This window comes from Anopheles ziemanni, chromosome 3 (assembly GCF_943734765.1).
Source record: "Anopheles ziemanni chromosome 3, idAnoZiCoDA_A2_x.2, whole genome shotgun sequence".
Taxonomy (NCBI): Eukaryota; Metazoa; Arthropoda; class Insecta; order Diptera; family Culicidae; genus Anopheles; species Anopheles ziemanni.
The window spans coordinates 34,202,021-34,487,135 of NC_080706.1; the positions used below are offsets into that span (position 1 = coordinate 34,202,021).

General features: G+C 46.1%; 18 protein-coding genes across 24 annotated transcripts; 6 read left to right on the plus strand and 12 right to left on the minus strand.

Moving 5' to 3' along the window:
- Positions 1–21,311: 21,311 nt before the first annotated feature.
- LOC131284616 (O-acyltransferase like protein-like) lies at positions 21,312–23,584 on the minus strand. Its single transcript, XM_058313479.1, has 6 exons — positions 23,563–23,584; positions 23,483–23,521; positions 23,255–23,403; positions 22,936–23,179; positions 22,191–22,867; positions 21,312–22,118 (listed from the first exon to the last, which is right to left on the minus strand). The coding sequence occupies exons 1-6, from the start codon at positions 23,582–23,584 to the stop codon at positions 21,312–21,314; spliced, it is 1,938 nt and encodes a 645-aa protein (XP_058169462.1).
- Positions 23,585–24,866: 1,282 nt separating this feature from the next.
- Positions 24,867–27,269, minus strand: LOC131284617 (uncharacterized). The gene is made up of 5 exons (XM_058313480.1): positions 27,170–27,269; positions 26,902–27,047; positions 26,602–26,839; positions 25,870–26,543; positions 24,867–25,793 (listed from the first exon to the last, which is right to left on the minus strand). The coding sequence occupies exons 1-5, from the start codon at positions 27,267–27,269 to the stop codon at positions 24,867–24,869; spliced, it is 2,085 nt and encodes a 694-aa protein (XP_058169463.1).
- A 34,538-nt stretch (positions 27,270–61,807) lies between these two features.
- On the plus strand, positions 61,808–153,861 carry LOC131286169 (complexin). 5 transcript variants are annotated; one of them, XM_058315068.1, is made up of 5 exons: positions 61,808–61,956; positions 72,102–72,104; positions 128,284–128,450; positions 148,359–148,491; positions 153,580–153,861. In XM_058315068.1, the coding sequence occupies exons 1-5, from the start codon at positions 61,902–61,904 to the stop codon at positions 153,651–153,653; spliced, it is 432 nt and encodes a 143-aa protein (XP_058171051.1). In that variant the 5' UTR covers positions 61,808–61,901; the 3' UTR covers positions 153,654–153,861. The 5 variants fall into 5 exon arrangements, with proteins under 5 accessions (XP_058171051.1, XP_058171050.1, XP_058171048.1 ...); XM_058315067.1 differs by lacking the exon at positions 72,102–72,104 and adding an exon at positions 119,721–119,732; XM_058315065.1 differs by lacking the exon at positions 72,102–72,104.
- Positions 153,862–166,195: 12,334 nt separating this feature from the next.
- On the minus strand, positions 166,196–168,783 carry LOC131286628 (ATP-dependent RNA helicase SUV3 homolog, mitochondrial). Its single transcript, XM_058315610.1, has 3 exons — positions 168,394–168,783; positions 167,814–168,317; positions 166,196–167,745 (listed from the first exon to the last, which is right to left on the minus strand). The coding sequence occupies exons 1-3, from the start codon at positions 168,701–168,703 to the stop codon at positions 166,220–166,222; spliced, it is 2,340 nt and encodes a 779-aa protein (XP_058171593.1). The 5' UTR covers positions 168,704–168,783; the 3' UTR covers positions 166,196–166,219.
- Positions 168,784–169,288: 505 nt separating this feature from the next.
- Positions 169,289–170,526, plus strand: LOC131287270 (charged multivesicular body protein 3). Its single transcript, XM_058316304.1, has 2 exons — positions 169,289–169,358; positions 169,606–170,526. Exons 1-2 carry the CDS (start codon positions 169,314–169,316, stop codon positions 170,221–170,223), a joined length of 663 nt encoding a protein of 220 aa, XP_058172287.1. The 5' UTR covers positions 169,289–169,313; the 3' UTR covers positions 170,224–170,526.
- A 2,977-nt stretch (positions 170,527–173,503) lies between these two features.
- LOC131289920 (attractin) lies at positions 173,504–179,944 on the minus strand. Its single transcript, XM_058319268.1, has 6 exons — positions 179,085–179,944; positions 174,690–177,860; positions 174,474–174,600; positions 174,252–174,338; positions 174,098–174,179; positions 173,504–174,016 (listed from the first exon to the last, which is right to left on the minus strand). The coding sequence occupies exons 1-6, from the start codon at positions 179,393–179,395 to the stop codon at positions 173,862–173,864; spliced, it is 3,933 nt and encodes a 1,310-aa protein (XP_058175251.1). The 5' UTR covers positions 179,396–179,944; the 3' UTR covers positions 173,504–173,861.
- A 488-nt stretch (positions 179,945–180,432) lies between these two features.
- Positions 180,433–183,387, plus strand: LOC131286698 (uncharacterized). Its single transcript, XM_058315687.1, has 4 exons — positions 180,433–182,601; positions 182,687–182,757; positions 182,826–182,954; positions 183,078–183,387. Exons 1-4 carry the CDS (start codon positions 180,630–180,632, stop codon positions 183,276–183,278), a joined length of 2,373 nt encoding a protein of 790 aa, XP_058171670.1. The 5' UTR covers positions 180,433–180,629; the 3' UTR covers positions 183,279–183,387.
- Positions 183,388–185,801: 2,414 nt separating this feature from the next.
- LOC131286413 (nuclear pore complex protein Nup133) lies at positions 185,802–189,746 on the minus strand. Its single transcript, XM_058315360.1, has 5 exons — positions 189,581–189,746; positions 188,800–189,511; positions 186,903–188,727; positions 186,302–186,843; positions 185,802–186,222 (listed from the first exon to the last, which is right to left on the minus strand). Exons 1-5 carry the CDS (start codon positions 189,727–189,729, stop codon positions 185,860–185,862), a joined length of 3,591 nt encoding a protein of 1,196 aa, XP_058171343.1. The 5' UTR covers positions 189,730–189,746; the 3' UTR covers positions 185,802–185,859.
- A 1,042-nt stretch (positions 189,747–190,788) lies between these two features.
- Positions 190,789–193,551, plus strand: LOC131284618 (chorion peroxidase). Its single transcript, XM_058313483.1, has 4 exons — positions 190,789–190,943; positions 191,018–191,157; positions 191,240–193,123; positions 193,184–193,551. Exons 1-4 carry the CDS (start codon positions 190,789–190,791, stop codon positions 193,549–193,551), a joined length of 2,547 nt encoding a protein of 848 aa, XP_058169466.1.
- A 3,562-nt stretch (positions 193,552–197,113) lies between these two features.
- Positions 197,114–198,447, minus strand: LOC131286607 (lipase 3-like). Its single transcript, XM_058315586.1, has 2 exons — positions 197,737–198,447; positions 197,114–197,653 (listed from the first exon to the last, which is right to left on the minus strand). The coding sequence occupies exons 1-2, from the start codon at positions 198,445–198,447 to the stop codon at positions 197,114–197,116; spliced, it is 1,251 nt and encodes a 416-aa protein (XP_058171569.1).
- A 3,307-nt stretch (positions 198,448–201,754) lies between these two features.
- On the plus strand, positions 201,755–203,875 carry LOC131284621 (O-acyltransferase like protein-like). The gene is made up of 3 exons (XM_058313484.1): positions 201,755–201,995; positions 202,063–202,408; positions 202,477–203,875. Exons 1-3 carry the CDS (start codon positions 201,755–201,757, stop codon positions 203,873–203,875), a joined length of 1,986 nt encoding a protein of 661 aa, XP_058169467.1.
- An 880-nt stretch (positions 203,876–204,755) lies between these two features.
- Positions 204,756–212,242, minus strand: LOC131284622 (uncharacterized). The gene is made up of 8 exons (XM_058313485.1): positions 212,107–212,242; positions 211,322–211,428; positions 211,043–211,231; positions 210,700–210,881; positions 210,485–210,602; positions 208,853–210,398; positions 208,587–208,722; positions 204,756–207,432 (listed from the first exon to the last, which is right to left on the minus strand). Exons 1-8 carry the CDS (start codon positions 212,240–212,242, stop codon positions 204,921–204,923), a joined length of 4,926 nt encoding a protein of 1,641 aa, XP_058169468.1. The 3' UTR covers positions 204,756–204,920.
- Positions 212,243–234,551: 22,309 nt separating this feature from the next.
- On the minus strand, positions 234,552–242,417 carry LOC131284623 (disintegrin and metalloproteinase domain-containing protein 28-like). Its single transcript, XM_058313486.1, has 6 exons — positions 242,411–242,417; positions 240,107–240,404; positions 239,835–240,042; positions 237,941–239,729; positions 235,387–235,788; positions 234,552–234,583 (listed from the first exon to the last, which is right to left on the minus strand). Exons 1-6 carry the CDS (start codon positions 242,415–242,417, stop codon positions 234,552–234,554), a joined length of 2,736 nt encoding a protein of 911 aa, XP_058169469.1.
- Positions 242,418–250,915: 8,498 nt separating this feature from the next.
- LOC131284624 (disintegrin and metalloproteinase domain-containing protein 12-like) lies at positions 250,916–256,116 on the minus strand. Its single transcript, XM_058313488.1, has 2 exons — positions 255,936–256,116; positions 250,916–253,986 (listed from the first exon to the last, which is right to left on the minus strand). Exons 1-2 carry the CDS (start codon positions 256,114–256,116, stop codon positions 250,916–250,918), a joined length of 3,252 nt encoding a protein of 1,083 aa, XP_058169471.1.
- Positions 256,117–259,682: 3,566 nt separating this feature from the next.
- Positions 259,683–261,182, minus strand: LOC131287987 (facilitated trehalose transporter Tret1-like). The gene is made up of 2 exons (XM_058317082.1): positions 261,143–261,182; positions 259,683–261,055 (listed from the first exon to the last, which is right to left on the minus strand). Exons 1-2 carry the CDS (start codon positions 261,180–261,182, stop codon positions 259,683–259,685), a joined length of 1,413 nt encoding a protein of 470 aa, XP_058173065.1.
- A 1,074-nt stretch (positions 261,183–262,256) lies between these two features.
- On the minus strand, positions 262,257–263,875 carry LOC131288032 (facilitated trehalose transporter Tret1-like). Its single transcript, XM_058317128.1, has 3 exons — positions 263,815–263,875; positions 263,524–263,679; positions 262,257–263,458 (listed from the first exon to the last, which is right to left on the minus strand). The coding sequence occupies exons 1-3, from the start codon at positions 263,873–263,875 to the stop codon at positions 262,257–262,259; spliced, it is 1,419 nt and encodes a 472-aa protein (XP_058173111.1).
- A 1,727-nt stretch (positions 263,876–265,602) lies between these two features.
- On the minus strand, positions 265,603–267,409 carry LOC131287210 (facilitated trehalose transporter Tret1-like). Its single transcript, XM_058316242.1, has 4 exons — positions 267,289–267,409; positions 266,949–267,104; positions 266,641–266,892; positions 265,603–266,561 (listed from the first exon to the last, which is right to left on the minus strand). The coding sequence occupies exons 1-4, from the start codon at positions 267,407–267,409 to the stop codon at positions 265,642–265,644; spliced, it is 1,449 nt and encodes a 482-aa protein (XP_058172225.1). The 3' UTR covers positions 265,603–265,641.
- A 6,775-nt stretch (positions 267,410–274,184) lies between these two features.
- On the plus strand, positions 274,185–280,075 carry LOC131289120 (putative lysozyme-like protein). 3 transcript variants are annotated; one of them, XM_058318323.1, is made up of 3 exons: positions 274,185–274,386; positions 275,250–275,334; positions 276,843–280,075. In XM_058318323.1, the coding sequence occupies exon 3, from the start codon at positions 277,303–277,305 to the stop codon at positions 278,236–278,238; it is 936 nt and encodes a 311-aa protein (XP_058174306.1). In that variant the 5' UTR covers positions 274,185–274,386; positions 275,250–275,334; positions 276,843–277,302; the 3' UTR covers positions 278,239–280,075. The 3 variants fall into 3 exon arrangements, with proteins under 3 accessions (XP_058174306.1, XP_058174307.1, XP_058174308.1); XM_058318324.1 differs by lacking the exon at positions 275,250–275,334; XM_058318325.1 differs by lacking the exon at positions 275,250–275,334 and having other exon boundaries at positions 274,188–274,278.
- Positions 280,076–285,115: the final 5,040 nt, after the last annotated feature.

The following is a 285,115-nucleotide window of genomic DNA, read 5'->3' on the forward strand; positions in this document are numbered from 1 at the left end:
CGGGCTTTTCCCGGGCACACGTGGGTGAGCTGAGGCCACCCTATTTCCTCGCCGCGGCCAAATTCGGCTGGTGCCCTTCTGGAGGTTGTTCCTTTGTGTGCCACGCTTTCGGTGGATTAGTGGTGGATGCGCGGCAAAATGCTAATTAATGGCCGCGTTTATTCATTCGAACGATCCAATCGTTCGCCACCGGACAAAGCGAGCATTTTCCGAGCATCATCGAGCCGGAACAAAGCGTCGCCAAGCAGTTAATCGTTCGTTTTTTAAGATACTTGAGTTGATCGGGTAATGAAAGGGGGCAGGGGAGAAGGGCGTCAAGTGGGTGGCTGGAACTTTAAACGGTACGGCGAATGTTATCGATACAGCCGAGACTGGATCTTGGAACCACTAGAACCGTGGGCCGTAGATAGTAGGAAGCTTTTACGCTTACACAGCGGAATGAACCAGAATGAAAGTTGGTGTGTTGGTGTGCAATTTAGTGGTAAATGTTGAATTCTAAGATTTTCCAAGTCAAAAGGATCCATATTGAACAAAATTTATATTCACTAGCTTATTTGCCCGGTTACTCGGGTACTATGATTTTTTCAAGTGAAAGCTATCTTCTAGGAGGTGGAATATGAAATTTTAGTCAAATATAACATTCAACGTTTTATTCCTAGTCCAGTTATCACTTGTTCACTTGTCGTCCAAGTCACTTGTCGAACCATTTAAATCGGTGTTGTACGACTTCATATTAATCTTAGAAAGCTTTGAAATATTTATTGCTAAGAAATGTGGATCAATTACATCCTTCAGTTTCCTCGCGTTTGTCCATCGGAGTGAGCTCTGGATTTCGTTCTGGCTGAATTGTACATCATGGCGATATTTTTGTTTTGTGTGTGACTGTATTTTATATGAATTTGTGTTTTGTATGTGTTTCGAAGCACTTGAAGAATCGTGTATTGGAGAAAACTGTCTAAGGAAAGTCGCCATCACTTCTGTTGGTGGTGCATTTTGTTTTTATTTTTTTATTTTTGTTAAATTTTACGAAGACCATTGTTAGTTACTCGGTGTCGAGTTTTTTTTTCCACTTGACTCTATTGAACGTATTTTATAAAGCCCGGGCCCGGTTGAAATAATTCAAAATTGGTAAGTAAATAAAGTTTTATGGAATGTTCAATTGTCATATAAAACATAAACCTCACGCTATTTGGAACCAACTCAATATACGAAAAAAATGTGACTTATTCACCACACTTTTACAATAAGTGTTCTTTTATTTCAATTATTTCAAATATAATGGTTCTCGCATGTTGTACATACACCTTTGTGTAAAAATTTTATTGTTTTTCAGCAACATATCTGAAATGTTCCAATAATTTCAATAATTTACCAGAGCTAAACATTATAATAAACCAATTAGTATCTGCAATAACGCATTGAATATTTATCCTGCTATTATAAATAAGCATCATACAATGATCAAAATAATTCCATTACTTTCTAATTATATAAAAAACGGTAGAGACATGGTTTACAAACGTTTGTTTGCATTGTGTTGTGTGGGCTTTGAAAAAATAATTGCTGGTGGATGTAAATTGGTTTTTGTCATTTCTGCCCATTAATTTATTTTATTCAAATTGGATTAAACAGCGAACGGTAAAAAAATAGCCCAGGATTTTTTCATTACTAAACAATTTGTTACACAATGGGGCACATGCAATATGATGGAAGCATTAAAACAGGCCGATCCTTTTATCATAATGAACACGAAGGGAAACAAAACAAAACTCTTTTCATATCAACCGATGCAGGGAAAAAAGGATCGCTTTTCCCGTACGAATGTGAAAATCACTGATAACCACGTATAATTGCGATTGCGATGCTACCGCTACGCCAATCTGCACCCGGGAAAATGAAAACTCGTACTCCCGGTTCGCATTTCTGGTCGGGCGCGGTACAAAGCGAGCGAAAGGAAAAACCCACAGACAAACACGTATCTTCTCGTCCCAACGGGCCCTACCGCTCTTCCTACTCAATCCTTCAGTGACGTTTCTTTTGTGAAGTTTTCTAGTCTGCTCTAGCTGAAAATTTCACCCATCCGATAAGGGGGTCCAACTCCTCCTTCCAGTGCCATGCCGAGGCCGTACTCTTATCTTGATAGTGATGATGTCGGTGGTTTTTTCTTTTCCCTCCCGACGCTTTCCACGCGCCTTGGGAATCCCTTGTCTGCGTTTCCCGGGCGGGTTTTTTGAGGCAAAGTTTCCATCAACGCTTCTCGATTAACAACGCTGTTCGGTAGTTCGGTGGCGTGTAGTATTTGCCTCCTCTGGGAACCACCGTTATCCTTTCGTATCTCTACCCTCGCACCCCCTCCCTTCTGGACAGTTTCCTTGCGCAACAAAATGACTTTTTCTCTGGATCGAACTAGGACGACGAATGAAAAATGGAAATCAAAAGCAAAAAGGAAAGAACGGACAGAAAATACCCAACAAACTTGGAAACACGGCGATGGTCCAAAACTTTACTTCATTGGAGTTTTTCCACCCTCCCAGTGGGGAGAGGAAGGGGCGGCTTGAATGACATCGCTGGTTGACACGGCACAATAGTGGACCATTGTGGAGCGGTCGGCCGGTCCATGCCGGTTCGGCGAGAGCCGATGGTGATGGGCCTTATCGCGATCGGACCCATTTCCCATCCCGTAGCGCAAAACTCGAGTGCACGAGTGCGATTGCTGTGGAAAATGGTTACGCTGTGGTTGATAACGTAACCTGCGCCACAGGGAAGGGCTTACCGGAGGTGTCGATAAGGACGGAAGGAAGGACGGACGGCCGGTTTTAGGGTTTGGTAAGCCGACGACGACGAGTCCGACGTCCGACGACACTGGGGAAAATTTCCATCTGATTGCGCAACCGTTTGGACGGAGGAAAGCTCGCGGAGTATCCGAAGCTGGCCACTATCGCGTTCGGGTTGCTAGACTCCCCTTCTGCGCCTCTGCACATGACATGCATTGCCTTTCTTTTCCAGGGTACGTATGGGCTTCCTTCGGGAAATTCGTTTCACGAGGAATAAGCCACCCGAAGGCCGAAAGCGCTTCGAGTTGCATCGTCGACAAAACGAACGCTTTTCCTTCGGTGGGGTCTTCGAGGCCTTTTTTCCTCACGATACACGTGAGCACTCCTGCAAGAGGAGAACTCTTGAGTTGAAAACTGGGCACAGGATTCGCCCCCTCCCCCTCTCCCCCCTGGCCATCACCATCTCTGTCCATCTCGGGGCTGAGTTTCTTGTGGGGTCGTTTCGCTGGGTGATGACGAACGCAAAATGCGTGATTTTCCTGTGAGTTCGGTTCGGCGTGGGTGACACCAGAGGGCGCGTGTTGTTGTTATTGATCTGGCGCGCACACGTTTGCCTGGCGGCGTAGATTTCTCACGTCACGAGTTTTTTTTTCCTTAGTAGCTGAGTGCTGGTACTACACAATTTTCCAGCGGAGAGAAAATCCGAGGCCGAGACCCGTACAAAACGTACGCAATAGAGAGTGGTAGTTGAGTAGTACACTCTAGTAGCAACCACGTTTGCGCAGGCGTCTCCATTACGTCATCGTTTCACCGTTTCATCGGACTGAAAGAAGCTGCATGGGCCGCGAGAGCGCCGTTCGGTGAAGAGACGTTTGCGTGTGTGCCTGTTTTTTCGGTTGTCAGTTTGTACGGCTGTTCGTTTTTACCGTGTCTGTCGGTGTAATACAACCATTTAGTTTACGAATTGTGGCACTATTAGGTGCGTATAAGGTGCGTTCACGTAATTTTCCAGTCGGAAAGGGATAAATTCCGCCAAATCTGTGCAAAAGGACACTACACTTTCCTTCCCTGACACGCAGGAGTTAAAGAAGTGACGTGGGGGATGGTGGTGGTAGCTGGAAAGCCTGAGAAAAACAATCGATCGATAGCTTCCGCTCGGCAGTGACGAGACGGAGTGTAGCCTACAAATTTCCCTCCGTGTCACGTGGGCCTAAGGGAGCTTTGCTGGAGAGCGTTAGAAGAAAAGAGAGATTGAGCGCGAGCTTTCAGCGCGTGCTTTGATTCGGTGGAGCATTTGTTTGGATTTGATGTTTAAATATCCCCATGGGGGAAAGAGAGCCACGTTCGGGGAAGTGAAATGGATAGATGACGGCGAACGTGGAGCATCCGAAAGAGAACGAACGAACGTCCCATCTGGGGAGCTAAAAGCCGCGGGTTCGCGTGTTCGTGGAAGGCGATAAGCGCGAGAGAGAAACAAAAAGAAACAGCTATCGCGTTTCGCGGGAGAAAGATGTTAGATGAGAATGAGTTCCAATGAATGTTAGATTGCATTAGAGGGACACACTAACACAGGGGGAACGTAACTGTTCATGCTATCTGCCGGGCGATGCCGAGCTGCTCCGTTGGGGGGAAAACGACAACACAAATCGCGTCGGAGGTTTTCGAGAGCATTTCTCCACCGCGAACGATGAGTGGCGCCTTCCGCGGGGCCCGATGAGAGCGCGAGTGCGCGTGTATGATCAACATCGCCAAACGGTGCGTTCCACGGTGTACCGGGTGTACCGGAGATGACAAACCTCGTCCACTTTTCTGACAGAAGCGTGTGTTTTCCTTTGGCGTGCACGACCCTGGTGTGTTCGGCGGCGGACTGTCGGAGATAAAGGCGGTGGTGAAAGGTTGGTGCGTGTGTGTATGTGTGTGTGTGTTTGTGTGTGCGTGTGTACGCGAGGTGCGGCAAGCTGTCCGGTAGTGGAAGCAGGAAGGAAGCAGGCGTGAATCAATAGAAGAAAAAGCAAAACAATAAACGATTTCACTGGCCACCACCACACACGGGATCGAACACTGCGGCCAAACCCCGATACGAGAATGTCCCCAATGTCGGTTGGTCTTGCACACACACCGTGCGTGTCGATATTTCAGTGACAACTGCGGTGTACCATTCTGCTGATGCTGCCGAATAGGTGCCAGTTCCGGGTGTGGTGGAGTCTCCAAACCCCCGGTGCATGAGTGTGTAAAGGTGTGTGCGTGTATGTAGGTGCAGTGTCAGTGGCAGCATTAAAAAACAAACCGGAGTGCATCTTGAACACTGCAAAAGTGACAGCTCCCAACAGCAAAACAGCCACCCTCGCACCTCCATTGTACGCTTTGTAACAGTGCACTGTACAACGAGTGTATGCGTGTGTATGTGAACCGGGACCTAAAGTTACACGATACATCATGTGGTGACGGCATACTCCTCCCTTTGTTTGATTCCCCCCTTGAACCACCAACCTTCCGCTGGTAGTAACTCAGCTTCAGCCCTAGTGGACAGTGTTTACGTTTTTTTTGCTTCCTCCTATCTATATTTACTTCAAATCCGAGTCTCCTATTCGACTGAGTGAACGTTAATCGTAGTAACCAAAGCCAAACGAAATGCATCCAGCGGTGACTAGATGAGAATGACAGCTGCTGCTCGCTTCAGATAACGCTCCGGGTATGTGAACCGATCGAATGCACCAAAATCACCTTATCAGTTTGTGAACATTTCAATTGTTATACACCATAATCCGCATTGTTTTCCCCCGGTTTGAGTGCGCATTAGATAGGCACTTTAGCTTCTGCAAGCTGTGCCGAGCGTGCGGCACACTTTTTCCCAAATATCGATCCACTGTTTGACAGCTCATGAAGGGCTCGCACAACACAACACGAGGAAGGGCTGCTGGAAGGATTGTGAATGCGTGCTTCGATTTTGTTGTTGCTTATTTTATAACCTGACTCTTCTAGTCGTATGTTGTTTTTACCGAACTAGGTGCTGTAATTGGTATGTCCACTCCGGATGGAACTCTTGTAAACGGTAAACAAAACGTGCAGCCAGATGCATTTACATACATCACTCCATCTCGCACATTCCGCACGTTGTTCATCATCCGTGAGTCATCTCAGTAACACCTCGCTGTCGTGGGTCTTAATTCAATTAAAATCCAATTGAGGGTTTTCGTTCACCTATGGCGTTGAACCCCCGTGACGCGCGTGTGTCACACACGTCTGCCACTGAACCGTGACACAAATTAGTCCTCCCATCGTGTAGCTGATCGATTTGTAGCTGTGCGGGGGCAGCAACGGCTCTGTCCGGAAATCAATAATCCTGCCGTTGTTCGCGTGCTGGCCCAGTTTGTTTTTTTCTCTCCCCTTTACTCTGTACGGTCCACACCATCGAAGGGATTTTCCCTCCCCAGTGTCACGTGAGTCGACGCGTGCCTTGGGGGTGGAGTGGGTGTGTGGCTAATCCTACCTGCTGGAAAAAAAGTCTCCGGAACCTTCATGGGTCGCAACGTGCCCTACACATTAAATCCTACCATGTGCTGTCGTGCCGAAATAATAGGGTATCAGCTTGCTGGATGGAAATAGACTATCGTGGAAATAGACTGGTCGTTCTGCCGTTTTTCCTAGTGACCGTTGTCCAAATAGCGTTGTTTGAATAAAAAAAGAAATGGCCAGACATAATGGAGTCCTCCGACACGAACACGCGAACCACGGATAACCGTTAGGGGCAAATCCTACCATCGCCAGAAAGATACCAGATTTCTTGTGGTCAGTGCATTACCAGCATAATATTAAGCTTCACACGCGATGATGTAGCATTTTTGTGACAATGCATTCGGATGGACTGTTTGTTTGTCGTATCCCAATGACTAGAATTATGAGCAAAATCATTTTAATTTATTTGACATGTTAATTTGGTTGAGACATGTACACTCGTTTTAGCAAGACCGTGATCTTTAATTTCTTGATTATTTAACTAACCACAAGCACAATCAAAACATTAAAATGACATGACATCATCATCACAATTCTGTTTCGATTTATAAACCACAGCAATTATTCAGATGTGTCATTCGGATTTTGCTTTGGTAGCAAACTGTCCCCCTAAAATATTAAATAAGAATAAAAAGTAATAAACGATGAGTTTTAAGCAGCGCAGAAAAACAGTCAAAAAGCTTAATTTAGTTCTCTTATGCCAACAAAAAAAAAATATGAATAAATGCCGCCACCAAACTGACACAAACCACGTCGGAAAAAGCGTTTCCCGTGCTCAATCATGTGAATTGACTATCATTTATTTATTTGTTTAGCTCAGGTCATGTCAGGCGTTTCATCAATTATTTTTGCACCTTAGTTAATTGATACGTACCGATGGTATCGACACCGGAGAGTACCAATTCTAAAAGGGTCCCCAATTACCCATCCCTGGCCGGGTGCCACTAGTTTACAAGTGGCACTTTCGAGTAGTTGGTGCTTTGTTGTGAATAAATATAGGGAAGGACACAACTTCCCGGATACATCCCGACTAACAGATCCTGCCCTACCCCCTTTCATCGTCCGATGTTGATTGTAGAATATTATACATTTTTTTTTCTTCTCCACCTTTATCTTTCTCTCTGTGTGGTTATGTATGTGTTTGTTTCCCTGCAGTATCTACTCTATACCTGCATCGTACGGGGAGTCGATGTGAGTAGCCATAAAGTTGAAGGCAGCCATAAAAATATAAATAACAAATGTCCAGCCCGCCGCCCTATTCCGGAAACCGCCCGGGCGCCATTCCCGGGTAGCGGGGGGAAAAAAGGAAGTGGGAGCGCACATAAAAAACAAAGGGGGTTCCTATCAATGGCTGCGATGTTGTTAGAATGTGCGAGCAGTTCCGGAAGCTTCAGGACCGAGTTTTTCCTCTTCGGTTTTCATGCTATGTCCTTCGAGTAAGTGGTGCGTGGTGTTGGGAGGGTCGTACAACGGGCACAAATACCGCCAAAGACAGCAATAACAGTGCAGTGGACAAAAACCCTCTCACAATCCGGTCGATGTTGTTGATCCCGGCGCGAAATTGTCTACGCGGTCCTTCGGGCGACCGAAGGCCAAGGACTAGTGGCCCTTGGGCTCCTATTGTCTTGTCGGTGGTACAACGGGAAGGGGATCGGGGATATATTGGGACTAGCGGGAAAAATAAGTCTCCTTTATTGGATAAACAACCGATAATTGGGCTCCCGGTGATGATCGTATTGTTGCCGCAGGACAAAAGCGGAACGACAGTGGGAGTCAACAGAGTGGTAGTAATAATTGTATCCAAATAGGGGGGTGTACGCCAGGGCACTGGATAGATCCCACAATTAGTGTAGCTTGTAATGACCGCACGATACTTTCGGACATTCATCACAGTATCTATCGTTTTGGATTATGCAATCGCTAATAACATAATTTATGGAGTAGAGCGTTTATTTATTTTATTTTATTTTAAGTTATAGAGTTTAGGATCATATTTTTCTATGTAAAGATTGCCTATTTAGTAAATTTCAGTTAAAAATTATCCTTTTAACTGAATACCAACTCACATAATGTTTAATATTGTTGTTCTCACAACGTACAAGCGTGAATATATTTGTTGAACACTCATAACAAGTTTCCATCGTGCCAAGGACGAGGACGTCCCACTCGAACGAAGTTGATATTTCCCATACAAAAGCGAAAGAAAAACAATGCTCAACTTGTGCTTCCCCATTTGTGAGCTAAGCCATTATGTAACTTGCTCTTGGTTGCAGCTCGGCATCCGGCAGGAAGATGTCCTGGAGCGAGGACGGAATGTGACATTGCCCGATGCCCGTTACGCCGTCGGTGGTCTACGCCCTGCCAGATCATTTATAAAACGACCCAGCAAGTGCAAAGAGTAAGCGAAGCGTCGTCCCGATGGTGTTCCTCGTTTGGATTGTGTTTGCCCTCGTACCTGGTCGGCTAATTATACGAGAGGGTCCTCGCAATTGATTCCCGGCTGGCGATCGATACCGCTCCAATGTCCCTGCGAGCGGTGTTGGTACTTCCTTTCCATTCCCAGCAGCGGAAGTCGTCAGGCAAGCGTCCTCCGGCGAGCAGCTAGGCTACGGAACAAATACCTTAACGAACTAACTTTATAGCGTGCGCTATTATTTTAATGTCGTCTTGAGTTCCACGACCAGGGGCTGTCTTTAAGGGGACGCAACTGTTCAATGGAACATTGATAAGTAGACAGGGTGGACAGGAAGTTGATGACGCTGGTGAAATAAACAAATAGATGGAAAACTTCCACATCCATTTCTAATGAGCCCTCAGAAATTGAATTAGCTATGCTGGTTTGGTAGCTTATCAATGATTTGACTTTTGTTTGCCATTTTCAGTAAAAGTAAACCATGCGAAGCTCAATGCTTGATTATGGAAGGGAAATTTTCACCGAATAAGATGCTGATTAAGACGATTTGTAACTTCTTTTGATTTGCAAACTCTATACTAAGCACTGAATTATTGATCGAGCAGGTAGAATCGAACCACCTGACGGGCCCATTCGCCGTTTCATGTCTCCATATGGATAAACAGAACCGAACTTTTATGCAAACATTAGGAATCCAATCACATTTGATGTCAAGTTTGTCGGTTTGTTGGGAAGAATGTTCAAGGGGCGAACGTCTCAGAAACCCCTGCCCGAGCGGCACGTTCGTCAACGTTTACCCGAATCAAATTCGACAAAGTTTTCTCCAGTTTTCCATTTCGCTTTGTGGTGTTTTAATAGAAATCGATTGAAACAACACCGGCGCGTGTGTGATGGGAAGCGTCGGCATCGGCATCGGCATTGGTCTGCACTCCAAAAATAAACCCCATCACCGGACAACAGAGAACCTGGGGTTTTGGGGGTGCTTTTCTCGCCGAACATTTCCATATTCCACAGTGGGTGTGTGTGTGTGTGTCGGTGGGCTCCGTTTTGGGCCGACAGGTCGGATCAGAGCTTTGATGGAAGTGGGCTTTGATGGACTTTTTCCCGGGGTGCGGGGTGGTCTGCGGTCCTCCGAATCGACATGGAAAAGTGGGTCGATGGTGGACGAGTTAGTATAAATAAAGAATTAATGGCCGCCTGCCGGGGACCCGGATGGGGAGTGGCCCGAGGCGCAAAGTAGGCGAGGCGAGTGTTTGTGCCCCGGCGAAGGACGATGGCGTGCGTGCCTGCGAACCCTTAGACTTTCCCTCGCACAGCTTCGAGCCTATGGCGTGCCTTTGTGTGTTGGTGTTTATCCCTCGTTTTGTACCCTTTAAACATGGCCGTTTTGTGACATTTTCCACCGCCCTCCCCCCAGGGTGCGGAAGGATTTCAGCCGGCCAGTGTCGAAGAAAAGGTTGTCCACGTCGCTTGCCTTCGTGCGCTTCGGAAAGCTTCTCCACCGACGTGCTTTCGAAAGCGAGCACCTCCGGTTGCATAACTCGCAGGCGCAAGCGTTTCCGTCGCCCACAACGAAGGCGAATTTCCAGGCCGCATTTATAATTTTCGTGTTGTTGGGCCGGCCCTATCATATTTCATGTGCGGCCAGCAAACAATGTCCGATGGCGTTCGTCCCAAGCTGCGAAGGAGGGGTGGGGGAAGGCGTTTGTCCCAACAAATAACGATATCGTTGCGAAGGCATTTGATTTGATGGAGCACCCTGATTAGTGCGGTGAAAAAGTTCAAACCCCAAACGAACAGGCCGGAGGAGGCGGCGGCATGAATAATGTTTCATTTTCATAACGTGAATCTTTCCTCTGCACTTTGGTTAGGCCAACAGCATTTTCCTTGCGTGTGCAAATGAAAATCCCGCCCAAGGGGAAAGACAAGAAAATGAAATCAAACCAAGTTTCATTACTTGCTTTTCGGAACTGTCAGCCGCAATGTCACTGCACTGGCCCCTCCCGGTTCCCATCCATCAAGCTGCTCGTGAAAACCTCGATTTGTCGAACTCCATGGGGCAATCTTGATGACCTCCGCGGGAGGAGGACTGGTGATTCGGGCTGGTGGGGCGTAGTCAAGGTTTGATAAAGCATAGTGGACGGTTCCCAGCGTTCACCCGGGAACATCTTTCGGCCGTATTCGGTTGATTGATAGGCAGTGAGAAAAGCAAAGTAGAAAAAAACAAGGCAAACTAGGCCTCAAAGTGAAATTACATTCCGAGCCCGACATGAGCTGCATAGATAGGAATGTTTTTCCACATCGTTGACGGGGGAAGAATTCGTAATTCAAAATGTTTCTGAAACTGACCCACTCATCTGCAGGCGAGCAGTCTTTCTGCCCCAGCACTAGTCGTCGAGAGCCTGGCATCGGAAGGATGCGTTTCCGTGCGCTCTTGCCAGGAAGCAGGATAGTTCGAATGCAAATACCGATGAATTGAATCCGACAGGACTACGCTCGTTTCACATATGCCCTTTTAATGCTTGCCCGATGTAGCGTGATCGATTTCTCCTCTGGTTCGATATGGGCCGTTGTAGATGACTGACTCCGGCGGGGTTATCTCGGGAAAGAAGGAGAAGGAATTATGAACGCAACTAAATCACTGCAGAAGCCCTTCTGATGGAGCAACGATTCGAAACGGAGAATGGAACCATTTTCAAATGGCGCACACGTTTACATTACGACCGATGCGGCCGGAACGAATTTTCAAGCCCTTTTCCATCGCTCAGACAAGCATGTAAATACCACTTTTCGGGGTCCCAGTTACCAATCCCCGATCGTCTGATCGTTTCCATTGACTCATCGTGGAAAATCTATTTTCGGTGCAATTTTGTCATCCACCGGGCATTACGGGTTGAAGGCGGGGCCGGAGGAGAGGCTGTGTGTCACAAATCTAAAATTCCGATCCCGATTCGATATTACGTGCCAACATCATGCCGACATCGGGCGGACGCGAACGCTTGGAGAAGGTTCATTTCGCGTCAGTTTGCCTTTCGAACGCACGATAAAGCCACACGTCTATCGTTGAGTTCGAAATCCTGAAGCGTACATTTCATTCACGACGGCTCAAAGTTCCGGCACTAAAGTCATCCAGTATGCGGAATGGGGGTCCCGAGATGTGACACCGGCGTCAACGAACGAACGCTCTCCAGGAGGGGATTAGGAAAACGACAAGGCACATAAAATATGGGTACAATGTTCCCAGCGTAAATGTTTGATTTATTTCTGCACCTGCACCTGCGCTGCCGCCCAAAAACATCGCACACCCTAAAAACGCTTCACCTTCTCTAGTTTTTGGCTGCACTGGAAGGGTGCAAAAGTTCCCGTGGTAGGAAAAACTCGAAACCAAAGAAGAAAAAAAAAACACGGGAGGAAAGCTGATAAGCAAAGCCTGAACACGAGCTAGCGGTGGTTTGACTTTTTGGTGGGAGTGTGACATCGGGATAACAGCGGGTAAAACCGTTCGTCGACGTCGTTCGAACGTACATACTTCACGACTTTTCTCCACCGCAGCGTTGCAGGTCCGCTTGTCCTCGTCCTCGTCGACGAGTGTGTTTTGCCGTGTCGTTCCAGCTGGCGCTCTCGATGGCTGAAGTCGCGGAATTTGAATAGAACAATTGCTTTTCTTTGCAACCGACCTGCACGGGGGAAAGGGTCCTTAGGAAGAGTGGCAGCGGGTAGCAACTCTTGAACTTGACTACGTAACGTTCTTTGGCAGCGCGCGGTTGAAGGCTCGTGAAGAGGAGCTGTCAGTCCGCGCGCAGGTCGTATGTCATTGTCGAGAACGCTTCCACCAACGCGTGCAGTGCTTCAGCTGGTGAAAGGCGAAATGTCATCGAGAAGTACCTTGCGCGTGTGTGTGTGTGTGTATGGGTGCTTCCATCACCGAACATCGATCGATCGCTTGGCTCAAGATGTTCGTGCCTTTCCGTTGGCTCGCACAGCACCACGAAGGATGCAGATGCACCTTCCGTTGCACTTATGTTCGCCCCAAAATCGCACCAAACGGGATAGAACCGTTAGATGTCGACTATTATCTGGCTTAACGTTCGCTTTTCGCACCCACTCGACTCGGGGGTTGTGGGCGAGGCGTCGATAAAATCGATTTATCATACAACCGCACGGAGCTGCTTTATCGCTTCTTTACGTAATCATGTTATGTGGCACTGGTGGGGGTGGGGCTCTGGGGGAAACGGTACGGAAAACTCGACCCACCAAGCACCAGCAAGCAATTGATCAAAAACCCATCAAATATTGCTTGTCCTCGTCATGCACACGACACCCCCGAGTGGCCACTTCGTACCACAATCAAAGTGTGGGGGGGGGGGGGGGGGGGGGGGGGGGTGCAACGGAGTAAAGTGACTGCTATTGATTAGGAAAGTTCGTAAACTACTCGCATCAGGATTACATAATTCAGGCGGGCAAAAGTTTTTCCCCGGGCACGAAAGTCGGGGCCCCACTTCTTCTTACGCTCGGGAAGAACGGGAAGGTTCTTTCCGGAGCACAGGGCCACCACCGGGTACGTGTCCCTGGGAATGGCCGGAATGAAATATTCAACCCCAGCGAACGGGCCGCAGGCCAGGAATAGAACGACGGGAATTAGTTAAGCACTTGCGCCAGGCACACGGAGTAGATGCGAGGCTCACGCTCGGTTGCAGGTCACGGGACGTGCACGGCATAAAGGGCTGCCTAGCGGGTGCCCTCAGGAGTGGATGACGTGTGTTGGGAAATGAGTTCCGTGTGCGACTTGGTTGCACGGTTTAAAAAAAAAAACACTCACACAAAAATCGATTCACGGCCGCTTCTTTCCCGATTTGCTGGTTGGTATTCTTTTCAATTATTTATTCCTTCTCGAGTGGTCCCTTTACAAGCCTGGCCATTTGTGTAGTGCACCTCCACTCGCAATGGGTGCCATCACTTTCGATCGATGTACGGCCACGTTTGAAGTGCACTGGCTGTTTGCACTGGGATTCATTAGCCCGGACTCACTGCGTATGTGCTGGATGCGCTTTTAACCACGGGAATTCAATTGCCGCTATACGCAGGGTTTCCCTCCTCCTGACAGGTCTCTCGGGTTTCCAACTCGCTCCCGTTCGCATTTGTGCGAGAAACAGGACCTCATTGTTCTTCGCTGCAGCCAAATGAATTGTATGCACAGCGAGCACTTCATACGTGCCAGGAACTACTGGTGGAACTCGGCACCCTCGGTCGTGTGTCCTGCACACATCAGAGGCTGCCTTCGGGGGAAAAGCTCTTAAAAACAGCATAAGCCCGTTCCCGTTCGACAAACAATTGCGCATCCAATATCCACAAAACAAACACACACAGACACATAGTCCCATACTGGACAGGGACGGGTCCCTAGTCCTACCTCGAGAGGACTCCGCTTGGTGTCGGTGGGCAAACAAACACTTTCGCGTCATTTGCCAAGCGCACGGCACGGCATAATTCCTAATGTTGGAGGCACGACAAAGCGCTGATGTAATGTGCGAAAGTAATGAGCTCCAGGTGGAGGATGTGCCGTGTCACGGTATGGTACCGTGTGCCTTTGGGGGTGACATGGGGTTTTGTGGACGTTGGAGTCCTGAAAATACACCCTTCAGATACTCACCGGAGGTAGGTAAATCCGGATGGATCACGAGCGACCCTTTCCCGTTTCGCAGGATTCACGTGTCGAGCGGAATGGCCGCTAAAATCGTCACCTTTAATTTTATTAATCTGTTGGAGAAATTTCGGAAATTTTGCTCCCAAAATTTCGGGGTGCGAAATCACGAAGCAAAGCCCTCCGCAACCGCACCCGCAGCGTTGCTTTCCGTTGCTGCGAACGAATTAAGTTAGTTTTTCCGGGTAACTTTTGCCTCCAGGCGGGGGTTTTATCGGAACGCCACTCTTAATTAATCGATGGCGCACCGGCCCACCGGGTTCCATCTGTCCATTCGACCGATGAGCCCGAATCGATTTCGTAGCTGGGAAACCCCGTACCTACCCCTTCGGCAAACCCTGTCGGGTGCGGAGGCTGGGGCGTATCGTTTCCATTAACGACCGGCGATTGATTACGGCGAAAGTTAATCCTACGGCCGCGGGGCCCTTCGAGGCAACGAAGTGGTAGTTTTTTTTTTTCTGGGGGCCGAATAACACCCTTTTCCATTGGGCGGGGAACTTTTGCCAACACCCACACCAGCAGCAAACGAACGAATGAAGGATAATTATGATTGTGCTGGAAAAAGTTATTTGACGTGCGGTGAGGCGTCGTTTACATTTGATTATTTTGGTTTAAAAAGTAAACGAAAACGCGGCGTTCAAACCGGCGCTCGGGAAGGGCGGGACATCGCTGAAATTCTAACTTCATTACCTGCCTCTTCGGTCCAGCGCTGTAAGTCAACCGAACCGAATCGTCGCTACCATTTTCCGCCGCCTCGGACGGCAGACATCGCTTCGATCGCTCATTTCAGCTCAACTAATGAAGTGAACTCGTTCAATGGGCCCTAATGATTATGAGCGTAAGAGCCGATGGGCCGAATGGCGGGGCGTGCGGCGGAAGGCGGCGAAAAATGTGCCCCCTTCCCCGCTGTTTGCCGGTGGGTGGGTGGAAAATCCCCGTGAAATGATTAGACCGAAGGGAGTGCAAAGTGAGTCATTATCGTTAGTGCAATCGTTTATTGATTTTCGGTACGATAATTGATTGCCTCCAGGCACGGTAGGGATGATTTTCGTCCCCGGCATTCCAGGGACGGCTCGCTGGGCGTGGGCATTTCCCACAGCCGTCGGGAACTTTAGCCTGGTCCATGATCACTATAATACTGATTTTTTGCTGAGTTTGAACAAGTATTAACCAAGGAAATGTATAGTTTCATATTTAGGAAAGATTATTCTTTGGTATAAATCTATTACATCATGGTTTTGCTTTAAGTTTACAGCAACTAATTTTATCGTATGGAAATCTTTTCAAATTTCTATCATAAAACGTTAGAGAGATATTTTGCATATTTTTTACAGACTTTGGAAAGAACTGTCCGTCTTTTGCTTTTTTCTTCAATCGAAGACAAATAAAGCAATACAGGCAGATATCTGATGAAAATATGAATGAAACAACAATGAAGGAAAAAACCGTAAAAAATATGCAAATTACGCAATCTTGATTATTTATATGATAAAAATACGAAAAATCGAATAAGAATAAATAAATCCAACCATTTTTAATTCATTCGATTATTATATTTTGAACTTTATAATGAATAATAGATTCTTCAGGTTATGGAGGTAAACATAAATAAATAAATAAATGAATTGCGTTTTAGCATAGTGAGGTAATTTTCAATTGATTATTTAGAACGACATGCCTTATTTTGGACCAACATCTTCTCTTACCAAGGAACATCTTGGGCGGGCTGAAATCTTCGCGTTTACCAACATTCATTAAAGGTAAAGGTAAGCGCACCGTCATAGCTGTCTGCTGTGTCATGACGATCCGCAAGGTTTGCGAGCAGCTCAAACGGCAGGAATTGATCCGACCGAAAATCGCACCGTTTCGTAGAATATTCGCACGAATCGTGCAGGAAAACAAAAGCAAACAACAAACAAAGCAGCTAACAAAAACAAAAAAAAAAACACAAACTACCTGCCCAAAATCCAATCAACTTACCGATTACCGAATGATTTTACTATCTTCCTCCCGCCCCACCCTTGCGCATTCCCCTGGAGAGTAAATCGAAACGCAACTCTCGAATGCGCTGAGTCATTTGTCGGAGTTGCCACCGGATGCAACGCAGACACACACAGACACACAAACACACACCACGCTTTCATCATCCTTGGCACAAAAGGGCAACCCCCTGGTTTCGTCCTGGTGAGCGCAACGGTTCGCTAAAGAAATGCTGATTGAGCACAAATTCGAACCGGACGCAAGCCGCTCTCTTGGCCATCTTGTGACTTCTGGCAGGATGCCCGAGGATGCTTAAAACCCGAAGATCCTAAGTATAATATCATTAGGGAAGTTTTGGCTCGTTCCATCAAAGTCACATCGCTTAACAAATGCTTTCTCTGCTGGCATTCCGGGGGGGGGCGGGAAGCTAGCCATTTGGGGCATTCGGATGGATGGCTTCTGCTCGGTGGAGAAAGAAGCGCTTGACTAATGGATAATATTATGTGCAAGCAGAATGATGTCGAAGAAAATCTACCACCCGCTCATTGGAGCGACGGAGTTCCATTGCCTTCGTCTATCATCGTTTGTTCTGATGGAAAGATGAAAACAAAAATCGAACATGCAAGCGGCAAATAGAATTCACTAAGCTGCGGGAAGATCGAGGGAGTAGAAAATTGCAAGATCATCACACCAAATCTTATTACCAACTTTGCTTTATGATAATATACCGTAAGTTAAGACGATATGCTTTAAAGCTAGCACCAACTAGGGATACTGTTTAAGTGTTGTTTAGATGTCAGTAAAACCGAAAATAAATGAATCTATGTTTGCAATGGAATACATCGATATTTATCCTTCCCCTTAACATGTTTTACCCCACATTCTATCACGTTTACTAGCTAATGTATATAGGAGATGCATTAACATCCAACCATTTATCTTTTTTTTTCCTTTCTCTCTTTCGCAGGTAAGCTCTACATGACGCCGATAAGGATAAGCAGCGTGAGGAGGCACATTAAATCGACTTTCGTTACATCGTATTACGCCGCAGCGCTCGTTTGGAGGCTGGCGCCGTAAGGCCCAACCGTTGTGCCCCCGAAATCACCCTATAAATTTTGCGATTGTCATTTTTATGGCGTACACCCTTTGGGCGCCGTTGCTTCTGCGCTTGATTGCAGGTGCAGAGGCTCGGCTGATGATGCGTCCTTCCGAGATGGATGTGTTTCCGATCGCTCTAATCAACTTCCCGCACCGAACCGGAACGCCAGGTGCGTTCGTTCGTTCGTTCCCTATTTCCCCAGGGCGCTGAGATTGAGTTTTGCGAATGCATAAGGCCTGCGTGCGCTGATGAGGGCGTTAAGGACACAAAACCTGGCCATCGATTTTCGGTGGCTTTCGGGAGAGTCGACCTTCAGCAACGCCGTCAATCATGCTGCGGAAGAAAACATACATATCTCGCTCATTTGGGCGTCCTTCGAAGGCGTCGATGGTAAAGGTTCGCAGGCTAACTCCGTCCCCCGAAATGATCGCATTTCTGGTGCACACCTGCATACCCCTAACCCTCCGCTCGTTGGTGCCCTGCGGCGCTAGGAAATGTTAACGTTAATAACAAAGCGGGTGAAAAATATCACACCACATTCCCGATCTATTTGTGCCAACGGGAAAGAACTTGAGTTCCATCGCCGTCGAAGGCGTGCGCTCAAATCTGTTTGTGAACGCATGCGCCCGGACGCCTCCGGAAGCCTCGGGCGATCCAAGCGCGGCCCAAGCCGCGTGCCCTAATGAGTAGCCTTGCCAGCTAATCAAACGTGTCAATCGAGATTCGTGCCCTCAGGGCGGGCTTTTTTCAAATCGCTCGCACAATTTGAATTTTCTTCCTCATCCACACACACACACGCGCGTGTGGCTTTCATCGATCGACTTCGGCATTCGTTTTGATTCACGCGGATCACGCTAACAACTCCGATTATAGTCGTATTAGGGATGGATGGATCGCATAAAAAGCAATTATTTGTGCTTCGTTAAGATCACGAATAGTCCGGTGCTTGATTGGTGAGTGTGTCGGGGATTGTTTATGGTCATTTCTTGCCAATTTGTTTACCTAAACCTTTTCATTGGCGCATCCTAGGCGTGGTATTGATTGATTCATCAAGAAGACGGTTGTGAAAAACGGCATTTAATGGCTTTTGATTAGCTGCAAATTAGAGAAAATTCAAATGTTTGCTTCGTTTGTCAAACACAGGTTATTTATATGGATAGTGGTTGAAACGTCGTAAATTTTAAAATAATTTTGCTAACATGTCACACACGTCACCATCCAGAGGCCGTCTTCCGTATATGTTGGACGTATTTATGAGCTTTTTTGTTACTGTTGCGTTTCGGAACCTTTGAAAATCCATTCAAAATGAAGCTATAAATCAATTTGCAGTTCAAATTCGGTCGTTTTTGCTCCGGTGTTAATCATACGTTTTGTTTTTTCTTAACTTCATCCATCACTTTCAACGATTTTCGCACTGTTTATGACTACTGTTTCGGGCGCAATCGGACCACGTAAACGCCATTTACAAGCAATAAATCGCAATCGATTAAATCCTGCGCAATCTTCAAAACATGAACATGAACAAAATATACCCCTCCGCTAAAATGGGTGTTAATTAAATCTCTCTTCAAAACGCCACCGCGCGGCCACCAGCACCGTTACATTCCGCTCCGGGGGTGCTTCCGATTTGGCCGAATAAGCACAAGCCAAGTCGGCACATTTGGCTTCCTATACCCGCGGGAGATTAATCGGGAGAAATTTGTTGCCAAATGTGTCGTTTTCTTTTGCACGCTTTCGATATGTTTCGGTGCGGTTTTATTTTCTCTCTTTTCGTTATCGCACCCGAAGTGCGAAAACATTGGATGATTAATGCCTTCCCGCCCATCAATACATATTCAGCGGCAAATGGTTATGTTTGTTTGCTTTGTCTTCTGCTGCGTGCCAGCTGAAGGATCGATATGATTGAAGATGATTTGACTGCATTTATCATGTTTAATCGCGGATGGATCATGTTTCTGCCTGCCCCCCGGCAGATGGCCAAACTGGTTGTGGAAATGTGAATTCATAAAAGTAATCGTTTAACCTACTGTTTAAAGTTGGACCATTTAGATTGTTTACGAACGGTTCAGTAAGTTTTTGTTCTCTTTTATCACTACCCCGTTTGTATCCCATTCCTTTCCTCGTCTGAAATCTACAGGATTTACTTTTTTTCTTCTTCCCATATAGCTTTAACGACCTGATAAGCGATTTATTTGAGGCAACTTTTCAATATTCACTCTTTCCTACGGCAGTTGTAGTAACTGAACTACTCGCTTTCGATTTCGCAGAAGCAAAAAAGCGAATCCTAAAATCGCACGGCTTAAAGTTTGACGAGAAGAAAAAAAAGGAGGTTTCTCGTCAAGAACTCGCCATCCCATGGAAGATTTATGGGAGATGATGGGATGATTAATGGATGTCCTATCTGGCCTACGTTAATTTACGGTAGCGGCAGCATTTGATGGATTTGTGCATACAAATGTATGCAGAAAGCAGACTCTGGGAGTCTTGTTTTCAATCGCAGCTGATATGTTGAAGTTGCATTTGTTGGAGGAGTTTTGGAGGAAGCTTGAGGAATATTTTGGCATGAAACTCTGTGACTAAGTTTTTTTATTACAATACCGACACGGCCTTGAAGATTTTGTATGATTTATTTTGTGGTAAAAAATTAGCATATATCAAAACATAGCGTAAAGTTCAATGTACGGGAAGTAATTTTCTATTCGTCCGCTCAAGACACTCCTTTATCTATATGGCAATATTCAGTCTTTGTGTGATGCATTGCTGGAGGGGAAGAAAACACTGCTATTCTCATATGTTTACCTTACAGAGCTTGCCATTTGCGTCATCTGGCCCCCAGAAGCACGAATTATATCTGTCCACCGATCGAAATTAATCACACCTCAAGCACCATATTAAATACCATTTGCGTTTATACCGAACACTAACATCTGGTAATTGATACCTTGCCCCAGTAGGACACACTTTTACCATCTAACCGGGGTAAGCCGCGTTGGCTTTTTCTCTTTGACGCGCTCTGCAAGTTTTCCTCGGTGCTACGGTCCAGGTCAAAATGGTACTACTTGCGTGACTCCGCGGTCGAACATTTTCCATCCGCTTCTAATGACGTGCAATGGCTTAATCAGAGCATAATCGCATGGCCTCTTATTAGCGTCAAATCGTTATCTCCGCTCTGATCAAGTGGTCATGTGAGCTCTTTTTCTTATGTCCCTTGCCAAACGTGGTGTTCAATTTTGTGATTATAAAGAAACCGCGAAGTGAGCTAGATTAATCTCGCGCTGTGGGAGCTAACGATTCCGTTGGGGAGGAGTTACTTGTCACCAGGCGAGAAACAGGAGAGGAAGCAAGGGCAGAAGCCACGTCAGAAATAGAATCAGACAACCGAAAATGAATTATCTCTGGCGGTCGAAAGTGAGTGATTATTTTCACATTAGCTGCGCTTTGCCCTCGAACGCTAGGGATCCATGGTTCCAAGGGTATGGGGTTTTGAACTCGTTTAGACTTACCCCTACAGTTGGAGTTCTTGTATCCCCTTTTATCTTCTCTCAACACCTTTTCACCTCTATTGGGGGAGGAGTTAAGGCTGAGCTGATGGTAGCAAGAAAGATTAATTATATTTATCTAGCCTTATTTTACGGTTTGACTGATGTCCCCGCGGCGTGAACCCAACTTGATGCCTCAGTGAATACCCTATTCGACATTCAGGTGGTGCGAAGGCGTTTTGACACTTAATGAAGACGTCTGGAAGGGCCTGTAAAAAGCGGGTAGATTGAAGAAGATCATTTGAGAAATTGAAGACTATTTTGCGAGATCGCTCTTTTGACTTTATTATCATTCTCTGCATTTCGTACGGCGTGCGAGTAGCAGTTTTGTGATGTTCTGCGCCGGTAGTTCGACGAGCACGCAAAGTCCCAGCGAAAACGTGTACGTCCAGAGTACGATCTGCGAGGCGTACGTGGAGACGATGAACTCGCTGCTCACAACTGGGCGCCGTATCTGCCCGAACACCAGCGCAATCATGCTGAAGTGCAGCAGATAGACACTGTAGGACAGCCGCCCCGCGAAGGATACGACCGGATGGTGTAGGAGCTGCTTGAGCCAGTGGTGTGCCGGCAGGGAAAAGAGCACTAGCAACAGCAGCGCATTAAACGTGGCCCAGCTGTGCTTGAAGATGGTCGCGTACGTGGCCACCAACGCCCGGTCCAGCGACGAATAGTTCTCCACGAACCACGAGCTGGTCGCGAAGGTGAACAGATACACGGTGCACGCTAGCACAGCGACCAGCTTGAAGACGCACGTTCGATAGAGCCGCTCCCAGTCGGTGCGGTAGCGATGGTAGGCCGAACCGACCAGCACACCGCCGAAGTAGACGGCCAGATTGAGATGAAATGGGAAGTAAAGCCGGCTCTGGTACGGCTGGAGGCGCATGTAGTTGTCCACCTGCTTCATATCCACCTCCATCAGGGGTGTCGTGTTTTGGAAGTAGGCAACGGTCGCTGGGGCAACCAATCCGTACACGATGGTCGCCGTGAAGAGGTAGTACTTGAGCTGACGATACTTCCAGACGAGTGAAAGCGTGAGCAGGCAGAAGATGTACAGCTGTGTGTCCGCTGCAATGTACCAGGATTGCAGTAGACACTTTATCGAGGGAGAAAGAGATTGTTAGAGTCATCAATGCAGTACAGTATAGTACAACCCGTAAGATATTACCGGCTGATCTGCTCCAACGTAGTTGTTGATGAAAAGTATATTAGTCCACCAATTCCGGAGGCAATTGTCAGTCGCTTCCCCGAGGAATTGCTTTCCAAATGGCCCTTCCATAAAGTAAGGCAAAGCGGCAACCTGCAGCAAAATCACGAACACATAGGCCGGCAGAAGTCGCAACAGACGGTTTGTGATGCACCGGAGCAGGTAGGCAGCGTTAAGGGTGATCCCATTCTGACGATCGCGCAGGAACGATACCGTAAACAGGATGGCGCTGATGAGGAAGAAAGTCTGAACACTATCCTGAAAGCGTGCCACGTAGCCGATCAGTGACTCAGCGTGATTGTAACCCTCGAGAAAGTCGGTATTGTGCTGGGGCAGCTTCATGTAGGCCGTACTGGTATGCAGAAACACGATGAGGAACATGCGAATCGCTCGGAATCCTTCCATCGTCTGCAGATCGACTCGGAAGCGGCCATCGGAAGTCGGATGGTACAGTTTCACGAAGTTCCGCATAACCGAGAAGCTTACTAGAAGCTCCCCCCATCGTGCGTCGGGAGGAGTAGTGTAGTGGTTTTCGGGATACGATGCCACCACCTGCCTGCGACGATCGAACAGGGAGGACACGACTGTGAGCACTACAATACCACAGACGATCGCACCAAACACAATCTGGATTCCCCCTGAGGAGAAGTGAAACAGAATCTTGAATTCCAAAGAATGCTTCGAATATCTTGCGGTAGCAACCTACCGATTGTGAAGAGTTCTTCTTCATTGTTGTGATAACAGTATTGGATAGTGACCGAGTCGACATGCAGGTCGTATTTCTTTCGGAGTTCTTCGTTAACACACTGCCGAAGTTGTCGTGTATACTGCAGTTCCACAGAGGGGTTGGTGGTGATTCCCCTAGTGAGATTGGTTGCTACACACTCCGGTACGCATATGCCACGTTCCACCTTCGTATGATCGTAGTGGCGTGGTGAGGATGAAAATTTCTTCAAGAAAGGAAAGTAGGAAATTTTCGCTGTATCATCGCTGCTGGCACAACACCCCGGTAAAATCTCACCAACCGTTAAGTTCTGCCACAACTCGGACCGTGGATCGTACGGGATGAGTGCGGACCGCACGACACAGTACCGGAACTGGTCACCCCAGTCCGCCCGACAATCGTCCAGCTCATCGTACTCGAAGAGCTTTGGGAATTTTCGGTAGGCTTTAGCTGAGGCAAGAAATGGAAATCACTATGAAAATCGTTCACAAAGGAGTACTCCTGCTAGCAAAACAATCAGCAATCTTACAGTTGATAAACTCCACCCAGTCTTCACCACGAACTACGACTACAATCAAGAGCCACAAAGAAATTCTACACACAACGAACATTGGCCAAACTTTTCCGTCATCGGTACCCGCGAAAAACACACGTCTCGTCACGATCGTCCACTTCGAGCGACTAACTCTGTCGACGTGGGATGAAAATTTGGACAGCTTCAAAACCTCGCGTGTGCGATTCGGATTGTCCAAGAGTGGCCACCGCCCGCCCGTACCACTCGAATGTGGTGGCGTGCGTCGTCGGGATGTCGAATAGGTGAATGCATTCTCAGGCCCTAACGCCCCCCTTCGCCTATGCATCAGTCTTCCGCGGGCGAAGCGTTGCGTAGCAAGTAACGGAAAATTTGGACATTAATTACACGTGTTCAGTTACCGTGCGGCGCTGGAGCTGGTCAGCAAACCCGTCGAGCGTATCCAACGAATCTTCCGATTTTCGTCCAACGAAAGGGTCGACACGTGTGCACTTGCATTCGTGAAGCGAAAAACAAACCAGTTCGTTTCGCGCACGAAACTGGTGTGTTATGGGTCCACCTTATGACTAATTCAGTTTATGGCTGAAACGTTTTGATTATAAATTTATCAATTCCTGCTCCCTTATGTAGTTTTGTTTTGCCCAATAAAACCATTGGGGAAACGAGCAGTGTTCAAAACACCTATAAAATAATATTTTTTATAGATATCATCCAGAAAACCATTTCATATAGGGATTAACATTTGTTTGGTATCAAATATTGCTTCCAGTACCAGTCCAGCAGTCAGAACTTTAGGATCTCCTCCATTTTTTCTCGGAAACAACGCAAAACTCTTTCGGTATTCAACCAGTATATTGACCGTGACGACGAGCGTGTTTTCTTAAAACCAGATGTGATAGTTCACAAGACACTGCAGAATAGACGTTTTAATGCGATATTTATTTTCCATAATTTATTTACACCAACTTAGGTCTAGCGGTAAAGAAGAGACATTTAACTAGTACGAGAAGGAAACAACAGAGTTTGTGGCCGTTTTTATCTCGTTAACATTAAAACAGAGTCCATACCCTTATATCTTATACACGATCTCCAATGCAGAGACACACGTTCGTTCACATACACAAAGATATCCAGCTGGTGACTGAACCTAAGGCTAACGAATACTTGTGTAACGAACCGACCCTCTTCGGCCGGTTAATGGTTAAAAAGAAAGGGAAACACTTTCATAGGACTTGTGCCCGCCCGTGCACTAGTTGTCGTTTTGTACAGAGAGGTGTTTGAGGTGATCCTGCACCTCGTGCGGAAATGTCGGTCAGTCTCAAATTGTGGAGGAGGGAGAGATGTCCTTTTTTATATCACAGTTCGATCGCTGGCGCGAAGGTTAGTGGGCCGTCTCGCCGGAGGCGGTTGACGATGGTTCCGTTCCGGTCGCCGGAGTTCCCGCCTTAACAGAAGGAGTTCCGATGGGTTCCGGTGCCGAGTGTACCTGGTTGATGGAGGGTTGCCGGGTATCGGCCCTTGGTTCGAGCAGTTCCTTCAGCAGGGCACCGGTGGGAAGCTCGACCAGGACGCACAGCAGCGCCCCGAATATGTAGCTGAAGAACAGCACCTCGATGGTGTAGCCGGTGACGATCTTTTCGTTGCTGAAGATGGGTGCCCGCTCGCGCCCGTACACCTGCATGATCACGGTGAAGTGAATCAGGTAGACGCTGTAGCCAAGCTTTCCCAGTACGCGGAAGATCGGATGGCTGAGTGACGCCTTGAGCCAATGGTTCTGATGGAGGAGCGCCAGAGCAAGCAGGATGACGGTGTTGAACAAGCCCCAGCTAATTTTGAAGGCGCTGGCGTACAAAGCAAGTACTATGGCGGGCAACCAGGTCAGGTTGGACACCACCCAAGAGACGCTGGCCATACTGCACACGTACAGCAGTCCGGACACTTGGGCTAGCTGTCGGAAGGCGGTCTGCTGGAACAGCTGTTTGCGCTGGTCCCGGAAGTGGTGATAGACGATGCCAGCCAGAACGCCACAGAAGTAGATACCGGTGTTCTGGTGGAACGGGAAGTACAGCAGGTCCTGGAAGTGTTGGCCACGCATATACTTTTCCACGTCCTTCATGTCGACCGTCATGACAGGGGTGGCGTTCGTTGCAAGGAGATGCTCAATGGCCGGTATTACCGCACTGTAGAGGAAGAGGGCGCCAAAGATGTACTTGCGCGTCGTGGGCCACTTCCAGAAGACCATCATGATCGCGAGTGCGAACGCGAACAATTGCAGATCCGTCGCTAGATACCACGACGGAATGAAGCACTGTGGGAGAAAATAGCAAACATAACGTGAACCTGACGTAATCATTGAGGACTCCTTTCGGAAATCGATGAGTTACCGGTTCACTCCACGCGATATAGTTGTTGACAAACAGCAGGTTAGCCCACCACCAGCGCTGGCAGTTTTGAGCCGACTCGCCGATGAACTGCTTTCCAAATGGCCCATCGACCAGATGGCGCAAGACGGACGCCTCCAGCAGGATCATGAACGCGTACGTCGGCACCAGCCGGCAGAGTCGATTCAGCAGCCGATCACCAAAGTACGACAACCGGAACGTTGGGTTCTTGCGCACATGATCGAGAAAGTTGATCGCCATCAGCATACCGCCGATGGTGAAGAACGTCTGCACGTAGTTCTGGAACTCGGCGATGAACGTCTGCAGCGAGGCCATGTGCTGTAGCTGCTCCAGATACTCGGGGTTGCGCTGGGGAATCTTTAGGTGTGCGATCGTCACATGCAGAAAGATGACGCGGAACGTCTGCACGAATCGAAACGCCTCGAAGCAGGCGAGATCGGCTCGAGTTTGCGTGTGGATCGGCTCCTTCAGCCGGCGGATGTTCCGCGGAATGGAAAACGCCGTCAGTAGGCGCTGGTGTGCCAGCTTAGAGCTCCGGGAGAAGTAGCTCTCCGGGAAGTTCTGCTGTGCCTGGTGGTGTAGATCGTACACGGTGGAGGCGATGATGATTGCGATTATGATAGCGGCCAGCACAATAAATGCCACATCGAGCCAGTCTGTGAATGAAGGAAAATGTCATCTTTTTCTTGCAAAACTGGCGCGCTGTGTCCTTACCGTAGGCCACACTTTCCGTGCTTTTAGAGTAGCAATAGTGGATTCGTAGGTTAGGCGAAACGGTCAGATCGTACTGCGAGGAAACCTCGGCACTGATACACCGGTGCATCAGTTCCTCTCTCGTGAGCCGCTCCGTCCCTTCCGTGCCGTTCTGAATAAGTGCATCATGGCACTTCTGTAGGCAAACTCCTCGCTCCAGCACCGTATGGTCATAGTGGTGATAGTCGCTAGAAAAATACTGCACAAACAACCCCAATCAGATCGGCTAGAGTTATTCTCCGACCACACCGTCTCACTTACGCTCAAATTCCTCCACAGTGTGGACGTGTCATCCGGTGCGAGCGGTGCCTTTGCGATGCAGTACACATAGTCATCCCGATACCACCGCCGGCAGTCCTCAAAGTCGTCGTACACAAACAGTGGTGGAAATTTCAAATACTCTTCCACTGCGCGGGAGAAAAAACGAAAACAGAATGCAACCAGAGGAAAGGCGTTAAGTTTGGCGCTCTAGACACACCACTTAATCGGCGCACCCGAAAACAGTGCCCATCATCGGAACATAACTTACTTTGAAATGCGTCCGCAAACGGGTGCCCCTCGACGGGCGTTCCGGCGAGAAGCAGCGTTCCGTGGAGCGCCGCTAGGAAAATGATGGCTCGATGAGACATTTTATGGACGGGAAAAACGACACGGGGGTTAAATTTTCACTCTCCCCGGGGCGGCCGGACGGATGATGAATAATGGAACACCCAAACACACACACTGGAGCAGCTCTTGCGCCGGCTTTTTTGAATGTTTGCGCAGATAACTTTAGCACTTATTGCGAGGTAATTTCACGGGATGGCATGTTTTTACGGTCCGCTCCGGATATGGGTAATAATTTTGGACCCCAAAACAGAAGGGCCGCCTGTGGTGAAGTAAATGCGGAACTTCGAACACGTCCGTCCCGTGTAGCGTGGTTTTATCTCTGCGTGGAAGATTTAGGAGTTGCGGTTTTTTTTGGTGATGTCTTCCTTTATGTTTGATTTATTGTTCACTGGTAATCAGGATTTCTTCCACACACCGCCCGTCATGGGTTCACTTATTTTTCTGTAGATTTATCTTGAACAATCCCGTTCAGACAAAAACCACAAACACCACACTTCACCTTATGTTGTCACCGGCGACGGGGCCCTGTGTGCCGGTTAGGTTTTTTTTTATTCGGGGCGCGTTCAAAATTCACTATTTCTAGCAACCATACACACACAATAGAATTCCACAGCGGCCAAAAAAAAACCGTCTGTCGATCGTTAGTTTCACTGCCGGATGCGGTTCGCGATATTGGCCATGGTTAAACACTTCACTTCGGGCTCGGGGAAGCTGTCGGAAGGCCAGGGGTTTGCGGAACTGGGTGGAAAGAAAAGAAGGGAACGAAGATGAAGAAGCAGAAAAAAAGCGGATCAGTACACATACGATAAGTATGACGCAAATTGCGCGCGCTCGTTCGGGTCGGCGCTTGTTTGCAAAATCGCGGCGATAAGATAGGAGGAAAAACAGTGCCCATTAAAATTTTCACCTCACCGAGCCGGAACCACTACGGACGGACTACACTTTCGCGGAAATGAGTGTGTAATGGGTGTGTAATCGCACTTTAGCAATCGAAAAAAGATGGCCACGTATGCGAAAGGGCTCTCCATGGATTGATCGAAGTAAATACGAAGTAAAAATTCAAGCTGGAATGGCACTCTCTATTTTCACTCTCGAAAACCACTACCATTAGGTTGTGCACTGAAAGTTAAGTGCAAGGTGCATCAGCCGCAAAGTGCAATCAACGAAAATTTTATTTTTATTTATTTATTAACGTATGACGCGCGTTGCCGTATTGTTAGAGGCAACAGGATCTAACTGACTTTTTGGGTCCCAGGGCATTCAATCAACTCAAATGCACTTCACGAAACACGAAATAACCAACCGGTACCTTCGGGGCTTCAACAAATCTCTCCTAGTAAACGTGCTAAGCCGGACTAAATGAACCTTTTATACCGGACGGGTCTAGGATCGCCGGCATCCGTGAAGGTTACCCGAGAAGTAGAGGGCGGGTGACGGCGTATAGCTACCGGCCGTGCAAAAATTTCCGGTGAATTATATTTGACAAACAAATTTCGCGCCTAATTGTGGCCGGTGTTGGCCCCGGCGCGAATGGCAAACATTGGCCGATGCACTTTGACAGAGGTCGGGTTGATGCCAAGCTCGATCGGCTTTAATTAGTTTCCGTGCGAATTGGCCCCGATGCTCCGGTGCCTTGTTCACCCGCGCCAAACATTATGGGTTTTTCGCATTTGTACGTTAATGTAGCCTGTTTGCACACAACTTCGCGACGCTGGGTTTATCGTTCTGTTCGCACTCGCACAAACGTTCCTCGAGGTGGCAACAAACTGATCAGTAAAGCATATATTTTCACACCTTGCACGCGAGCTAATTTTCTCTTTCTCCGCTTGTTTATCACACGGTGTCGTTGGAAAATCCAGTTGATCCGACACGTCAATCCCACACGATTACACGAATTTCCGGGTGGGGTTTTTTCTTCCAACGACTGCTTCACTCCCGAAATCCCGACGGTTTCGGTTGATTCGACCCGACCTATGTAGATGTTCACCCGATCAGCGATCACAGTCGACTGCACCGGTCGGCGGTAGAACGGTACGCAAAATTAGTTTTTCGAGCAGCGAAACCCACCCCCTCGCTCCACCCGCAGCGCACCACCAACCAACGCATCGCGAACCCGCGAGACCGAGTTCGTCGCTTACGACGGCCCGTTGAAGTCTTTCGTTTTGCTTGCCGGGTTTTTTTTTCCCGCTCATTTTCGACAATGACGTCGAAGCGCGAGACGAAGCCGATGAGATGGTGTTGCGACCGATTGAACCGCGAAGATCGTAGGTTCGTGCCGATCGTACATTTCGCGTTCGCGTCCGTTGGCTTTTTTCCTTCCTTCCTTGCTTGGGGTGTGAGCTTCTCGTGTCTGTGATCCATCCGGTGTTTAATTTCTAATCCAGTGTTCTGACGCATGAAGAAAGATTTCTCATGATAGCTGGCAGAACGGAACAGTGATAGGATGTGCAATAGGATGCGAGGTGGATAGTTGATGGTCCAGTCATGAACCCGCCCGTAAAGAATGGCGTCCAATTTGCGGACATGTGCTTTTTTTTCACCGGCGTCTCGTCTTCTCCTCCCCCAAGGTGAACGATCGTGCTGTGATGTAATGAAGCATGTGATGATTTCTTCTCATTGTGTCTAGCTCCCACCAACATCAATGCACTTTTTCTTCCCGCGAACGCGAACCTTCTGCGGCCCATCTTCGATCAATCGCAGCTCGTAATTGTTTGCCAAAAGTACGCAGTCTTTGTTTGCTACTCCAGCCCGTGTTTGATTATCTTTCGGGGCTCTTGTGCGCTTCGCGGAAGCAACCTTTGCTTCCGTTTGGGCCGTAGTTCGGCCACAGATTTAATGATCACTCGCGAGGAAACTGCGGTCTATTATCGATTTTCGATGGCTGCTGTTGGTTAAGGAAATTGTGCTGCAATTAGGTCTCGAGACGTGTGTGTGTGTGTGTATTTGAATTTGAGTGTCTGACCTCTTACGCTACGATCCACCGTTGGACCTCACCGTGTTTAGTTACGGACAGTGGCCCTATTTGCCGCGATGGTAATCAATAGAGTTGGTAATAAAGTTGCCTTCAGGCGCCCCGCGTGATGACAGCCGAAGGCCTGCCCGTGTAACGCGCATCAATGCTGGCCTAGAGCGATCAGTCAACGCCCCTTCCCGAAACGGGAAAAATTAAAAACGTTCGAGCTTTCGCGTCCAAACGTTCCTATCGGCGCTTATCGATTTCATTACGTTAGATGCGCTGGAATAAAAGTGGATTAGGCTCGCTACATCGAGCCGGTGAGGGGTTGGAGGCGACACGGGCGGGGACGTCTCGATCAGTTTCTAATGGATTGATTTAATTCGTCATTTATTTGCGTGCATTTTGGTTGGTAACCCTTTCTGTGCGTGTGTGCGTTTTTGTGGTTTCCAGTTTATGCCAGTCATGGCGAAAAATGATTGGAATAATTTCCAATAACCGGTCGTGTTACAATGAACCCCCGGCTTGCCATCATTCCTTTCTGGCCTTGTCGGGAAGCATGGGTGGGATTGTTGGTGTGTGTATGTGTGCGGAATAAAACCTACATAACTTATTCACATGTGAAGAAGAACCTGAGCAATTACTTCGTCTCTTTGTTACTGTGAGAGTTGTTGAAAAAACAACATTGTCTCCGCCAATTTGTCACGAAGTTTCTTCATAATTTACTCGAGGGAGGAACGCCGGTGGACGATAGGTGACGTCAATGACACAGAAGTGACACAGAAATACCCAACCCATTTGATGGTGCATTTGAAGCGTGTTTTTGATTTGGTTAAATTTGAGCGAGATCGTCGAGAAGATCGTCACGATTGTGTCTATCAAGTAGGGTTTTCCTTTTTCCACCGCATCTACCTTTGGTTCATGGGATTTCGGCGCCTCATCGTCACGTGCGTCCTCCGTACGACGGCCAAGCGGTTTTTGGTCGCCCATTGTTGGCTTACGCGTGCCCCGCTTCATCTCGCCGGAACGCCCGGAACGTTACGCGTCGTGTGCCGCTGCACTTGAGACAAGTGGGTCCTCCACTTGGAAGCGAAATGAAATATGAGAGCCTATTACGCCGTGCCGGGTGGTGGTGGATCCAAATTTCAAATCTCCACCCCAGAAGTGCAGGGGTGGGTTTGGGAGCAGGAAGGGTTGGTAGCTTCGAAAACAATCTGCAGACGGCTCTCCAAAAATCTGGATGGCAATGACGGATGATGAGCAAGAGACGTAAGAAGAAAAAATACAATCATTGAGATGAGAGGCGAGACTACAGACGGAAAAAGTTTGAGCAGGGGTGAAGCGACTCGTGGATGTGGGGTGACAAAGTCTAGTGATAGACTGTCAAAGTGCCGGAACCGAGACCTCAAACAGCAAACCGCATCATATGGCACGAAATCATCATATGGGGCGTGGCTGGAATGCTCCCGAAGAGTTGCTGTGGATTGCTGTGAATGTAAACTATTTCGTAAAGTGTTGCTCATTATTTATTATTATTATTATTATCATAAACGGCACGCCATCCTCGAGTGGGACTTGACCTTTCTCCGTGGGGAGCTACTGTAACCTATTGATTACCTATTTAGATGTGTGGTCACATGTCGGAAATCGTCAGACACGAGAGTGAATAGAAATGATAAAAATTTACTTTAAATGATACAAATGGGATTTAATATTTTTTTAAAGATATCTTTTATTATAATCTTGTATTACTTTAAGTAAATTCGACGAGTTTGAGATTCGCCAGGAACAAATATATTGCATCTATTTAGATTATTTACAATCAGATGAGAACTGGACCTGGAAATAGGAAATCGATTATTTGTAACATGCTGTCCTTCACCGCGCCATGATTGGCCTTTCCGGGTTCGCTCGAAGTCCTTGGCGTACACCAGCGCAATTCTATCGATAATTGTTTGCCCTACGATCTATTATCTTTCTGTTGCGTGTGGAGCAAACAAAACTCAATAAGAAAAAACATGCCCAGAATATACCACTTGTGATGATCGCGATACACATAAAAAAAGATTGAAAATATTGTTTAAAGAAAAGAAAAAAAAGACTTCTCTCTTAATCGAACCAACAGACGGCGCATAACGCGATGCTCGATCCGAAATCGTTACGGAGGCCATCGGAAACGGCTTCTAATCGATCGTACAACCGAATCAAACTACAAGCTAATGGATTGTGGCTAATGCTCGCGCCACACAAGCGACCGGGAAGCATCAAATGGGAAGACAGCGGCAGACATAGCAACAATGAGTATGGACAAATTGAATTAGGCTAGGGCTGTTTTCCGGTGGTGAGCACGCTTGCGTAAATAGGGCACTTAAATGAAGGGAAGAAAATTGATTGGAACATGGCTTCGCCTTAAAGGAATTAACGCTAGCGGCTAAAATCTCATGCGCTGGTGTTTGGACAGTATGTTGCTGGGCTTAACTTGGTAGTTTCCAAAGCAAATAACCAGAGTAATAAATAAGGCACAAGGTTACCTACTGCTCTACTGAGTTCCACTTCAACATGGTACGCTAAACTACACAATGATGCATTAAATTCTTTATTAATCACACTCCGTTTGGCTTTGAGTGACAGTTTTCGTTGCGGACCTTTTTCGGGTGAAGACCTTGGCGCCCTAGGAAAATTTATTGGACACGATAAATGACACCTCGTGTCGTCACCGGAGAACTAAACTAGACTGAAAATCTAAACTACGATCTACGATGAAGTCGCTCACGCCGGGGCGCATGATCATCTCGGTATAATTCATCCATTTTCCCAGCTAACCGTTTTCGCGCGAACCGTGTGGGAACTAACCACCTTGAAGGCGCCCGCAGAGTGCTTCGGTCTAGCATGAAAATGCAACGCGTGCGCGCCCGCTCGCGTCTTGGACGCATTTTCGTGTCGAAAAGTTAACGAAGACATACGAAGACGTAAACCCTTCCGTTAAAGCAGATTGATGGGCGGTTTCTCGAGCGCGGCTCGTTCGTGGAAGCTACTTGATCCTAATCTGGGCCGATAATCCACACACTTTGGGCGTGATGTGTTCGTGTTATGGCACGCTCGTTCTCGAGCGTTCGTCGAGATGAATTTATTAAAATTATTTATGGTTGTGATTTATTCGACTCGCGCTGGTCGGTGGTTTGGTGCTCGAAGAAAGGTAAACTTAACGGAAATAAACTGTTCAACAAGCTTGAAGTTATTTTCATTTTGAAGCAGAGTAGGTCAGGGAAAATTCCTCGTTGAAAAAAAGTTGTCGAAATAACTTTACCTCACTCGCTGGTGCTTTGTTTATTTTTCAGTTTCGATAATTTTTTTTTTCGCCTCACTTTTTGCAAGCTGATGGCATCTTCACGAAGTGCACGTGCAACTTGGGGAGAAAATGCTTCCGCATTGGATCCCATTTGGGAAACCGAAATTTTCTCCCCCAAGCATCTGAGTCGGTGCGCTTCCGCCGTTAGTTGTTTATGCGCTTTTCGTTCGTTGGTTTCCTTTGGGAGCATTTCTGCTTTCGATTCCTTGAAAATACACTTCTACCGGTACGGACGTAAGGACGCTGCATCTGAAATAATGTTTGCATTTCCCTCCGTCCCACCGCGGGATGTATCCTTCGATGGCAGCGACATTTTCCTTCGTTGGCACATTTTTTCACCCTTCCCACACAGTGGCCTCGAGAGTGGTGGGTTTGTTTGCAAGATGTGCACCGCATCCCGAAAGACGAGACTCCGTACGATCGTGGACTCCAACTCAATTAGGACGGGTAACCCAATATTGCGCGATGCGATAGTTGAGGTTTCGATTGAAGCTGCTTTTTGCCAGGCGAAATACCGAAATTCTAACAGGGTCCACATTTTCCAATACTTGCGTCACGGTTGCTTTGAGTTTGATCATACGCGCGATGTCGTGTGTTGATTTATCTTTGATTGAGTTTCAATTGGCATATTTAATAAATTCTTGCTGATCATCATGGCACGTAGGCTTACCGTAAGAATAAATACTTGGCACCCAGCACAGGGGATCTTTTGGGTGGAAAAAAATGCGTGACGCACGCACAACATTATCTGCCATGTAAATCACACTTTGAATCACAAAAATATGTTTTCAGTTTCTGCTTGCCATCCCGGAGCAAGTGCGAATTGATTAGGTAAGCTAGCATTAGAAATTAGACGACCGGCAGCGGTCAGCATCACGCATGCTACTGTAAGTAAACAGATATTTCACCACACGATGAGAGCTGTTTGTTGAAATATACCTGGTGTCATAATACATATTCTGGGTCAAGCACCGCAGCCGAAGCAGAAAATGGAAAAGGGCACCCGAAAGGGTAGAAATCCCGAACTAGAGTTTATCGCAGTAAGTTTGTCTATTTGCTAATCATCAACGGAGGTTGACACACACACACACTCACCCACACGCACGTCCGCTTTCATGCATGATCATAAGTTCAAAGTTTTCCCTACCGAAAATGGTTTAAACACTCTCCCATGAAAGAGCGATTCCGCGGGAAGCTGCGGAACCGAACGCGTTACCTTACCACGTGTTGTTTTGTACCTCCCTCCATTACGGTGTATTGACAGGTGTGTAGTGCGGCGTGAACGCGATCCACGCCAAGGGCAAAGGGAAGCCCGTTTTGGGGCGCCACAGTTTGAGAGCAGTTTTGTAAATAAATTACTTAGCATAAGAGGTATGATTAGTTTGGAGTGTCTTGGATGTTTTCGCAGACCAGTGGCGCCCAACCTAGATTCGATGCTGGTGTAGGTTTGAGCTACTTGTTTGTGTATCTGAATAAATTCGTTGTGTTTGTTATTTGTTGATGTATTAATTTGCACACCTTCTTCATTTTCTTTTTGGGCAAAACTACTAGCAAAAGTTTTAACAAGCTTCATTCGATATGAACTAAATTATTTTATAATTGTTTGTTATTTAAATTAATTGTTTCCAATTAATTCCAGTTCTAAATTGAAAAGCTTTACTAGTTTTGGTCGTCTCTAAATTGATATAAGCAGAAATAAAAATAATTTAAGCATTTCTTCATCTCTACTGGCGTTAAAATATTATTGGACTCTAAAAGGCATACTACTTTGAATAAGACGCCCTTGAAGACAATCCCCGTTTTGTGATTGAATAGCCCCGAATTTGCTGCATGTAAATAATCTGGGGTTGCTACCGACGTGCCACTTGACCTCACACGAACGGAAATGAACTCCTTCGCGGAGGATCGCGGCGCCAGAAAAGGGTCTTTGTATGTTTTGCGAAATCGTACAAAATCCGGAATGAATCTTATGAAAACAGTTTGGCAGCTTCCAATCCGGACCACGGTTCACGAAGTGTCCCGTGAAGGGCAGCCGGTCGCCTGATCCAAAGCTTTTCGTACACACACACACACACACACACACACACATACACCGGCATTGCGACACGTAACAAAGGCCAGTGTGGGAGGAAGTGGACCACCATCGTCAGGATCATAGTTACGTAAGCACCATGGGGTGTTTCTACGTGCTTGAGTGTGTGTGTGTGGGAGCGAATGGTTCGAAAGGTTCTTGAGCTTCCTCTTAAGCGGACACCGACAAAGCACCGAGAACCCATTAACGAGTATCCAATTTTCTTACCCCGTTTTGCACGGCTGAAGTACTTCCGATGGACTAACTGGACCGGAAGAACAGCACCTTTCCTACGTGCGGGCGGGCGGGCCTTTGTCGCCCGGGCCTGGGAAAATCCTTTTGAAGCACCGCCAGGGGACGGTGGCCGGGGAGGGGTGCACAACCGGTTGGTGTAAATGAGGAGGCAGAAGACAACATCCCACAGCTTTGTCCGAGTTCGAAGGCCTTTCCCTTCAGCGTCCACAACAACAAAGCCCACTCCAAAGTCCGGGCGCTTTCCGAGCGGATCGATCGGTTCACCTGTGAAGTGTGGCGCATTTTCCCACCCTCACCCGCTTAACCCCACCTTTTCTTTTCCTCCCATCCTCGGCGGGCCGTCAACAAAGGTGTTTGTGTGCGGTGGGCGAGACATACGAGTGGGATCGTCGTGGCTGGCAAACATGGCTTCGGAAAAACCCCTTTTTCTCCGGGCTACCGACCATCGGATCAGTTTGATGATTATTGTTTTCGTTTGCCATTATATCCCGAGCGGGTGGGGCTGATTTGTAATTATTTGTCGAAGCCCGGCCGGGGGTCGGGCCGACGACTCCGGGGAGGGGACCGGTGTTTGTGTGCGGGAATGTTTTTAACCTGGAGTTTCATTAGAGTCTAATGCGGGGCACAAACAACATCATCATGGGCACGAGACGTGGTTAGTGGTTTGCAGATAAAAATAAACGCATTTGTGGGGGAAAAAAATAAAAACGAATTACTGCTTCAGCTGCATGTATAAATGACGTACATGAGCATAAAACTGAAGCCTCCCATTTCGCTTCCCCCAGCGCAGTTTGCAATTACAGTCGTACCTTGGAGCGGGAGAGAGTTCACCGGGCCGATCGCAATCCGGTGGCGGTTTGCAAACAAGCACTCATTTGCAGCCAGTGACCGTAAACGTTTGCTATTATTTATGAGCAGAAGGGGGTCCTTTGAAAGCCACAATCCGTAAGAAAACCCACCTCACCGACCGTCCCACCGGATGGCGGTGTATAAGAAGCTTCAACATTTATCCTTTTTCCACATGAGAACGCGAGCGAAAAAGGGGTGGGGGGGGGGGGGGCACATACACTAGCAGAGTGTACCTTCTGCTTTACGCGTCGATCGAATGCAATGTGTATCCGCGTTGCGCTGAAAAGGCGCTCGGGGAAAGCTTCCCTTTTGCAACCCACTCGAGGCCTGGACTGGACCGGCCCCGCGTGCTACGCTTTTCTCGCCATTCCATCTGGAAAACGAATGGGTGTTTTTCCGGCGAAAGGTTTATGCCCTTCTCGTGTGTTTGTGTGCAGACGTGTGCCTTATGGGCGTGTGTTTTGTGGCGTTTCTGGTGGGTAATGGGATTTTCTTCCCCCGGTTTTCAGCTTGAGTGTGGAGTGTGAAGGTTTTTCTCGTTTCGTTTTTCTTTTTTAATGTCGAATCGAGCGAGCCAAGCGAGGGTAGCTGGATGTGTTTCCCATGGTTCATGTGCTTCATCAGCCGGAGGAACCCGAAAAGGGATGCACTCCCGGGTTTTCATTTGCTGTATCGCGATGATGCAGAAATTTTCACCCATGTACCTTTTTGTTGTGGCCCTGTTTATGGTTCGCTTTCGTCTATTTGTAACCACCGAACCGTCCCGTGCCACGCGGGCTCTGGTAATCATTTATTCAAATCTTATTTTATCTCCCACCGGGAACGGCGGTGGTGGTCCGTTGATTCCGTTTACTGCCGATGCGTCCGTGGTGACATTGTCGTCGTCGTCGACGTCGGCATCAGCAGGCAAATCAGTCAGCACATTTTCCCAGCAGTCCAAGTCCCGCCGGTTGTCTGTTCCGTGGTGGTGCCCGGCTATCGTACTTACACGCAGATGGGTTTTTATTCGTGCCTTTTTTCCCCCGTCGGTGAAGTAGAAAGTAGAAAGATCGATTTTGAAGGCATGGTTTTTTTTCGCCACGCCGCTCGAAGCATCACCCACTGGCACATACGTCCGTCTCGGGAGCATAAAACACGCCGGAAAGCCGAAAGGGATTCAGATAGGTTCGCGGTCCCAACCGGACGGAAAAAAGGAAAGCACATCGGCTGTAAGCGCCGTCACTGGAGTGTTAAGCATATTACACGCAAACTCATCAGCGTAACGAGTTTTTCCCCGGCCAGCACGTTGGGCCGTATGATACATTTGGGTGGATTTTTTCTTCCCCTACAAAACACACGGTTCGTCAAGGGAAAACAGGCCTCCGGTTTTTTTTTTGCGGTGGTCGCACGGGAAACGGTGAAAAATAAAATGGAACCGACATGAACGGTTTGGGGAAAATCCCTTTTTCAGTGGAGAACATAAAATGGAGCGCATATACGTACGTTTGGAAAAACCGTTGCACCGTAAACGCGGCTAATGAAACGAAGAAGAAGGAGGAGGAAAAAGAGTACTATTTTCTAATAGTACATGTTTTTCACGTCCACCGATGAAACCGCGTCATAAACCTCGAGAGTACAAAATAAGGACCATTTTAAGATCATAATTTCCTGCCTTCGAGGAATCGATCGATCGTTCTTGACCTCAAGATCAATGGCACGTAAACAAAATAGGAACAAAAACCCTTCAACGCAAATATACGTTCTTTCCTTGTACACTCATTAACATTCATTGCTCCGAATTTCGTTTGTGTAAACACAATCGACCGGCCAACATAAACATTGAAAGTATAACTGTTTGGAAGCAGATAGCAAAAAAAATAACTCGAAATATGTTTCAAGGACCTCACAAGTCAGCTCAAGTGAACGAGTTTTCAGACAATTGCCATCATCTTGCTGCCGAAAGAATGTAGCGATTTTTTTTTCTCCTTAATACTACTCTGTCGTGCTTCATTTTCTGCCGAATCATGTTTGATTGATCGGTTTTCGAGTGGTGGGCTCGAGACCACATCGATCTGTTTCGTGCCGTTCTTTGCCGCGTCCCAAAAATACTTTCGGCATCGATCGTTCGCCAGAGAGCCACCGTGCTTGGCGATAGGTATTTCGAGCAGGTTTTGATTGATTGCCACTCTCGGGAAATCGATCGTGTTTGATGCTCTCCGTTGATCGAGTGAGCAAAGCCATGTCAGGGATATTAGGCCCTTGTTTAGCCATCAGGTTGGATTATTATTTTATCCTTTTTGCGATGGGCTTCATTGTGATCCAATCGGCTGATAACATCCTGGTTCGGAAGCGCGGAAACCCCCTACGTTGGTTTCTTTGATTGAGACCTTGGGGTTTGCTAAAGTATTTGGATTTCAAAAGTATTTGATTAAGTATGATATTCATGTCCAACGAAATTAAATTTGAAATGCACTCAAAGGGTGGTATATCTCCAGCTATACTATCATAATACCAGGTACGTCATTGTTAGGCTGGAATTTATCTCAAAAAGGTTTAGAGACTACTCTTTCACTCTGGTATTATATGCATTCTGTTCGAAAGGTGAAAAGTCGAACCGATTGCCATTTGTTCGTTACGTTTTCGCAACGTTCCCTTTGACGAAAGCCTTTCCAATGGTACGAGTTTTTGGAACGAATTTGGAGATTGAAACTGACCCAAGATTCTCCTTCCCTTTTGCCGACACATGCGAGAGATGTGCAAAATTGAAAAAGTTTTGATTGCATTCCTGCTCCATTTCGAAGATCGTGTCAAAAAGTGTGTGTGCGTTTGTTTTTTCTAGCCCACAAGATGACTTCCGGTATCAAGCTTATGGCTAGTGCTGGCCTACATCGTTCCCGACGTCCCGATATGCTTTCGTATCCCAAAATCTCAGTGCTCTCGACAGCTGTGCCACCAGGAGCTGGGAAGAAAGCCAAGCCGTTCTGGAATGATGGAAATGAATGTCACTTTTTTCCCGTTTCCTCGGTTCCTGTAGCAGTCAATATGTCGGCACATGTGGCAGCAAAGAACGGAAGTTGTCGACAGAAGCGTCGGGCGTTCGGCCGAACGACGTGACGTGATCCGTGACCCGGTTTCTGTTTAATTAAATCGAACTCCGTCCTTGGTAGCAAGGGCCCGGACCATCGGAAAGGGCACGATTGATGTCTTGCGGACGCTTGATGGATGCTGAGTGCTACTCTGTACACACACTTCAACTTTTAGCGAGGTTGCATAACGATGGAGTCTCGGAGATTGTGACTCGTTCGGTAGCGAAGCAGAGCGTGGAACGTTTTCCATGGAGGTGCCAATGAATTCTAGCTAGACTTGCTGGTCGTCGTTGCTAATCCGGGGCGATCGCTGCTAGAGGCGAAGGCGAACCATCTGTATACACGCGAAGCAATTAGCATTCCTCAGCGTTCGTTTTGTCACAAGTACCGGGTCGGGCAATCGACGGGTGCTGAATCTCTGATGTCACTCTTGACCGTCGGGTTTATTCATACCAGGGAGCGAGGGAAGCGAAATCCCTTTCAAATTCATGTACCATCGTTTGGATGGGGTTGAAAAAATAAAAAACCAAAGTACTCTGGACGGTACTCAACACAGTTAACTCATTGTTCGAAAGATTGGCAAAAAAAAACCGAGAAAACGGCAAACATTGGAGAGCTATTAAAAGCTTAGAAGAAAGCTTTTTTCCCCGTGAATCTGCACCAGATCGAAACGGAACCATTTCCAATGGCCTCGAGAATTTCCGGAATGTGTCGAACTTTTCTTCTCATGATTCTGAGCAGATTACAGCGAAACTGTAAAATGGTTTCCCCATTCATTTCACTGTCATTCGAAAGGCTTGTCCCATTTTTTCCCCAACCATGTTCTGAGTGCTTTCTCAATGAGTTGGTACTGGTAAAACAGGCACCGTTCTGTCCTTTTTTCTTTTCATGCTGGAAGCATGGATTTGGTTTCTCCATTCACCAACGAGCAGCATAGTGGAAGTAAATGGTTTTAACCTATTTTTCCAACGTTGAATTGGCGAAGCAAAACGAAACTACAAATTTCCAAAAATGTCCCGAGGCCAAATGGGATGTGAATCGTCGCTGGAAAGAAAAGTCACGGTACCATAATAAGCTCGTCGAAACATCCGAAAGCCATTTGCGGTGCACGGAGGGGGTGAAATGGAAGGATTTTTATGAACGAGCTTCGTCGGAGTTGGTTCGATTTTTCTTGTCTTTTTTCGCCTTTGCTTTGTAAACCTGACTTCTTGAGGAAAAATTCGCTGAAAAGACATCGTTTGCCAGTACAGGGTAAAAGAAAAACGTAGATGAAGCAAAACAGGCCGAGTCGGGATAAGGAAAACAATTTCCCGCCCTCCGCCTTGGCACACTCGGCCGGCATGTTTCTATGGAACGTTGGGCCCATTCAGGCATGTAAATTTAATTCCATGAAAATAATCTACCCGCCCTGAATGGAAACCGGGTTTTCGGGTGGAACCATTCTTCGTGGGAAAACCCTCCTATTGCATTCCGCCCGAGGCCGAGAACACGCGGCCCGATAAATAATGCACCGGGAACGAAGGAACAGGGCACCGAGGTCCGAGTGGAAATGCAACGAACGTGGTCGTGCCACGGGGAGTTTTCCGCTGTTTGGCAATCGGACGTCCCGCTTGGCGCGGATTCGCTTCTAGGCATTTGATTTTTTCGCGAACATTTTCCTGGTTTCCTCTTTTTTTTTGTCGCTGATTTCATCAGGAAAAAGTGTTTAGAGAGAAACAGAAAATATCGCTTAAAAAAGCATGAGAAGACATTTTCCTCCAGTGCTTTCCTTTGCGAGCCCATTGTGCCGGCGGGATGGAATGGAACATAATGAAATCGTACGACACCGATGTCATTTGTTGCGATCCGCCAGCATCGGGGAAAAAATGGTTGATGAAAAAAAAGTCCAAAAGATCGAAAGATTTTCCAGCGGAGATTTTGCAAACCTTCCATTACAAACTAGCGGCAAGTTTAATACCACGCCCGAGGACTGCCCTGCAAAGGCGACGGCACCGATGGAAAGCAATTTCCATCGAACTCAAAAGGGGAATGGGGGGAAAAAAATCGTCTCGAAAGAGGATGGTTCTATTTTCTGCCCTCCGATTGGAAATGATTGGAAAATGGAAAGTGGAACGCCCGATAAGGCTTGGGTGCCCCCAGCCCACGGGGAGGGTCGCAATCGAACCGAATGATGAACTAATCAATATGAAAATGCAAAACACGGAAAAAAGTCCGCGAATGGTGGAAGATGCCCGTTAGCCCAGCGAAGCCTTATCGGGAGCTGGGAGAACTAATTTTATTTATTGAAATTGAGTTGCATTTCCCAGCGTGGCTTGCGCTGGTGGGTTAAACCCAAATTGCATCGATTCCGGACGATTGGTTTACGGATAGTAGCGGAAATCAAAGGGTAAATCTTATATATAAATATTCATGATTTTTTAAAGTCAAATTTTTTTGAATTAGTCAAAAAATTTGCTCCTCGTATTTCAATCAATTTTACTTTAAACAATAATTGTGTAATATTTTTCCTTGTTTTATTTTTTTTTTCATTTTTATAAAAATGAAAAGCACTTGAACCCTTTGGCCCATTTCTCTTCGCATACCGTAAGCAAACATCACTGACATATTTTATTGCATCGACATAACCACAGATGCCCATCATTACCTGATGCAAACATTTTTGAGGCACATCCAATTTCCCAGTTCCGGTGGTTTGGGTCTGATTAATATTGGAATCAATCATGGCAGAGAGCGGTTATCAATAATAGCGGTTGGGCATATTTTGCGGTGATACATCACAATCTGGCGATCAAAATCAACCTGAAACTGGCATGGAATCCAAAAAAAATCATCAATTCGGGAGGATTGCCGTAAAGAGTGTTGGTTAAAAATGGAACACATGGTGGATGAAAATCACGAATAAATTCGGAGGACTAATGAGTGTTTCCGAGTGGCCTTGATTGCCTCAATACGGGTTCAAAAATGTAACGAATCTGGACGAAATAAGAGGGAGAGAACGATTGAAAAAGGTGGACCTAGGAAACTACTTACTCAATGACTTCTTTAATCCTTCGCCAGGATATCTGCACCGGCCTCCGGCTTTACACTGTACCCGTTGGTCGAGAATCAATTAAATCGGGTCGAAAGAGGTCCTCAGTGTTGGTCCGCGGGCACTCCAAACCCTCAAGGGGTCGGTCGTATTCCCCATCGGAATTAAAGGCCACGGCAACAATGGCCGGTGTTCGGAACAAAGACACTCGTGTGCGATAACCCCCAGTGCTTACCTCGTGCTGGTCATATAGTTCATTATCCGAGCAAAAACAAAATGACGAAACGCCAGTTTCCATAGTCGTCCGTAGCACATCCGATGGCCATTATATCAATGTATCGAACATGTAGAACTGGGTGAAAACTATGGAACACCCATCAGCACCAAGTCATCTATCTGTTGGACTCTGGTTCAATCGAACAGTTGAAAAGTACCTGGTCAATATCCACAGAATTATTTTGTTGAAGTTCTTTAATTTTATTTAAATAAAATATTTACATGTTCAAGCAGGACTTTTAGGATTGTCCTTTGTTTATAGCCTGAGTTAGTGTTTAGTTCTTAAGTCCATGTTTTTGGAATCTAATTTTAAGTTTTGTTAGGTCCTTACGTGCAGACAAAATAAAAATAAATAGTAATTATAATAAAAATACTATCTAAACCCCAAACCAGGAGTTGTAAACGCCAATTCCATGACAACGCCAAGTGCATCATTAGCGCAACTCAACATCCCGGATTTTGGGGGGTTGCTCTACAACTTTTGAATCTCTCATACAAATCAATCTTTGTTGAATCATTTGCTTGATGTTTAACTAAACTTTTTTTAAACTATTAACTCTTTATTAAATTTGATTACAGTCTAATGAGTTTGAGGTGAGTTTAAGCAACCTAGGAAAGTAAACCTTGCTTTAGACAGTTTCGTGCCGTGTAAAATAAAAGCAAAGCAAACATCTACTGATCCTAAATCCAATCCAATTCTCGCAAAAAATAGTTTTGACCATTTAGTCATCAGCAGTTGTACCACTGTGCAACGCTCGCTCGCTTCCGGTGGATGAAAACTCCGATAAAACGGAAAGATCGGTATGGAAAATGGACGATGAACGTTAATGGACGTACGCGCACTACCGCTACCGGTTCCTATCAAAGGCGCGCAGCTGCCGAGCATCGAACGACATAATTTGATTAAAGACTTGAAAATGAAAAGATAATTGCTTTGTTTGAAAGTCAGCCCGGTTCGGCCGACCCGAACCGGCTGGTGCAAGGATAGATGCAATTTTTCGATTGCCCAACGAACCGCCGGGGTATCAATCTGGTTCGCGGTTTCGCTTGCCCACTTCTCACCTCTCCCGAGGGCGCTTCTCCGTGTGCGCTCCATCGAGGCCATCAACGCCCGTCAGACGAGGTTTCCATGTTGGGCCTTTTAATCGGCCACTGCATCGGAGCGAAGATAGCATTTGCAACATGTGGGCCAACTCCGCACCAGCCGGGGACAAATTGCAATTTGTTACAGCAAATTAACTTACCGTTTCGCTGTGCACCGTTTGCCTTCTGGTGGTGCGTCACTTGGGCGATCGCGTGCGTAAGAAGCTCGTCTCCCGGATCGAAGTGGCCTCGCTGTGTGGATGATTAGTGCGAGCTCGTCTGCACTTGTTTCTTGGTGCTTCGGTACTCCTCCTTCTAGGAGCTTCCTAGCCCCGCCCGAAGGTTAAGTTTGTTTCTGGTGAATCTGTTTGAGGTCTCGTTGCCCTCTCTTCTTCACTCCGTTGTTCGATTGACGCAAACGATGTTTCATTAGGGCGACCATTCATGCCGACAGGCCGAGATCCGCCTCAGGTGATTTATCACACCTCAGCGAGCACGGTGCATCCCATCACCGACCCCCCCGTCCCCGCCCTTGCTTCGAACGCGTCAGAGTGTTTGATTATCTCTTCAAGATCGACCATGCTGACGGTGATGACGGTAGCGACGGCCACGACGACGACCTGTCTCGTTGGTGGGCGCTGAGCTACTTTTGGACGATTTTGGCAGGGGTGGGAATGTTGCCTCCGATTGGTACCATTTAAGCATCAAACGGTCGGCGACATCCTTCAGCGTTTTTTGTTTTGCTTCTCGCTTTTTTACACTTCACCTCTGGACGACGAGTGAGGAAGAGGAGGGGAGGGTGTGACATTCCCGTTTGTGGCGTGCGAATATGTGCAGGGACGACAATTAGTGTCAGTTTGACGCACGTCAAACGCCATCGTCTCGAGAGGAGTGTGTCTCAAGGAGCGATTTCGTAAGCCTTGCCACCTGAAAACCGGAAGTGAAACTCACTCAAACGTGTGGAATTGGGCGGGATGCGCGGGGTTCTGTGCGCGCGCGTCCCGGTTCTGTGACGTACGTGTGTTTGGTCCGTTTTTGGAAGAATAATTTATTATACTTGATTATTTGTGCCCTCTTGTGCGGACGCCCCTTGTGTTCCTTTTCGTTCACCTTTTGCGCGAGCATTTATTCCAGGTACAGGTACGTCCGAGCTTTTAGCGTGGCTTCTATTTCCCGTTTTCACTCTTTTCTCCTTCCCATTCCCCGTCATCGGTCGACCGGGTGGAAGTCCTTCGGCCTGCCCGACACGGCCACTTCCGGTGCCACGGTGCCTAATGATCATGCATCAACGTCAGGTCCGGCTCGCCGGCTACTCGCTTCTTATCGTAACTAATGCAAAAGTCCATAATTAACAGAAGTTCGTGCGGTCGCAAGTGGAATGATAAAGATTCTAATCGTCTCCACATCGCCCGGAACGGTTGACGTCGTCGATGAGCTGTTTTAGGGCCGGGTTGAGGAAAGGACAGGAAAAAGAGGGTAGCAGGAGGTGGAGGTTTAATTGTTACTCGCTGGCCGGATGCTTTGTGGCAGAATATTTTGAATCGACTCACCTGGGGCGGAAAGGACACGGTGTTAATGTATTCTGAGCGATTGCTGATAATTAGCCTAATAAGTAGGTTTTGTAATTCGTAAAAGTACGGTTCATTGAGCAGCTCATTTGGATTTTCAATATTCGGATTTGATTTTTTCTATGCGTACATGGATTATTGATAAATAATTAGTGGCAATGGCTCATTTTTTATGTTTACCCCGTGTTTTAGGGTGCTTTAGGTAGAGAAAACAATCGGAAATAGAGAAAAGAAAAACATTTGCATTTAACCACATTTTGGTTTCAGTCCTCCATGATTGATTAATCCTTTCAGGACCATAAGCTATTCAAGCCTAAACTGGCAATACAACACAATATTTTGGCTATTTGGGATGTAAAATAAGTGAATGTCACCAGAAAAACCTAGTAGTCTGTGTAGGTTTTTTTATAATTTCATGGGAAATATTTTTCCCTATGGATCATAACAGTAAATAAACGACCAGTATAGTTATGATATCGGAATTTCTTTTATTTGCTTTCCAATACAAATTACATATTAAAAATTATCAAAAAAAAAAGATCTTTGCCATTTCTGTAAAAAAGTAATAAATTCATCAAATCTAATAAATTTTCCAAAAATTGTTGGTTGATCGCACGAATGGTTTGGTTTTGGATAGTTCTTTTTTATTTATTCGTTCTGAAAGACATTTGTCACCTTTGACATAATGTTTTCTTTGATGTTTCGTTTCAAAAGTATCGTTTTGATAATAGTTGAACAAACAGTAATGAGTTTTGTTGAAGAGAAAAATATTTCCCTTGGTCGTGAATTTAAAAAATTATTAAGCCTTAGCATAAGATATTCTATCACACAAGCATCAACTAGATAGCCAAATCGGAAGAACGAAAGCAGGTTAAAAAGATAAACAAATGGATAAAAGCAGTCAGATACCAAACTCGCTATCTAGGTCAGTAGACATAAATAACTGTAGATAAAGCCGAGAGTGAACCAAATACTTATGGAAGTAAAACATCAACCGCACTCACTCTCTTTGCGTTTGATTCGTACGGTTTTTCCCCTCGTGGAACGCCAGGGGGACGGTTCTGTTTCATGGACGATGGGAAAATGGGGCAAATCTGAAACACAACCGCGCAATGCGTAACGCTCGCGCCATCTTGTCTAGACTTTTGACGCCCGGGCGGCGCAAAAATGATGGTGACACGATGACACGATTTATTATGCTGCAAGTAAAAACCATGCTCGGGTTGTTTTTTCGTTTGCTTTTGTCTGCTTGGACAAAACCGGCGCCTTCCGAAGCGAAACCGATTGACCTATCCGATGGTCAGCAGCAACCTCGGCAGCCTCGGTCAATTTATCGATTCGTACTGATTTTTCGATGGAGATTTTCGACGCGAATCAAAACAACAACATGTTGTTTTGCTGGGTTGGTTATTTCGGTGTGGTGCGTCGCTACAATCAAGATTAGCGGTGCGGGTTTTTCCCGTGGTCTGCGTCCCCCCATCGAAAGCCCTTTGAACTCTATCGAATGTAGTTGGAAAAGTTTAGCCATGGAAATTGATCGAACGCAGGCGAAAACAACTTCCATCGGCTTATGAATTTGGATTAATCCACGACCCGTTTTCGGTGAGGTTAGGTCACAAGCTAAACCGTTACAGTGGCTCGTTTTACATGTTTATTTTCTATTCGAGGATTTTTTTCCCGCTTCACGTCGGGTTGTTTCGGTTCTCTAGTACGTCGCGGAATGATATAAATTGCTGATAAAAGTGGCTGTCTCGATTCTTTCCCCCATTTCAACTATGTGGGCAGAGCGTGTGGTTCGGGTGAACTTTTCACCCGGTCGCGCAACGAATTAAGTTTGGCTTCTAGCTGTAGAACAACCGTTGCGAATTGCAACCGAACCGAGGGTGGCGTTCTTGTCTTCCATTTTATTTAGTTTTTCCTGCGAGAAAGATGTATGTGGTATAACGAAAAGGAAATGAAAACAAATAAACAAACAACACCGTGGCTCGGTTTTGCGAACGATCTTCTTAGGGGGTGGGGGTTGGGGTGGGTTTTTGCGAATAAAATCTACATATTTTGATTAAAATACATTCGCCAAAAAATCATTCCTCCGACGCGCGAGTGAAACCGTTTCCCGAACCTCCAACGGTTGAGCGGTTTTTGCTGACAAAAAAAAGGAAATACCACATCCTCCCGAGTGAAGGCTTTTCCTCCCTGACAGTAACGGAAAGTAATGGGAATTGAGAAAGAAAATAAAAAACAGAACAAACTTCAAGGAGTCCGCTTGAAGCAGAAAGGGAGAGGGGGAAAGGAAAAGACGACGAGCGAATGGGGATTATGAAAAATTGTAGCAACCAAAAGCAGGCGAAACGGTCCTCCATTTCGGTCAAACAAACTTATTTCGTATGCAATCGCACTGGAAGTTTTCGCGTCATTCTCATCGGCAATGGATTGGTTGTGGTAGTTGGCGGTGTTTCGGTCTGTCTCAGTAAATGAGCCCTTCGGGGTGGCGTCGGTGGGAGGAAAAGTTATCCGTGCCATAGAGTTTCACTCGATCGCTTGCTCTGTGGTGTGGCTACTGAAAAGCTCCCCGGTTTTCGCTGGTGTACTCTTGTCTGAAGGAAAAACTGTTCGTCCTTTGGTGTACATCTCCGGCATGAGACGAGGCCAATTCGGGTGCCACGCCACGAGGGCCGCGATAAATAAACGAAAGTAATTCAATTGAGGCCACCCAACGTTTGGGGAGGGGCATCCCGGGGGGCGGAACGTGTCCGTAGTGGAAACGTTTAAATGCAACGAAACGCGAAAAACGTTCGAGTACCGAATTTTATCGGATTCAACAGAACGAAAAAACCTTCCCGGGAAACCGGGAACCGAGGTAGTGTTTGTGGCTGATTTACTGGGAAAAGTTTTCCCTGTTCAGTTGGGGTGCTTGTTCGAGCCAGTGGCGTTTTTCCCATTCACGACGGTCCGATGATTTTTCCCCCTCCTCCCCCAAAAGGGTGTGGGTTGGTAATTACGTAGGGAACCGCGGGTACCAGTTTCGAATGAACTTGCGAGTGTGAAGTGAATGCTTCTGATGTTTGCCGTGAAGCGATGGTTTTTGCCAACAGTGAGTTCATCATTTTCCAAAGCGCTTGCGAATGGGACGACAACGATTGACGCTGGTGACATCAATCAATCCAAGGGGGCGTGCATCATTCGTTTGGTTGCGTTTTTCCTTCCAACCGAATGACCGAATCGTTTCACTCACGAACAAACTGGAATTTGAATCAAACAATTTTGTTCCATCGGCATCGACGAAGAGTATTGATAAAACGGGAAATGTGCACACATACACACACCGCGAGCATTGCGATCGATACCGTAACGCAAATGTTTGGCGGGCCACGGTTAGAGGGAGGGAAATAAGGCGCTTTTGCTTTTCTGGACAGGGAGCGTTTCATCGTTGTCATTAAATATTTGTTTATTAATGGGAGAAGCTTGTGATTTTCCAGTTGTGGCCACTGTTTGCTGTAGGAGATTGTTTGCCAAAGCTTCTTGCGGGGCTTAAAATTGGCAATTAAGCAGAATTTTAAAGTGCTAGCGTTCATTTTGAGCTCCTGTTTTGCATGTTTCGCTCAACAGACTTTTCAACCAGGAGGAAAATTATCTCTAAAGCATTCAATATGTTCACAACACAAAATTGTAAAAAAGATTATTTATTTCACGTTTTATGTTTTAAAACATTTTCGTGCGGATAAAAAAATTTAATTCCCTTGAAAAGGCATTTTTCGTTAAACTTTTCCGAACCGATCTACTTTTCCGTACCAGCTGCCCTCTGGGGGCAACCTAATTATCCCCCCGTCTACCGTTACGGGGAAACATCCCGAGGAACCCGATTTATCACGGCATGAAGTGTCAAAAGTCACCGACAGTCGTTTAGACTACCGAGAGACAACATTTTTCGAGCTTAAATATTGCGCCATAGCTTTTTTTCTTCTGTATGTGTGTGCAGACTCTTCCTCGCCCTGCAACGCTCTGTAATCTTAATTAAATGTCACCCACGGGGAGCATGAAGGAGGAGGTCGAAAAAGAATTGGTGCCGGAAATCATCGTTTTTATCACATTACTTCTACTTCACACCCGGGCACAAACACATGCACACCCACTCAGTGCCGAATTCCGACGTCCTTCCCGTCGGGTCGGGGATTTTCCGAACGGCGTTCGCGTTTGGAATGCGCGAAGGGGCGTTACATGACACCGGCGCAAATTGTCGTTTCTCCAATAATCGTTAAGTCGCAAGGAGTCGTAATTAGAGAGCCACCACACCCAGCCACCCTCGATCCCGACTCGACTTTTGCCAACGCTTCTTAGGTCGGGGTTTTCCGTTCGCCACTCCACCGACAAAACGCAGACTTTCGGTGGCGATGTGTCATTTCGCTTTTCAGCGCGCAAAGTTGGGATATAAAAAATCACTTTTAAGGCACACGAGATCGTGCGCTGTGTTGACGCTGGCGACGTGGGCCGATAAAGGGCGTGTACATGTAAAAGCTTGTGCCGTGCCTCGCGTCCTCCGGTCCGCGACCGGCGTCGTTTCGCAACGACAGACAATTAAACTTTCACCGACCATAATCCTTACCATTAACATAATGCAGTGCAGTGCTTTCGACGGTGACTTTCGCTAGGGTACACCATTCGTGGGGTGGTGGGGGGCGGAAGGGAGGGTGGGCAGTGTACCTTGTTTTACGTATGGCAGTGGAAATGGTGACGTGCTGCGGTAGTTGTATCCACAACCGCAGTGTCATTATTGTTGCATAATTTATACGTTCTCGTGCTGCTATCTGCCCTCGAGCAGCCGTAGGACCGCTTCCTGGTTGCTGCTGTAAATTGCAATTTAAATGCGTTTGAACAAATGTGGATGTCATTTGGGATGGACTTTTATAGTTTCTTCACAAGTTTCTAAATATTATTTGTGTGGCAGAAAAAGAAAAGACCTACATCCTTCGCTCGTTGGCTTTTAAAAGTTTGTCCTACGTAAATCAGCTCTTACCAAACAAAAAATAGCAACCATCCATCGTTCAACAAAGAATGCGAAAATTTGGGGACCAAATGGAGGAAAACTATTCCAATCTTGTTCAAAAAGAAATAGCAACTTTTTTTCGGTCTGTTTTCTGAGCAGCTTTTAATTTTGCCCAAGCACCGACATAGACTTACCGAAGCTTGCGAGGTATAATATTTCATTCTCACACCTCGAGGGCATTGTAACCGTTCGGGAAAAGTTCTTTTGCCCCCCCATCCCCCCCCCGCCCCCTTCCCACTCTCGCGCAACCTTTTAAAACGACTTGCAGAAAGTGCTCTGAGCGCGCTTCGGGGTTCGACATTTTACCGCCGATGGCAACTATCCTCCCACCTGCCGGAGCCATCCGGAAAACTGCACATGGCAATAAATGGTGACAGTTTGGGCACACGAGTGAGTCGGTTTTTCTTTACCGAAAGGGGGGCTGGTAGTGGAGTTTTCAACGGGGGAAAATTCGTCGGTACGTGATTATTTGCATTCTTGCCTCGGTTCGTGCTCGCGTGCATCGAAATAAGAGTGTGGAAAATGGAAAAGGCAAAATACACGATGGTGATGTAAGAGGATCAGCAGTGGGTGGGGAAACATTCTTCGTTCCCCCTCACAGTGACGCTCAGGGTAGGAGAAAAAAAAAGTCTGATTTAATAAGTAAGCTAGAAGCCAGTAAAAGTCATCTCCGGCCGGAAGTGGGTATGTAAGACGCTGGCTGCTTCAATAAATGTGCTCCATCGTTCTGCTCGTGCGACAGTTTCATTGCACGCCCGGCGCAGCCCGGCAAGGACCAACTTTTAATTCCTCCGGGAAGCACACAAGAAAAAAAAAAGAACAGAGCGATGACGGCGGTGAAGAAAATAAAAACCAGTGCTTCTTTTTCCCTGCAGTCACGACTTGCTGCGTGTGTGTATGTGTGTGTGTGTGTATGTGTGTTTGTGTAAAAAAGCGAGTGGAAGTTGGGAGGGGCGCAATCGTGGGAAAATAGTTGAAGAAACAAGATTTATCTTAGCTGACAGTCAAACTTCAAACAGTTTCCAATTCAATCGAACAGCTTGCAGCGTTTCGGTTTTTCATTTTTCATCGTTTTGTAGAGAAAGCATGGGAAAGTAGCGAGCCCGGGGTTTGAAGAAGGCCGTCAACTTTTAAGTGGAAAAGAAAAGCCCAGCGACAGGGACACGCTCGCAAACAAAAAGATTTACAGTAATGTAAGTTAGATGAAAGAGCGAAAAAAACCAGGGCACAGAAGAAAATTGATACGGACGTTGATACGAGCGAAATGTCAGTCGCTTGATGCAGAAAAATGAAACGAATGTAAATTGAAATTCTTCCACAGACAAGGAAAAGTTCCCGAAGTGTTTTTGTGCTGCAAAGTTTTTGGGATTTCATGACCAAGTTGGGATCATGATAACATTTTTGTTTGAATATTTTTATCTGAAAACCGGAACGGTTGAAAAACTGTATGTAATTATTTATTTTGTACGTAACACTCCAACATGAAGGTTTGAATCACTTGTCAAGTTTTTATCTAACTAGCGCGAAACATTCAAACCGTTTAGCAACCAGACTAAACGCAGCCATGCAGTGAAGGTCACCAAGCAAGCGCAAGAAGCGGAACCCATTTTCGTGTGAATTCGTTAGGCAAAAGGGTCCAGGCCAGACAGAAATTAAACTTTTGATTAATTTGTGTCTGTTCTAAAGCCTCTACCAATGCACGATGAGATATGATACAGCAGTGGCATGCCTTTTTTCGGCCCTCGCACTGCAAGGCATTAGCGTTATTTATTTTGCTCCGTCAGCGGTTGTGATTCGACGCGTTTGACGCATTTCTCGCGAGGGGAAGGAAATCACCCTCCAAATGCTTCATCATCGAAATCATTAACGAATCGTGCCACTTCTTTGAAGTTAAGGCCGCATATTCTGGCGTTTTTTTCTACATGCTCCACTGGTTAAATGATACAGTTGTGAGGTTGATTTAGATAATAGATAAAAAAGATCTACAACAGGGATTAGTGTTTCTATGACGATACATTTGATTCTAGTTAATTATTTCAAAACAATAAAACCGCTGCAAGCGATGAAATATGTATTCCTCCAAGGCACGGAAAACATTAGCAAATTTGTTAAACTCATCCGGTGCTAATAACACATTCACTTTTACCCGTTTCCCACCCTGATTTTCATGTCCAACGTTATGTATAGCAAATATTTTATTAGCGCTATTCCGTACGTCCCAGATTTGCCGCGATGCAAATTGTGTACATTTCCATCGGAGGAAAAACCGGTTGGTTGTAGCGCAATGCTGCACAACACAAACAGTTGTCTTTACCACCTGTCCACCTGTCTGATGTTCCAAATGTGTTAGTTTGTCCGACGGGAATATTATTGTTCTACCACAATTGCGATGCCCTGCCTGAGGGGGACGGTTGACGGTGTAACGGAGTGTTTAGTTGGCAGAGGGATGTTATCTGGGTTTTTCACTGTTTGCACAAGGTTGTCTTTTATTTTGTTCCACCCTACCATGTTGGTTGTTGCCTTTTAGCTCCTCATCGTTGCAGTGGACAAAGATTTGGAAAGTTTTTCGAGCACAACCGCGCACAGTGCAGACACGAACCACGTGTCCCGGAAGCGGCCAGCATAAACGCCGTTGATCGTCACCGCTGTGCGACGTGTTTTCTGCTGGAAAACGCTGGCTTCACGGTGGCCTTCGGCACCGGGAGTTAGTCGGCAGAAATGGTTACCGTAAAGTCGTTCCGTTTCGGTTCGCCCGTGTGCCGGACAACTTTTTGGGCATCGTTGCCTTACGTTTGCGGTGCAGTCCTTACTCGGTTTACACCGTTTCCGGGATGAAGCGACATGGGATGGAAAACTAGAATAACCGTTTGAGCATCATCCCCGTCCGAGGAGTAAAAAACGGGCAAGCCCTCAGCCACAAACCGAGCGCTGAAGGATAGGTTTGAGTTTTGACGCGTTTATTTATCGCCAGTGTTTCAGCTGTTTGGTTGTTTCGTTCACTTTTAGTCACGCCGGTTTGCAGGGATAACTTTCCCGCAAGATCCTGAGGGTGGAAGGTGTCAAGGGGAATGTTAAATAAAAATATTTGATGTGGTGGTTTTTTTTTGTTTAAAGAGCTGCAGCGAACTAAAAGGAATCTTCTACCGTTAAAGAACATTTTTATTTTCATTGCAAAAACTGCTTGCGAAAATTTTGTTTTCCTGCATCTACTCTTCTTTATAGGACGCTCTATCGGGAGGGTTCAAAAAATGCATGTAGAGTTGGAAAAAAAGGCCTTCTCCCCCGTGAAAATAGATGCATTGCGGTGTGCTGCAAATGTTCTTGCTTTTTGTTCGCCATTTTTCGGTTTAGCGCTTTATCAACGCTGCGTTAGTTTTCGCTGACAGATGACAGTTGACGTGGCGTGCGGTGCGTTGCGATATGACAAGACCTGTCAGTGCGAAAGACTAATGGATACTCGATGCACCAAGCGCAGGCCGTGTCGGGTGAGTTTAGCTTTTTTCCTAAGCCATACCTCCACACCACCTTGGATTCGGTCGACTGCGTACGAGCTCCGAGTCGGAAGGCATCGCAACGAGCTCAAGTTGATTGATTACATTCCCAATACTTGTGACAAACTCGGGCCCACCGCATTCTCGGTGAGTTGGATTTTGGAGGTTGTAAAAATATATAAGGACAACACTGAAAAGAAAAACAAGGTATTCTCTTTCGGCGGTGGGCGAATTGGGACAGCGCGAAAGCGAGCTAACATCCCCGGTTTGCCACCTGGGGAGATGAAAGCCACAAACAGTTCGTTAGCTGCGGTTCCAATTTGATTAATCAGCAGAAAAAGGGCGAACCGCGGTAGTGGCGGGATGGAAATCGAAATGCTTCCACTGCACGAGCCGGTGAAAACTTGTCGTTCGTGGAAATGTGAATTGAAAACACAACAGCGCACGGACAAATTGGCTGCGCGTCACGCAGGAATGCAATTACAAAAACGCAATTTGTATGCATAAATTTTCCTCACGCTGCCGAATGCATTCTGCTGACAGGTTGGTTCGTTTTATTGCCCGTTTGAGAGCGCGCGCACGCGTGTGTTTGTGAAGTGGATGCCTGAATATTGCCTGTTACTGAATGAGGTCAATTGAAGCCCTAAATTAAAAACAATAAGTAATGAAAAGAGTGAAACAACATTCTCTTTTTTCCGCGGCACCAGAAGGCAATAGTGCCAGTAATGCGATAATCGAATAATCTGTAAATGGAGTAAATTTTTCATTCCCCCGGATGGAGTAGGGGAGAATGTAGGGGCGTTCGGCGCTGTGGTGGAAATTTCAAACGGAATGAAAATCATCCCCACCACACGCTGCCGCATACATTTGACGCACAAAATGGCGAACGTCCACTGGTTGTGGGAAAATGGGTGAAAAGTTAACCGAAGTGATAAGAAGTTAAGCATCCGAATGACAACCAGCACTCGTCGGTGGGGCGGAAGTTTTTGCAGTTTTCATTCCGAGACCCCGCCCGATCGTCCACTTGGTCGGATCACCCTGGGAGGATGAAAAAATGGATGCACGCTACTCGTTTTCTTTTGTGTTATCTTGTTCGTTCTTATCTTACAAATTGACGTGCAACGTCGAGGGAAAGTTCGAGCGGTAGGGTTTAATTTGAAATTCAGATTTTAAAAGTTCTCTTCCAACCAACCCTCTTGCGAGTGAGGTCATGCGGGTTCTAGGATGTAACACGTGAATGGTGGGCTCAAACGAAAAAAAAACTCATGGAAAAAGGTTGGAAAACCCGTAAAACGGGATAGGGTCTCGCATGCCACCGGTACTTGTCGGGAATGGTTTTTGGATGCATAGGTTTCCGGTATTCGTTTCCCTCGGAGTCCCGGGAGGGAATCCCGAAGCTTGATCATTTGACTGGTTAAAAGTTTTCCGGATCGAATTTGTAAACAAATGTACCGATGGGAAAGGAGCTGCAGCGCGCGTTTGGAAAATGGAAATGGGATTCACACTTCCCCGCTTGTTCAGCGGATAGGATTTTCTTGTTTGATTCGGGAAACGAGCTGTTGTAGGACACGGGAGGAATACTTAAGTAGTGTTACTTACGGCCTTTGTTGAACGGTGTGCGAAACGGGTTATTCTTTTTTTCTTGGTTCGTCCATATAAAACTTTGGAAAAACTATTCTCCCACCCGCTAACCTAGAAACATGGGGAACCCGATTGGAGTCGTCCTTCAGCAGCATGTTTGTTGTTGTTTGGAACGGTTTTCTATTCTTAGTAGAACCTTGAAGTAAACTCACACCGGTCCCAGCGTAAGCCGCGCCACAAATTCAGTCGTTAATTGTAGCTCCCAGTAAATCCGTCCGACTCTCTTCATAAATTATCCAACAAATCGCATAAATCTTACAACGTAATTACCGCCATCCGATTGCCGCACGTGGCCGCAAGTTGAAACTATTTCAAACCATGACCAGCGTACCTGGAACGATGGGGAGCTATATCTTAATTCGAATCAGAAGAAAACTTTCTCCACTTTCTCGCTTGCCCGGAATGGTGGAGATTGGTGGAAGGTTATCCGTTGCCGTTACTACGACGCTATCGGATGGAAGGCACGAAGATTCCTGGCCAGGTGAAGCCAATTCTAGGTAAGGAAACTATTTCCGGTCCGGAGTTTTCGGGGGTTTTCGTGGGTTTGGGGTAACTCAATCACGTCTTGCACGATATCTGGATGGAGAAAAGGGCTGGGGGGCCATAAAATTCGTTGCCATACAACAAAGCGCCCCCGAAAAACTCATGGAATGAAGCGATTAATTTTACTGCACAGAGTTCGGTCGTTCGGTCCGTGAGTGTGTTGATGGATGGTGCCCTTGTGCCCGAGATTGAGGATGCGGAGTTTTTCCTTTAGCATCGGAAGAAAGGATTGAAAAGAAATCTTTCAAACTAAAACCTCCGGCGTAGAAGGTATCCACAAAACATTAAAAAGAAATTCGTTGTCCCAGTTTGAAAGTAATTTGGAAAACCCTTCCCCAGAATCGTTTTCTTAATTAAACGTTCGAGGAAAAATAACGTTCCTTTCATCGCTCCCAAATGAGCAGGGGAACGAGCAGCAACCAATTGATTCACAATAAAGAGTTTTTCATTGCTTCCCCCCGTTCGGTCCTTAATTATTGCAACGATTTTTTTTGCGAGTTTCTTACCACTTTGGACTTTACTGGATCCTTGTTCGTACCAGACGCGTCTTGTATGTTTTGTTTCGCCCTGCTTTTGGGCCCTTTTTTCGCATCATTTTACCCAAAATCTAGCACTGTTCGCCGCTAATGAGAGTGGAAGTCCAGTTCGCTCCACCAAACCCCTCGGGAATCCAGGGCAAAACACGGACAGTAGGGGAAAAGACACGACCACCGGTCCACGGTCCGAGCGGTATAAATGGGCGAGAAAATCAAATTAAAATCTGAAAAGCTTTTCCCCGTGGTGGTTTTTGTTCCCCTGGATCCAACAGTCCCGGGTCGCTGAGTGGTGGAAAAAAGGTGACCAACGATGTCACTTTTTATTTGATCCCGCGCGAAACGGAACCTGCCCGCATTCAGCGTTCATTTGGTCAAGACGTGGAAGGGACAACAAAAAAGCGGAATAAACCACCAAGCAACATTGCGAACAACCCGCTGGAAAATGGTTCGAAAATTATAACCATTTTTCCCGGTAGCCCCATCGTTTGTCTGTGTGTGGGACTCGACCCTGATGCCGTGCTGGATCCCGGATACGCTCGGATCCATTTTCTTTTTTGACTGACCCGCTTCACTAGCTTCACGGTTCGCAACCAACCCGATTTTGTGCAACCAACCCAAAAAATCAATAAACCTTGGCGAGGGCGGATCAAAGTCGGAACGGTTCGGATAAAGATGCGTAATAAGGATAGATCAAAGGAGGCCAATTGCTGTTTAATGGTTTTGCACTTTAATTTTTGCAAACTACTCTCTCCCGCCAACTATTCAAACCGCAACGGTCGATTCAAACGCAATAAAACCGGCTTTGCACACATGCTTATTGATGGGTGGTTGCTTTTTTCCTCCCCGCTCGAGCATAGTTAATTACTTTTCCAAGTTCTCTCTGGGCCCTTTTTTCCCCCTCATTTAACCTTTCCCAAAAACGGCCATATGGGAAGCAGGAAAATTGCTTCATCTCTCCCGCTCCACGCTCCAATCCGAAAAGCTTCCTAACGATTGCAATAACAATTATTTCACACTCACCAAGATCGTTCATCCTCGCCCCGGCACCGATGCTCGTTAACTTCGACTCCGATAGCCGGCGGCACACTTTTTAGCTCGCCCCACTCGGGACGGCAATGTGGGTGGGGTTGTAATTTACCTCCCCCTTCCCCGAACCCAAAAAGCTATCGCCCAAAAAAGGGCACTTGGCTGGCTTTACGGCTGGGAAGAAATGACTGCGTATAAACATTCCTTCGGCACGTTAGGGTGTCTGTAGTGCAGACGGAGGGACCTTTTTCTTGCCGACTGGGAGGCAGGACTCACGGTGGGCTACATTGTAACGTTGCCGAACGTGAAGTTGTTGGTGTCTGCTTGTGTACTTTTTCTTGCAAGAGGCGGATGAGACATGTGTAAATTGGAAACGTTTGCTGGCGTTTTAATTAATTTTGCAAATGTCACCGAGCAGATTAGGCGCACGATTAATGTGCTTGAAAGGGAGCAAGAAACGGATAGAGTGACTGGTAAGAACGCAAGCGAGATTTATTTGCCTTTTTACTTGACAGCTGAAGTAATTAGCATACACATTTTACAAGCGAAATCAATGCCTGTGAGGTACGTCCGATTATAGTCCTCCAAGTGTAAATTGCCTCAATTCCGAAGCAGTTATTAACAACTAAATCGATCTTATAAGCAAATTTCTTTAATTCTCTTTTCTCTTATACTTGTTTAGTTATTTATTAGATCTTTTACATACAAAGGGAAATTAGTTCTTTTTGTGTGAAATATAATTATGTAATATAAAACTATGAGAATAATTTACCTACAATGAAACAAAATAAAAGTGCTGGAAAGTTAATCAAATAAACAAACCGGCTCAAAAGCCACGAAAGTGCACGTTTTGAGTTACGAGCAATTAAAAATCATTCCCCTTCACCGTTACGTGCTAAAAGGCGATCTCGCCAAACGTTATGAGCGTTTTCATCCATCCGACAGATATTTGCTCGCCTCATGGCACTTTAATATTACGCGATCAACCTTTACAAACGACGGTAGTTGTTTTTGCCATCCTCTGCCACGCTCATTTACGTACTCGCCCTCGACGCGCTGGCTAGATGGCCAGCCAAAGCTGCATCGGATTCCTCGAGATTTCCGCTCCGGGATCGCCTTACGTGGCGTCAGAATTTACTTACTTCCACCAGAACGGAACGGAATTTGATTACATCATCAGTTTTCCGACGCCCGCGTCTCCTTTCCGACCGCGACCGGGCGATCTGTTTGTGTACTCACCATCGGATGTTGTATTTGCCATTACCATGCAGAGCTGCGCGAACTCTCGGATAACCCGGAAGCGAGAAAATGTTCGAGATTGAAAAATTTCGCCAATTTGTATCATCATTTCGTCCGGGCTGATGCTACTCGGGAATGGTTTCCCGTACACAGTTTGGGGTTTTCCCGCTAGCTGGTGTTCCGATTCCGGGTTTTTGCATGCCACGTCCGTGTCCCTGATGCTGTGCTTATCTCTTCACTCAGTCTTTCATTTTTTTTGTTGGTATGCTTCTCTGTATATATGGCCGCACTTATGCCAGTACCGGATGCTTTTTATCGATTCAGCCCTTTTTCATACACCCGTAAGAAAATGTGCACAACACATCGGACGGCCGGTGTTTGGGTCGAGGTGTGGGGCGAAAGAAACAGGGGCGGAATGTGCTGGTCATAAGCAAAATCAAGGACTTTTGGCTACCTTCCAGCTCGCCCCGGTAGCCGCCCAGAACCGGGACACTTCGGTCTATTTTCGGAGTCCTTGTTTCTGTTCCGGTTCTTTACGACTGGGAAATCTTGCCCGGTGGCTAGAGCAGGGCAGCATGCGATGCCTCGTTTGCCTGCTGGGAATGGCGCATGGAAAACGGAGGCAAGCTAAGTAGGGCAGCAGACATGCACCAGTTAAATATTTAGTCACTGCTGCTTTGGAATTCAATTTGCTTGCCAAGGTTCTGTGAACGGGAGCACTAGAGGAGCGAGGCAAACACAAAGTCACGGCAATCCCGCAGACCGTTTTGCGGAAACTAATCGATAGTGAAGGAATTTAAAGGAGTATTTCGTGAATTATACTGCAATAACGATGGTGATGGTATAGAAATGCTAAGTAATATTTTCAGCAAATTAGAAAACGTAACAATGAGTGTATCATGAATCATTCATGGATGAAGTGAACAAAATTTGAAAATTGAAAGGACAGTTTTCGTTAAAAATCATGTCGTTCATGTCAAAGCCTCTATAAAACTGAAATTCAATGCTGTTAAATAGTTTGAATGGAGATAATATTTTTACTTCAAAATGAACAGCAGAATGCCGTGCTCCGCGATGCGGATTTCATGACAAAGTATAGTTATTATCTCTGCGCCAGCGTATTGAAGGAAGCCTGCCAGAGTTTTGGGCGAAAATTTGTTGAAAAATGATACCATAACAATGCACAAACCTCCTCCTCCCCCTCCACCACTTAAGCGAGGGTTGCGTCAAAAAATTATCCGTTGTCGGAATGTTTCCGAAAAATTTTCGCCAACTAAAAAGAAAAGGCCCCCGGCACGAGCACGTGCTGCATGGTGGCAGCAAAAACCAAAGGGAAAAGAAAATGTTTGCAAAAATAACTCCACCAACTAACAAAGTATTTATTTTACTCTCTCTCTTTTCGTTTCTCCTTTTTCTCCTTGCAGCGCGAGAAGCGATCTGGAAAGTTGACTTCGAGAATGCCGGGCCCCACGCCGACGCGGCGGTGAAGAGGATGCACCGATCTTCATGCTGGAAACTTTGGCCACCGAACGCGCACCGAACGTCGCGCACGGAAGTTTAACACCCGAAATGCTAACAAAGTGGGGTGGGCGAGAAAAATGGCCGCATCGTCCCAGCTCTTTGATGATCAGCTCGCATACCCGGGCCTACCAGTTCTGCAGCTAAGCAGCTGAAAATCTCATCCACCGATTTGCTTTTTGTGTTGCAGTGCTTTTGGAGGAATTTCGAGGGCGCAAAAGTTCCCGGCCGAAACAATACGCGGCACTTCAGAACGAGTGTCCATTTTTCCAACAAAAGCTAGACAAAGAACGGACAGCTTTTTTGCCCAAATAGCATTACTCTTTCGTCTACCTTTTTTGTACCTCGATCGTGCCCTGCTGCTGCTTAGCGTTGAGAGTCCTTTACTTTCTTCGGTCTCTTTTGAGCCGTTTTCTTAATTTCCTAAATCCTCACCATACTCTTGTTTTTATAATTTTCCTCCTTCGAACCGTTCCTAAAGCCGTGTGTTTTCCTGCCCTTGAGATAGTTGCGATCGGGAAGCGAAGAGAAACCGTACACCCCGTTGGAAAGCACGTAGGAAAGCTCAGGCGGCGAGATAAACTTTTCATCGTCGTTGAACAGAAGACAAAACAAGCAAAAGGGAACAAACAATACCCACGGCTTACCGAATATTGTCGTGTCGTTCTCTCTCGAGAATTGGATGTGTTTTTCCGTTGCACCCGGTGTTTATTTCAGTGTATCGTCAAACTGTTCAAACTTCGATGACCCGAAACTTCATCTTAGAAAGGGAGGCGACGGAAAAACATAGCAGACTGTGCTTAGTGTGTAGAACACGGAGTGAACGAGTGAATATCTTTCTTCCCTAATACCACCATTGTTTTTCGCCATTTTTTGTAGAAGTTTTTCAGAACAAGGTACAGTTTTAGAGCGTTGTAAAGGAGAACAAAACTGAAAAGCACCGCCACTGAAGCGTGCGTGTAACGCGAGTGTGAGTGATATTGATCGTTCGTCAGTTGGAAAGTTCGAGTTCCATTTTGTAAAAAAAAAAACACCGAGTGGTTCGTGCCGAGCCCACCGAGCAGGTCGTCGTTTCTAGCAGAAAGGTTCCCAGCCAAGGAAGCAACCAACCGCACGCAAAATGGCCGCGTTCGTCGCTAAGCAAATGGTCGGCAATAAGCTGAACGCCGTTAAAGGTAGGTGGAAAATAATAATCGCATCAATAATCACCGTTAATACACGTACCGCCACCACGCCGCCACTCGTGTATCCCCGCGTTGCGATTGTTTATAAGCGTCTCGTGGATGCTAAATGGTTCCGGTGGGGTCGCTTCATTTTCCAACTCGACGCCGATGGAAGCAATGCGAACAGGAGGCGTTGCGTTTTCCATAGCCGCCCGCAAAATACGCACCAACACATACGCTTGTGCCTCCTGTCATTAGATTCTCATTTTTCCCCATTGAGAGCAATATGTGCAGCATAAATCATCGTAAATAATGGGCTCATAAATTATTCATAATTCGGGGTCCTGGCATCCTTCCGCGCCGCTTCCTCGCTATCGTCTCACCAGTTGGCCTGATTCCGGTTGGATATTTGATTTGGTTCGTGTGTCGTTGCGGGATTGCACTGCGTTTTTAAGTCATTTTCAGTGTAAGTGGTGTGTGTTTTCTTTTTTGTCGCCTGCAGGGCTACCGTTACCACGACGTCCCATTTGGCGGACGGTAGGACGCAAACCGCATACTCCACATACCCAAGTCCAGACCGGAGGGGATACAGTGAAAGGGAGCAACGCAAAATACGGCGAATGTGCGTCCGCTCGATGGGTGAAAACCATTACTCTTCAATTAAAAATTCGTCCACTTCCTTGCCATCTGCTGGCAACAGAATGTCGTGCAGTGAACGGTGGTAAAGAAACTGTGCGAACTAATTGCCATACAGTACTGGCTCACGTTTGGGTTCATGTTTCGAGCCGGTGCGTCAAATTACATTCCAATTGGGGACATGAAATCAATATCTTCCTTGCCTGAGTCGAAGAGATTTTCGAATACAGTTGCGATGGTAAATATATGTTCAAAATGTATACATTATGCAATGAGACTATGTTGCCGGACCAGTAGCATCATTCCTGCGCCATTTTTCATTGAACAATCCAAAGAAACATCCGCAGAGGTTCTTCTATGCAATCGGGGACATATGTCATGTTTCGCAAAAGTAATTTTCCACCGCTATTCAATCGAGCACAATGCACTTATCCACTAACTGTACTTCGACCAACTGCCTTCCAATAGCTGTATGCATGTACGAGGGCAACGGCATGAATTGAAATGTGCTCGTGTCCGACTTTTCCACCCACTTTCCTTTCCGGTCGATAGGGAAGCGCTTTTCCCTTTGCTCGATGCACTCGTGCAGTAATGAAGAAGGAATGCCACAATGTCATATTCATTATTCTCCACAACTTTGTTATGCGGGCTAGGATACTCTTTTTTTCTCTCCCTCTGTTGCCCCTGGTCGTTGGTTTGTGTGGCATGGAAAACGGTTGGAGCAACTGTCCACCTCGCATGTAACACACCGAGCAGCATTTGCAGCTGCATTCGACCGAAAATGGGGTTTACCGGAAAAATGCTTCAGCAGAATAGCAAATCCTCTTTGCAATAGTGTCGTAATTCAATATTAACCGGGAAGATAGAGCCACTTCTCACTGTGCCGGGGATTAGGAGGATGTTGACTGAATGGAGGAACTTTTCCTACCCCATCCCGAACGGGAATGGAGCGGAATGACGTGGATGACTTTTCACCACGCGTTGACAGAATGGCTCGTTGCAACGGGGAAAAGTTTGTTCCCGATTTCTGTCGGGAAAAAAAAGTTATCCTATTCTAAAAATATGGGAATGCAAAATGGAACGAGTTTTTCGCTTCTAATGCCATTCAAATTGACAGTGCGTCGTGTGACTGACAAGTCATGGGAAAGAGTATGGGAAGTAGTATTTTTGAACAATGGTTAGTGAAATGCAATCGGTGTATGTAAAACTAACATTTCTGGAACTTTTTTCAATGTTTATTTGAACTCGGTAAAATCTGTATAAAAAAAGATATGGTACCACAATCAAGTAAAATATAGAACGCCAAAGGAAATACAATCGATGTGGTTATGGTATGAAATAGGATTGTTCAAACAAAGAAGAATCGTTGTTACATCATATTTTTTACACTTCGCTTAATTTTAACGCACAAACTGTTCAGTTTTTGTTCTTTATTTCTGATCTTGTTCAGTTTTTAGCAATCGAAAACGCAAACCAAATGGGCGCGAATATTTCGCCCACCGATCGGCACTTTTTGTTTATGTTTCACAATTTGCACACCCAGCGAAATGGTGCTGATGTTAGAATTAGTTTAGTTCTGCTTTTTTTTTTACCGCCCAAAAATATCGCCCACGAAACCACCGGGACCCACCGTTGGGTAGCGGCGTACATTTTTCTCTCGTTCTGTTAAATTTCCTTTTTTTGCTCGTAGTACTCGATGAAAAAGCTCTGAATTTTCCCAGATAAAAAAGGCACCTATTTTTAGCGGCAAACTTTAGGCGATGCTTTTTGTGTGTGCGTATGTATTTTTCAATGCCGCTGTGGGAAATCATAAAGTTTTGTAAAATTCATGAAAATTTCTTCGCTCGATCGCAAGTGCGCGTTTGTTTTCCACCGTCCCTTTTTTACCAGTGTGGGATGCTACTCAGCGGAAAATTGGGAACGGGTTTTGCGTTTGTTTTTTCGGGCCGCAAAACCCGGACCGAGAGTGCAAGCGTCCGAAGTGTGGACAGTTTAGCTGAGCGCAGGAAGTGACCGGGACAGATGCTGTGCTCACAAAGGAAATTTTTTCATGAGTTGTTTGCATTCACTTCGCGTCGTGCTCCGCATCGGGATGAGCTCAATTTTCAAGTACGACGTTTTTTTGGTTAGCCTTTTCCATTCGATCGCCAGCCAGGGAGTACAGCATTCGGCGTACAACTGCAGGCGCTTTTCGGGGGGTAGATTTTTATTTACCCTTTTTTCAACGTTTTTCCTTTGTGACTAAACGCTAATGAACGCTTCGCGTGTTATTCACACTTTCTGTCCATGTGTGCTAGCGAGCAGGTTATTTCCAATTTTTCCGGTCGACACTATGACACGCTCGGTGAAACCAGCTGCTCCGTGACAGTGAAAAACTGGTGCATGTAATTTAATCCATTTAATTGTCCAGAGAAACAGTCATCTACATTTCAACATGCATTTTTTTCGTTTTGTGCATGTGGAGAGTTGAAATGTAATGCATTGTGGGTTTTGTTTTTTTTTAAAGTTGTAAAATAAACGATAAAAATGCCACTGCTTCATTTAAAGTGGGAAAAAACAATGAATGTATTATTAGTTTCAAATACGTGAACATTCTTAAAGAAAGTATCAATTTAAGTAAATTGCACACATTTATTGTTGAACTCATAGAAAATCTGTTTTATTGGCAACTCGATGCCCATTTGCACGTACCAGACGATGCTAAACGCAAATCGAATCTTCAACCATCAGATGGAAGCGCGGTGCACCACAGAATGCCAATGAAAGGCAAACATAAAGGGAAAACCATAAAGAAATCTTAATTCAGTCACGTCCACGTCTTTCCCCGCGCCTTAAAGCACGGATCGGTTTCATGCACCAAATGCATCGATTTTCCGGTCGAAATGCTCTCGACACTCCGATTGGATCGTGTTGCCCGCGGGAGTACTGTTTCCTTCGCATTTCGTTCGTCCTCCCTTCCAGACCGATTGGAACCGGACTAAGAAAACTTCATTAGGAACCGCTCAATCGTGCTGTGGGAAACATTCCTTCGATCTATCGGATCGCTACATTATCACAAATGTAGCAACCCCCTAACGCAAAACGAAGGAACAGAACGAATTAAATCACGATTTGGTCATTCCTTTCGCTTGCTTTGGATGTATGCAAACCATTTGTTTGTAAAATGTATTTTCCCAGGTCGTTTCATTTAATTTCAATTTAAGCCAGGATTCTATGGAACATCTTTATTGATCAATACACAAAATTGCGAAAGTTGGAAACAAAATGTACACATTTTGCTTCCGCAGAACAATTGTTTAAATATTTGATGGGATACTCAATTTTAATGATCATGTCTTTTGCCAAAACACATGCTTTACAAGCCCAACAATGATTGCTAGTTTGAAAGAACCTTTGTTCTTTTTCATTCGCTTCTGACTTTGTTATCCCTAGCAGGAAAAAATGACCCGTGTTATACTGACGCGATGTCAGGTTTCGGTTCGAATGTCAATATTTAGCCATCAAGTTATACAGAGCCCCATCATCGTCGTGCAACCGTCCCGGAACGGGAGAAAGAATCAGCGGAACCCCAAAAATGATCCCTGCGGCTTAGCGGGGTTTGTTTGGTACATAACGGGAAATATTTATTTTCAATCATGGCACAACTGGCCGATGCTCCTGCATCAAGACTAGGGAATGTAATACTATGGTAAACATAATATTGGAAACGGTTCGTTGGTTGGGTGATGTTTTTAAAGCAAGAACGATATTAAAGGATGCAAAAAAGACATGAAAACGAATCTTCTAATATTGACCACAAAGGATTTTTTTAAGCGAGGTCTTTTCCTTTCTGTTGGTTGATGGTTTACTTGATTATTCTATTCAGTTTCATAAAACTTCCGCGTTAACACAATTGTTAGTAAAAACTACCAGTCAAATTACATGTATGCTTTAGTAGTATGTAAACTAACTTCATTAAATACTTTTAATCGTCTTTACAACTGTAAAAAAAACCCATTTCTATTCAACACCAAGCAACACAAGCATCGGTATGGAATTACAGCCAAAGTGCATTCATTCAGTTGCCCGCTCAGTTTGCGAAACTCATACTTTTCACGTTCCATAATTCTATCGCGGCTTTTCATGTCGAAAATGCTCGAAATGAAAATATTTCACGTGCATGTGCATTTGTAAGCTGTCGGGTGAAAATGCACGGTTCCCATTGTTTCACGGCACCATTAATTTCCAAGGAACATCCACTCGTTCCCAGCTCGGGGGCCTTTAGTGCGGTGGTAAAATTCTGCTCAGACACAAACACACACACACACACCACGCTCGGTTGTAAACCGGATTGGGAAAATAAAAGTTTGTCGTTCGCGCGAGAGTGTTTTCCCAACGCTGCAGGAATCCTGGCGTCCCTTTTTCCACATGCCAGGGAGCAACTACCTATTGTTTCCTCTGCCTTAGTTTATTAATCTTCATCCGTGTCGCTCCATGGCATCGTGTTCCAGGTCCTGGGCCCGAAAAAGGTTTTCAAACATTCACAGTCACGTTCCGTGCGGAATGCGGAACCGGCGCGAACGCTGGGAATGTCAGGCTGAAGAGCGTTCCTTTTGCGCCACTTTGAAATTTCCACATTCCTTGCCCCAGAGCCCGGCTGCACACGTCCACACTCGCACACATAGATTCTCGTCCAGGCTACAAATCTTTTTCCACCTCCTTGACCTAGATGCTGGTGGCACTCGGGTTTGCGCTAAGTAGAATGGACTTGGAAAGGCTTTCTTTTCCGCGCTTTCAGTGCGCTTTTAAAGATGTTTGACAAAGGGGACCGTTCTCTCTCATTTTCCCGTGGGTTCCTTAAGCAATTTTTTGTCTCCTTTTCATTTTTCCAAGATACGCTGTACCGTTCGTTTTCGACAAGCGTTTCTTGCTATCACCGATGGAGAAAGGGAAGGATCTTCTAGTGCATAATAATCACTGCGGGTGCAACTAATGCAACTAATGTTTTCCGTCGTACCCAAATCTCCCTTCATTGCTCCATGCTCATGTAACCATTTTTCCTGCCACCTAAAAGATGCCATCGTCAGCGTGTGCTGGTATGACGTCCATGGGAACATTCACACCCGAATGTGAAACCGTGTCACTGCTAGGGATGTTTCCTCCCCCATTGAAGTGGGTAGTAAAACGTGTAGAAAAAGGAAAATGCGAGCTTTTCTCGACGCTCTTAACTGTCGGTGTAATTGTAATTAAAATTCTTATCCCACCAACCGCCAGCCCGCCGGTCATATTTCAAGTGTCAATGTGTAAGCTCCATTTGTTTCTTCCGCAAGCACACGTTTCGCTCCGGCTTCCTGGAAACATCCCCGCGTTCGTTATAAAATGGAGTGCCTTGGGGGATGGCCATCTATTTTCATTCTTATTCCAAACGCTAGTTTGAGTTCCCCCCCTTCTCGCTGGAGAAAGTTTCTTATGTGAGGATGAAAAAATGCACGACGAAAACCTTCTCACATGTCGAAGTGTAGGGGAAAAAAAGAAAATAAATGTGAGACTGAAAGCTCTCCGCCACTTCGTTGGAGTAGGTCCTGTATTAAAGTAATATCACCCTCATTAGCGAAACCAGGATCATTAGCCTTACTTTATGTGGGTGTATGTGTGTGTGTGTGTGTTTGCGGAAGCAAAGAAGACTCCAGAATGAATGCGAATGGCGAGTGGACATCCTTTGGAGGGCAAACAGTAGCACACCAAGAGATGCGTGAATAGAAAACTGCATCACGGGAGTACATTAAATTTTTATCCTCATTCACACACAATAAAGCCACTTCAGTGTCGCTCCCACGGGAAGACTGGGAGACTCTCTGAGCTGCCTTCGGGGCTGGTCTGCCCTTCCCAGAAGCAATGGTGGAATGTCAAGATCGTTCGTACTGTGAAAGGAAACCCGGCGGGTTTCAAGAAGAACGTTCTCTGAAGGGTCAGTGAAAAGGCAACGGACGAGGAATCCCCACACCTAGTCATTGTTTGCATGCGAAGTGATCATTACGGCTGACCTGGACCATGGTTTCGTGCCATGGGAAAACCCACGGGAGCCCGCAACAGTGACACAATGCGAATAAAGACGCATAGCCCGAGGGAAGAACGCCGCGTTGCGTAGAAAATTGCTGTCTTGTTTCGTTGGCGCTTTTATTTCCATATGAATTTATATATGTATTTAACAGAACGTTCCACACGCCGTTTCATGCGCAGGCACACTAGTCCCAAGGAAAAACGATTCATATTTTCCTCAAGATTGTATGTACCAACAGTGATTCGTAAGTAAATGAAAACGCTGGATGATATTCGGGATTGTGAGTTGGTGGAAGGAAAGGTCGTATTTCTACATCAAGGGTGACTCCCTCCTTTTTTCATGGCCACAAGCTCCTTTTAGAAAGCATACTTGACGTGCTTTCGTTTCCCCCCTTACGCCGAGGGAACAAGTGAGTGAGAGCTTCGGCTAAATCCAATTCAAACATCATCGGGACTTATGCGCAGAAAGCATACACAATTCTTAAGGCAATTCTCCCTTAGGGTGGGGGAGGTGCATGACTTTTAATACTCCCCACCAGCTTCAGGGTACATCCTGTGCCATTTGAAACGTACCGATCCCGACCATTTCCCATTTACGGAACGCCGGACTGGAGCAACTTTTGGAGGACCGACTTGCAAAAGCGCACTGATAACCTCCATCTTATCGCGCAGCTACCGGGCAAGACACGGGTTCCCTACATATTTGTGTTCTTTAAGAAAAGCCGGCCATGGGCACGACATAAAGCGGCGGAACTTGGTGCGACACTTGGGAGACTTTCCGTTCCAAAATCTCCTGCTAATCACCAGCGCAAAAGGCAATTTCGTGGGAGTAAAATTTACTTGCAAATTCAATCTATACGATCCAAACCCTGGCTCGACGGTGGGAGTGGGGTGGAAAATTGCACTCGCGAGGTTTGTTAAAAGCTTTTTTTTGTTAGCTTTAATTTTAAACCTTCGTAAGGGAACACTCGTGTAAAGCTTATCTACTTTGTTGTACAATTGCTGTTTGTTATTATGTTATTTGTGTTATTTAAATTTACTAAAACTTTATCCACAAGTTCAATTGTTGAACTTTTATGCCTTTTTCATTTGCAGTGCAAACCCCTTCAATTATAATCCCTCGAAACTCAAACTAACCTAGTCGAAAGCGGCGATGCTTCCAGTTTATCATTAAGATTAATTTTTGCTGTTCCATAGCTGCGTTCACCATGTCTTGGGTCGAAAATTAGATGGTCGGTCACGATTTCCGACTTAACATGGGCACGGCTCCCGTTTCGATGTTTAGTAAACATGACTTGGTGTTTCCATATTTGTCTGCCGACTTGACTCGAGCCACTTGACCTGTCTCAAAACGCGATCGAGTACCTCCAGCGGGCCTTATCTCATCCGATCGCGCTGCAGTTCCAACGCTGCAGACCTCGGACCGGAGATGAGCAAAAATGGAGTGGAAAAAAAATGGTTCCGTCTGGTTTTGCGCGTCACTACGATCAAACAACGACGAGTCGCTTCGTTTATTTTGGACCGTCTGTGCCCGTGTTTTGTTTGCACACCGGACCAATTCGCATCCGTGTGTCGGTTCGCCCCTTGACAGATAGCATCAGACAGAATCCACTATGACGAGATATTCATCATTTGATAAATCCATTTTTGTTGATGTTACGTGTCGCTCAGTTTGACTGACTCAAAGTACCCTTGTGGTTGAAAACTCTTCTTTTTTCGTTTTTATTAAACTAGGAAGGGGGCCGCTCACTCCTTCAGCGACGATTGATGATGATATGATGAGTCGATAGAATTCTTCAACGGGAAAAAAGAAGAGTATTATTGTTAATGAGATTATCTCGATCCAAACGACTCGTGCGTTGGTGCAGCGTTTTGCACGAGACGAGTTATAAATCACACACCACTGAAAGCTTCATTGGGCCTTTTCCGGTCATTTGTCGGCATATTTACCCATACCCTTCGCTCCGTGTCCATCCACTGCCTAATCCATCAATTTGTAACTTGTTTGCGCACGGATAATGATAAAAACCGCAACGACATTGTCAGACAATAGGTGATGCAACATTTTGGAAATTAATTAAAAATGGCTATGTGATGGTAAAGCTTTTATTCTTGTCCACTTTGTTTTAGATTCAATTATCTCCTAGGTTGTACATTTGCTGCGAAAAGTTTCAACCTTCGAAGGAAGGTTTTTTCGTAACATTTGGTGCGGATGTGTTACAATTCCGGGGAAAAACCGAAAAGAAAGTTCTGCAGTAAGCAAAAGAAATAATATTTTTTTCCCACAAAACCCACTTTTTGTATGCTGCGTTAGCCTTTCATGTTTATTCTTTTCGTAGATTTCGCCGTCGGAGGCGCACAAAAACCCTGCCCAGTCTATCGTCTTACGGGCGAAGAATGCAAAAGTCGAGCATGAAGATGTGCTCGGCGGGAAGGAGTAATATACATTATTACATTTTTTTTGCCTCCATTTCCTTTGCGCTGTTTTCTCGACATGCGAATGGCTAGGATGGTCCGGACCTCAATCCAACGACTTTACGATGGGGTGGGTACGTCCGGTTCGGTCAGCAAAATTAAAATGAAACGTCTAATTAAATACGGTCCTTTTTTCTTTTGAAGAAGCAGGTGGGCGAAAAGGGTTCCATTTTGTATGGGTTTTTTTTCTCCGTTCCTCCAACGACTTCGTTGAGTTCAAGCCAAAACCGGAATCACTGTTGGCGCCAAACGTTTCCGAATTGGTGACATTAGCTGTGAAACCCCCAGACTCTGTTCGTTTGCATTGCAGCTCCTTGTGTCGTGACAATGGAAAAGTTTTCTGCTTTTCCCAAGATATTTCAATTCTCGGAAGGAACAAGGGAAGTCGCCTTGTCGACCAAGGGCCTGAAAATGGCCATAGTTGTAGGAGAAAATCTCGGTAAGCAAACGTACCCAACAAACATTCAGCTAAAAACAGGTCTAAACTCAGTTAAAGCTATAAAGTAAGCGTGTACATTTACTAGTTAAGGGTAGGTGAGATGATTCTTCTGTAAATTTTCCCAGAAAAGAGGTCTAGCAGCAGGCAAAATCAAGTGACTACGACCACAACCAATCTTAGTACACCTTTATCCTAACATCTAGCTGACCTTGAACTTTTCTCGCTGGGAATCTAAATCCACCGATTACCCACTTGCTGGAAACTTTTTCATCAAACCTAATTTTCCACCCATTCTGGACCGACGTTTTGCTTTGACTTACTTTTTTGTGGCGGTCTCGTACTTCCATACTTTTGCCAAACCTTGTCTACCAAACCAAACCGATCGGCCTCTGAAAAATGGAAGGAAAATTCCCCCGGATTGAAATTATTGTGCTAGAAAAGAGAAAATCAAGAAGTTTGTTTTCGATTGCTCAAATGAACGGCGATCCCCAGCCGCCCAAATCGGTATCTTTGATTTGATTGAAAGCACCGTTGGAGCACTGCCCGGTAGGAAAAGCCATTCGAGCAGACAGTCGACCTTCGCAGCGGGGGAATACAGTCGGTTTGGGATTTTCACTCCACAACGCCGGTCGAACGTTCATTTACAGTCTATTTCTCTCCCGCTAGGATCGGGGTCCCTTTTTTGGCTTGGGGTTTATATTTTCGTTTTTATTGCCAAAGAAAATTTGGTCAACCTAACCACCTCTTTGTAAGCCCATCGGACCTAACGTCGGATAACTTTTAACGGGCACAGTTCAAGGGAAACTGTTTTTCTTACTCGTCTGCGTGCGTCAATGGAGCTGAGAGCCGTTGGATTTGAGGTCGCATAAGACATTCCCAAACGACTGAACCGATAATGGAAAAGATCGGAGACAATCTTTTGGTTTTATGTTTAATTTTCGTTCGTGTCCCTGACGGCTTCATCTCCAAGACCAACTTTGCTTGGTTCATTTGCTACATGTTGTAATTATAACCAAACGAATCGGATTTCAAATTTATTTTGAATTTGAACGCAGCAAACTTCAGTGAAATGAAACGTACCTCATTATGATTCATATCAGTGCTTTTTAAAAATGCCATTAATTATCTTTGAAAATAATACTATTTGCATCAATTGATCTTGTTTAAAATTAATTGCGATAACGGTCAGTTTGTGACCATTACGTGTGTGTGGGAAAAATATGTGCGAGCGATGAGAAAGGGAACAAAATGGTAACCGGGTAGGTAATTCACTGATAATGGCTATGGTTTCAAACGCTTTCGCCTTCCTCTACCCAAATAGACCACAACGGTTAACCTCGACGACTGTTGTTCGGTAAACTGACACATATCTGATGCGTTTTTATTCATTACAAAAATATTTCAACAAGCCAGTGGCGATCCAATGCCATTGAATGAAATTTGTAATAAAATATCACCGTCAGTTATAATAAATTCACTTCATTTCATGCAGTTGCCCAATCTATATCTTTCTCGATGTCGTTTTCCATTCCGGAGCACCATAAGCTTATTGATGTTGAGTATGTATGTTTGAAAATGTGTGCCCTTCCATATCCCAAGCACAAGGGCAATGGGGCAATTTGGAACCAACGGTCAACGGTGGTAGCAAAATATTGTTGAGCGAAATGCGCGTGCAATAACACAAATGGACACGCAATCTCCATAAATAATTTAGCCCCTCGTCTAAATATGACCGCGGGTGAAAAGGAACTGTACTGCCGGAGGGCAGCATGAAATGTGGGGATGTACTGTACTTCTAAAAGCTTTCGCACACGCATATGTGAATGTTTTATTAATTTCGTTATGTTCAAGCCATATACCGCTTCGATATATGGTATCGTCTCTAGCCGCTTTAAGCACACAGTTTAAATCAGCTAGCGACCCAAATCGTCGACTGGTAACGTAACCGTTTCTACCTTTTTTATGCCGAAAGTTAATCTGCACAATAATCGTCTGCGATAAATAATGTTACAACATTACCACCATAACATGAAATAAGTCCTTCGTTGCACTAGAATAATAATAGAAGCAATGGAAACGAACTTAAACAGAACGAAAAGATTAATGGCATCGCTTCCGGGAATCAATTCTAAAAACTCGCTGGCCAGATCGTAAAACGGTAGTTGTAGCGTATTCCACACAGTTCCAATCCTGTGTAAACCCGCGCACTGATAGTAGCCTAATCCCGTACGCAGTTTTCCCCAGGTTAAACTGAGCCACTTTTCCCGCCCGGGAAGCTATCCACACATGCACGGCTTATCAGGATGGCATCCGTGGGAAAATTTATGAGCCTTCGCGGGCGTTTATTTTTCCCTTCCTGGATGCTGCCGAATGCGAATCCCTCCCCCCGCCCGCAAAAGTTCACGATGGTCGCGCGAAGGGACGGGATTTAAATTTGATTTTTAACGCGATCAGCCCATAATTCTTCTCGCGCTGCAAACGACCAGCTGGTCGCGACAGTCGGATGTCCTGTTCGGTCTGGACGAGGGAGAGCCGGGCTACGTGAGGTAGCTTTTTAATCGATTTTTCGTGTTTCCCTTAAAAGCATGGGAAATCATTCCTCTGACCTCGTGCCGGCGAGGGCGAGCGCAATCGAGCGATGAAAGGGTCGGAATATCGTTTTGCCGCGACGTCTTGATTGAGTTATGTGTCGGACGGGATCCGTTGCTCGATGGGAGGATTAAGAATTTATTTCTGACTCGAAAGGGAAAGAGGTTGCTTGCAATGCATTTTCTGGAGATCGAATGGAGCAAATCATAGTTCTTGAATCGAGTTTTCTTTGGTCGTTGTTAAGAATTTTTTTATTTCACACTTTTGTTGTTTTTATACCTAAGAATATTAAGAAAACACCAACCACAAATCGATAAAGGATCCAACAAAGGAATAGTTAACTACCTTTCCCTCGTTTAGCACGAGTGCAAGCAGTTTTTCTATTTGCCACCTGGAATGTCTTTGTTTGATCATAATTGTTCCCATCAGCAGGAAAAATGACCAGAACCACGAGAAATGAGCAGAACGAGAACTAAAAATTCCATCATCGACATAAAGACAAAGCGCATTCGGTTGCATTCCGTCCTGCCTTCCCAGCTTCCGGACAATCCCCCCTCCCCATACGATTTAATCGTTTCTCCGACGGACAACCCTGTTTTCACCTTTGCCAACGAAAAACATTCCATTCCGGAACCATCTTCGGGGAAAACAAACTGCCACTTCTTGATAATATACATTCCCTTCCAGGATCGGTGGGGGTTCGGTGGGGGGAAACGGAACTGTGCACCGGTGGGACTAAAAATTAAATTCCATTTTTCTTTCATGTCCGTGCCTGGTGTTCCTGCAAGTCTCGGTGGGACTCGGAGAAGTTTCTCTGTTTGCGGTGAAACGAAAGCGGTGTGGCTCTGTCACAACAGCTCTTTGTGAATGAAAATTCCAACCCCTAAACGATGCAACATATTGTTTTACTCCCGTCGGGTTCTCGGTCGACGCATTGCACCGGACATATTCAAGTGTGTTCTTATTGATATTCCACTTGAACCTACTTGTTTCCATCCGATTATCACGAAAGCTGTTAAAACTTCTCGTAAACTAATCAAAGTAATGGAAATCATGTAGAAAGTACTTCAAAATCGATGATTTCAAAAGGTTGTTTGCAATCCAGGAAAGTTTAATCAATGAGATTGCTGATAAACCGATATTGCATCAAGAGCACAAACAAAAAGGTCCTTAGTCGATTACTTTTTCTATCGACCTCACTTTGTAACCTAGAATTAATTCTAGTTTAGCTAAGCACATCTTTTAGAACAGAATCAACAATGAAATTACTTTTAAATTATATTTTATACACTGTTCCTGTAGTATAAATTGTGTTTTCATGTAATTTTTCTCAAATTTAAATCATCGTTCCACAGAATCATGCGCATGGTAATCACTTCGCTCGAGAATATTAATTGTCTTTTAAATCACGCTTCACCAAACCAAACGTCCTTCCCGTCTCGTGTGGACGATGCAAGGATGCTCTCTAGCAGAAAGTAGATTTCCGAGCCAAATTCCGCTTATCTTGATCCTTGCGGTTGCTGTTGGCACCCGGGTGCTGCCGCTGACAGCATGATTATTTCCATATCATGTTCTACCCCGGCAGTTTCCGTCGTCGCCATCGCCGTCGCCATTATCGAATCGTTCTACGCTCGGACCACTCGTTTAGCTCGTTCGGTGGTCCCGGGCGACGGGCGTCCGGATTGGGGGGGCTGAGGGAAAACGGCCAAAACGGCGCCCTATTTCGAGTCCAGCGGTCCGTTGCGGTTCAATTTTTGTTTTTCCTTTTTTTCCAGCTCCGTTTCCCGGCGAAACCTTTGAACTTATCGCCGCTGGAAGTGTACGAATAATGGAAAAACTGGTCGTCCCTTTATCTTGGGCCGATTTCTTGTGCGGATCGGGAGTGCTTTCGCTTGTTTCGGTCCTTTTTTTTTTCCTCCGAGCGTCAAACCCCCCGGAGGACCGGTCGCGTCACTTTATTTTCGTTGCGTGTTTCAATTCGCTGACAGTTTTCGGCTCTCGAGGCGGCCGACGTCAGCTCGTGAGTGGGAAACTAGGAACGGCCAGGCCGCAGTCTTCTCCGTCCAGTGAGGATTGGGCCGAGGTTTGGTAAAGTATCCCGCAAAAGTGCGTGATTTCATTTTGCTGTTCACTTGTTCTACTTCTTCCTCTCGAAAAGCAAGAAAGAAATCAAAGATAATCATTTCGCGAAACAAACCGGCATGCGGGAGTAAATTGTGTTCTTCACCGTTTTGTTTCCTAGAGTCCCCCTCCCGTCCCCCTCCCCCGCCCACATGCGTTCGCCAAGCGAACAATCCACCAGATTCGCCCGGTTGGGAAGATTATTGTGTTTGCTAAGAAATATACTCATCACCCTCCGCGCTCCAACCCCAGCCCCTCGGCGATGGGAAATTTGTGTCGTAGGCATAAAAAAGCGGCGGCCAAGCTCTCATACGCCTTGGTCACTTAGCGGTTTCGGTACACCGGGCCCTAGCCCTTGGCCGGAGCAAAAGTGTGCAAAATTAAATTAAATGAATAATTCAGTCCAAAGCGGAGTTCGTAGGCTTTGTGACACGCTTTTACAGCCGGGTTTTGTTTTCCCGGTGGGTGGGGGGAAAGCTGCAGGAAAAACTTTAATGAGATTTCTTCCCGTGTGTCAAGCTCGTAAATATGCTTGGGCCCCCCCGAAAGAATCAAAATACGCTTTCCATGCGCCCGCCTCGTGCGCTGCAGCACATTTTATGGCGGTTTTATTAACGCTCGAGGATAGGGCACTGGCCTAATATTTTGGCGCAGGAAGATAAAAGTGAACGTCGGCCCGGAGCGTGGACGAATGGAGAGTTTCGGGATGTTGTTGTTGCGGGATTTTTTTTTATTTTGCTCTCCTCCCAATTTTCGATGATACTGCTCCTGCTGGACCCGCGTTGATCGTCAATTTTATCTTTTTTGTCGCTTCATTTGGATTTCCCTGTAAAACCAGCGCCGGTCTCCGGTTTTATTCCATCAAGTTTTGTCAGACAAGTGATTAATGGCCTGCCGGCGGTGGACGCCAGGACACCATCGCGCGCGCGTGTTTTGTGCAACGGAAACTCCGGACGCTAAATAACAAGTAGTAAATTCGTACGATATTAATGGCCACGGGTTGCGACTGGGAAACGGGACCCTGGAGTTACGGGTTTTTCGGTGTTGCCCGCTTGTTTCGAACTGCTCTGGGCACAAACACAGCGACGGACAGGGAGGAAGTTTCGGTTTTTGAAAAATTGCATTTTAATGCTCGACAACTGTGTCAACAACCGGATGGATTTAGGCGACTTTCCAGGGAACGGGGTGGATTATGGAACGGGATTTGGATTGCTTAGGAAGAGAAAACATTCTACTTTAGTGTGTTTGCACATATTGCGAATTGTAACTCAATTATTCTAAATCATTTTTCTGTTGTTAATGTCGTCTCAATTAACCTTATTTAAAATTAAACATTCATGCAATGGATCGAAATAACTTTTGATAAACATATCAAACATTTTTGCTATCGAAATTTCGTCGCTCTTTGAGGCATCAATCGCATAATAAAATTATCAAAAATGTAATCCAGTTCCACTCTCTGCGTTCCAAAAAATCCTTTGCAATCGACACCTTGCCGGAAAGTATTTCGTCATAATCTGTTCTAGCCTCAGGGGGGAGAAGATTTTTCAATTTTCGTTACACATATCGACATATTATGAATTATTTATGATCCACACGTTCGCCCACGCTTCCATACCTCACCGATTTCGTGCGTTGAAAATTGTGAGCGTAACGTGAATCCAACCAAGAAATTCGTCAGTGCGCGAATGAAGGCATTACATTTTTTTTCTTCCGAAACCCGATGAAAGGACGTGTTCAATTTCATGGGACAAAGGGGGCTTTTTGAATATTCTGGTGTTTGTTGTTGCCTCGCAGCATATAGATGGCACGGTTTTGCATTCTTTTTTGCTAATCTATGAATATTATTTAAGGTGCTTAAAATTTTTACCACAAACCGGAAAGATTAAAAACCTCCCCGAACGATTGAAGCTCGTATGAAAATAAAGCCTTTTAAAATGGGACCATAAAAGTAGCTCACCTTCGCTGCGACATCATCACTGTGATGCTCTACACCATCATCATCGTCATCATCATCGCCAGCATGATCAACAAAGACGGTTGGAGGGGGTGGCGTTTCATTTGGCCAATCTGTACGCATCTACCGCCTGTAGTGTGCGCGATAAGTGGGCGAAAAATTGTGCGTTGTTGTGTTTTCCACGGACCAAACAATAATAACCAGCCATTGTGCTGGCGCCGATGGCTGGGCGGGATGGTATAAATAAGCGCCGGAAATCCGATTACTGCTTAAAATATGGCACAACCGAAGTCATAACGAATGGAAGAACCAGGCAAAACAGGAAACTCCCGAGCCACCGGAGTGAATGGTTATAAATAAAAATCCTCGCCAGGGTACGCCTCGACGGCAAAACACACCGAAGGCCGATTTTGGGAGCATTGATTGGGCTTCCTTTTGTTACATGTAAAGGATTTCCTGTCCCCTATCTGTGCAGTGTGGAAAGGAAAAAAACCCAACGCGAGCGACGAAGGGTGGACGGTGCAACTTTAGGTTCCAACTCGGGCATTTTTATCAACCGAACCGGGAGCAAAGAGGCTGAATGGAGTCGAAAGGCATGAAATTGAAACATTCTCGGCGCAGTGTGATAAATTTCCGGAGCGAAAGAAAGGTGACCGAATTAATCTGATTTCGCACACGTCTCGGAAGTACGGAAGGGAGGGCGAAGGGGGAGAGGGAGACAAAAATCTGGGAATCCAGACGGGATCCTTTAAAAACCCATAACCAGATGGAGCTCAACGGTAGCGAAAGGATACAAGCGTTCCACCTGGAGCATCCTGGGAAGGAAATTGGGTGGGTTGTCTCGGAAAAGTTGTTACGAACACACCCCATCCGTGCGCCCGGAGTTTTCCAGCTCCCCGCACTGCGCCGTTTGGCTTCGTGTTTTGGATTGTTGTTGTAAAATTAAACGACACAAACATTGTTCACAACTGTCAACCGCGTTCCGATGGGATCGGAACACGTCCCGTAAAAAAGGACGGGCAAAAAAAAGGAACCAAAATTAAAGAAAAAAATACAACAGATACAACTTCCAGCAGCGCGCTGATGGAGAGCGGAAAATCTTACCCTTCAGCCCACGCGACGTTGGCCCCGGAAGTTGCTACAATCAGGCCCGAGACTAGAAGAAGTTTGTAACTTTTCTCCTAGACGTCTTCGTTAAGGATTTTCCCCGGTGTCTGCCGAGTAGCTGCCTTTTGTTCCAAGGGCGAGAATAAGAAAAGTATGTGTGTGTGTGTGCGTGCATCTGTGGGAAGGCAGTTTGTCAGATCCAAAGCATGGAAAATCCGTGCCATGTAAGCGTGGCTTCGGGTCTTTTTTGTTTTTCTTCGTTATCATTACTCGTGTCGCTTCTCGAATCGAACCAAACGCTCAAAAGCAAAGCATCTGGTTTGGACAGAAGTTGTTCCGGAGCGAACAACACATACTTCGGGCACACCGGAGCTTTCTTTTGCGAAGCAGAAAGTTGTGACAGAGCGTTTAAAATTGTACACACCATTGTTGGACATGCTGTTCGGGTCCATCTGTAGCATGTTCGGAACCGTGTACGCTACTCAGCTGGCTCGAATGTAGATGGAATCGTACCGAGCCCTCGAGTAGTTCGAAAAAGCACACACATACATCTCATGCATTATCACTTCTAGACAATCTGGAGAAGTTGTGCGAATGAAGGCATGGAAATATTATGCAGATGGGCTATGACGAGCAAGTTTGTGGGCATACTTCGCAGATGGATCGGTAAAGAGATAGGATACATGCGCCGAATGGCAAATTAAACGATAACTTAGTAGCATTTTCATTGCGCAAACAAATGAGGCAAAGGGAGATCTCCGGCGAACTATTTATCAATTAAATTAATCAAATTGAGCGATAATGGTATCGCTTTGCTGCCAATCAACCTTTTATCCGGATTACTTGTCTGCTATGTTGCCGGCATAAATAATAACGAATGAAGTATTGTAGCTAATTGATTATACCAATTGATGACATTAATTAATCGATGTACTAAATGTAGTTTGCAAACGATTTTTATACATAACAGGACCCATTTGTTTTTCAAAATATATAAGAATGAAAATGTGTAAGTTGACGCATCTTCATCAAAATCATTAATCATGTATTTCTGGTATTATTAATCTTATGTAAAATGCTGACAAATAAATTTTAAATTTGTTAACCATTTATAATACAATTAAACGTTAATGTCATGCTAATGCGTGCAAAAACAGTTTTAAATTATGTTGACTAAATGGTATACATACGGAAACATTCATGCTGGAGTAAATTCAAGATATTTTCTTTCTGCTTCTCATTTCCATAATAATCGCTTTCCTTAACACAAATAATATTCTTTGCTTCAAATTAATCCTCGCTTTGACACTAGAACTCACGATGAGCTCTTGGCTGCCTGCCCTGAAACTAATCATAATACGCCCCGCTGTGCTCGGCACCATCAAATGTCACTCGATTTGTGGATGTTCTGTTTTTTCTCCGCACTCAATTTCACCCCGGACGGAAAACCCGCGACTTTCCTCTACTCCCAGCGAGCGCGAGTGAAGTGAATAAATATTTGACAACTGGTTTCGTTTAATTACATTCCAAGAATGAACCATTGTAATGTCCCCTACGTTTAGCATACGAGTGTTCGCTCGTGTGCGGTTGGGCGACGGTTTGACTGACTGGTCTGGTAGTGTTTTCCTCGTGCCGCGTGTCAGCCAGGCTCAACACCACACTCTCATCATGGTCTCCTCCTCGGGCACTCCATACCCTGACCCACGGTAGGGCCTTCGTCCTTAACCCTTTCCCGGTGGCACTTGAGGGTGTTTTCGGATCAGTGAAATTAAATTCTTGCGGAAAGTAAGCGTCTTCCTTCGCGCAACCAACAACAGTTTTGCAGTAATTAATCGCACATTCGCAAGGAGGTGCCCTGCTAGCCCTGCGATGATGTATCAAAAACGAACGGAGTGAATTTTCAACAGACGCGTTCGGAGCCCTATTCACACATCAAATCAACCGCCTGCCACGATCCGATGTGTCGTTTGCCTGTGGCTCGTAAAATTACCAGTAGAAACACGTAGGCGTCAACTAACGAACCGGCGGCAGGACGTGGATCAGCCTTGGCTGGGATAATAAAATTGTACCGTTTCGTGTTTGCTATGTAAAATTGATTAACACCACGCGTGCGTGTCGTGGTACAAACTGTCACTCTGAGCTTGGTGTTCATTGTTGGCGTGGACGGATAAATATATTTTTCTCTCCAAACCGAAAGCCATATTACATTTTTTCCCTTGCTTGACAACTGGCTGAAACGAAAACAAGTTTAATTATAATATGACCGGAATATTGTTTAAAGCTCGAGCGAAAACATTTCCAGCGTGTCGTGAGAAGAAGCTTGGAGGAAGATAAAAGAAAGTAACCATACAATTACACCCCTTCCGGCGCTAAGGTCTTAAAATTTCGATCCAAAAGGAAGCTTTAGCGCTCATGCAATATTTGCACAGGAGAAGAAAAGCGGGCCCTGAAACCGTCGGGCTCATCCCACGCGCTTGCCGGTGAATGACGAAATGCGACAAGGGCAAAAACAATACGAAATTAACATACAACAACAGGCAACCGCGCGCCCGACCAAGAACAAGGACTCAACAAGGACGATACGTCGCCGGAGTGCGTTGCGGACGTTCATATTTCGCATCATGCATAATTTACAGCTCAACGACCGAGCGTCTGTTCTTCGAAACGATGGAATAATTCTCCCCGTGAATGGCGAGCGTTCGTGTGCCGCTTTCTGCTATCAGTGCGACAATATCCTTCCCGGCCGCCAAATATTGACACAAGACATTCGGGGAAATGCTAAAACTATGGCGTACCAGACCAGAAAACCGCACGCCCCAATCCTTGCTTCGTGCGCGGATGTTTCACATACGGGAACATAGGAATTTTGTGCCAAAACTTATGCTCAACCAATCTTCTGCGCGGTGCTGTATGGAAACCAAGCACGAAGCAAAAAGGAAGGTGTCAGCTGCGTCAAACATGATGCAAAACGTTGCCGCACGAGGAAAAGGATTCCCGGCCGCAGACGCAAACCCCAGAGCGGATGGCAAAAGATACCACCGTTGATGGATGTTCGTCATAAGTTTTTGTTTATTTCCTCGTCCGACCTCGGCCCGATGGTGGGAAGGAAAGTTTTCGCGTGCAGTTTCGCGGTTACTGTAATTAGGCAACTATCATTCATTCGGTGTCCCGCTCCTGGACGGTTGCGGACGGTGGTTTTCTCGAGGGGGTGAGATCGTTGCCATCGGCGTGGAAAGTTGGTTGGTGAAATGAATCGGTTTTTATTTGCGAAACACAAGTGCAAACTTTGCACTTTGCCTTGTTGCGTGGGAAAGATGATCCCACTCGGGATCCGCATTGGCAGATGAAGTTGGGTTTAATTTTGATGGTGGAAGATATTTGAGACAGTTTGTAATTTTTTTTTGTGGAGTATATTGGTGTTGAAAATTATTATGATTTTTCAATGCCTTCAGTTATTTTGATGACACTTATATTCATCTTTTTGCTTCATAAATCATTCAACTTTGGTAGCCCACAAAATCATCAAGTTTCTCAAGCGGATTAATTTGAAACACTGGTAACTAAGAGCGCCCTCTGTCAAAAGAGTTGAATTATAATTTATTAATCTTATTATTACTCAAAAAAAAACAATACAACCAACACGGTTTTCTTAGGTTCGGATTGGATAAATTATTACCGGGGTCATTTTTATTTTTGCCATATCTCCATTGCCGGACATCGTTCGGGAAACCAATGGTTCCGGCCCGATGGCAACAATCGATTGCTACAGAAAATTGGCTTAATCAACGAAACCCGCTCGGTTGGCTCCACAAGGATTACTTCGTGCCCTCGCCCCGCCGGGGCTTTAATCTTTCCCAGTCATATGGAACCACCGTACGTGTGTGTGTGTTTGTGCCGCATGTACGGAGCATAATTTTACTTCTGCTGTTCCGCTGATTGTTTGCTTCCACTGTTGGTACAACAATTTACCCTCGCAGTCCGCTGAAACCCTGGCGGTGGCTAGCAACGTTTGCTTGCTGGGTTTGTTTTTAGCTTTTGTTTCCGTTTTATTTTCCCCTTCAATCGTGTTTTTTTCCTACTTTCTTTTTCTTTACAATCCTATCCGAGAAGGAAAAGCAATCATTTTCATCCTGCATCGAATGTCCTTTGAGTACACCATTAGGAGTAAAACAGAGCGCACCAACGGGGAGGATGGGGGTGGGGAGGGTCATAAGTTGTTTGTTTGTTTGCTCGCATACCCACACAAACACACACGAACATACTCCTAGACGTAAGGACCCCTCGTCGTGGTCGTTGGCGCGCTCCGTACGTCGGTAAATTGGATTCCGTCCGGACTTGGGGCTTGGACTTCAGACCGGAAGGATTTAGCGAACGACGGTGCGCTTGTTGGCGTCTCCGGGCTTCGCTCGCCGGGCTTCGGGACCGACTTTACCTTCTGGAAGTGATTAATCCTTCGGAAGCTGTCGTTGAGACTGCCTTTTTATTTCGTGCTCGTTGCTATTTGATCGTTGTTTGAGCTAGAATTTGTCGTTTGGTACGGAGCGCGACAAATGGACCTTACCGTAACCCCATCCGGACTATGTTCTTTTCGGTGTCTCGTCTCGCTGTGGCTCGGCCAAGAAATCCCAAAGTAAATCACGCACTCTTGAACCAGCGAAATCCCAAAGGACAGATGGCTGTCGAGTTGAATCTTGAAGACCGCAGAACAACGAACGAAGGTCCGTTTTCTTTCGAGACCCATAATTGTTTCACCCGATTCGAGAGCGAAACATGGCGAAAGGATTCAGAACAGAGAAAACTCGGAAGGGAAGTGAGTAAAATGGTACATGTCAACCGATAAATCATAAACCACCGTTCGCTTTCCACCAACGGTTACGATCGAGTTGAATGGACGCTGCAGATTATTGTCCAGTTGATTTCTTGTTCCCGGGGTGGAAAGTACTTTTCCCGGGAAACGTAGGAGAAGCTATAGCTCACAGTGGAGTGGGGGTTCCAAAGCTACCGAACCACCGGCCGTGACGTGATATATGGAATTATGGCTTTTTTGATCATGAATTATTGCCGTGACGGTCTCATGTTGGGTGCGAGATTGGGCGTACGGCGCGACCATCTGCTAATGCCCGTTCCTGGACCCATTTTCCACCGATAGCATCTAAGGCTATTGCTCCGAGCAGGGAGTAAAAGTGATGTGATTTGATTTCCTTCTACCTCGGGTCGTAGAACTAGACGATGGAAGCATCGTATGCCTACGGCGGCACAATCCTCCTGGCGAAAATAACCCATACTTTTGATCCGAAACGGAAAATACGGTTTAAAGAAAGAGGGTTTAAAATGATGTGTCCTCCTTAACCCATCGAAAGGTCGTTGCCATGGAAGCACGACGCTTGCATGAAATGTGGCGGTGTGTATTTTTGTTTAAATCCCCATTGGCAAAGCATGCTTCGCATCGCATCATTAAACTTCCCGACTGTGGCGTTTTCTCGTCGATTGGCTCGTGGGTTCACTTCTACCTTTACCAACCAGCACGCGCTCCATAAGTTCAAATCGGGTCGATAAGCCAATCCAATTAGGGCATGATTTAAAAATCGCTCGCCGAAAGCCCCAAAAAACATCCCCACGGCGTACGGCGGATTGCCTACTTTCGGGCGTGCCTTTTCCTTCCCATCGATCGGAACGGTTGCGCTCTCGAGGGCACGAAGCACGAATCTTCATCATATTTGGGGACGCAATTTCCCTTCCAACGGTGGCCTCTTTGGCCCCTCCCCGCCCATGGTACCTCTTGGCATCCTTGGATATTGGCGGATAAACTAACTTGCACATTCTTGCCGGTTGACAACGCCCTTTTGATTAATACCCGCAGGCGAGTTTATATTTTGGCAACGCAGCGCCGAACGTTCGGTTCGGTTTCGGTTTATAAATTTTCAATTTCGATCTCATCGGAGCGTGGTGCAGCTTCGACTTCTATTAGCGCGAGCAATCTTACTCAACTGTATACTAATGAGGTTCGTTTTCTGCTTTTTCTTTCCAGGTAAGCACAAGCGGCTCAAGGACGAAGAACACGCCACCCGATAGGACTATTATTTGTGGACGACGATTGACCGACGAATTTTGGAATGGTATTGTGGGGGACCGAAAAATCTAGGAATGAACAACTCTTATCCATAAATCAACTGCCCTAAAATAGCCACAGATTTGGTTCGCTTTCGAATGGTTCGCGTTTCCGAAAGTCAACCACAATCGCACGCACGACTGCCTGGCTCGATCGATCGCTAGCGCTCCACCTTCCACGAGTGGGACCTTCCTCCCTCAGTGGGACACACACAAGCACACAAACCGGCAGCACTCTCGGGGGAAATTTGCGCCGTGAAGGTGAAGAAATTAAGACCCAACCCAAACCGACCCGACCGTCACCGGCCGCAAGAGCGCACCAGCGGAAGTTCTTCGGTACATTCTTGCGAAACAATTCCGTTATAGGATTTTCTTTCAGCCGGTGCTTTCTGTTTGTGCTATCTGTGCAAGTCAACCCCCGCCCCTCGCGTTGTCTCGCCAAGGATAAATATGGCCGCACACCACGAACGGGCCGATGATGATGCCGATGCCAAACACGATGACGATGATGGAGACAGATTTAAGCTCCCCGCGTTGCTGCTATTTGCATATCTTACTCACTCATCTCCGGCGGGCGCCTTGGCGCCTGTGGAAGTGGCGGGTGGACATACCGTTTGACGGAAGGCAGTCGCTCCACAATGTAAGGAAGTAAGAACTAAAACCAACAAGAATTTGTTCAAATATTAAAACAACGTCTCAGTGGCGAATGGCGGGTGCCGGAACCTTCCTCCCGCTACGGTCGGTAAATCCGAACACACGCACGTCAAGCGCGTCGTTGGGCACTGGGGGAAAACCACCCGGGCACGAGCGGGAAACGGCTCGCCCGTTCCGGCGATGGTTCCGGAATTCCAAAGATGAAAAGTACGATCAAAAGAATGTCATTGTCAGGGGCCTTTCTTGCCTATGTTAATGGAAAACTCGTCCCCGACCGAGAAGCAAACGAACCGTGCCCACACCACCCACCCCCAGACGGTTACCCTTGGCTCGATTGTTCTTGGAGATGGGAACCCTGCCCTGACTCGGGAATGGCATTCGGTTCCGGCGACCGAAAGTTGGTGGTTTTACAAAAAGTTTTCCAAAACCGAAAGGAGTTTTTTAATTGTTGTTCCTTCCGCTCGGCTGTGGCCGAGGGTGGTGGGGGAAGGGTGTTGTTTCCTGGCCCGATAATGGTACCGGATCGGCGTCTGCATGAATTATTCATCGTGGTCTCGTAACCGATGCGCTCGTGGTCGCTCCATTGTCACCACAATGCGCAAACGACCCAACTGGGCGCGCGTGTCTGTGTGTGAACCTTACTCGGTTCGGGTATCCGGTTTCCGACGGACACCGCCCCCTTCCCCAGCGTCGTCTTGTCGATGTGTCACGTCTCCGGCTTTGGCATCGGCGCTAAAGATGATGATGCAAAAGATGATGTCGTGCCCGGGGAGTTTCGAGTGAGCACCACGGAACGTTTGATGCTTGCTGCCGACTTCCGGTCCGGATCGACCTGTAAACTGGGCGCCCTCCCCCGGATAACAAACTAGGAATTGTAAACGACCGTGCGCCTCCACCGAAAGGTGCGGATGATACGACCGGGCTTCCGGTCGGTCCCTGCCACGTCCATTCATCCATTCGACCGTTGATGACGTGATACACGGCATTAAATTACTTTCATTGTAACCAAGTCACGTATGCTGATTACAAACTTTTGTGCTTACGTCCTCGACCCATGCGTGTGTGTGTGTGTCTGAGGTCTTCCGGCACCTTCAAGACGATGCTCGTTCTGCGGATGTTCTACTTGCTGATCTGTAGCCTCTTTTCCACCCACGTCTCCTCGTCCGTCGTTGCCGTTTCCGGTAAACATCTTACGCGGCCCTCCCTTACCCCGGAAGAAGGAAGCTGTCGATGTGCGATTCCATAGCGAATTGTTCTGCGAAACGAACCGAACCGAGTCGTCAAGTCATCACGATTTGACACATTTCGCTCTATGTCTCGTTTTCCGCTTGCCGCGTTCACTCTGGGCATTGGAGAGCTTTTCGAAATCTGCCGACGATTGATAGTGGTTGATGATGCTTATCCACGTCCTTGGACCACGCTACAGGGACCATTGCGCTGTGCGGACCGGAGGGCGGGGTTGGGTTTATCCATCGTCGGCTCCGGAATAGCTTGTGGGCGATAAATGATGTTGGCGTCGGTGCCGTAATGCCGGCGCTTGTACGTCGTGCAGTATCGGACCGTTTCCACCGCGGGAACAACACAACGCTGTGGTGGAGGAAAACAAAGCACACGACGGACTCTGGAACTCTGGTTGTCCATGAAAGGAAGCGGGCGAAAACGGTTGTCAACATGCATACGTTCGTTGGTTCACCTCGAGCGTGTACGTGTCGTTACTTTCCCCGAGGTTCGGTCACACTGACGCCATTTTTCCACATCCCCGGGTCGCGTTGGAGGGCTGTAAACACACGCACGCTTACAATCTCATCCCAGCACAATCGAACGAAAGGAAGTCTATCAACTCATGGTCGTTTCCTTTCGGACGAGTTGAGCGCTGTCCGTCCGCCGCATTGTTTGCCGTTACGGCCAATGGCTCATTTAAGTATTGACTTCCTGATGTCATCTAAGGTTTCTTTTTTGCCTTAGTCCTTTAAGGTTTTTTCATAAGCTTTTGATAAATCGCTCGTGGTTGAATTTGTTTCAAGTTTAAAATACTATTTTTCATCAACAATAATATTATCATCGAATTCTCTCACTTTTTAAGTTATGTTATCGAATTTAATCAAACGGATTGTAAATTATTATTTTTAAGAAGAAATTTGTAAATTAGCTAACCTCCTTAGTACTTTTGCAACAACATGAAGCTAAATATGTTGCCCTGTTCGTGAGCAGTAATCATATTTTTGTGTAATTCTTTTTAATATACAATAAGGAGGATTGAACGGTTTCCTTACTTTGGAGGAGCATGTCATACATTTAAATGGATTGATTAAAATACTATTAACCATAAAAAGGCCTTAGTGATGGTATTGTAAGCCCAGTGTTGAGTTCACAAACAAGCAAAACAAAATCTTACGTTTACATGCCTTGAACCAGGCCCAACAAAGATCGAGCGAATTCGATTTGAAAGGTTGCTAACACAAATTGTATCGAAGGTGCAGCCCTCGTGAACTGTTTTTCTTCCCTTTCGGGCCCTGGCAAACTGGCTTTCATCCTGGCCCATCGAACGGCTTCGGATCGAAGAGCAAGCAAACAAACAATCGATCTTGCCATCCATCCATTCCGCTACGCAGACGAACGCCTCGAGGCGGCGCGCTGGGAAACATTGTGCTGGATAGACATTGGCAGGTTTCAAAATTTACATAAATGCTACCTTTTCGCTGCGGAAGTAATCCATCCGTCCATTCGTCTCACGGGACGTGTGCCTACGGCGTAATTCGGCCACTTAGCGAGCCCGCTTCAGGTGTGTTTTCTCGGAAAAAGGACAACATTTTTCCAGCTGCAATAGGCATCTGGTGCGTTCGAGAAAAAATGAGTTTCCGGTAGTAACTTCTGCAAACGGAACATTTTTTACGGTTTGTTTTGTTTCTGACTGTTCGCTTCCGCTTAACCTTGCGTGCCTCATTTACCAGCACCTCTTGCACCTTCTGGCTGGGAAAACCATTGCGAGTTGTTCTATATTTTGTCCGGGTTGGTCGTTATGCTGCGTAGCAAAGAATACTGATTACCATTTGTTTTCGATTTATTACTTACTATTTGTTTCCGCCTGTTCGACGGCTTCCGTACTGGGGAATGGAAGCAAACACACGAAGGTAACGAAGCCACCGAAGGCCATGCCACTCGTCAGCCGGGATGGTCTTCATGTGTCAGCAAAAGAATAAAAAAAAGAGACTACGGAGAAACATCCAACCAAACAAAAGTAACAAGGCAAAAATACTCTGGGACACGTGCGCATCGCAGCTTACGAATTGGAACACGTTTCCGTTCGCGCTGCGTGCTGTTTTGGTTGAAAAGGGAAGGGCAGTTCCAGGCAGCGCTGAAGTGCATTACGATTTTCCTTCCTCGGTACATGAGGGAGAGATTTTTCTCCCCCTCCCCATTTTCCCGGGGAGCCCGTAAGTGGGAAGCTTAGTAAGTGAAGTTGATGTGATTTATCCTTCCCCTTCACTGCACTTCCGCCGTGCAGATCGCGTTTCATCCCTCCCGAAAAAGGTTGACGCTAGACATGGTTCGCTCCTCCGCTGGGAATGGCCGCTTGTGTTACACACACCCGCTCGCACACGTGGGAATGTACTGTGAGCCCTGTGTAAGGGGAACATGGAAACAAAGATTCTGCAACGCTCGTCGTGTACGGCACGCATGTGCTTGCTTTGGCGGAAGACGAGCGCGAAATGTAAGTAAATGGAGAAAAGATTTATATTTCAATCAATTTGGACTGCTCGCTTTCTCCGCGTGGCTTCCGGCAGCAGGGTAACAGTGTGGCGTGTTATTAGGGAAACCCTAGCGACAAAAACCATCTCTTACAGTAACATTTATTTATTTGTACATATATCCGAGCAGTGTTGAAAGCATTCTATGGCACAACAATGTTGAATTTGTATTGATGAACATCGTGGAATGGGAGGGTAACTGTTGGAGATTTCATCATAAATGCATGTGAAATTTGTTTACATAAACTGTGTATCAACTCTTCAAAACGGGTCCTCTTTTATCAAACTGCTTTTTGATTGTCACTTAAATTTTCTTCGATAATTTAAGGCAACAGAAGCCCCTCACGCAGTTGAGTGAAAACGAACAAAGAAAACTGTGTTCGTTACACAGTGTTTGCCCGGAGACGAAAGCAAAAGCAATAATCTTATTTCTCCGGCAACAACCTTTTCTTTCCCGACAACTGCTACGAAACATTCAATTTTGGCTCCGTTTTGATTCCATATATTTTTCATGTTGTTCGCATCCGATACACATGCGAAATACTTAAAGCGATCAGCCACTTTCAAGAAAAATTGTATGCAAAAGAACTGCCACTGTGTGTTTGGATTTCCACGCCTTCGGACCCAAGCGCTCTGATAGGCTTCTTGCCGGCTTGTTGCCATCTGGCAGACACGGTCGCCTGAAATGCGATTGTTCGTTTTGATTGCTTCAAAGGACTCGGAACCTTATCCGCATCCGCAAGGAGAACGTTGCGAAATGCTTTTGATCATGGCAAATGATTTATTCGCCATCGAAATCGATTGCATGGCTCGGAACCATGTTTTACTTGCCACTGGTTAAGTTCCCAACATAACATTCACATTTTAAATGGTACAAACGCTAGAAAAAAAATTGGAGATGTGCTTGAATATTGGAATTCAAGGTAAGCAAATAGGAACGAAAAGAAAAATACGACTCCAACGAACACACAGACACACTCTTTGCATAGAGCTATCATGCGTAATTTATCGTTTAACGTTTGCGAAGCAATTTTCCACATCATTCGGCTTGCCGTACCCTTGAGTGGTTTTTAATTCTTTCTCCTAAAAGGACGAAGTACGCACGGATGGGGATGGGTGGGATGAAAAGGCAGGGAACAATGTGGGAGGATGAATAAAATTGCCAAAGATAACATTCATTGCCCCCGCGCCGATCCGAGCACTGAGCTCGAAATTAGCGCACGTCGGAAATCGGGAGCGAACAATTGGATGGAAAACTTTCGCCGAGTTGAGAGTTGGCGCAACTTCTTGAGTCGTAACACACGAGAACGATTGAACGCTGATCGCGCTTTACCAATGCGAAGAAAGTCTTACAAATTAGCCCCGTCTCTTCCCAGTCTTCCCGTTGCCTCGTTGCTGGAACCCATCGCGGGGTTGGGAACTTTATGCAACAAATTCATTGATGAACATTTAACCCGCCAGCTCGCACGGTAAAGAATGGAAAATGGTTAACATTCCTCGAGGAGGGAGGATACGGAATGGGCTCAGAGGATGACAATGGAAACCGTATCTTATTGCTCGCAGCTTAATGCTAAGGCCATACAATACACTTTCACGACGCGGCGTAAAGAAGGAAAGGAAAGTTCAATTTTCCTGATGACGCTCGAAAAATGCTTCCGACGAGCGGCGTTCGGATGCGAGCTTGTTGAAGGGGGGAGGGGGGCGAATAAAAATCAACAATATTCGAGTGAATAATAACGATCTCGAACGCGGCGACCCGTAAAGAATAGCTCGTGCGCTCCGCCGAACGTCGGAACGAAGGATTTTGGCTTCAAGAAGGAAATTTAGAATTCTCGTTCCCGGCGTGGGCTAAGGCAAATTTGGGTTCATTTATTTTACATGAGCTCCAATTTCGCACGACCCAGCCATTCAGCGAGGGCCGGGCTGCGGGACGTGTGCTAAAGCCGTGCTACATGGGAGCAAACAACAAAGACCTATGTATATGAGCTGTATGAAGGGCTTTGCTGCGAGTGCAAGAAGAGGTGCTTTTTGGGGTACAATTAACAAAAGCTGCCTGCCTGGTGCCAGGGGGGGTCGTTCTGTTCAAACATTGTTCGAGTGTAATTAAATCATTGTTAGAGTTTCGTCACTGTGTTTGAATTTCGCCTGGCGCGATGCGAAACGTCGGCGTTGGCGGGATAATATTTGTTCCGGTACGCCGTCACGGTTCGTCGCTGTTTCTTGTGGGTTCCCATTGACAAGAGGCGTTCCAAAGCCGTCAGCTAAATTGTTTTTGAAGTGCAACCCAATCCCGAGGACCTACGGTATTACCTACGATAAATTATGCACACATTTTCATTGAACGTTTACATACGATGCTTTTGGATGGACTTTAAGTTGTAAATGATCCTGTTCATTTTAATTTGCCACGTTGTCATTACTGCACTTTCGTATGGCTTATCTCGAGTTTCCAGCTCCATCTCGGAGTTCTCGTAATGTGTGAATAGTCCTTATGTAGCTGTGTCCAGTGTCCACCTCGAATCGATTTTTTGCAGACAATGCATGCTCAAGAGTTCGCTTGGACAGAACATTCCTGCCACATCGCATCCCTATTCTCATAAATTTAATTAAATCCTCGTTTGCTCGCCAAAGATCGGTCACGTTGGTAAACACTATTGTTTGGGAAAAGGGCAAACGGTGCCACTGAATTAGATTGAAATTAACCATCGCTTTTGCTGGAAGCCATACAAAGGACGTGTTGTTTAAATGGGTGAGCTGGAGAGCTTGTGGAGTGACGATTGTATCCCTGCTAAAGATGCCTACTCGATGCTAAGTTTCTTCTCTTTTTGTAATTAACAATTCTGCTTTTGGTAAAACACGACTTTAAAAGCACATAACATGAACCGATCGCTTTTTGAGGGTGAAAAAGGAGTTCTTCTTTTTTATGCTTATTTATACTTGTTGTAGGTATATTATGGGATTTTAAATTGTTTTACTAAAACTAATAAACTTATTTATTTAGATTTTCAATAATTTAAAATAGAAAGTAAATTGTAAATTTTATTTTCAATACCCGAATTTCAACAATCTAGAAAAAACAAATTGAGACAAGCTAAAATATGAACGGTCTTCAAACTAAGTTCAAAAGCATCCAGAGGAAGAAAGAGACTTGAATTTATTCCTCGTTTCGTTTGCTCGAAATTTTCCTGAACTCCTCTGAACATAAAAAAACAACAACTTTCGTAGCCCGCGTAGCTGCCAAGCAGAAATAATCTTTCCAAGCCAGCGAAAATACGCTAGATGGGCGGCATTCGGATGGAAACCGACTCGAACGGAATCCGTTATTACTTCCATTCCCTCCCATTCCACAGGGACCCACAAAGTCCACTAGACCTCGGGTCTGGGCCCTTTGGATTTTGTTTTATGTTTTCTTCCATCACCGGCCGGAACGCGATGCAGTCGGCGTTGTTTTTCCGCCGGCCTTATTGCTGTCCGTGAGCTGATTTTTTAATCAGACATAAGGGTTTCCTGCATTTCCACTCGGGGGGCGCCCTTTCGGAGGCGTCTTTTTGTGATGATTGCTTAAACACGAGTTTCCAACCCTAGCATATGTTAGCACCAGCGGGATCAGCTGGAACAAGGATCGTGAAAAGAATTTCAGACATCTATGTTTAAGAACCATGTGGTCAAAAACCGGCATGTTCGGAATGTTTTCTAAAAGGAGGCTCGGTTCTGTTTGATGTGCTCTAATTATTGGAAAATCACAGTGAGCAACGCTGTTTAAAACGTAACACACAGTTGACTAATAAAAGCCCTACTAAAGTAACTACCAAACCATGCCCCTAATCGGAAAAGGACATCCGAAAGGACACCACACCATGGCAGCGATAGTGCAGCGGAACATTTATTTCGTATTAGCAGTGACAGCTAAAGTGGTTTCCCCATAATTTATGTTTATAAAAAGCGATCATCATGATCATCATCGTCGGCGGAAAGCAGCTTTTCCGAGCAGAAAACGCATCGGTGGCCCTTGGCTGCCAGGGCAGGCAAGTTGACTTTTATAAATACTCGATGAGATAGTTTACACGAACCTCGGTGCCTGGAGGATGTGTAGGAAAAATACGAGAGCACCTCATCTATCTTCCGAAGCAGGGTGGGGGCTATGAGTTGGTGAGTAAGAAAGCGCTGAAGTGGGATTAAAGTATGAGGTTGTATAAACTGAGACCAGGGCTCCATAGATTAGTGCCCAAAGAGTCTCTCGGAAGCGGAGTGAAAAAGGTTAGTAAGAATGGAAAAACACTCCACACCGTTCGTCTTTTCCTTCCTCCGATCTGATGGAAGTTAAGGGATCCGGTTTTCTCCACCCTATAAACTGCGAGCGCAATTCGTACGAGGATGATACTGCACGACGTAAGCCCGGCCAATAGGTGACGTACACATTCCTTAACCACCCGTCTAATTCCGGTATCTTTCTTACAGAAACCGGTGGTGGTGATTACTGGGAATGATTTTAAATTCAGTACAATTTATCTTTCCCCCGTTCGCACCAACGTTCACCATATCCAAACGGAAACCCTTCCTCTGCTTCGAACGGGGTCGAAGCTTTCCAACCTCCCCAAATAAACGAGAGCACACCGCTGTGCATTGCAAGCGGTTCCGAGGTGCTACAGCGTCCTATAAACGGAGCTTTTGCTGTACGATGATGCAACCTCCTTTGGTGCATTCGAAAAGAGTCCAGGCAGCCGGCCATAAAGCACCCTTTGAACCGTTGTCGCTGTACACACTCGCACCCATACAGGTTTTATCCTTGTCGAAGGAGCTGCCGAGGTACGCCAAGATCAGCACGTTGGCAATGATTAATGGGACAGCTGTTGTTTTAATAATTCTCCGAGTTCTCACAACCTTCTCGCTCCGGTTGGACGAAGATGATTACATACGACTCGGTGTTATTTCAATAAACGGCATCGAAAACGTTGTGTTTATCTGATACGCTTCAAGCACGTGGACGATATGCATCGTGTGCCCAGTCATGCAAGCTTTGTGCCAGGGGTCTCGTTCGATTTATTTCGATACGGGTAATAATCTTTTCAAACACAAGCACGATGCTCTATAGAGTACACACCGGAAGCATGCTCAAAGGTCGGAGAAAATAGAATTATCGGATTGGATTTCATCGAACGATCAAATTCAATTATTGCTTAATACAACAATAATCTGCCGGTTACACTCCCTATTCAATTACATCGACTATTTGCAAAGTTAGAAAATATTGTTGATTAAATATAGTCCACATATCTCACATTTACTCACCGATTTTCGTTAAATTTGCTGCAAACCCAGTCAAATCGTAAAGGGTTTTAGTGGATCGTCGTTGAAATGAAAATCTTACACGAACGACACTTAAAACCCGACGGCTTGGCATGGTAAGCCTTTTCGCTGAAACAGAGCAGCAGTCCTTCAGCAGCACGCACAGTTGGACGGACCCATTTTCCACCATTTAATCCATTGACTCGACCCATGAATCACGTCACAAGCTTCATTGCAAGCTGGCCCTTGGGGGCTTTTTCTTTTTTTTATTTTTCTCCTTCTCCAGTCGGAATCCCTACGTGTCTGTCAGCGTTAAAGCTTTCGCTCCGTCCTATGCGCCATAAGTCACTGGATCCTTTTCAAACTGCCACCAATCAACGACCCTCCCTACATGCACCGAACCGTCACCTATCGCGCTGAGGAAGGTGGGGGGAGCGAAATGAAATCAAACATGTCCTGATTTTCGAGTGCTAACGACTCGAACTTTGCATTTCGACTGTCGCACGAGGACACAGTAACGGAGTCGTGTCGGATTTCGCCCCAGCGGTAGGAAAATTCGAAGCCAAACGCTCTGGTAGATGCTGGATAAGCTTTCAAACCATGTTGCAACATTTTCTTTTGGGTTCACCGTTCAAAGGCATTCGAAGAGTTGGAACCGGTTTGGCATTCGTATGGCGAATGTCGGTACGAGATATAACATGCTTACATGAAATGTCGCCTGCTTCCAAGCAGCAGCAGCGATCCTTTTTGCCAACGAAATTAACGAACATCGCACCCAACGCCAGAATAAATACACACACACACACGCAAGAAGGATCCGTTTCTCTGCTGCGATGGATGTCATTGTCGTACGCAACGGTTGAAGCAAAACGACGCGGCGGATGAGGGCGGAACGGGGAGGAAACCCAAATCACCGCTGGATCTCTTCATCCTAGAAAGCCACTTTTCCATTCCACCCCCGCCCACGTCCGCCAAATGGCGTTTCCATTTGCGCATTGATTGTTCATTTTCGAGATTGTGTATTTGCACAGAATTAACTCAACCGACCGGCGGGACTCGGCAATCACGCGCGGTTGCCACCTTTGCCGGCGCTCGAAAATTGCCAAAATTTGTGACGGCATCTCCAGGGGCGGTCTGGTGGTTTGCTGGTCGTCAAAAAGGCGTCTACTCAAGTTACCATCGCGTCCTCCTGCATTGGCACGGTGTGCCGCAGTGTCTTTTATCGGAAACCTCACCAATGGAAGCGGGTGCGGAGGAGGGGGGAAGGCGGAAGAGGGAGCCGAACCGACGACGACAAAACCGACCGCAAACGGTATGTAAATAAATCAGCCTTAGACGACTGGAAATGCCAAACACTATGTAGTGCTTCGGCTGTTAGTAAATATTGAAGCAACGCCCGGTCCGTGAGAGGGGGGGGGGAGGGGGGGGCTTGGAGGTAAGGAACGCGAAAACGATACCAAATCAAATGTTGATACAGGGGGAGGAAAAAAAACAACACGACAACACACAACACAACAGACTGACAGCGTGATGCAATAGACATCATCGGCAACAACAAGATGGCTCATTGTGGAGCGTTTCAAAAAAGAAAACTCGCAGAAATACAGTCACAAACCATCGGAAAGAACGCATTTCCAGGGGAAGGAAAAGTGTGTTCTACTTTAACACGGCTGACTGGGTGTAAAGCAGAGACGTAGGTGAAAACATTATTGATCTTTTTCTTGACTGAAATAATTCATTCGGTTCATTGAACAGTCATCAAATAATACCCTGGAAAACGACATTAAATAAGACACACGGTTCATTTAACCACGAGAAAAGCATGAACAGAGCTGACGTTTTCTTAAGTGCTGCATATTTACATTTTCAATGTGTTCTATGTAGGAGGTGCAGGTTCAAAAGAGCTTGTAAATTTGTCGAAACATTCAAATTCACCAGCCTTCGACGTGATCATTTCCAAACACCTGCTTTGTTCGGGAAAAACATCCTTCAGCTCATCCCGGGCCGTCGTTCGTTGTGTTGTGAGCTGACGAAACAAAGTGCCCCGTACCGTTCGGCTTCCATCGTGCCCAGTCTGGACGGGAATGCCAATGCGAGGATGAAGTTTTATTGGTCAAGTTTTTCGAATTAATATTCAACTAGTGCAGGCTGCTCCTTGAGCATGTTACCGTTTGGCATGACATGGCGCAAGGCGATCCAACTAGCTCCGGTTCCTCCGGGCTAGGTGTATGTCGTGGACAGGGCCTGAGGGAGGGTGAGAGGAAACTATGTAAAAGTGTGGGGGAAGAAAAACAAGGTACATAAAATAAAAACACCCAACAGACGACACAAAAGTGCATGGAAATGTGCAGCCCGAGGCGAGCGAGCAAACGAGCGACAATCACGACAATATGTTAGCTCATTTTAAAAAGGTCCCTACGAGCGACCAAAGCCACTGCATAAATATTAATGCATCCTCCGTCCCCGAACACAACATCGTGCCTTTGCCAGGGCAGTAAAGGGAGAGGAGGTATTATGGCGACGACGGCAACTACTTCAATTCCAATAATAATGATGGGGTCGTCACACCGATTCGCCCTCTTTCGCTTCCACGCCGTATCGGTCGCGTCCTGGATGGGTGGATTCGGGCAAAAATGTGCAGAATGTCATCGAATAAAGGAAATGCTGATGGCCCACGGTCGTTTTCCGAGAACAATCACTACCGGGGAAAACCCGGGGATGTTGCATGGCGCCCTCTCTGGTAGGACCAGGCCGTGGGTACAATAATGGTTTCGATTGTTTCTCCGGACCGACTCCCGACTTGCCCGGATCGTACGTGCGTGTGTGTGTGTGTTTGGTAAAAATGCATTAGCATTTCAAATGATGATGTGCCAACGGTCCAATTTATGCATCCCCCGGGGGGGCTGGTGGAAGCAAGGCAGGGGGCGAGGTTTAGTCATGTTATGCAACAAAACCACCCGAAGCCACCCAGAACAAGCACAGAGAACAAAGCAATAAATGGGAAAATGGACGGTGATGGGTTCCAGCGGCGGGCAAACAACAAACAACACAACACAACAACTTCAACACCAACACCAACATCCGGCATCCGTGGGTTTTCGAGCTGCACCGAGCACTTTGGCATAAATAAGTGTTATCCGAAAGTAGTAATGCAAATGTATGAGTGGTATCCGGTGCAACCGGTATATCGACCACGGTATCCGTTCCGCTGCCGTTTGTTGATGGCTTCTCCGGTGCATTCGTTCCGGTTTCGGGGAGCCTCGGGGACGGGGGTGATAAATTTTCACGGAATAAAATACATCCAGCTACATAGCTGGGCGTGTGTGTGCGTTTGTAACGGAAAGTGTTTCCTACCCCGAGGTTGGGAAAAGAGACAAACTATCCGTTAGCGCATTCAAATACGTTTGAACAGCGTTGAATTATAAAGCACCCTTGCCATATGTTAGATTCTTTGTATTGTTGGCAGATGAACGAAGTGATAAAGTTCAGACTTTTTATCTCATGAGCTCGGAAAAAGAACGTCCAAACAGAAGGTTCTATTGAAAGAACTCACAAACAATTATTATTTGCACCCTTAACCTTTTTATTTCCAGAAAATTTAAATTAATAGTTCATTAAATGTTCTTAATGATATACTTTTAAAACAACCATCAAATCTTATGAAAAAGGTCACTTCTATCACTAAAAAATAATTGTGCCATCTAACCACACAACGAAAAAGCAAGTGATCAAAGCTGAAACAATATGTTTGTCCTTCCTTTGCATGTAAAACAAACACACATTCAACCAGTTTTTCACATGCTGCAATGGTTTTATCCTACTCTTGTCACAAACAAGACGTCTTCCCTCGTGTCCTCGTGAGGTCGCACTCTCACTCTATCCCAGTGTGCCCTGGAAAATGTGGTCATCGGGAAACTCGATACACTCTGTCACACTGACCGGGAGGAAGTCGTGGGACGTGGCTTCTAGTTTCTTCCATTCACTTGAAGGTTGACGGAAAGGGGTGCCTTTGAGTAAATGTGTTCCTTTGAGCTTCCACTTCTTCACCGGGGGGCACATTCCTTAATGGAGTCGTCCGCAGTGGATCAATGGCGGAGAGAAGTGAAAATGTGTGCAAATAATAAAACGTGCTTCCCACTGAAATGTAACACCCTTACACACAGACCTTCCCTTCATCCTGCATGTGGAGTGGCTGGATGGCTGTTGGGTTGGATGATGCGTGTCTAGTGCCACCTAGTGACTGCCTTTGGACGAGAAAGAGAGGCTGTTTTTCCACTGCCCGGGGATGCCATTTTCCGTACATTTAAGTATGTATATATATACACCTTCGGTCGTCGGGTCGTGCGGATGAAAATGTCAAACGGCCCCACGAACCCGGAAAATATGACAAATTAATGCCGGCTCATTCTGAGACCATCAATTTTCTGTTTCCATCCTTTCGTTTCTCCTTTTTTTTTTTAAGCTGGACATAAAAAGATGTCCCTCAATATCATCGTGAAGAGTGTGTTTGTACTGCGCGATGAAAAGCGACTCCTCTGTGTGGTTTTTTCCCACTCAAACATACAGACACTTTCATGCGTATGTATTTTTTGCCGGTTTGTCCATTTCTGGGTCGATCGGGGACTAAGGTTGAATTGAAAGATATTTTTCAGTCACACACCGTTTAAGCATTCGATTGATGACGCGACCCGGCCGAGGATGGGAAGAGGCAAAAAGCAACCAAATCCGCACGCCAATAACTCTCGGAAAGCACGAATGTCTTTCGACACTTTTCATCATTTTCGGTTTGTTGTTTGCACCTTTCAGATTTGGAATGGATTTATTTTTCTTGAAAAACCTCCTGTTGGCCGTTGTGAGTATTGACCGTTTTTCAAAGGGCTTTTTGGTTTCCCAGAAGAAATCGGTATTCATTTGTGTACAGCGACTTCGTTAATCCAAAATATATTAAGCGTAAAGTTTGTGTTTGAGCGATCTTTTGATAAAACGCTATGAATTTGTGAGGATAAATCGATGTTAAATGAGGTTTTCCTTGTACAACGGTTGTATAATTCCCAGAATGACGTAGGCAACGATGGCTAATTATTGCACTCGTGAAATCTAACCTCAAATGTTATACCCACTGTCATTCCGGCAATTATTTCAATAGCCTCAATAGTCACCCTGCCGTTAGCGAACAACGGCCAGCAAATTCCATATCAATTATCGAACATCAATAATCAATGCAACGATAAACTCGCACTTCCTCTGGATACTGCCCGCAACACGCGTCCCATCTCAACCGCGCGGCCGGAAACCTCTCAAATAAGACAAATCAAAACCAGTTAATAGTGAACCGCGCGTCAATTGTCACCCGCGATTTTCCCCCCGCGTGGGGTGGGGTGGGCCGAACGGTTCGATGTTATGCTCTACTCCATCGAATGGTAATTAATTTCCTCGATTACGCAGACAAACAGATAGCCGCCGTGGGTAATAAATCAGCACCAATTAGCTGCACCAGTACGCGATGCAGTCGATGGCGAAGCGAATTGACACCTTCTTCGGGCTAAATGGAAAGTCCTGGTCATTCACTTTAGGACTTCCGGCTCAAACACGTCGCTGATTGAGCACTCGGGATAATGAATGGCATCTCCACCGGAACGAAATCCCAAATGCAACGAGAAAGACCCTTCCCGGAATTGGCCAGTTCCGTCGTCCCTGCCTACGTCGCGAGGGTGCGAGAAAACTCAATCCCAAATCCTTCGCGGCGTAACCGGAATGAAAATGGTCACTAGGGATTGCAGCTCGCATCCCTAACGCCCTCCGGTTAGAGAAAGTGCTCTTTGCTAATTAAGTAACTTTGTCAGCCGGCTTCCAACCTCTCCCTTCTCCACACGCACACACGCACACATTCATGGGCGCATAACCCCGGACAACATTGTCGATGGGCAGCACAAATAAGCTGGGCTAAAGTTCATGTCCATGGTGTCCGCTCCAGGATGGGTTGCTCATCTGTCATGGTACAATTAACTCGATTCGCTTCCGTCTCGGTTGGTTGCACTTGAGACCATCGCTGGGGGTTTTTTTTTGTCTTGTCATTTCAACCTCGCCGAGCAACCTCTAAGACAGTGATGTCAAACTCGTTTCACCTTGCGGGCCGCATTTCCTCCCAAAATAGGCTCGCGGGCCAAACCATATAATTGATTGAAGTGATGAAAATATGTTCTTATCAATGTGGTTTTATCTTAACAGTCAATCATGTTTTACATTTTCACATTTTTTCATATTATATTACTTCTTATAAAATTTATAAATTTTGAGTAAAAGAGAGGGTTTGTTGCTCAATCATTTTCCAAATTTTAACGAATTCAAATCAAGTTTATTGAAATATATGTTGCAGTTCAACACTATTGCGTATTTTGTTAATGATTTTAGAAAAGTAAAGGTATTGTAATTACAATAGCTAACTTATTGCTCCGCATTTGTTATTTTGTTTGGAAAGGTCTTGTAGTATAGAAACGTTTGTTTTCTATAAACACTATTTATCCACTTGTCTAGAAAAATCTGTGTAAAACCTTTGCTGCAAAGTTGCATATCACTTTCTTATTGAAATAGTTTAAATTGACATTCGTTCAGTTCTCTTGCAATTCGCAGTTCGTGAAAAAATTTACATTAAATATTTTGGTAATTGCTATAAGCCAATACTCAAGGATCCAAACTTTCGATGTAATGTTTCAAAGGGGTCGCGGGCCGCACCCAATGGTCTTGCGGGCCGCATGTGGCCCGCGGGCCGCATGTTTGACATCCCTGCTCTAAGACAACCTCCGAGGCGGTGGAGAGCCGGGCGGGGGTAAATCACGATGGACAACTGACCTCGCGCCTTTCTTATGCTTCCCGCAGCGGTTCTCAAGGATTCTGCCTCCGTAAGGGTAATTGACATAACGAAACGAACCGGACTCCGAGGCGTCCCTCCGGGGCGGTGGAAGATAGGATATTTCTTCGTTACCCGCCCCCTGCTTGATGGCCGTGGAAAGTCGTTGGATTTTTTCGTGCTCGTCCCTCGTGCCCCTCGGGACACTTCATCGCTGGCCGGACCCGGACCGAAACGATCCCAACGACCGAAAGACTTCCTTCCCGACGGCGTCGGGGTGGCCTGTTCGACAGCAGCCCGGCTAATGAAGAGTGTGTCTGCGTCCAGATGGTCAACCGGCGGATGGTAAATCTTCGGCTGCCGGGAACCAGGCGCACACACACACATACCTACCGACCGTTGGGGGTCTACGGTGCGAAATCTTTCAAGCAGCTGCCGGGAGAAGATTGAAGTTGATTTGATTATGCTATGCGTCTTCGTCTTCGGTGTCCCCGTGTTGGCAAGATGGTTCTATTTCTCTTAGCCCCTTAACTGCCCCACTCCGCCACTTCCCACTCCTGACTCTAACTGACTCTTTCATCTGCCAACACCATCCTTATCCGCCAGACCGTGGACCAAAGTGTGGCTAGTGGCGTAGCATAATTAAATTGTACCACGCCGTAAGCAGCTTAAATTGGCTTATAATTAAAAATTAATAAACCTCTGGCCGGTGGACTCGCGGTGCTGCCCGGCGCTTATCACCGCGGAGGGCCGGGCCGGGGAGGGAATGACTTTTTTCCCGTTTACTTTGTTTGTTCCGTTTCGATCCTGATTTTCACACCTTCGTTGGTAGAACTTTGCATAAGCCGATAGTGAAGGGTGGACGGACTCTATTAGTTCACGTTGTCCGCTGATAATGGAAGTCGATAGTACCGGACTAAACGGTGACCAAACTAGTCAACGACGAAGACTAATGACTGCAAGCAATCAATTTTTCATCTTCATGCTACTAATTGCCATTTCGTTCCATGGTCTAATACAACAGCTTTCGCTTCTTTTCTTCCCTTCTTTCTCCAACAGGTAAGTCGCGGACGATTCTCCCACGCCGGACAGCAGGTTTTCCCCGTCTGTGGAATTCCCAGGGCAATGCCGAGCGATTCGTAGCCGTTACGGTTAAAGCAGTTTTGTTCATAGTTTCATTTCTTTTTTATCACCGTTTTTCCATTTGTAAGGGTTACCCCACCGGGAAGCCAATATTTTCTACATCATTCTGGCGCACTACTGCTAGAGGAAATGCGCGTCTGTACAATGTTGCGAGCTTGCCTCATGATTCAACATTCCTGCTTCCATTTACATCTGCATTAGGCAAGCAAATCAAACGACGAACAAATCATAAGCGTTAGCCGCTGCAAGAATCAACCACTATTTTCGTTGCTTTACGATCGGTTGTATTTTACGTACCAAAGTATCATTCATTTTTAGACCTTTTGAGCTTCGCTGGCGTCATATGACACATTTTTGCATTTTTAATTCAGCTTTTCTTCTTCGTACTCTTTTTTAGATGATAATTTTGGTTCTATTTCGTTCGGTTCTCATTCGTAGACTGGTTTGTCATGATTTATTTCAAACAAATGTTCCACTTGCTGATCACTTAGTATTATTACCACATTTAAGAAATAGCAAGACACGAAACTGCATCAATTTGAAACATCAATCAACCAGAAGTATTTTAAAACTAGATTGTGAACTTCCTATTGAATCGAACGTTGATAAACCTTATGTCAAAATAGTTGTATAAGTCTGTCTAACAATAAAATGTTGGTCGATATTGTTGTAGTCTGGCTGACTTAAACTGAATAATCTACAACCACCGTAAAGGACCTTACTCAATGCGAAACTCATTTGCATTTGCATGCTTTCCAATTTTCTACCTATTCGCTCTTTTATTAATCTTAATTTGACGCTCCGGTGCGTTTACCGCCCGGATTGCAGGTCGTCTCTTGGAGGAATAGGGTAAATTGAGTCGGTGTACATTAATGTAGACGACAGTATACTACTTTCTATTCAATGTGTGAGTCGACTGAGGGGTGATATTATATCTCATCGCGCGTCTAGATGAAAACAATATAGTACATAGGCAAATCAGAGGTATTGTTATGCATAGGCTGTATAAAGAGAAATGTACTTTTGAAGTATCATTTTGAAATTGTATTGAAAAAAAAACTGATTACTATTTTTTTAATCGATTTGAATGAGTTTATGCAATGTCAGACATTTTTAAAAACAGTACCACAATTAAGTTGTCCAACAAAAGTTCCCCGCGTACAACATAATGGTTAGTGGGAAAAGCGGTTGGTTTTGATATCGAAGTGAATCAAAGGTGCGACCATAAAAGGCAAGTACACTCGAGCACTGTAAAAAAATCAAAGATTGCCAAAGGAAATCCGACATCAGCTCAATTACGCTGAGACTGGCAAGTTATTTTGCTTGGGGCAAAATTTTCATACAAAAAAACGAAGCTTTGTACAGAAGAAGGAAAAAATCTCCAGCAAAGGTGACCTCGGGAAAACTAATGAGACTTTCCCCACGCCAGACCGCCGCTGCAGTCACCCGTTTCTGTCGGTCTTTTCCGTCACGCTTTTCTCCCGTGGTAAGCAAAGTATTTAAAATGAAACAAAAGTGTAAAAGGAAGTGTAAAAAAATGACCACTTCCATTCGTATGGAATGCAAATCGTGAAGAAGGAAAAGCCATCGCAACAAAACGCAACCGTAAACGGGCGTGGGGAAAAGTTTTGTTCTCTAAAGTAAACGAAGCCAACGGAAACGACGACGACGATGATGATGATGACGATGGTGCTGCTGGTACAAACCGATATTACTTCTGCCAGTCCGGAAGTTTGTCCCTGCTGTGACACTGGGAGAGCTTCGTGAACGGGAAGCATGCACGTCGTTACATCTTTCTCCGTCCAGACCGAGAGCCCCAATTGGCCCCATGTGGGTTAGACATTGGTTTTGCGGTGTCCAGACTGTCTGTTTGTTTTTTTTTTCGAAACGCACTTCCGGAAAGGTAAATCGAACGGACTAGTTCCACACTTCCAGGAAGCAGTCGGACAAGTCGGGTCGATGTGGGAATAATCAAACTTCAAGCGAGTTCAGGGAAGGTAGACTTTGGCAGTCTTTAGATTTACGGAGTGATTGAATCAATCGGAGTGAATTACTTCAAAGGTCCAATGAGGTTCAATTCGTTTAGTACGATTCGATGTAACAGCATCACTTTGAAGTCGGGTTATCGAAAGAGGATTGTTTGATCTCCTTGGGAAATGTAATGACATTCACACAAACATTGGCCTAAAATCGTATAGCATGTTATCTCTTCAAAGAACTATCAAATTAAGTGGTTCTGCGTCGTATGAACGATAGTCAAACAATTAATTACTTAAAATCACACAAAATGGGTTCTTTCGGAATTAAAAATCCTTTTCTATCTCTAGATAAGATTTAAAACAGCAGGAAAAATGAAATTTGTTTCGAACAAAGGTACGACAAACACCTTTACTAGCTGCATCCAACGAAAGGAACACGGCACGTCCAGGCTTCATTTCGCGCACCGAATTCCTAATCAATATTCAATGAAGCAACATGACCGCCCGCCTTCCAGCGTCCGGTCCAATAATGTCATCCAGCGGAAGAATGGACGCGTCGCTCGACCTGTCTCCCGATGCGGGCAATTTGACTTTCGGACCGCCGGCATCATTTTTCCGCAAATGCCGGACGCGCGCCCCCGTTCCGATAAATTGCGGACTCGGACCGAACATAATCGCACTCCGATGCCGAAACCGCCGGCCAAGGGAAGCGATGATGGATGTCGATCGTTCGCCAAAAGGTACCTGTGCAAATAGCGGCACGATTTGCTTCCGCTTTCCCCCTCCCACCCCGGGCAACCACCTCCTATTTCTCCATCGCCCCAAACCCGGACGTGGTTTTAACGTTGGTTCACCGAAGGGCAGGAAAATATTGTGGGATAAAATATTCAAGAAATGTCACATCCTTCCGATGCGGGAGAAATTACTCGGGAGGGGAGGGCGAGTGGCGTCCTGGCTGAAAAAAAAAAATAGAAAAGAACTTCCCTTGTCTGGCGCACGAAGCATGTTCAATGCTCAATTTGCTAGAACCACTTCCGACAACTGCGGTACGAAGTCTGGGGCTCGCCCTTCTCTTTGCTCGCCTTTGGAAAGCGTTATCGCCGGGGTTTCTTCCTTTTTCTTGCGTGGGAACTTTCTCCTTGCACCTGCCCCGCCTGACTGGGCAGGGGGGAAAACTTTATTATCGTGATCGGAGCCGATAATGATACCGTTCGGCCCTCCCGTCCCAACCTCCGTCAGTCGTCAATCCATCATCCATCGGTCGGTTTTTGCAATCTTGATCGATCCTCCGGCCGTCCGGGGGAGGAGAAAAAGTGCCGGGAAAAAAGGGAGAAGGTTGGGATACCGGTATACCGGTTGGGATGAAGTATGCATAATTTTGCCGACGGTGCGAGCTCAAAACAATTTCAATTAATCGTAAGTATTTTGAGCCGAAGTTATGCCGCAAGAATGATTCGAAGGCGATGGTTTAAAATCAATAGTAGTTTCGCCGTACCGTACCGGGCGGCTTTAGCCAGCAGACATGGAAGATTTTGCCCGGAATGTTGGCCGGGCTCTAAGTATGTGCGGTGAAATTGAGGCAGGGGTCACCTCACGCCATCATTATTACCGATGGGCTCCGGATAATGGGGATTACGATTGACGTCGGATTGCTGCCGTTGGCTCTGGCTTGGCGGTGTCTCTGAGGGAACACTGGCCCGTTCCCCATCGCGGTATGTAGGCGACAATGTTCCTGGCATCCGTATCCGGTTGGTGTGCGTGTGAAGCATCCGGGGAAACACATTCCCGGGCCGGGTTTGGGGACACAAAGCATAATGGCGAAAAGCGAAGGCGGCGATAAGAAAAGTGGAATGAACGAGAGCAGAGTTTAAGAATAATGATACCAATAATGGCACGAGGGAGATGTCCTTGCGTGCTGGTTAAGTGAAGCATGGAAAAAACAACTAGCACGACCACAAACGAACGAGGGTCAATGGGCGGGAGGAAAAAACTAAGGAAAAAAGAAAGCGAGAACACGGCAATCTCAAGGCTGATTCTGGCTTCTTCCGGCACTACCCCCCCACCCACCGGACAGGGCATTCTTTCGCCTCCTTTACATCCCGGTCGCTTTGTGATGGTAATGCTCTTGACGTAAGCTTCTTATTGCTTCCTGAGAGTTTCCATCCGGCCAGTTGGCTGTAATTGAAAACGGTTCCTCAAGAGGGGTCTTCCGACCAGAAGCGGGCTGGCATTTGTTCTTATCGTATCGGCTGAGGGAGGGGGAGTCGGAAAGGGTATGAGTATGGAATTTTTACCACTAATGCTACACCCCTTATCTTCCTCCTTTTCAATCCTCCTGGCCTGCGGCATTTCAGACCGCGATCCACCGGGGAATACGGAACGGGTTGTCGACTTCGGGCGACATTAAGCATAATTCGCCGTAACTGAACTGGCGAGTGTGACGCAAAGGATTTTTTCCCACTTCCCGATTGTTTTTCGTCCCCACTTGCAATCATTTGCCTTTGTCTTTGTCGGTCCGGTTTTTTTCCCCCCCGAACTCCCGAGGACGCAATTGACATCTTTTGCGTGATTGCGGGATTTATAGCTTCCTAATGACGCTGTGCTCTGCACTTTGTTCGAGCCGTTCGTGCATTTCATGATGACGTTGTTCGTAAATGGGAAAAGTTGCCATTTTTTTTCACTTTTCTTGAAACGTATTAAAAAGTTGACAGTGACGAGCCGCGCACGAGGCATACGATACAGAGCTAACCATCACAGTAACTTGTTAAAAAACTTGTTTTTAAGTTAAAACGATGGTAAAGTGATGAAAGATATGAACTTTTTAAAATTATCAAGTCCTGCTCGATGCAAAGGGAACGAACGAATGCATCGTTTAGTATCCTATCTAACTTTATGCATGGTATATAGATAGTTGAATATTTCAATCAAAACTCTGATATATATTTTTTACATTTATCTTCTGCAGAGTTTTACAAAAGCTTTTGCTGTTTTGCGTATACAAAAGCCTTTGCTGACTGATATAATTTAACCAGATTATACTTGATCGGTGTGCGAGTGCATTAAAACTAATTGCTTCCAATAAACCCACTGAAATATACACTATCTCGATAACATACAATCGTATTTAAAGAACTTTAAGAAACAGTTTTATTCGGTGAATAGGTATTAAATTCGAAAACTCTCTATTCCGAGCAACAATTAAAAAAAAACTGGGTATAGTTAGTAATAGAAGATTGATAAAATTTGATAGAAGTAATCAAAAACTTGTTTTACAGTCGAATTCAAAATATTTGTATTTCTTGAATATGATTAAATTTAATAACTTTCGATTCCAAGCAACTGTTTCAAAAAAAATAATACACTTCTTAGAATTGAAGTTTTCAAGAAATTGTTTTCTGAAGAAATTGAATATGATAAGCCAAAGTGTCATGAGTGTTTATGAAAAGTCTCATAAATATTCCTATTGACCTGTATGATATGAATTTAAATGGCTGTTCTCATTTTTGAGGCTTCAACCATGTTTTGGAGTTCGACTAATTTCAAAACTTATTTGAATAGCATCTTGCCCATAGCTTAAAATTCACATTCCCTTTCAAATTCCCAGACATAGTATTTCACTCCTGGCCGAAACTGATAAATGATGGAATGTTCTCTGTTTGCATCTTCTCTATGAAAATCTTGCTGACGGTGTTTGCTTTCAATACCCAAGACTGACAAAGTGTGTAAGCAGCCTACGCTGTTTTATTACGAACGCGTTGCGTATAATCTTTGGCTCACATAAACATTCTTACCGAAAACGAATGAAAAAGGGAGCTGAAAATCCTTCCCAATCCAATTGTCACCGTTGGACAACAAAATCCAAGCTTATTCCATTTACGACTTCACCGCACACTGGCAGAATCCATCATCTGGAAGGCGTTTGAAAATAGTAATAACAATAATAATAAGATCGAGGCTGCACGTGCGATGCCCGAACGCTCCCCACTTCCGGTGGCCGTGCCCGCCGCCAAACCAACGAGGCCCGGGTCGGGGGAAAACATTGCCCAAAATCTCGTGTAAGCCGCCATAAATCCACACAGGAAAACATGTCACCCAGCGACGTCACTGTCACTGTCTGCCGTCCCCCGGCGGATCGTAAACTCGACGCACCCAGTTCATTATAGCCTCTGGAAAAGCCGGAAAAAGGCAATGGAAACCGGTCGACCTTGCGTCACGTGGGCTCGATGGGGTGCTTCGGCCATGGCGAGAAAGCTTTCCAATAGACAATTTGTCCCTCTTCATTTAGTGTTTCCCCTCAGCTTCGACCTCGCTCAGTCATGTGTGTGTGTCGTAAGCATTTTCCAGCGGGCTGGATGTGGAAATTGGGTCTCAAATCGGTTCGCACTAGCGCTTTGGAAACCCGATGCGATTGATGCGCAAGTAAATCATCAGAAATCCCCAGCAGAATCCAAGATAATGCATGGTACGATCCTGACATGACTCGGCTGCGTTGCGTTCGTCAGTCCATCCCAACCCCAGCCGGACTGGAGTTTATCGCTCGATTTCTCTGGCAGTATTGCCAGTGGGTCAGTTTTCCCCGGCCCCAAGCTCCCATCTCTTGTGTCTCTCGGATATCGGATACCGGTTCACTTTTCGGTTGACAATCCAACCCTTCAAATGATCGCTTTCTCTCTCTGTCTGTCTATCTATCTCTCTCACATACACACACTCTCTCTTTTTCGTTTGATTACACCGTCTTGCTTACACCGACTCGTGTCCGCACGCATCGGTTTCTGGTGGTGTGTGGCGCGTCGTGGTACCGACACCATCCCGAAGGAGGAGTAAATCTTGGGCGCGATTTTTCCACTGGTGTTAATTTATTCAAACCCACCCGAGTGCCGCGTGGCCCACCACTCCGCGCTTCCATCCCTCGGTTCCGGTTCTTCAAAGCCCCACCGGGGAGGTTGAATCTCTTCGGAACACCCGAGCTACTGAGTGCCCACGAAGGAAGCGATATCCGATATCTGGCTCGTCCTCGGAGTCTGCGCATGGTTGCGCGGGTTTTTCCACTCACCGGGAAACGCTGGAGCCTTTTTCGGAGGGAAACTCGCCGGAACCGAGTCGCACCGACGAACCGAAGACGGCCGAACGAACGCAGCGCGTCCTGGCAAGCGGCCAACACCGAACGCGACGTGGGTTCGAGGCTCGCTTTGGTTAGACGACGCGGTGGCTCGAGAGTTCAGTTCAGTGCACACAGCGCGTCAGTCAATACAGCGCGCTGCCAGTCCGGACACACACCGAGCTGGGTTGTGGCACACACCACACTTACCCCAAAACACCCACAAACACACAGACCTTACAGTACATAAACACACGGAGGAAAGATCGTACCGTCACGCACTTGCTCGACAAGTGTTTACCCGTGCGTGTGCCTGTGCCTTTCACGTGGAAGAGAGCTGCCCCACGGGGGGACACGAGGTACCGACACGAGTGCGTCCTCGGTGTGACGCGACCCCTTCAAGCCAGCGCTTGCCCCGGCGAGCTGGTCAGTCGATCGGACGTCCGCGTACCAGCAGGAAGCAGCCACCAAAAGTGCATCACCAACCCCACACCGAACGGCGGAGGAAAAGCGAGAAGAAAAGTCGACGACAACAACAACAACACAAGCACACACACGCCGCACCTACCCACCGCTCACAGTGCCAGCCGGACGGTAGCTCCAGCAGCCCAGCCAACACGGCGCCCAGTGATAGCTAGTAGTTAGTGAAACCAACAGCGCTTTAGAGAAAAATGAATTTTCTCGGTACGGTAGGGAACATTCGATTTTTCATGCTCTGTATCAATGTCTATCATACCGTAAACTAAACGACAAAGCAAAGCCAAGAAAACGAAACCCCCTTCCCGGGCAAAAGCAAGCCAACGTAGTCACCTCACAGGCGTACGAACTTGTAGGCTTGTAGGCTAAAGCATCCGCCTTCTTCGCTAACCTTGTTGTTGTAGCGGCCCGTGTATTGATAAACATCGATCGTACTACCAACCGTGCGACTACGAAAGCGTTTTCTCAGCTCGGAATCTCCCATTGGAAAAACCGCGCAAAAAACATCCTTCCACCAGGCGTCTCCTCTGCGTGTACGGCTTCCTTTCCACGTGTACCGGATCGGATCGGTTCCGTTTGCTCGCCCGTTTGTGTGCTGTGTGTATTTATCGATGTGTTTTTTCTTTTCCCGTACCGTGTGTGACCCTCTGCTACTGTACATTGTATATATATATATATGTGTGTGTATGTGAGTGTATCTTCTATTGCTCTGTCTCTATCTCTTCCTTATCCGGTTCCGTTCACCATTTTTCGCTTGGAAAACATAAAACTGGATGAGGGAAATTATTTTCCCAGCCAACCAAAAGGTACATCGGTGGCGATCGTTGCCCCGCCAACGACCACGAGCAGTTAACATTGTCGTACTGTCGTTTTAAAGATGTCCCTCGTATGTCTTTCCAACTGGAACCAAAACCCCTGGTGATAAATACACCTTCCAGTTCATCGCCATCAGCACCGTCGTCATCCTCCGTAACGCGAAGTGCATGCACACACACACACTCATGTGTAGGTGCGACCTGAGCCTATGTCACGAGGCTTTTCCCTGCCATAGTACGGCATTGCGGCACTAAACGACCGTGTGTGGATACGGTCACAAACTCACACTCGCGGCCCTTTTTGGACACTGTCATCGGGTGGCTCTCTTTTGCTCCTTTTGAGTTGAACTTCCTGCGGCTCCGTCCTTTTCCATCCTCTTATCGGTCGGCTCGCTCTGTCTTTCTCAATCGTACGCTCCCCATTTTGGAGGCGCCTTACTTCTGCCATTGCTTGTGCCCTTCTTGTGGCTCACCCTGTGTGTGTGTGTGAAGCGAACCACAGCGTGCTTAACGATCGCATGGCCCTTTGCCAGATAGGCCGCCGAGGAGGGGGGCTGGAAAACCCCCCCCGGTGGAAAAGCGAAAGCAGGAAGGCGATAGCAAGGTTCACGAACGAGATGAAACGAACGACGGGTTTTGCTTCAATGCGGCATAGCACGCTACCAGGCGCGCTGCAGTGAATCGTCGTCGGTGACCCTTTGCCGTCCGACTGCGGGCCAGCCCCCTCCACCAGCCCCTTTGGCCCTCCGGAGCTCCCAAAAGTCCGAGGGAAAATCGATCAAATAGTCCACCGTCCTCGTGCCGTACGCGCTGACTCTCTGGCGTGGCAAGCACTTGGCAAAACACGGGTCGGAAAAGTGCTCGAACACGAAGCGTCCTCACGACCACCTCCACCCTACCTTCCCCTACCCCCCCGAGCCAAGTTCACGGTTGGTCCTCGCTCGGATGACAAACGCGAGATACTTGGCCAGATAACGACGACGCCAACTCGGCACATACGTTATCTCTCGTGCTTGCCGATGCCACGCCGCCCGCCGGGAGTTGCGGGACGCATTGTCTAGCAGGCATCGGCGTTTCCACCACGCTACACGAGCTTACCTTTTTGTCACGGCCCGCATGGGGAAACATTCGTTACAATTAGACGAATCACACCCCGCTAATTGCTGTCATCAGCCTGAAGCCGACGTCCGACGTCCGTGCGTGCTTCCGGCGCGCGTCGGGGATGAAATACGGCACTCTGAGCCGAGAAACACCCTTGGCCAGCGTAGGTGTTGGAAACGTGTTTACGGCAAGATTTAATCCTTCTACCATCATAACGGGACCGCTGATGAAGTAGGGTGTAATGTTTGTCAAGTACGAAGAGATTGTTTTCTTTTAAATTTAGAAAGGTTATTTGTCCCAAAGGTTCCTGAGCCCAAAGATTTCTACGTATCTCCGTAAAATTCTGCACACTTTAATATTCCTCACACTGAACTGAGTCGAAAATATATAAAAAATCCCCTTTCGCAAAATTAAATCAGGTAAATTAATTCCGAACCACCTGTGGCTGACTGTCAAACAACTGTCAAATACCTGTTGCATAAGGTGTCATGGCGGCGCAAGTTTGACACTTCCAGGAATTCTTGGTCTTTAACGTCAAACGTACGTCAAATCGTAATAAATGTATAAACAGTATTCATCCACCGTATATCGAAGGTGCTTTTGAAACGGACGAAAGGATTAGGTAATCAATTAATTTATCTGAAATGATAATCCAAGAGACAAACTCATAAGTACTTTGTACATTAAACAAACTATTCATTGAAATTCTTGGTAAATCTTGTGAAAGAGGTATGATTATATAAGATGTCATTGCCGTACTCCGCCTCGTCCTTTGTGTTTCTGGTGAATGCCATTGTTTCGCCATAAGGATGAGGTTAATTCGTTGACAGTATTTTAATTAAACTCTTTCTTCTATATCCACATAAAAAATCCTTTAGGGTTTGCAACGGGGTTTTTTTAATCCACTGTAAAACTATTAATTAGAGCAGCTTTTTTTTCTTCTTACTTCATACTTACGTTATGCTTCTATGGAAAATTTTCCCTTTCTGTATAGAGGTAACGATCAAACAATCCGATTCATCTGAATTACCTTCTATGGAATGGATGCAGATGAATTTGTACCATAGATTCGCCTAGCACGATAATTTCAAAATGAAAAAGAAGAGATACTAAGGAACTTAAAAGAACGATCCCCAACTGCATTCCCTCTGGGATGATCTCGAGAAGCGATGGAATAAAAACGTGATACACCTTGCCGGGCACTTGGGCAAAGTGGGAATTAAGATTGTACAAATGAAATCTTGTAAATTAGACCATCGTCTTACCTTCGTAGACTGGCTATCGGTTCTGACTAGCTACCGGTAGCTCGACTTAAGACGATAAGACGCTAGAGCACACGGTATTTCCGTTCCATCCGCTATCCCAAGCGCTCGAGGGAGTTTCAGCTTAACGTAGCAACTATCCGGCGGCGGAATTACATCGTAGCTGTTTCAAGTCGGAGATTCTCAGATACACAGAGAACGGGAACGCAATTGCTCTGAGGTATAAGCCTTTGAGTGTTCTGAGAAACCATCCTAGCCATTCATTTGCAGAATTGCAATGTGTTCTTTGCTTTTTTACTTACCCATCAGGTATCGATGCAAAAACCCTCAGAAAGGCAACCAACGATACCAAATCCTTCGCCTTAGCAACGTCTGTAAGGCTTGCAGTCAGTTTCGAATGACTAGAACGTCAGCAATGAAATCCATCCCCAGACGATCGCTCGAAACCATCGAATACGTCAATACGGCCGGTGGAAATGAAAAACCTCCGTTCGAAAGGCATGGGAATTCGCTAGAAACTACTTAGGAAATGAGAAAATAGATAAACTTTCTACTATTTTACGGCCCGCGGGAACGCCACCATGGTGAGCGTGCATTTCCGTGAACTTGTACCACCCGGTTCGGCAGTTTCTCTTTCATGGTTTCAACATGATACATCATGGGGCGCTACTTTCCGATCCTATCTGTTCAACGCCATTGCAACAATATTGCCGTTCCCTCGGGTGATGAAATTCCTATCAGTTTTTTTTTTTTTGTTCGAACCTGATATTGATCTTATCCCCTCGGGGAAAGTTATTTGTAGCAGTGGGGATTTACCATGTTTTTTTTTTTTGTTTTGGCCTCTACAGACTTCAATCTCATTCCACTGCAGAGATGATGGAACTGAGAGACCCTTCGTCAGCTTCAGATAGGCCATATTTGAAGCCTATGTTTGAAACCGCTCGACTGTTGTAGACATGTATCGTTTGATGTTTCACTTCAGATTGGAAAACCCACTACCGCTGATGAAAGATTTCCTTCGCCTTTCATTCAATGAAAGACCACCAATGGTTTCTATTTTTCCTCGGCCGATGGGAAGTTTTTTAATTTTACAATTTTAATGAACTACGCCTCGTTACCGATGGGAGCAAGTTTGTGGCGAGTTTGAAACTCACCGTGTGGTTTCCATTTTACGTTACCACTCCATCCCTCCAACATGCTGTAAACGATCGCCAGTTCGTTCGTTATCTCTTGTTGAGTGTTTCCTTGCGCAAGAAATAGAAAGGAAAAAATACGCTTTTCTCATCCAACGGTATTCTTAGACCCGAACCCCAAGTTCGTACCAAGAAACACTCAAATGGTATTTGTACTTGCGCCAACTTTGCGGGTGATGATAAGCCGAAGTGAGTGAAGCGAGCCAGCTGCTCAACTAACTTTCGTACGGACGCAACGGACTTGCCGGCAAACAACATAATTTTACGATTTGTTGTAAATAACGAACAGCTCCTCGGGCCATCTCCAGGGAGTTGCTTGCGCTGGTAACGCCATGTCGGTGTACTGACTGACTGAGTCACATCTCAGGTCCTTGTCTAGTCTTTTTTTTTCTGGAGACGGTTGGTAAACCTCAAGCCTAGCCTCGTCTTTTCCTTGTAACTAGAACCTCCAAAGCTCCGTCCGACACTGACGATGATGGACAGTTTGGAATGGAAATGAAAGTGGCATCATTGAGGGTGGGACGAATGAACAGCAAATAAAATATGGTAGGAAAAGTTACAGTCCACTCCAGCTGGACAGGATGCACCTCAGGGGAGCAACGAGAGAGATTGCGACTGTCCGAACATATTTTATTTCTTTCCCAAAGTTTCCCCCCGTAACTTGACCATCGTTTTCGTCCCAGAGAGCCAATTTATTTCCAGTAACTACAGTTAAAGTGTGTTGCTTCATATGATCATTTATCAATTTCTAAATTAACTACACAATGATCATCAGTGCGGCAGCCCGCAGTTAATACCCTTCAACCTTCCCGTGACGCGTCGCGATTTTGACGAAGGACGAAAAGTCCTCCGAACGGGCCGAAGTTTTTCAATTTACTTTCGCAAATTAATTGCGATAACCGACCGGCTGGCGGAAGCAGTTGCAAGCTGGCAGGTTGTTCGGGTGGAAGAAAACATCGTTTCCAAAGTCCAGCCGGCGTGAGCGGCGGATGGATGGTTTCCAGAAAAGTTTTTAATTCGTCAAGATTTCCGAATCTTTGCTTCCTGGCGCCGCGGTGAGGACTTTTGCGACGACGCCATCGCAAGCGTCGGGGATTTGTTATTAAATTCTTTTCTGCTCATCCCGCAAACCGATCCCCGGGGCGATGCGACGTTGACAAGATGTAGGTCCAAGAAAATAACGTTAGCACGAAGCCATTGGAATCTTATTACTGGCCGTTGTGCCAAGGGAAGATTAACAAAATGGAAACGGTCTGGGGCGGTGTGGGTTCCCCGGTTGAGGATGGTCGTAGTCTCTCTGAAGGTTTTTAATTGAATTCCAGCGCTGATTACTCTTGGCGACTGCCGGAGGGATTGAGTTTACATGCACTCAACCATCGACGGCGGAACTATATTTCAACGTTCGATTATACACTCCAGTTTGCGGAAGTGGTTTTGATCCTGGACGATGCCGATCCGATGATGGACACGCGGTAATTCACTTTGCCGACAGTAAATGAGTGAAATGACTTACTGCGGACCTGGCACGGGGGACAACAGATTGAATCCCGGCAGGGCTCACGACACGATCCATCCATCCGCCTGCTTGGATGGAAGCCATCGAAATGGTCAATCAATTTGTGCTTTCTCGGTCTCGGTGCCTGCAACGCTGAAAGCTCTTTTCAATCCCCCTTCCACTATCAGTACTGTGTGTGTGTGGGGAAGAGGAGAGGACGCTTATGAGAAAAATGTCCCCCATCCTACCACCACGTTCTCAAGTGCTTGCTTTTATTCGCACAGAATGTGATTTGTTCGCTTATGTTCGTTCTCTAGGTACATCCATTTCGTCCGTTGGAGGGAGGCGAAAATTGATGGTTTCGATGACACTGGCAGCTCGTTTTACTACTCTCCATACAGCGATGTGTCCCTCAAAGTTATGATGGCTCTTTGGAAAACTGTCGCAGCGGACACATCCGACATAATAATGGAGTTACACGTTCCATTCGATTTCTTGTTTCATGGCCCACGGTGGAAAGTTTTCCAACTTCATAACCAGCTGCTGAAGAGGATTTTGGAAGAAAAATGGAAACCCTTTGCCCTTTGCTTCGATCTTTCTTCAGATATTTTCTATCTGATCATTTAATTCTTGAATTTAAAGTCTCAATGTTTACGAAATGAAGCTCATTTTAAATAGAAAATAACTGAACAGTTGATCAACAAAGTTCAGATAAACAGAAGTACATTAGCAGATACATGAAAGCAACGTTGTAAACCGTAACCAATTCCTGGTACGGCTTCGGGCAGGGTCTGTATTTGCGATTCTTCTACTTTATGGCACACTCTGGCCGTCGTTTTGATGGCGCCACCATGGGGATGTTTTCGTGCCCGTGTTTTATGTGTGTGTGTAACTGAGCTTCGCGCGGCTGCATGTCCTTACGAGGGCGAAGAAGAAAAAACCCAGCACCCAAACTGTCATGTAACATGACTCCTAGATGTCTGCCAACAGCTGTCACTGGCGTCTATGGCATGTTGGCGTTCCACGGTGAAGTTGGATGTGAAAAATACTTAACGTTATAAATGCGTCCCCAACAGTTGGCCCCCGGGGTAGAGGAGGAGAAAGCGGGTTGGGAGGGGGAGAGTATACCAACCAGCACCAATGGTAAATCAGCAGCAGGAAGGGGCGAAGATCGAAGAGCAGGAATGTTTTACATGCAAACTTATGTTACCCACACTCGAGTCGCATCCGGCGTTTCCATCGTCGACGACGCCAACACTGTCGTTGTCGTGCAACCGGAAGCACGGGAAGCAGGCGAGAGCACGGGCGGAAGTATGCTTTGGATCGTCTGTCTAGATATTACGAGTGGTTTTAATGACATCGGAAAAAAAAGTCCACACTCTGCTACCCTTCAGCGGCACATAGGCACATGCTGTCACGATGGCGCCATCGAAGACGTGTGCGTGTAAAACCTTAGCTGACTGCTTCACCGAAAGCCTACTCCGTCCGCGAGTCGTATTATGACAAACCGAAATAGCTGCAAAAATGACATGGCACTCCGGGGATGTCGAGGCCCAAAACCACACCGTTTCGCTTGGGCGATACGAATAAGACGTGTTTACGTCTTCTTTTAGTAAGAAACCGCGAACGTTGTCGGTGCGCACCGGAAATCACACGTTTTTCTTCTCATCATTTACCTTCCATCTGGAAGCAGGTGATGTACGCTGACAAGAAATCCCGGTACTATAATTCTCTACCAAGCATAGGGTTTAAATCAAAAGGAATCCAAACGGGTTACATTCTTTGATATTCAGTTATGGGGGAGAAAAACATTCTTTTTTTTAATGTTTACACAACTCTGTGTATGATAAATAAATTTTACTCATGGATAAAGAAAACCTTGCAACACATTTTGTTCATATCCATGCCCTCTTCAGAAGATTTACACGATCATTCTAGTCATAAATTAAGGTTAATATTAACGGTGAATTGTGAAATCACTTCGGTAGAACGTAGAGTACAGGTAAGCTTATTACTGTAGCAGCTTATCAGTTTCTCATTTCATAGCAAAAACGACGATTTTCTGTCGTAACACATTTAGAATAAAATCTGTTAAAATTTTCATCTTAAAACCACACTCAACTCACTGGTTGCCATAGCAAAGCCAAATACCAATCGCTCCAGTCCCTGGGGACGTATTATGTTCTTCCATCAAATGACATGCTATCGAGCCGTTTTACTTTTCAGTTCCATTAGTCGCTCTTCAGTTTTGAAGTATGCTTTACCGGAGTAGTTGCATCCTTTCAACGAAGCTTTCTTTCCGCATTCTCACCCTTTCGCTCTATCTTTCTAGCTCCCTTTCCTATCTATCGTACTATGCTTCCATAATAATACTTCAAAATAAAATCTCTCAACCCATCACACACCCTGTTACAACAAACACACTTAAATCACCACCACGCACCAGGCGCCTCCATTCGGCGTTCGTTAGGGTGAAAACCTATTTGTGATGATTTTTGACGAACAGAAATATTTTCACATCAGGAAATGTGTCAAATAAATTTTATTTATTTTGTTTTTCTAAAGTTTTCATTTAATGCTCTTAACTAGCTGCTTTTTGCGTACAAATCATTACATATCAGATATATTAAAGTTTCTACCATATTCACAATACTATCATGCTTACCGAAATCAACATACTCGTACTATCAATTATAACCGGAAGAAATAATCTTAGTAGAACAGTAGTTGTACAATACCTAATAACATAACAATACTCCACACATAATTACTTATCCTTTCTCGCTTCGTCCATACTTACTATCTCTGTACTAACAATATTCTTCAAACTAACTAACAATCTTTTCTCTTCTCTTTTCCTCTTTCTCTGATTTTCTTCCTTCTACTTTCCTTACTTTTTTCGTTTATGCCCAATTGTTTCATTTGAATATTGTTTCTTTTTTTTCTATGTATCTATTTTCTTACACGAATGTTGACGTTGTCTTCATACCCTTCTGGTCTATATTTCCTCTTGCGATATTGTCGTGACTGTTTCCTCATATTTTCGGAATATTTTATCGATATTGATGATTAATATCACCATTTGACGATGTTGTATTTATTTTAACATCGGTTTTTCTAACGTTAATTTTTCCTTGGTTTGTTAAATTTTCCTTTCCCTTGTTGTTCAACCATGTTCCGTTCTTTTTCTTAATTTCTGTATTTAGGAGCCGCTGGAGGTAAGTTTCCCTTTCCGCATCGACCCGATCCCTCCTTCAGACAGAAAGGAGGTTGGATCGGCCGCAAGTAAAACTGGGCCCCCTTATTACGACTCGCCATGCGTCCGCAACATTAACCGATTCAGTAATTACATTCGTCCGATCGGAATTGCTTGCCTTGATGGGAAGTGTTCGATCGTATCACTTTCGCCTTAATTCCGATTGGCATGAGGTCAATTTGTTCGGTGCACTGTCAGCACGGCACTCAAAACCACAATAACGACCCCGAACGCGCCCACTGACAGTTTGCCATTTTATTGCCCGATGTGTGCGCATTCAATTTTAGTCCAACTTTCTCACCAAACGGGTGTTTCATTTCGCTTTTACTGCCGTGTACCGTATTAGAAGCACCAAGCTCCGAGTTCGTTAGTGGGCGAAAGAGTGAATGATTTATTTCTCCCTGAACGTCGGCACGTGTTTGGAATCGCGAAGGCGAAGGGTGTCGAAATGAAGTGAAATCGAAAAAAAGGAATTAAATACCCATCGATGGGAGACCAGTGGTCGGAGGAAGATACAGCCAGCCATCCCTTTGGCAAGCTTTTCTCACTGTTCTTTGTGTACCGCAGGAATGTACATTCACCAAGAGGAGCGTGTGTACGTTCCGTTCTAGTGTGTACTCTAACGCTGCGTTCCTATTCTACTTGCGAGGGCCCAAATTCCTTACACACTACTCTTGATGCTCGCACATGCTCGGAATGGAAGAGGTTCTGTCGAATGCCGGCCACCCTTCGACATTCCATTCAGCCACCAGAAGAATGTTCGCATCGGAATTTGCGAGATGAGCAATCAAATTGTTATTCAAACGAGTGCGGAATGAAATTGATTAATGCTGTACCGTTTCTTTTTTCATTGTTTTTTCCCACTTTTGTGCCATGGCGTGAACGTTTTTCACTGAATGTCATGTCGGCTTACAGCAGCACGCTTGACGTTGGAATGCTATCCATCAAAAAGTCCGATCATCATCCGTCGGCATCCAGCAAATGGGGCATTTTATTTTCGATTATTGACTACAGAACTTTTAATGTAATTCCCCTGCCCTACAAGTTTCATGGTGTCTCACACAGTCCCACACATACGCACAAAAAGCGAGTTTTCCTACGAGGATGCAACGAGCGCGCCGGAAAAGTTCTTCATACGCAAATGCCATTTCGCAAATTGCATAAATTCGGGCGAAATGGGTGGAATTCGATTATTTTCTCCCGGGGGTTCGCCTGCATGAGTCATACCGTTGAATGTCCGAATGGCCTTCGCTCCATGAATGAAGCTCCTTCTTTAACCATCACAAGATATAGTACGTCATACGTGTCCTCTAACACGCAACCGTGCGTTCAGCGCCCAGCGTGTCCTTCGACGGTAATTGCGGTAATTGATAAGGGAAATTAATACAATTTTGATTAATTGCATTGTGGTCACATATGGTCTCACGTTGGGGTGCAAAATTTGCAAAACCTCTAACCCACGCTTCAGCACCACCTGGAAGAACATTTCTTAGGATTTTTCCATTCCGGGGAAGCAACTCGATTATTTGCCACCGGCATAAGACACATCCGTAAATCAGTTGGTGGTGTCGGAATCGGTGGCTTTGAGCAACAATTCGGTGCCTTTCCGAGAGCGCACTGCTTAGTCCAACCCGACTGGCGTCTGCATAACGCGTTGTTTGCCGGAATTCAGGAACCCTTTTTGCGTGTTGGGCTACACCAGGCCCGCATCCACATGAGGACACACTGCCGGAGCCTGGCATTGTCGGAAATTTAATTAAAAGCATGGTTCCACAACATCGTCCCTGTAGTACATTTGTGTGTGGGTCTGTTTGTGTGCCTGTTTCGTTGGGAAAGTATACCTACCACCGCCGACATGCTTTTATTTGTCCTTCCCGGGCAGGAAGTAACATTTTAGCATGTCTAATTGAGTTTTGAGCATCATTTTCCATAGAGCCAGGCCTCCCCGTTTTTGTTCGGTAAAGTTAGTGCGCAACATTGTTAGCGCACGGAACGCTCCCGAGGTGCATGTGCAGCGTGCATTCAGCGGACGACACTTTTAGTGCAAACTTTCCCAATTTTAGATCAACCGGAATCTTTTTCACTGCGAACCGACTTTGTGCGGTACGTGGTCTTCGATTTCCGTACGATAATGCGATGCGCAACGAGCGGGAAAATTGCTGTTGGATGATAAATTTTCGACCTACCGAAAGAAGTTTTCATGCATACCGATAGGTTTTTCTACATGGAAAGAAAAGAAATCGTGATTTTGGAACTACTTTGGTGCCATTTTGTAGTTGCCAGAGAGATGACTTTGCCGTTGTCGTTTTTATAATTAATTTTTAATTACTTTTATTCCTCTGCCTCGATCCCACGCAGCCTAGACTCTTGTCTTTTGTGTGGGTGAGGTCTATCTTAACCCATCGAAAATTGCTTTCCATCATGTCCCTTCTTACAAACTACGACAAACTGGCCAGAGTTCGTTGTAAACCCTTACCCATAAGGACATAAGGATAAGGATACATACCTTCATCTGCTTGATCGACGGGTGGCATCTTCACGACGTATCAACCCTCTGCTAGAGGGTCTCTAATCTTATCAGGACAGATTTTCCATTAACTCACTCACCCTTGTTCATTTTGCGCTTGCAAAGTTCAGAATGCGGACAAATTCTAAGCCTCACCCTCCCGCACTCGGGGTCATTACATTGATCCACGCCTTTTCACGCACATATACTAATACGCAAGTGATTTCCGCATCTGTGAGTGCCGTGCCGATAAGGTACGACAATCGGAGAGATGCCGGGTCTACGTTCTACGAGACAATACGTTCGGACGTTTGGTCCCGAACGGACAAGACATGGACCGGATGGTTGATGTTTTCCTATGAATATGTATGAATGTTTTTCCGGGAGTGAAAGGAAACGATGGCGATAGGGGTGGATATCGTGGTGTGGTCAGCAAAATGTCCCTTACGGAAAGATGCGTCCACTGTGTGGCACGTCCTTTGATTAAGCTTAACCTGCCCAAGTCACCGTCCTAATCGTTCCGATAAGACGCCGGACCGGAAGCTTTCGAGGAGTGATGATGGGAAAATTTGAAACAGCATCCCTAAAGGAAAAGGAAAAAAAGGGGGGCTCGGATAAAAACGCCCTTCCACACGAATGTTCCATGTAATCTAGTAAAACGTTCTCCAATACCACCGGACGGCGGAGACCGTGTGGGAGTTAATGAATATTTCATGTCAGAAGCCGACCTCCCTTCTTGACACCCGGATAAAACCTAAATTGAAGGAAACGCACCGAGCCACGGAAGGGTAACAACATAAGGCACTTTTCTTCCCACTGATGTATCGTGGGCGGGAGCTGATTTAATCTTTTTACCTACCACCTTCGACACGCCACCCACTCCAGGGTTGTTCGGAAGTGCTGGGCTTCTTTAAGGAAGGCATCCACATTCGGAGCGAGCTAAACAGCTCTCGTTTCCGTGAATTTCATTTCCCACCACTGACCCGGTACGGAGCGGGAAATGAAAACCTTTCCCCCTCCTCAACCCACCAAACCACGAGTGCCACTTTTGGTTTGGTTTAATCTACCTAAAAGGCCCCTCCCGGAAAGGGGTTTTCCTTCCCAACGTTTGGCCCGCATGTTTTTTTTCCGGTGTGCGCATCATCGATATTGCCATCCAGCACATGAATAACAACTCGGGTGTAGGTAATTTATGTTCCTTTGGTCATTCCGATTCCGAACCCCTTACAGCCCCCGAACCCCGCTCCATACGGTTTTGTGCTCAGAAGAACATTAGTGCGCCTCGAGAAGTATCTTTTTCGTTCGTTTCGACGAAAAGGTTTTTATTTTAATGTTTTAATGACCACTTAAATCAGGCGCTGCTGCTGCTTCTCATCGCACTAATGGTATTTGGAACGCATCGGCGAGCGTCGAGTTGGGAGGGGAATAAAATTAAAATAAATCAAAGAGACTTTGTCTAAGTGTGCAGCATTTGCATAAAATGAATTTTTCATCCGCAAACGTTGCAAGGATGCATGCGGTCACACTTTGTCTCGCATCGAAATAGACACGGATCGGAATCGCATCGATTGAACGGAAAGGAATAAAAGAGGAGGTGGTAGTAAACTAACAAAAGCGAAACGATAATTGCTTCACGTGATTAGATTTTATGCTTCAATAATTTCCCATTCGCCAGCACCGTTCTCGCATTCAGCTGGAAAGTTGCTTTTCCCAGTCGGTGTAGTGAACACGAGAGAGGAAAAACCCGCCAGACACTAATTTTATCCCGGCTTCACTGATTCACACTCCCTCCCCGTTCGGAAAATCGACCCCAAACCTTGTTCACAATCAATATTCAATCATCATAACAGCAAATCAACGCTGTTTGAATCCCATTCGATTCAATTAGCGACCGCTTTTTCGTCTCCATGCAACATTGAGGTCAACGACGGGTCCGGGGTTTTTCCGGGGATGATCTACGACGATGTCATGCCGGGAAGGTTCCGAAATAATTGGGAAACTATACGACACAACGACGGCCACCACCGGATCCGTAGGAAAGGCGTGTTTCGTCCGTCGAGTCCGTCGGAACGGAACGCACCGAACGCCGTAGATCAGTAATCGAATGTTGAAAAAGATGGCCCCACGTTCGCTTCCGGTTTCGGTTCTGCCACACGGTGACGAACATTACACAACGTAACGCCACCTGGCCGGGATGGGGCATCGGGACAGGGGATGGGAAAATCAATTTCGAAACGATAAAATAATGGCCCGACAATGGCGGTGACACATGGTCGATGATGATCGGTGAAACGAACCGATGGTTTGGCCGCGTGTGTGAAACCGCCGTGAAAAGCATGTCGCCCTGGTATATGTGTATGTGTGTGCGAGAGTGTGTGGTTGTGTGGAAAGCCATTCTCCATTGGCAGGGAAAATGCGGATGGCTAGAGCACTCCATTGCTCGGCTAGATGATATTATTTCTAGGCCAAGCGGTTATGATGTGTGTTACGGGTTTTTGCTTTCTTTATGCTCTAGCCTGTTTCCTTTTTGCCGGCATCGATATATTTTGTCGGGCAAAATAGAGAGCTTGTTCCGGCGAACGAAGGAAACTCGAAACGGGAGAAAGAAAAATCGCTCGTTCGAAACAAGATAGCAGATTTATTTATTTTTTTTCTTTTTTGCTCTCCACCCCATTTCCATTCCATCAGCTCGGGCTGAGGTGAACAAGAACAATAATGTTCGACCATCTCGTGTATGGGAGTGATTCCTCCCGCCGCACTCCTAATCCACCCCGCGCCGATTGAACGGCGTAGAATGTCATAATCGAAACGATAATAGCGATTATTATGGAAGCGTGAGACTTACGCCATACACGTCGCTTCCACGTGGCCCCAACGTTGGGAAGGTTTGTAGGGCGGTTGATAGGGTGAAAAAAAAACCTATACCTCTAACCGGAACACGTGATTGACGGCACGGCTAGCGTTGTGACAGGCCGTGAACAAAATGGCAGATTCAATTACCGGTGGAAAGCGAACGAAACTACCTTGTGGTCGTTTGGCAAGCATAGAAACAAACAAAAAATGTTACACACAGTTACTTTCCCAAACCTGCCACCGAGATTGGCTTTTCAATGAGCTGGCAAATTGTACAGTTAGTGTGCGTCGGCACACACTTACATCGGGGAGGTATTTTACTTTCTTACAGCGCTCGTGTAATAACCGTTAATTTTGATGGTGATTTTTTTTTTCGTATACTTTCCTTCGTTTTCCAGGAGGGAAAATTGTGCGGGAAAAATATAAACTTCCCGTCCCCCTTGAATGGCGCCATTCTCAATATAGCCACTCAAGGATCGTTCGGTAGCCTAGTCGAGAATCAGAAGCAAGGAAAAGCTATCGAACATAGATTTCCAGCAAGGCAGCGGGAAACCGATGGGAAGAAACACAAAAACGAGCGCTATGAGCCTAGGGAAAAATCCCTGAAATAAGTTCATCTTACGCACGCCTCAAACGACTCCCAAACATGCCATCGATCGCCGCCCGGTTGGCGTCCTTGGTGCGAGTTCGATATCTTTTTCCCCATTCGACGTCGATAATAATAAAATAAAACACGCACCAACACACACGATGGCAAAAGCATGGAGCTACATTAATTTCGTGCATAAATCCTTGACTTTCCAACAATCACAGCAGGCCTGCTGTCGGTGGAAAGTGTGTGCGTGTGTGTGTGTGTGTGCGAATGGCCGCCATCATTGCTTCTGATGTGATTTAAGATCGAATCGATGGAATAAATCAAATGTTCGTTAAAATGGTTAGTGGCCAAGAAGGGGAGGGGGTGAGGTTCGAAATCATGTTCATGGGATGTTACCCTTACTCTACCATCGTCCTACCACCGTCATCGTCCATTAGCCTTCCTCTCTTTTGTCTTCGTCCCGTAGCCGAATGGGAAATCAAACAACAACAGCAGAGATTCGAAGCAAATGAGTGTGATTTTCAGGATGAAATATTTCACCTACACGCCTTTCCGGGGCGTGTGGGGGGGGGAGGAGGTTTCCATGTGAGAGAGCACGTGCTACCGGTTGACAGGCAGACCGGACAAGCCGACGTTGCCCGGCGGCCATTTGTCAACGAGCATCCTAACTTACTCTTCCGATCGGGCTAGATAACTTTTTGATTGATCGCACCGCCTCAAGATTGATGGGTTTTCCCGAGCGGAAAGCATGGACCAGTTCTCTCCATCGATCGACCGATGTCTGTAGCTTGTCAGTTGACTTGCCTTCAATCGCTTCTTCTAATTTTAGCCCTGGTTGTAAGTGTGCCGTTGCATGAAAACGGAAAGAGAGATAATCCACTTCCGATGGTATCGCGCACTTTCCGAGCAAAACCCGACTCGGAACCCGTTGCACTCAAATCAACTGTCACACTGTTAAGTGGCACGGACAGTTTACGTGAATGAACATGTTCCGTGCCGCATCACAGCGGAAGGGTCAAACATGGATCGTTTGTCCATGTAAAAGCAAACCGAACCGGGTTGCAATTCGAGCCTCGACCGGAATCCTCTCTTCGGTACATCCTTGTCACACTGGCTCTGTCGGGGCCATTTACGGCATTAAATATGCAACGGGTCGCACTAATGGTACTGCTGTGTGCTACATGAATACATGAACTGACTGTACTGGTTGTACCACGTGGTGGCCACAAACGTTTGCACTGCGACTAGTTTTCTACGCTCGCCAACTCGTCGGAATGGTCCTTAAAACTCCCCTTTCCCGTCCAGGGGACGCTTAATTGCGGAGTAAATTTTTCATTAATATTTCATCTCGTCCGTAATTAGGTAAGGAGGTAATGGAGAACTATGCACCACGGTCTTGTCTTTCCATCGGTTTCACCTTTTCCCACCGTCCCGGGTCGGGTTCTTGCGTGGTAAATTGACTTAGGAAAAGCTTTTAAGAGAGTCCCGCTTCCTCGAACGTTGGTCGAGCACTGGTTTGCTGGCGATTTCAGGTGTAGAAAGCGGGAGTTCCTCCAAAACTCCCCCGCCAGGTGGGCGCTCGGTGTAATCTAATTTTGGTCATTTTTTTTTCTGGCCTTCGTCTCCTCGAGCGGTTTGTTTGAAAAATACTTGATTTCCTCCCTCCTTCCGGGGCCGGTGCGGTGTAATGAAACCAAAATATTTTATCAAATTTCCTCCCCGGTTTCGGCCCGCGGTGGAAACGGATGGCGTCCGAGGCGATACCTTTTCTCGGGCTGGAGAAACAAAAATCGTAAATTGGATGACGAGGTAAAAAAAAGTGAAATGGAATACGGCAACCTAACCTAGATCTAACGAAATATAAATAAAACCTGTATAAATTTCGTCACCATGACTAGCGGTCTCTAAGGTTCGCTTTCCGTATGCACCGCATACGGGGTGTTTTTGTTCGCAAACTTTAAGTTGGGTGGCACTGCGACTTATGGTAGGCTTCTCCTTGCTTTACCCCACCGCATTTGTGACCTTTTTCCACGCAACATCGCCACGAGACCTCCCTGATGGCCTCCTCTGCAGGGGTAATTGAATTATTCACTTTCGCTTCGTACCATCCTCCCCGGCCTCTCCACCGAGCCGGAACCCGCTGGCGCCACACGTTGGGAAACCGGGGAAAATTGTGCAGCCAAACGACTCCTGCCGCGCGCCCGAACAAGGCCAACCCGGCCAGCGGGAGGCCGAGGTTGACAGGATTCTTCCATTTAAATAATTAACTTAGAAGTGTTTGGAGTTTTTCGGGTCGCACGCCGTTCGGGCGCGCGGGGGGGGGGGGGGGACACCTCTTTGTGCGTCGCGAGCAGTCACACACGGGCTTAAAGTACATCGATCGACCGCACACGGGCGCGAAATACAGACACACACGTCCGGGACTTCGATTTTCTAATCACGCGCGCCGAAACGCACCGTAGGAAAACCACCGCCGCTGAGAAAACGCTGGGGCCCCCCCGGCATGCCGATGCGCTTCGATATTGTATTCCCCCTTGTAATGTGTGCTATAACTTGCAGGCGCTGTTGGAGGTGACGGAGGCGACGATGAGAATGACAAAGAGAAGGAAGAGGAGGCAGAGCGCGAGCGCCAGGAGGCGATCCGCGAGGCCGAGGAGCGACGCAAGGAGAAGCACCGCAAGATGGAGGAGGAGCGGGAGAAGATGCGACAGGAAATCCGAGACAAAGTAAGTACCCTTCACCCTGCTTCCCCCAGTATGGGGTTTCCTATATTCTCTTTCGTACGATTTCCCAAGGAGTTGGGAGTAAATCTTTACGCCATTCATCATCTACACTCCGGTGGAAATTCGGGAAGTTTTTCTTCATGCATTTATTTTGAACGCGTCTCTTCGTTCCATCACGATATCTTTAGCGACGAAAAGAAAATCTCGCCCTTGGGGACGCTTCCGACGGCAGACTTTATTGATTTAAGAAACGCTGTCAATCTGCTAAGAAAATTACCTCCTGAACGACATGTCTGATTGCAAATTACGTCTACATAAGGGTAGCTTATGATTAGGGCGTCTAGAAAATCAACTAAAACGGGTATGATGTTAAAATTAGCCTCCCAAAAAAGAAGGGAAAAATCTGTGATGGATTATTTTTCCATGCTCCTTTGATGATCAATTTCTTCTTAATAATTTTGCTTCATCTTCACTCGGTTGGAAAAGTTTTACATGATCTCGTTTACTTTACAAAAGAGAACTGATAGAACGCTTTTTTTAATGTTATCTTTTGAAAAGGTTCGTTCAATACCAACTTGCTCCTCTCCGTTAACCATTGTTTGCAATAACCATCCAGAACTTTCCCAACCATCCTTTACCTTTAAATCAACGAAGAACTTTAGTTTACACAGGCCAGAAATAATGGAACAACTCTCATCGCTTCTGAAGGCATAATTATTCAACTCTTTGCGCCCTTGCACCGAATGAGTTTTCGCGTCCCGGGCTGTGTGGGAAATTTTTCAGCGAAGAAAACCCCTTTAGGTATCTAGGTCAGTAGGAAAAACACCCGACACGGTGTCCGTCGTAGCGCAGGTGCATGATAGAGGTGAAGGCTGAAAACATTCTCTATCCCACTCTCCTGGGGCATGGTTTTTCCTCCGGGAATGGGTTTTTCCTGTTTTTTTCCCCTTCGCCAGCACTGCCTTTCCCCTTGACGGCCGAAAATATGGGGCGAAGAAATTCATGACCACGGTATATGCCCTAATTGTGAAAACATATTGCGGACCGGGGCGCTTTGGAAACCTTACTTGAATCGTAAATTTTTCCGATCCAAGCCCTTTAACACACATCGAGGGGTTTCGGGAAGACATTCCGAGAATTTCTGGGAAAGGAAACACCGGAAAGGGTCCTTTTTGGATCGTAAATTGAGTCGTATTTCCAGCCCGCTTTTGCCAAACTAGTGCCGGAAAGCAAGACGAACGACTGAAGGAGTGTTTGGCTTCAAGAAGCTTTCTCCCGAAAAAAAAAAAAACCAGGACAGTTGTTTTTGGGCACAATTTGGGCTCAGCGCTGGCAAACGATTGGCTTTGGAGTGTATGTGCCAGCAATAATTTTGAACCCAATGAGGGTACGATCGGGGTCGCTCTAGATCGTATATCAATGGTGGGTTTCATGGAATCGCACCGGAGCTAGCATTTCGTAATGTCAGCAGATTATTGATGTTTCGTCCCTTCTCGACAGCATTCGCAATTAAAATGGAGCAAAAACAAACGTCAAAAAATCAACAGCACCTCCTTCGCTCAAGACGATTTCGTCAAGATGGTAAAACCGACACTTGGACCAAGAGAAGTAGAAAAGGAAAAGTAAATTCTTAGCACTCGGAATTTCTGCCAGCAGCACCTCCATTTTCTTACGCCATCTGTGACCCAAGGCCTGGGACAGGGCAAGACGTGCCGTTTTTCCCAATCTCCAACTGCTCGGGTACTCAGCAGGAAAAAGTTCCGGATCACCGACCTCCTTCCCCATCGTTTTCGAATGACCGTTTGTGTCGGTGTGAGTACTATTTTTTTCCTTCTCCACACAATTTTGCTCGCTTTTTCCGTTTCCGTCGAGCTGGACCGGAATGTTGAACAGCTTTTTTATTCATCTCGGGACCTCTGTCCACCGCGTCCATACCTCAGGTCCTTGTTGACCCGCCGGTGCGGTGCACTTTTATTTCTTGAAGAATCTCCCACTCCCTCAAAATGGAACAAGAGCAGCTGGCAAACAGGAAGACAAATATACAAATAGGAATATTAAAACAAGAAAATGGCACAGGACACAAGACGGAAGCGCAGGAACAAAAACTTCAGGTTCAATGGTGGTCTTTCCATTTTATCGCAGTACACACTTTATTTACATGCAATTAAAAAGTTTCACGAACATTAATTTAGCATAAAGCCGTTGCGACTCGTGGAAGGCTGCCCACTCGGTAATCGGGCGAGTTTTTCTCTGTTTCGTTTTTGCTGTTTCTTGCTTGCTATCTCGGTCCTTGCCGAAGCTCTGAACGAAATCGTATGACGAGGCTACAAAATGAAAAGTGGAGATTATGATGCTTCCGAGATTTGTAGCGAGTACGCGCTGGTATGCTTGTTGTTTTTTTTTTATTCCTCTTTACACACTTTTTATAATGACACAATGGCGCCGAAGCCGTGCGAAGGATCCATTCAACTTTGTTTCCGTTTTTCTTCGACGTCGACCTGGAGGCACTAAAAATGTTGACGCGTTAATTAAATTTCTGCTTTAAGTCCCTCCTAAAGGTGGATTGAGGTTAAAGGTACAAAGGAGACACGCGCACACTTATCGATAAAACTTGTGCGTAGAAGAAAGGTAAAAAAACAACGTTGCTGAACCATTTTTAGCTTCGCGCTTAACTCAAGTCAAGAAAAAAGTACCACAGAGGCACTCCTGAAACATGGAAAACGGTGACCGAGGTGTGCGTGTGGTAAATTGCGTGTTTCTAGCGCGTTCTTTCGGCGCCGTAATCTGCCATCTTGCGTGCCAGGCAATCGATGGTACCGGACGATAAAGGGCTCAACACTTTTCACAGGACGTCCCGCCACATCCGTTCGCTTCCAAACCGCCCGAGGGTCGATGAGTTGTTGGTGGAGGGTTCGGGATAAAAAAAACCCCCGAAGGGTGCGACGTTACTTGTCACAACATCAACACGCACTCCAAGGGACGCGCACGGTGCACCGGCTTCCACCTACAAATCCCGGTTCGGCTGCAGCTTAATTATGCAAATTACTAATGACTGGAGCTGCTGCAGCCGAAGCGTGACAAAGTGCCTTACCACGTACCGTATGCTCCGGCAAGTGTAGCATAATTTGTAGCTAGCGCTCGGTCAACCCTAGGCAGCCCCCCGGGGGCGAAGCTGATTACGGACTTATTTCCCGGCTCCCTGGACCCGGTGGACTTTTCCGCTTAGCAAAGACGACAAATGGATTATTTCGAAGCGGGCAAAAATAACGACTACTTGTTTTATGCCAACCGAATGGAGCGCAGTGCAGGGATTTTACTTTATTTTGTTGTTCCTCAGCTCTCGGTGTAGTACCTTTTTTCTCAACTTTAAAGGACGCTCGAAAAGCGTTGATAATCCTGTCTACGTGTGCAACATTCGTTTGCCGCACGCTCCAACACTTTGCCAACCCGCCGCCGCTTTCTGGCTTCTCTTTCCTAGCATCGTCCGATTTCGACGAGAGTTAGTAAGCAGCTTTGCGAGTCCTTCGTCACCACAACACCAACATTTTCGGCACGAACCGGTGCACAAAGCCTTCCCGTCGTGTTTGGGGCACGAGGGAGGGAAGAGATTGTGACGAAGGCGTAGCACTAACTCCTTCGAAACGGGACCACTCTCAACGCAACAAGCTGACCATGGTTCCGATTCCGTTGGCTACCGTTGCTGCAAAAGCGATTAGAACACCGGGTTTGCTGCACTCATGCGAACGGTGTGGTGTGTACAACCCCTTTATCTTGCCCGGATCGGGGGGCGATGTACTGTAAAATGTTACACCTACCGGTGTTCGGTTTCGGTTTTGGAGACTGATCGAGCCCCAAACGAGCCGGCAGTTTGGAGTGTCGGTAAAGTTTATCTGCCGGAAAATTCCAATTTGGTCACACGCTTCACCGAGCTAAGCGGGGAGTCCGATGGACACAACTGACCGACGTCTTATCGATGAAACTTCCAGCCCGCAGAGTTGTGCGTGGGTCGAACGCCTAATGGGACGCAGTAGGTTCAACTTCGGTGCAGTGTTTAGTCTAATCTTATCCAACACTCACCCGAGGTGTTTCCTGTGGAAGAAGCCAAGGCAAACCGGCCCGAAGAGGATGCTTATTGATGGTCCCCTCGGTGCGGTGGTGATCTCTCTAACGACACCGGTACGTCCTTACAGCCCATGGCCCAATTGTTGTCTCTTGAAGCACTCACCCAGGCGCCCAATGACCTCCGCACTCGCTCGGTCAGAGTTGTAAAAATTAATGATAAACCATTAGCCGCCTTTTGCTGCGCGACAGGCTGGCGACATCAGGGACGGGACCTCCGATGCTGGCGCCTTCGCCTGGAGATCATTACGACCGGCACGAGGCCCGGCCTGGGCGTCTCAAGATTTCTTCCGCTCGACGACCGAATCGTCTAATCAAATCACGTAACGAAAATAATCGTAGATTTGCTTCGGTCGAACCATCGGATGACGTTCACGTCCAAGGCGCCTTCTTGCCCCTGTGCGTTGTGCTATTTTTACTTTTACCGGCAGTGCCTTACCACAATCTCGTTCAGCGTTACGCAATCGCCATCAGAAAGCAGCACTCTACCATCTAATGATACCTCGAAAGTGGCTCATTCTTTCTCCTCCCTGCAAAGATCATGCAACGTACCTACGTACTTCGAGCCACATGAGTTCGGGTCCGATGGAACCTCCCCCGAGGAGATTGCGGTCGAATGTAAATTTCCACCTGGAATGGTATCTAGAATCGATTCCATGGGAAAATCGTCCTGCTGTTGGACGTCCATAACGGCAACATCAAACGATGCCCCGTTAGTATCCCCCCATTTTGGGCCGAACGGGAGTGAAAAATGGGAACCTATCGAACCATGATGGACCATGGAAAAGCCACACATGGGTGGGAAATGCAAAGTAAAATGCGGCAGGAACGAAAACTTGTTTCGTCGTTTCAAGAACGCGCCAGAAGGAACGGAACATCCATCATAAAACGTTCCGTACCGAACGTAACGGCAAGCCATCGGAGCCATCGATTTGCATGCAGTATAGTCCCGGTTCGGTGAATGTTTTACCATGCGTAACATTGTATGCAAATGGATTTAAATTTGCCAAACCCCCCTCCGGGCGCCGACCGGTTTCGGAACCATTTCCGGGCCGAAGCGAACTAATCGAAAGTTTCGATCTGAAAACCTGACACCACATCAAAGTGGATGGGCGATGAGTTTTGGGGTACCCCGTCTTTCTGGCGCCCTAATCGGATCAAAGGGGATGAATATCATGTGGGAAGAAGAGGCTCCGAGGGAGAAAAGGGAAGGGACACACGCCGAACTGCTGGCACCGAACGAGTGTTTATATTTCTGGCAAATATTTACTTCCGTAAACGGGATGCATCTGAGCAAAGCTCACAGATTTTCCGAATGTACACGATTCCGTAAACATTTACAAAAGGTCGTACACAAAAATATTGGCAAAGGAAAACGCCGAATGTGATCGATCCATGGTGCAATTATATTTGCATTGATGCAAACCCGCACAAAATAAATCCGATTGCATAAACGTGTGTGACTGTAATCCTAATATCCTGATATTTGCGTTGGCATTCGTAAAGGAGTATTGAGTGCAGAAAATGATTTACACAACTATCAATTCCCGCACCTCGTTGCAATCATGTGGAGTGTTTATTTTAATTGGACCTTATAACATAATGTGCCTGCGATTTCCGTAAGGGTTGTGCCTCACAGAAAACCGAGGATTCGAAAGAACCCTTTCCCGGCCACGGTTGAATCCGACTCATTTTTCCCAAACCACAAACACAAACCTTCAGTCTCGTTGATTATGATGTTGAAAGATTTCCCCACTTCTACAACGGATCCTTAGGTCCGGGTGGAGTGAGAAGGAAGGAAAGGAGAAGGAGAGTGCCATTGGGAGAAATTAAATTAGAAAGAGGTTTTATCACTCACTTCACGACCGACGTCGGCGGATGTGGTGAAACTAAGAAAAAGGCCCCGAGGACCGACCGAAGCGACGATGGTTCAAGCCCACTCGAGAAAGGATTCGATCCTCGGAAAGGGAAATACGTGAGAAAGGCCGGAGGGCGCCAAAAAGGATAGATTATGTGGAAAAATATTTTCCTCCGCCAATTTGGCCGTGGCGTGGTGGAAAACTTGCGCGCGCCCGAAGGCACTCTCCGAACTCGATACTTCTGTCTGTGTTGAGGTTCTGTACGAAATCCTTTTCGCTGGCCTAAGCGGCGTCTTCCTCGAAGAGACATGGGTCTTAGTGAAGGATTTCTTCCAATTAGTTATCTTTATGGCATTTTAACATTTTGTGAAGGACTTGTGTGCCTCTTGTTTTGAACCGAATTGCTCGATGATTAATCGTCGAAGGGTGTTCATCTTTTCAAGTGCGGTTTGAGGCGAAATGAACAAGTAGCCTGAAAGGGTTTCGGAACCAGCTATCAAACAATTAAATATGAGCTGTATTGTGCCTTAACACAAACCGCCAATAATGGTAAAATATATGTGGCATAATATCAAGTAGGCCGGTGGGAGTTGTAGTATGCGAGTTATCGAAAAATTCGCAAAACATTTCAACCATTGAGTACTTCCCCAAATATTATCACTTTCAATCTGCAAGCATTTTTAATATAACAGTTAATCCATCGCTCACAATATACTGCTGAAACCAGGTCAGCATATATTATTCTACTTACCCAGATTATTCCAGCCATTTACCAATTTTATGGCCAAACCTCGGACCTCGGAGTCATACATCATAAAACCCACTTGGCTTCGCAGCGTTTTTTATTTTTCAAATGCATCCAAACTCAACTGCAATCATAAGGCGATTTTTTCAGGTACCTTTCCTTTTTCCTCTTTGAATAGTAAATACTGCAAAATGAAAAAAAATAAAAATGTCCACAAAAATTTACCAAAAGGTGCGGTACAGCTGGGTATTAACCGGAATTACCAATCATTATCGGCCGCCCATCGCCATTATCCAGGATTATCGATGTTTCATTGCCCGCGGTGAGGCATTTTTACTGGTATGGTTTTTTGGTTTTTGTTGCATCATCATGAAATATAGAGTGTTATAAATATGGATCGGTGCTTTTCCCAACGCAGCTTTTAATATTTCATCCATGTTTTCAAACAAAAATGATTCGTGGAATATGAAAATGATGTTCCCAAATTCTATGAATAATAAATACCTCTTTGCCATAAGAAAAACCACATTTTGGAAAGCTCATAACACCCGTTGATTCGGGTATAATATAATTTATAGTTTCCAACATAAAAACACCTTTTTCGTCACCACGTGCTTTTGCAAAATTTGCCAATCGGGTTTATCTGTTTTATTTTTTTCTTCAATATCAATCAATACTATTTTGTTCTGATGCAATCAAAATCTCCAAATAATCTAATCGCAAACCGGCCGGGACATATTGAGCGCAATAGAACGCCACCGCTCGAAAACCATTCACACGTGTGAAACCGAATGAATATAATCACGGCACGAAACGACAGCTTCCGGCGCGATTCAATGCGCTCCCCTTTTTTTATGGATGATTGCGAAAATCGGCTTAATTTGTGTCACAACACCATCATCGAAATCTCTATCGCCCTCCATTTTCCGCTCACACAATGCTCTAATCCGGGGGGACCCAGTTTCCAGGGTCAGCAAGGCGGGGTCGAAATGGCGTGTGAACGTGTTTTTAGCTAAATGTTGGAACACGCCATGCCATAAGAGCCGCATAGTCGTATGCCACCAGAGTCATTGCGAATAGAAGCGGTGTGTTTTTCGTCCTTTCTACTCCCCGAGTTCCCCGCCTTTTTCAAATTAGAACAATTCGGACCGCCCGACGCGCCAATGGCCGCAATTTCCACGAACCTGATGGCATTTACTCGACCCGGCACACATACTCCGGCACACACATTGGTTCGGCGGGTCTATTAGGGTGGTCGCGATGAACGCGCATCGAACAACGATCGGGAGCGCTAAATTAAATAAATACACCGGAGCTTATCGGGCTCGGCCAGGGCTTTGATACGATGCCTAACGTCAAGAGCAGCATCGAGCGAGACCCTGATACTGAAAACTGGCACCCAAGCCAGGTCCAACAATCTCGGGTATGAATCAACAATATACGCGCTTTGTAGATAGCGAGCTATACGCCGTGGAAAACCCGCCTTTTGCGGACCGAACAACACTTGGCTGCCTGTTACAGCCTCTCAAGCCACTCATCATCCCCACCGTCGTCGTCGGAACCCGAGATAATTGCCGCGTACTTTGCCACCCTCGGGAAATGGTAGGGCCGTTCGTTCCGGATATCACTGGACGCGGTCTCATTTATTCGGAAAATCCGGGAGCGCGGCGCGCAACTGCACTTGATCGATCGACACGATGCACTCGATTGTAAGGCTCGATTGTCCATTGCAGGCAGTCCCCACCGGTGGATGGTGTACATAACTCACCCCCCACGGAGCGCTGGGCAATTTCCGGTAAAATTGGTTTACACTGCCCCCTGCCACATGCTCTCCGTTCCGCCACCAGTTTGGTTTTTGATAGGCCATCAATTTGGGCAACCGGGAAATTTGGGCTAACGAACGCGCTCGAAATGAAAACCGGCCACCAGGGAGGCTGTGGCTGGCTGGGTTCTTTGTTCCATGGAATGATTGGCCACACCTGGGCTGATGCAACGCCATGTGATGATCGATCTGGCAGGAACGGGGAAGGGATTGTTTACCAATTGATTGGTCTGCAGCGAACAACAATATCCTAGCAAACAGGATCCACTTTTGATCGACTGTAGGGGTTCGTCGTCTGTTTTATTTGTTCTCTTTTATTTCACATTTCGAAATGAGCTGATAAATAAACTGACGCACATACTCCCTACGGAAATTATTATGCTACGAAGATTTTTAAAGAAACGATTTAAACTACTACCTTGGCGTTGATCCATGATGTAACCTTTTCATCCCCGGACACATTGCGTCACGTGCAGAGTCGCCTGGCCGGAAAGTGGCAGCGGAAACTCTTGACTGGCAGGCAACGACGGCCTGACTGACAGTCGGTGGTTTGGGCATACTTTGCGGTTCCCCGTTTCCACCCAGGTTAACTCAATTCCGGCGCACCAAAAGCCGTCAAATCAAAGACATTCTTCATCAGGCAATGTGTCTGGAGCGGAAACATTGGGATGTTTCTGTTTCTTTCTTCGCCAGCGCGCGAGAGAACAAAGACGCGCGGTTGTTCAAATCTTTTTATACATTTTTTTACCTTTTTTTGAAGAAAAAAGTCAAAACAATCCAACCGAAGCAGCCTCTTGGGGGATCCGCTTCAAATGCAGGCCGCTGATTCCGGCCGTCAAAGAGAAAAATGCGTACGTAAATTAAATTTTCCCATCCCGACACAGGCAAACGTGCCGCGCGTTCGGGTGGAAAACCCTGACAGTCGCGAGCAGAAAATGTTCCTTCTCTTCTGCAAATTTTTTGTTCTTCTTTAGAATGTTAATTTTGCTTTTCTTTGGGTCCCTTATGAATCGTTGGATTTTTGTTTTTCGCCTTATTCTTCGTTGCTTCAGCTCACTAAGCACGAATCCCTCCGCAAAACGCTCCACCGACCGATGGCTTAAAAGGTTAAAGTTCCCTCGGAAGGTATGTTTTTTGTGAGCTCGCTTTGTTGTGTTTCCCTTCTGAAAACTCGCCCGTCTTCCCTTACGCGATTCGGTTTAGCGATTGTCGGAATATTTTGCATCGTTTCCCATTCACCATGCATCGCGCTTCGAATGATCCGCGCGCCCGGAAAAAACCCGGGTCCCGAAAAATAAAATGATAAAAAAGTGGATAAAGCAAATCACCACCAACCAACCGGCACTTCAGGCCGTAAGAAACCGGGAGGGTGTCGATTTGCGTAGGGAAAAGTTTCACTGGCGTGTGAAAATGTAATCTGGGATGAAAAGAAGGGAAGCTTCGTGGAACTTTTCATCAGGGATAGGAAAGGAAAATGCAGTGGCAAAAGATACAAAAAAAAAAACGACCACCCCGAACCGAACAGCTCATTCATGTGCAAACTTGGATCGAACAGACGTCCCTCCCTTCCCCGCCTGTACCGGCGTGTCCAGCGCCCCGAACGCGACCGAAGTGCAAATATATTATGAATCGCAGATGAAAGTGCAAAATGAAGCAAATAATCAGATTTAATCGAACATGACGACGATGGCGTGAAAATGGAAATAATCTAGCATCCGTTCTCCCGCGTCGTGATAAAAATAGCGAGGGCAACGACAAGGGCGAATTTATGTGCACCGTTCTTCTTGCCAGTTTTTTTTTCCATTCCGCGCGGTTGTGTTCGCACGAGGTCGTGATAATTTGCCCCTTGTTTGTGAGGTGAATTTGTGAACGAACGAACGAACGAACGAACGAACGACCATCTCGCCGACGGAATGGAATGGAAAGAAACATTTTGATCAATACTGGCAAACGATCTGGCAAAGCTGGGTAAAAGCAAAGGATTAACTTCAGTTTACCTTAATCACACAGGGTTAGATGGTGATGGAAAAATTAATTTTACGGAATGAGATTTTGAGAAAAAATTTAAAGCATGAGTAAATCGAGAACACGGGAAATGTGTAGAGTTGAACTAACTTTGTTTGATTAAACTTTTCTCTATCAGGCATGACACAACATGCTGGGAACGGGAAAGGTTGAACAAAAAAACCAAGCAACCATTAGCAAGAATATTGCATCCAGAATTGGTAAATCTGCTGTGGAAGGAGTTAATTTAGCAGTTGGGAAATTCCTAGGAGACTTTACTCGCCCCGGTTTGGAACAATTTCCACACAACATGAAAGTTTCGAGCAATGTTTCTGATCGCTCAATTGAAAGTTGAACTCCACTCCATCAATCCAATCCTCCAGGGAGGCTGTTTTCCAGCTTTTCACAACCCAATAGGAAGCCTCCCTTTATCCCAGTGAGAGACGTTGTTCTGATTGCACTATTTGTGTCGTTTTATTATTTGCCTTTCGCACCATATTAACCGCCGTTCGGGTCACCAGATCGGCCGAGCGAGTGATTAATGGTTTGCGCTGAGAAAAAGCAAGACAGGGGGAAACCATAAACCAGGAAGCACCGGGAAAACTTTCCCTCCGGCCCGAAACAGGATGGTGATGCTGCAAAGCAATATTAGAATTAATGGTCCAATGGCTTTCACTGATCAGGCGCTGTTCTAGGGTTCCCGAGCGCCCCCGGGAGCTATACGAGCCGGAAGTGAAACTGTGACCTAAAGAGACGGGAGCGATTTTAATCAAGAAAATCAATTTCTTTCACTACCCACCGACCCGGGAGCCGTTTGCTCCGTGAAAACTGTAGCCCAAGCCGCACAAATCGAGAATGTATGAGGTCGGGGCCTAGGCGAAAGATGTTGGTCGAAAAAAGGGACATGATTGATAGAGGTACACGCCAAGCGGCCCGGGGTGAGGGTAAAATTAGAAACACGATGAACGGAGACGTAAACGATCAATTTTCCTGGCAGCTTTTACGAGCACCTGCGTAAAAAAGAACGAAGCTTTATGGAAACAAGAAATGTTTTCACATGCCTTGCTTACCCGGTGTAGCCGAGTTTCCTTCTCCTAGCGCAACTCCCTTATCGACTCTTTGAATAATTTATCGCAATCAAGCGCGCGCGAGCTTTTCACATCGGCATTCGGCTGAAATACAACCGCCGTAAACCGCCACAAGTTAATGCCATTTATCTCCCGCAAAAAAAAACCGAGCAAATCACATCCTTCCCAGCTGTCTCGGTGCGTTTAGAGATTAGGATTGACTTGGGCCGGAACTTGAAACAAGCACGCCCTAGTCAAAGTGGTCATAAATTACGCCGTCGGATCACACCTTCTCGTCAAGGTGGGTGTATTCTAGTTTTACTTTATTTTTGCGTGCGTTTGGCCACCGAAAATTGTGCTCCGGAAATCGATGGCCGCCGGTCACCCCATTAGAACGCGATAATAATGCAGCAATAATCGTAAAAAGCGCCCATCAAGCGGCATAAATTAGAAAACTTTACGTGCAGTAACGGTCCCTCCGGTGCAGCTCCCGAACAGCTTACCCTGAGTGGAAGGATTTTTATAGAGTTTTTTAGTATTTTTTTTTTTTTTTTTGGCTAGTATCTTCTACCTTCATGCTCAACCCCCAAGAGACTGATAACGATGGCAGCAGTTGTTACGCTCCCTCTTCTATTGAGCCCGCGGGTTTAGCGTGCACCGGAGTCTGATGGATGAAAACACAGTTATGTGCATGCTACCGTTGCGTTCAAAACATTTCACAAGAAAACAACGGTTCAATGGGAAAACCCTTTCTACAAACACACACACACTCATAAACACGAGAACAACACAAAGCCGCGAGTCGTTTGCGGTTTTTGCCAGAAAAACGAAACGAAAAGTTATAAACATTCACCGCAAGAAGCGAAAGATGATGCTCGGTGCACCTTCCCATCGAGCTACGCCGTTACTTACGATATCGTGTCGCCAAAACGATGTTGGCAAAACCGGTTAAAACGAAGGAACTAACTTGTGAAGAAGGTAAAACATCGACCCTCCCTTGCCATTCACCAGTTTCTTCGTGCACCTTTTTCAGTTAAATTTCAAAAGGAGGAAAAGAACGGCGCTCCATGCTGCTTTCCCATCCAAAAGGCGTCCCATCGGGATCGTTTAAAGTTAACGTGGCTACATTTTCCCCAGCTCAACCACCCGTACCGACGCGTAAAGTACATTAATTTTACTTACTCAGGTCATAACCTCGTCGACTTGCACCGTGTGTTGCTCACTCCCTTGGATTGCTTTCTCTATCTCCCTTTCGTTCGCCTCCTGTGTGTTTTTCTTTAAACTCGTCATTCATTTTACTCCTTCGTTCGACGCAAGTAATAAGAAATAGACCGTTTCGTGTTGTCTTTTTTCACCCTCGTGCAACGTTGTGAACCCCAGTTTTTTGTGTTGCACTTATTTAAGTTGAAAATGATGATGTGTTTTTTCTTCCCCCATTCTTTAACCTTATTTTTTGTATTGCAAAATTCCTCATTTCTACATTTTCCCTTTACTTTAAGTCACGCGGGGAAAAAGGTTGCTTTTCTACCATTCCCGTTTTTTTGTTGTCCACTCCAACCTGACGTTGGTTCGTGCCCTCCCCAATGCTTTCGTTCTGGTATGTTTTGTTTCGTTCAGTGAACAAACGGAAAACGCAGTGTGAAGTTAAAGTGAAAGTAACAGCAGTGCTCGAAGCTGAACAACAACCGGCCGAGTTTTTTTTGTTGTATCGTGTGCCTACGGATGGGATTAAATTGACTCTAGTAGGGAGTCCTTTCATATGAGAGACTCCCTAACGGAGTCAGATTGATTCCGGTAGCGCCAACGCCAGCCAACGAACGTGAATCTGTGACTCTGATTCAGTGTTTGATTTTTGTTGGTTTCTGTTTTGTTGTGTAGTGTTTTCTTTTGATCCATACCTTGTTCATTTGCTGCTACTATTTGCGGGGAAAGCTTGCCTCTCGGGCTGCTGAAAGGAATTGCCATAGCAGTACGGTCCTTAATCATCGGCAGCTTGTTTATTTATTTATTTGCCTGTTTTCTTGTTATGCTTTTCCGATTTTATTTTCCCTTGTACAACGGTTTTATCGTGTCCTATTATTCCACCCCGCGTGATCCAACGTTTGTTTATACTTCTGACCTACGAAAACACATACCAAAAATCGGCTCGCACCGAACTACCTTCCAACCTGCAACCCCCAGCGTGTGAAGCCGTTCACGATGGAGGCGCCTGGTGGCGCACGGGTTCGTTCCGATGGAGGCGCCCGGTTGCCCATAAAAGGCTGTACCGGTTTAATGTTGATGGCCTTTATGGACCGTGCTCGGATACTGGTTGTAATAGGCCACATTTTATGTCCCAGCGCTCCGGTTATCAGTTCGGTAGCTCGTTTCTCTCCCCACCCGAAAGGTTCGATGAGGAGAAAGGACGCTGAAATCACAACAGAACAATAACATCAACAACAACAACCTCCAACATGACGCACTGCCCATCTCAACCCCCACAATCACGTAGGGCTTTTATCACTCGCCTCAAGGATTTACCGCACGCAAAACTCGGTAAACTTTGGCCTTCGCCGGCAGCGGAGGTATTTCGGACAATCTGATTATATAATGACACGGCTGACATTACAACACCTGCGGCAGTGTTGGGTTGGATGAGCTTGTGTTTATCATTATATGGATAATGACTTTCATTAAGAACATGTACGTTTTTTTTTTTCACCCCAAACTGTGCGCACACACGAGTCGAGACGAAACTCAGATGATTAAAAGCGTACCACGCACGATGATTATTACGGAACCGTGCGGGCTCTGCATGAGCGTTATTGTGTTACAGATTACAACAAAGAAAGAAAAACGACGGTACCGTAGCACGGTTGGGAAAAGCAAACCGCTTGCGAAAACCATCACGGAACTGATTTTTTCCTTTCATTCTGTACCGCTTTCATACCGGTTTCATAATATACCCGGAACCCGGTTGATGTGTGAAGCAGCTGGAATCCAGTTCCAGCCTTTAATGGGGTTTGTTTTAATTTTCCTCATTTCTGCTTTTTGCCAAGTTTCCCAGGGTATCGAGCTTGTTTGGCAGTACCTGCCAGGACGCGGAGAAATACCGTGGACGTATTAGGTGTGTCTGTTTACCTGTAGGAAGTTAGAGGTTCTCTAACCAGCGCGAAAAAAAACGGCATTTCAAAAGATATGCAGCGGTGCTACGATGTTTTAAAAGAGATTTCTAGACTTGTTAATACTCCTGCCAAACGTAATGTATGGAAAAATAAATCAGGGTTTTATGTTTCCAAGGAAGCACAAGCAAGTAAAATGTCGCTGTGAGAAGATGAAAGAAAACACAAATTTGCTACGTCGTTGGTAACGAACTGGTTTAGGATAAACCACAGCAAAATGGTGCTTTTTTATGATGGTTCTCCAATCTATGTTCCATTGACGCTGGTTTGTAGTCAGAAATTAAATTTTAATTTGGTTGACAAAACAACTTCCACGAAAATGAAGGGGCATAAAAAATTGTTGATTGAAAAGTTTCTGTTTTCGAGCTTTTGGGAACTTTTCTTGGGTGGAATCAATTGAATATTTTCCTTTTTTTGCGATCCATAACATGCCGTTTCTAGTTTCTATAGTTTGTCACTTTAAAACCGGACATAGCACTTGCTATTTAGTTTTCAATCTTTTTCATCCACGCCTCGGCCTTTTTTCCAAAGTTGGCGCTCTAGTCGATGCCAGATGGAAAGTCCAAACCATGCCAAGAAAAACGCACCACTTCCAGCGAAGTGCACGAAAGCAATCCGGATTATCGTTGCAGCTAAGCTGATCGGATTAGTTTGAACGTTGGAATCTTTTTTGCCCACACCGTTTCACTCTAGCGTTTGCATTCGCTTCTCTGCGCGATGGAGGTTACATTTTTCAAACGGTTCACAAAATGCAAACGGCTCACGGTCCGATGGTTTGCCGGAATTTACAAACTTTTTAGCCCCGCGCCAAAATGAATGCATACACAAAACTACATCCTAACTCTTTCTCGTTGGATTACGGTAATCAGTGTAAAACCTTCGTTTTTATTGCCCGGATCTCGGCCCCATGCGATTCACTTCGCAAAACGAATAGTTTTGCAGCCGCAAGGGGCCGTAGTTGTTTATCGCTGTGTTACGGCGCAACGAATTTAAATCCTTCCATTTACACGCTTAACGTTCGTCACGGAAACAAAAGGAAAATCCAGTAAAACCCTACTACGTTTGCCTGATGGAGGAAGAATCTATTAGATTTGTTGTGCAACCAACTTAATTGCTAGAATTATTTAGCCTTATCATCTGATGTTTGTTACTTGGAGAGATGTGTACTGAAAATCATGAGTTACAGAGAAATATTCTCTTATAGAACTATTTCATACTCAACAAACGTTTAAGTCAAAGCAATTCGAGAGATCATGTAATATTTCAAAGGATCCAAAATAGATCAAACCGCTCATAATCAATACATTACAATATTATTCTGAAACAACAGATACGTGACATAAAACCGTCCACCGATAACTGATAGTAATCTCCTGATTATAGCACCAAGAGCTAATTAATTAACAATCGGTCGCCGGTGCATTTGGAATAGAAATAGATGATCCACCCGCCATGGATCATTAATGCAAACAAATGGAAATTGAAGTCGCAGCTGCAGTCCACCTCTGGAAGTGTACTAAATCATCAATGCTTGCGGTGGAAGGGCATTGCTGTCAACCACCAGACCATTAGGACGGCAAAGCGAGCCCTGGAATGCAAACCAGTCCGTAGGGATTCGCAAACGTCACGCTCGGACGAACATCCAGCGGACCACGAAAGGCGACCGACGTCCCACGACCACGACGAGACGTGGCTGCAAGTGGTCACTGCCCACCGTTCCCTCCGGGACACATGCGAATGCTCGCGGACGGACGGACTATTTGCACAGTCCAGTTGACACACTTCCTGCACCGGCTGGCTGGGTTTGGGTGCGGCGAAAGATTCAATTTCCGGACCCTAATCCTCCCCCATCCATCCGGATCCGGAGTGAATGCAACATCGCAAACTAACCGACCGTCCACTTGCAAGTGAGGTTTACAAGCGAAAATTAACATCAATCTGCTCGCACGTGGTGGTTCTCTCAACCCGTTCGTCCCTTCCGGAACCTATTCGCCGATGTTGGAGGCATTCAAGCGCGCTGCCTTGTGACATCCTAATAGTCCCATCGGCGCTTGTTTTCGCACACGCATTGTGCTGCTCCATTTTGTAACACTTCCACGCATCTGATAACATCCCAGCTGTAAGCCCGAGATTCCGATTGTGTGCATTCCCTCGAATCTCGTCGAGTTAGAACGCAACATCTACAATTCCAGCTGGTTCCGGAAAATCGTTATGACAGATGTTCCATCTAATCCTGTCTGATTTTGGGGTACATCTGCGATGCAATTACCTCCGACACCTTGTTGGTTCTTATTTCTGATTTATAGGCTCTTGGAGTAGAGATTATCTAAACTCCGACTTAAACATGTTTATCCTACGCGGCGCTCCAATTCCGATGGCTTCACAATATTATCTGCTTGTTACAAAATGCCACACCCTTCTACACATCGTTAATGAAGCAATTACCCACATCGATTAACTAGCTTTCTGTATGTAAAATCAAATTTAATTACCCACTAGTTAGCAAAGTCACGAGTTGAACTCCACCGTCACAGGCTTATCAAAGCCTCTAGTAGCACAGCGCTTCAGGGCACATTGTTTGAACCAAACGTCACGACCGAATGAGCCACCATCCGTCATCCACCGTCGAGTAGGAACATGAGAATCTCGACAAAACAGGAAGTAGTTTGGGCCGATGGTGTGTCTGCACTTGACGCTTGGTTTTGAGCACTGAGCACACTCCTTATCTACCACTCAGCAGCCCAGCTCAGTACACCATTTGCTTGAATATAATTTAATTATGAAGGATGTGTAATTATTCCCGCACCACCAGCAGGTTCTGATTGCCCCTCCACCCCCCGTCGTTGTGTCGAGGCTTATCAGTGTAGAAGCAGAGCTGGTCCCGTAACCGGTGTTTGGTTGTTTCTTAATTGTCCGTACCATGTAGGAAGTAACGTTCTGTGCGGTGAACATGTAACACACCATTTCCATTTCATCGCAGACGACCGTAGGTGGAGAATATCCATTTTCTTTAAAAAAAAAACGGTACACAAAACGGTACACAAACAACATCGAACTCCGATGTTCATCATCCCCTGCTGTAAGCACGTCCACTAATGAACGGCTTGCGTAATGAACGTCATGATTAAAAACTCATGCAATCATTCAATTAGAGTCGCTGATTACCACCCGGAACTGCACCGGGTTCACCGAACCGCAGAAAGTTAATTTCGAAACGGTTGTTGTAAAGCCGCGGTGACGCAAAACACAGACACACACACACTAGGACACACCGGAGGGATACCATTTTCGAACCAGTTCGGGTGGAATTAACGCCCTGCTGTGTGCGCGCCCAATTTATCACAACCGCTCGTTGGCAGGAATCGCCTGTAAAAAATTAAAGAGATACCAAAATTTATCGAGCTTTATGTGCGTTTGTGTGTGTGTAGATGTGGCTGCTTATGTTGCTCGATTTCGTTCGAACAAATTCAGCTCGGTTCCAGTTAATCACCTGCAATTGAGTGGCGTTGATAGCAGGTGAATTAAATGCAATCCCATTTAATCCTGGTGGGTTATTTTTCTCATTCATATTGTAATTAAAATTGCTTTTATTTCCAACCAGATGTGAGCTTGACTTTTATTTTTTCTATAGCAAAAAATAAAAGTAGCTACGGATTGCGTTTCGTTGGAAATAAATGAATTCAATTTTCTGTGTAACTAGATCCGCCTTCGTAACGCACACGTTGGAAATGGATATGATTGATTTACAACCATCCCCCGCACGATTCATCGCAACCGTGAACGTATTAAGCCAAAATCAAAGTTCAATCCATGCCGAACGAACGAACAGCTTATTGACACTCGTTTATGTCGCTTCCGCTTAGTCCCGCCACCCCCACCCCGAGTGTGTAATCGGAAGCGAACTTTTCCGATTAGCGTCCCACATTCCCTTCGACCGACACGCACGTCTTCGATCGAAAGCCCCGTCCCATTGCGCGGGAACGAGGCAAAAGATTGGGAGGGGAAGAAAAACTCCGTGGGCTAAAAGTTTCCCCGTCAACCGTCCTCCCACCCCACCGTGCCGGTCGCGTGCCACTGACGAGTGAAATAATGTGCACAAATTAGTTTCGATTGATCGGACGCCCGAGACGGGAATTGGTTCGATTTATCGCCGGCCGCCCTACAAACGGTCGGCCCTATGTTGGTAGTGGGGTGGTGGTGGTGGTGCCGTTGGTTGGTGTGCGAGGAAGCAAGCAGTTGCTAATGGGCCCGACCAAAGTGCTGCCGGGCACGTGATGGTGGCGTAATGTCGTGACTTTTCCTCACCGATGTCGTTTAACATTTTCCTCCCGCCTCCACGCTACTCGGCAGCATCGTTTTTTTCTTTCTTATTTATAGCTAGGGTTTTCCCAGGCGACAAGAAAATAGGCAACACACTAGCACTAATCACCTTTCGTCGTGCGCCGAATGGAAAATGGAGTGATTTGGTGCGCAATCATCATCACTCGAGGAAAAGGCCGGAAAATCATCGTTCCACACGATTTCCACCTGCGCCTGTCGGTAGGAAAATTGCGTCCATTTTTGGCACGGTGTTGAAGTTTTTCGAATGACAGTTCCAACAGCCGAGGCCCCTAATCGACGGTAAACGGGAAGATGCGAAGGTCAGCCGAGCGTGTATGTGTTCAAACCAGTGGAAAGGCACGACATTTTCCGTCGAAAAATACAGTAAAACGGTTTGGGCCCCGGTCGTTTTTTCCACACCCCCAGGAAGGCAGAAAATGGTGATTACAGGGCGAGGGGCGCGTTCAAAACCACGACAAAGATGGCGACGACGATGATGAGGGCCAGCCTCCTAGGTTTTCCGATCGCCGAAAATCTTTCCCACTAAGTACTTTTTTGTTCGGTAGGTCTTTATTCCATTGTGCAGCCTACTTCGTTTCCATCATCTACTATTCTTTTACCCGACGGGAAACATTTCCATTTTCCATGACTTTGAATAGCAATGGGAGGCCACCGCCAAAACGATTAGTGGAAATTGATCGTAATTGCTCGGAAAGCCCGCCTAGCGCGCCCTAACGATGGGATCGTAACATTTTCACACCTTAGCTGAAACTTTTCTCACATTTCCCACTCTCGCTTTATCTTTCGCCCACAGTATAACATAAAGAAAAAAGAGGAAGTGGTCGAGCAGGCACCCCAGGAAGAACCGAACCCGCTGATGCGGAAGAAGAAAACGCCCGAGGAGCTGGCGGCCGAGGCGGAGCAGGAGGATCTAGACGACTTCACGAGTAAGTATTGCGGTCGTGTGCGTACCCTGTTCGGTCGGTTCGCCTGCTGGAAGTAGGCTGATCCATTTCGGAGAGGCGGTGATGGACGGTTTGGAGAAAAAGGGGTGGGGGGAAGGGATCCCAAAAGGACGCGATGGCTACAGCTGCATTTGAGGAAGAAAAAAAAAAAAAGAAAGCATATTTGCATTCCGATCCGATCCGGTCGAGATTTTGATTTTGTTTCGTGCTTATGCCATTGGGGTACCGTCCAGGGTTCTTCCACCCCCCCTGTTCGGGGGAAGGGGAGCAAATGGAGAGGGGGGCGATACACGAATACCACAACAGCACACTGAGCGGCAATGTTTTACCTCGAATGAAACCGGGAAACGAATGACAATAGCAAAACATCCGACAATTTGTTTGCCCTTACGTAAAACGGATATTATTATTTATCTATCGTTGATGTAACATACTATTATTTCTCTGTAATAAACTTGTGTTTTGTCCATTTTTATAATTATTATTTTCTCTCTTTAGTTACTTCCGAACTTTTGTTTATTTTTCACCGCTAGTTATGAAAACTGGTATGTTCTTGGTTTTTGTTATCAAATTTAAATTATGCTTTCGCAACTCCCTCCGATTGATTTGCAATGCTTATTTGTTCGCTACCGCCCCGCAATGCTTTTGAAAGTGATAGGTTTAGGCGCAAAGTAACAATCTGATAGCTATTAGTGGGAAAAAGGATATGGCATTACGTAGTAGTAAATGTTTTTAATGTTAACAAACAAACCACACACTTTATGGACGTTATCCTAAGCATAGACAAATGATAATGGAATTAGAAAATATTTAAAACATTCTCGGTGTACTTTAAGAGCTTACATACAAACGTTTTAAACAAGCACACTTATGATGAACTTCAGACCGAAATCTCTCAGTTTTATGCTGCTAGGCAAGTATTTGCTGCAACCAGAAGAGATTGAATTCAGCAAACTTTTTGATGATGTTTGCCCAGTTTTATTTACAGTTGAACCTGGATAAACTCGTATAACAGCCAAGCCGCGGTACTTCTTCACTTCACAGTTTTCTTTCTTGACGGTGCTACAATATAATATTGTTGTTGCAATATTTTCGTCATTTTATGTTTCATTATGACACACAATGGGGATACAAGATGTGTAATAGAAGTTTGGACACCCACAAAATTTAAACCAAATGTTTAGTAATTTGTCTCCGGTCGCGTTATACGTACGTTATCCAGGATTCCACTGTATGCACGGCAGAACTTTACCTATTCACAAGTTACAATAATATTCTGAAACCACAGAGCTTTAATCAAGTACCTCCATTTTGTACCTTTTTTCATCCTATGAGAAGTTTTTCGATACATTTTATGTTACAACTTCATCAATGTTAGTGTCTCGACATTAAATGGAGCTTTCAATGCAATCATTACTACTAACGGAGAACTTCTTACTGAAATATACACTAATAGTAGATAGAGTTCACCAAACGATGAATTGAAATCGGTTTCTCTTAAATGTGTAGATGGAACATATAGTGTAAGATAATAACTGGGATAATCAATTTCTTCGTCGATACATTCAAGAAGTTTTCTATTATATTTTCAACCACCATCTTCCTCTCTACATTACTGTAATCCTATGCCAAACGTAGTTCACAAAGCAAAACATTAACCTCTGCACTGACTGTGTCCTCCAAGAGCTCGAAACCGCCACCGAAAAAAACCATAGTGCACACTTCGACCCTGTCGACTCCACGGTCAACACTACATAACACCCAACCAGAAAGCCCCTAACCCCAAAATAAACCAAAAACCAAATTAAGAACGAAACGGGCAAAAGTAACATCTCCCCTCATACTCGTCAACCTCTTCTCTTCGGTCATCCCAACGCAATCGCTCATCGAACGAACATAAAAACCACCAAAAAAAAAAACATCCATTTTGATCCCGTTTCTTGTAGATGGCGAACCATCAACCGGTAATCGAAGTAAGTAGCAAGATATTGTGTAGTGTATCACTTTCTGCTAACTCCAGAAGAGATGTTGTACCCCTTTTTTCTCTACCACCCGCCCCCCCGCTCTCCCTTTCTCTATACATCCCGTAAAGATGCATATGGATAACTAAAGGTGTTTAAGTACGTGTTTAAACGTGTTTTACCGTCGACCTCTAGAATCCCTAACCGTAACCAAAAATGTCTGTTTAAAAAGAAGTTACTGTAAAGCAAAGAAAGTCACTCTACAAAACATATAAATGTCACTTTACATCCAGTCCAATGCAAGTAAAAAATCAAAACGAGCAAATTTGCTTCAGAAAACCAAACTTAAAAATGTGCCGACTGAACGGCCACACTTCTCATGATTCAGACCTCCGGAACCGAACCGTGCACAGGGCCGTGGTGCTGCCTGCTTGAGGTTCTCTTCTTAGCCGTGTTCGTGTCCAGTAGCGTTTATGTGCTATTAGTTCCCAATTTCTTTCTTTCTGCCCTTTCGAAACCTATGTTGAAGGCTTTATGTTTTGTTTCTGGTCATCGTTTGTCGTAAGCCGAATCTCCCGGACAGAACGGACTTATCGCTCCTAGTATCTTCCTAGATGTACAGCGATAGGCTTTTCATCCTTTCTCTTTTTCTCTCTATCCATAGAACTCTTTCTCTTTCATAAGTGTTGCTATCCTACAGTGTCTGTTTCACAGGCTTTTTGGGTCTGTGAAGCCCCTTGCGCATAATTTTTATTCACAGCTGTAACTTTTCTTCAATCGTTTGATCCACTCGTTTCACTCACTCCTGTTATCTTCTTTGCTGTCTAATAGTTGTTTCGATATTAATCAAAGTTTATTGCGTTTTATATCAATAGATTTGTTTTTTTATATCTGTCTTTGTCTCTATTTTTTAACATGCTTTTCTCCACCTTTCTGAATGAAAAATTTAACCTTTTATGCTACGCGATCCATTTCATACATACGATCCTTTTCCATCTTTATATGAGTTGTTACCTATGTTCCCTAACCTTTTTACCATCTGTCGTATCTACGTGTGATTATGTATTGGTTCAAGTAGCGTTTCGTTCACCATCCGCTTTGTTTGTTAAGGCATCCATTTAGTAGAGTACGTTTCCTACGGTGGCACAAGCGATGCAAAAACTGATCCAACACAACACCACCCGACTCATATTCCACCTCAAAACGCAACGTTCTCCACAACAAAACGTCAGAGCTTTACTACACCGCAATTACTTTTCCTTGTGGTCCCTGTTTTTGTACTTCGAAGAAAGCGCAGGCCACGCTGAAACGTTGTTTTGGAATTTTTCGTCAGACAATATTGGATTCGATAAGGCAAGATGAATCAAGTTTTAAACAAAATATGTTTCCTTAAATCATTCCACATGACACTTGCTACCTGCATAACACGGTGAAAGAGAAAGAGAGTGTATTGGCGTTACAAAACACAGCGAAGAAATAGAAACACAATTCTTCCCATCTGGCTACCGACTTTTGGTATATTAAAATGGTAATAGAAAATTTACTCCTCACACGGAAAGACTTGGCATAAAAGGGATTCATTACCACATGCTTCGCTTTCGTTTCAATATCTTTCTACTTGCTTACGACAAACTGCTACACGTCTACAATTTGAGGATATCCCGTATTTCGCGCAATCTACCTTAATTGTATCTTTTTGCATTGTTTGTCTTTTTCATACATGCTTCAACCCATTGTCTTTCAATTGTAGCTTTTTTTTATGCATTTTCCTTCGGTCGGAAATATCTACCACAAAGCCATTAGGAACAGCACTCCATATAACCCATCCAGCATTGGACAGGGAACCAGAATCCAATTTGTCACAGTAGACACACTTATTTCCTTTACCGTTTTTCCATCCACCGTGACTCTTTTGGGGCTCATAATTTACACTGATTGCTGGCGAACGTAAGGATGTGTGACGGGTGCATTGTTTAAGTGCATGTTCATGTCCTTCATTTCCATGAATGCATACTGAAGAGAACGATGCAACGCCGAAGCGAACGGTGAGGACGTGCTGTCAGCAACATAAGCCAACCACGGTCCGTCAGACATCAGTGTTGGCGCGTTCTAATTTGTGTGCCACACGTTGTCTTGTGCGAATTGTGCCATCGCCGTACGGATGACGCACCGTGACAGGCCGCTTCCGGTTGACTGTCCACTCACATTTCCACGGTTGTTTCCCGTCCCACCAATACAACACCCAAGCACCCCCGTTGAAGGTCTCTTTCCATACGAAGTAGGTCAAGTGTGCCAACATCGACACCAACAAGTATACTTATGCAAAAGAGCGACACATTCGAACGAAACAACCACCCACACGTAGCAGGCCATGCAACGGCTGAATGAACGATGCTTAAAATCACGAAACAAATGTCACTAAAACTCCAAAGCAACATTTTACACTGCATTGCCAACACACTGGAGTAAACGTTTGTTAAAACTAAGCCGCCATTTTTGTTCCTGAGAAACCTGTTTGTTTATCCCTGTTTTCCCGTCACAACCATAGTACACGTTTCAATGGTTTGCTGTGACTGTCGCTCTCTTGTTTGTTCTTCTCAATCTCTCCTACTCTGTCTTATTCTCTATCTTTCTTCGTTTTTCTCTATCCTCACCGGCTCTTCACTAGTTGTTTAACTGTCTATATCAATTATTCTTAACTATTACCAAAACTACTACTACTACTACTACTACTACAACTACTACTACTACTTAGTCTCTGGCTGCCTAACGCATCCAACCAAGCTTGTGTTACATACTTACGTGCTGAAACAATTTATATAACCTGTGTACATGGCTTCCGAAGCATTTGAAGCCATCTTTGTTCGGCGTTTATATGGCTGCTGGAGATGAGTGGCGATCGTTGCTAATGACAATGCGTTTTGTTTTTTTCTCTTTCTTTCTCTTTCTCGCTCTATATTTCTTCCGCCCGGCTTCTACTTCTACCTCTACTAACAACGTGCATACTGAACGTCCTACTAACAACGCCTACTAAATATCGCGCCTCCCGTATATGTGTGTCCATGTGCTTCTGTGCGTGTATCGATCGTAACTACGGCGAAACGCGCAGAGTTGAAAAACTCCATAGAGACGCAGGTGAACGAGATCAAGACGCAAATCGAGGGCAAATGCTCCCTGCAGTGATTGTGCACCGCGTCGCACCGACTCTACCAACCAAGTATTCAGTAATATTTGACGACCACAGCGACAGCATGCAACAACACAGCCACAACTACCGGAACATCCACGTCTCGATCAGTGCGTCCCCGGCTGCGCCCAACGATTGTCGTATCAGTTCGTGGACATGAAAGGATCGCTTGCACGAATGAAAGGGCAGCCGTATGTGTTGAGAGGCATAATACAAGCACTCTCAAACTAACACACACACACATACCTACATACATACAAACACATCCAGGACTACTAAAGATGGCCGCTGGAGATTGGAGCAGCGCAATGGTGATCATTAGCTCGACGCAGCCTGGCTCAACAACGCTGCCGGCCATCGAGCGCTTCGTGTGTTTGTGTGAAAATCAGGCGTTACACGTGCAACGTTATATGAGAGAATACATGACAGAAGAACCGGAAATTCCTGCACGGATTTGCATCGGCAGAGGAACACACCTGCACGGCGCAGGGGATCATCCACCAGACACCGACACCCACACGATGACCTGCACATCACCAACACCATTCACCATCAAAGGCCAGATTAGACGAACAGACCGGACAACCGACGAGTGACGATCGAAGCGCTTGGAACGTTTCTTTTCGAGCGCGTTCCACACGTTCAAATTCCACCATAAAAGTAGTTGTGAGTTGTAATAGTGAAAACAAAAAAAAACATGTAGGAGAAGAAAATGCGGAATTGGCAGAGGCATTGAGGAAAAAAACACAGCAGAGAAGAAACAGAGTAATAAAAAAAATATTCAAAAAATTGTTAAAAATATTAGGAGCTCTTTGCGAAAGGGAAAGGAAGAAAGTACGTAGTGGCAAAGAAAAATATAAAATTAGTAATTGCAGTATAAAGGTAAAAGAAAATGACTTTAAAATTACATCAGGCAACAAATAAGCAAAAATTGTGATTAATCTCAAACAAAAAGCAAACGAAACATAGTGAAGTATAGAACAAGGAAAACCAAAACACACACTCACACAAATCAAAAGGGAAGAAAACACACAAAGCTGAAACACTCATACGCAAAGTAAACAAAACAGAACACCCACAGTTAAAACAAAAGACATAGAAAACAACTTAAGCTCTAGTCAAAGTCGTTATGCATCACAAGCGTTAGGCGTTACGTGGATAGCTTCCGTTCCAGTGCTGTTCGTTGCCATTAATGGGGGCAGCTTTGTGCTGTATTGCATTCCAATTGATTGCTGGTTGCGTTTGTGTTATTCGATTCGTCCTCCCAACTAACTTTGGGCCAGCGACACAAGTGCAACCGAATTGGTTGCCGCATGGCTTCAACGCTAAACTACATCGATCGGTTTCACCATGCGTTGCTGCTGGTTTCGAACAATTACGTTCCAACCCATCCCAAACCCCCACCCCTTCTTTTGGAACCTGGTTTCGTTAGGTTCTGTCTCTTCTTCTTCATCATCTTCTTACTGTTCTTCCTCTTCTTCTTCTACTGCCACTGGCCTAGAGGATATTTCCCTGCGAGGCGTTCGATCAAGTTATCACTCCATTTAATTGAAATCACGTGGTAAATGTTTGTGATAGAATTCCAAAGTGATACAAGAGAGACAAAAACATTAAAACAAAAACAAATCGAATCGAAGGGACAGAGAAGGGACGGTCGAACAACGGTGAGCGGCAAGCCAAAAAGGTCGCAATGATCCTGCAAGCAATGAAGTGAACCGCGATTCGTGGAGCCTCCGGTGGGCCGACGATCGCGTTCGCTAGATTATTCTAATTCATCTGAAACTAAAGAAGTTGATAAACAAAACAATATAAAACAAATTAAAAGAAGAAACCCGCCTCGAAACCAATAGAAAAAATGGTCGTAGTGCTTGTACGTCCCAAACCGGATCGTGACGTTCACACACACACACATTTCGTGTTAGTCAAATATTTTTCGCGTTGTCTTTTTTGATCGTTAACCCAGTTGATTGAAAGCGTTAGGAAAGGAAAAGAATACAAATAAATTATAAAAAAATGCAAATGTTTTAACTTTAGCGGAGACGAAAGGAAAAACTAAACAGAACATAAACAAAACGAAAACAGGCACCATGGCAATATATGTGTGTGTGCCAAGAAGACATAAAGGCAAAGGATAAATATAGTTGCAAAACAGAGAACAAAACATTCCCCCAACCGAAACCTAGAACCATTTAACATGTTTCACACCACACATTAAAATACACCGTAACAGAAGGACACATAAAAATACATTTCAAACACACATGTATGCAAAGCGAGCGTAGCAAAGTGTGAAAAAATGTACATTTAGAGAAAACAAAAAAAAACACACACACATAAGACAATGAAAGAGCATTAGAGAAAGAGAAATTTAGCATATTATTATTACAATTAGCTTGAAATTCGTTGAAGTTTAAATAAGAAATTGAATGAGTAATAAAAAAAACCCGATTCCCTTGAAAGCAAAACAAAACCCTGCGCAAGAATGGTAGGAATTCCAAGGAAAGGATAAATCATGTAACAAGCACGGTTGCTACCAGACAAAGGATCTCATAGTGGAAGCAGAATTTTACATTTAAAACAAATAAATCTCCATTTACACACTGTAAAGCAGCAAAGCTCACGAAAACACACACAAACGCGTGCGGAAACGGTGCAGGTTGTCGCGGAATGGGATCGTACGGAACCAGGGTATGGTGTTGGGAGAAGGTGGGCTACCGAGAAGTACCGGAAGCATTTCTGGACTGTGTTTGCTCAGTGAATACTAAAACAAGCAACGTAATTAAACTCTTATCTCATCAGTTTACTCGTATGGGTGGCATGTGCAATGGTAGACAGCGGCATCTGTAAGGAGGAGGAAAATCCCATCCCTAGGAAGTTTGAAGGTTTGAGGGATAAACCTGTTGTAGAGGTGGCTACCAGCGTTGCGTAAAAATTGTTATTCTAACTAGTTGTATATAGTTTTCTGGTTTATCATATGGTTAGCCGGAGAAGGTATAAACTTCCCGGACCTAAAACGTCCGCATTTAAAAGCCCAATTTTCAACATGTCAGCATTTTTTTTTATCTCTCCGTGTTTTGTGTTAACTGTTTTCTTGCTCTTCGGCACATTTGTGTTTGATGTTTACCTCACTCTAATTTCATGATGTGTAGATTTATCATACCAAACCCCAGTGTTTCATGAAACCAAACACGACGACCATCCGAATACAACATAGCAAGTAATAAAAACAAAACCATTTCCAAACCAAACCTTCCCCCCGTTGAATGGAAAACCCCAAATCAAAAACATCGAAAAGCAGCATCTTCAAGTGCACTTCCGGAGAAAACAAAAAAAAATATGTAGGAAACCGGTGAAAAGCAACCGAAAAGCAAATGACACATGAAAACGAGTGATAATTATACAGTGTGGACCGAGTGTCCACCTTTGACTGGCGAGTGATCGAGAGTGATCGTTAAAACAGTTTTCACAGCACACTTCAGCACTGAAAGCTTTCCCTGTATCTGTGTCGCTAGGAATCGGCGAGGACTTTTTCCACTTTCTCCTTGTACTCGCCACCAAACACTCTTTCGTCGACGGCTTTAAAAGCCCTTGGTTTTCACAAGACATCTTTGTATGGCCAACATTAATTGCAGAAGAAAACCTAACCTCTGCTGCACTTCCTTCTTATTTTTTCCTCCTCCTCTCTTTTTCTCTTTGCTGTTAGTGTGGGATTTTCGCTTTCCTTTTGCTATCCCATTTTCCAACCTCCCTGTGCAATGTCGTGTCGATTCGTGTTGGTTTTCGGTTCGTTTGTTTACGTTTCTAGTTCGATATACAATAAATGTGTAAAACAGCAATAAACAACGTGGGCGGCATCCGGTAGCAGATGAAGCCCGAAATGAAGAAAATTAAAAAAAAACACACACATAAAGGACACCCTCCCAAACCGGATGCGCGTATACATACATAAGGGCAAGAATGGTAAAATGTTACAATAATGGCACGACGCATCACACGACAGGCTAATATTTATAGCAAGAAAAACAGTTGAAAAATCAACCTGAACCTGATATATTTTCCTGCCAAACAGCAGTTTCAAATTCACTAAATGGTTTCGTAGTGAACATTTTCCGATTTTATGCTTTCACTTCACCTATTCGATGGTCTTTCTCTGTGTTGCTCTTTTTCTTTTCTACTCAATATCTATTTCCGTCTTGTTGTTTCCTGTCGTTGCATTCTGCTCCTTCTACTCCTTCTCCCGCAGAGGCACTACAATCATTGTTGTTGTAGAAGGCCGACCCGATCGCCCCCAGCACCCTCTGTATGTGTATCTATCGCAGCTCATTGATGTCGTGTGTGTGTGTGTGTGGTAGTAGTGAATGTGTATTATAAAATATTATAAACGAAACAAGCAAAGTATATTATTAAAGAGAAAACCAAAAAGCAAACCCCCTGATCACACTCCCCTGCAACAAGGCATCAGAATACACGACACTGCAAGACACAGACACTCAACACAAGCACAAGCAGGAAACAGGATCAAGGAAAGACAAAAGGATGCTCCGATGCTGTGAAACAACACACGGGGCAGTCAATAATCGGGCAATTGTTATTGAACGAGTTGTTGAAAGCAAATGTCTCATCTTGTTGTGGAATAAAAATAAAAAGTTACATAAAGCATCCTATGGACACCGGTTGGAAAATATACAAACGAAGCGAAAAACAAGGAAAACACACATGAACACCACGAGTCTGTCGTTCGCGAAGGGCGCATTTACCCTTTCTCTCTATTCTCTCTACCTATGAAACAAAGAAAAACATACAACACACATTTACCGAACGTAGAATGGGATGAAACAACGAGGAAAAGTGGGAAAACTGGAAAACAAATGCAAAGAGCGAAAAATGGCAACAGACGGTATGGACAAGTAATTTAACAGAAATACAATATTCTTCAAAATAAACGTTCAAAACGGGGAAAAGGGGACCGGACCAGACTTACGAGCATCGGTTTTACTAAACCCGTTTGGAACGGATTGTTATGGTGAAATTTATTTCCTTCGTTTGTCTTCTTTCTGAACGACCATCATGTTCTCAAGAAAAACACATACATCGCTCTAGAAGAAACTGACCATTTGATGATGTTTTCCTACTTGCTTTTTATGCGTTTTTCCTTTCTGTCCCTGTACTACTTTCGCATTCTTCAATTTCCATAATTGCCGTTATGAATTGGGAAGGTATAGAAATAATACAAGAGAACAAGTAAGTACACTTCGATCAGCCGCGTTACACACATATTCGCAATTCTCTTAGCGAACCTCCATTTTTCCTCCCATTCGCGTTCCTACCAGTACTTTAAATATATATATCTATATAAACATACACATATACACGTAACTTTATAACAATAATAGTGACATGTAAGCATAGTAAGGAAAAATTCCCTCAACAAACAAGAAAACCGAAAGCCTACCGGTTGGGCTGCAACTGCTTTATTAATTCTCTTATAATAGACGCAACGCGATCGTATCGCTTTTCACGCTTCTGCCGAAATCTCTACTAGCGATTTTCATCGGGGGAGAGGCTTTCTTAGTCCTTTTGTTTGTGTGTTTTCAACAACAACAAAAATAAATTCAACCGAAAATCTATCACTGAAACACAGAAAAACAAAACAACAGAAAAAATAGCTACTCTGCAAAGAAGATTGGGTGCAAAAAGTGCAGTCCAAGAACCAACCAGACCAGACCAGAGACATAAGTGATCCGGGAATGGTATGATCATGATCCTTAAATCCAAAAAACAGAGTCACCTGTCTTGGCAGCATCTTCAGACAACACGGTCTCTACAACAGTCACCATCACAACCTAGTTATCACCATGACAACCAACCAACACATCCATCACCACAAACCACCATGCATTAGGCAACGCGTTTGTTTATAATTGTTGAAACAAAACAAGAAACGGTTTGAAGAAAACGAATAAAAAAAAACAGTGTTACACATTGATGAAATGAAATTAAAAACAAAAGAAAAAAAATAATTAAGGAATAAAACACAGAAGAAACTGTTGAAAACGAACACCAAATGGGCTTTTCTTTTTTCTTTAACCACTGTGCTTTTTCTTTCTTTCTGGCTTGACTTGCTCGGCTTATCCTCGTGCAGCTTGGTATGTGTGTGTGTGTGTTTGTTTAATGTTGTGCGCGTGTGCGGATGAGAGTGTGTTTGCGTCTTTCTCGAACGATCAGGACTCTACTAAACTGATCATATTCATACAATAGTCCACTTTCATTACACTGCAAATTCATAATGGTAAAAAAAAACTCGTTAGATGAAAGGAAAACACTCGTAACAACTCTTTCAAATTAACCTGATGTCCAATGTGGGTGTTGTGAAAAGAGGATTTTATTCTGACGGCTGTTTCGTTAGTGCAAGCTTTGGTAGAGAAATTCTAAAAGGAAAAAAATCAAGCATACAACAACAGATCAACACAATATGACAGCCATTGGCGACCAAGTGTGACAAAGAAAAGAAAAACGAATGGTTCAGAAAAGAATAAAACGGAAAATGGTTTATTTCATTAGAAAACCCGATAAACATATGGAGCAAACAAAAGAAAGATGACTCTTGGACACAAGGAAGAAGCAAAGGAAACAATATACATGTCAATTATTATGCGGCAGAAAAAGATGAACGCGGCCATGTCACAAGTGCATGAATATATACACATTCAACGGAGCGTAGTCTATAGAACGTAGTGCATTAGAGTAAATAATATTTAAAGAGGCAATTAACAAAAACCCTTTCATGATTTTGCTCAGTTCATAGTGATCGTGCAGTCATAAGTAAGTTTAATCCGGTTAATTGTAATTGATCTGAAATTACGTGTAATATTTAGAAAATGATTGAAGTGAATTTTGAAAGCTTTTCATGAATTGAAATTAAGTTTTTCAAACTTTATAATAACGCTAAACCAAATGTTCCCATGCCGTTATTTTCTAGTGTCTAGTGGTTGTAAAGAAAGTTCAATTGTATTGAAAAAATAACTAATCGAGGAAAGCAATTCTGAGTAGTACGAATCGTAGCGCAGATTTATTAACTAGTTGATGTAGTTTCAGAGGAAAATGTAACGCGATTGACCGAAAAAGAGCGACCACCGGAATAATGAACTGCAGCACAAGAGTAGCCTCCCAGCGGGTATGAGAAGCCTTTAGCAAGGGTTTCTCTCGTAACTCCAGGCAAGTCTTTTAAGCAAATCTTTTCACACCCTTTACTACAAACACTCCATAGAAAGGTTTCGGAATATTCGTTTTGAACATCCTGACAGGATTTTTCATTCTTCTCAACATTCTTCTCTTGACGACTATAACTATCGCATTTGCTAACTCTCCTAAAGAATGATACTTCAAGCATTGGTTTCGATTCATTAACCTTCCATTTCCGGAAGGATCTACTCGTCGATCCCTCTCACTTTTACGAACTGCCCAATTCACATCGAAACTAAATGAACTTTCTACCATTTTGAAGCAAAAACAGATAATTATCAATTTCACTTGTTTGTCGCTTAACAAATGATAACTATATAAACATCACTCCTACACAAGAAGACTTCCTCTTACAACATACTCCGAAGAACGCAATCTATTCTATTCATCTAACCTATCGAATCGTAGTGCTTTGTCAAGCTTAGAAAAAAAAAACATTTAGACAGAAAAAAACCACACGATGGAAAAAGCAGTGAAGGTACAACACAGAACGAACGGTGTAAGAAGAGAAAACAAAACATAAAATAATAGTTCACCACCACCATCCACTTTCTTCGGACGTATTGTATAACCTTTCTGAAGTGTGAAACTTACTACCATACTACTTAAACGAAATGAACCCCTAGCGTTTGAAGATGACAGTTGCTATCCATATATACTCATCATTGCATAAAGTCGGAAATAAAACAAATAAGTAAACCATAACAGAAAGATCGACCGTAGAATTCGAAGATGGAAAAAACATAATCGACATCACGAAGAGAGTGGTATTGAAGTTTTTCAGCAATATAGAAAACGGAAGCAGTTCAGATCCACTACTCGAGGAAGGGTCGAAATAATACCAATGCGATGGAAAATGATAGTAGTAAGAACCGAGCGACCGGACGTGGTGTCGCTGTGGTCAAAAGGAGAAAGGTGAAACAGCAAAAAAACCCGCAACAGTTGAACAAGACAGTGAAAAACCAAATTTAACAAAACAGAGAAACAAAATCCTTAACCAAACATCGTACTGCGTGTATACATGTGTTTTTTCTTCTTCTTCTGTGTGTTTATATGTGTATTGTTCCTTGTACCGCTAAACCTTATGTTTCTCTGTGTGTTTTTGTCGTTGTAACAGTGTTTGTTGTTTATGCAATGTTCAGTTTTATGATTATCATATTCTTGAGAAAATTATATTTTGTGTTTTTTGAATGTTTCTTGCAGGTTCATTGTTGATAATTTTCTTTCAAATTGTGAAATTACAGCTAATTGTGTAAAACCTCTTTGTTTGGTTTTTTTTTCTTGTTTCATTACATATTTAATATCGGAGCGTTACTGAACCGCAAAGTTCTATTTCAACTAGTAACTGTTCCTTATTTCATGTACTTCTTTTTACTATTTCATGTCATTTCAATTACTTCTTAAGTTTTCTGTCCAAAGCCTGGTAAGTAGCGAATCCGAAAGCTTTCACATTTCTTCTAGATGTTGTTGTTTACACAAATTAAATTGCCGATCGGACAAATTGTTGGTGTACATGTGCGTGCGTGTCTAATTGTGCTCACTGGAAAGAAAATTTCTCTGCTTTGTGTACCTAAATCAATGTCTCATTGCAACTATTCTACTGATGGCTATCAAACACCTATTTCGATGTTGCTTTATATGTGATGGATTTTATATATTATACTGTTTATTTTCTTGGCGTTCTAACAGGAAACATACGATGGCTATTACTTTAGTTATGTCATATAAAAAGTGCACAGTGTGTTTTGTTTGGGCGAGCAAATCCTTTAATAATATACAACTCAACTAAAGAGCAAATTGAAATTATTTTTAAATAATTGGAATGTTTAAATGTGACATAAGTTTTCCAACAATTATCTTTTTCGTTGTTAACATTTATTGACCATTTACTGAGCAAACAGTTTCCCAAATCGTAGAATATATGGCCCAATTTCTCAATCAATACCCGGTTACGGTGTTCCTGCCAGGCCGACACACACGGAATGAGCATTGACTCCGCAACTGTCCCGTTTCCGCACCGGAACTGAACTGATAAACTTTATAAAAGAGATTAAAAATAAAAAAGAAACAACCCATCAAACAACCTGCAACAAAACCTGAGAGCGCCCCTTTACCGAACCGAAGGTCTGATAGGTTAAGTTATCGAATTTTAATAACGAAAAACAATGCAAAAAAACACAACAATTGAAAGCAGGCACAGCTAAAGTAGATGACTAGTAGTAGTAATATATAATGCCACAGGTACAAGGCATTCGTTCGTTTAGGAAACCTCCGGCGGGATTTCCGCTTTTTAGGAAAAGTGTAAGCGTTGTATTTTCCCCCGAACCGACGTGCCGAGGGTGTGGCACGATCGTGCCGCTTAAAGTCCTGGGTGGGCTTATTATTTAACTAAATAAAGTAACTTGTAGGAAAATGGGAAGCTTTCGGTGGAAGATGATGACGTTCGTAAAAGCAATCTAAACATTAATATTAAAAAAAAAAACTTAAAAAAAACCCCCGTACCAACGTTACGGCAAAGAAAAGAAGGAATGAAAAAAGAGGTTATTTTTTAAAGCACACCCCATCGAATAACGATGTAAACGCACTTTAACGTTAGCTGCAGGAGCAGAAGAAACATTTTCATTTGGATCGCGTATTTTTTAAATGTTCTATCCCTTGGGAGCATTGAGCTTTACCAACCAATACTGCACTAGTTCCAAAATGATTAGGCGAAATGGCTAGAAACATTAAAATTTAAAAACAAAGCCTCTAAAAGTAGGCTCGCAAAGAGCACATCTATTTATAGCACTCAAAACTCATCAACCAATACTCAACCGGTAAACTATCAAAATAATCCAGCTCGATTTTCTGAAACATGTTTGATGGCATAACACGTTATTCTCGCTGTATTCGTTCTACTACTCAATAGACGCATTTGCACGTACTATTTGCATACTCTCTTAATACGCGTGTATTCGTTCTGTCGTAGGTAGGGACATGATAGATCCTGATTTCACGCAAAGACGGTAACATTCAAACAAACAACGACATTAGCTACCTTTAGAGTAACGGCGTAACGACGAATCCCTCTAGTGATAAAAAAGGATTTGAGCTGCAGGCAGGTTGTTGCTTCCATGCATGACTTTTATGTTGGTTAGTTCCCGCTCCCTAGATCCGTGATCGAAGGATCCACTGGAAACATGTATAAGCACAGGCTGGAAACGGCTGAATAGTGTGCGTGGTTCGTTCGTAAAAAGTTCTTCTCCGGAAAAGGAGGCGGGAAAAGGGGAAATCACGTGTTCTAGCGTTAATGAAAAAATTATATACATACCTTATTATCGAATGTGCCCCAGCTTCGAAGCAATCGAAGCGGTTGAATGCACTTGCAGCAGAGAAGAGTAGCAAAGAAAAAACCTCAGACGAACAAAAGTAGCACAAAACCATACAAAGTTAGTACAGCAAAAGCAAAGGAGCTAATCTTTCAAAGCATAGCAACATTAGAACAATTCAAACTTTACGGCCACATGCCGTGCGTTAGCGTCTAGTTTTGAAAAGAAAAGGCGCGTCCGATCTCGTCGTAGTTATTGTTGATACATAAATATGTACTAGTAAGCACACACACCCACACACATCCACCCATTACACGAACCCTCTTTACATTTAGCCACAAAATGGAATCCAACCGGACGTGATACAAAAAAACGTTGACATTGGTGGAGGCGCCTAGTAGGTTGTACTTTTCACCCGCACTTCATTTAATGGTGGGAGTATTTCATCACTCCGAACCCGCTTTCATGTGGCATATCACGCTTCCGCTACTACGCGAAATAGCCCCCAATGCCAACGGGAATCCCGTCCTGGCTACGATCGGAGGTCAGATGGGACGCCATCTTCGAAGACGATCGTACGTCAGCCGACGGGAAGACTGCGTATATGCTGGTGTCGGGGAGGGAGGGACATGGGCGGAGAAAAACCCACGAAGGACCCAGGACGGGATACGATAGCTTTTGACTGACTAAACGCTTTTACTAGCTTACACAAAAGGTGTTTGTGTTTTATTCATTTTTTTATTTTAATTTGATTCTTAACTGGCTTGTCATATGTTTTGCATTATTTTTAATACAATCAACTTGAGAGACTTCAATGGACCGTTGCAACAACTACAAACAATGTACACTCTGATTGAAACACTAAGAAAATAAAAAAAAAACTCAAAAATCAAAAACACTACAACCTACACTTCTGTACAACTTTGAATAATTTGTCGATTTAAAATCTAATTTTAGCTAAACAATCTGTTCGTATATCGTATGGAAAATGTTGTAACATTATAAACTCACATACAAATAAAAAATCCCAAAGTTTGGCCGGGATCCCTATAAGCCTTTCAGAATTGTTTGTAAAAAAAACCAAGTTCACGAAACACATGCTACTTCCCTTACCTTCCTAGTGATAATGTAGCCGGCACTGTCGATACCCTTTTAAGCCGAATAATATACCCAACTGGTTATTGCGCAGCTCGGAGACACAAACACAAAAAGAAACAACTCAACAATCCAACTGTTATATAATGTTTACAGAACAAACGCATGCACAGCGCTTTTCGGCTATGGTGGGCTGGTTGACGAAGAAGTGAATAAATGTATAATGCTAGTTCAAGACGCCATTGCGGTCTCAGTAGAATGTCGAGTGGCCAGCACAAATGGGCGGGAAATGGTGGTATAATGCACAGTACTTATTTCAAACCACTCCACAGCGGAGTAGCTCCCCAGAATGGTGGATGAGAGAAAGTATGGCGCAAGGAGCCTAAACAAAGGCTCGAGCTACATATGACTGTATGGGAGAGGTAGAAAAGAAAATGTTTAAAATAATCACAAGAAACACACAGTCTCCGCACGCGGAACAGACACATGACTATCTTTATGTAAACCAGTTACACCATTTTACGAATTGATTAATAAAATCAAATGCCATATCGAACCGGAGTTTGAGTAATTTTATTCGGAAGCACCGAGGAACGTGTAAGTAAACTTAAGATGAAGCCTGGAATATTAAACTAAAACATATTTCATGGATCATATTTTTTTAAATTAATTTTAAAGCAAATATTTCTCTGCAAAACCCATATTATTTGCAACGTTATGTTACTCAACGCTATATTAAACCAAAACTTACCAGAATGCGCGGACGAATTCTTTTCTAGTGAAGATTTAAACCATATTTGCACTGAATCATTTCTCAATCCCAAACTAATTTTCTTTTAAAGAATTATATATCTACAAAACGAAACTGATTACAGTTGCTACACTTTCTCCAACGAAACTTTATTACTTCTATCTTTTCATTTCATCTTCCGTCCTCCACCACTACTGGGCGCACCTTTCCGTCGCCCGGGTCCCTTCTTTCCTCCGTCGAACGGATCATCACCTGCATCACCGTCCGCGCTTCCACCCGTCGACGACCCCCGGCCTGTCCGCTTCGCCTGCTGATCCCACTCGTGCTTCAGTTCCTGCAGCATCGCCGGTGTCAGCAGTCCCTGCGCCAACAGCCGCTCGGTTAACCGACCCCTTGTACCCCCGGCCGATCCGGGTGTCCCTCCTTCCCGGTAGTACTTGCTCTTCTTCTGTCGCATCACGAACGCGTCCTCGTCCGGGGTGTTGGTCGAGACGGCCGTCTCGGAGTTTTTCAACAGCTTCGTAATCTGGAACACACCCTGCTGGATAATGTCGTCCAGTTCACGCTGGATGTCCCGCACCAGCTTCTCGTCCGGGAAGAGATCCGGAAAGCGGTAGCTTAGCCAGAGGTACAGATCGAGCACGTCGAACACCGCCTCGAGGTGTACGAGATCGATGATGGTACGGGGCAGCTGGAACGGCCAGCCGCACTGATTGCACAGCCAGTCGAACGTGACCGGCTCGTTCCGGCTGTAGCGCCGTGCGTACTTGAGGAACATCGAGCACACGAACGGCATGTTGCGGTTGATCGGAGCGCAGCAGAAAATGTACCGCGCGCGCAGCGGCAGCGGTACGTGCTGGATCGTCTCGGCCAGGAACTTAAAGTCCTCCGTATTGCACATGAAGTACAGCGAGTCGTCCACGGTGCTGAGCGACACGAAGATTTCCATCAGGTTGCTCAGCGTCGCGTTCGGTAGATGGTACGCGTACAGCTCGATCATGTCCGCGGTTGGATGCAGGCCGGCCTGTGCGAGTGGTTCCGGTGTTTGCGCCAAAATGTTGCGCAACGTTGGCAAATCCTCCGCCTTGAACGTCGTCACGTAGCCTTCCTCCCACTTCATGCCATACCGGCCGGCACGGCCAGCGATCTGCAGTGCCGCGGATACCGAGATCGTGTCCATCTCCTTCTCGCCCTTTTGGTTCATGGTCGGTTTAATCATCGAGTAGAAGATGACCCGTCGAATGCTTAGATTCAGCCCCATGCCGATCGCATCGGTCGCAACCAGCACCTTACAGCTATTGTCCGGATCATTAAACTTGGCCGCCTGGGCCAGCTTGGTGCCGGGTGGAAGGCCACCGTAGATGACGGCCACCTCGCGTCCCCTTGCCTCGATTTCGCGCGAAACGGCGTAGATATCGTTTTTACTGAAGCAAACGATACAATCTCCGGGGAGGACGTTGTCCAGCGACTGCAGCGCCTGGTCTTCAATATGGAGCGGCGTGAGACGCTTGTAGTTCCGCACTTCCAGCGATTCGTGGGTGGTTTCGCACAACTTCTGTAGTAAATCAACCGTTCCCGGTTCGCCACAGACGTGTATCTCCTCGGCCATTAGCCCCAGAAACGCCCGTGTCCATGCCCACCCGCGTCCGACGTCTTTCAGCAGCTGAATTTCATCAATGACCGCAACTTCATCTGAAACCACAAGCAACCGATTCTATTAAACTAATACCGAAAAGGGACGAACGCAGACCGCCACTCACAAGGCGTATTGATGGATGTCATCTCGACCGTACAGGCCACGTGTGCCGACGGTTTACCCTCCGGGTTGGCAAACTTTCGCTCCTCGCCCGTCACCAGATCGCACGGTGTGCCCCGCTGGTTGCTCTTGTTGTACACCTCGCTGGCAAGCAGCTTCAGTGGGCCACAGTAAACGCCCGATTTGGCCGTTAGGAAGCGCTCCATGGCGTGGTACGTTTTGCCGGAGTTGGTCGGACCGGAGTGGAATATCACCTTCCGGTTCATGCCCCGCGCGCTCGGGTACCAATTGGCCGGCTGCCGGAGGTCGGAGATTTTCTTCAAATCATCCATACACTCCAGGTGGGGGAAGATTTGTTTAACGTGCCGCAGAAAGTACGGAAATATGTCATCCACATGGCCCGCACCTTGGAGGATGTCGCTGAGCACGACGTGTAGATCGGCCGGCAGGGCGTCCGTTTCGAGGCAGTACTTTCGAAAGCTTACAAAGGCTTGCTGTTGTAGGTTGGCTGCAAAGAAGGAAACATGTTTCACTGCTGAACATATCACTTTTCTCCCAGAAAGGAGAACTATTTCGCAACTTACAGTCGATACCATTTTCGAGGCAGAGAAATTTGATTTCCTTACGATTGCTAAACTTCAGTATCACTTTCAACATTTCCGCCTTGTCGAGTGTGCCCGTGAGTTCGGCCCCGACATTTATATCGTCCGGGTTTGGCCGGATGGGAATGGGGGTAAACAAGCGAGTTTCATCTTTCTTCCCCCGGCACGGAATCGTCACATTTGTACCGCCCGGCAGCAATATCCTCTGGACACCGATGGTGCCGCGTGCGACCTGCACAGAATTCAACAACGTTCGACAGCATCTCGTCAGTCGGTGCCCGTTTATCAACATTTTAGAACCGTATGGCGCATTAATGATCTATTCCACTCGCGATTGTGTAATTCAAACCAAGAAGCGAGCCGGCTAAAATATCATAACACTACGTTTGATTCGAAACGCGATTTCCCAAGCTTTCTGTTTGCACGTGTGTTGACAGAACGGCCCAAGGCTGGCGTACTGGCAGGTTGGCATAAATTGTACTTAAGAAGCAAGGAGGGAAATCAACAGCTTCTTGTGTTTAAATAATTTTTCTAAAATCCGTTTTAACTTTCTCACCTTTGTATTCGACTTTACACATTTTTTGGGTAGTCCAAAAATCCATAAATATCTTTCCAATCAAAAAATCTCTTCCACAACCACCCTGTGGCAAACGAATCTCCACCCGCGATATGTCAAAATCCCTGCAAATGCCAACACCTGACTACTCTAAACATTCTTTCACATGAATCATAACAAAACAATAATATCGGTAGTTGGCTGTGAAGAAGCTGTAAAACGGAAGGTCAAAGAAATTAAAAACGCAAATTTTAGTTCATAAAACTATATTTATTGAACTTTAGCACTATCTGTGATTGGTGCTCCGTGAAGTTATCATTTTTTTCCAATCGTACAATCCGTCAGTATGGGATTATTCGGTAAATCGCAGGAACGAAACCCGAAAGATATGGTGAGTGTGTGATGTACTGGTGAGGGGACGAACGAACGAAACGTAAATAAGATTTTATTTTATACTGCTTGTGGTAGCCTCTAAACAGGTAGTGATTTGTGGATAGATCAACAAAATGCATTACAGTTCTTGATAATCTGTTCAAACTATACCACAGAAGTTCCCCGTTTGATTTTTTTGTTCCGTTGGATATGTTTACACAACAGTGGTAAAACTCTTCCGATCTTACTCAACTTCTTTTTTTCAGGTCCAAGAATGGTCATCCAAGCTGCGCAAAGAATCATACGCACTCGACCGACAGATACGATCCATCCAGCGCGAGGAGGAGAAAATCAAACGGTCCCTCAAAGAGGCGGCCAAAAAGAACGAGAAAGAAGTTTGCACAATTCTGGCAAAGGAATTAATACGATCACGCAAGGCAACCAATAAAATCTACACCAGCAAGGCACACATCAACTCGGTGCAGCTGCAGATGAAAAACCAATTGGCCACGGTGCGTGTCGCGGGCTCGCTCGCCAAATCGACCGAGGTGATGCAGGCAATGCAGGCGCTGGTGAAGCTGCCCGAGGTAGCCGGGGCAATGCGCGAAATGTCCAAGGAGATGATGAAGGCCGGCATCATCGAGGAGATGATCGACGAGACGATGGAATCGCTCGAGGACGTCGAAGAGATGGAGGAGGAGGCGCAGAAGGAGGTCGACAATGTGCTGTGGGAGATAACGGCCGGCAAGCTCGGCGAGGCGCCGGCCACACCGCTCGCCAACCCGACGAAGGAGGAACCATCGACGTCGCGGGTCGAGGAAGAGGAGGACGAAGAGGAGGACATGAAGGAAATGCAAAACCGATTGCAGGCACTCCGTTCGTGAAAGGTGACCGGCAGCGGTTAAAAATAGGCACCTCCTACAATGAGCCCAATTTATGTGTATTGCTTAAACACTTAACTGTTCGTGAATCGTTTATTTGTATTTGTATTAACACCGTCACCCCCCAACTCTCAAGTGAGCGAACTAGATTAATAAACTTATATCCTGCAAGGACCTTCTTCCTATATAGATAACGTTGAACCAAAACAAAACAAAAATTGTTCTATTTACCTGTTGTTCGAATTGCTGCTTGGATGGAAAGTAAATAAAACCGAGTATTCAGGATCGAAACACGTGTCGCCCCATCTGCACCCCCCCGAATCAATGCAATCGACACCACCTGCATTTTGTATCAGTTTCTTTCTTTATTTATTACTGCAACAAATGCCATAAAATACTTAGATTTCGTTTGTTCGTTATTTGCATGTTTTGAGTGAGAAAATGTGAATGTCCTGGTTCGAGACTGTATCGCACCATCTGGTTCCCAGATAGCTCAAAGAAAGGCGATGGCCGATCATCCTACACCGGGTTTACCGTGTTACCTAGCAACCCGACAACCGTACACCGGTCGGTGCCTGCTACACTGTTCACTTTCGTATTTCTCCATATTTGTTGTATACTCATTTCCCCTACACACAACACGTGTCACGCCATTCATTCTGTTTGTTTGTGGTTTAAAAACTCTTAGCACTTGCTACCTATAGCTCGGTTGGCACCACGTGGCATCTTCCATGTTGTCCATGTCGATGATACCACACCCTCATGTTCCTCTCTTAACGGTTATTGCTTCCAGTTCCGGCCCGTCTTCTGTCCTTTCCCGTATCACGGTCCGGGTTTTCCAATTGAATACAAAATACAAACACAAATCCTAACAACGAAGTATGAGAAATTACACCCATTTATATTCTGTCTAAAAAGAGTGATACACAGACGTACCTATACCAAATATGCATATTTTCACAGTCTCTGCAAAAGGAAATGCACGCCACACTAAGCCTTACCACCGGAGAAGGGAAAGCCTAAGGTAGTTTTTCTTTTCGCTTGCCTTTGTTGTTGGATTTTAACTTCCGCCCGTGCGGGGAGCAGGGAGCCATACCGTTTCCGTAAATTGGGAGAGTTTGTACAGGCTAAAGGCCTTAACTTTATTGTTTGTTTTGCTTCGTTGCGATGATTATAATGATACAGCTTCACCTTACTGCCTTCGCGAATTTACCTGCTCTTTCTCGTTTCGGTTAAAGTTTTGATTTTGATTCATATCTTCACGTTTTCTCCCATTATATGCCCTTGTCTTTAGTTAATCATGTTTTAAAACCGCTTTTCAACCGGCACTTTCCTGTTTCGGTCCTCATCTAACTACCCTTTTTCGCACACACCATTGATGAAAAAAAAAACACGACACAGAAAGTGATGAAACCTATTGCTCTATATATATATATTTATCTGTTTTTTTTTATTTCGGTTTTTCATGCTCAGCGGCAATGTGTCGCAATGGGAGCACAATGCGATGACGGGGAGTCGGAGTGATCCTACCGTGGGCGCTTAAGGGGTTTCAAGGGACCTCTGGCTAAGAAAACCACCAACGAGATCATTTGTGGGGAAAACAGTCTAGAGCTTTACACATTAGTCATCCCCCTCCCAGCTTCCCGTTCCTTATCACACTGCGACACGTGAGACCGGGACTCGAAAACGAAAAGCAAACGCACACCGAAAATGATGAGATAACAGGCTTGGTTGTTTGGTTAAAAAATATCTAAAAATCACATTGTGTCCTCTCGTGTTCGGCATTCTAATAGTCCCTTCCGACTCGATCTAACCCTTGGTGGCTTATACTATTCTGTTCTAGTGTATGTTTTTCGTCACTCACTTTAGCTCTTCGATTCATGCAAACTCTTCTTTTTCCTTTTCATTATCTATACGCTGCTGTATAATGTGAGTTCCATTTCAGTCGGTGTGCATAACATGGAAGAAGTGAGTAAAAAAGGAGTTACAACATTTATGATTTACCTATATGTGTGTAAATCGAAATCATGCTAAAGAGCTTGAATTGAGGTCACAAAATGGTAAAGGAAATCGCGCTCGCTTCGAACCGTTCGGCCATATATATTTAATTTGAACATATAACATGAATGAAAAAGCGATGTATTGCTAGCACGTCGTGCCCGCTGTATGAGTATTATTCGAAAAAACAAAAGAAAGGATAGTACAAACGAACCACTTCGCATTTATTGTGTACCACGTGTGGCCGCGCTTCACGACGATATGATCTTTCTCGACTCCAAAAAAACCACACAAACTTACGTTGCAAGCTTAAATAATTCATGCATTTTGTTTTAACATTACATTTAAGATGCATTTTCGTCTCCAGCTTGCGCAAGAATGTTACAGTTCCTCATCATTGCCTTTCAAAATATTTACACACATAACGAGGTGGCTTCCAACGAAGAAATTGGTTTCCTCTGCACGTCTTTCGCTAAGCAAACGCACGCAATAATTACGGCGGGCATTATAATGAATTTAAATAGCCTTCCGCAAGCTACCGGTTTTCAAAACCCGACAATCGGACTTGGTGTTCTTAGTGCTGGTTAACACGCCACAATGTGTAAAGTAACAAACCAGAAATTCTCCACGAGATCCATTCAACCCAAGAAAACCGAAACCGGTAGTGGATGATTATAGCATGATATACATTCGTATTTTGTTTTTTCTTCCCAATTTTCTTCGCTTTGTTAAAACAGAGATCCCCCGCAAAACTTTGTTAATACATTTCACAACACGCTAAAACTGGGGATAGCTGACCTGACCGATGTGATGATATAATTATGATGTGATGAACGTCGATGAAGATGAAGAGATTTTAACGGGCGCAAAACGATAGATAGTTTCGCGGCCGCGCACTTTGAACTACTGTGAGAGACAGGCGAATTTTGAGAGCGCGAAAATGATGGATTCTTGGAACTAAATAAGATACACCGCAAACGGATTGTAGATGTCTTGCAGAGGATTCGGTATCGCTTGTTAAAGCGGAGGTCGAAAAAGAGGTTAAAAATAAAACAAGCCTGTCTTGATGTAACGTTTCCTAATTGGACACATTCCGGGTTTAGTTTGCCATGCCCTACAGCTACCATTATTAGCTTTATAATTAATTACTCATTAGAATTATTGTTATCGCTTATCTTTGCCGATACGTTGCTAGTCTCAGACTCTATGTATATATATATGTATATATGTATATGCTCACAAGTTGTCCGCCCGTAACCTTCTGGTAGACAACGTTAATCAACAATCCGCATGTTTTCCACTTTCCTCTCTAGCATTTAGGATGCTTCAACAAAGGCAAAGCATCATTCATCATCACAAGTTGGGTTCGTTCGGTTTGTTGCAACGTTACTCCAATCGGGAGCGTGTCTTACTCGAAGCTTCACCTCTTGCCGACTTCCCATTCTTCCAACCACCCTGCATTCCCACCGGCCATACTAGAAATATCCATTGCCCAGACCGGGTGTATTTTTGTTTTGTCTCAGTATAAGCACCTTATAAAGCCTACTATGTTTTACATGTTCCGATGTTCTGTGTTGGCGTTTCGGGTTGGTAAGGAATCGTTCGTTCTCGCATACGCATGTACAGGCTATTGAATATATGTTTTATATACAGCTATCTGGGTGTTGGCTCTGCTTACGCTTAGTCTTAGGTTCCTTCGGATGTTCTATCGACGAGCGTCGTGGGTTTCCTAACGTTACTAATGCACTTGCGACGGCAAGACCTGCCGATTGACCAGGAGGAGAGTGTTGGAGGCCACCTGAAGCATGTGTGGAGGGGAGAGAAGGTTAGAAACCGTCTTACTTCAAGATGGCAAAAAAAGAAACGGTGGAAGGCATACCTGTCGGGAGCCGGACTAGAAGCGAGAGCACAGCTGCCCTGTTCCCTTCGCAGGGCTCAAGCGCGATAGGGCTTGGTGAATCCTACAAAAGAACAGTAATTTAAATGCTTCCTAGTAAAATGAGGCTTCCTTCTCATTGGCACCCGTTTCTTACCTTTTTACGCTTTCGTGGCGCGGCAGTAATATTCTCTACCGCGGGCGATAGTTCGTTGTACTCTCTGCTTTCGATCTCCACCAGAACCTACAAAACAAAAAGAATTATCAATTAATCTCGCTCGGTTCATTGGACAAACAAGAAATATTATTGTAAAGCGGTAACGAAATATGTTTATTTGTAAGTCAAAATCCATAACCATGAGTTCCGCATGATGCTTACCTGAGAAAATGGCCTCGAAGCCATCTGTTCCATTTCGACGAACAGCCGCTGGCGGCGTCGGAACATGTCGTAATGTTGCTTAATCTTCCATAGAATGGCCGCCATCACGAGGAGTAGAAGGAAGCATCTGTACAATGCGAACATCGACAAAAAGAAGAGAGACAATTAATAATGTAAGAACATACGGAAACGCTCCCCATAGGTTCGCTTTCTTACGTTGAGAAGGTTATGAAAAACTGTTGCAGATTCAGCTTCGGATACTGTGAGAAGGCGATCTGTATCCAGAGCGGCGGCTGGAAGTCGTACACGTACACGTAGAACGTGGTGAGAGTGATGTTGTCCTCGATGCCGAAGTGGTGCTCGGCCTTCGAGAAGCGATAGCGGAAGGTGGAACAGTTGACGCCCGCAAACAGGGGCTTCTCGATGCCACCCGCCGTGCGGATGGTGATGTTCATGCGGGCCGCCACGCTGCACGTGATGCTGAAGTCGGCATCGATGTCCGGCTTGACGGGCGAGTTGCGGAAGTTGATCTGCGTGAAGTGCCGGTCCTCCTTCTTCGACAGGTTGAACGTGAACTGGTAGTCGATCGTGAGATCGTAGTAGCACGAGCCGCGGCTCGGGTCGCCATGGTAGTGGTTCGTCGCGTCACACTTCTCGCAGTGGTCTCCGGCCAGCCCTTTGGTGCTGCAGAAGCACTTGCCCGTCTCGCTGTGGCAGTACTGCGCCTGCCCGTTGCACTCGCACTTCTGACAGACGCCCCCATTGACCGGGTTGCCCCAGTAGCCGGGCTTGCACTTGTCGCAGTTGGCGCCCACCGTCAAATCCTTGCACGGCTGAGTGCACGTCTTCGAGTCGGGGCAGGTACTGTGACCGTTGCACTGGCAGCTTGGGCAGTGCGTAAAGTGCCACCGTTGCGCCGGGCAGTCCTCCTCGTCGTGTGCACCACTGTCCCCGCCCGGCAAACAGCGACCCAGGCCCGTCATGGACCCATCGTCACACCATCCGCATGCCGGATCGTCCCGGCATTGGGCGCACGTCCGATAGAAGCCGCACTGGCTCTTGCCGCTCGATGCCGCCCGACACTTGTTCGAGCCCGTCGTCCACTCGCGGCACTGGCCGTACGGGAAACTGGCCGTGTAGGCATTCTTATCCACGCAGCGCTGCTCGTTCTGGCACCAGATGCACTCCTCCTGCGTGCAGTTGCCGCACGAGGTCAGCCCGGAGCAGGCCGGCGGGCAGGCGTCGTTCAGCGCGTCCCCCGACTTGTTGCCACTGTACTGGCACTTGCTGTGCTCGTAGTCCCAGTGGCACACGCTGAAGGCCGTGCAGGCATGGCAGCCGTGCAGCTGCGCGCAAGGATCATTTACTGGGCAGTCCTTGAGCGCCTTGGTGGGGTAGAAGTCGGCCCGGAACGTATACGATACGTCCGGGCACTTTTCCTTCACGCAGATACCCTTCCCATTGCCAATGCCGCAGAACATGCACCCGTACGCGGTCGACACGCACGCCTGGCACGTCGTCAGCTGGCTGCACAGCTCGTAGTCCATTAGCACCTGCTGCGTCAGCACCAGTCGGCTCTCCTTCGGGCACACCTCGAAGCTCTCCTGGTCGCGATCGAACAGGCTCTCGCGATCAACGCTCGCAGCCGGCAGGCACTTGCTCTTCTGAATGTCCCAGACGCACTTCACGCCCGGGCGCGCATTCAGACACTGCTCGGACCGATTGAACGCCCGGCAGTCGCCCGGCGTAAACTTGAGCATGTCGTTGATCATCTGCCCATCGAACCCGCCGTAGATGTAGAGCGAACTCTCAAACACGACCGCCGAGTGGCCGAAGCGGGCCAAATCGGCGTACAAGTCCTCGGGCATCGGCTGCGTGTGCCACGAGTCGCACACCACGTCGTACACCATGAGGTCGCGCGAGTAGCACTTCGCACCGAAGCTGTGCGATGTGTCGTTGTGCGTGTTGCCACCGAACACCATCATCAGGCCGGGCGTGACAAAGTTGGCCGTGTGCAGGAACCGCGCCGTCGGTGCCTTCTCCAGCAACTTCCACAGGCGGCTGTGCGGTTCGTAGCTGAACAGCTTGTTGCTTAGCAACTGCGAACTGTCGCTCTCCGAGACGATGCCGCCGTACACGTAGATTCGCTCGCGCAACGGATCATAGGCGGCCGAGTGACCATAGCCTCCCTTCACCGGGTAGCCGCGCGTCTGGACGATTTTCCACTCGCGCGTCCCAAAGTTAAACTCCTGCACCGTGTTGAGGTAGCCGAACTGCGGCGAGTGGCCAAATATCACCACCATCTTCTGCGCACTGCCGCCACCGCCAGTCAGTGCCTTCTTGCCACCACCGCCAGCCTGGTCGTAGTTCGTCACCAGCGTGGCCGTGTGACCCGCCGAACGCAACGGGCCACACATTTCGTACGTATCGTTGCACTGCTCCGACTTGACGGTGATGTTTTCCCACACCTTCGCACTCACATCGAACGCCCACAGCTCCCCACACACACCTCGGCCCTCAATGACGCCGCCATACATGAAAATCTTATCGCCAAAGATCACCGTCGACGCTCCGTACCGCATCTCGGGTGTCGGCTTGCTCTCCGTGTGAGCCGTCTCCCACACCTTGCCGTTGAAGTCGTACATGTACAGCAGGGCCTCCGCCTTGCCGTAGCTCTCGCCCGCGATCACGTACAGCGTGTCGCGGAAGACGGCGGCCACGTGTGAGGCGCTACCGGGCGGCGTGAAGCCCTCCGTTTCGCCGGCATCGATCGCCGTCCAGGTACCGAGGGCTACCTCCTGCGAACAGTCGTTCCCGGTGTAGCCCGGGGTACAGATGCACCGCTGCTGCACCTTGTCGCACACGCCGCGCCCTAGATGTGCCGAGCAGAAGCGCGGGCAGCGCGGAATATTGCAGGCCGGCCCAGTGAACCCGGCCGTGCAGTTGCACTCCCCGTTCCAGCAGTCACCGTTGCCGGAACAGTTGAGCGACGAGTCGTTTGTGGGGCACGCATTCACCTGATACGAGATGTTGAAGCCGGACATATTGTACGCATCGTCGCTGAAGAAATGCAGCAGCGCCGACCCCGAGTGGGCGAAAACTTCCGGTATTCGGCGGATGGTAAAGTTCTTCCGGTACATCAGCCCGCTGAACACGGCCAGCAGTGGGGATTCGACGGAATCACCGTCGTACACGTACAGGTGGTCCCAGCCGCACTCGGTGGCAAACTCCTCCAGATGCAGCCGTATGACCGAGGGGCGGACGGGCCCATTGGTCACCTTGTCGGCAACGCTGTTGTGGTCCCGGGCATCGATCAGCCAGCTGCATTTCACACCGATCGAATAGTTTCCGAGCCCATCGTGGATGCTACCCGATGGTTCCGTCAGTCTAAAATACAATAAAGAAAATATTCCATTTTATAGATCGATTCTGTCGGAATTTTATTGTTCATCAAAAGACAATTTCTTGATGATAAACAAAACAAATTTGCTTATTGGCAAGGAAAAACATGTTGTATACATTAGAAAGGTAGAGGAACATACATGAACAACAATTCCGAGAAAACGATTCGGGAGGCATTAGCATATTTACTATCTGTTGGGTCGGTCAGTCTCTCCCCGAACGGAGCGTAGTTGTCCGTTTTCCGTTTCCCAAGTGGTTAAACACTCTTATGGTCTTCCTCCTACCCTCCATCTGCATATATAGGTCATAAATGCTAGACATAATTATCACAATCGGACACCCACAGTGAAGTCAGATTGTTTTTCTCATTGCCCGGCGCTTGCTGGCCACACGCAACGATCTACATCATGCTGATATCATATCACCTTGTTGGCAATAGCGGAACAGCGTAGACATAGCCTTTTTGGCGTCTTGTGCGCCGTTATTCACAAATAATAAGAAACGCGGGGAGATAAAGAGATGAAACGAGGGCCCCAAACTTTCGGCGTAATTTCAACGGCACAAGTTCAGTGCTGGAGAGGGAGGCGGGCGCTACGATAAGACGCATTCTTCATGATGATCCGCACGTAAATCGGATCCACCGGAAACAAAAAATATATAACGAATAGAAAAAAAAGCTATTGCGAGAAGGAGGAGAACTCTACACAACCTAATTTGGGGCCAATTTTAAAGTTCGCCCGACGCAGCACCCGAATGGCTGGAGCGTAGCATGAGAACGTATGAATGGCCAACGAAAGGAGGTGACCATTGAATGTAATTCCGTTTCTCTTTTTTATGCGTAACTGGAGTGGTTGAAACTGGAAGCATTCGTCATCGTACCGCCGACAATTGCAGTAGGCAAACAAATAAAACAAGTTCATAACAGCTGTTTAAAATGTAGCAAATGATGCATTGTAGAACAACAAAAAACATTTACAAATCAATACATGCAATCGCGTAGGATCCTTGGATGCTCGTGATTTTTGTTTTGTTCGTGCACGCTTTACCACGGCCAACTTCTATAATCAGATTAAGCAATTGCAGTGACATCGGAAACTGCCTGCTTCATGCGTTCGTTCGATGCCGTTTCGAATACAGGTCACTGGGACGGGGCTACTACCGGAGGCACTCCACGGGTGCTTCATGCGGAACAGGTTTTGCTAAACTTACCTAACTTTACCGCCACAGAACTGGCACTCGGAACCCTGCCAGCCGTCCGGGCAGACGCAGGTTCCATTTTTGCAGACACCCCCGTTCATGCAGCGTACCTCCGCGCACTTGCCATTGATTTCGGTCGAGCCACCGGCCAGCACCCCATGGCTCGATACGACCGTCGTGCCGAGGTGACAGGAAAAGGCTAGCAGCACCAGCAAGAGACGGCCCAATTCAACCGTCCCGACCGACGGCGCAATGGTACATTTTCTTCTATACTTGGATTTGTGCAGCAGATAAACAAACATTTGCAGATATTCGAGCGGCATTCCGCTTCGCTGCGTTCCCGGAAGACCACTCCACTTTCGACCGAGATTCGTCCGACGGATCTCCGGTGGTCGCAGCACTCGCCGTGCACCTACTCCCGGACACGAAACAACGCCACAAACACTCGAACACGGATCGTCTGTGCCACCGTATGGCACACTGTCGCTGCACACGACCGAACACGCACAGCAGAGCCCCCTCTGCTCGAGGTTGTCCGGAACCTAATAGGTTTCAAAACAAAAAGAGGCGACCGTGTGCCTGCGCTCAGAGGACTGTTTGTGGCACTTTTCGAGGCTCGGACGTCGCTCTATCTGCTATATCGACGACGGGATTCCACTTCCCGAATCGTACACAATGCACCATACTAACACTGCCGCACTTAATGCCAATAGTAGCACCAGCAGGCGAAAGGGCGAAGAAGACTCCGTCCGTTCCACTACCCAACACACGATCGAACACTGGAAATCTCAGTCTTTTTGCACAGGGAATGTGAATGCAGAGGATTCACTGCGCTTCTAGCTTCCCGTCCATTGTGGCCAGCCTGGTGGATATCTCACATTGTGCCAGGCGCACACAGCTGGGTCGTACACCAACGAACGAACGAACTATTTCGCGACGTTTTAGGATGCGATTTATTATTCGGCTGAAGTGGATTTCCTTCTCTTTTTAATTCGTTTCTTTCTTCACGACTTTTCCCTTTTTGACAACGGAGAGTTTTGACGAAACTGACAGTGCTGGTTGTCAGCAAGACAAAAACATTTACCAAAACAAAAAGTTGCAAGCACCTTGGTCACAATTCGGAATTTCTAGTTCCTGGACCGATTTGAGCCACAGACCCCTCAAATTAAAGCTCTTTTTAATACAACCTACTATGCACGACGAAGGTTTTTCCATGTTTCTAAGTATTTACAAAAAAATAATAATAACTGAGAGATGTAGAAACCTTTGAAAGCAAAAAGAAAGTTGACAGCGAGCTGTCATTCTCGAAGCAACGTCAGATATATTTGGGACGAAGAAGAAAGCAAACAATAAGAAGCAAATTTGTCAAGATCGAGTCGCAAATCGAAAATTTTAAAAGTGTCGTAAAGTTCTAGATACATTGTTACTTTGGAAAAGCGTCCTTCCAAACAATACTTTTTGTAAAATCTACTTATCGTCGCGAAGTCGCGTTTCGGCTATTGCGTGAGAAACGTTTTGTGTAGAGTGCAATCGGAAAGTTGTAAACATTCGGGCAGGATGCGTATAACGCGATATTCGCGTTCAAGCGGCAGAGGGGAGTTTCATCAGCGTATGTTTGGATACCCCTACCAGCGTGGGCGACGCGGTGGCCACAGTTTCCCACAGTTCCGAGAATATCCAAACCCAAGTCAACCCCCCGCTTACAATGCCAATTCTTACTATGGACACGAACGACGAAGCCGCGCCGTTTCGCCGGACGACAGATTGTTATTGACGCAGCGCGAAGATATGCTGCCGTTGTCGGTGGATCGGGAGTCACGGGAACGATACCGCCGAGAACGATCCCGATCCCAGCGGTCGTTCAGCCGAGACCGCAGTTTATCATCCGTACTGAGCGAAATAAGCTCCGGAAGCAGTTGTTTTGGTACGGTTCGAGCGAGTGAAGCTTACGGTAGCCCTGTTTACGAAGATCTGACGGACGATGATATCCACTCAATGGAACAGGAGCTCTCGGATGGGTCGTCGATGGACCTTTCGATTGCCCCTCCGCCGGTGCTGAAGCATAAGAAGCGTAAGAAAGACAAACGAAAAAAAGAAAAGGCCAAGGAACGGGAACGTAAGCGGGCGAAAAGGGAACGGCGCCGTCAGAAGGAGATCCTCGAGGAACGCATCTGTCCACCGGACCGTGAAGTGGCACAGTCGAAAGAAATATTTGCCTCCGGACAGAACATTCTGGTCAGCGTTAGTTTTATCGATAATGACAATGGCAAGGAGCGCAGCGACAGGCACAAAAAAAGCAAACGGAAGAAGACAAAGCGTGAGAAGCACCGGGAGAAGCTTACCGTCGTCACCAAAGAGGAACTTTCGCTCGAAGAAACAAAACGAAGTCCCCGAAAGGGTACTACGAGCCCGAGTCATGACCATGATACGGCGACCGCGGATCAAAAGTGCGATATTCGCAAGCCAACACCAACGCAACAGGATCAGGAGCAGGGACCGAATGCGGCCCAACAACAGCCTCAGCCATCAACCCATCAATCCCCTCAAAGCCAACCGCATCCCAAGAAAAAGAAGCTTGATCCTGGGGTCAAACCTGTGATGGTGATTGATCTTGAGCGATCGCCTTCCGGACAGGTAATATCCAGCCCGAAGGAGGTGATCGTTCTGAGCGATGAGGAAGGTAAAAAGGCGCAGCGTGCTGGCAAGGAGGAGCCACAGGCTACCGAGACAGATTTGAACAATCGTGGGCCGAACACTCCACCTGAGCCGGCGCCCAAGTCACCCGACTCTTACGATCCGTTCGAGCCCACAAAATCGTCCCCCAGCACGGGAATTTCGAGGCATGATATAGGCAGCATATCGTCACTCAGCTTATCAAAGGAGGCCAAAAATGAATTTCTCCACCACCCTCACGGTCACCATCATCACCATCATGGCCACCACCATCACCATCACGGTCACGGCGTACCACTTGGTCCATCTGATCATGCCAGTGAATCCGCCGGCTTTGCGAACGATGACAGCATCCTCGATCTGCACCCGGAGTCTCCGTTCGACAAGCTGGACGTCCTCGCCAGTCCATCGAGGATGACAACACACCCAACGTTGCAATATTACCGCCACCACCACCAGTCGCCGATGAAAGCGATCATCAAATCGATGCCTAAAAAACTGCTCCAGTCTAGCGCCACCCGTGAATCGCGGTCACATTCCGGGGCAGCTAAAAATAACACCGGCACGTTGGGAGGAGGAGGTACGACCAGTGGTGGAGCGACGGCAAGCGGTGGCGCTCCGTTCGAGGACGAACTGAACGATGGGGACATTTCGCCCTACTCACCACGATCGAGCGATTGCGACGAGCAAATGTTTGAACCACCGAACCCGGAACGGAACGGCGAAACGCAAACGATTGCGCTGACGGTGGACAACGTGCGGAAGGTGTTCGGCAATGATCCGAAAACGTTGTATGGTGATCTCCGGAAAAGCTTCCAGCATCGATCGGTTATAGCGGTGGATGAAATGTATAAACGTAAGTTTTGAAAAAAAGAAAAGAACTTCGTCAGATCGTCGCCTTGCAATAATGTGTTGTGCAATTTCCTCTTTTCATTTTTCAGCTCATAAAATGACACTTGAAATGCTCGATGAAATACCGGACTCCGCGGTTGACCTGCAGGTTAAGGAGAAGGTAAATATAATCAATTGGTCGCCATGGTAACTCTTACAAGCCATTAAATGCACCATATTCTTCTGCAGCTGGTGCAAAAACTTCAACGACAAGAAAGGATAGTTGAAGAGGTCAAGCATTGCCTGAAACCACACTTTAACAAAAAACGTATCGACAAGGATGAGTACAAGGAAATTATGAGGAAATCAATTCCCAAGGTACGCAAACTCGAACGATGAAAAGTTCTGCATATCTCTCTAGGACAAACGATTCTAATAATCTATTGCATTGTGGTTGGCCTAAAACATGTTTTTTTTTTCCTCTCTTACATTCTCAAACAGATCTGTCACAGCCGTTCGGGTGAAATAAATCCGGTTAAAATAGAGGCCCTCATAACGGCGTACGTTAAGAAAGCCATCGCAAAACGGAAACTGATGGCCGGCGAGGGTTCCGCGTCAGGCACTCCGATGGCGAACGCGCTGATGGGCTACGGGCTGCCATCAACGGCGGGTGTCGCGCCGGTAATGCTAGCGAACCGTTGATCGAGTGCGAATCGTCGCGTGCGTTCGATGGAATCCGTGTGAAGGAGCAGGTACAAAGAAAACCTCTTACGCGCCGTTCCTCCAAACGCCATGCTGGAAGGGCATTTCAGTTCAGTCACTTCGCGGTGGCTTGGAAAAGGTACGGATGGCGTGCATTATGTTTACGAGTCCCTATCAAATGAATTGTGCTATCCCACGAGATCCCGCGACCGATCCTCCTACTCCTATCTCTTTAATGCAGAAAGTGAACTTGCACGTGAATAGGTAAACAACCGTAACACGAAACAAAAATATCTTCCGGATGCCGGTTCTGTGTGTGAACGTGCATATGATCCAGTGGATCTTTTGGACCTCGCGCGCGTGTGTCTTTTCTTCGTATTAAGGTGTTCGGCCAGAGGGAGAGAACGAAAAAGCAAACAGCAGTATCAGTGCACGTTCGTTCCTACGCACTGCAATCAATAATTACATATATGAGCTGGTATTTAAGCGGAAAGTTTTGAAACGAAAAGTTCGAATCGAATTATCAGAGGCCATCGTTCGTCAGAGTGTTTTCCAAATGTGCAAAAGTGTACCGATCGCACTGCAAAGGCTTCGGAAAAGGTTGAGTGAGTGTGTAAGTAAGGGGTGAAAGTGCCAGCAGAGGCCCACAAACGTAACCGAGTTATGTGGGTTATGTTGCAGAAGGAAACGAGTACGTGAAATAAGGATATCTAAGAAGCAAAGTTTAAGGAGGGTAAATGAGACTGGGAAGATATAAAATGTAGTATTTCCTCTTACTATTATCCCATATTATCTCCAAGAAATGTGAATGGTTCGGTTGCTCTCATTGTCGTCCAGTGGAATTATGTTGAATTGAAAAATCTCCTAGTGTGGTTCTTCAACATGATCCATTCATTTACAGTGCGTTGTGGTCGAAGTTGACCACACGGAAAAATTTACAAGGAACGTGCAGGTTGGTAGCAGTACATCTTAAAAAAAAGTTTCTGAACCATCTGACATCTTCTCAGCCAGTAAATGTTTCTGGTGTAAAAAGTTTATTTAGGAATACGATTTATTTAGGACCCCATGTACAATTTTTCATACACTGAAACCGCGTTCACTGAGAGCGGCCAACAATCGTAAATCGTTCGTTCGTCATCCATACAGAGAATGGAGGCTACCAATTTGAAGAAGAGATGGAAAGCAAATTTTCATAAACAAATATGAGATAGAACTCAATGAACTTCTTCGTGGCAGGATAATCATAAAACTGTGGGTATGTAAAAAAGCTGGATGACACATACATATACACACCATCTGATATCGGTTATTGCGAACACGAGAAAATAAAATGTAAATAGCTATGAATTGGTTAAAAAAAAAAGCTACTCTCTGTTCTCTTCCTTATTCCGTATAGTTTCTTGCGCATGCAGTCTGATGTTTCTTCTAAACTGATTCGACCAAAGGAATACCCCACAATTATCCAAATTAGTAGTTTTCTTAATATTGTTTTCTCATGGAATTTTTAAATACTTATGGTTCATTAGACGATTTAACTTTTTTTTTCAAAACTCAACTTTACAAACTTTTTTCTTATGTATAACATAATTTTTAAATTCTCTTAATACTCTTCATGGTTTGCCAAACTTTTTGGACTGCAAACTGCATTCATTGTTTCGAGCTGATGGACAAAGTAATTAGTGAATCCCAACTTAACGCCATATATGGATGTCCATTTCTCAACTAAGTTTATTCCTCGGTAATGTTTTTTTTTTCTATTTCTATTATTCTATTAATTCTATAATGCTATAGGAGGGCAGTGCCCTTAATGCCATACCATTTGGCCTCATTTGAAATGAGCAAAGGAGCTTAAGTTTTTTCTATCCAAATTCATCCGGCACATGATATTGATCTTCATCATGCCTTAACTAGAACAACCAAGCTGATAGCTGGATTGAATTTCCCCTTATACTATGTTTAAAGTCCGGTATTTATCATGGCCTTCTGAAACCTTGCTCATCCTGTCCTATCTGGTACTAGAAAAGATTACTTTAGAAATTTTTCAAGTGTGCTTTCCTGAAATGCTGAAAGACCGCGGTGAATATTTTGTAAATGACATTTGATACTGGAATCTTCATGTTTTGGCAAGTTCGTATTGGATAATAAACAGCTTACAAAATCGGATCTATCTGTTTCATCCTTTTTTTTTATGTGGCACGACATCCCCTAGTGGGACAAGGCCTCTCTCCGAAGAGAGTTTGTGTGACCGAAAGACGGTATATTATAGATCCGGTGGTCAGCCGTTCGTAATACCGGGGGGTGCCATACTCGAGATTCGATCCCACACATGTGGCGTGGTGTTTCCTCGCGCTACCGCTGCGGCATGGGTACCCCCCATGGTTTCATCCTACATGCAACAAATAACTAAAAATGACTATTATTTTTAATATCGCGGGCATAAACTCGACACTTACTTGATCAGATAAATTCGGTGACATTTCAAAATATTCCACACTTTTGTTCACACAAATCTAACTTTTATGAAACTCCGTTTTATTGAAACACACGAAAACCACCTTCGTTTGAGGATCACTTTATCGATTCAGTTCGTTTGATACGACTCGTGAATGTGCTCGTAACCGAGCCGCATGAGATACTGAAACGATTTGTTATCGGTGAGCTCGCCTAGCTCTGGCGCTTCCAGGAAGTATTCCAGCGGCGGAAGAAAATTCTCCAGCCGTCCCCCGTCAGAGATGAAGCACAGATCGATCAGCTTGAAGAACAGCATATTCTGCATGCTATCGAGTGGGGAGTTTTTGTTGTAATCTTCCCACGAGTCGCGCTGGATGGCAGCGCACCAGATCCGCTGGCGCACCTCGTCCGGATTAGCGAAGTATGGCAAAAGAGCCAGTGCGTGGTGGAACTCTTTTTCGCTTGATATACCGGACACATCGGCAATGAAGAGCTATGTGAAAGGAGGAAAAAGTATTTTCATGAGGACATTTGATGGATAAAGAATCGTTTTTTGGTAAAGTTCTGCTTACATTGACCATTTCGTCCGGTGTGAGAACCTTCACGTCCTTCGAGTCGTAACCGAAGTGTTCCAGCAGTTCGGATGGAATATTTTCCTGGATCTCGATCAGTTCCAGCTCGGAGTTGAGCTCGTTTAGTAGCGGCCCGTGCATCTCCCCGTCGGACGCCAGCAGGCAAAGCTTTGCGAGGCAAAGTATCACCCGTTTGCGGGCCAACAGTTCCAATTCACGCTGTGCCAACGCACCGAGCACTTTGGCCGCCTGCAACAGCTCCCCGTTGAACACGAGTTGAATCCAGGCCATGGACGGGTGATCGACCAGGAAGCGGCCCAGCTCGGACGGATTGTTCTTGAAGCGCTGCAGTATGTTCCCTTGTTTGCTCTGGCGCATGTGCCAGCTGATGGCAAACTGTGCGAAATCATGCTCCCGGTAGCGCTCAATGTACTCGTCCAGACGCTCCTGGTTGTTGGTTTTGTCGCAGATTTCCACCAGCGCCTGGAAGTCCAGATATTTTTCGGCCAGCTTTGCCGCCATCTCGTACTGCTCTGCTTCCACTGTAAGATGAAAAACATAAGCCAGGCATCCATGCGTTAAACTATTTACTATTACTTACAAAATGGGTAGATTAGGTCACTTCTTTGTGCTTTGTACTGCTGCAGCAAGACGTCGTATTTATCCGGATCGTGGATGTGCTCCAGGTACGTCTTGCGTCCATCCAGAACGTAGTCGACCAGTTCGGTCATATGCGTGAAGTGTTTGGCGCGGAACTCAGGTTCGGCCGTTCCTTTAATTCCTTCCCGCAGCGTGGTGCTGACCATGTGCGACAGGACATCCCTCAAACCACGTTTCCCCGAAGCTGCCGTCCACGGGACGTACTCGTACCGATTGCTCAGCCCCTCTCGCACCGTGAACATTTCAACCTTTGTTTCACGGAACTTAAGTACCTCCTGCAGCACGGTCAGTATGATCGTGTTCACTTCGACCAGGGCCGTCTGGACCTGAATGGGACTGCGTTCCTCCTTTACGTACCGGTCGACCAGTTCGGCGAGTACATGGAAAAGCTCCTCCACTCGGCTGGTCTGTGCGTAGAAAAGGTCCTGCGGGATGAGATTGGGAAACGGAACCGAGCGGTTCGATTGGCGCAGCACCAGACTGATCGCTTCGTCGAGTAGTCGCGCGTGGCCACTGTGCAGGCAACGTAGCCCAATGGCGGCCACTATCTTCTCCCCGATGTCCGAGAGACACTGCGCCGTAGTGTGGATCTCTCCCGTATTTGTTGTGGTGCCACTGACCGCACCCAAACGGTCCCAGAGGCCTCGACTGTGCAGGAACTCGATGAACAGTGTGTACGCAACGTTTTTCTCTCGCAGCTGCTGGACGATTTGCATCGAGGTAGACGATCCGAGGGCGTGCCGGTCGGTCACTTCCCAGCGTGGATCAGCCGCCGGTGTGTCGTCGGCCAGATCGATCGCTATCTTAAGCACTGTACGATCGAGCACCCCGTCGACTTGGTCGCGTTGCGAGGTCGTCTCCAACAGCGATTGGATGAGTTCATCCGCCATTGTTGTGTTTCGCTTGACGTGATAGATGAAGGCGGCCTTCAGCAAATGCACCGGATCGTCCGGCTCGGTTGCGAACGATTCGGTCAGCTCGTCCGGATCCAGCTCGTACAGCACCAGATTGCCCGCATTGATTGCGGACGGTGCGAAGATTGACTGCTTCATCGAAGCCATGGTCGGGTCGGCAGCGCCGGAAACGTTCGAATTGAACACGTCCGACGAGAACGACGAGTTGAACATCTCGCTCGGATCAAAGTCCGACGGTGTGACGATGACGACCCCGTTTAGGCGGGTGAAAAACAGTGGCAAGTTTTGGAAGCAATTGCCCATCAGGATTGCATTTTCGTGCTTGCTGAATTCAATCTTCTCCACGCTGCTTTCGGTGGATGCCACCGGTCCGCTGCTTAATGCCACCGGTAAAATGAACCGCTCGTTGTACACATAGGCGAAGCTTCGATTGGCAATGAACCGGAAATCCATATCGTCCGTCACGCGCTCCGGATTGTAAAGTCCCTGGTAGCGCAGCATGGTGGTTTCGGTCAGCGTGAACGTATTATTCGAGTCGAACACGAACGTCATCAGGGCGTACTGGACCTGGGGCGATCGCTGGTGGTTAGCGGCCGCTGAGAGCACGATCACGCCACGGTCGGTCGGTTGCATGTCGAGGGGCCACTGCTCGATTTCCGATACGTCCCGTGTGCTCCATAGTTTTTGGTGAAAGAAATCGCGCATTTTTTTCACGATTTCAACATCTTCGCTGAGGAATCGCTCAGTTTTGCTGTTCGGTTGTAGCGCCCAGCGTTGAATCCAGCGGTCGGCCAACACTGTGACGTGCCACTCATTGGCGGACATCTTCTCACAGGTAATTTTCACCAACTTCTACCGATAGAGAAAGTTTATTTTGACCATCAGCCAACAGTGTAATATATTTATTCATACGAACGAACTTACATTTTCCCGCTCCTGGTTGTTGTGCATGCCGATGATAATCGAAGCGAACCGTTTGCCAATACTGCCCAAGAAACCCGACGGTGGCTTCATGAGCCGCGCCTGGATGCTCGTGTGCCCCTGATGCAAGTCCACACTCAATCTTACCAAACTGCACGTGGTTGTGGCCAGGATGAACTCACACCCGCCGAGTGGAACTAGCTGCTGAAACTCCTGACCCTCCAGGATGTTGCTTTCGTCGATTGACGAACCGTCGTGCAGGATCGACTGCCAGTAGCGCACGTCACCCGCCGGCGAAACGGCCATACAGGACGCCCCGGCCGTCGTTTGACCCTCGCAAACGAACACCGACACTAGCGTCGCCTTGTGCCCGATGTCGCAGTGCGGCAGCATAAGCTCCCAAATTTGTGACCCAACTTTGCGAGCGATTTTCGAAACGGATTCCTTAGCAAACCCCCCGCCGCCGCCACCGCTGGTGGATTTTTGAATAGGATTCTCACAGTACTGCCAAACGAACAGCCGGCGTCCCTGTACCAACCAGGCCCATCCATTTTGGCTATAGTTTACCGACACGGGAATGTTTCGATCGCTGTACGACAGCATATTTGTCACTTGTACCGGCAGCACCAGTCCGTACGTTTCGAGAACGTTGTACTCGGATTTGGCCACCACATCCTGTTTGGAAACGTTCAACCGAGACGAAAGGCTGTAGCGACTGGAAGCAAATCAAGTGCATACGCATTAGATACGGCTAACGGGGATGTACGGTACCTTTTTACATTACCCAGAGCCCTGCCGGGTGAAGTTGGTCGTGTTGTTTGAGCGGCCTCCGCCACCGGGACCGGCAAAGAAAGAACCGGCCAATGATTGTCGCGAGCGCGAGACATTAGTATTCTTCGCCGGTCGCATACCGACGGAAAACGATCGGTCCATTTGGCAGTGATTTCAAGATTGTTCGGGCACACTAATAAGCACAGAAATGTAACAAAATACACAGGATTTTCTAACTAGCTTTTGCTTTTTAGCGCGTAGCGTGTGTAATTGTTTATAAACGTCACTTTTTCCGTCGGTTGAGTGAGACGAATGTCAAAATGACGTTTAAAATGGAAGGCTGCGTACGTGAACATTTGAATTAAAGTACGCTGCCGAAGTAACCGAAAAAATGCATGCCACATGGCTTTATAAAAGCCATGTTAATTTGGACGATTATGTATGTTTATAAATTCAATTCCATAACATTATGCAACGTATATGACCAAGCTTTACGTAACATTTCCGGTTTCGTTAAATGTAAACTTTTCCCTGTGCTCAATAATTTATGAAACCTTGCAAGTTCTTTCCATCTTCCCATTCGAATAAAAAAAAGTTGGACGAAAGAATAGAAATGTAATGATAGGCAAAGTACGTCCAAATTCTGCGATAATGTTTCTCGAAAAATGACGACTGTCGTATTAACACATCTCGATGAACCGGGGACTGTTGGACATTGTGTTTTAATTTTATTTTTTTACCCCAAAAGGAAACCCACCGCACATTCCTTTTCGGACGATATTTGTCCGGCTGTCTCACGAGCGAATGGGAAATCGGGAAACCTTAGCAACGCTACCGTCCGCGCGGCTTGCGCTGTTTGTTAGAGCATCGTCACACCGGACCGGGTTCGAGAGGAAAACCGGTGATGAAACGCGACGGTGTTTGCCGGGCGCAATGCGTTGTATCAAATGACACCCGCTAGCGGAGGCTTCTGCGGAACGGACGCTCCACCATGGGCCACAAAGACCGGTTTATTAGAAGTATAATAGTGATAGTTCAATTAGTTTGTGCGCGATCGTAGCCGATGTTGGTAGCTGTGGAACCAAGTGATTCTATCGAGGGACAATTTTCGTGTGGATCGAGTGAAATCATAGAACATTTGCTTGTAAAATCTCATAAAAACCAACGTTTTGAATGAACAGAACGTACTGATGTAGTTTGTCAATCCTTCGCACAGGTTCCATGGTCATGGTGGACGAAAGGACTCCGCTCACGTCGGAACCGACGCCTGCATTGTCGGGTCCTTCCGGTGGTAACGTGCACCATCTCAAGTCTCATGAAACCCTTCGCGAGCGCCAGGTGCGCCGATTCCAGTGTTGGATCTGTTCGGCAATACTGTAAGCATGAGCATGTGCACCTTTAGAATGACTTTTCTTTGCATTAACTTGTGTCATTTCTTTGCAAACCCTAGTGGAGCTTTTGGGTTAGCCGTTTTGATCAGTATAAGTTACATCATATTTGGCGATGCAACGAAGACGCCCCTCGATGGGGCTAACACCACGGCGGCGGATTTTCCTGAGCTACTAAATCTCATTAGCTTCCCACTAGCCGGTAAACTTTCGTTTTTCTTTATTTCTCTCTCCGCTGTATGTCTTGAATAATTGTTTCACATGAATTACGTATGTTCTTACAGATGAACCCACTCCTCAGTGGTCGGAACCGGATATCACCGACGAAGCAAAGGCGGCCGCCATCGCCGAAGGTGAAAAAGACCTCGGTGACAAAGAGCTGCTGGAGGAAACCCTTTCATCCCCTCCGGTCCAGTCGCCCTCTTTCCGACATCAAAAGTCGGTTGGAGCAACGGTGGCCGCTCGGTTGGCCGCTAAGGTTGGCTTCGTGGAGGATCGTGCTACGAAAGCGCTCCTGCGAAAGGTTAGCAACCGCCAGCGGAAGGGATCGGTTGGCAGGGGACCGAAGATCGATCTACCGCGGTTGCTCCACCGGGGCGAGTGTGACTTTAATGCCCGATACCGAACCGCTAATGGAACCTGCAATAATAAGGAGTATCCGCACGAGTACGGTGTAGCGATGATACCGTTCCGCCGTCAGCTAAATCCGGACTACGGTGATGGCATTTCCGCCCCACGTGTCGGCGTCGATGGAACGGAGCTGCCGAGTGCGCGACACGTTTCGCTCGACATCCATCGGCCATCGTACCGGAGTGATCCCAATTTTTCCGTCATGCTCGCGGTGTGGGGACAGTTTCTGGATCACGATATCACGTCAACGGCACTGAACCAGGGCGTCGACGGGAAACCGATCGAGTGCTGTGACCCGGGACAGCCGCAACATCCCGAGTGCTTCCCAGTGCCCATTGGACCGGGCGACCCATACTTCCATCAGTACAACGTCACGTGTATGAACTTTGTCCGCTCGGTTCCCGCTCCAACCGGACACTTCGGTCCCAGGCAGCAACTCAATCAAGCGACGGCTTTCATCGACGGTTCGGTCGTGTACGGGTCGGACGATGAGCGTATGAGGGCACTGCGGACCGGTGTCGAGGGTCGTCTGCGGATGTTGCGTACTCCGGACGGACGGGATCTTCTACCCGTTTCGACCGACCCGCTGGATGGTTGCAACGAGCAGGAAATGAACGCGGCCGGCAAGTATTGCTTTGAGTCGGGAGATGCTCGGGCAAACGAAAACTTACACCTCACCTCGATGCATCTGATCTGGGCGCGGCACCACAACACTCTAGCCGAGGGGTTGGCCAAAGTGAACCCACACTGGGACGATGAACGACTGTTTCAGGAGGCTCGTCGTATCCTTGGCGCGCAGATGCAACACATCACCTACGGGGAGTTCGTTCCACTGATCGTCGGAAACGAGACAGCGGTAGGGATGGGACTCGTACCCGATCCGGAGAGTGGCCGTGACACCTACAACGTGTCCGTGGACGCGTCGATTGCGAACGTGTTCGCTGGCGCCGCGTTCCGATTCGCACACACGCTTCTGCCGGGGTTGATGAAGAAAACGCGCAATCCGGCCGCTTCCGCATCGGGCGTGGAGTTGCACAAGATGCTATTCAACCCGTACGCGCTTTACGCACGCGGTGGGTTGGACGATGCACTCGGCGGAGCAATTAGCACCGAGTTGGCCCGGTACGATCAGTACTTCTCACCCGAACTAACCGAGAAGCTGTTCGAGCGTGCCGACGAACACCTACTCCACGGGCAACCGTGTGGATTGGATCTGGTTTCGCTGAACATTCAGCGCGGCCGGGATCACGGTCTTCCGGCTTACCCGAGCTGGAGAAAACACTGCCATTTGACGCCGGCCGACAGCTGGGATGAGTTGGAAAAGATTGCCGATCCGGTATCGTTCGCGCAGATGAAGGCTATCTTCCACGACCCGGCCAATGTGGACGTCTATTCGGGGGCGCTCAGTGAACCGCCGGTGAAGGATGGCATCGTCGGGCCTCTACTAACGTGTCTCATTGCGGACCAGTTCGTCCGACTGAAGCAAGGTGATTCGTTTTGGTACGAGCGTCGTCAAGGACCACAACGGTTCACGGAAGGTACGAACCGATCGGTACTTTGCGCCTTGAATATTCGCATCTAAAAACTCGTTTCCACAGGCCAACTACAGCAGATCTACGATACGAAGCTATCGAGCATTATCTGTCGCAACTCGGACACCATCGAGCAGTCGCCGGTCTACCTCATGAAGCGCACCGACCCACAGACGAACCCCGAGACGAACTGCAACCAGCTGGATACGTTCGACTTCGACCAGTTTAGGGAGGACCGTGAGTATCACCACAATCGCCATGCAAAGATCGCCACCGATCGGATGAAGGTGTTGGTAATGGCACCGAAGACCACTGTGACTGCCACCCCCGGAGTCACCACAACCGCCACGATGATGGACGGGAAGGAGCCGGTTACGGAACTTGAAACGACAACCAACGAACCGCTTCCATCGACTACGGGTGCTTCGGTTTAAAGGTAGGGATGAAGCCATTAAACCATTGTTTGATTTTCTAATGATCTAGTTTTTTCAACCCTCTACAAAGGTTTCAATTTTTCATATGTTTCTTTCCGTTACTTGTGCGTTCCGTTATACTTGTGGCTTTCAAATCCTTATATTCACAATATTAGATTACAATTACATGCTTTTTTAACACTGTATGCAATGCTTTTTTAACACTTCTTTATAAAAGAATTTGTTTGTCGTTTGATATGTTTTATTGTATTTTTATTATATTGTGTGATTTCCAATTTTACTTCCACGATTTCTGTTCTTTTTTTCAATCGTCCTTCCACGGTTAGGTACAATGTTGTTTTGAAAAACGTACTTTTTACTATTTGGCAAGTTGATGAATTTATTATTTTTTTTATAGAAACGGCTAAGATCTTATTTTTAGAATATTTATTATGTAACTTTTAGTTGAAAGCAACTAAAAGAAATTCCGATATCATAACTATACTGGGCATTTATTTACTTTTATGGTTTATAAAGTAAAATATTTCCCATGAAATTATAAAAAAACCTACACATACTGCTAGGTTTTTCTGGTGATATTCTCTTATTTTACACCCCAATTTCCAATATATTGTGTTTTATTGCCAATTTTAGTCTTGAATAGCTCATGGTCGTGAAAGGGTTAAACAGTAATTTGATACTGTTTTTTTAAATTTTTTAATCATGATGTTGTTTTGAAGAAGTTTTAATGATAATATTCCTTCAACAATCTATTATTTTCAATCTAAATAAACTAATTATAGAAGAAAACCCTTTTTCATGAATCAGTTGGCACCAAAGGGTTTTTACTTGTGTTTCGCACAAAATTCTCACTTAATTAAAAATGTGAAAAAAACTCCCCAAAGTACAATTCGTCTTGTTCGCCACCGTTCATTGTGGATCTACCAAAGAAGCATCCTTGACTTCGGTCCGGTCTTCCTTCATATCCTTGCTTCTATGTACACTAAAACAACCACGTGCGCCAACATAAACGTTCACGAGCTTACGTTGGTAATTGTACCGCACAAGGGTGAACCCAGCTTTCCCTTCGAAGGGCGAGTAATTAAAAGAATGGCCAACGCACACGCGCCCCAAAATGGAGGTTCTCTGTCTTGCCCGCTCTCGTCCCGGGTTACCGGGGTTCGCGCTCTTTCTCGCTAATGAATCACCGGCGGGCCGAACAAACGGCATGTCGTTTGACATCCTCAACCTGCCGTTCCCTTTGTTGAATCGAGCTCCCCACCACAAACCGTACGTCTCACCGATCCACATAGTACATAGACGCAATCCCCCTACATTAGCCGTAATCAGTCCAGCGCCGCACAAGAACACACAGACGTCCGTCGTCGTCGTCGCCCACACACCGCCCTTATCTGGGCCCTTGCGTCACCTCGCCACCCTTCCACGATTTGCTCGCAATTTCCTCCGGATTCCCGGCCGGGTGCTGTGTAACCTACTGTGGTGTTCTGTGCGCCTGGTAGATTCGACGCTTAATGAGTGAACCTCGCTGTTCGGACAGCGTGCCAGACGCCCAACCCCTACGCGGAGACGAGCCCGCTGGAAAGAATCGACAGGGAAGATTGCAGCGCAAGGGAAAGGGAAGGGGGTTGGGGTTGCTTGCAGGAACTAGACTTACATTTGAAGTACGTCTGCGTCGTACACTGCTGGGAAACTAGACCATTTCTATCGTGGAGTGAAGAGTGTGCCAATGGGGTGAGACCATTAATTAATGCTTCCAACCGATGGCTAGACCGTCGTTACGGAGGGGACCTACGCAACTAGGTAACGGACATTTGGTGGTGGATTTTTTTCTCCACTCAGTTTCTTTTGTAAATGTTAGGTCACAGTGGTGGATAATGTTTAACACTATCATCAATATTATACACAAATATATTCTAAATTCTTTAAGCAGACAATCTTACAAAACTCTGACACAGAGAAGGAAACCCTATCTTTATCGGATAGCGAGAAAAAACGTCTTGACTACCTTATGTAATTGTAGTTGTTGTGTTCTCAAAGTGAGGATTTCAAGGTGATGAAAAGAAGAGAAGAATCCTTTTAAATTCGTGTTGTTTTCGGATCTCTTACAAGTATCAGATTTCTTAAACATTCGGTCCACCAAAAGACAACTCAGAACACTTTGTACGTTACTCGTGTTTCGTGTTTTGGCCTCTAATACTTTACACCTCCAAAGGCTTCAGTTTTGTTTTGTTGGTTTTATTTTTATTTTCAAGTCCATTGCGGTTATTTTTTCAAGATTTTGTATCACCTAACCATAATTCAAATGTTTTCTTTGTTCGTTTCATCTAATTTCAGATCGTCTAAAACACTTCAAAAGCATGCCGGTTGTTAAGCTCTACAACAATCAAACGACTCTAATTCACCATTAATCATTAAGAAGTGTCAAGTTTTGTTGTTTTTCATGTGAATCATTATGTTTACCGGCAGAGCAACGAAGAAATAAAATTTAGTGCAATTAGTACACTTTTCAACAAAACAAACCCGCGAGCCTTTACACATAATTGGACGGGGGTTCTTTCATTCGCAAAACAAACCTCTTTCGATGCGAAAAGTTTGTCATCAACTGTATACACCGGAAACAGTCAAATGCACAAGCAAATAGAAAGCACAACGAGCTTGGTAGAAATATGGCAGATGAAACGAGACACAAGAGCAGCATAATTAACTGATTCTGCCTTTTAATTAGTCAGCGTCTTCCCACAACCTTCCTTTCTTACAGGCCCCTGTTAAACTGTCTTAAAATTGGCCCCCAGTTGCCATTGCGACCGGGCTAGGTTTGTGTTGGTGCGCTACTCATTAAGTCAGGTTTTCATCAGGAGCTCAGCAGTATCAGAAGGCAACATCGTCCTTGCTGCCAATCGCGCTTTCTTCCTTGTTTCCTTGATTTTTCGTTTTCTCTTTCTTGACTAACGGAACGCGCTGAGAAGCGACTTTGGTAAAGGGGATACTGGAGTGAAGATAAACAGTAGACAACATCTATCCTAGGCCGGTCACAGCACAACGGAATGGCAATGGAAAAGGGGAAGAACTCGCCCGTCCGTTACGCGCGCATCCGTTACGGAATGGGGCTTCTGTTTGTTCAGCGACCAAACATTTAGAAGCGATTCCTTCTCATCACCGTGTCACGTCCCTTTCCTGAACCAACGTGGCAGCGGGAAAAGAACAGGGAAAATTCGTTATGTACAGTAGGCGATGAGAGTTGGAACGCACCAGACGAGGCCTTCTTAGATGTTGGTTTCCAAAAAAAGCGACTGTATATAACCCCACCCGAGAGAAGGATTATGTGGCTGTTTCATTTACTCTCCGGAAGAATCCTTCCAGCTGGAGCACAATTAATTAAAGCCCGGTCTTACGCGGCTTACGAACGGATAAAGGAGTTCGGATACGTTCAGCCGCCGTGAATTGGCAAATCTCTCCCCCATCCTAATCTTATCGTGTGTTACCTTGTTGTTTTTTGGAAGCCGTTTGTGGTTTTGTTATTTCTTGATAATGCTAGAAGTCTACGCCTTCTTCTTGCCGGCGCTTAGTTGTATCGGTTCATGAAGCTGATTACTCGGTTGTACAGCAGCGTGTCGGCGTCGATGGCCCAGGTGAAGTCGAGATGGTTAAAGTTCGGATCCGACACCCGGAACAGTCCGATCGAGTTGGGAATGCTGTTGTGCAGCTGACGAACATCAACGACGGCCGCGAGCCAATCATTGTCGCCGTAGTGGAGGGCAACCGGAGCGGTCACGCGCTCCAGCGGGTAGTCTGGCGGGCGGATCGAGCCGTAGCGGATGAGGTTCAGCGTAAGACCGAAGTCGAACTGGCGGAAACGACCCGAGTTGTAGCCCTGGGCGTAGTGGACGAGCTGATTGACCGAGGCACCGGCCGGCGTGTGGGACAGGATGGTTGGCAGCATGGTGCGGTTGAGCTGCTCCGAGTTGAAGCCACCGATGAGGAAGAGCACGTTGGCGCACACCTCCTGGAAGCGGGCCTCGTCACGGCACAGCATCTGTCCACCGAGGGTCATCATGTCGCTGCTAGGGAGGAATTCGTTCACACCCAACATACGCATCAGCCACTGGAGAAGAAAGGAGAAGAGTTGATATCCAGATAGTCCCGATTCATCGGTACAACGAAAGAACTCAACGAGCTGTAACTTACGTCAATCGAATCAACGAAGGGAGCAAAGGCGCGCACGAAGGGCGACCGGAGGTTGCTCATGAATGCTACCGGGGCCAGGGCGTGCATCGATCGGATGCGCTGGTTGTACTCCGGTCGCAGCGAGGTCATGATGAAGAACGAGGTCGTACCCTGCGAGTGTCCGGCGTACTGAAGCGAAGTCTGCCCAGTGTACTGAAGCGCATAGTCGATCATCGCCGGTAGGTCAAAGAAACCGATCTCGTGCCAGCTGAAGTCCCAGAAGTCAGTATTACGTGCGTCGGGATCGTGGAAGATATGCCGGCGGGAGTTGGTGTTGCCGCGGGCATTACCCAACCACACGTCGTATCCGGCGTCAACAAGCATGTACGCGAGCGCCTTACCCGGACCCAGGATGACCCAGTCGGCCGAGGAGCACAGCAAACCGTGCTGGACGAACGCCACGTTCTTTCCCTCGCGCGCAGGATTTCCTGGTCCTCCAGGAATGCGGAACATCGTCAGGATGTATCCGTCGGCCGTCGTGACCTGATGCTCCTCGACCGGGTAACCATCGTTGGTGATGATTTCGGCCGTCAGCTTCGAGATGTCGGTTGGCTGAGGACCATCGCCAGCGCGGTACGCGATCACGTCACGGATTGTGGAGGCTTGTGCTAGCGTTAGCACCACACTGGCCAGGGCCAACAAGGCCCAGCCGCTTCTGCTACTCAGTACCATTCTCACTCTACTGTGGCGTTGCACTGACTATGCTGCGCCACAGGTGGTCGACCATTCTTTATAGACTGCGGAATCATTTGGTATCAACAATATGTCGATATCTTCACGGTGATCACACAAAATCGACTGTATCTTATCGGCTTTAGACTGCAACTTGCTTTCCTACCGTGAAATCACACCTGTCCATTGACGCTTATATTTTAAGGGATTAACGTTACAACACAGGAAACGCAGTACTGAAACAACAGATGTTGGCTTGCTAGTAGCAGAGAGCAAATGACCTAACAAGGGACAGATGTTGGTATGATACTAAAAACCCAGAGTGTTCTAGAGGTAAGTGTGTCACAATCGCATTGATTTGAGGTATTTTAGACGCTCTTCGAGAGGAAATAAAAATAAAGAATGAAAGATCTTCAACTAAATATTCTTCAGCGGTTAATTCTCCAGCACGAACAATTCGTCAGTTTCATATGGTTCATTGAACAATAGACAAACCAAACAGACAGGTTAACGTTTTCAATGCTTAAGGAATTAACTAAAGTTGCATATTCAAATCCTGTCTTGATCTTCCTTTCCGCGTGAGGAACAATCGCGAAAACTAATGTCCGTATCTCAGAGCAAGGCTAAGCATGTTTTCTGTTTGAAACTAATTATATAAATTAAATTAAAAAATAAAAGCGTCAAGTCAACCGAATTCAAAGTCCCAGCTACATTACGGGATTATAGCCCTTCAGTGGCTTTAAATTGAGGCGTAGACGAAGGCGCTGAAATGATGGCGTAGAGCCGCCAGTAAAGCTGGGATACGGAACGGGACCAATTTGCATCATCTGGACCCACTGTATCATCTTTGATTTAAATGATGCCAACTTTAAACGAATAAATCCCTAAAAAGATGCTTCATGGTTAAGTCTGATTTGGGTCCGTCGGTTATTCTAGAATCTCTGATCCCGGTGTACTCAAAAAAGGAAATACAGATGGCTTGTTCAAACCCGTCTGTAAGTGATAAATCCGAATTAAGCCACATCTACTGGTGGTTGTTATCTAATCAAAAAGTTGATCCAAAATCAAAATAACGAAAAAAGGGTCAAATCATTGATAACAGAAGAAAAACAGGTAGGAAGCCATCACTGAGTCTACACGAGTTAAAGCCCCAGATATTTGTGAAGGTTCCACATATATATATTTTTTTTGTGGACAATCGCCATGCGAATCGCTTAATCGATTCTTGATAGCGGACTATTAGAGATAAGATACCTGAAAAGAGAACTCGGGATTTTTTTATGCGTCTTGTGGCACTATAACTGTCCGGATTCTTGACGTCATGGCAACCTTCTACAGTGACATGTTTCATGAGACCCTGGTACGAAGGTACGACATTTTGGAACGCTTTGTAGCGCCACAGCTGATAAGGGTTGTACATGGCTGTCCCTCTTTGGGGGGGCCAACGGTATGGTTAAAGGCTTGAACAAGTGTCACCTTATCGCCAACCGTTTGAGATAACGAACTTACGCGTACCTGGTTCGAGAGGTTGTTACCTCCAGCTAGGGCTGCGCTCCCGTTCAATAGATCGTATTCGATATAAGGTATCGGTTGGAGAATCTTTTTTATCTTTCCCTCCCCTTCGATGGCCCCCGATGGTTATAATCAGCGATTTTACAGCGGCATCCGTGGTGGATCTCGGGACGCCTTTGTAGGGTAGTTATTTCGATTTTGATTTTACCGTTTCCAGCACGCGGTGGTATTAGATCTGTTAACAAATCTGTTAATAAAACAAAAAAAAGAGCCTGTTGAATTATCCCACAACGTCAGAAAGGCACGGGACTCAGTTACGGATACCCGGGAACAATGCCTAGAAAGGTATCCTCGTGACAGTTGCGCCTAAATCAACCACGTGGATTTCCATCGTTAAAAACGTTATTGCTCGATTCCGATAAGATGTGATACTGTTGTACCGAAAGCACCCCCTTCGTCTATGATAAGCGGGAAGAATCCGTGTGGTCCTTTCCCGGACGGTGTTCGGGAAGTAGCTTGAGTCACGTCAGAAGCCATGACTTCTACGAGTGCAACCTATGGAGGAATCACTCTAACAATCCTAATCCTTACCCAGAAGCGGATCAATCCGGACGGGCGCCCCAAGCGGTTGGATAAACGGGGACCAGACATTTCTCTACATATGGCCAAAATTGGACTTATTTTTTACAACAGCTTGCAATCCTTTTTATATACTTTCAGCATATAGTCTCCATGATTTTTGATAGGTATAAATTCTACACATGTTTTCGTTATTATCCATAACTTCGTCACATACCCTATAGTAAATGTTTATTCAAAGAATCTAAACTAAATAAATAAATTCAACAATATAATGTGATAGGTAACTTACATTTCCTTTCGCACAGTTTGCTTATTTTATGAAATCGGATATTGGATCTTCATTATCTGAAAATAATCACTCTGAATTAAGCAATCTGAACAAGTTAATACAATTCCTTTCGTTCTGTTAATTATGACCTCCACATGCTAAACCAACCAGACCTATTGAAAACTAATCATTTTAATATTTTTTTGCGATTAATGTCATGTTTTTCTTTTTTTTAATAAATGCAAATGTAGATTACTGTTCACAGATGTTTTTTGTTATGTGTGCTAAATCGTAATAGGGGTTTTTGAATAGCTCTCAAATTATCAAATCTTTTTATCAATTTAACAGCGATGACGAAAACAATTTAAAAGGGTAACAATGGATACTTTTACTGGTGGACCGTAAATTGAGGGGATTTTAAGTCAAACGGACATTATTAGATGAGAAAGAAGGTTCATGAAAACATATTCTGGCAATGTTTTAGGTGAAAATTAATAATGGTTAAGCAATATCAAAATACATTTGTACTAACTTTTGCTTTTTACTTACTTTTTTTTAAAGTTACTTTTACGATTTTTTTATTTTGGGGTTTTCATCACGGGGCCCCCTTAAACTCGGGGCCCCCGCGGCCGCTCAGTCCGTTCATAGGTAGATCCGACTCTGTCCTTACCAAAAGAGTGGTCGGTAAACCAGATTCAACAGCGAGCCGCTTAACTCACTGCAACAAATATTTTATTGATTGATCGATTGTGCTTATCGATTGCTGGGCAATATCTTATCCAGCAGCGGCACACCCTTGCGATTCCATACTCCCGACACCAAGACACATTTGTTTTGGAAGACCAGGTCCCCTGTATATCATCCCGTGAAGGGAAATACCCACAGCCAGTGTGATGGTTTACCTGCAACGACGAACACCAGGCATCCAAGTGTACCAAGGGCAAAATGGCTCACCGATCCGGTTGCTCCGCGGTGCTACGACTTGTGCTGCTTCTGGTCGTCTGTGCAGTTCCGAACGCGTTGGGTCAACTGTCGGTGCTGAATCAGATACCGTACGGGTTGCTGGAACATCTGAAGCAGGCGCCCCAGCGATGGAATGCAACCAGTGCCACCGATCAGCTCTGCCTGAACCAGCTGGATGCGTTCGCGAGCTCGTTCGACGCCGGTGAACGGTGGGCTTTGACCAGTGAGTAGAGAGGGGACTATTCCTCCAGTGGCCAATGGCATGGACGTAACCATCTGTGTGTTTTTAGTGTTCGACTCATGGGGCAAACATCCCGCCGGTGTGCTGTACGGGAATGTGTTTGCATTTGGCAACTTTGACCAGTGCCGGGGCATCGATCACCAGGGTGCTCTTTCGACGTTCCGCGGACAGCACTGTACGCTGTACGTGGATCTGAGCCGCGTGGGAGTTCCGGTACCGGCTCCCCTACAGTATGGCGTATGCGTTCCGGATACCTGCGAACCGGAACTGGTGGGGCAGCTAACCAATGCGTACTTCATGGCCAACCAGATGTTCGTCGGCAATGGGCAGATACTGGGACGGTTTTGTTACCGCGATGAGGACCGTCCATTTCCCGCGGTAACGATAGTGGCGATGTGAGTTCTTCGGCCTAATGATAAAGCTTGATGAGAGAGTAGTAACTCTCAACCACCTTTTCTTTTAGTGTTCTCTTTTCGGTCTACGGTGGACTGCTGCTACTTGCCACGGTGGCGGAATTGTTCTTCATTCATCACAAGCAGGACACCCCAAGCATCGTGAAGCGGTTCTCAGCCTACACGAACCTGGGACACATCTTCCGGATCATCCCGCGCACCGAGGGGAAAGACAGTGGAGTGCTCGATTGTGTGAACGGCATCCGTGCACTGTCGATGCTGTGGATCATCGTGAACCACGTTCACGATTCCGCGCTTGGCATACCGACGTTCAACATTCCCGTCCGCCAGGAGTACACCGAGAGCTACTTCGGGGCGCTGTTCCATCGGCTCGGTGGCAAGGCGGTCGACATCTTTCTCATGCTCAGCGGTATGCTCGTGTCGATGAAGATGCTCCGGGAGCTGGAGCGTACGAAGCGGTTGAACGTGTGGGAACTTTGGGTGCATCGGATCGTGCGTCTTACGCCGGCCTACGCCGCACTGATTCTCTTCGGTATCGCCTTCGTGGAGTGGGTCGGCGAGGGTGTCCTGGCCAAGCTGGTGTCCGAGGAGCTGATAGCCGCCTGCAACAAAAGCTGGTGGTCCGCCCTGCTGTACGTGCAGAACTATGCGCACCACTCGTCGATGTGCTTCCCCCACACGTGGTACCTTTCGGTGGACATGCAGCTATACATCATCGCACCGCTGCTCATCTATCCACTGTGGCGCTTCGGACGTCGGTTTGTGCCGGTCATCGTGCTGCTGGCACTCCTCTCGATCAGCTGCGTCTTTGCGACGTTCATGGTCAACGAGTACCGGCTTAACCGGTCGGCTCCGCCCGGCGATGGGCTGATGCCGCGCAAAACGTACCACCCAACACATGCACGAATGTCCGTGTGGCTGTTCGGAGCCCTGTTCGGGTATCTAGTGCATCGGACACGGGCCACCCGGGTGAAACTGTCCCTTCCGGCACTCGGGCTCGGTTGGCTCATCACGGCGGTCATCCTTGTCGCTACCGGGTACTCGCTGAAACAGCTCTACACCGGTGACTACACACGCATCGAACCCATCGCGGACGCCTTCTACGAATCGCTGCATCGATCGTTCTGGGCATTCGCCGTCATGTGGGTCATCTTCGTGTGCATCAACCAGCAAGGAGGAATCGTCGATCGGTTTCTCGGTAATCCACTCTGGCAACCGCTGTCCCGACTGTCCTACTCGATGTACCTCGTGCATATCGCCATCCAGGCGGTCACACTAACGAAAGCGATCCGGTTTCCGGTCGAGTTTACCGTGGTCAACGTGTTCTACACCTCGTTCGGCTTGATCGGCATCAGTGCGGTCGCCGGGACGGTTTGGTGCGTGGCGTTCGAGTATCCATTCTTCGGCCTAGAGCGGTACATCTTCCGACGGAAAAGGGCTTCGGACTAGGGGAGGGGACGAAGAATAACAAATAGCTTCCGCTAATGACACGAATTCATTACTTTTAAATATAAAAAAGACATCTTTGTTTTATTACACCACATGATTTGCTGATTTTTTCACGGTTGTCTGTTTCGTCTTATCGATACACAGCTGTTTAATTTTTCTCTACTAAGCGAAACGCCCGGGGGTATACATTCGAGGGTAGGAGAGAAATTAAAAGAGTGACAAATTAAATATGATAGAAAAAGGGATTATTAACGTCAATCAACGATTCACATAACGCTGAATTATCGTTGCAATAATATGTTTTAGGCCAGCAGGCATTTGCTCTTTTGACTTTATCATCGTTAAAGGAGCTTCTATAAAGGCCCCGCTCTTTGTTTTCTCCGATGTCACAGGTGTATAATACGCGGACCGATCAGGGCGAAGAGTCGAAAACGTCACACCGATCACACTAATCTAACGCGAATTCTATTGGAGTGTGTTGCCACTATGTACAAGGCTAAGGGATTGTTTGTAGTTCTGTTATCGTTAAGGTTATATACGGTTCCTATTTCGTCAACGGCCAGTTCGGTTTCTCTCCTGCTTGTCACGAAGTTTGTTCGCTAACCGAAAAAGAAAGAATTGACATTTTCAACTCAATGCCAAATATAATGAGTTTCAAATTTATTTACTACGACTAAGCAACGGATAGTATTTTTGTGTTCGGACATTTTCCTAACTGATAACAAAGTAGTTAGAGCCACATTGTGTGTCCATTTACAGTTCAAAAAAATAGAGAGAGATTGTTTTAAAACAAAATTTAGACTGGATTCTTTCTTTGGCTCCTGAACACTTCCACGAACCATCTTATGTGGTTCCTAACAGTCCGTCGTTTGTTTTTTTTTTTTAACTTCCGAAGAGATCGCCTAATAGTAGAACACTTAACTGATGCTCCAAAAGAAGTTTAGAAATATCTTATACTCGAATGCGCTCGTTACCGATCTGGTATAAATAACTGCTTTGTAAGAGATCCGGGTGATCTCTTCATAATAAATCAGCGCAAAACCCCCTATTTTCGTCCCTCAAACTTTTGTTGAAGCGATGCCACATTGGAGACCTTCCCTGGGGCGGGCCGGGCTGCCGCCGTCAGTAGTTTCCCGTTGCTAACCGGAGCGGTTTTCGGTTTCGTTGTGAGTGGCTCCGGTTTGGCAGGAGTTTTAGGTTTTCCGGTCGGATTTGCTGCTGTCTTCCCGCTGGCGACGGTTCCGTTCGGTATTGACCCATTGCTTACGATGCCTCCGCGCGGGGAAGGTGTTCGTGTGCGGACGGACGTGGTGGTGGTGGTCGTTTGGGGTGTGGGTTTTTTCACACCTCCTGCCGGAGGGTTGGCTTTTTCTGACGCAATTTTTGCCTTCGCCGCGGCTACCACCGAACCAGCGCGGGCACTGTTCGTGAGGACGCTGTGGTACGGTTTGTAGGAAGAGGTACCGTTCGTCGCCGTGGAACTCGCTGGGGTGGAGGGTTTTTTGAGCGGTTCTTTCACTGCTGCCGTGGGACCTTGGAATTTGATTTCGTTTAACACGTTACCCGTCGCACCACCACTTCCGTTTGTGGCCACAGGATTAGTCTTGAAGCTGCTTACCCCGTTTGAGGAAGGTTTCTCCGACGGCGAACCGTTGCTGGTGGAGGGTGCTATCCGTGCAATCGGGGCACTGCTGATGGCGGACGGGCGAAGGTACCCGCTGGAGGTTGTACTGAGGCCGGAGTTGCGGTTGGCCATGGCGACAACCGGAGGAACAGCGACATCCTCCTCATCACCATCGTCATCATCTTCTGTCGCGTCGAAATCGTCGTCGTCGTCGTCGATGAGATCCGACGTGTTGACGTACGTTGGCTCGTCGTCGTCCTCCTCGGCGGAAGCCACTGGCGGCGCACCGTTCGCCACCACCGACGGTTGGGTAGCGATCGAGGAAGAGTTCCGGCTACCACTGCCTCCACTTCGACGCAGCGTCGACGCAATGTACACCGAGTCCCCGTGCCGGCTTTCGATTTCGTTCACAATCTCCCCAAGCAGGCCCATGCTCTCCGAGCTACCACCGGACGAGATGGCCGGTGGTGAGAGAATGCTCGGTGGTGACGGTGACTCATCGATGACAGCGTAAATGTTGTCCGTTCCATGTGGCGGGTGGACGGTGCTGATGGCGTCCCGACAATCGTCATACTCGTGCCGAGGGCTGACGATCTTCACCGACTTTGGTGGCGGCGGATTCTGGTATCCGGGAACGCCCGGAATTTTCAGCGCACCTGGTTGTGTCGTTGCCACCGCTGGGACGGGTGGCCTCGGTGGGGGAATCGTTGGTCGCGTGCCGACCATACTCTGGGGTCGCTTAAGGGGTCCCGATTTCTTCCCCGAACCGCTTCCGATGGATCCATTCTCGGAACGATCGTCAACTATCCGAACCTTACGCTGCGAGCCACCGTTGTTAGTTGACTCCGGATCTCGCATACTCTTTGCCCTTTGCACAGAAACAACCGTGGAGGTGGTGGTGGTGCCAGAAACTTCCGACAACGTATCCTCCGAACCATCCGCCAGCCTGGGCATGCTCTTCGCCAACTCTGGATTTTGATCGATCGGAATCGGCGCGGAGATGGCGATGTTTCGTAGCTTCTCCTTGTCGATCACCTTCAACTGTTTCGGTTCCGGTTTAGGTGGTTTTTCCTCCTTCTTTAGATAAGACGTGATGCGGTTCAGTTTACTCTCTTTCGGCTTCTTTTCCTTGCTGACCGGATTGATTAGCACGTCGGCCCCCAACGAAGCGGAGTTGGTCCCGTCCGTGGAATGCAGCGACCCGGACGAAGATAGGAGCGTCGCGTCGGGCACGGCAAGCGGTGGAAGGGTCGGCGCCCGGCGGATGGGCACGTTCTGACTGTTCTGTACCACTCCGCCCGCGATTAGTTCCCGCGAGGTGCAGGTCGACGATTCGAGGATCGGGCTGGAAATGATTGGCCGTGCCGTCGAGCCCGGATTCAGCGGAGGCAGCGCGGGCGCACCGGCCGCATCCAGCTGATGCTCGTGGTTGGCCAGCTTGCAGCCGTTGACGCGGGTAGGCGCGTGCAGTGCCACGTTACCTGCCGGTTTATTGTACGTCGTTACATTATCAAAGCTACTACTACTACGGTCTGTTTCGTGCGCTGCTAGCGTTTTAAGCGGTACGGGTACGGGTGGTGCAGCCCGGGCCGGCACAGCATTGCTGGTTGTGTCCTCCTGCTGGCTGCACTTGGCCACCGGCTGCACGAACGCGACCTTGGGTGGCTTTTTGTGACCGTGTACGGAGGCTTGGTTGGTGGTTTTGGACTGGGGAAGTGGTTGCAGGGTGAATCCTTTAAATTTACCAAACATATTGTTGTTGGCCACAAAGTCCGACTCGCTCGTGGCAATGGGAGCGCCACCGACCGTGGCCGAGGGTCGCAGCAGGGCCGCGTTCATGTCCGAGTCGGGGGAGTTCGGGGACGAGGGCGCTAGCATCGTGTGGGTTGAGCTGGCGGAATGCGAGCTGTCCGGTTTAATGTGCGTAGTTAAGCTAAAATAAAAAAAAAAAAAACATTATTATAATTAGACCGCATATATTTTTTTATAAGTAGTTGCAAGGGATTCCAGCAACATGCATAGGAATAAATACAATAATATATATGTACACTGCATTCCACGTCGCAAACACAGACAAACTTCTAATATAATAGTGCAAAAGAGATAAGTTTAAATTAGTAGGGTTTAAACAAATAAATATTAATTAATTAAGTACAATTTCAATGTTTGATATTGTATATACTGGCTTGTGAGTTTCAGATTACACATATATTTGGAAAAATGTTGATGTTAGTAACAAATATGAAATAAGGCCCATCTTAGGTAGATTACTGTTAACAAATGGAACAAATATACAAGCAAACCTGATCGTATGAATTTATTTTATATTGAATCATTGATTACATCTGATTTGATTGTCTGATTCAATAGTGGGTAATGTTACGGGACAAAAAGCAAAGCATAAGGTTAAAACAATTGTGCATTATACCAATTTTCCGTCAACCTACCCATGCGCGCCTGATTATCAACCAATCCCAATCACCGTAAAACAAGAAGCACAACGAAAGTGAAGAAAGAACACACAACTGTACTACAACAACGGAACTACTGCTAATGCTACTGCAAACATATTACTTGTGTTTATCGTGTTGATACGTATATAAAATATTTAAAGCACTTTTGTTGAACACTCAACGGTAAAAAAGCGTGCAGACAGGATTATATCCAGCAAATGTGCATGATCGTTGAGCATCACAACCAAGCAGACACATGCAACAACAAATGAACGAATCGATAGGACGTAACGGCAACTAAAGATGCAACTCGGTGCTAGCACTCAGCAGTCCGGGGTTCGTGCTGGATACCAGGCGCATGTCCCCGATGACTTTGTGCCGCTGGCCACTGGCAACCCTCGGTATGTCGGGGGCCGTTCTGAGTGTCTTCGTGTTCGTGCTCGATACGAGGCGCACGTCACCGATGGCCAGTGGCACACGTCTGTCGCGGGACGAACGGACCAGCGTTCCACTACCACCACCACCACTACTAGTGCTACTGTTTCGCCAATCTCCGAAGGAAGAAGAGGCACGTGTAGAAGTGTACGAAGAAGCAACGACAGAAACAACGGCTGGTGCCGGCCGTGATACGTACGCGGAGGTCGGAGGTTTTCGTTTGCCGGTGAAACTATGCCCTTGCCGGTAGTAGTATATGAACAGCGCGAAGATGGTGCAGGCTGGTACCACGGCAAGGAACATGATGTAAAGGGCACTGCGGAAGCCGGCACCTGCTGTAGGATAGAGAGAATTTTATAAAAACAGTTAATGTCAATGTAAATACACTCTGCTAATGAAGGTATGCAATCTTCAAAAAACATTTAAAAACATGTTTCTCCAAGACCCAAGTGTTATGACACGTACCATTCGGATCCGATGCTGGCCCGCTGTCAATAGAACCACCGTAACCGGGCAGATTGCAGTGTGGGGGTGCAAAATCGGCCTCACAGTGACAATGGCCTTCGCTGTTGCAAACACCTTTTCCGTTGCAATTCTCCGGACATGCCATACCATGCCCGGATGCTCTTAACTTCTCCACCGGTACACACGCCTGATTGAGACACATCTTTCCCTCGCCACACTTAGCGCCGTCCGGCGTTAGGCCGGGGTCAACCTTCTGCAACCCCAGATCGACGATCGCTGTCCGACACGGTATCACACTCCCGTTGTACGTCATGAAGCTGTGCGACAGTATCGCAACCGATTCCATCCCGAACTCGAGCCGCTCGTTCAGATGCCGACAGTGCAGCATACCGCAGTGCACGTCCGACTCTTCACACTTGATGTACTCGTTCTTGACACGGTTGTACCCGCAGTTCCCGTGCCGCGTGCCTTCCTCGTTCTTTGCGTAGCACTGCTCGGATGATTTCCCGGTTGGGCCCCAGAGCACTCGGCACTGGTCGTTCTGCGAGCGACACATGCCACGGTAACAGAACGCCTTGCCACCGTCGCACATTTCCGTGTCGCGCTTAAACACATCGCCCGGGCAGTACTCCGACTCGCCGGAACAATACTCCGGCAGGTCGCATTCGCCATCGGTCGGCCGGCAAACGGTACCGCCGATCTTTGGCTTGCATGTGCTGAGATCACAACATTCGCCCGTCGCACACGACGCGTTCGAGTGGAGCATGCAGGTTCGCGGATCGCAGCACGAATTGTCACAGTAGTCCGGCAGCCCGCAGTCACACTGTTCGCCTGCCTCCACGAACCCATTACCGCATACCGGCGAGTCGAAAAGACTTTCCGGTTTATTCTTCAGGCAATAGTTCATCCCATGGTTGAAGGCCACACTCAGCTGATCGATGCTGCAGCGACTCCAATGCTTCGGCGCGATCGACGAACTGGACGCCGACATTATACACCGATCCTCGGGACACTCGCAGTCGGACGTGTCGTGCTCCATGCCGAAGTTGTGGCCCATCTCGTGCGCCACCGTCGTCGCCTGCACCCCGATGATCTCACTGTGGTACATCTCCACCCCACCGGAGAACTCGTACGTACAGATCGGACCCTTAAGGGCCTTCCCCACCACACCGCCGTCGAAGTGTTCCTTCGTGAACAGTTGCGCGTTATCGTTCGGGTGATCCTTGATCAACGTTTTCTTGCGGTAGTGCAGAAAGTTCTTCAACGTCGCCTCGCCGTCTTTCGACAGCTCGATCTCGTCGCCCTCGTTCCACACGACCACCCCGACCAGGCCGATGAAAATGTTGAGCGGCTCGTACAGCGCGTTGATGATGTTGGTGATATCCTTGCAGTACTGCTGGACGGTCTTAAAGTTTTCCCGCATCGTCTTGAACATCTTGTTGTCCACCACGATCACCAGCTCGACGTAGCTGGAGTACCTGTTGGCATTGTACGGACCGCGGATCTTTGGCGCCGCGCTGGACGATGCGGCTCGCTTCGAGCGATGCTGGAAAAAAGAAACCCCCGGGAAAGTGTTAATAAAGCAAGAAGTGCAATCTCGAGCAGCCCATAAACAACGAGCTTATCCCTTACCACCTCTGGCCCCATCAGCTCCTGATAGAGCGCCGGATCGTGGGTCGCATTCGCGTGTCCTCCCTCGTAACCGCACTTGTGGCCTCCGTTCTCACCCGATGGCAGTAAATCTTCATGTCTACATATGGTGGTTAGATAAAAACTCGGTGCCATTAGTAAAACACTTCAGCAAATGCAACTTGCGTTGCAGCGCAATGCACTTTGCATCCACTTACCGATAAATAAAATGTTCCGCAAGGTCGATCCTTGAAGTGGGACCGTTCGCTTCCGTGGCGACCGGGGCGGAACTTTCTATATAGTAAGTGTCATCCCGGTCGATGATGATGCCCCGAATGCCTCCCGGTTCGCCGCACGTAGAAATTGCCGCACTCGAGTCAGGCTTTCCACGAATTTTGCCCTGCGGCCGGGGAAAACACGGAACAATTTCAATTTATTGATAACAACATTCGATTTACTACACAACCCATGTGGGCGCTGAAACCCAGTGGGAGTCTTCTAGAGAAAAAAAAGCAACCCACATCCTTCCTGTCCCGATTGGAAACCGTTTCCCCCACTCACCCGATAATGGCAAAGGTCTACATCTTCCGGCCGGGTGTATCGTTCGACGTGCTTGCCGGTTCCGTTCGGCAGCTGATAGCTAAGAAAGTGTCCGCTCGGTAGGAGCTGTTCGTTGAGTTGTAAATCTAATATCACATCAGCTTCGTCTAAAGTATAGCTTAAGGTTAAATGCGACGCGTGAAGGCCGTTCTGGAAAGAAAAAAGGAAAAAGTACATATTGTTTATCCATTTTGCTCGATTGTTCGTGGAAAGCATGCCGCTTTATCGAACACCACTTACCGCTTCACGGGTGTCGATTAAGGATCGTTTATGTCGCCCATGTCGCAACTGTGGTACTACCCTACCGTAGTGTGAGAATTCGCGGGAAGGATGAAATCGTTGGTCATCTGTGGAAGGGCGGGGAGAAAAGCAAAAATAGAAAACTCTTTATTAAAGAACCTTTGCGAAGGAAAACAAATGCGGGGCAACCTATTTTGCTTGGCTTCCTTTGATGAGTGATTTTTCTCCAACAGCAAAATGGATCGTAAAACTTGACGGGCTTACACTGGGATTACTTTTCTGAGCTTAACTACCCGTAATAGATTAACGATCGTTTTGGACGACGCTTCGCAGCGGAACATGCCGTTCCGTCGGCATGTTTTACAGCACCCCACCAGCCTTGAGATAGCCACCGATGACCCCAGAGTTCCATCCGACTCCCGGTGGAAATCAGTGGCGTCATGCAGACGCGGACCATGACTCATAAAGATGGAACTGTCTATAGGGTGTAGTATATTTTAAAAAAAAATCTATAAAGGTGGAACTCCCTATCTCTAGCTGGGTTGATTACGGTAGCGTGCGTTTTTTTTTTAAACTTTGTTTCCTTTTCCATGCTAAACGAAAAGAACAATTGACGAACCCACCCAGTGCTTGCCCAAGTGTTATCTCGCCCAAGCCCCATCGGTTGGCCGTAAAAGAGCAAAAACACAAGACCTGCCATCTCAATTGAGCGGCGCGTATGAAGTGCTAGCGTCCGTCACAACATCATTTAATCTAGGCGTCGGAGAAACAATTCTTTCACGCACCCTCCCGGGGGCCTCCGAAACCTTTGGCCTCGTTGGAGGTCTTCGGAGCCGAGCGGCTCGCCGCTCCAACCAAACCACAGCCAAGTGCAGGCGGAATAGCTGAACCCGTTTCTGGGATGATGGGTGGCCGTGCCATTTCCACGATCACTCTCATAAGAAGATAGAAAGGAAGAGAGGAAAGGCGGGAACAAATGCTCAACGCCAAACCGTGCCATACCGGCGGCGTTCGGGCAAAAGGAAAGTGCTGGCGCTTTGGCAATGAGGGGAAAATGGGTCAACTGCAACTCCCGCGTCCGGTAAAGAACTCCACACCGTAGAGCGTGGCCCAAGATGTTAATGATGTGCTTGCATGGCGGCGATGGCGGCGAAGCGAAATATGATTGTGGGCAGTAGGTCTCCTTCCACCCAAGTTCACCCGGGTACTGACCGAAGCAGGCGCACTGTAGAAGCAGCAAAAGGGAAGTAACCTCGAAAAGCCTAACCGATGAAATTAAGAAACCGTTTTTCCGATTAGACAAGGCGGTGGGGGTTTTTTTCTAGTTGAAGTGAAGTGTGAAGGTTAGAAGAAAAGTAAGGAAAGCGAACTGAGGAGGAGGAGGATGCTAGAGGCCATTACGGGACCTGGAAACGTTTAACGGAGCTGCTGAGGTGAAGACCTCACCTCATATTTTTCTGAACACTAAACAGACCAAGTAGAACATTTGTATCAAGCATAGGAAATTTTTATAGCTTCTCAATCTTTGAATTAAATGTTTGTTACCAGGTTTCACAAAAATTACATTGTTACTTATATGTTTAATAATTTCTACAACAAACCCATAACGCTTGTGAAACCAAAATGGCTTGTCTACATCTGCGGTAACTCTAGTGTAGTAGACAGCATCTGTTCAACTGGATCTCTCGCGCGGTGCTCTGATATCTTTGACAGCTAACGGTGCAACGACCGCCGCCACCGAGAGCTACGTAATTTACTGCACCGTGTGCAACATAACGCATCAACCGATGATGCATTACCTTTTTAGGTTCAGTGAAAAATGCTCCGTTCACCGGAACCCCTTGTTAAAACTGGTTAGGCCGCACAAGAAGTATCTTTCCAATCCAAGAGTTTAATTTGAGGATAAAATATACTTCTAGCATTGATCGTAATTGTTACAGAACTTATGGTAACAATAATGCTTTAGATTTCAAGATTAAACAAATCCACTTTTTTAATGAGATTAACTACATCCGTTTTATTTTTCAACAAGTAATTTGTTCTATTTCCGCTTCAGGCCATGAGATGAGTATCGATGATTGAGCTGAAATGAGTGTTGAACAATTTCATAATTACGGTTGCAAAGGCAATACGTTAAGAAAAAAATCCTGCTCTTCCAACCGCAGCATTTGTTTTCTTCGTCCGCTTCTTGGGATGGCCACACTTCGGATGGCGGGGATGGAGAAAGAAAAAAAATATACCATTTGCGGTTCTACAACACTTGTTTCCGCTGGGCCTGCGATCAGTCTCACTCGCCGTCCGGAGCAATAATAATGAACCACACAACCACTTGTGCTGAACGCTCCTCCTCCTCCAGTGGGGGGTTGTGCTAATCACCCGCGTCAAGGCCTAGATCGGATCCACGCAAAGTGTTACAAGTGACACCAGCTGGACGGATCGCAACTAGAAAATCGCACTTCTACTTAGCCACTGTTCGTAGGAGCGGTGTTCAATGGTTTTTGTTTGTTCATGGCCCAAGGAAGCTCAAGGAGTGGTTCCTGGAGTATATGCCTGGAGTGTCGGGTTCAAAACAAAATTGCGCAACACAAGTATAACACTTGTGTGCCACTTCTGTCGATGCATTGCGTCCCGCTGTGCTTGGATTTGTCTTGATATTCTTATCATCACCTCGGGCCCTAATGAGCCTTCGAGCGCGCAGATAAAGTGTGTAGCCGCATTTTAGACCCATCAACAAGTAAACATTTCTCAATGATTATTGAATTGACAATCGGGTGACTGTAGGCATTGTTGTTTTTTTTTTGTTGCTGATTGCGCATTGGTAAAGATTTGCCCGGGTGGTCCACCCCGAGGGTTGACGGTCAAAGCCAGTGCAGTTTCGTTTTAAATTTAGCTGATGATCTCAAACGTGATAGTCTGACGATCGATTACATCCACCCATCGTAAGATTAATTACGCATTAATGTTCCCTGCAATTGGGTTAACTTTAGTAGTATTCGTTTCCGATCTTGGAAAGTGGAAATCTTGGCGAAAAAATTACTCCATATCGAGAGAAATTCGATCTGTTTTCGATGGCTTAATAAAAGACCTAACACAAAATCAAGATCTTTGAAAAGAAATAGATATACACAGCCTCAAGAAAAAGTTGGCTAGAGACTAGGTAGAAAAAAAAGAAACTAATCAAGAAACTCGATTAACAAGATCGCTTTTTTGTGCTTTTGCACTTTCTTCCGAGCGAAGCACTGTTACGCTATCGTACGCTCTGCGGCGCAAGGAATCAATAACAAAAAACTAGCGGAACTAGCCATGCAAAATTCGGTTTCGTTTCGTCGACGACGACGACCGTCGTGCCCCGCCAAACAGCCGCCAACCAGTCCGCCAAGGCGCCGGCGGTAGGGAGGGGATCTGGCTCTTTCTCGCGGAGGATGATGCCGTTCCACCAGGCCGAGAAATTTGTTGGACGACCGACCCCGTTGCCGATTCGGCGAAATTAAAGCCAATTATCGATCCCGCCGAACCGTGTGCTGTGCCGTTGGAGATTTAAGCGAGGCCAAATAGCCGAGGCGCAGTGGTAGTGGACAAAACAAGAAGAGTAAAAAAAAACACAGACGCTCCCCAAAGTACCTTCAAGGTTTGGAAGATATTCGCGCCTTTTTTTTGTTGTGTTAATAGAAAAAAAGCACCGTAAGCAGAACCGTAAGCCGAAAACATTCGCAACGCACCGTGTTTTTGTCCTCCGGTGAGAGTTTAAATTTTCGACAAAAAAGAGCATCATGTATCGGGCTGGAAAACTGATCAAGGTAATTGAGTTCGCCCGGGGCACGACGGGGAAAACCCGTCGCAAATTCAATGTTACACTCCTACATTTCAAACCGAGCACAGTTGATACTCTAAACTCGGAGATTAGATCTTTTCAAACGGCAAACAATTTTCAACCGAGCAATGTTTTGCAGCTGCAAGATGATAACAATCATGTCTGTAACTTCATTGCGCACCGAGTGAAAGGTTAAATGCGAAAAAATGGACCCGTTTTATTACCGGCATTGAGTCAATATTCTTGGAAACGAAACCATAACAGCACAGCATCGAACGAATCATCGTTTAGCTAGGCGCGCATCATCAGTAACGCTAATATATTCCTGGAAGAAAAAACAACCGATCCGTGGGCCGAAACATGAATTTATTTGAATTCATCTCGAAAACGCCCAAACGGGAAATAAATTGAATTTTTAAAGCAGGAATACCCAGAGCAACATAAAGAATCAATTAAAATTGAAATGTAACCTTTGACACAAGCCTCAAATCGTACCAAAAAAACGTGAAGTTTATAGTCCCAGAGTCCCAGTTCTGTTTGTTTGAAAGCAGAATACTTCCTTTACCTGGATGGAATAGGTATTTTTAAAATTACTTGCCTATCATCAAAAGTTCCTTTTCAAACCCAACGAAACCAAAGCATATAAAGTCCAAGCTAAGCTCTTTGTTTCATTTTTCAAAAACACTCTACCTAAGCTCTCCCGCTTCCAAGCCCACACCCTTGACCCTTGCGAACCCGACCGCAGATTTATCAAACCGTTTCCAAAATCAAAAACCTCAACCGCAAAAATGAAAGAAAACCAACATGCAGCGTCAAGCGCCTCACCGAAGCCATTGCTCCGGAAACCGAGTTCATTCCCCGGTCTCGAGAAGCTCCGGTGGCTGAAACCCGGCAAGCCTATGGACCAAATATGGAGCAAACATGTTCGTTTCCTTCCCTTTCCTTGCCCAGCGAACGGTCGGATCTCGTTTCGCCATTCGGGATGGTACCTTTCGCATGCATGCAGCAGTGAACTAAATCCAGCTCAACGGTCAACCGGCCGACCGGTAGGGTCTGTCTCTCTTTGCAAAACGATGGCCCAACCGCAGGGCCAAACATCTTCACTTCTTGTAGCTCCCACATGCATATGACCATCATGGGAGTACGTTTATGGGAAGCCCGTCCCAAGCATTAAAAACGTAGCAGCAACGACCGGGAGTAAATAAACCGCTCCTTTCGCATGTTGTGGACATTAATGGAATTTTCGGGATACAATAAAAGTGTTAAGCACCTCTAGTAGGGAGCTTGACACCCGGAGCTGGGCCCAAAGCTGCCTCCATTTTAATGGGTACTAATGAGGGGAAACATCAAAAGGATCTACTCTCGTCGGGGCAAAACGTCGGGAAAGTGATATTCCGCCGATTACGACCACGCAAAAGTGGCCAACTCAGCGATGTACGCACTCCTTTGGCAACACAAGAACCCCATTCAAACACTCGCGCCGGTGGAACGACTGGCGTTCTATTTTGGGAAGGTTTGTGTGCTGCTCCATCTCCGGATGGAACGATATCGGATGCGAAGGTGCACCCGATGTTATAGGGAAGGAAAATGAAATACCAAAAAAAAAGGTAACTGCTGCATCACGAGTTTTCCTTCCATCTGCGAGCGCTATACGCTTCGGATCGTCGCTGGAAACTCCAACCGTAATTGGTAGAGAAAATGGCGAATGAAACCTTGAAACTTCCGTGCGATAAAATATTGCAACTGCAGCGCGTTTGGAGCAGAGCTCGCGGATGCACATCCCCTGAAAGAAGTGTTTTCCCGATGCGATCCTCAACCTCATTCGTTTCTTTGATTGATGGATTTTGTTTTAAATGATTGTGCCTATTCCATTTACATTCATAAGATCGCTTCTAACCAATGGGATGCTTTCGATAGGAATTCCACATCTAAATTCATTTAAAACCTCCTCCCCTACGTGATGCGATGAGCTTATTCTCACCTTGCGGCCGGTAATAACAGTATTTTGAGACGATAAATTCTAATCCACGGACACCGAAGAATGCCGTGTCTGTGGTCGCCGCGTATTCCTAACCTAGCCCATCTCTTGTCCAGTGCAATTTGAGGGAGGTAAATGCTGAGGTGACCAGAACCGGCCACTTCAAGTTTCCTTATGTGGCCCTTCGCTCATCTGGCGGAGGCTGGCCGGTGCTTGTCTATCTTCGCGTGTCGAAGCGAGCGGATTGTTTTGGTTTCTTGAAGATGCTGACGAAAGCAGAAAGGTGAGACGTGGGTTCGTTTTGCGCACACTCAAATGTGCTGCTTTTATGAGGTGCAATTACAATATTTAAAAACAACTCCACACTGCGCAATAAATAAGAGGTTTCTAAGAAATTAGTACATGTGAATATATCTGTATGCATGCGAAGTATCTTTCGAAGCTGATGCATTCATTCCAATCCGAAAGGGCGGGTTCACTTCCGTGCGTCACCCCGACTTTGTCGCAACAGCTGGATTACAGAAAGCACGCCACTTAGCCCTCAAGCAATTCAGCGTGCAGAATCTTTTCCTCATCCTTTTTTTCTAACTGAAACCTAAGAAGGGTACCACCACGAACGCGAAAGCGGCTGAAACCACCGGCGGAAGGTGAAATTTAGGCGAAAGAACCCAAAATTGTTTCAAAAGCGAAGGGCCGTAACGAAAACACAAACAGGGTAAAAACGCTTCCTTCATATTTTTTTTTCGGAGCGAAATTTTGCAAAGATCAGCAAATCAGGAATGTGTGTGCACAAGCATTACGAACCCTTTTCCCTACCAAGGCGAAGGAAGCAAAAAAAGGTAATGTTTGCAAACCACTTTGCGTATTTGGCGAGTGTATCGTTCGGGGAAAAGATGCGTGCAAACAGTGTCCCCAAACACGAAACCAACGACAACCGGTTAAATTTCCTGACAGGTGCCTTACGGGGGTAGTATTTTCCTGGAGTTTTGGGAGACACAAAGAAAACAAAATCTTAACCCCTATTGGAAGGGTAGGGCGAAGGAACAAGAACCGTGTGTTGGAGGTCGAAACGGAAATTGTTAGGAACCGGAAAACATATTGAGGAGGTTGCAAAAGCTAAAAAGAAAAAAATATTCAAAGATATTCAAAAGTATAATTCAAAGAGAGGCTTACTTAATATGCAAATGGTGTAAGTTATTAACTACAAAATTGTTGTTTGAATAAAAACAAACTTTACTCCACTTCAACGGAACAGTTGCTGAAAAGTCATTTTGCATGCAAAAATTCATATTATGGGAAAAGCAAACAAAATAAGATAAGTGTCTCACACCCGCGCGTCGCCATACACCGGTATCCTCCCTCGCCGAATGGAAGTAGATAGCAATCAATAATCGTAATTAAAGTCCCCTTTGGATATTACATCGCGGCCGTGAGGCTCCACTCTCGAATGGCCACCCCATTCCCGGGCGTACGATGACTCATGCTTGACTTTCCACGTGCACAAAAAGGTGGGGGCTGGGGCTGTCAGCTGGAATAATAAACGAGGAGACTTTGGCGGCATCCGCCAGGGGTGGGAATTATTTTATTTTTGTTTTCCACGTGACGACGCATTGGCCACAAAGGTGTGCTTGTGGAATGAAAAGTGGTATCCGCAGAATTACACTGAAATAAATTTTATCCAAAAGCTGTCAAATTGTTGAAGTAAATCAATTTTAAAAAGTTGAAAAAGATGACGTTCGAAACTCAGCACACACCAGCAGCAAATGCAGCAAATGGAGAATCAAAAGCAAACAACTATTTAGCATTTTAAATTAACCATCACACCATACAATCGATATAGTAACACCGTCCCGGGCGGTATACATTCGAATTCGATTCATTCCGACACGTTTTCCACCGGTTGTGAATTTACATTTCAATAATCCACAAAGGTCACCCCATGGTCTCCCTCCTGCTCGGGCTTGTCGTTGTTCACGATACGGTCTGTTATCGTCCACCACGATAGGGAAACTGTCGGAGAACGATCAAACCGCTTCAATTGAAACCCAAAAACCGCATTTCCATAACCGCCAAACCCAGCCGGCCGGCGACCGGAAGAAGTGAACCTTAACGATACGGCGGCGGTGGCGGCGACAGGGGTTCGGGATGAATTTTGGAAAACTGTCCTCAAGTTTGTCGCTTCCTTTCGCCCGCCACACGGTGGGTAGTGGGCGGAGGCAAACATTACGTCATCTTTCTTTCTTTCTTCAATCATCATGCATACGCAATCGCTTGGCTCGTCGTCTAATCCGGGCGGTTCGGATTAGTGGGTGAAAAAGAAGTTACAAATGCCACGCAAGCGAAGGCAATAAAATAAAGTAACTATCGTTTGGTTCCCCCCGCACCGGAACTGAGCGGTTCTCTTTCTCTAGCTCCGCCGACGTTCTTTTCTTCGATGGGCGACAACTTCCATCTAGGGATAAGGGTGCTTTAACAGGAATATCTAACGAATTTGTTTCGTAGACACTACCTAGACGTAAAAACTGCTTTGCATTAATTTTGTTTTTATTCCAAGTGCATAATTCGATACAACGTATAACTTAGTCATGCTGGCAACAGTCTTTGGACACGTGCAAGAGTTGTTTTTCAAGATGTTAATCAGTCAAAAAATAATTAAAAATTTTACTATTTGCAATCAATCCACCACTAGTCACGTTCTTTGCGCTGTTTAAGAACAGAAAACGCAATTGAGCCGCCTCGGTACTGCTAGTGTAAGAAGCACGATTTCATTAAAAAACCATCACGTTCCCGGCGCGCTTTACGGCGGACGATACTGACGATAATGTGACTGCTGCCAGGCCATGTACGATCGATGTCGGACTCGTTAGGAACCGGCAACGCCATAAGTCACCAAAGCGATGAGACAATCCCCAAGCTCCGGGGGCGCTCGGTGGTGCGGCCATTCTTCGATGATCATCAAAAAATATCAATTGAGACATCTCGCTTCCAGTTCCAGTGTGCCAGAGTCTCGTCGCACGCTTGAATGGGTTGAACGAGCTTTCCGTTCGGTGACGTACACCAGCGCCAGCCCTGCACACACCCTGGAACGCTTGCCTTAACCCAACGCAGCCGAGGTTTGTCCTCTCGGATACGGATTGATGACGGCGCTCGGGGTGGCACGCGGCGTCAATCATATCTTCCGACCGAGTCGACACCGAGAGGTTAAGTTCAACTTAACGAACGCGCTAAAGTGCTCCGTGTCTCCGCTTCCCGAGCGGATGGACTCCTCCGTAATGGGTCGTAACTCCCCCGGTGGAGGACGACGACAACGACGACGACGACGCCGGATAGGTCCCGGAGTGCGTTTCCGTGTAAGAGCGGGAGAGTTCGAGTATGTTTGTGTGTGGTCGGATTGGGTGTAGTTACCCAAATTGGCCGACTTGTTTGTCATCGGCATGTTGTGGACCATGACCATGAACCTTTCACTCCTTTCTCTCTTTGTTGGTTTGTCATCCTCTAACTGAAAATCTATTAAACTACATAATTTTTCTCTACAAAATAGTTTCTAATAAAAGATACATTCACGCCTTTAGATTGTTCTGCATACTTATGATATAAAATTCATGACCTTTCCGGCAACGACCAATAAAACTGTGATTCAAATCTATAACGTAATAAGCATAACACGACTCGGTCTAAACCACGTCTCACGCAAGGGTTAACGAAAGAAGGGGCCCACCGTGCTAGAGGATGATGTTGTCCACGGGGCCACAAAATCCACCACAAGTAAGGTCTGTGGATGAGTGATGTCAGCATTGGGGCAGGATTGGTTTTAAGTGACTTCACACTTTGCTCCAATTTTTGCGCTGCCCTCGCCTCGTGTCCAGTGTGTGCTGCGTCCTGGGGATGGTTTTCAACGCCCCGGGCGGGCCAGGGCTCCACTTCGCTGCTGGCCGTCAACATCATCATCATCATCATCGTGCTCGACGCAAAATGGGCAGTGTGGTCCTGTGTCTTGTGGCCGGATAGCAGCAGAGAGCTGGCGCCACAGCATTCACAACGTGCACAAAATGTAATTCCGTTTGATTGCGACAGCGTGAATTATGCTACGGACGAAGCGGTGGAGTGCCTTTGACTGTGTGCGATGGAGTGTGTGTTTGTTAGGGTTTTCAATATTTGATTGTTACCAGCTGGACACGATATCCTTCATGCGATAATATTTACGCCAAAAACCTACAAAAAACTTTATGAAAACGGTGATTTAAAACACACTTTTCTACAAACAAGAAATTTCTCCGAACCTTTTGTGAAAGCTTCAACAAAGACAGTATTTACATTATTTGTTGAACAGACTCCATAAAGATTCGACATATTTGAGAATCGGAAAAGAAGAAACTAGTAAACCACCGTCCACGTCGTCCGGTCAATTGCCCCAATGTGATGCGAATGCAAAGCATAATTTGAACGGGGCGGCTATAAATAGTCGTGCCCGGCCGGACTCGGGCGTCGACCAGAGTATGCAGTTTACTGCATCACGATTAAGACGAATCACCCGCGACGAAGCTACGATGGCGCCAAGGGTTGCAAAGCAAACGACACGAGACACTCGAGATTGAGTCGATTGATTCGGTGGGCTATTCTGCGGCACGTTTTTCATGCTGGATGCGACGATTTCGACGGTGAGGGGACCGTGATCGAGCGAAGGAATTTACGTTTTTTCTAGGACTCGAACGGATCACGAATCACGCCGCAGAAGTACATCACTGGTAGGAGCAAGCATATCTAACTGCACGGACGTTGATGTAGAGATGAAAATAACAACTATTTTTTAAGATTTGAATCAGAGTGAACGGTTGTCATGAGGATTCGAGCCTTAAGTCCCTCTTTTGTGAATTGAAACGTGTAAAATGAGTTATTAGTCTTCACAGAGATTTAAATCTTTGGGATTCGAATCCCAGAAGAGTGAATGAGTGAGTAAAAGAGTTGCTAGTAGAGTTGTGTAAATCTGATTTAGATTCATGAATCTGATTTGAATCTCAAGGTTTAAGGGATTCTTCAATATTTCGTCGAGATATTCATGAATCCTAAAGACACCCCATCAGATGAAAAGTCACCAGCCAAAAATCGGTTGTGAGGCACTTTTATTTTTTGGCCGTATTGTCCACGGCTATGAAAGCATGGTGGAGATTCGTGACAGATCCATGAAAGATTCATGAAGATTCATTAAGGTTTCGAAAGATTCATTAAACTTTGAAGATTCGAATCCGCAAAGATTCATGCATCCATGTGAATGAATCTTAGGTGAAAGATTCGTATGAATGAATCTCGGTAAAAGATTCATTAAGCACAACACTAGTTGCTAGTCATAATAGAGATTCAAGTCCCAAGCAGAGATACGAATCCCAAGTAGAGATTCGAATCCCAAGCAGACGCAACTCTTTTACTCACTCATTCACTCTTTTGGGATTCGAATCCCTTGAAGGATTCAAATAAAAAGTAGTAACAAAAATTATCCGTTTGGATTGAAATCAATCATTCAATAGTAAGATTCAACCCAATCATTCATTCTTACTCAGTACGCACATCACTACGTAGATGGTAGATTTGAACGGAACTCAGTAAATAATTTACCAACAATAATAATGTAAACTAACCAGAATCAGGAGATTAATCATGACCATTTCCGACCAACTTGGAGATGATGTAGGAGAGGCTTCCGTCTGCTGCCACCTTATTACTCATCCTCAACTCGTAATGATTAAAATACACCGCATCATCCTCATTCATCCTCACAATACTTCATCGGCGTCGCCTATCAAATGGCTCCACGCTGAATGAGACTTAATTGTTTCAAGGTACCTCCACGAGCTGCAGCTGCAACCCGCGAAACAAAGTCATCTCGCGATGCATTGTCCGGCACTATCGGCACTATTTCCCCGCCCTCGGCCGTTCCGACGTCTCTTCTGCCCATCGGAAGTCTGGGACGAATTAATACGATGAATTGACATTGTAGTGGGCTTGGAATTAGCAGGAAAAAGTTCATCTTATTTTAAGTTTTATTGCTTGCGTGTTGAGACAGTAATTTTTCCCCATCCCACCCCATCCTCGGATGCCTCCCTCCCTCACCCCCAAAAACCTGAACAAAGAACAAGGCTGCATTGATTTTTCTTCGCTCACGAATCTGGCCGCCCGAAGAACACGTTTGGAAATGGTGCCACCATCGTGTTTTCGGGCTCTAAGTGAAACGATAAAAAACGATAAAAGAAATCTTTGGCTTTGGCAGGAACAAAAACAGAAGCTTTGGCGCGCGCACACACGTGTCTACAGACTTAGCGCGGTCGAGCCTGGAGGACTCCGGTCAGGCAAAAAGCAGTAGTTTCACCGTTTCTTCGTGTTCGCGGCAGCGAAAGACGCAGTTTGTAGCTTAAGGAGGCATTAAAAAAAAAGGTGCACGGATGACCCTTTCCGAGGGCCATGGGGGCTAGTGACCACTGCGCAACGAAAGCATAGTGCAGAGCGAAAAACAAGAAGAAAAACTGTTCGTAACTAATGTGAGACGCCTTTGTGCCGTTGCAGTTGCACAGTTGCACTTGCAGTTGAGTGCAGTTTGGCGGCAGGCTTTATGAAAGGCGTCAATAAGGCCACAACAATAACAAGAGTACGGTGCGTGTGTGCCGAAGCAAACACCACGCTGCTGGGAAAGGGCGAGAAAACGTGGAAAAACAATAAATAAACCCGTAACGAAAACTATTTACGCTCGAGTCTGCAAAAACGCTGCTTCGTTTTCGATTTTAGTTTACCCGTGGTAAAGAAATGATTTCTTGTTTGGTTTGCTTTTTTCTTTCACTTTTTTCCACCAACGTGACAAAGAGCGGCCGAACGGTGGAAAAGAGAGGGGAGGGGTTACGAGAATGATGGAAAACTGTTGAACCCCCCCCCCCCCCCCCCAACTCCCTCCTCACCGCCGGCTATTCTGTGTACGCTTTTCCCAAGCAGGTGGGTTTCGGTTTCACCGGTTCGGCGGCCGGCGGCTGCTCGTTACCATTTTCTTTCGAGGAAAATCACCCCGAACGGTGTAGCACGAGAGGGAGAGAGAGAGAGAGAGAGATGGTGGGAAAAATCCACTCCAAACATTCCACCGTTCGCATTTCGTCGTTCACTTTCGCCGGTATTTTCCATTTTTTTTCCACCGACCTTCCTCTCGTTTGCCTGCTTCCCGCCAACCCACATTCACATTCGACAGGTTGTGACCTCACACAGGTTAGCGGCGAGGTCGGGGCGCGGGCGACGTGGAAAAAAACCAATGTCGAAAGTGTTTTCCTTTGCGCCACTCAAGGTGAATGTATTCTTCAAGGAAGGTGAAAAGGAGATTATTTTGAAAGCAGTATCATCTTTTTATCCTGAGATGAGAGAGGAATTTTCCAAACATTCTTCTACTTTTCGTCGTTGAAAATTGCTCAACAGAGTATGATTGAGATGTTTCCGGCTGTTGTTGAACGAAATGAAGACTATAAAGAGGCAATTCCCAATTGATAAAAATATCTTTTTAATTAACATGCATAAATTACTCTTGGAATGATTGAAATTCTTCTTCTAGTATCCTCCGAATAAACTACCATTGTGATTGATTTCAAACATAAAATATTCTTTGCAGCACTTCTTACAATCCCAAACCGGATTCTGAACGAATCATCGAAAGCCGAACGCATTCACAGTGTCTGTGGTTTTGCTAAATTTAAATTTCGTTCACCACAAACGAGCACAACACCAATGGTAATGCTTATGCTGCGGTGCGTTCTAAGTGTGTCAACGTTCGCTCCTTTAGCTTCGTTGCCCTTTGGCAGGTTTTCCACCGTGGACCAAGCGGCGGCAGCGACACAAAACGTTACACCGCCCCACGTGGGTCTCTCAATCAGATCCCGTGAAAAACAAAACCCCTCCCCGGTGCGTGAGGAAGTGTTTTACTCAGAAGAAGCCGCGTGGTGCTTGCCAAAGGGGGCTCGAGCAAAGACACTTTTCCCCGCCCCCAACGAAACCAACCGGCAAAGGTAATGGATTGTTGTGTCGAGTTTCAGGTCCCTTCCTCTCCCGGCACTCCACCAGAAAAAGGGTCATTTTCTTCTCGCGAGGAAAGAAAGCGTGTGTGTGTGTGCGCGCGCGCGGAAGGAATTTATTGGCCGTGGAAATTACTATTCACATTAACGGGAAATATCCACTCGGGCGGGCAGGTTTCTTCCACCGCAACGCGGCGCAGATTGCCCGACGGCGCGAGGGAAACCGTCTCGGAAATGGGATCAAGTGAGAGTCGTTTTATTGCCGAGGATCACAAGTGCGAATCCCGTCCCATCCACTTTAGACGCCGGGCGTCGCGCGGCGGCGGTCCAATTTATTGGGAAAAGTTGGTAATGGGGATATCTACGCACAGATTTATCGTTTCCAATCGTCAACCTGTTCGGAAGGACTGTAAAACCTCCGGTAACTTGCGTGGCACAGTGGTTTGCGCCGGTGTTAAAATAGGTCAGAAGAACGAATTTAAATTATTTAAATTTAACCAATTTAGACCAGGGTAAAAGCTACGCTCATTGTTCGTTTAAACCAACGACCTTTTAAATATTGACCTCTTACAGGTGTTGCCAGCAGACGTTATCTCGAATGCGGATGATTTTGTCTCTAATGCATTTTGTTTTGAAAAAGCTCATCAGCTGTTGTCGCTAAACCCTCTGGTATTGAAATAGCTAATCGTATTCTATCTCTAACTCTTCTGATTTTGTCTCTAACCCATCTGGGTTTGTCTCAAGACGAAAACAAAGTAATTGTGATGATGCTACATTGTAAAACTCCAAGAACAATAAACATTATTATTTTTGTATGCTTTAAAATATGTTTTACGCATTTTTGAATGATTTTCCTTATGATTTTTTTATATTCATGCATACTTATATCAACTGAGAGGGCAGGATTGTGGTGTTTAACTCGGTGGTATAAACGTACTAGCTTAGATCAATCAATGTCACTTGACAGTTAAAAGAGTGCGTTTATGCTGCCTACTTAGTTGACATACGTATGCTTGCAGATATAAAAAGTACACGCAAAATTGTTCCAAAATACATAAGAATAGGTTTAAAGCTTATACATTTTTTTTTGTTTTGTAGCATAACCACAATAACTTTGTTTGTTCTCTGTTTTTTGCCTGGAGACAAACCTAGATGGGTTAGAGACAAAGTCAGGTGGGTTAGAGACAAACTAAGATGCGTTAAAGACAGAATTCGATGAGCTATTTCAATACTAGATGCTTCAAAGACAAAGTTGATGAGCTATTTCAAATATCGGAGGGTTAGAGTTAGGTGGCAAAGCCTGTATCTTGCTTAAGAATTGTCGATAAGGTTGACGCATGATGTTCAACGTGCATTGTCATACAAAGATAAACCTGATTGTTATTCCAAACACTCTTGTGGTGTTCGCCAGGGAAAACAATTCGCAATGTGCTCCAAGTACTAGTACAGGTCCTACACATATTTTTTGTTGTTCTCTTATCCCCTTTTCTACGTCGTTGATGTGTACAAATGCGTTCCACGTGTCCCCACGGTGTGTCCGTCTGTCAACCGTATGCACCGGAGACCTGGTGCATCCACGATGCACTGCACGTGCGTTCGTAGTTTGAGAAAGCGAAGAAAGTATGTCCATATTATGTGCTCGTTCCTGGTGTTGCACGATGTTGGCATCGAATATTGCACCAGACCACACCAGCTCGGAAAACATCCCTTTTTATTATGTTGTTTCGATGAAAGCAGAGAGTAACAAACATGTTCCAGTTTTAAACGATAGCCTCTCGACGCATCGACTGGGGGTTTTACCGCTATCTTTTGCGTCCACGATAAAGATGTGATGTGTTTCACTCGCGCCAGTTGTGGGCCTTTCTTTTCCGCCCGTTTCGTTCGACACTGAAAGGGCTTCCGTAGGCTCTAATTGATCCATAAACCATAGCATACGAAGTCCGGCAGGTTTATGATTTATTTGACTCACCAAATACCACATTACTTACCGAGGTCGGGGAGGAAATTGCAGCCCCGAGCGAAAATGAGCATGTTTAATGGAAGTGTTCGTTTCTTTTTTTATGATTTACATTAATTTATTGTCCCAAAAATGCCATCAAGCAACGCAGCGCAGAAATCATCGCTCGCGAGCGAGCGTTTGTGCGTTGAAGGTCTCTTGCCAAAATTGTTTCCGGACAGTTCCACCCTGCGCTATGGTCTTTTATTCATTGCCAAACGAAGTGTGCTATCTTCCGTGTTGAGGCAAAACATAAGCAGAAGCCAACGAGGGAAAAAACAAACTCCAACGGTCCATGCTCCGGTGAAGATAAATAAATTATGCAACGGACAAACCCTTCCGTCCGTGGGCATCGGAATTCGTAATCAATCGGCCGGGCGCACGCAAAGGGGAAAAGCAACCATGTCCTTCGACAAAACACTTGTTCCTCTACCGCACTACGGACATGCCGCCACCCTCAACCACTTCCTTCTTCATCTACTTCATCCCACTGCAAAACGACGCTCGTTTGGTTCGGCGTTTCGATGTTTTGCATTTATCAACCGGAAGAGAGAAAAAAAAAAACGGTGGCGATCTTCCGAGCACTTCTTGGTAAGTGCAACAACTTATCCCAGCACGAGGCATACGAGCCCTGTGCGTAAGAGTCTTTGTGTCTGTGCGCGAGCGTTTTTTTGATACCGTGAAGCAATCGCATCCGTTTATGCTGTGTTTATGGTGTCGCTCAAGAACAAGCAGCAAATTTACTTTAATTCGATTAAACGGCTATCAACGGGATTGTGTGTGGCCTTGTTAAAATGGTTTGCCTCTATTTTGTGGTGGTAAAAAAGAAGCCACAAAACTTGGGTGAGCCATGAAGATTGTTACGATAAGAGCTGTGAAAAATGTGTTTCACAAGTTGATGATTTCATTTGAATATTTTTCAAAGAATGCAATCTAAGCTATTTTGAAATTACTTTTCGATGACGAATTGTTTTCATTCATGAGTTATGTTTGTTTATGCATGCAGTGTTGGAAAGCTATACCGAATGGTGAAGCAAGGTAGATACAACTTTTTAAATTGATGACCTTTTGCAACCCTCTTTCGGAGTTGGTGGCGCCGTAAGTCGGTCCCATTAAAGGAAGGAATACGCTTCATAAATAAACAGGCGGTGGCACTTTCGCGGACGTTATTCGGCACAAACTTGTTGGCATCGGTATCGAGGCCTTTTTTTTGACAGACGAAAAGGAAGTTCGAGCGAGTTTTCGCGATAGTGCGAAAAAAAGGGGGTAAAATATCACCAACCATACATGCGTTTGATGTTCGCGTACAAAGGAACAATATGAATCACCCACCAAAAGCTTGTGCGCCTTTTTCCAAAGTAAGAAATAAAAAACCACCCTCGTTCCGCTCGGAATTTAAAGAAATAGCTTTCATTTCCTGTCCGGCCACGGAATTTGAGTACATTTTTTTTCTCGAGCAAAGAGGAAAAGATGAGATGTACACAACACATGAGTGGAAAAAAAAAATTCCCCGCACAAGAAAATGAACACAAATTAAAACCAACGATTAACTTAAGCGACCCGCATCAAGATGCTCATGTTTTGCCCTCGAAAGTCGCCCCCGAAAAATTGAGCCAATGGCGAACAAGACGCATTATTTGCCGGGTTTCTCTTTCACTGCGAAGGTTGCCTAAAAAGCGTACTATGAAGTTGCACGAGGTCCATTTAAATTCGAATAAATGTTTCATACGTGCAAATAAATAAAAACTGCATTCGCAAATGGTCGAATCAGAGATTGTTCAACCATGGAAAACCCGATGTTTAATGTTTCGTACAATGGATGGAATGAGTTCGTGAAATAGTAATGAACAGAGAAAGGTTAGGCACGACCAATTGCCTGCAGGAGCAACATTTCACCATCGTTATATAAATATATCACATACAACGAGAAGCGAGCAGGAAATTGGACGATGATTAAGGCGGAGAAGATCTTCATGAAATATTAAACCTCCTTACGGCGATGCACAACGCACGATCGGATTGTAAATCGTGGTAAGTTCAAGCTAGGCCGCGTGCAAGAAGGCGCCCGATGCGTATGCTGAAGATCATCATCACACATCCCACCCAAACCCTAGCGTTTCTTCCCGACTTGCGTTCTGTTCAAGTCCGCGTACTACAAAACTGCTCTCGATCGAGTTTTGTTGGGCACGTCCCTTCGCAACACTGGATGGATTGTTTGTTTACACATTGGAAAGATTTTCCCGCCGTCTGCCCGCAATGTGGCCGCACTTGAGGAGCAGCATGCATCGCTGCAATGGACGTCGCTCCATCATCATCATCTGCATGTTGGGACCATTAATCAAGTATAATTTATTCAATTATACGTATTTAACCATACTGCACAAACATGGCGAAGCGAAGGAGGAAAAAAAACACCATCAGAAACTCACGAACAAATGTTCGAGGATCGTGATCTTCCCACCAAATTTAAGTTGGGTCTACCGAAAAATTGACGCACCGGGAAATTTCGGTGATCAACAAACTGGTTTCAGTAACGAGCGCTAATGCCGGCCTGTTGCCAAGTCAGTACCGTAGCAGATATGCACTCTAAGACGCTGAGAAACGTTCAACGAAACAGATTTGAGTATTGAAAATGGAGAAGTTGCGCGATGGCCTTGAAGACGGGGAAACCCCCTGTTTCAGCTATCGTTTTATCGCAAGCGTTTGGGGACATAACTCTTACCGCTGTTCCATTTCAAATAATTTCATTCCATTTATCAAATAACGTAATTGCCTTAATTGTTTCAAAAACAAAATTTTAAGTTTTAATCGAAAATAAATTAATTAAGAGGATAAACGACTTTCGTTTATGTCCAGCAGTTGTAACGCTTTAAACTCGTCTTCGTAGGTCGACAACCGGACAACTGTACTTCCGGCAGACACACTTTACGGCTGCCGGAGGAAAGTCTTCTGAATCACCACCTTCATCCACTTCCTTCCTCTGCGATGCGCTGGCTCATGTTGCACATTTCGGCTGCTGGGTCCCGCCATATTTCCCGGTGTCGTCTCAATCAAACGGTTTTCGGCCGGCATTTTCCACCCACTCGGGGGGGGGAGCGGAAAAAGGCGGCAGAAAAAATAATTAAACAAACGAACGAAACGACGAACCGAACGTGAACAAACACAAACGTTGTGTGCGAGTTGCGTTTCGCGTGCGGGCGGAGGCGGCCGAAAGAAATGGAGAGTGAAAACGTGAGGCGCAACATAAAATTATGAGCAGTTTCACTCGGCCGCCGCTTCGATGGTGGGTGTACAAGTGAGGGCGTGGATAAGATGTTTCTTTTTTTTTGGTTTGTGCCGTTTTCATGTCAGTAACCGCAATCCCATGACGTCGTTTGGTATATGGTATCTTGCGGAAGGGGAAGGAAAGAAGGAAAAAAACCCCGGACCAGCCTCTCTTGATAGGAATTGAAATCGAGAGTTTCGACTGCATCATCATCATCACGCCAACGCCCGAAGTCGACCGATGCACTTCAGCACGATGGGCCCGCCAGGGGAGGAGGGGAATAAAGAGGGTGAGCAAGATAGCAGTGTATGGGGGACGGAACGGTTCAAGAGGGTCATGTAGAATCCCGGGACTCCGACGGTTCCGATGCGTTTGTCGATACAGACGAGGTCAACGCAATGGGATGCAAACCCCGCGGGGAAAAGCCATAAAAGACGTCGGTGGTCGCAACGGAACGTACAATGGTGCAATTCTCCCAAATGCAACATATGTAGGATGATGCAGAGTGTGTGTGTGTGTGTGTGTGTGAGAGATGAAAAATAAACAACACGGTTTGAACTGCGAACGATGAACTGATTTACGAGTTTAACAAAGATTAAGTGAAGACTAACTGCTGCACGACACAAAACCTAACCCCGATTCGATTTCCCAAAATGTTCTGCCAGACAATGTTGAAACATTTGTCAACGTTATTTTTTTCCCGAACATTAATTGCACTTACGATAAGAAATTGAGTTCCATAAATCAAACAAGAGGTCACGCTACATGAAACAAGAAACCACATGGTACCACTGGCAATGTTACCATGTCGATCTATTTTTATTTTCGTTAAAATTTCCTTTCCTTTAGCTCTGTAAGTTACTCTCAGAGATTATCACAGAGCACGAGTAAAAATCCAGTAAAACAACTTCCAGTTTAAAGAGATCGTTCGCGACTCCTTTTTACCGCCACGGAAACGTTCAGTGGAGATCGTGGTGTTCCCGACCAGATCCCTGAGGCATTATTCCGGACCGCAGCATTAAGTTGCCATCTGCCATCTGGCCGAACCGGATTTCTTTTATCGCCTGCGTCCTTGAGCATACCGAATTTGCCGGTGCGAGCCGTTTTTTTTAACGGTCGCTACAGTTAATGACGGTTCGAACAAGAGTTTGTTTCGTCATAAAGCGTACGAAAACGAATGCTGAAGCATGCGTGAAAGTGTTGATCATTATCGCGAAATTAAATGCTGGTATCAAGGAGGCGTCAATGCGTTTAGGATGCTTGTAAGTGGGGGTGTATAAAACAGGAAAATAAGATTATGGTATCAAACAGGGTAGTTTTTGTACTTTTTGTAGTGTTGCTTTACAAATTTACAAAATACAATTCATAAGAAGAGGATGGCGTAGCATATTTCGACTTTCTAAAATAAAATTAAAAACACAAGCTGATACATTCAGCGTTGCCGCAATAAAGTCTGCATCGATTCATCGTTGCCACATGTCATCTTATGTTGGCAGATCCACATCGTGAGTCTATTTTTTCAGAGAACACCAAGCGTATATCTAAAAAAATGACTCGCAAAGCCAACCAATTCATCTAACCATTTTAACGATTTCTTCCGAACCACAGAACACATGTGCGCCGAAGGAACGCGAAAACGTGAGCGCGTGAAGTTATGTGTCATTTTATTTTAAATACACAGTTTTTGATATCTTAAATCGTTTCACAACATATTTTTGGCAACCATTGGACCTCCCCGAACAACGTGTTTCGTTGACCAACGGCGCGCGCGGCTAGCGGGCCAACGGAGAGTTTGTCCATCAGTCGGATGCCGTGGAATTAAAATGGCCTTTTTTGTCGCTTTGCTGTGTGTTAAAATATTCCTAGCACGTTCGGTTTCTCCGGCAAGTGTAGAGTTAAGAATCAGCCATCTAGCGATGGCTTTACATCGGTATTCTCTCCATCTCTCCATCCGACAGTTGAATGGCTTGGCGACGGAAAAGCCTTTGGCTAGCTCAGCGGACCCGAAACTATCCTCCAGGGTTTCCCTCGTCGTCATCTAACCCAGCCACCACTTGCCTTGATTGAAATTCCATTCACAGCCTCACAGGGAAGCCGCTCGAGTGGACCACACGCAACTTTCTCGGAAGACTCGGAGAAAAACAAATAAAATCCTTTTCGTAAAACTATCCACAAGCAAGTGGTGAGTATGAAATGAAATAAAACCAAAACCGTTCCACAAGCAGCAGTAGCAAAGGGAGGTAATTAGGAACGCTTTGGCACAAGAAACAACACGTTATCAAAGGACCGGGTTGGACGAGTGTGTGCCAATCGTCCACGCAAGTTCGAAGGCCGCATCGTAAAACGGTTCCAGCAAGGACGAGACAGTTTGGCTTTCTTTTCTTTCCGGACTGGGAAGCAGTGGTCATCAGCTCGTCGTGTCGTCGATACTTGTTACCGTGTATCCTGCTGGAGCTGCCCGGTTTGGCAACGCAGTAATGGCGCCTGCAATCCTGCACCAGTGTTGCGAAAAGAGAGATGCGCAGGACAGAAGAGGAAATGGGAGAGCCACTCCCCTTCAGGACCGTCTTCACGGAGCCGGTTCTCCATTTAATGTTGTGATGGAGGGACTTGTTTTACCCCGAACCAAGTCCTTCGATGGTTTGGCGAACTATAGTAAAATAAAAATAGATACCGCATAAACACACAAAGCCAAAGAAAAGCTATAAGAAGAACTTTCGTTCGAGTTGATTGTTGTACCGCTCAAGGGCAGGAAAGTAGCGATGACCATGATGATAATGATGGCGGTGATGGCCTTTCCATCTACTCGCATCAGGCTACTCGGAAGACTACTAGCATTTTGATAGTCGAAGACACGCCCATCCCCTTGGCTCGGCCGGGGATGCCGGAACCAAAGCCATCATCTGGAATCACTTTAGCTCCCGGTGCAGGCTACTCCCCGGAGGCACTCGGGACGAGGTTCATAGTTCTTCTCACACCATGTTGACATAAGACTCCACACGCACCCTACACGCCCGAGTTCCCCGGCGTGTCACTGGAAGCAGCAGTTTTGTCATATGTTTGTTGCGTCTTTGGAGCGTAGCTTCTCGCTCGCAGGAGCGCACAGATCGTTAATCTTCCAACACCCAGCACCCAACAACGCCAACATGTTAAACAGGGCATCCGGCTCCGAGGGTTGCGATCGATAGCGATTCCATCATAGTTGTTGCTGCTGCTGCTCGGTGTCCTATCGCTCCCCGGGTAAACCGGAAATGGGAATATGTAAAGGCACGTGTTTTTCTTCTCCACTGTAACATCGAACGAACGTTGCCCCCGGGGGCAAAGTGTGGAATGACAAAAGTGCTAGCGCATCGTAAAAAGGGTTCAGAACATTCCTCACAGGCCGGCAGTATCGAAAGGATGGAAACCAGCATCCCATAACGTGCGCAGGGCGATTAAAGCAGGGTCGGGTTTGTTAGGGGTGAATTTGATTGCATTTTCTACCGTACCCAATTTCTTAGAAATTGAAAACGAACTGATTCTCCAAAGAGCGGATCATCATGAATTCGTAATGAGCTCTGCTTTTGGGCCGTCTTTTTTTTCCTCTGACTCGTTCCCAAAATGCAGCTTACAGATTTTGTTTAACCTCATTTTGTCGGCCGGGCAGGCGAAGGACGCGTCAGCGAATAATAACAGCAGCAGCAGCGGCAGCAAGCCGGTCGTTGTGGTTCCGACTGGCCTACATTTCCGCGTCGTCCGGTCGCCGGAAGTGTGACACATAATTCAATACCGGGCCTGGTAAAGCACGGCTAAGCCTTGCTCGGAAGCTGCTTAGGACTTGAGATGGAAATATATTCTCGCTTCGGTCGGTCTATAACCTCGTGTTCAAAGGAAGAAATAAAATCCACGGACGTCTCGCGTCTGAACGGTTTACAAAGTCTCTAAACTTGAAAGAAATGATGCATCGCTTAAAGTTGTTTATTATTCAATAAATCCAGTTTTGAGATTTCGAGCTTCTTTAAGGCTTAAACATTAATTAACAAATTAAGCAACAAACTAAGACCATAGTCCAGTCATAAGAAATCTAGTAAACGTTTTGCAACATACATATGCATGACAGTGAACGCGCAATGTTTTGCAGCAATCGCCTCACAGAGATAAGGCGTGCTTATTCAAACTTCTTATCAGTATCGTCCCAGCCTATAAAACAAAAACGATGATCATTGCGAATTGCACATTCATTCCATCAGCTTCACGAAACAGGAAATAGATCGTTTTTTTTTGCTTACTAGAAATTGTAATCTTTCTTCTTTGAAGCTTCTTTCTGACTCAAATCAACAGTTGCAACCGTACAGGGTTTCTTTTACAAAAATGCAAATACCATGGGCAATATAATGGCATACGCTTCGCGCATTGCATTTGTACATTGCAGACGGTTTGGCGGCAAAGAGCATGTACCTTTAGCTTATCGCTGCCAGCTGTCTTTCTGCATGATTATACGCTCTGTGTCATCAGAAGGGAATTACCTTACGCCAAAGAAATGATCCGCTTCTCTCCGACTCGTACAATCTCGAGCTCTAGTATTTGATATACATGTCATATTTGACCAGTCTTTACTTCCGCCTTCACCCTACAATTTTTTACGCTTGTGTTCATCCACCCGTGCAGACATCGCCCAGGGTCACACGAACGGGGTGATCGATTTGTAAACAACCGTATGACCGACGGATGTTTGAGGGATCGTTGTTTGTTCCCAGTGGTGCATTTGTATTTGCCTTTCTCGGTCCTTTCCTCCGTGGGTTGGAGGTCAAAAGTCGGTGGTTGATAATCTTTACCGAACATCCGGTCGCTGAACGCACCGGGAGTTCACGATCTCGCACGATCTTACCAGTCAGACGCATGTTTCGTCCTATCAACGGGAAATACCCTTTTCTGCGATCATTGGTAATTAATGCTTCTTTGTTTTATCTTCAAGTAAGACAATATTTTATCATTCGATTTACCTGCTATGAAATTCTCGCGCCATTCCGAAACTCGCTGCCAGTAGGTGCTTCGATCGACGCGCTTCGTTGAACGATCACTGGATTTAGTCGACACGGGAGAAGAAGTAACCGGCACCAGAAGCGTGCCCAGAACTAAGCCCAGCAAGGCAAGCGCTAGGCGAAGATGCTGGTTTGCCATTGCGGTACTGGAGGAACATCTGCTGTGATGAAGCAGGCCTTCGGCCGGTACTTTCGGTTCTTCCTGTTGATAGGGATTCAATTTTCTTCGCTTTCTTCGCCGTCCATCTTCATCGTGAGCCAGCCTGCTGTTGCCCACGGCCTGCTGATGCAGATGCTGCTTGCATTGTGCTACGTTTTCTTGTAACAAATCAAGTTTCCCGTTGTCATCGCGACCGGAAGAAACTACCGAAATTGCCAATGGTCGAACATGACGTTTGAGTGGTTCCATTGTTTTCACGCAATTCCACCGTAAAACCCGGCCCACGTGCGGGGATGGAAGTTACCGTGGAGAGAACCACAGCAGTGCCAGAACACCGATGCAACGCACTACCGACTACTGCACTCACGTACACTGCTGCTGATGCTGCTGCTGCACATGCATCGAACGGGCATTCCGTCAGACCAACACGAGCAAGCCACACTCTGTAAACACATCAGCACAGGCGTCTTCCAGGCAGCGGCGACGTTCCTGCACCTTTCCGATTCTCTTCTTTCTCCCGGTGGCCAACTAACACTGGGCCATCTTGTCGCCGTTGGGCGTACACTTCACTTTTTCTTCAAGAACGAATGTTTCCTCGCCAGGGGAAGCTGGAAACAATATCAACACAATGAACAGCAGGCGAGGCGAAAAAAGCAGGTGAATTCCACCGACCGGAAAAGGGCGTCGAATGCTATTGCGAAACGGAACAAATGTGGAGGAAAATTTCCACGAAAACTAGCATCGAAGCGATGGCCAAGTGTTGACGTTGACCTTTCCCTTCTTTATTTTTTCTTTTTCTCTCCCGGGGGAGGTTTTCTGGTAAACAACTACACTTCAGGCTGCCCGTCGCTTGGAAAACAAATAAATCGACCTCGCGAACACAATGCGTTTTTCTGCTGTCGCCACGCAGGCGAATGGAAATTCGATAAAACAGTGAGAGCAGGATGAAAAAAGGCCAAACAATATAACACACACGCAACACAAAGGACAATCTTCGCACGCTTGGAAGATTCCGCAGCGTCCCGTATCGTCACGAGGGCTACTAACCGTACATCCAACACGCTTCACGGTCTGACTCGAACTGACGATATGATTTTTCTGTAGACAGAACGAAACTGACAGCAGTAGTGTTGTGCTTCTTTGACGAGATTCATTCATATGAATCTTTCACCTAAGATTCATTCAGACGGATTCATTAATCTTTAAGGATTCGAATATTCAAACTTTAAAGAATCTGTAAAAACCTTAATGAATCTTCATGAATCATTCATGGATCTGTGACGATTCTCCAGGATTATTTCATTGACGTGGATCATGCGAATAAAAAAAACCAAAAAGGTGGGCCCCTCTACCCATTTCTGGCTCATCACTTTTCATCAGTTGACGTATCGTTGGAATTCATGCATCTTTCGACGAGAGAATCTATAAAACGCAAAGATTCATTCCGATTCATGAATCCGAATCTGAATTACACAACACTAGACAACAGCGTTGTTTGTGTGACCAACATATTTACCTTATGGGCAAGGTTTGCTAAGCTTCATGCACCTTGGCCACTATTTGAAATGATTAATTTGTCAATAACTTTTAAATTACAGAACTATTCCACACTCTCGTTTGGAAGGTATTTTCAAGATTACTATTTTTTGAAAAAAATGTCTTCAGTCCTTGGATTTTGGTAAAATAAAGTGTTTACGAATCAAGTAAAGTAACCTTGGTCGGATAGTGCTAAACTACTCAATTTGTTAATTACTTTTTAGTTACTGAAGCAAGTTTCACAATTGACCACTTGGATTAAAGATATATTCTAGATACACTAATTTATGTAAGAAAATATGTTTCCAGGTATTGTAGTTATATAGAAATTTGGATTCCAGAAGAACGTCCTCCCCACGATTAACGGCATGTTCATAATGTTCCTATTATTTTACGGTAGGTGACGCTATCTTTAGAACAATTCAAAATTGCCGCTGCACGCCATTTTCAGAATCAAAGTTCGGATTAAATAAAAAAGGAAACAAATAGGCCTGTTTTTAAGAATTGTATGTTAGAATTAGTATGACTAGAAAACACGTGATTTTGTTTTCGGTGGCTTACATCAAACCTTATTGCTAATCGTAAGTATCTAAATCGCAAAAGGACGAAGACGGCAGCATGCAATGGAGTGTCATGGAAAAAAGGGATTATTGTTCGTTCATTCGTTTTAGTATTGGATGCCAGTTGGGCGTTGAGCTCAGTTCGAGTAGTCACGTTGTTAAAATGGCCGCTGCCGATGGATCGGCACTGGTGGAAGGCGCCATTCGACAGGCGTCTGTTTAATGCTGTATTCTATCGTAAGTTGTGGATCAGCTCTACCGTTTCCGATTGGTTTGGGTACGGGAAGCACTCGTGTCGGGGCAGGAATGGGTGGAGGAACGGGTGCCAGCCGGAGGACAGTGGTTAAGATTGGCCGATACTGCTGATCGTCACTGACGTCGCAGGTGGATGAGTGGTACTTAGGTTGGGAGATTTCTCGTCGGACCATCGTACTGCCTCTGATAAGGTGGATATTGTGGTTATGTTGTATGGAGGCAGCATTCACCGGTTCCCGTGGACTTGTTCCACGCACCTTATATAACCGCCACGGGCGTCTATTCCACCGTGTACAAGCGGCTGCCGAAGGACACTGGCGACTCCTGGCGTACAACACCATCAACACCAAGAGGAGAATGGAAACGAGCACCACCAGGACCGATACGGTGAGTAAATGCCACAGAGGACCCGGTCCAGATGAGGCAGGCCCACTATCGAGGGATCCACCTACTCCGGCGTGCTCACAATACGGCGGATCGAAACCGGGATCGCAATGGCAATGACCCTCACTGTTACAAACCCCTCGTCCATAGCAATTGTGCGTACAGTGCTTTCCTCCTAATCCCCTCGCGTTTAGCCTCTCGATTGTTTCACAATGCTGCCGATAGCACATCTTTCCATCGCCACATGGTGCTCCATCAGGCACGAACGCTGGAATTTGGCCCCGTTGGTCAGGCCCCAGGTCTACGTACGCCGCATGGCATACCACGTACCTTTTCGTTTCGTTGCCTTTTCTGACGTTGTGCCGTTGATCCCCATTGTACACACCCAGTTCTAGCTCCTCCTCTTGTTTGTGGTGATGGCAGAAGAGCACTCCACAGAGTACGTCCGCGGTATCACACTTTCGATAACTCTCTACTGGACGACCCTGATACCCGCAATTGCCATACTTGGTGCCGTGCGAGTTGCTCGCGTAACAGGACTCACTGGCAGCGCGTCCCGATGGACCCCACAGGGCCCGGCACTGTTCCGTTCGGGTCCTGCACTGTCCCCCGACGCAGTATGCTTCTCCACCGGCACACACTTCCGTGTCCCGTCGGTGCACATCCGGGGGGCAATACTCCGACCGGCCGGTACAGTACTCGGGAAGATCACATTCACCTCGTTCAACCCGGCAAGGAATGGCCGCTTCTCGCAGTTGACAAGTGGCTAGATCACAGCAGTCTCCGGTGGCGCACTCTGCCTCCTCCCGCAACCGGCACGTGGCCGCATCACAGCAGTGATTCTCACACGCCTCCTCCAGCCCACAATCACACTCCTCGCCCGCCTCGACAAACCCATTGCCACAACTCGCCACCGCCAACTGGGACGGACGGTTCCTAAGGCAATGGTGTAGACCTCGGCTAAAGCCCATCGCCAGCTGCTCCACACTACAGTTGCTCCAGTGCTGCAGCGGCAAGCCCGTCACCGAATGGGTCATGACGCAACGCTTGGCCGGACAGGTACAGTTCGCGTCCTCATCATGCTCCATCGAGAAGCTGTGGCCCATCTCATGCGCCAGGGTGCTAGCCTGTACGCCTAGCGTTTCCGTGTGTATCCGCACGATTGCACCGGAACTCTGGTCCGAACACATACCACCGACCTTCGCCTTGCCGATTACATTTTCCCGGAACTCGACCGTCGTCAGTAGCTGTGCGTGGTCATGGGGGTATTTATTCAACAGTACCCGAGCCCGGTGGTCCAGGAAGTCTTTGAGTGTGTCTTCCGCTCGCTGGGATACGTTGATTTGATCCTTTTCACTCCATATCACTATCTCGGTGAGCGCGATGAAGATGTTTAGTGGGTTGTATAGCTGTGGAAAAATAGACGGAAAGATGTTAGACTAATTTTTATAGAAGATAGCGCCCTTTTCGTAGAAGCTACTCTTATATCTTAAACACTTGCATCTCCAGCTTACCATATTGATATGATTCACTAGACTTGCACAGTATTCCTTCACGTGCCATTCGTTACGGTTCAGCTTCCGGTAGAGCGAATTGTCGACCACGAGCAGCAACTCCACGTACCTCGAGTGTCGGTTGGCCTGATAAGGTCCCTTGATGGTGGTAAAATGGTTCCGCCTAGTTCGACGCTTCACCGACGGATGTCGGTTTGGTATCTGCAGTCTAGTTAAAGTACGTGTAGTCAGTGCGATCAACGATCGGATGGTTCGCTGTGAGACAATCTTACCTTCGCAAAAAGTGCACCCCGCTCGATTCGTCAAACTGGATCTGGAACGTTCCTTCCGATCGTTCCAGTGTCGCCCGGATGCGGCCATCACAGTTGGTCAGTTCTATGTGGTCCAAATCGGAGGATCTCTCCCGGTACTGCTCGCACCCGCCGGTCGTTGGCCCACCTTGACTTCGGATCAGTTCTAGGACGGTGGCCTTGCCCTGGTGACTGTAGGTCAGTGTTGCCGTATCCTTCTTATCCGATGGCATCAGAAGCGGATAAATCGGATTAAGGACGGCGTCGTCTTCGTAGGTCGCTACGGGTGGAAAGATGAAGAAGGAAAGATGTAGAAAAGTGTGATAGAGTAGTGGATAAAATTGGAATACAAATTAAGTAAGCGAAGGGCGTGGCCGGTTGAGCGAAAGGTTAGGAAAACAATAAAATTTACCCCCGCAATAAAGTGCTAGCAGGATGTGTGGAATACCCTTTGTGCACAGTGTTCTATTTCCAACCAATGAATAGGTCATAAGTATTTTAACACGTAAATAATACTCTCTTGTATAATGGAAGGTTAACAATTAATTAAAACACGACATAAAATCACATTATTGAAGCCATAGTTTTTGTGCCATATACGTTAGAATTTTTTTTATTTATACCCAAACCCACTGTGCTCAATTCCGCTCGAATAAATGAACTTCCAAAGACGCAATCGTTGAAAATGAACTGAAAGAACGACCGCTTGCATTATTGCACCTCTCTAATACGAGAGAATGTAAAGCGGATGCCTTAGAGATGAAGCTGCTGAAAGAAGCCAAGAAAACGAAAGCCAACGCAGCAGAAGTTCTTTGTTGTCTCATCGGGGACTCGCACCCAGCTTCCATTATGGGGTGTCCGCGAATCGAATTCCTCCCTTTTCTCCTCGCTGCATTCGTTTTATTCGATTTTATTGCAGTTTGATTGCTTCTGCCAACTGCGCAACGATCCGCGGGATGCAGCGGCTCGGTTGCATAGAGTTAAGGATGCTTATGTGGGATTTGGGAGAAGTAGAGAAGCTCCATTTTCGACAGGGTATCATGCAATTTTGCAAGCAGCACATCGCAGGCGATAAAATCCACGACGTGAGAGTGGATGGAAAAAGGAACGTCCGCCGCCTTATCGGAGCGCGAGTGCAATGGTTTACTTCTCACCCCTTAGCGTTACGACTATTTCGCTTGACGGCATTACCATGGCAACGCACCCCCGTGCACGTGGAACTCACACCAAGCCCGGAGAATATTTTCCCCGGCTAACGCTCGTTCTCTCTTGCTCCAACACGACAGAGCATCAACAAAGCCAGCTGTGTTGCCTTACGTTGGCGTTCAGCGTCGAAACTGGGTCCATTTTGACGTGCGCCCGGGAGGGTGGCGGGTGTTCGGCGGGGGGCTGGGTTTCTCTTTATCTCGCGACGCGTCCGATCAGCTGTTCCGGTGTACTCTCGAGGAGCGCGTGCCGTGAGAAAGGGCTGCGTTTGCTCGACCCATTCCCAAACAAGACCAAATCGCGATCTCCCGATGGGGTGACGTGGGGTTGGTGGGTGGTGGGTGGCAGAACGTTGTCATATCAAGCGTAAACAAACTAAGATCGTGTGTTCGTCACGCCCAACCAGGCGCCTCCTTTCGGTTCTCCGTCGCTTTTTTGCCTTCTTCTCAGACGAGGAACGGAAGAAAACGGTGTGTTTATGAATGCACTTTTATTGATTTGATTGAGTAGGGTGGGTTGAGAGAAACGGGAAGATTGTGGTGCAGTTTATCGTTTAGAGGAGACTCACGTGCTTTTCCATCGTCTCGTGCATTTTCTTGGGTTCTCGCACTATTAACACGAGATTGTAATGCAAAGACGGTGCCGAAGTAATAATCGAGCTTGTTAGTATGGTTTCAACACGAAAGTAGACGATTGCTACAGGTAAAGTTTGGTCAACAAGGTTCAAATCATGCATTGATTGAGCCAACGAAAGATTTAAAATAGAAAATAGAGTTAGTGTAGGGCAGAACGGAAATGTTTATAAAGCACGTGCCAAAATGTTTTGTTCATTTGTCAAATTTAAGTAATTTTATAACAGCTGATGTCCTAAAAGATTTAGAAAAAATGTGTCCTAAAAAAAAAAGTGTTTTTAAACAAATATTTATGAGAAAATTGTGCCCATCCGATGAATTTTCATTTTAGCATCAAACTTTATCCTCATAATCTACAGCACAGTTTAAATTAAATTATAAGAACACGTTAAAGTAACTGTTATTCTCGATTCTACACTGTTGCCAGCCAGTTACGAGAAACGCTTACCAACCATCGTTTTCAGATGATTCAATGTGTCTGGGACAGCCCCACCGCCACCTGTACCATGACTAACCGTCTCTGTTTACACGCTAGACGGTGGAAACTCGGGCGGCCGAAGGAAAAAAACCCCAACCAAACGAGTCCCTTTTAAAACAGGTGCCAACGCCGCGAAACGAAGCATTAACATTCGCGCAAGTGGTGAAAAGCATCCGAAAGGAGGTTTCTTTAATTTCCAGTCCTGCCGAAATGGAACGAACTTCATTTCATTACCAACCGCGCGCAAAGAGCCCGGCGGCCCCCACAGACACCGACCGCTTGTCCCCTCCCCCCACCTCCCTCATCTCCCCTGGCTGTCCGATGACGAGCGGCGTTCCCAAAGCAAATCAAAACCAGACCAGACTGCAAACAACCATACAACACACATACACCGCGAATAAAAAGAACCAATGAAGCACATTCCGTCCTGCACCGATTCGATGGCGGGGGTGGCTTTAGGGCGACCGGAATGTTGGAGCGTCCAACATTCCGAAAGGGCCCCCGCGAGCCCCGATTGTTTGCATTATCAATATTGTTATTGTCCTTTCCACGAAACGATGTCCTTTGCCACCGTCAGCTGTTTCGCGCGATAGTCAATATTTCGAGCGAATGATTTTGTTTAGCGCGTGTTGGCTTTTTCGTTCTGCGGGCTTCGAGGACGAACATCCTTCGCGTCCGTTCGGTGGAAATTTTACGATTAACACTCGCTGTTGGGGCGACAGCATCTGGTTGCGGCTCTGCAAAGATGGACTGCGGACGAATGCGGGATGGCTTTTTGGAAAGTGTGCCAATGGTTTGGATAATGATTAAACTTCTCCATGGCGAACCGGAGCCGGGAGCGAAAGGTTTTGCTGCTCCGCACTCAAACTGGACCGGGTGTTTCGGCAATCGCCTTTAATAGAATGTTTCCGCGGCGTCCGACAGCGCTCCAATGCACCACTTTTGGGATGATCGATGCCAAGTGCCATTACTTGAGATATGTCTGAAGTTGATGTTAATTTTAGCCTCCATCCCTCCCTGAAGTAGGTTCCATGCCGTTTCACGGAGCTCGTTCAGCTTAGGAGGTGAATTAACTTGCTTCGTGAGCCGATGCAAAGTATGAATGCGTTCGCTTGTTCTCGTTTCCCATTAGTCATCGGAAAGGCAACCGCCTCCACTAGCGCCCGTACGGCGGGCCCAGAGAGAAAGAAAACTATATTAAGAAACATTGTTGCGGACCGGAAGCCTCGCGCTTCGCGACCGGAAGTTCCGTTGCAAAATCGGACCGGAAGAAAGGGCAATGGTTACGGGGAATGTTCTATCTGTCGTTGTGGGTGTGTGAGTGCGCGTGGGGTGGGAGGTGTGTTTCAGTATCCATTAAAGGAGCCAACTTCTTGGAAGCAATCCATCTACCGATAGGATATCGGTTGCGTTTCGTTTTACGCGAATCATTCGCGATGGACAATCGTCGGAGCATTTGGGATTTGGTAGTCTTTTAATTCATATTCAATTCAAGTTTTCAGTGAATCCCAAAAGTTAAAATTAGTATGGGCCGAGTAAAAGAAAAAATGAAGCAACAAAAGAATTATCGGTCTTTGATGCTATCATATGTTTGTCAAAAATTCGACAATTAGTATAAAATACAATCATAACATTAAGAGGTTTAAATCATGTGTTTAAGCTTAAATGAGCTTAAAGTAAGGATAGGATAGCAATTTGTTGCATGTTTTTAATGCGATTAAGGAAAATGGTTTGGAATTGTTCATAAAGTTATATTCCAGCAGACACAAGCGTTAAAAATATTTTATTATTTCAAAAACACGCTATAGAATCATTCTAATGTAGACTTCTCAAAATATCTGTCTCATTTAAATGATATGCGTTGCAGTATTTTACAAGTTATTACATTAGGTACAATACTATTAAATATGACAATCCTCTTTAGTTAGTGAATGAGATAATAAATAAATATATTATTTTATGTAGGCATGTTTAGAGCAATTAATATGCATTGCCTCTTGTCTAGTAAAACAATCATATATCAATTGGGTTGATAATGATTGTCTTAATAGTTTCCTGGAGGCTTTCAAAGAATTTTCCACTGCGTATTGTTGCAGCAAGCATAAGTTTTTGTTTTTCAATAACACTGGTAGGTGCACCAAAAAACAATTGCAGCTGCTGGATGCGAGATTACGCTTCCGAGAAGTTAGTTTAGAGATTAGGTTAAGTCATTCGCTAGACCTACCGCCGACATATGTCTGTTATCAGTAGCGGAAGCGGGAGTGGAGAGTAATAGGAACAACAACAAAAACAGCCAGCCTCTTGTTCTGACTCGACTCAAAGCCACGGGTTTACTTACTATTAAGCGATAATAGATTCTCTCCGTCCTTGTGCGGTGTGCCAGGTTCCGTTGAGGATGTCCTTACGTTCGAAAGGGTCGTGATCAGTAGAAGCAGCAGCGCCGCAACCATCGACAGCTGATGATAAGCTGCCGGCCTTGATCGGTGCCTCTGTTTCCCCACCATTACGAGGCGGCTCGATATGGTACGGTAGGTAACGTATATCACAGAAAGGTTGAACCGTTGGGAAAAAACGAACTACTATGAAGAAATCCGGGCTAAGGTCAGGCCAGAGATTCAGCTCGGGAAACTACCCTTTTACACACTTTTATGATCCTCGCGTTTTCACGCCGGTTTCTTGTGGGCGAGTGGGTGGTGGCCAGAAGCAAATGCGAGAAAACGCTAAACTACCGGCGGATCGAAAAACACGCTTACACACTTCACCTGGGCAGGCGGTCGTTTCGCGTGCATAAAATAACCCAGTTTCGGTGGGTCGCCCAATGTCACCGTATTTCCCGGCGCACCCCTAGCTCGCCTGCGGGGGTTGGAACCCCACCGACTTGCAGGATCGATCGTGCGTTCTTTTAATAAACTGACGGCGTGAAATCTACGCCCCACCGGCTCGTATCACTTTTCCTTGGCGCTTTTCCATCAATCTTCAGCCCTTTATGAGTTGCGGTAGTTTCATATTTGTTTTTCATCCACAAAAAATGGTTTGTCTGTTCGTATTCAAACACCGATCACTGATGAGATAGTGCATCCCTTTTTCCGCACATTTAAAATTAATCGTGCCACCACGGAGGATCGTTTAACCGTTACGAACCGTTACTCAAAGTGTCCGTTACTCGCGGGGGTTGAATGCGAAATCTTCGCGGGAAAACTGGTGACTCCCTCACACGGCGACCAGCACGGCGTCCGTTCGGAGCACGACTGACTCAATGCTGACTCGCCATCGATGGCGGCGTCGCTTTTCTGATGGATATATTCACGGTGCTGCACACTACCTACGGTCGCGACTACACCGCATCCTTTATGCTGCTCCCCGGCCCGTTCTTTGTGATGCCGACGACATTGTGGGGGGCCAGCTCTCTTTCTCTTCCATCGAATCGTCTTTTCTCTCTATCTACATCCCCTTTTTTCTAGCGTACTCTTCCTTTCTCTCTCTCTCTCGTCGACGGAGAAGCTGGGCGATAGTTTCCCACACGGAACGACTCCCCCCGGTTCCCGTCACCGTTTGTTTTTCCGGTCCCTTCCTGCCGCTCGGACGGAGGAGGTTCGTCTCGGGCAGACGATAAACACGAGCAAATAGTGTATCTCGACGCGGCCCCAGTCATGGCGATGTCTGGCCGTGGTTTTAGCTTTGTCAGTGGACTGCCGCAGCACTTGTTCTTGGGATTCGTTCGTTCTTGGAAACCTATGCGCACTAACCTAACTACGTGCGATGCGAATTGAACGCACTCGCGAAACATGGAGCTGCTGCAGCTGGGTGGCACATGGTGCGAAATGTATGGACCCACGGACGAACGGAGGCAAACATAAAACGACCGCCAGATTAAATAAGATGAAGCAACCGAAAACTCGACTGATCCTACGGCCGCGACTGTTACAACGTAAGCATGGAAAAAAAAAATAAACTGAACCATATACGAGTTGTGCGAAAATTACCACAAAAGGATACACACATGTTAACCCGTTCGTGTGAATGAACGGTGCAGAAATGTGCCCCCCCAACGCGCACCGTCTGCTCGCTACGCACGTCCCCAATAACGCCAAGCATGCTAGGCAGGAGTTTGTGGTAGCATAAATGAACATGTTCTACACATGGTGTGGTCGGTGCACTGCGTGTGTTTTACCTTTTCCTCCTTTTCCTTCTTCTAAGCAAACCATCCCGGGGCTACCGTTGCCATTTTGAGTAGTCGCTCGCGGAATGAAAAACATGACCCAAACGAAAGCCACGCCGCTGGCCGGATGCTGTAAGACATTCCCTTCCATCGCAAGACGCAAGCAGCGAGACGCTCCTTTTTCAAGGCGCCAATCGGGGGGTACGGCACAGTGCAACTGGTTTCGGGTACGCATTCATGTGCCTTTTTTCCTAATTCAGGGTAAGGTAACGCGACAGCTAGCGGGAGGAACTGAGGCGGAGGTCACCGAACCGATTGCTGATTCTTCTTAGGGAAAATTACGTAGGATGCTGGCGTAGAGGAGTGCTTAATGAATGCAGTTAACTATTACAGCAGCATCCCGGAGCAATGGGTAACAGTTTTACCCTGTTTTGATTCTCATCTCCCTTTATGGTTAACCTTTCTTTCAGAAACCTTAATGAATCTTTCTTATAACAAGTTATCTCTTAGGAGACTTTCATTGAGTTTTGTATTGTTTTGTATTGGCTCCATTCTGTTATGACTATTCTAAATATGTATATCTTAAATTATTATATCCATGTTAATTGCAATTATACTTCTCTTTTTAACTGAAAACTACTTTCACACACGATCAACAGCAATTGTGTCGCGACCACACCAGACAATAGAAGCTGATTCATGCACGTCTGATTACAATTCTCGGTAGATGTGATTAGCAATAATTACTCCAATGCATCACTCCTTGCTATGGTTAATGTGGAGCTCATTCCATCCCCTGTCCGTGATTGTCATAAAGGGAAATTCACCCCCATCGCATGGTATCGAATTGGCAAACCCTTTACGATGGGTTTCCCTCTCCATTTTCTAAGCAATTCAATCAATAATTTACCCTGAACTGATATCAAATTTCTTTTGTCTTATAATAATCTAGGAGAAACATTTAATAAAATTGTTTAAAATGCATGATCTCTAATGATCCTTAGTGAACAACTTTGAATAATGCGATTAAAATTCATTTTTACTTTGACTTTGCAAATAAAAATGCAGTTATTCAAATCCAAAATGGGTTTCATTTAGAGCTTGAAACACATGTTCAGAGTAGTAACTTGAAAATATTCAAACACCTATCAAATCGCTCCACATCAGACATTTGGATTTTTTACCCCTGTAGAATCTAGTATCGAAGATTTTATCAAAAATATATAGCACCTGATTCATAATAGTTAAGTAAATATATCTTTTGGCAAACCCCGTGTTACTAATGGTGCGATTTAAGGTTTCACTAATATTACGAAAAACAATTGCGATGAATAATAAAATCTTTCCTGCTTTATTCCGATAGTTCCAACCATGAATCATTTAATTTGCGGCCTTAGACGCGGTTTACAGTAGCAAACTGTTACATGATAGAGCCAGAAAAGTGGTTTTGCACGCCCAAAAAAAAAAGAATGATAGTTTTTTAATGTCCAATCCAACATGCATTCACTTAAATATTCCAAACGGAAGCCGTCTGCAGCATCGCTTCCGAAGTCAATAAACTTTACACTTCCGATAGGGCATGGGAGCGAATGAAATAGTGATGAAGCTCTTCTTGTTCGTTTGTTGTGGGATTCCCGAAAAAGCTCGACTCTCTCTCGGGAAGTCGGGGACTTGTAGTCGTAAAGACAAGGAGTCAAAGCAGGAAGCAGGAAGTGAAGCGCCCATGCGATGCAATCAATCGCGCAACCCACGTCGTGTTAACGGGCGTCCGCAAGAACCACCCATTAGCGCCGCGCCAGGTCCTGTTTCGCCGTCAGCCCGTCCCGCCTTTCGCACACCTGGGCCTGTCTGGATCCTGCTCAACTGGGACGGTTGTTGGCTTCCTAACCTTGACTGCAGTCCTGCGACGGCGAAGCACGAGACGCGCATGTTTGTGCGAGTGTTCGTGATGTCTGCATGTAACATTGGGGATTTGGGGCGGTAGGTGCCACGGGAGTTCTTTGTTCGAGTTCCGCCAGTTTCCGATGCGCTCTCGAAATGAGCGGGGGGAGGTGGGAAAATGCATCCCTTATTTCGGGTCTCTGTCAAACGGCGGGTTCAACGGTCGCCGTGCGGACCAATATGAGATGCGCCCGGTTCGGTTTCGGAAGCTCGCGTTCGGGTAGGTCAGTTCGTTCTTTGTCCCAGTGAGTCTCGGGGGTACGACGCATTGGTGAAAGGATTTCCATCAAACGTGCGAACGCTCGCCGGAAGCTTCGGAGCCAACCGTCGGAAGGACGAACGTAGCGTTGTTTGGTCTATTTCGGTTCATGTGTCGGTCGATCGTAAAGGGATGTAGATTTGGCTTTATTGCCCTCCAATTTAAGCGCTCCTTGAAAGGATTGCCAACATTAAAACCGCGTACCAGACGTTGCTCGGAAACTACTGCGCGTTTAGGTGAACGAACTCGATTTAGGTAAAGGTGAGGGCATAGATGTCCATTTTCTTCTTCTGAGGCTTCCTCTAGTGCGCTGACCTCCGGACTGTTGCATTGTAACTATTATTAACTGTTGACAAAGGACATGGTTTTGGTGGCTGTTCTTTGTAACCGGTTTGACCCAGTCAGAAGAGTGATAGTTCATTACCTTTCGAGTTAGTAAGCTGTATATGTAAACAGTGCACAGAATATAGCCTTTTCTTGCTAGTAATGTAATAATATACCTAAACAAGGCACTGAAAGTATTTTTTTTAAATCCGTAATTTAATTGATTTGGCAATGTTTTTTTTTACAAATTGCAAAATTTTCAGCAGATAAAATAGCATCAAATGTCTGCAGTAATTGATGAAATAGAGTATAATACCAGAGTGTTTCCTCGCGCCGCCGCTGATTAGTTAATCTTGATAAACCGTATTTATTCGTGGCTTTTCAAAAAGTTTTTAGTCTGACGAAATATTTCATAATTGACCAACGATTATTTTATCATAAAATGTTGCTTTTCTGGGTTTCTGACCAAAAATAATGAGGAATTTCGTATCCGTTAGTGCATTATCATGCCGTTTTTAAGTTTCATAGTTTCATGAAAGTGTGAAATGAGTAAGGCAGTATTCAGCTGATGTTTTTGTTCTTTCAATGAAAATTCAATGCCCTGGTATTAATGTACAACAACAAAACTAAAATATTATTTAATTTTCAATTGCATCATTCATTTATTCATTATCGTCCTCCTACTGGAACTTTCCGCCTGTGTCCAAAACAATTTTAAATCTCCATTATAAAATCGATAACATCGAGTTGTCCCTGAAACATTACGCTAAACAATCGTGCGCCAATCTGGTACGATCTGGGGGAGGAACCAGCTCCTCATTATCGTTCGACTGCTAATTGGTGAGACATCCCGGCATGCATACAAATGAAGACACAAATTGTCCCAAAGCTGACGTAATGGAAGTTACCAAATATCCCTCGATTTCAGGAAATTTATGCCATTACCGACTTCCTGAAATTTCATTTACAGTTCTTTTCTTTTTCAAATAACATTTTTCCTACTCGTTTTTACTAAAATCAAAGACCAAAGTTAACTTTTTACACATGTTTAGTTTCGTTTTGTTTTTCCTTCAAAACAGTTTAACTCATGAACACACTTCTTCGCTTTTACGTCAACAGCTTCCTAGCTGTGTTCCCAGTTGGAATGTTTGTCGCATTCCCAGTGCGCCTGAATTGCACGTGCCGCGCAGTTTAGTGCAACACTAACTATTTCTCTCGCCACAAATGTTGGGCTAATGAGTCACGTAAGACCACGCAGGTCCACGCCGTGATGTGCCCCTTAGATCCCATTAAAGCTCCCCACCAGCAAACCAAAGCTGTCCTGTCTTCCGCCGTTTGTAAAACATCATTTTCCTCACGCCCATCTTATCGTCTGACTGCTTCGGTTTCCCCAAATATGGCGTCATCACGCGTGCATACGGCGTTCGTTTCTTAGGATGCTAACCAACATAACCAAACCGCATGATGATACAAAAAAAGTGGCCCATGTTGCGTAATGACTAGACGAAAGATTCGTTTTATTCGCTTGAGTTGCACAGATGGCAGCAAGGCTTTCGCTTACAATGCTACAATACAGTTAAGGCTATCAATATTGCTTTTTGTTAACAGTCTAATAAATGTCCACCGAAGATCGCTCCGGAGGAATCTGCTATTAAGGGAGGGCTGCCCTGTACTCCTAGTGTTATAATACGTTTGAGGCTCTCGCAATATTCTTTGTTCCCTCGAGAAGTCTCCCAAAAACTCGGGAGAACTCCTCTATAGTGATATGTAACGTGGAACTAACTCTTAAGGCCTATCGTTTTGCACCTATTTCTGCTAGATTAAGCTTTGCCTTCAGTGCCGCCACATTAGATCCACCAGCGGCTGTCGTTTTGCTCGTTGTGTTAGACACCTTAGACACCTTCCCGGGCGGAGTGGGAGTCGCTGGAAGTAGCCGAGGTTGAAGTGAGCCCTGATGTGGCATCACCCTCGGCAGTGGTCTTGGGATGGCGATCGGTTTGGGACTCGGGCGAGTCGGCTTTGCTCCCCCGTTCTGCTTCTCGTTCACTTCCTCTCCAACATCCGGCAACCGTTCGATCGAGTCAAAATCCCCGACCGTATGCTGACGGGGCAGCTTGGGGAGCATACGACCGGCGGTGGGTTTCTGCTCGTCACTCTTTGACCTATTCTGGTGATACGTTTGCATGCGATCGGCCTGTTTGAGCTGCTGGACGACCGACCCGAAGGAGGGCGTCGCTGGTGTGGTAGGAGTCACCACCGGACTGCGATCTTCCCTGGGAGTGTGCGTTTCCGCCTGTACCAACGGATGTTCGACACTCTCCACGCTGTATGAACGTTCCTGCAGGCGCCGCAACCGGAATGCTTCATGCGTATCGACGACACTCTGTTGATGGAGGAAGGGCGAGTCGGAGAGGAGTTTGTTCTCGATCGTCACCTTACCGCTCTTGCTGATGTTCACGTTGATGAAGCTCTGCGCCGGTTTGAGTGGCTGCGTTGGAGGGATTGGTGGTGGTGGCGGAATTGTTGGTCGTTGGATAGTTGGTTTAGGAGCTGCCGGAGCCGCGGACGCTGGTTGGACGATGTGACCGTATTTACGCTCCCGGAAACGTTTCAGAACGAGTCTCAGTTGGGCCATCAGGAGCGATCTTCTGGTGATGACCAACCAAAGGCTGAAGACTAGTAGCAACCCCCCGATGATCATTGCAGGCAGGAACACCTTGAGAAGTAGATCGTACGAATCACGGCCACCAGTCCTTCCAACCGGTCCACTGTCGATCGAACCTCCATCGCCGGGGCGATCGCAAAAGGGTGGCGCAAAGCCCGGATGGCAATGGCAGTTACCTTCGCTATTACACACACCATTGCCAGCGCAGTCCCCAGGGCATTCGTCGCCAATGTCACGCTCTTCCTGCAATCGACTAACAGCGACGCACTGCTGTCGGAAGCACATCCGGCCCGTTCCACACTTGGTCCCATCGGGGACCAGCCCCGGATTGACTACGGCCGGTCCAAGATCCACAATGACGGCATTGCAAACCGTCGACCGTACCGTTCCTCGCGGTCCGTAGTGCTGGAATTTGGTGGCAGTCCGCTTGGCGTACGCCTCTACACCGTACTCGAGCTTCTCGCTGCGATGTGTGCAATGAAGTAGACCACACTGCACGTCATGAGCGGCACAGCGGTCGTAGGCGTCATTCCCTGCCACCAAATTGTTGCCACAGTTTCCATACATCGTTCCGTTCACGTTCATATCGTAACAAACGTTAGGTCCAGACTGAGCCGAAGAACCCCAAAGGAGTCGACATTGACGATCCCGAGTGTTGCATTGTCCTCGGTAGCAGAACGCATCACCTCCGGCGCATGGACTCGTATCCCTCACGAACACATCCCGGGGACACAGCTCGCTTTGGCCATCACAGAACTCGGGCAGGTCACATTCTCCTCGCGCCGCCCGACACATACTTCCAGGATCGCGCGGTTGGCAGGTATTCAGATCACAGCAGGCGCCAGTGGCGCAGGTAGCATTAGCCTTCAGCTGACAAGTCTTCGCATCACAGCACGCATTATCACAACGATCCCTGTGTCCACAGTCGCACTGCTCTCCCGGTTCCAGCAATCCATTCCCACAAACAGCACGTACCAGCAAACCGGACGGTTTGTTCCGCAGGCAAGTGCCAACTCCTCGAGCCAACGACTCTCGCAGATCGCCTACACTGCACGAACTCCACCGACTCGGTACATCTCCCGAGTCGCGTAGCTTTGCCTCCATGATGCAAGGACCCGGTCCCGGACACTGGCGTCCACCGGCCTCGCACTCCTCCGAATCGTGATCGAGATTCAAGTTGTGTCCAATCTCATGCGCCAAGGTGGTCGCCAGCGGTGTCACGACAAAGTTCTCCACCACGGCGATCCCTCCCGAGCCGGCCGCGGTACACATCGATCCGAGTTCAGCCTTCCCGATCACTCCATCCGGGAAGCGGACCGCCGTTAGCAGGTGTGCGTTGTCGTTCGGCATCTGACGTAGGAGATGTTCCTTCCGGTAGGCCAGAAAACTCGTCAGCGTTTGCCGCGAGTCGGTCGAGATGACGATTTCGTCACGCGTGTTCCACACTTTTACGCCCACCAGCAGGATGTAGATGTTCAGTGGTCGATAGAGTTCGTTCAGCACATTCACCACCGATAGGCAATGCCGATGGACGCGCTGCATTTCGGAGCCAAACTTGAGGAATAGGGTTCGATCGACGACGAGTGCCAGCTCAACAAACAGCGAGTCGGCATTCTCCCGATATCCGGTACTGAAGGCTGCCTTCAGCGGTCGATCTCCACCGTCGAGCTCCTGCAGCGTCCCGTCCTTTTCGTCCGCCATCTCCATCGCCTCCCGTCGGAACCGTCTGCGGTATAGGAGGTGCGTTTGATTGTGATACTCGATGAGGTAGGTTTCGTTGAGCGCATAAATCACTCCATCGATCGTCCCATTGCAGGTGGAAACGGCCACGCGAGACCCGGGCAGCTCACGGACCGTTCCCTCGTAGTGGCACAACTCTAGGTCGTTCCGCGTGAGCTGCTCCACCACGTCCTCTCCCGTCGGTGTTTGACTCACGAAGCTATAGCCCGCCTCGGGGATGATGTTTTCGTTGAGCGTTAGGTCGAGGGTCATCGATTCGCCTCGCAGTCCATACTGAATGCTCAGCTGTTCCCGGTGTCTACCGGCACGATTCATCAGCCGCCCGCGGTTGTCCTCTTCGCTGCGCCTCTCCACCCCTTCATCGGCCAGCAATGATGAGGCGAGGGCTCGTTTCGTCCGCGGGCAGTGGAATGTCGGGAAAATCCGTCCATGCAAATCGAAATTTTCATCCAGCCATCCTGCGAAGGGAGGGAGAAAAACCGGGAAAAACCAATCAGTTACATGAGTCTGGCAAAAGTTGGGACGAATTTTCCTCCGCAATACACAGCGTAGGGCGCAAAGAAGAGTTGGTTAGATCGATTATTCATATCGGTGGAATTTCCCGTCATTTACGCAACGGAGCTCCTAGCCCCCTTTCCAACGGTTCCACTGTATGAGGTGGAGGGATACCGTGCAACAGGTGTCTAAGAAACCGAAGAAGTAATAGGCTTGACCTGCTTGTGCGCCGTGAAGCGATGAACCTCGACATTCATTTCACGCGCGAACAACGGTGGTCAATGTCGAGGCTCGCGAGCCACCCTTTCGGCGAGAGTTTTCCGCGAGAGATTCCAATACTGAAATGCTCCAACTGCCACGAATCGGTGGCTCTCGTCGGGTTGCGTTCGTGTACACGTGGTATTTGCCGGGAGTTTCTTTTTGTTTGGTCAACGTTTCAACTCGTTCTTTGCACAAAGAACGAATGTGGTTGTAATTTGCAAGGGATCAACATATTTCAACACATTTACAGAAAATATATTACGACCTAATTTGGGTAACTTTTATTTAGTGATTTTTGTGACAAGAAAATAGTGTCAAAAATATAAATTGTTTGACTTAAACATGAAAATATGTAAATGTAAATTGTAGCTCAACGCTTTACGTAATCTAAACTAAATAATTCCAAAATATAATAAAGATCATTTCACAGATTTTTGTCTAAGAAGAATTTATTACTAACAAAAAACCAAAACTCTCATAACTTGAACAGAGGATGGTTGTTTACACTAATTCATCTCCCGCGTTAAGCATTCAAATGATTTGGATGAAAATCGTGCAATTTAAATCAGCAAATCTTTGTAAAGTATCAAACATTGAATTCACCTTGAATCTATTAGCAGTTTTAAACGTTCGCGGCTTTATTAATTAACAGAGTGTTGTACAGCCATCCTCACATAGGCAAGCCAGAAAAACGTCTAATTGAGAACAAACCGACAAGCACATGCCCGTTTACCCCTTTTTGAACTCCCAACGGTGCGTAGTGCCGCCTTTTTAGCCTCACCCCGACCGGACGCTACTCGAAGGCGGGTTGTCACGAATCTTCCCGGACAGCGGAAGCGAATACGTGAGAATACGCGGGTGATTCACCACGAGCGGGTCGCGTAAAGTGCTAGCGAGGGGGATGGTGCGGAATATTCCGCAAGGGGGATGAAACGGTCTTGTACGCCGTCTGAACCCGAGGAGCCAAAGTCTCTGGCGTTTGGGGAGAGAGCGGCCGGGGGGTTGGTTAAAAACCTACCGGCGTGGAGTGTATAAATAATCGAAGTCGGAGAACGAACGGAAGCCACGCCGACGACGACGCCACGGTGTTTAATGATCGTTTGTCGTGAGCAAAAATGTGCACGAGTGTAAAATGAATGGACGCGAGTGAGAGATTGGAGTCCCCGCGGTGGAGCCAACCGGAATCTTTGGTGAATCATCAACCACCCAACATTGCGATACACGGCAACCGTTGGAGACGGATGCTTGAGAAGTAAATCCAACAATAAGCCGATCGCCGTTTGTACGTTTGTGTTTGTGTGTTTATGTAAGCCAAGATATACGTTTCCTTTCTTCTAAGAAATATGCGAATAAAATCGAAAGGCAGATGAAGCATCACACATGCAGTTCATGGAGTTAAATTTTCGGCATTTCAAATTGATTTCTGTAAACTTGAAATAGATTGATCTATTGTCTACTTCCTTTTCACGACTTGACAAAAATGGGGGTTTTTTAAATTAAATTTACGGTCATTTCCCCAATTAAGGATCACATAATAGTATCAAGTCCACGGACAGGGCCAATCGCTGTCATACGGTTGAAAAATTGTTGCCGGAAAACTCCAATGGTTAAAGTTCCACTTCACAAACGGATCGTTTCGCCTCACCTGCACCAAACGATGACCGATGATCGTTTCCGGTTGCCATTCGCTGCAGATCGAAGGCACGCTTGTGTATCACAGCCGACACTATCACAGGGTAGCACGCTACCAGCACCGTCACCAGCACCAGAAGGTTGAAAGCTTGCAGCCTTTGGATTCCTCCGGGAGTCGTGCCAGACTCCATGAGCTTCATCTTCGTTTGGGCGGACGTTTTCTTTTCCTTCGATCGTTGTGGGTTTTCCCCGACGGGCGTTTGTGAACACTACTTTGTCACCGCTAAAGACAAACGTTGTCTATGGTCACCGTGGTTCACATTTGCAGTGAGTCAACGCGTTTTGAGGGTTACACGAATTTTTTCGCTTTGTGTCGCAAGTGATTGTGCTACGAAATTCGTTCCAAAATCACGTACTCGCCGGGCACTTCCTTAAACCGAGCGAAACGAACGAGGAATGAGGAACAATCTGCGATGTTTCGATTTGATTCCTTTTTTTTCGCGCTGGTTCCAAATCGAAAAACTTGACTTCACTTAAATTCCACTCGAATTTACCACTCTCTGATAAGAGGCTCAATTTACCAAATCGCGTTTGGTGGTCTAACGTCACCACAATAAGCACAAAAAGATGCAGTCACAACACAATCACATCAAACAGGAAAACCAATGTTTAACACATTCACTATTACGCGCGCTGTACCATGCGGTCAGATGAAAAATGGTTGGATCGGAAGTTACAACGGTCGGTTCAGTCAGCGGAAATGATAAGACGCGCGTCTTTTGATCACTGCGTTTGAAAGTAAAAGTGTTGTACGTCGATAAAGCGCTTGGAAAGTCGTTTCTTGGGACGTGACTGTCGGGATTAGCGCGCTACCAACACCATGCCAACGCGTCCTGCACGCTGGACGGACGATGTTGTTCTGCCGGCATGAATTCCGCTCCACTCGGTAGTCGCCCCAAACGCGAGGAGCATTCAAGCGCCAAGCGGCTTCAACCGGTTCGCTGGCGCCAGCGTGAGATGAGATGCGAACTGCGAGGTTCGTTTCACATGAACCGGTTCACCGTTGCCATGGTGATGCGACGCGTGATGGACGGTGGACAACGATAACAAATAGAACCGGAATTTTGGAGGTGCGTCAATGTGTGATGTTTAGCGGTATTTCACGATATCGATGGTATACCCCAGGAACTTCATCGGAAGCCATTATGCTGCCGTTCGAGCGACTGTTTAGTCACTGCACGTGGAGGCGGTGAGTCATGAATGTTTACGTCGCGGTTCGAAACGATAACCGAACTCTCAGTTGACATTACACCTGCCGCCTCCCCCTTTGGGCTGGTTTCTTGCTGGTATTACCTGACGAAGTGGACGAATTGAGGTCACGAAAAATGAAATGTTGTACCCCCGGCGAAAGATTTTATCATTTCAAGCGACGGGGTGGTACTTATAACCTTTATAAATCTGATGACTAATCGCCAACGCCTTGAGAGTCTAGATCCTGAAAAGGTTGAAGAGCGGTTGCAAAATTGTTTTCATAGTTTTTTTTTCTCTCTCTTGAGATGAAGTGGCTTTGAAGGAAAGCAGAACAGTTCAACAGAGGAGTTTGAGTGAGTATTATCTTATTCGTTTCTGGTGTAGAGGCCAATGACATGCAGCATATTCAACAAGTCTATATAGATAAATGGAATGATATCCGTGCATGTTCGTTGGGACATGTGCACACAATGGAATTACCAGCATTTTTCGGGATATCCCATGTTTCCTCACAATTTCAACAAGTATCGTTCTAAATCGTTCATCAGTGGTTTTATGTTTGAAACTGAAAATTTCTCAAATGTTTACTTAACACCTTTTTTTTGCTACACAAATGTCGTTTCTCTGTGCGCCAACTGAATTAAAATCTCAATTTCTTTTTTTGCTTTTACAGATAAACATTAACACAATCATGCATGTATTACATTCATATGCAATTTGAAAGCGATAATCTTCAATTATAACAAGTTAATTATGCACAATGTGTCAGACAAACATTATAATGACACGTACTTTTCGCGATTGTCAAGCAATGCGCATCTTTGTTTAAGCTGATTCATTAGTAAGACAATAGAACAACCAAGACAATTATTTAACCCAGCTCTAGTTACATGACAGCTAATTTATTTCAGTTTAAAAAAAACATCTAACATTAACTTCAAATCAGTCAACCAGTTTTAGCTGTAACTGATTCGTGTCGTACTTTTGTTAAAGTGTGTAAAAATTAGTATTGTTATTTCATTTGTTGGTTTTTTATAACTAATTATCTCACGCCCACCACGTATATGTTGTGACTTACACGGAATCAGCTTACCTATCCATCTATCATATCTTCCTTTTAATTTTCAACTGAGTAAAAATTGAATCCTTACAAATAAAATGCCATACACTAACTTGCGTTCACTAAGAAATTATTGAATTTTTTAAATAAAAAAATATATGGTAAAATCCCAAATGAAGCCCCCCCTGCCGAAATCGCTGTCGTGGCTACACCATTTGTGAGCGGATGTACCTAAAAGGTATGCAATGGGTGAAACAAATGCCGTTGTGTGAACCGTTAGAATTGAATGTCTCGTTAAATGAAAGATTATGGTTATACTGGAAAGGATATACAACATGAACTCCCTCATGCATTACTTGCATGATGAAAATTCGGCTACGCAATCAACCTAGGGGTGTGGTATGAGGGGGGCCCATGGGCCCCCCTTATTTCACAAATTTATAACAAACTCCCTTTTTCGGTAGACCTAGCGCAGTCCGCTCGCTGCGCTCGCTGCGGGCGCGCCGCCGTTTCAAACTCATTTCTTCAGTCCAACTCATTGGTTTATGATGTCCATCTTGCTCAGTTTAACCGATTAGTTCAAATAATTACAGCTTCTAACGGAAAATCAACGGTTCAAATATTCAAACTGAATTGATGTGCCACCTATTGCATAACTTTCAGGCGCAAACGTGGAAAAAATCATGACGATGCGGCGACTAGGGGGCTTCATTTGGGATTTTACCAAATATATTATAAACATCTGTAACGCCAACATCAACCAACTATCAGCTTAAAGTAGAAGGATCCCTGCCTTGCGTTATGAGGAAAGATGAATCACTCCGTAGAAAACTCCTTCGTAACGCCCCCTGATAGGGCTTGTTATATTTTTCTTTCCTTATCTGCCACATGCTCTGTGGCAAAAGCCTCCTACACGGCAGCAGCAAGCGACCAATGGAAACACATCAACAACGACGCATCATCAGTTGCATCTTGCGTAATTGTTTACGAAAGGGGTGCGGTACTCGGCAGATAACGTCCTGGATAGGCGCGGAGCTTCACCTTCCCAAACGACAAGTGCATCACGTTCACGCACTATCTGCTTTCTGCACTAAAATGCGAAAAGCTCGCTGAAGCTTCGCTGTTTTACAAATAAAAAAGAAATAAATAAATAAACAAACTAACCAACACATCGCAGGGGTTGACTATCATCGCGAAATCAGTCTTTGTCGTTGTCAACTTCAACCACACAACCCGTGTAGACTTTTCAAGCCTTTGGTACGTTGTAGGTTAATGTTTTTGCACGGTGCTTATCAACACACGCAGCGCGTCCTACAACGCACAACAGCAATGTCAATGTGAAGAGTCTGTAGGCCAACTCGCCGCTTCCACCGCTCGAGGACGGTTGCATCATCATCGAGCGACGTCGAACACGGTTAACTGTGCATACTGCGGACAGTTCCGAGCGGGTGTGTTTCATAATCGCACAACCTTGTTACCGGCGAGTCGTTCCTGGATCGCGACTAGGGTTAACCCGCGCGTTTCGAACACCATCCACCAGGCGAAGGCGAAGCTGGCGGAACCGATGATCGCCAGCATCCAGAACGCCCAGTCGTAGCCGACGGACACGATGAAGCTATTGAGTAGCTGCAGGATGGCGTAATCGAACAGAATGGCTGTAAGAACGCAAATCGTTACCCCGCTCGGTTTGATCGCGTGAGGAAACATTTCCATCACGAGGGCCCATGCTACTGGACCGTAGCCACCGTTGTACAGCGCCACAAACACCACCAGCGCTGTCAGTGGCAGCCAGTTGATGAATTCAAGCATTCCGGATGCTATCAGGAGGCGCTCTAGCAGGAAATAGGTGCCAAGGATGGCTACAGAAAGCGTCATTCCGATCGAGGATCCTAGCAGGATCGGACGTCGCCCGGTGCATCCATCGATGAAGAAGGGTGTGGCGCAGCTGGCGAGGAACTGAATGACTCCGAGCACGATGGTGGAATGGACTGGATCGAGGGCACTGTTTGCCTTAGCGAAGAGCTTTTCGCTTTTGGCGATAATACTGTCGATGCCTGTGGCCTGTTGAAACACCACCAACCCTATGGTGATGATCAATGCTCGACAATTCGCTCGACTCGTAACCAACTGCCAGAGGTGGATAAAGCCGCGAGTGGTGGCTCCCGGCGCTCGCTGGAGGATGTACTGTTTCAGCTCCTCCAGTTCTGGCTGCACTTCATCTAGGCTATGGGCACCTCGGAGGAACATCAGCGTCTCGGCGGCCCGCTGATAAAGCCCTCGCTCTATCAGGAAGTGTGGAGTTTCTGGCATGTACAGGAACAGTGTACCGAACAGGATGGGGACGGCACAGCAGAGAGCCTGCAGCGCTAGATAGCTCACAAACGGCCCAAGGCAGTATACATAGAGAACTCCAAGCGTCGTGCCGATCTGTATGAAGCATCCAAGCGCACCTCGGTAGCGATCGCTAGCGATTTCTCCGATATACAACGTCACCGCTAGCAGGACGTACCCATTGGCAAACCCTGTAACTGCCCTAGCGACGATTGCCAACGAAATCGATCCGACGATCATGAGCAAAAGCCACGCCACGATGTAGGGAACGGCACTGAGCAGCAACGCTATCCTGCGTCCTTGCCGCAGGCTTATCCAGCGTGCCACCAATGGTCCACAGAGTCCACCAATCGCCATAGCACCATCCATCCATGCTTTATCACGCTCTGTGACGACCACACCGAATGGATTATCCTCCAGATTGACATCGGTGAGCTTAAGCAGTACTGGTGCGGGCCACGCAATGGCACAGCCGAGCGAAACGGTAGCCAGGTTCGCTGCCAAGAGAATCACCATCAGATTAATATCACCTTGAAGCACAAGAAAATTATCGAGTTTTGGCCACAAAATCTATTGGTAATTACCTACGGCACCGGCAAGTAGTTCGCAATAGCGCCACCGCATCGAAGCTAGCTCGGGACCACACACTTTAAAAACGACACCGGAACCAATCGCGAAGGTCCAATGCCTACCGCACCGATACTGCAGCTTCAAGTGGCTCGATTGATAACGAAATGCCAGCCGTCGGCGAGCGAGATCGTTTTATAGCGAATTCTGGTCTCCAACTGACGCCCAGAGTATCGTGTCGGCACGGGCCAAACATTGACATACGGTAGAAATTGTCTAACATGACCGGGGCTTTGCACTGTGACAACAACATGATTTTTTTTCTTTTACACTTGTTTACCTCGCTGCCGGAGATTACAGCGGAAGGAAATAGTGTTGGATGCAACTTGCACCTATACCGTTGAACTATTTGCAGGTGTCAGCTTGGTCCTATTCTCCGATCGACTTAATATCGCAGCTTAAAGTAACCTTCTATCCCGAAACGGATTAAGCTTCTATCCTGAAACCATTCTTGTTAGTATGTTCTCATCAATAAGTCATTTGAGAATATTTGAATCATAGGGAAAAAGAGGTTATGCGGTACCTTATCCATTTTGTGGAAGAGTTAATTTGTGATGAAAAGACTTGCATTAAAAAGTATTGCTATATTTCAATCCAAAAAATGGTGTATGTCCCCGTATGTGATATTTTGAAGGAAGCTACATGACATCAACTAATAGGAAAGTTTAGAAAATCGTTTCAAGTTTCATTGAATATGAAGCAATAACAATTGATTCGTGTAATCGTAATATGCAGTTTCAATAATTCTTATCAGCTAGATGATAACTAAAGCGATATATCATACATTTACAGTGAATCTGGGAACCCTTCTTTAAGTGCGTATTACATTAATCCTACCTACTTGAGAACGGATTTGAGGTGAAGAGAATACGGCGGAACGGAATTGATTTGATAGAGGCTCTAAATCGCGTCGAGTGTCGGAAACCAACTGGAACCAACTGCACTCCAACCGGTCAAGGACTCCCGTTCAAGTGATCATCCGCTGCGCGAAATCTGCCAAATCCAGGGACGACGGGACAAAGGCCAATATAAATGTCAACACAGGATTACCGAAGTATGTTTTGTCTGCGCCTAAGCCTTATCATTTATTACTGGGGCAGTTTCATTGAGCCGTGCCTGAATCTCCGGCAGCGACATGCCCTTCGTCTCGATGACGAACAGGTAGGTAAACAGGAAGGCACCGGCTGTGCAGATGGCGAACATCCAGAACAGCCAGTGCGTCCCGATGGCTACATCGAGCGAGCTGAAGTAGAACAGCACGAAGAACGCCACCGTCCAGCACGTGCTGGAGACAACCGAGGACGCGAGCGATTTGATGCTTGGCGCAAACATTTCGCCAATCAGTAGCCACGCGATTGGCCCAAATCCGAGGCAGAACGCGGCCGTGAACACGACTAGGGAAAGTACGGGCAAGAAGGCGATTCGGTCCATGGAGAAGCTGATCAAAGCGCGTTGGGATTCCAGATAGAAATAGGTTCCTAAGGCGACCAGGGCGACACACATGCCTCCGGCTGAGATAAGTAGGTACGGACGACGGCCAAGTCGGTCTAAGGTAAGCACGGTGACCATGCTGGCCACCACCTGCACGCATCCAATTATGATGACAGCTATCTCGGGTTTCAGTGATGAGCCTGTCTTCTCAAAGATGGTCTGCGTGTAGAACTGCACCGGATTAATACCGGACAATTGTTGCAGCACAATGATTCCGGTACAAACGAACAGCGCACGTCGATTCGCATGGTCACCTACCAGTTCCCGGAAGGTGGCTCGATGCCGTAGAGACTCTTCGACCGCACGCTGAATCGCTCCGTACTCGTCCTGAAGATCTTCAATCGGCTCACCCCGAAGGTACTCCAAGGAGCGGGATGCATCGGCATACCGACCCTGGGCTATGAAGAAATGTGGCGTCTCAGGCATCTGGCTAAAGGCGGCACAGTACAGAAGAGGTACAGCCAGCAAGATGTACTGCAGCGCCGCGTAGCCAACATACGGTCCAACACCGTACACGAACAGCATCCCAAGTGTCATGCATACCTGCAGCAGCGATCCGAGTGTTCCTCGGCGTTTTGATGTCGCAATTTCACACACGTACATCGGAGTAATGGCCAAAGCAAATCCGATGCCACAACCTTGTAGAAAACGTCCCACAAGGATTTGTGCAACCGTTCTCGTGGTCACGAATAGGATGTATGCTATCACAAACAGCAATCCACTTCCGAGGAGCGCTATTTTGCGGCCATACCGATGCGCTATATACCCTGCCAATGGTGGTCCTGTGGTGAGAGAAATGGTAGATAATAACATTTCGGATGCATTCATAAGAGATTTTTTCAATTACCTGCGATAGACCCCAATGCCAGTATCGATCCGATCCAGGAAAGCTGCGTATCCGAAGGTACTGCGGACAGTGGAGATAGCCACGGGCGCGTAAGTTTCGACTCCACCGGAGATGTCCACGCCATCGCACATCCGGTACAGGTAACCGAAAGGTTTGCTGGAATGATTAGATAGCAAGATGAAGGGTCAAAATAGAGAGTTAAATCTATTTTTAAGTGAGGTGTTTCCCACGCCCCAAAATATGCGCTATCTGGCGCTATCAAATACGACGCAACAGTTCACAGTAACTTACCTAAAATTGCTGCCAGATACTGACGCTTGCTACGCAGTAACGTCAACGTGATGGTCCACATGTTGATAACGATCGAAGAGCTGATGATTGATTCGCTTAAATCGACAGGACTCGGTTAGGAAACGATCACGGACCTTTCGCTGACAAAATTCAATGACTGATTATAGTAAGTGTATCTAACGACTGTTCACAAAGTTATTGACTAGTCCAGATGAGGTCGCCCGTCATTCACTAAACACAACACGGCTAGATTTACTTTTGCACTTTGTCATAAGCAGTGACACCAGTACGCTAATTATTAAACGTTCATACAAAGTAAAGTGATAACTCATCACTTGCTTTCCCAGGGGAGTATCTCTGCAACTGACGACTGACTACTTTTTTGCGGGCAATTATATTCTCTCGGGAGTTGGAGTGCCACACATCGCACTCTAGGCAATGAAAGTGAATGTTTTAGATGATACCGCTACCTCTAAAGAAAGGCGCGATAACAGCACCCCCAACGGACGGCTCCGATAATCCTTCCAAACCTGGACCAGCCACAGTCGTCTAACTTCAAAGAGCACAAGCTCTTGACTGAGCGATCGATGGACCGCTACCGACGTGTTCGACCCGAGTCGGCACTATATTTCACGACCGATTGCCAATGAAACGCAACCGTTGCGGCGAAGTGCCGTAGCGCTTAATCTCACTCTGCGTCAACTGTCCGTGTGTTTAGATGCTTTTATTACATGCATTTTTTTCGTCCATTTGTCCCTTCATTAGACCGCTCGGTGGAACTCGGAAAAAATAAACAAGCATAGCATCCTGCTTAGCGGAGTCATCCCTCGCATCATCCCTGCTGAGATGGCGTTTTTGTCTTCCCCTACATTTTAGCCCACCAGGGGACTACTCTCTCGTTCCTTCTCACTCACTCTTGCAGTAAGTAAACCTCCAGTCAACTGTCTTGATATGTCTTATCAAGCAGTAGTTATGCTCGTTTTTGAAAACAATCGTTGGCACTCCTTTTTTTGTAACACGTGCTTCGTGGTGTGCTGCAGTGTAGTCTAACTTTAGGAGCGCTTTGTTTGGCTCTGAGTATAGTGATGGGCAATACAAATTGGAGGAAGGAATTAAGATTTCGTTCTATCATATCTCATTGTAAGGACAAAAAGTGAATGGTAACATCACTCCAACAAGCCTTTAGATTCTTCTACTTGGCGTAACGATAGTCTTCGGTCATGCCTTCCCCATGAAAGGATTACAAGACGTTTTTTTCGATAATCAGTCCTCTCGTACAGGGGCGGGACTGGTCTCTGTTAGGATTCGAAGCCTTTAGGTTGGAATGACTAAATATAAATTATATGTTTACCCCCAAAATGTGTACATTTGCTGACGTACTCGGTCTGTCTCAGGTGCTGTTTATACCATTTCACCCAAACATCAAAGGCACCAACCTACGAAGCTCAAAATAAATCACATAAAATAAATGCCAACACTGAGTTCTACAGGTTCCACACATAAACTCTCAAACACTCACAAATGTAAAACTCACAGTGTATTTTAAGACAACAATTTATTCAAGTAACATAACACAGTACATAACACACCGGCAAAGCTTTGCTTAGCACTCGCCTAACGCTTTGGTTCCAATGGGAGCTAACTATACTACTTACAGAGAAATGGAAAAAATGAACAAAAAGATATTCAAATCAGATAATGGAAGGTTGCCCGATGGTGATTCTCTTCCTGGCAGAAATAACACTAACACTCGCACAGAGGACCCATCATCACAACGGGGAGCATGCGAAGGCGATCAAGCGTGTGCCAGGTGTGTGGGTTTACAACCTAGGACTTGCCGTTCAGTCGATCCTGAATCTCCTGCAAGCTCAGTCCCTTGGTTTCCATGACCATCGTGAAGGTGAACGCAAACGCGACGGCGCAAAGGATGCCGAAAATCCAGAACGACCAGTGTGACCCGAGGGCGGCATCCATGTCGGCAAAGAACTGCAAGATGATGAAGCCAAGAATCCAGCAAGTGGAGGCAACAATCGAGGATGCAATGGACTTAACGTTGGCGGGAAACAGCTCCCCGAGCACGGCCCAAGGCAGCGGGCCGAAACCGACACAGTAAAGCGTTACGAACAAGATCAACGAGAGGATCGGCAGCCAGCCGAGACTGCCCAGCGTCGGCGCGTTCGTGTACTTGAGGTAGAAGTAAGTGCCCATCGCCGCGAGTGACACACACATTCCGCCGGCCGACGCCAGTAGGATCGGTTTGCGGCCCAGTCGGTCTACGATCAGCGGAGTGGCGCCGCTCGCTAGGACTTGCACCACACCGACAAGGATGGTAGATATGGCCGGTTCCATGCTGGTGCCGGTACTGGCGAAGATATTCTGGCTGTAGAACAGAATCACGTTGATACCGGACAGCTGCTGGAAGCTGATCAACCCACAGCAGATGATGAGAGCCTTCACGTTGCCCTTGTTACGGAGAAGATCCACCAGAGTGCCGCGGTTCTTCAGTGAATCCTCGACAGTGGTCGTAATCTCCTGTAGCTCCTCCTGTATGCCCTCGACCGTCATACCACGCAGGAAACTCAGCGACTCGGCTGCCTTTCCCTTATCGCCCTTAGCGATGTAGAAAGCTGGAGTTTCCGGCATGAAGAAGAACGTTGCATCGAACACGATCGGGATGGCCAGACACGCCCACTGCAGTGCATGGTACGACACGTACGGCCCAACGCAGTACACGTACAAAATTCCGGCTAGCAAAAACCAAAACAAAATATTACGGTGGTCATAAACGTGTTGCCAATACAAGTTTTAACCTTCCATAATACTTACTCACGATGCACAGCTGCATGAGCGAACCGAGGGCACCCCGGTACTGATTGCTGGCAATCTCACCGATGTACATCGTCTGAACTGTCATCACAAAACCGACACCTAGACCCTGGATGAAACGTGCCACCAGCACCTGCACTACCGTTCCCGCCGTCAACAGAAGGATCCAGGATACGATGAACAGGGCGGAACTACCAAGCAGAGTCCATTTGCGGCCGATTTTTTCCGCCAACGGAGCAGCTATAAAGGGAGCTACAAAACGGAAGTACTATAGATTGTGGCTATTTTGGGCTGTGACTACAACTTACCGATCAATGCTCCCATGGCGACAAGTGATCCGATCCAGGAGCTTTCCGCCGTTGTTGGTATCGCGTCGAGCGGTGAGGTGTCCAACGAGGCGAGCTTAGGACCGCTTGGAGAGGTCCAACCTAGCGAGGTACCTACCATGATCGAAGCCAGGTTGACTGATGAGCCAAGCGAATTGTCCATATTGAAGTAGAGAAGAATATTAGATACGGTATGTAGAACGGATCAATTTAAAATCATTTTAACTCAATTAACTGAATGATGTTTGATTTTTGACACAACGTGAGAAAAACATGCTGAACTGAGTATCAACTTTGTGAATTTCCCGATTGCGACTCTTACCTATAACACCGGCCATAAACTGCCTCAACGGAGTACCTTTCTCCATTCTGTAGATCTGTGGACTATCGGGCTTCTCAAATGTAGCAACTGGTTGATACTGATTTAGTTCAGCAGGATTCATTTAACAACGCGTCCCTGTTCGTGCGGAGGAGAGAATGAAACACGTCAAACTGTTGCCTTCTTGTAGCACTATCACTCTGGTAGGCAAGCATTCATTCACGCAACAAAACCGCACTTATAAGACACTCTGGGAAGAGTTAAATTGCACCTAAAGAGTCCTTTTGAAGTCCTTTTACGGCAAAACATCTAATGCTTACACTTCTAACGGTTCGTACACAAACGAAAACGAAAGATCAAACTATGCCATCCGAGTCGTAGAGATCGGTTAGAACTAACACTTGTGGTGCTACCGGGATCTTATTATGAAACAGCCACAACTTCGCAAATGTCAGCAGACGAATGAAATGGCGTAAGCCGGTTGTCGGGCTTCTTAAATAAAAAAGAGATTCACCGGCGGCTCACGAAACAGGCTAGCACTCGAAAACCCCATTCCTCGTGCTTCCAATACAGTAGCTCTTCTCTGCGTTTGTAGTCTTCCTTCTTTCCTACTCGTATCAAAGAAAGTTGCAGAAAAACCAACAACATCTACAACGATCAAGGTGGCAAAGCGCCGATAGCGGTGCCCGGTATGTAATTTTGTGGCCACAAAAGTAAACAGTGGCAGTGTGCTTGGTAAACGTGCCCGCTGAAAAACACTTGAATGCGGTCTTTCACGACAAACTGATATCCTGTAGGTTTCTGATACTGATTACGCATCATATGCACTTCTCACGAGCAAATTAGTAACCGAAGAGAGCAGAAAGTAGTCTTATACGAAGAGGCATGCAGGAAAGTCAATTTTAAAGAATTTTTACAGAGCTTGTAAGATCTTCCTATAACGGTGGTCTCGTACAAACTCTCAAGCTCCGACACAAGACAGTTGATACACTGAGGAAAAGCATCGATCTAAAATTTGTGCGGCTAGAACTCTTGACAATGTAGACCTTCTTGGCGGTGGCCTTTGCACAGTCTCACGCACTACTTACACCGGCTCTAGAAAACCATGCCGGCCACTTCGGCCACACTGTGGTTCTATAATGTTTGCGAATTGGTAACGATGTCCACCGGATTTGTACTACCTCGGTGGCCCGTCGGCGACTAAGCTCGTCTCGGATTGTGCGCATCCGTTTTAATCCGTGTTTGGCCGTCAAGGAAATCAATCTTATCGATTCTACACCCCCGGCTTGAAGGGACACTTAGAATTGTTACAACCGCCCGATCGCGCGGATTGTGTTGTTTGCAACGGTTGTAAAACAGGGCGCAAGGGCTTTGCCAAAGCAGGTTGCTTAGCATGATTGATAAGTTCAGGGAAAGAGTGTCCGTTTGATATTTGAAATCTAATCACTATGATTTGTTTCCACATTACTGTTAAATATGTTCTTGTCGAATTAAAACAAGGTTCAAAATTTATCCCTTGGAAACAGTTCATGTTCCTCTGACAACATTCCAAAACCTCGTCATTCGGATGGCTTACCGGAAAAGGTACGATCGTCCCCCGCGTGTATACACGTTCAGGTGACGCGTGCCTCCCCGCCATGGTGCGCAGTTCCATTGCATTATCATCCATCAGGCGTTTTATTTGATTACATTACGCTAACCGGACTAATCCTCCTTGCAACTCCGACCAGGGGCCAGTGCGTTTACAATTATTTATTTATGTTCCATCCAACCGGGGTCACGTTCCCGCACGCGCCAAATTAGCAACACCTTCCCTCCTTTCTGTGCCTTTCTAACCTCGAACCGGGGCAACTAAAGTCATCGGTCACCGTCAGGGTTTGTTTCCCGTTTGCCGGCAGCAGGAAGTGGCGAGTTCGTTCAAGCGACGGGGACGATTTCAAGGTCCGTTTGATAAACATATTTTGATCGCACTGACGGACGTGCGTCGATTTGCATACATTGTGCACTCCACTCGTTCAGTTCAGTGAGCTCGCGGTTGACTTAAGCTTTGACCAGACGTCATCGTCATGAAGAGGAATATCTTTCTCATCATTACATAATTGGAAGATTCGATAATAAGTTTCGTCCAAAAACATGTGTGTTGCAACCTTTCTAGAAATTGCTGATCGATCTAGGGAAGAATGAAACGTATCCTGTTAACTCGACGAAGGTTTGTAATACAAAGAACGCGTGATGTCGCAACTTGCGACTGGCAGTCCATTATCACCGTCGGTCAAGGTTTTGGTGTGCAAGCTACACATCCAGCCTTTATTCAGGCCATCTGGTGGATATCTTATACATTTTGTGCGTGTTTACCATGCAGCAAACAGGATGGCCATCACATTTAAGTGGATCTGTTTGATCAAAGGGCGTTGCATGGAATGTACCGATAAAGCAGGCGATAAAGCGTCCATTTCTGCGTCAATGCAGCGTCGCATTTCCTTTTCGAGCAGTTCTCTTTGTGAGCAATCCAAAGATTCAGTTGTTACCTACAGATATCGATTTAGTATTTCATTTATCATTTATGCTCGCTTTGCTAGAGTTAAATATAAAAATGATAACTAACTAGCTATTTACTTTGCTGTTAAATTTTGTGTACCATGCATCTCAAAAGAATCGGCATTTCGATCTCTATTGAATAAACCTTTCATTTTCTCGCGCATAAAAAATGACTGTTTAATTCGCTCAGAACAATTACTAAGCGGACTTACTCACAGCCAACTGCTTCCACATTTTTCACCATTTTCAGCAGTAGTTGTAAGTAACTTATCGTCGCGAGCATGTCGGTCAAACACGTGTCCCGTCGATTCAATGAGATAGGAGTGTAGTAAAAAACCGCAACAAAACAAACATACAGTGTCCAACCGGCACTGTTTGCCGGAGGCGCCAATACTGCAGCAATGTGCCCGCGCACTTGACAATCTGATCTTTAACTAACTCTTCGGTCCATCGAAGGGCGACCCTTCGGTGGTTCAGCGCGTAACTTCCGCAACCTAACGCCTTCGCGCTACTTCAAACTGATAAAAACAATCCAACACGTTTCTATTGTCTTCCGGAGGGCTCGATAGGGAGAAGGTTTTCCCCCCAGGCCGAACACTCGACGGTGGTGGTACAAACTGTACGCTCGTGCCTGCATCGATGCAGTAATGATCATGATCATCTCCGGATACAACATTCATTGATGATCAAGTTTCGAGACGTGCACCGTCGACGTAAACCGCTTTGTCTAGACGCTGGTAAAGGGTACGTTTACTTACCATCGTTGATTCATTTCGTGTAATTGTTAAGATGAAAAAGGGGAAATAAGAAAAAAACGTTTTAAAATCTTATTACTATTACACCAAACACCGCTATCGAACCGTTTGTTTTGAAACCGAAATCCCGGATTAGTTTTTCCTTCCCGGATTGAACAACTTCCCGTTCGGAGGCACTTGTTCCGGAGATTGTGTGTCCGCTAATGTCGATCGCTTGGACCGCACTGAGCTGAATGCACTAAATGAAGTTGTTTCGTTTCGTCCGAGCCCCGAAGTGGTGATAATCGCTGCATGCCCTTCCCTGAGGTCCGCTTCCCCTGAACTGATGAAATCTTGAGCGCCGGAGTGGTACATGCAAATTTTATGTATGACGGCAGCACTATATCCATCCATCGGGAACTTGTCAGTGCCGCGGTCTAATCTACACTGTATGTGTAGGAAAAAAAGCTTTGCAATTTGCTTAATGTGGATCTCAAAGCACGTCATCAAATAGCACACACACACACTCTCGGAGCTTGTGGAAAATGGGTAATCAACGAGCACAATTCAGCTCAAATAAGCACGTAAACGTGACAGGCTCACTGGGAAATGTTTTGGTCCGCTTTTCACACCTCGAACCTTTCACTCACTCTCCCGTCGGGGTCAACACGTGATCCTGTAGGAAGTTTTTCTCTAGAAGTGCCTGGAAATCATATTCCCATATGGTTTTGATAGCGAAAAATACTGATGGCAGATTAAGGAAAACATGCGACTGTTGCATACTTAAATTGCTTGCCTGAGAACTGAGGGGACAAATACTCTCCCCTTCATGGAGCTGTAACAGAAGTTTAACTTTATATTGATATAGTCCATAACGGATTAACGGATTACCAAGTAGTTATAAAAAAGTGATGAACAGTTAAACTCGGTTCATTCCATCTTGTAATTTTAAATTTAAAAGAAAGCACAACCACCTAGATGAGAAATCTTGTATCTGTATCTATCTAGTGCATAAAATATAGCCAAATCTTTAACGGCTATATTTTACCCACTAGAAACTTGTACAACTGGACATGTAAAACGGAAATAGCCCATCTAAATACATGGGAGTTGTTATCACTCACCTTCGCAGTGCGAATTTGTATAGTAAAATAAAACGAACGATCTTCTGATTCTTTTTTTCTACCTCCTCACACGCGTACACGTTCTCGTGATAGAATGCTTCAGATTTTAGAACTTGAAACCTCCACAGGTCAGCGAAAATTAATGAGATCCGTGTGCAGGCGATAATCAATGTAAACTGAAAAGTATGCTCCTCGCCGAGCTAAGATCAAGCAGCATCCGCGCTGTTTGACGATCGGGATGAGCCCCCGTTATCAGGAAGCAATACCTCGACGCCATTACAACCTACAAGGGCGGGTGAACAGTGCAGAAAATAAACCAATCACCTCAGCCTCCCTTGCTATAGCAAAACAGTTTGTTTGACATTGATGTTCCGGACATAGGAGTGTTTGCTCGATCGTTCGGACACTACAGCGGTCCTGGAGAGGTTAACTCCACCCGGTAGGCCTGATAAGCGGCGGCGTCAGGTCCGAAGCGATAAGATTACTATCAACTGTCACACTCAAAGGGTTAACTGGTTGGCTTGACATTTGAAATACCCAACCCTTTAAGTGCATGGAAAACCTATTCGATTAACGGTAGTTTTATGTATCATGAAACATTCCCGTTGGTCCAAATGCCAGACACAATCGATTAAGAACTATACAGTCAATGCAGCTCTTTCGCAATTGCATTGTGGTTGTTGTATGTGGTTGTGAATAGCTTCTAAACAATGAGCCCACGTGGAAAACAGGAAACACGTGGGGTAGGCATCAATGAATGATAAATTAGTATCGGCATCGATATAGATGTTTACCTAGATCTGGCTCTTTCTTTTATCTTCCTCTCCAATCGATTAGTTAAGATCAAGCATGAGTAATATTTGTCAAAGTGCTTCTACTCGTTTCAAAGTGCATACACGCTTTGCGCCACGACCCGGCCTCGACTTCTGATTGGTCCCCGAACCGGTCGAAACGGTTCTCCGAAACGGTTCTCTGGTGGCCTCACTAGCGTCATCTGGTGAGCGCAGCTGGGAATAAGCGCTGGCACGAACCGGTCGAACCAGGAAATTTGCCGCGAAATATGTCCAAAACGGATTGAAATGTTCCAAAATATTTCACATTTGAATGTGCACTTTAATATTTTCAGTTTTTTCGTTTGCAAAGTTTTACAAAAAGTGCCTCGTTTTCCTTAAACAAATGCATCGATTAATTGAAAAGAGTTTGGTAAGGATTTCGGCGTTCTTTAGTTTAAACCAAATCACGTTCATGTGAATGCGTGTTGACTTAGTTTATTAATTTGTAATTGATTTTGGAACATGTGTCAGGGGAACCGGAGGGCCCGAATATGAACGTGTCTTCAATAGACCATTCGTTTAACGGGTTGATTGTCAAAATCCGTTGAAATATTCAAAAAGATATTAACCAATTGGCAAAATGTTTTTCTAAATTGCTTTATCAACCTTATTCCTGGTAGAGTGCTGTCTCTTTTATGGCCTTATCACACTGGTCACCAATGGTGGCTTTGCAAAGCCACCGAACTGTCAAAATTTAGTTTTGGCATCCAGTTTGACACAATGGTGCCTCTTGGTAGTGTGATAAGGCAGGCCACCTGGGAGTGGGAGTTTATATAATTCACTTTTGGTTCATGCGGTTTTCGGCAGTTTAAGATTAAAATACCGAAATTTTATAATCTTATTATTTATTTAATTGATTATTAATAAAATTAAAAAACATGAATCACTTTCAAATCAAGCTTAATATGCCAGATACAGCAAACTCCACACAATGACAGCTCGGTGATACGGGTAAGCCCATTCACCAACGGACCCCCAGCCACTCCAATGTCATTCGTTTTCGATGGTCGTTTGACAATCCAGTGCTTTTTCCATGCCACCATTGGTGACCAGTGTGATAAGGCCATTACACCGTGTCGTCGTTCGGACTAGAGTTGGGAAAATCGATTCCCGGTTGGGATTCCAATCTTTCGATTCAAATTCATTTGGAGATCCGGATCACCGAATCCGAATCCCAATCCCAAAATCCGAGCCAAATATGCTCTACGTCAAAATGTAATATGCTACTTGAGACAAAGTTACGTGCCTTGGAAAGACCTTCCGTTTGAGGGCTCATTTGTGAAAATCGGCCAAGGAACCAAAAAGTAATGCGAGAATTGGCTTTTGTAACCTAAATTGAAAATCAACCTGATTTACCTTTTCGCTCCCTTGGGCGAACACGTTCCCACCTGCGGTTTTTATCAAAAACAAGAAACTACGGTAAAATCTTCCTTCAACAAAGTTGAGAGTCTTGAAAAGACCTTTCATTTAAAAGGTTAATGGTGGAAATCGGCTGAAAGATTCAATAGTTATTAACAAATTGGCAAATGTTTTCCTAAATTGCTATTCGAGGTTTATCTACCTTGTTACTTTAGAGTGCTGTCTCTTTTCCACCGACTAACAACACGTACTGCGCAGTTGACGACGTTCGAACGACGACCGTTGTTGCCAGTTGCAAGAGAAGTCTCGATGTAAGAGGTTCTACGAGTCGGAGTAGTAGATCGTTCGGTCCTGCGACCCGGAGACGTTAGAGAGCGAGAGAGGAAGAGAGCGTAGTGTGTGAGAGTGAGTGAGATAGATTGCATGAGTGCGATAGAGGAAAAGTCTGGGAAGCAAAAAAAGTGGAAAGCGGAAAACCCAAGCCGTTCTGAAGTGGAATGATACCCATTTTCCGTGAGTGTTTGCAAATTTTTAAATGTATAGTGCAGCGATGTTTAAAAAACTAACCCTACATAACAATCCTCCGAGGGGGTTGAACTTTTCCAAAATTTTCTGCTCGAAATAACAACGAACACTGAATTTTTGTTTTTGTTTGCACGTCGGATTGGTTTGCCATACGGTGCTACAGCTTGTTACAAACTATCGCAATGTGAAAAATCGATTTCACAATGCAAAGTATGCGTTGCAGCATAGTAATTTCTAGAAATACCTAGCAATTTCTTAGCTGGCAGCAAGACAAAGGATGAATTGAATAAGCCCCTCTGCATATGACCCTGGAGCCAACGTCTGAAGTACGTGAGTTGAGCTGCTCCCCCTTTGTGTTTTTTTTCTTTTCGTTTTCATGCGCGATATTTGTGGTGTTCGATTTCACTGTGCTGTGTTGCCACATAGACTCAGTATAGCCTTCTATCGTTTTTTGAAGTTGGTGGTGGTCACGTTGGCTACCATTAGCTCCATGACGCGTTTCATGAACAATAGCAATGGCGTGTTACAATGTGGAAGAAGACGAAAATGTGTTTTTGCATTGTACCAGATGAGCGCCGCCATCTTGTGTTTGTACGTCACGGACTATTCACGCAACCTTTCCTGTACCAGGTTGGTCGGGTTGCTATGTGTACGTGAGTAATGTTCAAACATTGGGCAGTGCTGCCAGCGTGTCAGGGAGGGAATCTTGGGCTTTAAACAAGCATAATTTTTGTAAATTCCAGTTTGTTCGTGCATATGGAGAAATTTTATACCTTTAAAAATCCCCTTTTTCGCTAAACAGCCGTAGCTAACGTCTTCTTTCTTCAATTGTTCCCATCTTGTTTTTACAGAGTGTGAAAACGGCCCCCTTATATACACCAATAATAATTGTAAGAAACAGCGATATTCGTCAATGCACGCGGCGCTCGAATCGAGGTAAATTGTCTAACGAGTGTTCAGAAGACTCAGAAGCGAGAAGTGTGGCGTGAGCGAAGAATCTTGAAAAGAAACTTAGTGTTATTTTTTAACTTGATAGTAATAATGATTGCTGACCACAACAGCTACGTCGAATATGTTGGACAGCAAAACAGCGTAATTCATTGAATGGCCGTTGCATCAAAGCTGCGCAGGAAGCGTAGCGAAGCAAAACATTTAAAAGCACAGGCAGAGCGAGGGTCGGCAGCCGTTTTCCAAATCAACCCGCGGGGCAGGGATCGTGGCAGCGATCGACGGATGTGTCGTGGCGGTGACAACGGGGACTGAAGACTGGTTTCGTCAGCAGGGGGTACGAAGCAAACGGGGTCAAAAACAATCCAGCAGAAAGAGGGGGACACCGATAGCGCTTGAAGAGGAGAGAAAAGGCTCGCGAGATTGCCCGCAGCTGCAGCATAGCAACATCAGCGAAGCAGGCAACGCAAAGGTGGAAAACCAACGCGACCAAGACGAGCAAGAAGAAACCTGTATGTTGTGTGTGGCAGCGCGAGCGCGCCTGCCCCTTTTCCGCCTCCCGTGTACCCGCATCTGCTCCGTGCGCGTTTGATTTTGTCCGTTGGTGGTGCTCGAAAGTAATCGCTGCTGCGGTAACCTCCAGAAAGGCAGTCAGTCGCTTGTGTGCCAGTCGCGAAGTCGCAGCATTTGGTGAATCGATCGTGATCAGTAGTAGCGTCGACGTCGCGCTTCCATTCCCTCGGTGTATGTTCGTTGCGTGTGCATTGGGTTGTTGAATGTTTCCATTCGACCAGCTTCAACACTGGTTTTCAAAGCCGATGTTTTGTGAAGAGAAAGCGGCCAGCTATAGCAAGACCAAGCTTGGCGAACATTGCCAGAGCTACCAATAATTTTCCTAGCTTCGCGGGTGTGGTATGTTGTGTGTCTGTGAGTGTTTAGTTTGGTGGTGGGTTTTACTAATTTCAATTCAATATTTTGTGAGAAAAACATTATCACACGCAGGGAAGGACAACAGCAGTCGAGCAGTAGTCAACTTATGTGCTGCATTTTTGGTGATTGATTTCGTTGCAAAAACACGGAAAAGAGAAAATTGTTTGCACCATTCGTTTCCTCCACCTTCGTGGTGAAAGGAGCGCGTTTGTGATTGAACGCTAAAGAAGGAAGGAAGTGGGTTTTGCAGTGTCAAGGGAGGGAAGTGTCGGAATTGTGGTGTGAGAAAGGTGCGATTCGCTCCTTTTTCCCGTTGCAAGCGACGACAAGAAGCGGAATGCGTTGAACCAAGACCACCCCATCCATTCCTCGTAGAAAAGCTTTTCCTGATTCAAGTGACAGGGAAAGATATTGAACAAAGAAGCACTTGGATATATTCATGTTCATGGTTACGACACATATCGATAAAACGTCCGCTGCTCATCGATTCTCTGAGGCTCTGAGTGTTTTTGTATATTTAGGAGTTGTTTTTAATAGCATCAAATTTTCCACCCCTCCTCCTATAGAAGCTGACGGAAAAGTCCAGTTACTGCTGCAGACACGCGCATCATCCAGGAAGAGGAGCGGAAAAGTAATCAAGGAAGAAGTGCGCGTAGTGAGTTCGTGAGATAAAAAAAAACTGATACGACAACGGAAAACAAGTGTGTGCATCTCTGTTCTCATCTTTTGCTGCTAGTCGAAAGAGAGAATTAGAAAGGTTTTAGAAAGTGCTGTGGCAGTAGCAGGGTTGGCGAGCGAGTGCAAAGTGTCGTTAGTTGGCGAAAGACGTCGCCATACGCGCGAGAAAGAAGCAAAGTGTCCCTATAGGACATAAAGTGGGTTTCTTGTTTTGTTCGAATGCCCGCGGCGTGATAATAATACTGTAAATAGCGTTATAAAATTCAGGTAAACCGTGCAAGTGAGTGATCATACAGAACGAAGAAAGAAGAAAGGACCGATCGAGTGTTGTGGAACGACGAGAACGCGATGACAAACTCGCACAACCGAAACGGCCGGAACGCTGGCAGTGGCAGCAACACCGAGCGATACTTCCAGAACCACAGCCCCCAGCAGCTGAGCAACAGCCCGGGTGCAGCCTCCCAGTATTCGCATCAGTATGTTGCTGGTGGGAATGGCGGCAAGCGAGGTGGTGGGGGTGGTAACGGTAACGGTGCAAATGGTGGAGGCAGCCGGGGACAACGTTCGCCGAGCACGAACTACTTCCGTAGTATCAACTCCTCGTCGAACGCTATACCGATAGTACAACAGAAGCAGCAGCAGCAGCAGCAGTATCAGCCCCAACTTCGGCAACCCTCGTCTTCACCGACCGGTGGCCGTATGTCGGGCGGTGGCTCGCGCCACAACAACAGCAACAGCAGCAGCGGCAGCAGCAGCTCAAACAATAGCTTTAACCAACGCTCCAGCCCAAGCAACGGGGGCGGCTTCCCGTTCTCGATGTCTTGCTCGCCGTTGGGAGCAGGGGTCGGAGGGGGTATCGGCGGCGCACCTGTATCAGGTTCCCCGCCGAACTTTTCCCACTTTGCCGGCAGCAAGTGCTACGATGCACCCGCACCCACCGCGCTGCCGAAGCCACCCGTCCACTGGACGGCAGTCGGCAGCGGAGCAGGCGGCGCTAGCAACAGCAGCAGTTCCTTGTCGATGGCGATGATGATGGCGCCCTCGGGCAACCAGAATAGCAAGAAGTCGTTGGCAGGAGTGTCGTCTTCGTCAGCGTCCAACGGCGGTGTGCTGAAGCAGCAGCAGTTCTATCAGCAGTCGCAGTCGTATCAGCAGCAGCACCAGCAGTCGCGCCTGCGGACGAAGGCGATGAAGTCGTGCGCTTCGGCCGCGGCCAAGGTGAGCAATCGCCACGCTGCCGTTTTCACGCACAGTCTGAAAACGATCCTCAACGTACAAGCTTAACAATCCGTCGCCACCACAATAAGCAGCAACGGTAGTGAACTCAACGGTACGATCATGACGACGACAACGACGAAGACAACGGCAGCGGTAGTAGCAGCCGATGCAGGCGCACGAGATATCGTATCGATTACGAGTTTGTCGAAGCGCGATAAAATGAAGGCGAAGAATGCGGAGACACAACAGGGGAAGGACACCGATGGCTCAACTGCAGAACTCCAGCAGCAGCCGGAGCAATCGCAACAACGTAAACGGAATCGAAGGAGGAAAAAGCAACACCAGCAGCAGCAGCATCAGTCCGAGTAAACGGGGGGATGCTGCTTGGGGTGCCAATTTTGTCTCGGGGTATCGCCGGGACAGAAACCCTCGTCGGGAAAGTTGAGTTGGAGGATAAAATGGTAGAGTCTACAATCGACTGGACGACCGGCAGGTTTAGAAGGTATCAGGAAAGAAAAGCAACTGACTACCGGAGAGAAAGCGCGAAAAAGGAGCACCTATGAATATGATAATCGTGCGACCGTCGTAACGCGCCAGGTTACTCAAAGAAAACAGGGATTGTACAGACGCATGGGAATGCCGATCGTACTCTCCTTTGCGAAGCACAACACTGCAACCCGCGAGCCTTTAAGACGGATATTTCGGGTTATTCCACAAACACGAAGCAGATATCGTCAGATGCTGCTGCCGTGTTTTCCTCCTCTCTTCCTCATTCGTCAGCGGTCGTTCCCAGTGTAGACAACCATTTTCCTTGCGATGCCACACACGGGTACGCTGGTGTAGGAAATTCATCGTCTAAAAGTATATGGTGTACTCTACGGCCGAAGAAAACGCCGCAGACATCATTACCAGTCTGGCCCCCGTAGCAAACCGTCGCCATCAGCTTTTAATCGTGTTGTCGCCGTTAGAAACCCTTGAAGGAGTAGAAGCGTCGTCCCGTCGCTGTTTGTCGCGTCGTGATCGTAATGTTGAGCAAAAGGTTAAGCAGTACCTCGAATTGAAGAAGCGTTCGCCATCAGCAGCTGGACAGCATGCATGGATGGAGCATCGTAGGAGGCGTGCACGAGTTTAGTCTTACCTGTATGTATGTAAAGGAATTCTTGTGACTATTTTTCTTTATTTTTTTTTTGGACCGTTCTGTTTTCGGTATAATGATCAAGTTATTACTTTTATTTGAACGATCCATTACGGTAAAAGCGACGATAATTACATTGGTAACAGGGACAAGATTGATTATGCGAAGACAGAAGGAAATGTAGTGATCGGCACTACTACGGTTGTATTGACAGGATAACGGAAGATTTGAGTGAGATTTGAATAGCGAGAAGGGGAGAGAACGGTACAGCCTATCGGAAAAAAGGTCGCAGAGCGGCAGAGCCCGTTTTATGAACTTGTCGATCGAGGAGGTATGGAGAACGGTGGCTAGGGTACGGAGAGATGCACCGAAAACTACCGACCGTAAGTCGGAATTGGAGCATTTTAGTTTGGATATAACGTGTGCATTGCGAGACAGAATGCAGGGAACGGATAGACTAGCGAGTCAGCGTCTGAAGATTTGTTTTTTTTTACACACACACACAGTGAAACACAACAGTTGCGATGAGGTGTACAGAAAGAGAGGGAGAGAAAGGCTAAGAGGTTTGAAGGATGCGTGTGTGATTGTAAAGTTATATTCTATGCATTTTAGAGGTCGCACCCACTTGTACCACCCGACTGCAGTTGCAGTTTCCTCCGCCATCCGCGCATCGTAGAACGTTATCTTTTTCTGCGTTGTTCTTCCCATACTTGCCATACTTCGAAAATCGGCTTGCAATCCAAGAGCGGGTTGCAAGTGTGTAAGATTTGTTGTTTTTTTTTATCTTTTGAGGGAGATATATAATTTTGCGGATTTTACTACATAGTAGCTACTAGTGCTTCTTTACTACTCTTACTACTATACTCATGCCAAACGAAATAATTGTGATTTGGTCAATTCCGACCATGCGTCGAAATTTGGCTCCTACTTGGTTATTCTGGTCGAGGTACATAATCAATCGATCAGATCGTTTGTACTTCGGTACGAAATTGCAGTTACTCGACCAATTCTCATGGCTCCGACCTTCTGTAGTTGGAGCGTTTTACGGTAAGAATTCTTGCCAATTTCTTTTCTCATGTAACCTTCAACTGATTGATGTAAATTTGCTGCAATATTTCTATCGTACAACTATCATAATGTTCTACTAGATAAGATTTAGACCTCCCCCCTCGTTTTCGCTCGGTTGGGAATTGTACAAATTTGAAAAAGTACCTTCAGCTGTAAGAGGTATGCCTTCCTTGTTTTTGTTCTCTTGACTTTTGGCATTAGTGGTAAGTGGAGAAATGTGGAAGCAACTCAAGAACTATGGAAAGGGAAGAGATAAACGCCACGAATGTTTGCGTCCATCGTGGCTGTGTGGTAGGAGTGTGTGTGTGTGTGTGTGGATATCGTCACGATCTGCAGTACGAAGTGGCGTAATGGATTGTTATTTTGTTTCTCGTTTTTAAGAAGACGGTGATATATAAAATTGAATTTTAAGCAACACATTTTTCAAAACAAAGGTACAACTCATTCGCATGTAGGACACGTGTAAAATATAGTTCAGAGTATAAAAGTTGTGAATGGGATCTCAAACATACTTACATACTCGCGGCTGGTCGCGGGTTCTTTCGAAACGGACCAGTGCGGTGTGTAGTCGCAGTCGATTGTACAAAGAAGAAAGAGAAAATCAAACCGGCCCATAGATTTGCACACTTTATAAATGCATGCGTGCGCCGAAAGGCGGCCCTCCGCATCCTATCAGAAACACACAACGATTTGACAGTATATTACAGTGTGTGGCTTTGGAATGCGACACCCGGTGTCACTTAGAACAACATTGTATGATCCATTGGAATGCGTGGAGGAAGTTTGACCTGCGTTGGGCGACGACCCCGGTTAGATTTATATATATATACCTATATATATATATATACACACATCAATGGCAATATGATGAGAGAAGATAAGGATGCTGTGCTCATGCGCGCATACACCATCGGAATCCAACCTAAACAACAAATTGATGAAAACAAAGAGAAAAGTGCTCTAAGTTAAGTCGATTATTATTAATATCCTTTTATCTTTTAGTATAGTCCGCTGGCCACGAAAGTGAGTTTGCACATGTGGCAACGTAGAATTAAATTTGTTACTAGGTACAGTTGAACGGCCGTGTAATATGGTTGATTTTTACTATGTGAACTCTGAAACTAGTGTTTCGTTTTGCTCATTCCCAAATTTAATCCATCATACAAAATTACCATTTTCGAAGACAAACGCCAACTTCTTCAAATCTCTTGCCTGTTTACCGAACCGATGGTCGATATCGCGAAAAAAAACTCATTTAAATAAACGGTCGTCAAATGTTAATGTTTCAAACATTTCAGTGCATTTCGGAATGAAAACGAACTTAACGATCACTGACGATCGTATATTTCAAACGATAAAATTCGCGAAACCGATCGAAGCTAAATTTAATCCAAATCCAATTAATTTTTGTAGCTTTAAAAAATTATCAGCAAAAACTTTTCCTATCAGTCCTTCAACTGTGCCTAGTATTAAATTTGTTTTGATTTCTAGTTACTATAATTCTGTTTCCGATTCCCATTTCTTACATCAAATTCTATGTGAACTCGTCAGATTTACTTCCAACCCCTGAAAGCAACACAGTTGATTTGAAGAGCGTTCTTAAATCCAAACTTAAACCGCAACGCAACGTATTGCGAAAAAAGTGGTGAAGAATCACAGTAAAAGGGCAGAGTGGAGAGTGGTGTGTGTACGAGGGAAAAGTCCACTCCGTTCGAAGTCAGCGATTCAAAAGGGGCAGAAGCAATCATATTTTGCAAATGCAGTACAAACAACTTAAACGAGCCACATTCGTGGCACGTTCTACTTAGTAAACATCGTCTGACAAACCAGCTGGAAGTGGAGATGGGAGGATAGATTTGGGAACACCGTACTGCGTAACCAATCTTGGGGTGGTAAGCATTCTGACTCTTAGCCTTGGCTGATGATGATGTCACCCGCTGCTAGTGATGGGAGCGTCGTACGGTCGTGTCAAACATAGTGCGACAAAAGCATCGGAAAAAGATCGTTGTCCTTAGTAGGCGAAACACCGGTATCCTTTCGAGAGATTTGCCACGAAACCAAACACACCAATATCCACCAAAACCAACCGTACATTGGCACTAAGTGTTGTTTATTACTAATTGCTTGGTGTCCGTGTGGTCTGTGTTAAAATTACGCGAGTTCAGAAGAAAAGGGCAGGGACCTCCTCTATGAAAGTTACAATAATAAGGATCTGACGAGCATATGTGTGTGTGTGTGTTGTATGAACTTGTATATGTGGGCCTGTGGATGATATGTATGTTTGCGTGAATGCATGAATAACTAAACGGTCGTTTTGTGATGATAAACAGATTGTTGTGGGTGATCCCTTCACCAAAAACATTGCTGTCTTGATTAACGTTTTAACGCAAAATCAAAAAACGATATGATGAACTATTGAAGATAAAGTGTAATACTGGGGGCGACCAGTGGCCGCAGTACGGTAAAAACGAAGTAATGTTGGCCTATCCTGAATTCCAGCAATTTGTTCGCAACAGCTAGTCGAAATATCTTTTTAAATTTTCTCCGTTGTCTTAAGGAAAGATTTCTGGTTCAAAACTAAACATTTTCCTATTTTTTATTCTTGTAGTGTTCAAAATTTAAATTTGCGCTCATAAGTGAAGCAACTTAACACATTGCCGTTCGGCAACACCGGTACGGTGTCAAAAATCGTACCGTTTTCCAACCGATCACATCATACTGGATGTAAAACAAACGTCATATGGATGGTATTCGCATGCAGATAGGATGAATCGTGCGGACGTTAAAGTGTTAATATAGCATTTGGATAACTTAAAAGTTTTTAGTAGCATGAGTGTCACAAGAGACAATTTGTATAATGATCCACTTTCCGATTTGTAAATTAATATTTAGACGAAGGAATGCATCAACCGATTTTTCTTTTTTCGTGAAACTCACTTAATAAAAAGTGATGCTTTCGTCGTGATGGGGCGAAATACTGAAGTCTTACTTTGCAATAATAATAATAATAATACTTAGAGAAACTTCTTTGTGCAATTCGTCGGCATCCTCGTCATATCAAGCCAAAACCCTTTTCAACAAACTGACAGTTTCGCCCTACACGGTAAACACCCCGCGTCGCCCCCTCTATATGTGTGATAACGAAAATAACTTTCTTTTTCTCTCTATGTTTAGTTCACCGATTGCAATATACTTTCATTAATCTTAATATTTTAATAATCTTTCCTTAATATTCTCCCCACGTAAGTTCCTGATCTCAGTTGATTGTACAATGAAGCTCGGGCCAGCTGTTGTCGCGATGAGAGCGAGTGCTTCTCCTACCATCTGGGGCTTACTGCTTCAGTTGCCTTTCGAGGCTCAAAGGCAGTACTCTGTTTTTTTTTTCATCTTCTTTCTTTTGAGAAAGTGACCGACTCTGCTACACCCGATCATGATGAGCCGCAGCGCGGATTGGAAAAAAAGCATTTTTTTAGAATAGTAAGAGAGGCTACCACGCAGTAATCGCAGTAATCAAAACCGATTACGCAGTAATCAAAACCGGTTATTTGCTCTGTCGGTCTCGGGAAGCATCCCGATTTGGGCGTGGAGAAGACACCCAAAAAAAAGAAAAACAACAGAGGTTGCAGACCACATTTCAGCTGACCTCCTGAGGACACGGGATGGGTTTTGACCAACGAGATGCAAAACCGAATGCAAGGGTTGGGCATATAACTTGTTCACGGGCGGAGAATGTCCTTTCGAAGCGGTAACTGGAATCGTTAACTCCTATAACCAGATGCCCGATACAAGCTTTCACTTTGTTGGCGAACTTCGAAGTGTTTTCCGGTTTGCACGGCACTGTTCAAGACGGTGCGACGATTCGTTTACCGAAGCGATGGATTGATCTGCTTCATTAGGTTATGAAATCCCTTAAACCCTGAGACCAGTTGTTCTCGATTCCCTGTGTCCAGCTTAGCTGAAATGTGGACTCACTAGCATTTCACCGCACAGTCCTGCGTCCGGGCACAATCAGATCATATTTCTTTACCTTTAAAAATACATTTATTCTCACGGTGGGTTCACTTTCACGAATTCGCGCGCTCTGTGTAACGTACTTGCGGTGCACAGTTAGTCCCGTGGAAAAATCTTCCATTTGCTGTGGAACAATCTTCGATGTGCAAAATCTTCGATTGATTACGTTTACAACACCCTTCTGCTTGTTTGTTCCTTTATACGACCCTCGATCGTTTGGTGGGATTGCCAAAGTTGGGTTTAAATTTTTAAACAAAATTTTAGGATGCTCATCAGTTTTTCCATCCCCATCCCCTGCTTCGTCACATCACTGCTGGGAGGCACGCGTTTTCCGAAACGTATCGCTAAAAAGTACAAAAAATATTTATTCATTTACTTACTACTTCATCCCCTCCCCCCTCATCATCCCTGCTGTTTCGTTTTCCCATTTCTTCTTTCTTTTTACTCTCCCCATTGCATACAAATGCCCCAAACACACACACATCAATAGTAACGACACGGTAAAGATCGTTTTTGCGCAAATTCCTGGTGGATAAAGGAAAAATGTCGGTTCGGCTGGCTTGAAACAATATTTTAACCCATCGGTACCTGAATATCTGGCCACGCAAATCTGCCATTTTTCTCTATCCTTCCCCGGTTGGGAGATCCGGCAGAGCTTCTTCATTTGTTCCCCCTTCCATAATCAGTTAAAGGGCACACGTTTGTCTCTCTTCCTTCGAAGGTAGGGAT

Excerpts from the sequence above, each read along its gene's own strand:
- LOC131284616 (XM_058313479.1), bottom strand. The coding sequence starts at position 23,584 with ATGACGGAAAAGTTTGGCCAAT. Across the intron at positions 22,868-22,935 it reads AGAAGAACTCTTCACAATCG|GGGGAATCCAGATTGTGTTT; the intron begins GTAGGTTGCTAC and ends ACTTCTCCTCAG. Across the intron at positions 22,119-22,190 it reads ACGTTGGAGCAGATCAGCCG|TGTCTACTGCAATCCTGGTA; the intron begins GTAATATCTTAC and ends CCCTCGATAAAG.
- LOC131284617 (XM_058313480.1), bottom strand. The coding sequence starts at position 27,269 with ATGTCTCATCGAGCCATCATTTTCCTAGCGGCGCTCCACGGAACGCTG. Across the intron at positions 26,840-26,901 it reads CACTGTGGAGGAATTTGAGC|TATTTTTCTAGCGACTATCA; the intron begins GTAAGTGAGACG and ends TTGTTTGTGCAG. Across the intron at positions 25,794-25,869 it reads ATATCGCGTGGAGTGAACCG|TGCTTCATTCCGTCGTGGTA; the intron begins GTAACTCATCGA and ends TTTCTCCCACAG.
- LOC131286169 (XM_058315067.1), top strand. The coding sequence starts at position 61,902 with ATGGCCGCGTTCGTCGCTAAGCAAATGGTCGGCAATAAGCTGAACGCC. Across the intron at positions 128,451-148,358 it reads GACAGGAAATCCGAGACAAA|TATAACATAAAGAAAAAAGA; the intron begins GTAAGTACCCTT and ends TTTCGCCCACAG. Across the intron at positions 148,492-153,579 it reads GGATCTAGACGACTTCACGA|AGTTGAAAAACTCCATAGAG; the intron begins GTAAGTATTGCG and ends CGAAACGCGCAG.
- LOC131286628 (XM_058315610.1), bottom strand. The coding sequence starts at position 168,703 with ATGTTGATAAACGGGCACCGACTGACGAGATGCTGTCGAACGTTGTTG. Across the intron at positions 168,318-168,393 it reads CCTCGAAAATGGTATCGACT|CCAACCTACAACAGCAAGCC; the intron begins GTAAGTTGCGAA and ends CCTTCTTTGCAG. Across the intron at positions 167,746-167,813 it reads GACATCCATCAATACGCCTT|ATGAAGTTGCGGTCATTGAT; the intron begins GTGAGTGGCGGT and ends TTGTGGTTTCAG.
- LOC131287270 (XM_058316304.1), top strand. The coding sequence starts at position 169,314 with ATGGGATTATTCGGTAAATCGCAGGAACGAAACCCGAAAGATATG. Across the intron at positions 169,359-169,605 it reads AACGAAACCCGAAAGATATG|GTCCAAGAATGGTCATCCAA; the intron begins GTGAGTGTGTGA and ends TCTTTTTTTCAG.
- LOC131289920 (XM_058319268.1), bottom strand. The coding sequence starts at position 179,395 with ATGCCGCTCGAATATCTGCAAATGTTTGTTTATCTGCTGCACAAATCC. Across the intron at positions 177,861-179,084 it reads TTCTGTGGCGGTAAAGTTAG|ACTGACGGAACCATCGGGTA; the intron begins GTAAGTTTAGCA and ends ATTGTATTTTAG. Across the intron at positions 174,180-174,251 it reads CGCCACGAAAGCGTAAAAAG|GATTCACCAAGCCCTATCGC; the intron begins GTAAGAAACGGG and ends GTTCTTTTGTAG.
- LOC131286698 (XM_058315687.1), top strand. The coding sequence starts at position 180,630 with ATGCGTATAACGCGATATTCGCGTTCAAGCGGCAGAGGGGAGTTTCAT. Across the intron at positions 182,758-182,825 it reads ACCTGCAGGTTAAGGAGAAG|CTGGTGCAAAAACTTCAACG; the intron begins GTAAATATAATC and ends ATTCTTCTGCAG. Across the intron at positions 182,955-183,077 it reads TGAGGAAATCAATTCCCAAG|ATCTGTCACAGCCGTTCGGG; the intron begins GTACGCAAACTC and ends ATTCTCAAACAG.
- LOC131286413 (XM_058315360.1), bottom strand. The coding sequence starts at position 189,729 with ATGGACCGATCGTTTTCCGTCGGTATGCGACCGGCGAAGAATACTAAT. Across the intron at positions 189,512-189,580 it reads TTCACCCGGCAGGGCTCTGG|TCGCTACAGCCTTTCGTCTC; the intron begins GTAATGTAAAAA and ends ATTTGCTTCCAG. Across the intron at positions 186,223-186,301 it reads CACCGGACGAAATGGTCAAT|CTCTTCATTGCCGATGTGTC; the intron begins GTAAGCAGAACT and ends CCTTTCACATAG.
- LOC131284618 (XM_058313483.1), top strand. The coding sequence starts at position 190,789 with ATGGTCATGGTGGACGAAAGGACTCCGCTCACGTCGGAACCGACGCCT. Across the intron at positions 190,944-191,017 it reads TGGATCTGTTCGGCAATACT|TGGAGCTTTTGGGTTAGCCG; the intron begins GTAAGCATGAGC and ends TGCAAACCCTAG. Across the intron at positions 191,158-191,239 it reads CATTAGCTTCCCACTAGCCG|ATGAACCCACTCCTCAGTGG; the intron begins GTAAACTTTCGT and ends ATGTTCTTACAG.
- LOC131286607 (XM_058315586.1), bottom strand. The coding sequence starts at position 198,447 with ATGGTACTGAGTAGCAGAAGCGGCTGGGCCTTGTTGGCCCTGGCCAGT. Across the intron at positions 197,654-197,736 it reads CCTTCGTTGATTCGATTGAC|TGGCTGATGCGTATGTTGGG; the intron begins GTAAGTTACAGC and ends TTTCTTCTCCAG.
- LOC131284621 (XM_058313484.1), top strand. The coding sequence starts at position 201,755 with ATGGCTCACCGATCCGGTTGCTCCGCGGTGCTACGACTTGTGCTGCTT. Across the intron at positions 201,996-202,062 it reads TGAACGGTGGGCTTTGACCA|TGTTCGACTCATGGGGCAAA; the intron begins GTGAGTAGAGAG and ends GTGTGTTTTTAG. Across the intron at positions 202,409-202,476 it reads GCGGTAACGATAGTGGCGAT|TGTTCTCTTTTCGGTCTACG; the intron begins GTGAGTTCTTCG and ends CTTTTCTTTTAG.
- LOC131284622 (XM_058313485.1), bottom strand. The coding sequence starts at position 212,242 with ATGGCACGGCCACCCATCATCCCAGAAACGGGTTCAGCTATTCCGCCT. Across the intron at positions 211,232-211,321 it reads TAATCGACACCCGTGAAGCG|AACGGCCTTCACGCGTCGCA; the intron begins GTAAGTGGTGTT and ends TTTTCTTTCCAG. Across the intron at positions 208,723-208,852 it reads GCCAGCATCGGATCCGAATG|CAGGTGCCGGCTTCCGCAGT; the intron begins GTACGTGTCATA and ends TCTATCCTACAG.
- LOC131284623 (XM_058313486.1), bottom strand. Across the intron at positions 240,043-240,106 it reads GGGGTGCACTTTTTGCGAAG|ACTGCAGATACCAAACCGAC; the intron begins GTAAGATTGTCT and ends TACTTTAACTAG. Across the intron at positions 239,730-239,834 it reads TAGTGAATCATATCAATATG|CTATACAACCCACTAAACAT; the intron begins GTAAGCTGGAGA and ends ATTTTTCCACAG.
- LOC131284624 (XM_058313488.1), bottom strand. The coding sequence starts at position 256,116 with ATGAAGCTCATGGAGTCTGGCACGACTCCCGGAGGAATCCAAAGGCTG. Across the intron at positions 253,987-255,935 it reads CGATCATCGGTCATCGTTTG|GATGGCTGGATGAAAATTTC; the intron begins GTGCAGGTGAGG and ends CTCCCTTCGCAG.
- LOC131287987 (XM_058317082.1), bottom strand. The coding sequence starts at position 261,182 with ATGCGGTGGCGCTATTGCGAACTACTTGCCGGTGCCGTAG. Across the intron at positions 261,056-261,142 it reads ACTACTTGCCGGTGCCGTAG|CGAACCTGGCTACCGTTTCG; the intron begins GTAATTACCAAT and ends TTCTCTTGGCAG.
- LOC131288032 (XM_058317128.1), bottom strand. The coding sequence starts at position 263,875 with ATGTGGACCATCACGTTGACGTTACTGCGTAGCAAGCGTCAGTATCTG. Across the intron at positions 263,680-263,814 it reads GTATCTGGCAGCAATTTTAG|CAAACCTTTCGGTTACCTGT; the intron begins GTAAGTTACTGT and ends TAATCATTCCAG. Across the intron at positions 263,459-263,523 it reads GGCATTGGGGTCTATCGCAG|GACCACCATTGGCAGGGTAT; the intron begins GTAATTGAAAAA and ends CTCTCACCACAG.
- LOC131287210 (XM_058316242.1), bottom strand. The coding sequence starts at position 267,409 with ATGAATCCTGCTGAACTAAATCAGTATCAACCAGTTGCTACATTTGAG. Across the intron at positions 267,105-267,288 it reads GTTTATGGCCGGTGTTATAG|TCAACCTGGCTTCGATCATG; the intron begins GTAAGAGTCGCA and ends TTGGCTCATCAG. Across the intron at positions 266,562-266,640 it reads CATGCAGCTGTGCATCGTGA|CCGGAATTTTGTACGTGTAC; the intron begins GTAAGTATTATG and ends GGTTTTTGCTAG.
- LOC131289120 (XM_058318323.1), top strand. The coding sequence starts at position 277,303 with ATGACAAACTCGCACAACCGAAACGGCCGGAACGCTGGCAGTGGCAGC.